The 231,462-nt window shown below is 40.6% G+C and overlaps 1 protein-coding gene across 1 annotated transcript; it reads right to left on the bottom strand.

Annotated features, from left to right (window-relative positions):
* Positions 1-67,275: 67,275 nt before the first annotated feature.
* Positions 67,276-208,070, bottom strand: LOC126481797 (protein unc-13 homolog 4B-like). The gene is made up of 12 exons (XM_050105755.1): positions 207,924-208,070; positions 152,335-152,375; positions 125,852-126,062; positions 114,660-114,885; positions 114,492-114,551; positions 112,604-112,708; positions 103,394-103,609; positions 93,217-93,420; positions 92,840-93,140; positions 89,688-89,811; positions 68,274-68,470; positions 67,276-67,948 (listed from the first exon to the last, which is right to left on the bottom strand). The coding sequence occupies exons 2-12, from the start codon at positions 152,372-152,374 to the stop codon at positions 67,860-67,862; spliced, it is 1,773 nt and encodes a 590-aa protein (XP_049961712.1). The 5' UTR covers position 152,375; positions 207,924-208,070; the 3' UTR covers positions 67,276-67,859.
* Positions 208,071-231,462: the final 23,392 nt, after the last annotated feature.

The following is a 231,462-nucleotide window of genomic DNA, read 5'->3' as shown; positions in this document are numbered from 1 at the left end:
TAGGGCCATGATTAATACTACCTCCTCAGAAGATAAAATGCTAAGAAAAATTGAGTAGGTCTTGGCATAACTTCGAAGACATGCTATAACTTTCACGGCAACTGGAGTGCTCATTTGGGTTTTGGTGTGGTTGTGTGAGTGAATGAGTGTATTTTTGCTACAAAGAGAGCAAGAATTTGAAAGCTAGTGTGAATGCTGCGTGTCTCTATGCTCTATGCAATGGTTCAATATAAGTGAATGGCTTTCTTTCATTTGCTTTATGTATCTTCATAGTGTGAGATATCAAAACTACAAGAGAGACTGAAGAAATGAGAAATTCAGTTTATGCTAATTGGTATGATACCGTGCTTTGATTTGTTTACTGTAGCTATAATTGCTTTGTCATTGAGCATTGTCATAGCTTTTTTAAATCACATTCCTTTAAATTTTCTTATATGTCTTAACATATTCTGTGAAGCATTTAGCATAGGTTGATTGAGATGTTTTAGATTCTGAATAAATATTCTGATACCAGATGATATCCACTGGCTGTTGATCTTTGGCATGGCAATGATTTTTGTGAGTTTAGTTTTGGAAAACACATCACAAATAGGGACATGATGTACTAGAAAATGAATTGAATGATTCATCAGTTTTTAATTTTGAAAATACAAATTCTGCTCCCTCCCATCTTTTTTGCTGACATTTGAATAAAAATATTAACTAGTGTTCAGATAAACGAATTCAATATCAGCAAAATTTTTAATGCAACTTCTCTAACACTTTTCCCTTGAGGCACTGAATATTCTGACACATTATCCCAAATGTTTTGCAAGAATTTTTACTTTTGAACATAAAGTGTGTTTTTGTTTTTTTAAATGAGACTGAGGGAATTTTGAGGACAAGAACATTGTGGTCTATAGCCCTAAATCAGTATTTGTTATTTGTACTTCTGTAGGTCCTACATTTGAAAATATGTTATCCATAAGACTGTTTGAGCTATTTGTTATTTTTGTTACATGTGGGAAAATAAGTTAAGAAAGAACTGCTCCTTCAGCCTATTTTAATTCAAAAGATACTGATGTCCTGAAACACAATTACAATGGTTTTTTCAGTAAATGGTGTGTTAAGTAGTGTTTCTAATTGATCAATGAATATTTTTGTATCACAAGTGTGTAGTCTGTATACTGCTATGACAATGATTTCCTTGTACTTCATACAACTGCAGAGCTGCTGCTTCAAAATGGTTCTCCACACTCAGTGATTCAGCATCACACATTCTTCTATACCTGGTGGCTGATTTTACAAAAATACTTACACCCTATTTTTGGCATTCTTTCTAGAATACTGACTTCCTAGCTTAAATGGATCGATGTTAAGCAACTATACTTGAGTTCCAGGTTAATTACTTTGTAGTATTTAAAGATTTCAATCTTAGTTCTAATTTGAAGAAGGGAACAAGCAAATTTCTTACTTGCTAGAAGGGATCATTCAAGGTGCTAAGCATACCATATCCATAAGTGACATTCTCAGTAGACCTGGAGACTGGTCAAGATAACAGAGTATACCTTATTGAAATGTTAAAGAGATTCATATCCACAGGATAATCTGCAATCTTCACAGGTTCAGCAGATTGACGGTTGTCAGGTATCTGAGGTAACAGTTTTGGTATTCCATATTTGTTTCTGTAGAACAGTTTTTTTTTTTTTTACTTTTTCTATCCTGTTGTCTTTAACTTAAATATCTATCTTCCACTGTGCTATCCTAGTTTTAGTGGTAGAGTGAAATATCCTATTACAAAGAGACTTACAATAGTTATCTTGTAGGTGAAAGAAGTGGCTAGGATAATACAAATAAAACCCATTATAGTATATGATGCTGCCCACCATATGTGATGTATTATGGATGTTATGTGTCATACAAATTTTATACTTTTTATACTATGATGCACTCTGGTTGGGTTTTTATGACTTTTATATGGGAGGTTACCTACCATAAATCAGTAGCAGCTTGTGGTGAAAGTGACAATAGATGGGCATACTTATAATGATAACTATTTGATGAATTTGGAATGTGTCACTATTACCTACCTTCATGCCAATCATAGTGGTAAGTTAGGATCAATTTTCAGAGCCCTTACAGGTGAAGCCAAGACAAGTCTGTTCCATAGGTTATGCTGAGCATTCTTCATGGTGAAGAACTCATCAGGAGTGAGGGATGGGGCTCTATGATCTTTCTTTCTTCGATCCTTGCAAACCCATTCTTAATTTTTTTCTTATTTCTCCAAAAAGAGTACCTGTTCTACTATCCATCTTTTGTCACATTCATATGTTTCTATAGCTGAAGCCCTTCTTTCCAGCAAACCACATAGTGATATTTACAATCTACTAGCCTAGGAAAGCAGGCCGGAGATAACAAAAGCGCAATGATGAAGTAAATACACTGCTAATAGAGACAGATGATATTTCTGCTGTTAATGGCATGTTAGCAATGTCATGTGAACAACAGGAGGTGAGTGGGAAAAGAAACCATTCCCTATGCAAAGGATGATGCACTAACATGCAAGCAAAAACAGAAATAGGAGAGCCAATTGTTTTGCCACTACAGTTTTCTCTGGTGAAAGCATGCTAATGAAAATAATATGAATGATTTCACATGTATCTGATGAGAGAGCACTAATGAATGAGTGATTTGAGTAAATGAATTAAAAAGGTTGTGTCATTAATGTATTATGTTAAGGGGTATAAAGGTAAAGTTGGTTCCCACTGAGGAACTGTACTTTTGCATGGTTTTTGTTGTGGGTGAAAGGTGACCACTTTTATAATAAAGACAAACCTTATAATAGTAGTGAATAGCCAGTATTTATTGGAAGGTTAAGACTATCTGGCAAAGCATGCAGGGATGTTATTAGTAAGAAGTGATAGAAATAATGTAGGAGGAATAAATGAGAGAAGACTATTATTAGCTGATTTAATAGAATATATGTTATTTATTATCATTACAAGAAGCATAGGTAAAGGGTTCAAAAGAAGGAGTCAAGAAATATACATGTGAAATAACCTGGTAGAGTCAATATGCTATGGAGAAACTTCATCACTGAGAGGTTGTGCGTATTGTTAAAAATTTAATGTGGTGTGTACCTGATTTTATGTAGGTTTGGGAAAGCAGAAGGATGGACAAAACCAGGGAAGGGACAGTCTAATCTTTAGTCAGGTGAATCCATAGATGGAATGACCTGAGCTATTTTTTGTATAGAGGGATTCATAAAGGAACACTTGCATCAAATGGATAAAAAGGTATGTACACAGCATATGGCTGTGGAAGAACGTGTAACCACAGCTCTTACAGTGGCAGGAACCTGTACAGTGACTGTTAGTCACAAAGTTAAAGTGTTCTCTACAATAATTAAAGGCTAATAGAGTTGTCTGAGCACTGATAATTTTTTGCATTTACATTTCCACAAGTGTTTGACTTACCAAAGATCTGAGATTTTAAATTGTGAAGAGTGGTGTGGATTAAAATGTCAGCATTTAACTCTGTATGGAAAAGATGAACCTAAACATCTTCCATCTCATTAAATTTGAGAAACTTATGCTGTTGTGAACAATGAAATAAAAACAAAATAAGTGCAGGCACCTTTGAATAAGAGTGCTGTAATAATGATATAGCCTGATCAAACAATGCAAATACCTCTCACAATCTGATCTACAAAAAGGAAAGAATGTACATATAAAATAATTAGAGGATTGTGCAAAGGGAAATTTGATACAAACAGAACAATAAATAGTGAAATGGGGAAGTCATTTGCTAGATTGCAATATACAATGCACAAACCCCCTGACCCCTCAAAAAGGTCAGGAACCTGAAAGGATTAATAATGTGATGGTGAACATTATCAAGACAGCCCTCCAAAATGACAATGTGATGCCTCAGCAGTGTGATGTGCATGTGGATACTTTTCAGGACCACCTGGAAAATGAGTTGGCTGCCAAGGACGACCAACAGAACCAGCACAACTGCTCAGAAGTCAGCATACCTGGAATACAGCACAATTTAAACTATAGGTCAGTGACACAGTATATATGACTTCGAGCCCCCTGAGTAAACCCCACTTGGGCCTGAAAATCTATTAACACAATGTACAATCCTTGAGCAACAAAACTGATGACTTAAGCATTTTGTTGACCAGTGAACTCAGTGATATCTCAGTAGTATGCCTAGCAGAGCACTGGGTCTGCACTGATGTAATTAAGTTAATCTCACTAACAAATTTCAAATTGTGTGAACACTACTCCAGATCAAATGATGGACATGGTGGGGTTGCCATCTTCATAAAACAACACATTGAATATAGCCCACTGCCTACCCTAAAGGAAATAGGAACAGACAAGATCTTTGAATGTGCAGCCACAAAGCTTACAGATCTAAATCTAATTGTAGCTACAATTTACTATCCCCCCTCCAGTAGTATTAATGATTTTCTGTTGCAAATGGACTTGCTTCTATCCAAAATAAGTCAGTGGAAACAGGATGTGATTATATGTGGTGACTTTAATATAGACATTGTCACCCACAACAGAAACAGGGAGACATTGATTAACATTGCAAAAACTTATAAATCTGCATGGCCTTGTAAATGAGCCCACTAGAATAACACCCACATCCAAGGCAGCTGTAGATCAAATTTTTGCAAATAGAAATAAACTTAACCCAACTCTAGAAGTATACAATGCAGGATTCAGTGACCACCAAGCTATCATTCTAAAGGTCAATGTTAGCAAAGATACCTCAAACCCAGTCCCACCTAAAACTTTATGAAGGTGTTTCACTCAAGATAACTTGAACAAGTTAAATGCCCTCCTCAGTAAAGAAAAGTGGACAGAGATGTACACAGCCAATGATGTCAACATGAAATTCAACATATTTCTTGACAAGATGATCCACCACTTTGAAGAGGCTTTTCCACAAAAACCAGTAAGAATAAATAATAATAAGAGAAGCAAGACTTGGATTACACCAGCTATAAAAATCTCTTGCAAACATAAAAGAATACTCCACATGTTATGTAAACAAAGTAGTGACTCCCCCCAACTAACAGAATAGTATAACAACTACACATGTATCCTAAGAAGAGTGATAAGACAAGCAAAAAGGATGCAAAATGATGAGTACATTGACAAATCCAACAATAAAGTAAAAGCAATGTGGAATATCATAAAAAGGGAAAGAGAGGAAATGAAAGCTACACATATAAACATAGAAATCAAACTCAACACTGAATCTATATCTAATCCTGAAGTTGTGGTGAACTCTTTTAACAATTTCTTTATGAGCAAAGCTGAAAAATTGGTCAAAAATAATCCTAACACAAACTACCAACCAGCAAACCAAAAATATCACACGTGTGCAGAGTCAATTTTCATTACTGAAGTAACTGAAACTGATGTCGCGAAAGTCCTGAGAGAGTTAAAAAATTCATATTCAGCTGGAATTGATGGTATCCCAGCAGCTGTAATCAAAAATTGTGTACACACAATTGCTGAACCATTAACTCACCTCTGTGACTGTTCTTTCCAGGCAGGTATTTTCCCTGAAGCTCTGAAACTTTCTAAAATAATTCCTATCTCCAAAAAAGGTGATTATAAAGATATGAATAACTACAGGCCTATCTCTATCTCATCCTGCTTTTCTAAAGTTTTTGAAAAAATAATGTACAAAAAACTGATGGTAATCATTGAAAAAAAAGGTTTACAAAGTTTAGCTCAACATGGCTTCAGAAGCAACAAATCTACTGAAACTGCAGTATATTATTGCACAAATACGCTATTAGATCTGTTAGATAGAAAACAATCCATAACAAGCATATTTCTGGATCTGTCAAAGGCTTTTGACACTTTTGACCACAAAATATTACTGGAAAAAATAGAACATTATGGTATCAGAGGAACTGCAAACAATTGGATTGCTTAATTCCTAACCAATCGGATGCAGAGAGTCAGCATTAAATACACTAATAGACAAACCAACTCAATAACCGGAATCCTATCAAGTAATAAAACTGTAAAGCAAGGTGTACCACAGAGCTCAGTATTGGGACCCCTACTTTTCCTCCTGTATATCAATGACTTGAGTCTGAATGTAGATGCACATAAAACAATAATATTTGCTGATGACACAACTGTACTCCTCAAAGGGGAGAATACAGAGGCTGTGCAAAAAGCTGTGAACTTGGCCACTGAACAACTCAGCAACTGGGCTAAAATCAACAGATTAACTATCAACACCAAAAAGACAGCTTCCATGAACTTTCACATAACACAAAATGCAAATCCCTCTCAGCCACTTGTCACTGTAAATAACCAGCCAATAGATACTGACACTGTTTTCAAATTCCTGGGTCTGTGGATTCAAGATAACCTGAAAGGGTAAATGCCAGAATTAGTACTGGCTGTTATGCATTGAGTGTACTGAAATCATGTGCTAGCCTGAAAACATTAACCAGCGCGTACTATGCTTACATACAAGCCCACCTAAAATATGGTGTGATATTCTGGGGAAATTCTCCAACTGCCCTGAGCACTTTCAAAATCCAGAAGAGAGCAGTGAGGATTATTACTGGGAGCAAACCCAGAGATTCCTGCAAACCCATCTTCAGAAAGTTGGAAATCCTTACACTGCCTTGCCTATACATTCTCGAGACTCTAAAATTTTTCAGAAACCACATAGTGCCAACTGGCTCCAGAGTCATAAAAAATAATGAAATACATAAACACAACACGAGGAAAAACTCAAATCTGCATGTTTTATGTACAAACACTCAACTGTGTAAAAAGAGAGCTTTCTACTTGGGCCTCCAACTGTTCAACAGTCTTCCCCCTAGTATTAAGTCCATCGAAGACAACATAAAATTTAGCAAAGCCATGAAGTCATATTTGTTGTGTCACTGTTTTTATTCTATAAATGAATACTTAGAACAGTAAGCTTGCTATTTGTGTCAAATTGAAAACATTGGAGTGAAGTAAACTTAACCAATCTTTGCAATATAATACATTAGGATACTATATGTTAATATATGTTCACAATGTTAACTGATATTTTCTGACATCTGCAACACACTATGTACCATCAGATCATATGGAATAAATAAATAAACTGTATGGTTGAGTAAACATACAACAGTATTTTGAATTAAGGGAGTTGAGTGTAAGATGAGGCTATTAAAGAGGCACTCTGTCTTTTAACTAAGCAAGCTGAAATATGTGATAGGCCTTTTCCAAAGTAAAAATGCAAAGGAGAGTGCTAAGCTCCTATAAATTCTGAAAAATGAAATATATTTAAAAATGGCAAGTTGGGGCATATGTTACAAAGAAATGGAATTATGAGTGTGATTTGATTTTTGTAATATACATAGATAAGTAAGTAGAATCATTGTGGATGATAACTGTCAAGTTTAGTCTGGTAAACCCAATATTCATTAAACACAAGGATGGGAAGGAAATAAATATGTTTATACATATTTTGGTTGTTCAAACAAATTTTGGGCTTGCAGCCGGTCATCATTCAATACTTCACACGATATTTCAACTGGGCACCTGCCAGTCATCTTCAGGTGAGCCGTCGCAGACTGGCGAAAACGTCCTCCGTTCCGCAGTATATAGCATACTGTAAGTATTCTGCGCATGCATCGAAAACTTGATAGATGAACCACACTGCCCACCGACAGCACCCTCGCTGGTGGAATAGCAGAACTCAGTCACCCTCTGCGTTGCTATTTGCCACGGCTGTCGACGCACTCTGTCATCTATGATTAGAGCAAATCGTGGAGATGATGGGATTCCATGCACTGTCCAGCTTGTAGCTGCTGTCACGGTTTAACAGATTTTCTGCCAGTCGTATTTCTACAGATTCTTTAATAATGGAGTCCCAGGAAGACGTTGCTGTGGACAAAATCATTGTTTTCTCATACTCCATTAAATGTCCAGTAGAAATACAATGTACAGCAATAGCGGACTTGCTTGGCTGTGAAAGGCAGGTCTAACATTGATGTTCAGTGCAGCGTTCTTTCACGGTGCGTGTGGTTTGACCTATGTAAGCCATGCCACATTGGCACGGTATCTTGTAAATTCTGGCCTTTCGTAGTAACAGATTGTCCTTAACTGATCCCACAAGGTCCGCAATCTTTGATGGTGGGCGGAAAACCACTTTTATCTGAAATTTTTGGAGGATTCTTGCTATTTTAAATGAAGTGTTGCCAACGAAAGGAAGAAAAGCTAAAGATTGTTCCGGCATGTTCTTCTCTTTATTCACTTCCTGCTTCTTAGTTTTAACTGTTTGTGCCCTGTTAATCTGCCGGATGGAATACCCATTTTCACTGAATGCTGTCTTCTGATGGGATGGGATGTTGCCATGAATGGAGTTGAGGTGATGTAGAAACTACATTAATTTATCTTCTCCATGAGGCCACACTATGAAAGTGTCATCCACATACCTCCAAAAAACTGTTGGTTTCAGGGCAGCTGATTCAAGCGCTCTCTCCTCAAAATCCTCCTTAAAAAGATTGGCCAGCAAAGGAGAACCATGAGGTAAGCTATCCAGATCTGAGACAGTATGAGCTCTATGAACAAGTGTTTTATGCAAACTCATGGTTTGCGATGGGTGATGGCAACTCGATGCTTGCAGGTACAAATCAGTATGAGTGGGTTTCCGGTAAACTGAATGCCCTAGAGAAACATCATTCTTCCTTTGAACCAGGACATCCAAGAAAGGCAAACAACCATCTTTCTCTATTTCCATGGTGAACCGGATGTTGCCATGAATGGAGTTGAGGTGATGTAGAAACTACATTAATTTATCTTCTCCATGAGGCCACACTATGAAAGTGTCATCCACATACCTCCAAAAAACTGTTGGTTTCAGGGCAGCTGATTCAAGCGCTCTCTCCTCAAAATCCTCCATAAAAAGATTGGCCACCAAAGGAGACAGGGGGCTACCCACAGTGACACCATCAGTTTGTTCAAAATATTCTTGATTAAACATCAAAGATTGCGGACCTTGTGGGATCAGTTAAGGACAATCTGTTACTACGAAAGGCCAGAATTTACAAGATACTGTGCCAATGTAGTATGGCTTACATAGGTCAAACCACATGCACCGTGAAAGAACGCTGCACTGAACATCAACGTTACACCCGCCTTTTGCAGCCAAGCAAGTCTGCTATTGCTAAACATTGTATTTCTTCTGGACATTCAATGGAGTATGAGAAAACAATGATTTTGTCCACAGCAACGTCTTTCTGGGACTCCATTATTAAAGAATCCATAGAAATACGACTGGCAGAAAACATGTTAAACCATGACAGCGGCTACAAGCTGGACAGTGCATGGAATCCCATCATCTCCACGATTTGCTCTAATCGAAGATGACAGAGCGCATCGACGGCCATGTCAAATAGCAACACAGAGGGTGACTGAGTTCTACTATGCCACCAGCGAGGGCACTGCCGGTGGGCAGTGTGGTTCATCTATCAAGTTTTCGACGCATGTGCAGAATAGTTACAGTACGCTGTATATTGCGGAACGGAGGAAGTTTTCGCCAGTCTGCGATGGCTCACCTGAAGATGACTGGCAGGTGCCCAGTTGAAATATCATGTGAAGTATTGAGTGATGACTGGCTGCAAGCCCAAAATTTGTTTGAACAGTCAATTCACTGGGAAAATTTTAAAATTCACATATTTTGATTGTTTGCAGAAATAAAAATGGATTTGATCTTAATGGAGCTTAAATGCAGATAAAAATAATAATTGAATTGAAGTTAAAAGCTTTGGTTTTTAGTGAATAATTGTTATTGGTGTGTGATGATGTAATCTTCTGTATCTGTGGATTCATCTGCAGTATAACATGTGCATTCTGCATTATAACATGTTCCGCTTCTAACCACTTAGTCTGACAAAAGATGTTTGTGGAAACTGGAAATGTTGTTTAAGTAGTAGTTAAGTGTGGAACATTCTACTATGCGCACTGTGGTTTGCCATGTATACAGATTTGGTGTAAAATACATCAGCTCAGAAAACTGACAAGGTGCAATGACGAGTGTTTTTCTCCACCCACTTTGGAGGCCACTTATGCTTTGGTGTCATGACTTGGCAGTATCTTGTAAGACATGGAGCAAGGTATGAAAATGATAATGCCAATGCAGAAACAGTTGAAGATTATACTTAAGAACAGGCATTCTCTAATGTCAAATGATTACAGCACTACATATTATGATCAATTGTGAGCTGCAAGGTATGAGAGATATGTTTCATCCATGGTTGTAAATGAAATTGTACAGAGGGAACACTGCAAGTATAATACAGAAGGGATATTACAAATTTGATTACATTATCACTCAACCACCGCAAATGGTGAAGAAGACACATGCCACGGTTTGGTGACACTCCATAGTATGTCTGCTACAGCAAAGCTGATGACAAGATAATTTACAACATAGTAAAACTCCTCATTTGTAACACTTCAACACACAAAAAAAAGAATAAAGATATTGGAATCAAAGAAATTGAGAGGGATCTTTTATATGAAGCAGAGAAAAAAGATAATAGTGATATACAGGGAAATTCGAACATTCTTACTGAAACTAATAAGTGGAAAGGTAACTGATTGATACGGGGAATACAATTTGTGGTGTGTCTGAAAAATTAAGGAACAGAATAAAACAGAGTTCATATTTTGTTGAATTATCTGTAGTAGGAAACAAGAGCCACAAGGAGACATAATAGCCCGCATCTCGTGGTCGTGCGGTAGCGTTCTCGCTTCCCACGCCCGGGTTCCCGGGTTCGATTCCCGGCGGGGTCAGGGATTTTCTCTGCCTCGTGATGGCTGGGTGTTGTGTGCTGTCCTTAGGTTAGTTAGGTTTAAGTAGTTCTAAGTTCTAGGGGACTTATGACCACAGCAGTTGAGTCCCATAGTGCTTAGAGCCATTTGAACCATTTTTTTTGAGACATAATAAAATAGTGAACAAAGAAATATTACTGTCATTTAGAATAAATAATGTACCATTTATCCAGGATTGTTTTGTGGTAGCTGTGTGCTATGCATGGCATTTTGATTTAGGATGGAAACAGCTCAACTAGGTTAGTGGGACTGCCTTGTCCTGGTGTAGTGGAACCCCTTTGCTTCAAATTGGTTTATCTGTGTGAATGAGTGAACTTTGAGGGAAGAAGTAATTTGACGGCAAAGTATGTCACAGTTTTGCCAGTGGACACAGGAGAGCATTACACTGGTTGTCAAATGCAGGGTGCAGGTTTGGAATGCCACTATTTGTTTACTGGAGGCTACACTGGATAGAGTAATTAGGAGCTCAAACAGTGTGTATGGGCTGCACAGTGGCTTGTGCCAGGTGATCTGCATGTAACATATATCTGGAGGACAGGTGTGTAAAGTGCAAAGCTATTGTGTAACAAAGATGGTACTATATAAGCAAGTAGTTCAGGTCCACATGTTGAAATAGTTATTAACGTGCTGGTATTATGCCATGGCAGTGGCTAGAATGATTAAAACTGAAATTATAACCATACTTGTGGGTTGAAGAAGATTGTTTATGCAAATGTCTAATACTGAGCTGTTCCAGATGTAAGAGCCAATATTGTATTGTGTTTCTGTGGCCTCACAGAGACCAATGCTGGATTTTAATGGACCTGTTAGTGATGAAGCAGTGGATGGGACACAATCAGTCATTTATAAAAAGGGAAACTGTGTTCCATCTCAGATTATGTACTACTCAGTGTGCATTAACATTTAGTGCTACAGATTCTTTTCTAGAGTGTGAAACTGACATGTATTGGTATCAGTTGTTATGTTTGTGTGGGTTTTGTAAATCAGTGTGAGAGAGGCAGTTCTTTACTGTATGTGTAAAGTAAACACCATTAAAATTTGTTGCAGGATAAAGTTTTGGTTGCTTTGTAAAATTGTGAGATTTAATTGAGAGATTGTTGGTTCTCTCCTAAGATTTGTGTCAGAAGTATTGTTTTCAAATATTTGTTTCTGGAAGTAATCATTGTTTCATTGCTTAATAATGTTACATTAACTGTGAAGCATGTAAAGAGAAATTCTTTTGTGGTCATTGGCAACTGAAGTTTTATTCAAGTTCGGTTTTTAATAAATGTTTTAAAAATGCATATGTAATCCAGACTCAGTGAATTGCTCCACACTTTCCCACTGTGGCCCAGATAACTGTAGTACCTGAATTGAGTGAGGAAATTATTTTGGGCATGAATTAGATTGTAAAAGCTAAAGTAGGAAATTGTTGGACAAATAAAGAATTATATTGTACAGTTCAACCAAGAAATGAAATATATTCTCAAATAAAACTGATCATTGTATTAGGATTGCGCATAAGTTTGTAGCATTTTTCCATAGGTTTAATAAACACAACAGAGGCTTTGATCATCAATAATGTATTCTACTTCATTGTGTACTACAGCCTGCCAACACTGGGGTGACTTTTCAATTCTGTGACTGTAGAAATCACATGGTTTTGAAGCGAAGAACACATCAAGCGGTGTTTTGAGTTCATTTTCATCTGGGAAGAATATTCGTTGAAAGTTGTTTGATAGAGAGTGGAAATGGTGAAAATCTGAGGGTACAAGAACAGGTGACTTAGATGGGTGTGGAATTACTTCCCAATCCTACTCCTTTATGGTTTTTTTTCTCCAGTGTAGCATAATGCGGGCATGTGTTATTGTGAGTAGAATGATCTCACACAGTCTTCCTGATCATTGTTATTGTACTGCATCTGCAAGACATCTCAGCTGTTGACAATAAATGTCAGCAGTGATGGTTACACCTCAGAGAAGCAATTTGTAGTATGCCACACTATCACTGTTTCGTCAGAGGCATAAAATTATCTTTTGTGGATGCATGCAGGTCTATGTGTTTGGCCTCTACCATTCCTTTCCTTTCCACATGTTAGTGTAAAGACACCATTTCTCATCACCAGTAATAATACAGGATAGGAATGGTCGCTGTTGTACATAAACCAATTGATGATGAACAAAAAGCAGAGATGCATAAATGGCGACTCACAGATTTCCATAATTTTGGCCTAGAACATGCAGTACCTATACGCCTGATTTTTGAAAATTCCCCCTCAATGCAAATGTTCCACTGTGATGAAATGATCACAGTTCATCATATTTGCCAGATATTGAGTATACTGTTGCGGATCATTGTGGATCAATGAATTTAAATGATCTTCATCGAGCCCCAACAGTCTTCCTCTTTGTGATTGGTCATTAACGTCAAAATGATCCTCCTTAAAATGAGAAAATCATTTTCTCACCATGCTCTGTCCAATGGCATTATTCTCATGCATAGTGCAAATGTTTCTGGCTGCCTCCAATGCTGCCAGCCCTCTACTGAACTCAAGTAGAAGAATGTGCTGGAAATGTTCTGATTTATCCACTTGGCTCTCCAATTTCTAGCATCCACAGCTCCACTCACTACCTTCAAATGACAAAATGACACTATGTAAATGCAAATAGCAACAGTGAACTGTAAACAAAAAATGACAATTGATAAATAAACTAGCAGCAATTGTAATACCAACATAAAAACAAAAATGCCATGAGTTTATGCTCCAGCTTAGTAAATGGTATGAACAGTAATAATAAATTCAGAGGGATATAGTGGACAGAGCATAGAGCATAGAGGAGGTTTGTTTAAATAAGAAGAGAGATCTAGATTATTATCATAAATTAGCTGAAACCAAAGTAGAATGGGCAGACAAACTTAACTAAATTCAGAAATAGAACTTAAGGAAATTCTTATTTTAGTACTGTGATGCCTCTAATGAGAAACCTGGAAGAGTAAAGAATTATCAGTGCATATTCAAGTTTATACCACATGAACTATTTTACACTAAACCTTGTGGAATATCTGTCTCTAGAAGGGAGGCTTTAGAAAAATGATTACAAAATATGGAGAGTTGGGGACTTACAGAGAGGAGTTGATGGAATTCAAAAATCTTTGCACTGTACTATGTAAAAGGGATGGTTAGATAAGAATCACATTGGATTTGAAACACTTAAACAAAGTATTGGAGAGAGAAACTGACCATGCTGAAAATATAGACAAACTATGGTATTGTATAAGTTTAAAGATACAATTTACATGACTAGTCTTGATCTTACCTCAGATTTTCATCAGATATCACTTGACCTTTATTCCAGAAAATATATTACTTTTCTGTATGGTGGGGGATTTTATCTGTGCTCTGTTGTATGATTTGGATAAAACATTTTTCCTGCTGAGTTTATATTAGGTTTGGATTTCATTCTGGGAAAGGAATTATGTGCTAGATTGATAATGCATGCAGATGATATTTAATTACAGGAAAGAGTTGAAAAGAGTATGTGGAATTATTGAGAGAAGTTAAGGGAATAAGGTATGTCACTGAAGCTGGACAAGTGTAAGTTTGCTATGAAACAACTGAAATTTCACACATGAGATGATTTGTATCATAAGTGTCCAGTTACATAAAAAGTGATGGGAGAAAACTATTCAAGGAGTGATAACCTGTACTAGCCATGGATGATGAACCTTATGTAATGTTGTCAAATGATTATTACACTACACAACTATTTTTGTGTAAGCTAAGGAACTTAGAATTATTGGAAAAAAATAATATTGATGCTCATTTGAATTAACTGTCTTTTCTCAAGAACATTTGATAACAGTGAAACCCTTTGGTTTTTTTCAGGAATAAACCTTTTCTAGATCACAAAAAGATTACTGCAATTTTAAGTATATTATTTTCCTAATGATGGCTTGTGTGTGGGAAGTGCTGCCATGTCATTTACATGCATTAAATGTACAGTGCATAATACCAGTTGGAGTTTTGAAGTGATTTGCTTAGATGATTGATACTCATAAGTATTCACTTTAATGGAACATTATGATATGGAGGAAACTGGTCATGCTATTTACCAACTGTTGTTATGTGAGATGGACTGTTATCCAGCTGTTGCCATGATAAGAAGAACTTGACTGTTACCTATACTAAAAGTGAACACTCATGTATACCATGTCAGCTGAAGGGTAGAGATGAGATTCTGCTACAAAGAAATGTACTTACAGTTGCAGAAACAAAAGCAAATTTATATTATATTTGACACATTTGCTATTATACTGTAAAGTTACTTGATGAATTATGTTCTGTAACAAATCACTTTGATGAAATAATGTCTTGTAGAAGTATTTATCAAACTTACAAATGATGATCACCACTACAAAATGTTTGTTTTGGTAATGCATTAGATAATCTAATGTTTGGATTAATGTTTTAGTTATGCATATGTATCATGCAATGGAGGGATGCAGTGTATCTACAAGCCAGGATGACAGTAAACATCGTACCAAGTTCCCAGTACCTGCTGATCAAATGGTTTATTCCCTGCCATTGATTTCTGCCTTGGCAATACTGTTGCAGTATAAACTAAGTAGTGCAGTTGCCATAGTGTAGTGGTTATGATACTAGTTTGTTGCATGGAGGGTCGCAAGTTCAAAACTCACCTGGACTGTACAGTTTTAATTTCTATATTCGGTTCAAGTACATCCTAGAAGTATCTACAAATGGCAAGAATCATTGTACTGGAACATTCTGTAGCTATATGTATACCATATTTATTTTAGCTCGAGATAGTTTGCTCTGCGCTCTTGTATCTGCAAGTGCTGAATAAACCTTCATTAAGTGAAATTAGTGTTTGTGATTCATCTACTTACACCTTCCTCTATGTGACATTATTCTGGTGGAGATTCCAGGTATTGGAACTTGTGATACCTCACATTATTGATGACACAATGGCTCCCATCAGACCACGACAGAGCCACCGTTTGCATGGCAAGAAACCCGAGTTTGAGCCATATTCAACAGATCGCAGTCTATCAGAGACAGAAGAAGAAGAGGATGTCATGATGACAGCAACTGTGTGCCACCACATGAGACATCCTTCCACGTTCTCTGGTGACAATGGCCAAGATCCAAACAAGTGGCTGAAGGTACATGAGTGTATAGCCAAATTTAACAAATGGGATGACATCGTTTGTTTGGCTAACATATTTTTCTACTTGGAAGGCACTGCCAAGCAATGGTATGAGAACAACAAGGAGAAGTTCACAAGCTGGGAAGTATTACAGGTGGAACTGCACAAGTATTTCGGAGACACACAATGACACAAGGCTGAAGATAAATTAAAGTGCAGGGCACAGTTTCCAGGAGAAACGACAGCATCCTACATTCAAGACATCTTGGAGCTGTGTAAAATAGTGGATCCTCAAATGGAAGAGGAAGATAAGATTGCACATCTTGTGAAGGGTGTTGCTGAGGACATGTATCAAGCCCTACTCCTGAAGGAGGTTTCGACAGCAGATGACTTCATAAGATGGTGCCAGTATATCGAGGCAATGCATCAAAAAAGAATTACGCGCAAGAAGTTTTAACAGCCTCCAAATGTCGTATTGATGTCTGTGATGGAGGAAGAAACTGATTTTACAAGTGTTCTTAGTCAGATAGTGAGAGAGGAAATTCAGAAGGCACTTGGATTGCACGGCGAGCAGAAAACCGAGACACTTCAAGAGGTCATAAGGGAAGAAGTGGAACAGAAATTGAACCCAATCTCTTGTCCTTCATTTCCCTTTAAAACAGTGAAAAAACTGAGACCCAGGCAAAGTTACGTTCCTACAATGCTGCATGAGGAACCTGTTCAGGCACCAAGGAAGACTGATGTCAGGAGGACCCAGGATAACCAACCAGTATGTTTCCACTGCAGACGACTTGGACATGTGTTGCACTATTTTTGAGAAAGGCGGTTGATATTTGATGATGCCCATGCCAGAAGACAGCAGACTGATCTTAGCCGACACCAACTTCGGGACGACGAAGATGAACAAGAAAATGTAGGTGCAGGATGACGTAGGTCATCATTACCACAAGCTAGTCACTGGAGAAGATGTTCCCCAACAAGGCGATCAAGGTCACCATCACCATTTAGAATCTCCAGCTGATCACCTAGCCACCACAACCTGGAAAACTAAAGGGTGCGACCTTCGTTGGAGGTGAGGTCGCTGAAGAGAAAAATCCTCCTCCGCCGATCACTACATAAATGATAGGAAACTACGTCGATATCCCCATGGATGGCTGACCAGCCCAAGCTCTTGTGGACTCCAGAGCATCATATTCAGTCATTTTGGAGAAGTACCATCGCCAGTTGCAGAAAACCATGTTCGTCGACAGCAAAACATCTCTGCTGAAGGTGGCTTGTGGGAAATATGTAAAACCTACAGGAAGATGTGTCATTCATGTGGATATAAGTGGCCATACACAGCCCTTAAAATTCGTCATCTTACAAGAGTGTAGTCATGACATCATTCTTGGATGAGACTTTTTGAATTATAGATTGTGGTCGCTTGAAGATTATGCTAGATGAGATGAGATACTGTTGACATGAAGATGCACATCCGCATGTGTGGAGACTATGTGTGCTGGATGAAGTGATCATTCCTGCAGTCAGTGCTAGAAAGGTAGCTGTCATGTGTCATGCCATGCATCAACCCACGGATCTTGTAGTGGAATGTAAGAGAAGCATACCACTGAAGAATAACTTGGTCATCCCAGCCTCTGTCAATGGATTTGGTGAATTGTGGATAGTTAACTGTCGCTGAGAACCACAGATCCTTCCAAGATGCATGTGCATAGCAAATGCTGAGCCATTAATTGCAGAATAGCTAAGTGTCATAGAAACCTCCCATGCTGAGTCTGTGGGCAAAATTACTGCTACCACTATGAGACAAGATCTCCGAGCTTGACTGTCACCAGATCTTACTAAGGAACAACAGAAGAAGCTACTTGCCATTCTTCAGGAGTTCTCTGAATGCTTCAATCCACAGGTGAAGAGCAAATTAGACAAAGTGACAGTGAAGCACTGGATTAGCACTGGAGACCGTCAACCAATAAGCCAGAGAGCATACCGTATGTCAGCAACAGAACATTGAATAATTTGTGACGAGGTAGAGAAAATGATGAAGGATGACATCATTCTGGAGACCATCAACCAATAAGCCAGAGAGCATACCGTGTCGGCCGGCCGGCCGGGGTGGCTGAGCGGTTCTAGGTGCTGCAGTCTGGAACCGCGCGACCCCTACGGTTGCAAGTTCGAATCCTGCCTCGGGCAGGGATGTGTGTGATGTCCTTAGGTTACTTAGGTTTAAGTAGTTCTAAGTTCTAGGGGACTGATGACCTCAGAAGTTAAGTCCCATAGTGCTCAGAGCCATTTGAACCATAGTGTGTCTCAGTAATGGAACATCAAATAATTTGCTACGAGGTAGAGAAAATGATGAAGATTGCCATCATTCAGCCTTTGCAGAGCCCATGGTCATCACCAGTGGTTCTTGTCAGGAATAAGGATAACAGTTGGCGCTTTTGTGTTGATTACAGGAAGCTTAATAAGATAACTAAAAAGGATGTTTACCCTCTTCCACGAATTGACGATTCACTAGATTGTCTGAAGGGGGCTAAGTTTTTCTCAGCCATGGACATGTACTTGGGATACTGGCAGATTGAAGTAGATGAGGCTGATCGTGAGAAAACTGCATTCATCACCTGTGAGGGCCTCTATGAGTTTAAGGTAATGCTGTTTGGTTTGTGTAATGCACCAGCAACTTTTGAACTAATGATGGATAATCTTCAAAGGCACCTGAAGTGGATGATGTGTCTTTGTTGTTTAGATGACATTATAGTGTTCTCAGAGACATCTGATGAACACATAAAAAGATTGAGGGCCATTCTTAAGTGTTTCCAACAAGCTGGACTGAAACTTAATCCAAGAAAGTGTCTCTTTAGAGCAACAGAAATCAAAGTACTTGGGCACCTTGCGTCAAACGTTGGTGTGCAGCCAGACCCAGAAAAGGTGAGAGCTATAACGAAATTTCCTATTCCTATAAGTATTAAAGGTGTGAGAAGCTTCCTCAGATTGCGTTCTTATTACCATTGTTTTATCAAAGACTTTTGTATCAAAGCCAGATCATTCCAAGAGTTGTTAAAAGCCGATGCTAAATTTATCTGCGGTGGTGCTCAACAAGATTTTTTCAGTGTGCTGTGAATAGCTCTGACGACTGACCCAGTATGTGGTCTGTATGATGAGAGAGCACCTACAGAACTACACACAGATGCCAGTGGGTATGGGATTGGTGCTGTTCTGGTGTAGATTTCGGATGGAAAAGAGAAGGTTATAGCCTATGGTTCTAGGACACTTACAATAGCCAAGAGAAACTACTCAACTACAGAAAGAGAATGTCTTGCTGTGATCTGGACCATGTGCAAATTTCAACAGTATCTCTATGTTACAGACCATCATTCACTTTGTTGGTTGTCAGGTCTTAAGGATCCAACAGGACAACTCGCCAGGTGGGCACTACGTCTTCAAGAGCGTGACATTACCATAGTGTACAAAAGTGGAAGAAAACACCAAGATGCCAATTGTCTCTCAAGAAACCCTAAGCAAGACCATCAAAACTTTGATGAAGATAGGGACTGTCTTGCTGCACTCCAGGATCTCTCTGCTGAGCAGAAGAAGGACACCAAGATATCTCATACCATGCTTGCCTCAAATCGGTCAGAGGATGTGAAAGGACAATTTAATGTAGTTAATGGATTACTTTACAAGAAAAACTTTGATCTGTTTGGAAAGAGGTGGCTACCAGTGATTTCTAAACAGATGTGCTTAGATGTTCTGCAGAAATTCCATGACACACCTAAGGCCACACATTTAGGATTTATTAAGACATTTGATAGGGTCCACAAGAGATTTTTCTGGCCTGGTTTATTTAGGAGTGTCTGTCACTATGTGTCACACTGTTGAGAGAGCCAGAGGAGAAAGGCAATTCCACAGGAACCACCTGGCTAACTCATACCAATTCCACCAGCCAAAATGCCTTTCCAGCATGTTGAGATTGACCTCCTCGGACGACTTCCAATGTCTGATAGTGGCAATTGGTGAATTATTGTTTGCATTGATTATCCCACACGCTATGCCATTACAAAAGCTGTGAAAACAGCTGAAGCATTTGAGATAGCTAAATTCATCATATAAGACATTGTATTAAAATGCAAGGCCCCAAGGTCATTAATTACAGATTGAGGGAAAGTTTTTCAACTGAAACTTGTGACAGAGATAAATCATTGGTGTAATGTTACTCATCACGTGATGATTGCCACCATCTGCAAACTAACGGGCTTACTGAATGTCTTAATAAGACCTGGGCTGATATGCTATCAATGTTCATCAATGTTGAGCAGAGCAACTGGGATGAGGTGCAACCTTTTGTGACATTTGCCTACATCACCGGCAAACAAGACACCACAGGATGTATGCCATTTTTCATGGTGCATGGGCGTGAGGCAACAACAATGATGGACACTATTTTTCCATTACATCCTGATGACATGGACGATGACTACACCAGCCAGGTGTTAACCAGAGCTGAGGAAGCTCGGCAGTTAGCTTGACTCCGCATGCTGCAGGCTCAAGAAAACTATCGCCAAAGGTATGACGCAAGTCACCAACCTGTTGTCTACCAGTCTGGTGACCTCGTCTGGGTCTTCACTCCTGTTCAGAAGGTTGGTCTCTCTGAGAAGCTCCTCAGGCGCTACTTTGGACCTTATAAGGTTGTAAGACAGTTGTCTTATGTTACTTATGAAGTTGAAAATTTTGACCACGACACAAGACGATGAAAGATCTGAGATATGGTCCATGTCCTTCGAATGAAGCCCTATAAGGATCCTGTAACCCAGGGTAAATTTGAAGTTCCAGTGACAGGCAACAAGCAGAAAGGCAATGAAGAACATAGCAGCAAGGGAAGTTCTAAGTAGATCACCGCCAAGGTGAACATCAGTCATCGGAAGTCAGAGTATGCAGGACCAATGACTTGTTTCTGGACTAGGAGGATGTAACACCGAGACTTTGTTCCCTTAAGGAGGGAGCAATGTTACAGAATAAAGCAAGTAGCACACTCGCTGTAGTGTAGTTGTTGTGATAGTAGTCTGTTGCATGGAGGGTTGTAAGTTCAAAACTCACCTTGACTGTACAATTTTAATTTCTATATTCAGTTCGAGTACATTCTAGAAGTATCCACAAATGGCAAGAATCATTGTACTTGAATGTTCTGCAGCTGTATATATACTGTATGTTTTCTGGTCAGAGGCAGTTTGCTCTGCGCTCTTGTATGTGCAAGCGGTGAATAAACCTTCGTTAAGTGAAGTTAGTGTTAATCATTCATCTACTTACACCTTCCTCTATGTGACAATATGATGTGCACTACAGAAGAAGAGTGGCCATGACAATGCCTGTGGTGTCATGAGGACAAGGGAAAATGTGTTTTATAGAGACATTCAGTTGATCTCTGTTAGTGAAGACAGGACATTTTTGGACTATTTACTTATCAATGTTTTTGCTATGTTCTGCATAGTATAACAGCTTTGCAAAACACAGTTATTGTAAATAAGAGTACATTCTTGAAGAGGTTGGGGAATGTGCTGAAATAATAAGTTGAGCAAGATTAAATAACAGGATGTCTTAGTTCCTGACCAGACTTTACTGTGCCACCTGATGTCATGGTAGAGCCAGTGGAACATCACAATTAACAAATGAGTTGAATACCTTATAAATATTAATACATTTAGTTAGCATATTATCTTGTAAACTTTGGCTCCACATACACTGCATGCATCCAAGTATCCCCATTGCTAGAACAAAGCCCTCTAGTTACTAGTTTAAAATGTACCTGTACACAGATAACCCACTCTTTGATCTCTAGGCACCTGTGGGCAAGCAGCCCCTAGACATATTGTGCTCTAGCACCTGTTTTTGGGCAACTGGAATCAGAGGGTTGTCAAAAGGTTTACCTGTATATGTGATTGAGTTTTGATATCTGAAACATGAATGGTTAAAGTACACTTTGCAGCACTATTAACGGATCAAAGTTTTGAAACCTCTAATTGTCTCCCATTGTGACACATTCGTTTGAAATTTGGCTCATAGGTGCCTAAAACTTTCCTCTGTGATGATGTAAAAGAGCAGTGCTGTACGCATCATCCTCAGATTTGGCATTACTTCAAATGGCAAGGTGTCAACATATGTGGAAAAAAGACCAGAGATTAGAAATTTTAGTGAGGAATAGAGTGGCTTATTTATGTTACATAGGCACCAAATTGCACCACAGCTCTGTCCAACACTTCCGTGGATTTGTCACATGAATGGAACGTCATCTTACTTCCTGTTACCCAAATTTCGCACCTTCCTTTGGTGTCTTTCTGATGGATGTCAAACCTGCAATGTCCAGAACTAAAAATCACACAGTTTTCTTGTGAGTGCCTGAATAAAACGTTTCTAACACCCAACCACTCAGAACTGATATGAAAAGGACTCAGGAAATGGCATAAAAGACAGCAATGAAACCACTCCTTCTCTTGAGGCAATCATTTATTCATAGTTAAAAAAGACAGTTTGCAGTGCGATGTCCAATAGAATGATGTTCTTAACTACCTTTAAACCTACTGACACTCACTGTATGACTCTACCTTTCTCTAAGGACGTTCTGGGGCTACAGCCCCCCAGGAAATTGTCTGACTCCTTGGAATGAAGGGCAACCATAGCTTTTGCCATGGTATACCTGGCACTGTTCAAAAGCATTCAACAAAATTTGATTGTGATCTGAAGCAGCAAAGGGTGTTTATGCTGTTTCAGGACTCCTGTTTCATACCCTCATGTTGCGTGATTATAAGTGGGAAGGGTGGTGGGGGGAGGGGGAGGAGGAGGGGGGGGGGCATTGGCACATGCATGAGTAAGATAGCAAATTCTCCCTATAAAACCCCTCCCCCCTTTCAGCAACACTCTTGGTGACAACTGTGCCGTTTTGCTGATCACTTTAAAATGTACCTGTACACAGATAACCCACTCTTTGGTCTCTAGGCACCTGTGGGCAAGCAGCCCCTAGACATATTGTGCTCTAGCACCTGTTTTTGGGCAACTGGAATCAGAGGGTTGTCAAAAGGTTTACCTGTCCTCAGATGGACCTTGAGATCAAAGTGAGGCTGTCTTTGTATATACATATTTTTAAATTGCTCAGAAGAGATATATGAATGGCATTAAGGGTGCTGCTGTACTGGGTGTCTTAAAGGGGCTGTTTTCTTTTCAATGTTGCACCTCCATGCCTCCCCCCCACCCTCTCCCCTGTGATCATGCCAAAAGAGGGTGTGAAACAGGAGGGCTGAAATAGTATAAACATCCTTTGCTGTTTTGGATCACGTTCAAATTTTCTCAAATATTTTTAATGGTCCTAGTGGTTCCATCAAGTATATCAGAGTGAAGGCTGTGGTCACTTTTCAATCCAAAGAGGTCATATAATGTCCGAGGGTGTTATAACACTGCAATATCCATAGAGAAAAGTTGAATCATCTGGTGAGTGTCAGCAGGGTCCAAGGTTGTTAAGAACATCATTTGTTGAACAAGATGCTGCAAACTGTCATATTTGACTGCAAAATGTGGGTAAATGAATGACTGAAAAGAAGGGATGGTTTAATTGACACCCTTTATGCCACCAACTGAGGGCTTTTTTATTTATTCTGATTGACGGTATGTCTGAAATGTTTTCCTCTGACAGCCATAAGAACACCAACTGATTTCAACACTGGGTGTTGCAGTTCTGAGCTCCATTGGAGAGGCATTAAAAGAATGGATGAAATGTGGGTAAGTGGACATGTGACAACTTTCCCATCATTTGACACATTCCTGATGGTGTTTGGCAGAATTGAGGAGCATTTATTTCAAACTTGATATTTGCAAAAAATTTCAAATTGATTTAGGCATAGTAATGGCCTAATGTTGACCTTTTACATCAAAACCTGAACCAAGTCCGTAGGTTGTAGCAGAACATGATATATACACTATGTGATAAAAAGTATCCAGTCACCTAGCTGAAAATGACTTACAAGTTTGTGGCGCTCTCCATCAGTAATGCTGGAGTTCAATATGGTGTTGGCCCACCCTTAGCCTTTATGACAGCTTCCACACTCACAGGCATACATTCAATCAGGTGCTGAAAGGTTTCTTGGCAAATGGCAGCCCATTCTTCACAGGGTGCTGCACTGAGGAGAGGTATTGCTGTGGGCGGTCAGTCCTGGCAACAGGTTGGTGTTCTGAAACATATCAAAGGTATTCTGTAGCGTTCAGGTAAGGACTCTGTGCAGGCCAGTCCATTACAGCGATGTTATTGTTGTGTAACCACTCCGCCACAGGCTGTGCATTATAAGCAGGTGCTCGATCATGTTGAAAGATGCAGTTGCCATCCCTGAATTGCTCTTCAACAGTGGAAAGCAGGAAGGTGCTTAAAACATCAATAGAGGCCTGTGCTGTCATAGTGTCAAAGAAAACAAGAAGGGGTGCAAGCCTCCTCCAAGAAAAACACGATCACACCATAACACCACCACCTCCGAATTTTGCTGTTGGCGCTACACACACTGGCAGAGGGCATTCACCAGGTGTTCACTATACCCACACCCTGCCATCAGATCCCCACATTGTGTACCATGATTTGTTACTCCACACAACGTTTTTTCACTGTTCATTTGTCCAATGTTTACAGTCCTTACACCAAGTGCTGCATCATTTGGCATTTACTGGTGTGATATGTGGCTTATGAGCAGCCACTTGGCCATGAAATCCATGTTCTCTCACCTCCCATCTAACTGTCATAGTACGTGCAGTGGATCCTGATGCAGTTTGGAAATCCTGTGTGATGGTCTGGATAGATGTATGCCTATTACACATTATGATCCTCTTCAACTGTCAGCGGTCTCCATCAGTCAACAGATGGGATCGGCCTGTATGCTTTTGTGCTGTACGTGTCCCTTCATTTTTCCACTTCACTGCCACATCAGAAACAGTGGACCTAGGGATGTTTAGGTGTGTGGAAATATTGTGTAGACATATGACACAAGTGACACCCAATCACCTGACCACGTTCGAAGTCCATGAGTTCTGTGGAGTGCCCCATTCTGCTCTCTCATGATGTCTAATGACTACTGAGTTTGCTGATATGGAGTATCTGGCAGTAGGTGGCAGCACAATGCACCTAATATGAAAAACATATGTTTTTGGGGGTGTCTGGGTACTTTTGATCACATAGTGCACAACCTTACAGTTACACAGAAAGTTGATAAATGCGCTATAATTGTTCTTTGCCGTCTCTGTTCCCTTTTCACAGTGAACAGTTAACAATAATTGGGTATACTGGTTCTTTAAGTGATGTTATTCATTGCAGTAACAATATTTACTGGTGAGAATCATCACTTCCCTGTCATCAGAACGCCTGCAGCTTACTTTTAGACAAGTATTCCCTTGATGCTCAAGTGTACATCTACAAAGAAGTAATGCACATGGAAGCAGAATGGATGATAATTCTTGTGATTCTGAGAATGCCATACACATGAAAGAATGTTCCAATGGGAGAAAATTCCAATTCAAGAAAAGCTTACATCAGCCTGAAAAACCAAGCAAAAAGTGAGAAAAGGAAACTGTCATTAACTGCAACTATGAACTTGAGGTTTTGCTTTCAAATGATAAAGGAATAAAAGAAAGCAAAGCTATTGAACTGTGCAATGAACCTATTTTCCACTTTCATCATCACATGACATTAAATAAAATGGATTAAGATAAGTTTTTGTTAAATTTGCTTAATATTTCTTCACCTCGGTGCAGTGTAGTGGACACCCAGAATGCAAAAATGAAGAAAACATTGACAGTAAAGGATACCATTAGAAAAAGGAATGGTGAAGTAGTGCCTGTTTGTGCTGCAACTTTCCAAGGAGTATTTGGGATGTCAAAGGTTCAATTACCCTATGTAGCAACCAGGTCCTGTCAAGGAGGAATGTTTCCAGAGAAAAGGGGAGGAGGTGTCAGAAGAAGAAAGGATCATAAGGAGGCAATTATTGCCATTAAGAAGAAAATATAAATGCAGAGGTAGCCACCATGGAATGGGGAAGTTTATGAGAGATTATTTCCCTTCAGGTATCACAGTTAATAAAATATTCAATAGATTCTGTGAGGAAAGTAAATAATTAGGATTGAAACAATGGTCCTTGTCAAAATACAAGCATATATTTTACAAACATTTCAATTATCATTCAGGAATCTCATACCAAAATCTGCTCCATTTGTAAAGTTAGTTTAATAGAAATAAAAGTAGAAACATGTCTGCAAAAGAAGAATGAACTACGAATTAGACACAGATTTCATAAAATTCTTGCAAAGCGGTTTTATGATATAATGAAGGAAGATAATCCAACTGTCATTAAGATTTGCTTTGACATGCAGCAAAAACAGCCTATTCCAAAACTATCATTCAGTGTTAGACAAGTGTGGTTATACAATCTGTGCACCATGATCCATTCTAAGGAGAAAAAAAAGGAAACCATAGTTATCTTCACTTGGTTGGAGACAGAATCTTCAAGAGGATGCTTAGACTTTGCTGGACTTTTATCTGACTTAGATAAAACAGAACCAAATGATGGCACCAATACTATGCAGCTATTCTCAGATTCTTGCAGCAGCCAAAATAAAAACAGTTGTATGATGGTGATGTTTACAGTGTGGTGTCAATAGGTCACATCGACCACACAAAGCATGATCTTTGAACTCTAACTGCTCTGATGAGCTGCCATGTTAATGTTCCGGTCAGCCTTTGTACCTTGTACAGTGAACATGTGTATCTTTCTTTGTGTTGAAATATATGTACGTATAAACATTTATGGGAACAGTTTATAGCATATACAGTTATCCATATTCCCATTTCCCATATTGGTGACCCTGAAGTTTCTATGTCTTCTGCAACTTCTGTGCTGACTGCATGGAATCAGGTTTTACGTTCAACTTCATGGCTGCCTCACCCAACGTTTTATACAAGGATTTGGAGGTTCAGCTACTACTACCAGGCACCTCCAACCCCCAGCCAATGGTTGTTTCACTGCTAACAGACGGTGGTTCATGATCTCCAATGAAGTTAACCTCAAACTTTGCAGCTGTACAATGGCCGATGGTTATGCTGTTACCTCAAACAATGGCCTCAGGTTTTGTGTCACTGGACTGTGCATGCCAACATGTGAAATGCATGATTTTGTGCTGCCTTTTCCCACTCACGCTAACGGCTACACCTCATTGAGCCCCACTCATCCCAAAACTTCACGTCAGGACGTTACTCAGCCTAGTGTGCAGTTCTCAGTCTCTTCCATCACTGATGGAATGACACACAAGATAATTACCACTGCCAGCCCTCCTATTAGGCACAAGATTAGATGCCTCAACCCCATTAAGTTGCACGCAGCCCGGCAGCAAATTAATGAACTTGTGTAGGCAGGCATTCTACAGCCATCGGACAGCAGTTGGTCTTCACCAATTCACCTCGTCACCAAACACGATGGTTCTTTTCAAATGTGTGGTGATTACAGATGCTTAAATGCTCGTACTGTCATGTACAATTACCCAGTGCTGAACATAAATGATTTCACTCATATGTTATCAGGTGCCACAATCTTCAGTGTGATTGACTGTAAACGTGCCTATCACCAGATTCCCGTAGTGCCAGAAGACATTCCAAAGACTGCTATCATCACACTGCTCAGTTTGCTCCAATACAACTTCATGCCATTCGGCTTAAAGAATGCAGCACAAATGTGGCAACGTTTCATTGACTCAATTTTACAACAGTTCTAGTTCTGCTTTCCATACCTGGATGACATCATCATTTTCAGTAATTCGATTGAGGACCACGAAGATCATTTATCCTACACATCCTCCAGACCTTGAACTCCATAAGTGTCGAGGTCAACAAAGATAAATTCCAATTGCGCCAATCTTCTGTGACATTTTTGGGTTACACCATCTCTGCAGTCGGAATACAGCCTCCCAAATCCCACGTGCAGGCTATCATGTCATTACCCGATCCCGGCTACATACAAAGAACTCTGATGTTTCCTGGGTACTATAAATTACTACCGCTGACATCTACCATCTGCCACCACCGTGCAGGCCCCACTGATGGACTCACTGTCCGGCAAACAGACTTCAGGCCTTAAGCCAGTCCTTTGGACTGAACCTATGCTAGAGGCCTTCAGGGCTCTAAAGATGGCGTTAGCTCACGCTGTCATACTCGCCCATCCAGATCTGTCTGCCAAGTTGTTCATCACTATGGATGCCAGCAACATCGTGGTCAGGGCAATATTACAGCAATGCAAGGGTGACATGGTTTCACCCCTTCATTTCTTCTCTAAGAAACTGTCTACAGCACAGAAGAAATATTCTGCTTTTGATAGAGAACTTTTGCCCGACATCAAGGGCCATTCTTTCTTCATCCTTACTGACCACAAACCATTGGCGGACATCTTCTGCAACACTCCCTAGGACCCATCCCCTCGGCATTTCTGCCACTTCAACCTGGTCTCTCAATTTACTACAGACGTACGCTACATCAAAGGGACGGAGAACATACCTGCTGATTTCTTTTTGCAGATCAATACTGTCTCACATGTCGTCAATTTATCCAAACTCGCCACTCTCCAGGCCTCTGACGAATCTCAAGCTCTCCTCACAGATCCTCAGACATTGCTTGTGCTTACCAAAGCCAAGTTCCTCGGCGTATCGGGCGAAGTGTGGTGCGACTTTTCTACTGGCACTCTGTGGCCATTGCTCCCTCTCATGTTGCACTGACAAGCCTTCCATGCATTGCATAACCTTGCCCACCCTGGTGTCTGTGCCACCAAATGCCTTGTAACCGACCGTTTTGTTTGGAAAAATGTTAAGCAGGACTGTCCAACCTGGGCGTGCAGCTGCATTTCCTGCCAAGACAAGAAGCAAAACAAGCTAAAGCTAAAGGGAGAGAAATAATGATAAATCAACAATAAAGCTGATAATTTATAAAATCAAACATGTTAAAACTACCAACCAAAATAATTAAAGATAATAAAATCAAAGCCAATGTAACTTCAGAAGAAATTGTTTGAACAACAGAATGAAGAGAACCAAACAAAGAATAATTTGAAGACCAACCAGCAATTATAGCAGTGTAAACACCTAATCTAGTACATCATAAAAAAACAAAAAACCATAAGAGAAAGAACATAAATAAGTTAAGTAGGGAAAAATTACTCAAACACCCAAAGAAATTATTAAATTAAAAACAGGAGAGAAATAACAAAGTAAATAACTAGATAGAATAGGAGTAACCTGCTCCTTACAAATCAACTTAGTAGCATCACTAAAAGGCTGTGGAATCCCTACAAATCCTACTTTATTTGGGCCTTTACAAATCTTAATATAACCTAAAACCTTTCGCTCCAACAAAGTTAAGAAAGCAACACTAATTAAAACACAAATAACTAACAAAAGAAAAATTAAAATAAACATAAATAAATAATAAAGTATCATTACTAATTGTAGAATAAATTTACATACATGAATTCTAAATTCAACACATTAATCTGTCAAAATAGTAGATTAATTAATATTAATTAGTATAATAAAAATATTTTAGCCATATGGTCCTTTCATACTAATATGGGTTAATAATCTTAGGATATAAAACGACCTGGCTCACGCTGGTCTGAACTCAGATCATGTAAGAATTTAAAGGTTGAAGAGACCTAATCACTGGGCTCCTGCACCAAAAATTTTTCTTAATCCAACATCGAGGTCGCTATCTGCTTTGTCAATATGAGCTCTCAAAAACAATTATGCTGATATCTCTAAGGTAACTTAATCTTATGATCATAAATTATGGATCAAACCAATAAACATAAATCAATGATATGATAATGAAGAGTTTATCTGTTCTTCATGTCACCCCAACAAAACATTATCATTAAACATAAAAAGACAAACAAAAAAACTATATAAAAGTTAAATGTTAAGCTCTATAGGGTCTTCTTGTCCTAAAGAAGAAATTAAGCCTTTTGACTCAAAAGTTAAATTCAAAAATTTATTAAGAGACAGTTGATTTCTCGTCAAGCCATTCATTCCAGCACTAATTAAGAGACTAATGTTTAAGCTACCTTTGCACAGTCAAAATACTGCCGCTCTTTAAAAATTCACTCAGTGAGCTGGCTAGACCTCAAAATATTTTCAAGAGGACATGTTTTTGATAAACAGCCAGAAATCAATTTTGCTTGGTTCCTTAGAATAAATTTACAAGGTAAAATTTTTAAACAAATAAATATACTAATTCTATCATTATTACAAAGATTAGCAAATTAAATCAATAATCTTAATAAAAACCTAAAATAATTATAAAATCAAAATATAAAATAATGAACTAAAACGTAATCTTAAAGATACCTGGTTTAAAGCTTACTATTATAAACGCAAATTATAGGTTAATAACTTTAAAGGTTATCACTCAAAGAATAAATAAATTAATATCTATACGTAAAAAATTAAATAAAAACAACTGACTTTAAAAAATTAATTTTTTTCTTAAGAAACTAGATATCTTAGGAAATGATTAACATTTCATTTCTACAAATAATTTAATAATAATTATGATACATTAACTATAAATAGCTCAAATCGAGACAAGTAATATAAATACTAAATTTTTCATAAACCCTGATACGAAAGGTACAATAAATAAAATCTACTTTAAACAATTCAAAATAATATTCCATAAAACACTTACATTACTGTTATATTATAATTTAAAAATCAATTTTTAAAATATACTAAGACATAAAACAACAAAATTATTTATATTAAATAATCAAATAAACAAAAATCAATATAACAAAATAAATAATCAAGACATCCTGATTTGAACAGAAAAATGTTCTGTGTAAGTGAAATACTTTACTAATAAGTTATATCTTGAACCTCTTCCTAGATACAATTGCCAGTACATCTACTATGTTACGACTCATCTCATCTAAATTGAAGCTACCTTAAAATAATTAAAATAGAATAATCAATAATGAGAGTGACGGGCGACGTGTACACACCTCAGAGCCAATACCAGTTAAATTAAATAAATCAAATTACTATCAAATCCACCTTCATCAACAGTATTTCACCATCAAATCCGTTATAAACAAAAATCTATTGTAACCCACTTCCTCTCAATTATAAGCTGCACCTTGACTTGAAATATTTTATAATTATAAATCCTGAGAATTATAACTCCAAAAATATTCTCTGATAATGGAGATATAAAACAAGTAAATTAAGTAGAGTAAATCACGTATTATCAATCACGGGGTAGGTTCCTCTGAATGGAATGAGATACCACCAAATTCTTTGGGTTTGAGCACGTTAACTAATGGTACCCTGGTAAATATAATTAACATTTAAAATGATAGGGTATCTCTTCCTAGTTTATTATTTAAATTTCACAAATTCATAAAAAGGGCTAGAAATAAAATTTAACATTTCGTCTTACAGATTTATATTTTAACCCTAATAATATAAACAATTGTTTTAACCAATAATATTCACTTGTATCAATAGTATAACTGTGGCTGCTGGCACGAATTATGCCGATACTAAATGAATTGCTAAATCCAAGATCATCTGATAATCAAATCAAATTACTGCAAAAAGAACATTTAGTTTAACAAAACTTATATATAATGCAAAGAAAAAGTGAATAAGCTAGCATGAATAAAAGTTTTAGGACTAAAAATAAGAAATTTAAAAATTTACCAAACCACCAATATTCCGCACGTCCAGGGCCTCGCTGTGATAGAGCACTTCCTTTCACGCTGATCACCTGCCACCCTACCAAAAACCTCTTTCCTCATTACCTTAGCCAGCTTCACCCTGACCCACAACTTCTTCACTTTCGAAGGCCAGACATACCAACAATTAAAGGGAACAGCCATGGGTAACAGGATGGGCCCCTCATACGCCAACCTATTCATGGGTCGCTTAGAGGAAGCCTTCTTGGTTACCCAGGCCTGCCAACCCAAAGTTTGGTACAGATTTATTGATGACATCTTCATGATGTGAACTTACAGTGAGGAAGAACTCCAGAATTTCCTCTCCAACCTCAACTCCTTTGGTTCCATCAGATTCACCTGGTCCTACTCCAAATCCCATGCCACTTTCCTTGACATTGACCTCCACCTGTCCAATGGCCAGCTTCATACGTCCGTCCACATCAAACCCACCAACAAGCAACAGTACCTCCATTATGACTGCACTTCCGCCTCGACTGACATCTCTGCCCAAACTCTTTGTCTTTAAATATGTCTGCTTGTGTCTGTATATGTGTGGATGGATACGTGTGTGTGTGCGAGTGTATACCCGTTCTTTTTTCCCCCTAAGGTAAGTCTTTCCGCTCCCGGAATTGGAATGACTCCTTACCCTCTCCCTTAAAACCCACTTCCTTTCGTCTTTCCCTCTCCTTCCCTCTTTCCTGATGAGGCAACGGTTTGCTGCGAAAGCTTGAATTTTGTGTGTATGTATGTGTCTGTTTGTGTTTCTATCGACCTGCCAGCGCTTTCGTATGGTAAATCACATCATCTTTGTTTTTAAATATATATTTCCCGCGTGGAATGTTTCCCTCTATTATATTGATATCATTAATTTGAACCCAACAATTACGTTTGTTATTGTCACTGTTGCATTTCGAAATCTTTTCTGTCGTCTTATTTTCTCTTTCTGTTTTGGCCAGTAGTTTCACTTTGTATTCACCTTCTCCTTTGTACCATAATCTGCTATACAATTTTATCCCGCCTATATATACTCAATAATACGTAACCCACTTCCAAACCATAACCAAAAAATTTTTTTTGCCGCTTTCAACACTACTGCCGCTATAAAATCCACCATTTCTAGTTCACAAACAGTTCCTTTCACCTTTTAAACAACCATTTCGGCTAGTTCTAATAACTTTCGCTTTATTTCCATTTCCGTTTTTCCCACATCACTGATAATTTTTAGCCGATTCCCACAGGTTTTAACGTCATTATTTCTTCGTCAGACAATTGTTAGCCTCATTTTCATAATCTGCCACCACAAAACCACTCCTTTTAATATATTACACGCAGTTTTTTCGAAATTTTCCCGAATTTCTCCATCCTCTAACGTGTTTTGGTGGCAACACAACCACCTAACCTTTGTGGACATCGTTGTCTACCAACCCAAGTCCAACATAGCCCAGCTGTAACCAACACCTTTTCGCCTTTTTTCACACCAGATCTCCAGTTACTTTCCAGTCCACCTTTATCCCTCCCCATATATTTTTATTTTCATTTTCATTTCCTCATGTTACACTTTCCACCTTCTAATACCATGTCACCCTCGCAACACCCCCACAACGACCCCATTAAGTTTTATTTACATTCCCTCCGCAAACATGCCTTCGCCCTAGCCAGATTACGCTCCCATATTCTATTTTCTCAGGCTTGTCTGACATTTGGCATTACCCCCAAAGGCCTCACACTTAAAGTTCCCATCTCTGGCTGCAACCCTTCTTTCCATCAGTCCCTATACCAGTTCCAAACTGAACAATCCATTGCCCTCACCCACCTAATCTTTCACCTACACATCAACTCAGCCAATGAACACACCCGTCAACTCCTATCCTTAACAAAAGTCCTTAATCTTTCCTCTCCCACATCCACACCGGCTGTTCAGAGCATCCTCCTACAGGCCAACCGTAAATTAGAACAGCATGCCACCCTCCACCCAAAAAACTATCCAATCTCCTGGTTTCCCACCTCCGGAAAGGCAATTCACTCACCCTTCACAACCTTTCCAGCAAACCTCAACCTCCTCTCATTGCACACAAACCCAGTCTCTCCCATCTACTCAATCTCCCACTTCCAGCTCCACTCCCTCCAAAACCTCAAAATTCCAATCAACACAATCTCCAACCACAACACCCTAACTCAGTAGTTAACCTTTCCTCCAAACCTCTCTCCCAATCCGAAACCCCTGTCCTATCCAAAGGCCTCACCTTCAGCCCCACTCCCAGATTCAACCAAACAGCCCTCGTCAAAGATTTACTGTCCTACACTCGTACTCTCTGCTGGAAATATCACTTTGCCACAAAGAAAAATGATCCTAATCCTACTCCTAATGATCGAACTCCACAAGACACCATCCAAATTGAACCCTGCCTGGAACAGTTCCGTCCTCCGTCGCAGCGGGACCCACCTTCTCTTCCTCAAAATCACCCTCTCCAAACCTTCCAGGAATATCTGACTTCCAGCCTTGCATCTCAATCCTTCTTAAAAAAACTTAATCCTACTCCCAACATCACTACTGCTGAAGCCCAGGCTATCCGTGATCTGAAGGCTGACCGATCCATCGTCATTCTTCCGGCGGACAAGGGCTCCACAACCGTGGTAATTGATCGTCAGGAGTATGTGGCTGAAGGACTGCGTCAGCTTTCAGACAACACCACATACAAAGTTTGGCAAGGTAACCCCATTCCCGATGTCCAGGCGGAGCTTCAAGGAATCCTCAGAACCTTAGGCCCCCTGCAAAACCTTTCACCTGACTCCATCAACCTCCTGACCCCACCGACACCCCGCACCCCTACCTTCTACCTTCTTCCTAAAATCCACAAACCCAATCATCCTGGCCGCCCCATTGTAGCTGGTTACCAAGCCCCCACAGAATGTATCTCTGCCTACGTAGATCAACACCTTCAACCCATTACATGCAGTCTCCCATCCTTCATCAAAGACACCAACCACTTTCTCGAACGCCTGGAATCCTTACCCAATGTGTTACCCCCGGAAACCATCCTTGTAACCATTGATGCCACTTCCTTATACACAAATATTCCACATGTCCAGGGTCTCGCTGCGATGGAGCATTTCCTTTCACGCCGATCACCTGCCACCCTACCTAAAACCTCTTTCCTCATCACCTTAGCCAGCTTCATCCTGACCCACAACTTCTTCACTTTTGAAGGCCAGACATACCAACAATTAAAGGGAACAGCCATGGCTACCAGGATGGCCCCCTCATACGCCAACCTATTCATGGGTCGCTTAGAGGAAGCCTTCTTGGTTACCCAGGCCTGCCAACCCAAAGTTTGGTACAGATTTATTGATGACATCTTCATGATCTGGACTCACAGTGGAGAAGAACTCTAGAATTTCCTCTCCAACCTCAACTCCTTTGGTTCCATTATATTCACCTGGTCCTACTCCAAATCCCATGCCACTTTCCTTGACATTGACCTCCACCTGTCCAATGGCCAGCTTCACACGTCCGTCCACATCAAACCCACCAACAAGCAACAGTACCTCCATTATGACAGCTGCCACCCATTCCACATCAAACGGGCCCTTCCCTACAGCCTAGGTCTTTGTGGCAAACGAATCTGCTCCAGTCCGGAATCCCTGTATCATTACACCAACAACCTGACAACAGCTTTCGCATCCCGCAACTACCCTCCCGACCTGGTACAGAAGCAAATAACCAGAGCCACTTCCTCATCCCCTCAAACCCAGAATCCCCCACAGAAGAACCAAAAAAGTGCCCCACTTGTGACAGGATACTTTCCGGGACTGGACCAGACTCTGAATGTGGCTCTCCAGCAGGGATACGACTTCCTCAAATCCTGCCCTGAAATGAGATCCATCCTTCATGAAGTCCTCCCCACTCCACCAAGAGTGTCTTTCCGCCATCCACCTAACCTTCAGAACCTGTTAGTTCATCCCTATGAAATCCCCAAACCACCTTCCCTACCCTCTGGCTCCTATCCTTGTAACTGCCCCCGGTGTAAAGCCTGTCCCATACACCCTCCCACCACCACCTACTCCAGTCCTGTAACCCGGAAGGTGTACATGATCAAAGGCAGAGCCACATGTGAAAGCACCCACGTGATTTACCAACTGACCAGCCTGCACTGTGAAGCTTTCTATGTGGGAATGGCCAGCAACAAACTGTCCATTCGCATGAATGGAAACAGGCAGACAGTGTTTGTTGGTAATGAGGATCACCCTGTGGCTAAACATGCTTTGGTGCACGGCCAGCACATCTTGGCACAGTGTTACACTGTCCGGGTTATCTGGATACTTCCCACCAACACCAACCTATCCGAACTCCAGAGATGGGAACTTGCTCGCCAATACATCCTCTTTTCCCGTTACCCACCAGGCCTCAATCTCCGCTAATTTCAAGTTGCTGCCACTCATACCTCACCTGTCATTCAACATCATCTTTGCCTCTGCACTTCCGCCTCGACTGACATCTCTGCCCAAACTCTTTGTCTTTAAATATGTCTGCTTGTGTCTGTATATGTGTGGATGGATATGTGTGTGTGTGCGAGTGTATACCCATCCTTTTTTCCCCCTAAGGTAAGTCTTTCCGCTCCCGGGATTGGAATGACTCCTTACCCTCTCCCTTAAAACCCACTTCCTTTCGTCTTCCCCTCTCCTTCCCTCTTTCCTGATGAGGCAACAGTTTGTTGCGAAAGCTTGAATTTTGTGTGTATGTTTGTGTTTGTTTGTGTGTCTATCGACCTGCCAGCGCTTTTGTTCGGTAAGTCACCTCATCTTTGTTTTTATATATATATATATATATATACTCCTGGAAATGGAAAAAAGAACACATTGACACCGGTGTGTCAGACCCACCATACTTGCTCCAGACACTGCGAGAGGGCTGTACAAGCAATGATCACATGCACGGCACAGCGGACACACCAGGAACCGCGGTGTTGGCCGTCGAATGGCGCTAACTGAGCAGCATTTGTGCACCACCGCCGTCAGTGTCAGCTAGTTTGCCGTGGCATACGGAGCTCCATCGCAGTCTTTAACACTGGTAGCATGCCGCGACAGTGTGGACGTGAACCGTATGTGCAGTTGACGGACTTTGAGCGAGGGCGTATAGTGGGCATGCGGGAGGCCAGGTGGACGTACCGCCGAATTGCTCAACACGTGGGGCGTGAGGCCTCCACAGTACATCGATGTTGTTGCCAGTGGTCGGCGGAAGGTGCACGTGCCCGTCGACCTGGGACCGGACCGCAGCGACGCACGGATGCACGCCAAGACCGTAGGATCCTACGCAGTGCCGTAGGGGACCACACCGCCACTTCCCAGCAAATTAGGGACACTGTTGCTCCTGGGGTATCGGCGAGGACCATTCGCAACCGTCTCCATGAAGCTGGGCTACGGTCCTGCACACCGTTAGGCCGTCTTCCGCTCACGCCCCAACATCGTGCAGCCCGCCTCCAGTGGTGTCGCGACAGGCGTGAATGGAGGGACGAATGGAGATGTGTCGTCTTCAGCGATGAGAGTCGCTTCTGCCTTGGTGCCAATGATGGTCGTATGCGTGTTTGGCGCCGTGCAGGTGAGCGCCACAATCAGGACTGCATACGACCGAGGCACACAGGGCCAACACCCGGCATCATGGTGTGGGGAGCGATCTCCTACACTGGCCGTACACCACTGGTGATCGTCGAGGGGACACTGAATAGTGCACGGTACATCCAAACCATCATCGAACCCATCGTTCTACCATTCCTAGACCGGCAAGGGAACTTGCTGTTCCAACAGGACAATGCACGTCCGCATGTATCCCGTGCCACCCAACGTGCTCTAGAAGGTGTAAGTCAACTACCCTGGCCAGCAAGATCTCCGGATCTGCCCCCCATTGAGCATGTTTGGGGCTGGATGAAGCGTCGTCTCACGCGGTCTGCACGTCCAGCACGAACGCTGGTCCAACTGAGGCGCCAGGTGGAAATGGCATGGCAAGCCGTTCCACAGGACTACATCCAGCATCTCTACGATCGTCTCCATGGGAGAATAGCAGCCTGCATTGCTGCGAAAGGTGGATATACACTGTACTAGTGCCGACATTGTGCATGCTCTGTTGCCTGTGTCTATGTGCCTGTGGTTCTGTCAGTGTGATCATGTGATGTATCTGACCCCAGGAATGTGTCAATAAAGTTTCCCCTTCCTGGGACAATGAATTCACGGTGTTCTTATTTCAATTTCCAGGAGTGTGTGTGTGTCTATATATATATATATATATATATATATATATATATATATATATATATATATATATATATATATATATAATGGAAGGAAACATTCCACGTGGGAAAAATTATATATAAAAACAAAGATGAGGTGACTTACCGAACAAAAGTGCTGGCAGGTCGATAGACACACAAACAAACACAAACATACACACAAAATTCAAGCTTTCGCAACAAACTGTTGCCTCATCAGGAAAGAGGGAAGGAGAGGGGAAGACAGAAGGAAGTGGGTTTTAAGGGAGAGGGTAAGGAGTCATCCCAATCCCGGGAGCGGAAAGACTTACCTTAGGGGGAAAAAAGGACAGGTATACACTAGCACACACGCACATATCCATCCACACATACAGACAGGTGTCTGTATGTGTGGATGGATATGTGCGTGTGTGCTAGTGTATACCTGTCCTTTTTTCCCCCTAAGGTAAGTCTTTCCGCTCCCGGGATTGGGATGACTCCTTACCCTCTCCCTTAAAACCCACTTCCTTCTGTCTTCCCCTCTCCTTCCCTCTTTCCTGATGAGGCAACAGTTTGTTGCGAAAGCTTGAATTTGTGTGTCTATCGACCTGCCAGCGCTTTTGTTCGGTAAGTCACCTCATCTTTGTTTTTATATATATATATATATATATATATATATATATGCTCAAATCAAAACAAATTAATTTCAAATAACCAAAACTTTCGTATGGTAAGTCACATCATCTTTGTTTTTAAATATACTTTTCCCGCGTGGAATGTTTCCCTCTAATTTTTTATATATATATATATATATATATATATATATATATATATATATATATATATATATATATATATGCTCAAATCAAAACAAATTAAATCTAAATAATCAAAACTATACACAACTTAATTTAAAGAAAAACTTTTAATTTATATATTAAATAAATGAAGTGCCTGATTAAAGGGTTACTTTGATAGGGTAAATTAAGTAAATAAATATTACTTTCATGAAACAAATTACATAAGATAAAATTGAACTACCACCTTTAGTATAAAAAACTAATGTGCATCATTCATCTTAATGTAAAAAGGTAAGCTAATGGGTTCATACCCCATTTATAGAGGTATCAGTCCTCTCATTTTTAATGACCAACAACTCTACAAAACTTCTCTTCTTATCAACATTAATTATAGGAACGATCCTGTCCATTTCATCAAATTCCTGATTTGGGGTTTGAATAGGACTTGAGATCAACTTGTGGAGCCGATGAGGTCGACACCAGCATCGATATGCATTTATCTTTGGACTCTGAGCATTGTCTTTGGAGTCTGAGCATTGTCTTTGGGCTGTTCCGCCATGTTTAGTTCTTTGTGAGCCTTGCATGTGTATAGGTGGATAAATGAACTACTGCAAAATGGGTGTTGTTTGGTGTAACCAACCCGAACTTCTCCCTCAAACGTACTTCCATTTATTCCACTTCTAACAAGAAATAAAAACGTAATGAATAACGAATCATCAATTAAATATTTTATTGTCCAAGCAATAGCATCGACAATATTATTAGTTTCAATTCTGCTGATTCAAATAAAGTATTCAACAGGATGAGAAACAGAATTTATTCCCTCAATAATAATCAAATCCAGATTACTATTAAAGATTGGAGCTGCACCTTTCCATTTCTGATTTCCAGAAGTCATAGGTGCTTCAAGCTGAAATAACTGCTTAACGTTAATAACATGACAAAAAATTGCCCCAATAATAGTACTATCATATTGTATTCAGCTAAGAAGATTTATTTGAACCATTTTCCTTTTAAGAATTATTATTGGAGCAATAGGAGGTTTAAATCAAACGTCATTACGACAACTTCTGACATACTCCTCAATTAGACATTTAGGGTGAATAATCAGATCTTTAACAATGAGAGAAAACATTTGAGAGCTATACATTATTATTTATTCATTACTAAGACTAATCATAGTTTTATTATTTAAGCAAATAAATCTGTTCTTTATAAACCAGATTTATTCAGTCAGAAACATAAAAACTGAAATTAAATTCATAATATTTTTATCCTTACTATCTCTAGGTGGTTTACCACCATGTCTGGGATTCCTACCAAGATGAATTTTATAATTGCAACAATAGGATTGATTTTAACATCAACCTTAATCTCATTATACTAAGGACTTAAGTTAATTAAACTAAAATAACCTTCAAAGTTATAACTAAAAGAATAATCTTTTAGGCCTTAATAAAACTTCACACCTCTAGAATTGCAGTCTAGAATCATAAGTAGATTTAGAGTCTATCACCTACAATTCAGCCATTTTACCACAAAAAGATTATTCTCAACAAACCATAAGGACATTGGTACTTTATACTTTCTATTTGGAGCATGAGCAGGAATAGTAGGAACATCAATAAGAATACTTATTTTTGCTGAATTAAGTCAACCAGGATCTCTAATTGGAGACAACCAAATTTATAATGTTATTATTACAGCTAGTGCTGTTTTTCTGGGGGAACACTGGGGGATGGGTACTCCTAAACGTTTTCATCAACAAAGTAATCTTTTTACGATTTTGAGAACTTGGAAGAGTGCCAAAGATTTATTTCATGGACGTAAATTTTTTATTTAATTTTTTCGTGTTGATAATTGCAATACAAACATTACCAGTGTAATTTTTTGTGGGAAAAGCGATGTCATTGATTGTTTCAAGCATTTTGAAGCTGCGGCAACCGTTCTCAACAACTGAATCGCTGGTAGCCAGTTCGACAAGCATGTAGTGCCCTCACCCGCTAATAGTGGGCAATGGTAGTGATAAACGGATATGTGTACGCTCACATGCTGAGCTACCAATAGGTGTCTCTACAGTCCTGCTACCATGATGATGTTGATGACGTCATGGCTAAAAGAAGACGGGTGGTATCCCATGCTTCAGTAATTTTCACTGCATTATATCCAATGTCGGAGTACCCTCAAACTTTTTTTTAGAAAAAAATCACTGATTACAGCCCATGCATTTGTAATAATTTTCTTCGTAGTAATGCCTATTATAATTGGTGGATTTGGTAATTGACTTGTACCATTAATAATTGGTGCACCAGACATAGCATTCCCATGAATAAATAATATAAGCTTTTGGTTACTACTGCCCTCATTAACCATTCTTCTTACAGCTTCTATAGTAGATAATGGTGCCGGTACAGGATAGACAGTTTACCCTTCTCTAGCAGGAGTTATTGCACTTGGGGGTGCACCTGTAGATCTATTCATTTTTTCACTACACTTTGCAGGTGTATCGTCAATTCTTGGTACAGTAAACTTTATTACAACAGCAATTAATATACGATCAGAAAGTATAACTTTAGACCAAACACCTTTATTTGTTTGGTCTGTAGCTATTACAGCTCTTCTCCTTCTTCTTTCACTTCCCGTTTTAGCAGGAACTATTACTATATTATTAATAGACCTAAACCTAAACACATCATTCTTTCACCTTGTGGGAGGAGGGGACCCAATTCTATATCAACAACTATTCTGATTCTTTGGGCACCCAGTAGTTTACATTTTAATTTTACCAGGATTTGGTATTATTTCACACATTCTATGTCACGAAAGAGGGAAGATTGAATCATTTGGAATACTAGGTGTAATCTACACCATATTATCAATTGGATTAATAGGATTTATTGTATGAGCACACCGTATATTCCAGTAGGAATGGATGTTGACACACAAGCATACTTTACATCAGCAACAATAATGATTGCTGTACCTACAGGAATTAAGGTATTCAGATGATTGGCCACATTATATGGAACTAAATTCAAGTTTAATCTCCCATTATTATGAGCTCTAGGATCCATTTTCCTATTTACAATTGGTGGATTAACAGGATTAGTACTAGCAAATTCATCATTTGACATTGTACTACATGATACATATTGTGTAGTAGCGCACTTCCATTACCTCTTATCTATAGGAGCAGTATTTGCAATTATAGGATGGGTTATTCAATGATTCCCACTATTTACAGGGTTAACCATAAATAATACATGATTAAAAATTCAGTTCACAATTATATTCATTGGAATAAATTTGACATTCTTCCGTCAACACTTCCTAGGATTAGCAGTAATACCACAGTGATATTCAGACTACCCAGACACATATACATCATTAAATGTAGTATCAAGATTTGGGTATACAATTCTATTGTAGGAACCTTTATATTCATTGTAATTATATGAGAAAGAATAATTACAACCGAGCAATCATATTTAGAGCTAATATAAGAAGATCAACAGAATGATTACAAAACAACCCGCCTGCAGAACACAGTTACTCAGAATTACCAATAATTTCTAGATTGTACAAATAAAGGTTTGACCTTTTATTAGAAAAAAATAAATGGCAACATGATCAAATTTATCTCTTCAAGATAGAGCTTCACCATTAATGGAGCAACTATCATTCTTCCATGACCATACTATGGTCATATTATTATTAATTACAGTAATTGTAGGTTATATACTATTTAATGCCTACACAAACTGAAATATACTTCATGGACATTTAATGGAAACTATCTCAACAGCATTACCAGCAGTTACCCTAATTTTTATTGCACTCCCATCACTATGACTACTATATTTACTTGATGATTCAGTAGATGCAATAATAACAATCAAAACAATTGAATAACAATGATACTGAAGATATGAATATTCAGACTTTATAGATGTTGAATTTGATACCTATATAACACCAGAGCAAGATTTAGAAAATGATGGCTTTCGACTTCTAGACATAGATAACTGGACAATTCTCCCAATAAATACAGAAGTATGGGTATTAACAAGAGCCTCAAACGTTCTTCACTCATGAGCAGTACCTGCTCTAGGGGCTAAGATTGATGCCATATCAGGTCGACTAAATCAAGGAACATTTACAATAAACTGACCTGGACTATTTTTCAGCCAATGTTCAGAAATTTGTGGAGCAAACCACAGATTCATATCAATTGTAATTGAAAGAACTTCAGTAAACTTATTCATCAAGTGATTATCTAAGATAATCTAATGAGTTAGTTAAAGTATATAACATTAAAGTGTCAATCTAAAATAACTAAACAATTAATACACCTTGAAACATCAGATGACTAAAAGTAAGTAATGGTCTCTTAAACCAAATAATAGTAAGTTAACAACTACTTCTGATGGGGAAATATAAATCCAAATCCCTCAAATATCTCCTCTCATATGATTCTCTCTATTCATTATATTTTCAAACACTCCAATTTTATTCAATCAAATAAACTTTTTCTCATTTAAACTTATGGTTCACACAATCAAAATGCTTTGGACAAGTCACAGAAAATTCCTATTGATAACATTTTACTATTTGAAGACTCTATTATGTGGACAGTGAAATTGCATATTGCTGTCTCAGTGAAACAGCAATTTTGAAATCCAAACTGTGAGTTACTAAGTATCCCAATAGTGTTGAGATGGAAAACCATTATTGAGTACATTACTTTCTCAAAGATTTTTAAAAATGCTGTAAGCAAGGATACTGGCCAATAAGTATTGACATCTGTGGTGTCCCCCTTTTTGTAGAGAGCCCTGACAATGGCATATTTTAACCTGTCTGGGAAAATGCCTTGAGTTAGTGATGCATTACATATGTGATTCAGAACATCAGCTGTAATTGCCCCACATTGTTTTAATATCTTATTAGAGATGTCATCTACTCCAATAGAACATTTATTTTTCAAAGATTTAATAATTTTACTTGTTTCACAAGAGCTTACAACTTTTCTCAGTATGTTACAGTAATTTTTATAGTGTAAAACTACTTCGGGATCTTTACTAGTTCTTGCTCTCATACAGTTTTATTTTTCTTTCTGAAGACACTTTAATACCTGTAGTAATCCAAGGTTTCTTTGAAAAGTGTGTAGTGTTACATTTAGCAATTTTCTCTGGGAAGCAATGTTCAAAAAGGTATACAAATTTATCAAGAAATAAGTTGCATTTATCATTAGCATTAGGCTCATTATATACATCTCCCCAATTAACATTTCTTAAGCTTTGTCTGAAGTGCTCAATAGATACTGGGTTGAGCGACCTCACACTTTTACTTAATTGTTTCTGAACTGTACATCCTGTTAGGTTTTGTAAGTTAATCAGCTGTGCATCATGGTCTGAGAATCCATTTACCACAGGGAAGGCATGTGTTTGTTTTACATCTTCTTTCTGTACAAATACATTTTCTATTGGCGTGCTACTGTCTTGAGCTATATGTGTAGGGAAATTGATCACTGATTCTAAGTTATATGTTGTTAATAACACTTCTAGTTCAATTTTCCTATCAGAATTACTTAGAAAGTTTACGTTGAAGTCACCACAGATTAATAACTTCTTCTTTTTGTCTGACAGACAGCGTAATAGGGAGTCAAATATTTTTATGAACAGCTCCCAGTCTCCTAATGGGGACATGTGCACTGTTGCTAATATCAAAAGACTACATTATCTAGCTGAAGTTCACATGCACAAATCTCAAAGTGCTGATCAACACAAAATTTGCTTACTTCTACAGTTTTGCGTTTATACCCTTGTTTTCTAAAAATGGCAACTCCTCCTTCCATCTGAGTATTACATATTATAGAATTGCCGTGGCATTTGTCTTCATTCTTGGTGCAGTGGGTGCATGCTTACTGTTCAAAATCTTACACTGTGGCAGAAAATCTCCATTTTTATGGCTCGGGCATCATTATTACCCGTCGTACTCACATTTTTTTTACTGTCAAACACACCGGTTTTGTGTAGCTTCAATATTTGTGTTCATGTTTGTGATTTTATTTATCTGTTGCTCTACTAGATCATGATGGTCATTAAAAGAAAAAGAATCTACCGTCTGTTCTACCTCCATAATGTTACCATTAACTTCAGAAAGTACTCCATGCTTGACATGTTTTTTTCAAATCATTTAATTTTTCTTCGATTTCAGTGCAAAAACTTTTGGCTAAGTCATTGAATTTCTGTGAGACCGTGTCTTGCAAATCCTTGAAGACTTATTTTTGTTCTTGCTTCATTGTATTTAGATTTTGTGTAACAGTGTTTTGTTGCCATTTCACCATGTTCATATCTTGTGTCAAATTACCATTCATATCTTGTTTCATATCATTGAAATATGTGTTGATACTATCTACTTTCATGTTTATGTTACATAATAACTACCATAGCAGTGTGTCAGTTGTCCTACTGTGCTTGGTGTCAGTTGTACTTTCCAGGTAAATGTTTGTGTTGTGACCAAGTGGCGTTTGTAACATGTTGTCAAGATTCATATCATTCTCCAATGTTTTATTTTTGAGCAGTATATGACTCTAGGAGATGTGTGACATTGTCTCATTAGTTGTAAACATTGTGTCATCAAGGTTATAAATTTGTGTTAATCCCTTCATTTATAATTAATTTTGCACAATTCTGTGCTAGTAATGCACTGAACCTCATGGCTAACGTATCTCTGACAAAGAAATATTTCAAGCCTTGCATCTCCTCTAAATATGGAGTCTCATTTTTATATCACTCTCATTGCATAGGTCTCTTCAGATGACATTTTGTTTTTCTGGAATAATTATTTCAAAACCAGATCCAGAATTTACTAACTAGGACACAGGCCTACTCATTGTGTCGTCTGTATGTAGGGATCATTGCTTACCTTTACTTACACCATAAAATTGTGGCAGCAACATGCTATTTACTTCACCACCACACCTAAGCAAAGTTATCTCTGATTATAAAAGAAATCTTTGCTTCAGTTGGCATGGAGATATTAATATTTATTCTCTTTATGTTTCATGCAAGACTGGATAAATTTTATTAGTTATTAACTAAGCAACTATTTATGTTGGAACTGTCTATCATACTGTTTCCCATAGTTGTGAACCCTAAAAACCACTGAAAAGATGAATGAAATAAGTATTAGAGTCAGTTGTGTTGAGAAACAGCTGAAATCATTAAAATTGAACAAAGATCCATGTCCCAATGGAATCCCTGTCAGATTGTATACTGAATTTGTGACTGGGCTAGCCCCTCTTCTAACTACAATCTATCGTAGATCCCTTGAACAAAAAAACCATGCCTAGTTCTTGGAAAAAAGCACAGGTCACACCCATCTACAAGAAGAATGGCAGAAGTGACCCATAAAACTATTGTGCTTTATTCTTGACATCAATTTGTTGTAGACTCTTAGAACATATTCTGAGCTCAAACATAATGAGTTATCTTGAACAGAATAACCTCCTCAATGTCAACCAGCATGGATTTCAGAAACATCGATCATGTGAAACCCAACTTGCACTTTTCTCACATGGCATAGTGAAAGCTTTGTATAAAGGCAACCAGGTAGATGCAGTATTTCTTGATTTCTAAAAAGCATTTGATTCAGTACCACACCTACACTTACTGTCAAAAGTATGATTTTGTGTAGTATTAATTGAAATGTGTGACTTGGTTGAGGAAGTTTTGGTGAGGAGGTCACAGCATTTTATCTTGGATGGAGAGTCATAGTCAGATGCAGACATAACTTTGGGTGTGCCCTAAGAAAGTGTGTTGGGACCCTTGCTGTTCATGTCATATATTAATGACCATGCAGACAATATTAATGGCAAAATCAAGCTTTCTGCAGATGATGTAGTTCTTTTTAATGAATTACTATCTGAAAGAAGCTGTGTAAGTATTCAGTCAGATCTTGATCAGATTTCAACATGATGCAGAGATTGGCAACTTGCTCTAAATGTTCAGAAATATAAAATTGTGCATTTCACAAAATGAAAAATCATAGTATCTTATGACTATAACGTCAATGGGTCACTGTTGGAATCAGTCAGCTCATACAAATGCCTGGGTGTAACACTTTGTAGGGATATGAAATGGAATAATCACATAGGTTCAGTCACAGGTAAAACAGATGGTAGATTTCAGTTTTTGGTAGAATACTGGGGAAGTGCAATCAGTCTATAATGGAGATTGCTTATACATAATTCATGTGACTTTCTAGAATATTGCTCAAGTGTGTGGGACCTGTACTAGATAAGACTGACAGGGGATATTGAACTTATACATGGTCATAGGTTTGTTTAATCCATGGGAGAGTGTCACAGAGATAATGAAGGAACTGAACAGGAAGACTTTTGAAAATACTACACTATCCCAAGAAAACCTTTTAACAAAGTTCCAAGATCTGGCTTTAAATGATTACTCTATACTACAACCCCCTTTTTATTGCTCACGTAGGGATCATGAGGATAAGAAACTCTAATAACTGGTACAGTAGGATGTACCCTGTGCTAAGCACCTCACAGTGGTTTGCAGAGTATAGATGTAGATGTAGAAAAAGCAAAGAGAAACATTGCAAATGTATTTCACACACAATGGATATGCCATCAGAAGAACAAGAAACAAAATCAAGGTGGAGTAGAACTTACTTCTCAGTTCAGGATCACCACCCACAACATAAATTAAATAAGGTGGACTGGGCAACAGATCATTGACTTTCATGTTCTGAAAATTTTGCTACTGCTTGGAAAACTTCCTAAATGCTTTTAATGAAAATTTCCCCCTACTGTACATCATAAAAAGTAGAGCATAAAGTCATGTGGATTACTGAAGGTATAAAAAATCTCTAGTGCAACAAAAAAACAGCTACATATGGAACTAAAACATAACATAACAACTATTAATTCAAACAAAACATAACAAAAGATGAATACTCACAAGATATGAGTCTGTACACTTGACAGAGAAATGTTAAGTTTCCTGTGTGAAGACCGAGGTGGCCACAGCTCTGTTTCATGCAACTGGATGTACTTTTTCAGCAGCACAGGGCATTAACCCTTTAACTGCTCTGGATGTGTTAATGCGCACACATTTGTACTTGTCCCTGTGTGCTCTGAACTTGTTTATGCACATTGCCAGTCCTTCTACCTGGTACTCTGAACGTGTCTACAATTTCAGAGTACCAAGTTAAGGACTGCTGGCGCACGTAAACACGTTCAGAGCACACAGGGACAGGTACAAAAGCGTGCGTGTAAACACGTCCAGAGCAATTAAAGGGTTAAATAACACTGATAAATTTAATGTTGTGGTTTCACATCTGGACTTAGAAGTGACAGAAGAAATAGAAGAAATTTTGCACAACAAAGTTATGCTGCATAAAGGAAGCTCTCATGCATCATTACATAATGTCACCAGAGCTGTGATTACAAAAAATTTGAAAGATGGGCATCAAGTTGAAATGTAAATGAATTGGATGACACATAATGCAGAGAGCAATACCTGATCAGTCTGAAGATACCAAGTCACGGTGTACACACGAAGTCAGTAAACTCAAGGAGCACATGTTGAAACCAAGTGAAATGGCTGATTCAGCCTTGTTTGCATACTCGAATGTAATAATGATCTGTAATTGATATGTTATGAAAAATATTTTTTATCCAAAAGTACATTGAATGAACATAAACAAATACTGAAACATGCATTTATAAAATGCTTGCAGTTAAAATCTATATAAGGAGTGGCACCAATACCTAATTAAGTTCAGTGTTACTCAAGTTATCGTCATAATTGTTGAGGCATGATTTGTGATGGATTAGATGTATTATAAAGCAAATTATTTAATCTTGGCCCCATTATTTCAGTAGAAGAAGATTTCTATAACATAGATTGTCTGACAAATAGCAAATCCATGAAAATAACTGCAGAGAAGAGATACGCCTGACCTTCAAACACCAAGAAATTGAAAGCTGAGTATCAACTTTCATAGCCAAACGATATATTTATGTTATAAAATCTCTGTAGCAAGCCCCAAGTAGGCCTTGAATTTTTGCCTGAACAATATTTACACATACTATGGCTTTGCAAATTTCCAGCGAACATCTGTACCATCAATGTGACACAAACAGACTTATCACTGCAAGTCTTAGCAAACAAGGCAGATGCCATCACAAACAGCTTTTGTGAAATTTCATGTGTGCAAAAATCAACAACAGCCAAGACAGCAACCCCAGAAAGTGCCCCAAAACCTTGGAACATACAAGAACACTTCCCAACAGCAGCATGCATCTGAACCCACCATGGAACAGCTGGCAGCACAAATTGAAAATCTCAACATGTAGCTGGTGACACACCAACAAGAACTGCAAAGTCGCAGCTGGAAAAAATGAAACACTGCCATCACCAAGACTGGGTGGAACAATGGTGTTGTTGCCACAAGCATTTTGGAAATTCTGCCTATCAATATATTCAGCCCTGCAACCACTCAGGCTTAAAAGACAGGTGTTAATGGGTGCTAACATCCATCAGCAATAGTACATCATGTTCTTGAACCTGGGTGTTATACAAAAATGGTCAAATGCCACACTTTCTACTGTCAACCATTCACACCAACATCATATGCAGGACCATATATCAGATGAAGAGTTTTTGATTGAACTGGGTTCAGAAGCCCATGTCCATTCAAGAAGGACCACTGACATTCTAGTGACAACAACAGCATGTGTGTTTACTGTGGCCAACAACTCCAGAATTTCTACCTTCAGTGAAAAACAGTTAATATTGCACTTGGACTTCAACTTCCACTTGAAATGGACCTTTGTGGTTACAGATGCATGTGGCCTCATCATCAGTGAGGACTTTTTATATACTTTTTGACTCATGCCTCATCTGGTCAACTATTTATTGGTGCCAATACCCAAAGAAAAGATTTTGCTTGCTACAGCTTATGCATCAGATCCAGTGTAGTGTGATGCACATGTTGCTTCCCACACGAAGAGGTCCAGTCCTTCCACTGTACTATCTGTGCCGGGGTATTATGATTCAGTTTCATACCCACAGCAATGCAGAGCACATACATATGCATTATGTGTGAAGGACTCTATGAGCCATAATATTTTGTGTACTACAGACAGTACCACAGCACTGTCAGAGGAAGCATTTTTCTGTAACCTGCTTTGGGGCATCCCAGCACTCACCAAATCCACCAGTGCCACCAGGAAAGGCATACACACTGCTCAACCTGTAGTGTTTTTCTTGATGGTTAAGGATTTTATGTAGCTGCTCATTCACTCTTTGTAGTTGAAGCTGAGTCAGAACACTACTTGAAACCTGTCACCTGAAATAATGTCTGACGTATTTATCTTGCCCCCCCCTTCCTGGTTGACATAGTTGATTTTCTTGAAGTAGAGGTGTTGCTAATCAGTGCTTCTGAAATCCCAAATCCCTTGTGTGGCCGAGAAAGGCCTGACTGCACCTGTTATTGGAGCAATAGAAGATAACTTCTACTCACATCTCAAAAAAGTACCTCCGCTACTTCCTTTTACAAACATATATTTCCTTGAATGGGTGCACAGATCATTAGAGTGACTCTTGAATCAGAGTAGAATGCAACATTTCATATGACATACACCTCAAATGCACAACATGACATTCAAGATTACAATATATTTATAAAGCCATCTTGTCTCTTGTTTTCATTGTTGGAGAGTGTGATTGCTCCTTGAAGGTCAAGCCACTGCCAAGCCATGACACCAAAATGTAAAAGGCCCTATCCACAACAGGTGATGTCCATTTACTTGTTGTCAACCCTTGCTATTTTCTTGTATTCACAACTCCTGTTTAATCTCTTCACATATGAAAACAAACACCTACACACAGTATATGCTCTGTACCTTACTCCCTGGTTAAAATTACTCTGTCACAATCATCTTTCCTTATGTTACACAAGAAGTGTGAAATGTCATTTACTTAAAAAGCATGTAACACTTCGAACTCATATCCACATGACACCAGGTCAGTTTGTTGGAGCCCATCCACATCAGATGCTTATAGAGAAGCTTCTCACATCGCAAATTGAGTTTGACCAACTTCTGAATGTAGGCATTGTGATCAGGTTTGATAGTCCTTGGGCCTCCTCAATTCACATAGTTACAGAAAAAGTATAATCAATGGATAGTATGTGGAGACTGTAGGACACTTAATTCTTGCACTGCTCCAATATACTACCCCATAGCCAACATATTTGGTTTTAACAGAAACATAAGCAATGACAAAATTGTAGGGTTCCCCTTAATAGGTCATTTGTGCACTATGCCCTGAAAAGGGCAGTGGAGTATGTGTGGTGGGCATGTGAGGTTTATCAGATTAGAGAAATGCCCCTCTCCCACAGGATCTGAGATGAACTGCCTGCCAAAACTGAAGTTACAGCAGCCGCAATGTTCTCAGAGAATTCTCATTCTCACAGATCAGATACAGAAAAGATTAATATGACATTAGTAAACTACAGGAGCATCTTAGGAGAGATCCTAGAATAAGTATCACTTATTGAAGGTTATATAATGCCCAGATAGCATTAGGAATGGAAAGTTGGTCAAAACCAGAAGTCTTCGTGTGACTAGGGCCTCCCATCAAGTAGTATTCACTGGGTGCAAGTGTTTCGATTTGACGCCACTTCAGCGACTTGCGTGTCAATGGGGATGAAATGATGATAAGGACAACACAACACCCAGTCCCTGAGCGGAGAAAATCTCTGGCACATCTGGGAACTGAACCCGGGCCCTTAGGATTGGCATTCTGTCGCACTGACCACTCAGCTATCGGGGACACACGAAACCAGAAGTGAATACTTACTTGGAGATATAACTCAACACATTGGTCTTAACAGAACAAAATTGACAGATGCAAAGGTAATGCCCAGAGTACCTTAAGGAATTGTGACAAGACCATTACTGTGTACAATATACATAAATGATCTGGTAGAAAATGCTGGAAGCTTTTTAAGAGTGTTCACAGATGATGCAGTTGTATGCAACAAAGTAGCAATGCCAGAAGACAGTATCAGTTTGCAGAATGACCTACAGAGGATTGGTGAATGGTGTAGTCTCTGGCAGTCAACCCCTAAATGTTAATAAATGTAACATGACACGCATTTGTAGGAAAAGAAATCTACTATTGTACAACTATGCTACTGATGACAAACTGCTGGAAACAGTTTCGCCATAAAATATCTAGCAGTAGTTATTCAGAGTGGCCTTAAATGGAATGACAATGTAAAACAAACAACGGAAAAGCAGATGCCAGACTGAGATTCACAGGAAGAAACTTAAGGAAATGTAACTCATCCATGAAGGAAGTGGATTATAAGGTGCTTGTTCAATCAGTTCTTGAGTATTGTTCATCAATATATAATCGTTACCAAATAGGAATGATAGAAGAGATAGAGAAGATACAGGAAAGAGTGACACATTTCTTCATGGAATCATTTAGTTGGCATGAGAGCATTACAAAGATGCTCAATAAACTGCAGTGCCAGATGTTACAAGAGAGGCATTGTGCACCATGGTGAGTTTTATTGTTTAAATTTTGAGTGAGCACTTTCCGGGAAGACTCAAACATGTTACTTCTTCCCACACACATCTTGTGAAATTAACAAGCTGGGAAAAATCAAGAAATTGTACACTTTAGTGGTACAAGAAGTAACCACAGTAAGTGAAAATATTCAGTGTTACAGATTACACCAACACATTTTCCCAAATTCCCACTGCTTCACCTGGTATAAAAAGTACAGCAGTGGTCTTGCCACTCAGATTGTTTCAGTATAATTTTATTCAGTATGGCCTCATAAATGCTGACCAAACTTGGTAACAGTTAGTGCTGAGGTGCTTTATGAACTATGTTTGTCTTCTGCTATATGGATATCATTCTAGTGTTCTCCACTTCAGTTCAGCAATGGCAGAATTGTTAATAAAGCACAGTGTGCATTGGTAAGCCCACAGTGAAATTCCTAGGATACTTGGTCTCCACAGGAGGCCTCTAACCACAGCCTGAGCATATCAAAGTAGTACAACAGATGCCCCTTCCTCAACTTACATGGGGCTATGCAGATTCCTCGATATGCTGAGTTATTATCAGTGTCACTTGCCCAACCTTGCTGCTGCCTATAAGCCATTCACAGCACTACCCCCAAGCAAATACACTACATGGTATCATAAAATACAATGGGGGTCCAGACACTGAAGCAGTTTTCTAGTGGGACACCCATGATTGAGTGCCATTCTGGCACTTATTGGTGATGGACTCCAAAAAGCAGTGGTTGCAGCCACTCAACAAAATGAGGATGGCAAATGTAAGCTGCTCACACTCTTTTCTAAGAATTTTATGCAGCAGCAGCAAAAATGGAGTGCTACTGACTGTGAGATACTAGCCATATACTTAGCTATCAAGCATTTCAGGCCATCTGTCAAAGGGAGAAATTCTGCAATTTTCATGTACCTCAGGCTGCTAGTAGCTATCTTTCAGTGAGACACAGACCTCAGCCCCACATGTCAGTGGAGGCTGGACAATTATATCCCACATTTCACAGCTGATGCACCTCACATAGCAGGAAAAAGCAACCTTGTCACAGATTGTCTACCTCAAACTCACCAGTTTAAACACAGTTCACTGGATAGAGTTGGCATCCAAGAAACAGGAAAATCCTCTGTGACACCTTGTTATACAGGAGCAGGGAGCAACAATGCAGCTCATACAAATGTCAGCAGTGAATGTGCTGGATGTAATTAGGTGTGAAGCAAAGCAGAGACAGCGACTGTACATACCAGAACAATATCACCAGGAGGTTTTCAATTAATTGCATAACCTGGCCCACTTAGGAATCTTAGCTGCAGCTAAGTTAGTATCCAACAAGTCTGTTTGGACTGTAGTGCAAAACAATAGCCGCCCATGGCACATAGATGCCCGTTATGTCAGCTTAATAAGATCAGCAGGCATGTCTTCACACCAGTCACTAACTTTTGAGCATCATCAACAAGATTTTTTCATGTACATGTGGGCATTGTGAGTCCACTATCACACTCTTTGGGACAATGTTATTTACTCATGATCATCAATCATTTCACCAGGTCAACAGAAGTTGCTGCAATCAACGAGATATCTGATGGGGCAGTTGTAAGAGTGCAAGTGCATACTTGGTTCTCCAGGTTTGGCACTCCACAAAACATTACTACAGACTGTGGGAGGCAATTTTGAGGTCAACTTTTCCAAGGACTTTTACCACTGCATGGCTACAACCAACTCTGCACTACAAGCTACCATCCTGCCAGTAATGGATTGGGGGAGTGGTTCCACCACACACTCATAACTTCCGTAATGTGTAATCCCTCATAATGGCCTGAAGCACTGCCTCTGGTTATACTTGGGCTAAGAATGACAATGAAGTAAGACATACAAAGTTTTTGTGCACAATTAATCTACTGCAAGCAGCTGTGGGTTCCAGCAGAATTAATCACACCAGTTTTCTCACAGCCAGTTGTTTAGGGTTATGTACACAGATAACACAATATCTCACTTCCAGAATGGAGAACATTCAGCCTAGTCATACAATGTGGGCTTTCATGGTTGGTATTTGTGGTATTGCTGATATCTGATTTAAGGGCATAAGGACATGGTCTAAGGAATAATTTTCTGCCTAACATTTTGTCTTCCTCTGCTGGAGACTTCATCAGAGGTTTTAATGACTCAGAAAGTCACTACAGACTCAGACAAGCTCAGCAAGCTGAACTGTTTGTATGTATCCGTGCAACGGTCAGTTTGTGAGGTCATCAAATCACTACCTAAGATCATGGAATAGTGGTTGTAATGGGGACATGTTGATGCTGTTTGTTTTATTTACCATTAGTGCCCACAACTTATCTAATTTCAGTCCTCTTTCTTTTCTGTTAAAATTGTTTTTGTGAAAGGAAAGTTGCCACTCACCATACAGCAGAGGTGCTGAGTCACAGACAGGCACAACAAAAAGACTATCACAAATAAATAAAGCTTTCACCCAGTAAGGCCTTTGTCAAAGATTTTTGACAAAGGCCTTACTGGCTAAAAGCTTTGTTTATTTGTAACAGTCTTTTTGTTGCGCCTATCTGCGACTCAGAATCTCCTCTATATGGTGAGTGGCAGCTTTCCTTTTCATAATATTGTTACATTCCATCCTGGATTTTCCATTATTTAAAATTGTTTTTGTGCTACTGAATTTCTATGGCCCCTATGTACTTCCCAATAATTACTAGGTTTTGCTAAAGCCACAGTGTCAGAGAAATCAATTTGATGGTTTCATGGTCCTAGTGTGTGATCTGCTATTGCAGATTTTTCCATCTTGCCAAGGCAACGATAGCTCTTGTGTTCCTTGAGTGGGTGCTAATGGTTCTTTTTGTAGTTCCTCGAGTGAATGTGATTTTATATACCCCTGCTGTGGCAAGCAGCAGGCGTAGTTCCTTTGAGTGTTCAAACACTTGTGCACCGCACCTTTCTTATTGGCTTAAACATTGCATCAATGCCATGTTTTCTGAGTACTTTGCTGAAGCAGTCTGTGTTATTTTTTAGAAATGGAATGAAACTTTCCTCTTAAGTTAGTTCTGTTTCACTAAAAACTCTGGAGCTTTTAGAAGTAGCATTGTATTTTTATCATCACCAGAACACCAATTTCTTCTGAAGCTCATTCTTAAATGATTGAGCTCATCCTCTAAATACTGTGGTTCATGGACTCTTTTAGTACACTGTTTTGATCACACATCTTTTGTGCTTGGGATGGTGACTGGAATTTTCGTGATGGTATCTATCTGTGTGAGTGGGCTTTCTGTAGACTTTATGCCCCAAAGTTCCATCAGATTTTCTAATTGCCTGTTGATCCAAAAATGAAATTTGATTATCTTTCTCTTTTTCCACAGTGAATTTTATATTAGAATTAATAGTGTTCAGAAAATTTAGAACTTCAGGCCAGATAACACAAGTATCATCCACATACTGAAACCAACATGAGGATTTCTTCTTTGTGGTCAGAAAGGCTGCTTCTTCATAATTTTCCATGTAAAAATTCACTACAACTGTGCTGAGCAGGTTCCCCAAAGCCACACCACCAGTTTTCTCATACAATTTGTTGTATCACTGAAAGTAAGTTGATATGAGATGATGTTTAAAAGGGTCTACCATATCCTTTCTGTTGTTACAGTTGGAAAGTATTTCCAAAATGTATATAGTAGATCTCTTTAAACATTGTCTCACATCAGCTTACTTTCAGCAGGCCAACAAATTATACCTATATCCATAACCCCAGTTTTTTCAAAATTTTGGAAACAATTATGTATGAGCAAGTTAGTGTCTACTTGGGTAAACTAAATATAATTAGCGATAAATAGTTTGGATTTAGGAAAGGTAAATCCACAACAGATGCAATGGACTCCCTCGTCAAATTAGTACTAGATGTATTCAAGGCTATGGACTATGCCCAGGTTACATTTTGTGACCTGAGCAGAGCCTTTGACTGTGTAGAGCATGACACTGTGCTGAATAAGCTAGTTTACTATGGTTTTGATGACAACAGTATAAATATGTTCAGGTATTTTCTAGATAACCGTCAAGTTGTGTGCGTTGGTAGGAAGAAATCAAATTTGGTTAATGTTAGGTACGGAGTGCCTCAAGGGTCAGTGCTTGGACCGTTACTGTTTATACTAATGATTAATGACCTGCCCTTGTTCATAAATTCTCACACAATATTGTATGCTGAGGACACAACTTTTATACATAAAAACTCTGATCTAGGTACACTGAAAACACTGACCGAAAATATCCTTGCTCAGTCCTCATTATGGTTCAAAGTTAATGGCTTCTTACTAAATGAAAACAAAACCCAGACACTTTACTTTAGCCTCACAGAGATTCCTAATGACCAAGAACTAGAAACTGTCAAATTTTTGGGTGTTACTATTGACAATAAATTGACATGGGAACCACACATTAAAAATATATTGGCTAGGCTTTCAAGAGTTATTTATCTAATTAGAAATTTAAAAAGACATGTTCCCAATGACTATGTGAGATCCACATATTTTGCCTTCTTCCAAAGCATCATTTCTTATGGAATCGCGCAGTGGTTAGCACACTGGACTCGCATTCGGGAGGACGACGGTTCAATCCCGTCTTCGGCCATCCTGATTTAGGTTTTCCGTGATTTCCCTAAATCGCTTCAGGCAAATGCCGGGATGGTTCCTTTGAAAGGGCACGGCCAATTTCCTTCCCCATCCTTCCCTCACCTGAGCTTGCGCTCCGTCTCTAATGACCTCTTTGTCAACGGGACGTTAAACACTAATATCCTCCTCCTCCTCTTATGGAATCTTCGTGTGGGGTAGTAGCTGTCATGTAAATGACATTTTACTTTCACAGAAGAAAGTAATAAGAGTAATAACAGATTCTGATAAAATAGCACATTGTAAACCTCTATTTATTAAATTGCAGTGTCTTAGAGTAGTAAACTTATTCATCTACAATGTTTTATTGTACATTAGAAACAATGTCTCTAATTTTGTGTTGAGAAGTGATATTCATAGCCACAATAATAGAAACATAACATCTGTAGATGTGCCATATCATAGATTATCAAAATTGCAGAACTCCTACCTAGTTCTTGAACTAAGGATGTTTAATAGACTAAGTGTTGACTTTAAAGAACTGCCTGTAAATATTTTTAAAGCTAAATTATACAAGCTACTAGTGAACAATCCATTTTACACCACTGATGAATTTTTTGAAGATGAATATACTGCATTCTAATGTGTACCTATTTTCTGTAAACCAATTTACATCAATATTGTAGTTTATGTAGAAATATACGCTCTTGACTTTGTCTATTTCTGTAATCAACAGAATGACAATAAAATTTTATTATTATTGTTATTATTATTATTATTATATGAGTAAACTAGTGGTGCAGCTATGAGGAACACACTCAGTGCAGTTGTAACAAATATTTATATGGCAAAATTTGAAGAAGGAACCCTTCAGACCACGAAGAAGAAACCCTCATGTTGGTTTCACTAAGTGGATAATTCTTTTATTATATGGTCTCATGGAGAATAATAACTCTGTATTTCTAAATTTTCTGAACAATATTAGTTCTAATATAAAATTCACTATGGAAAAGAGAAAGATGGACAAATTTCATTTTACAATCTACAGGTAATTAGAATACATTAGGGTGTATATTCTATAGAATGCCCACTCACATGGACAGACACCTCTACAGAAATTCAAATCGCCATCCCAATCAGTAGATGGGTTAAAAGACTCTTTGAATCACAGTACTTTGAGGACAAGCTCAATCATTTAAGAATGGCCTTCACAAGGAATGGCTACTGAGACAACAAGATAAATAGGCCACTACATCCTAAAAGATCTAGAGCCTATAAAGAAAAACAACCAACTAAAGTTAAAATTTTCCTTCCATTTGTAAAAAAAGTCACAGACTGGATCAGCAATGTACTTTTTAACACAGTACTGATACAGTGTTTAAATCAACAAGTAAGGCTTCTAAGTATTTGAACACTGCAAAGGACCTATGCTTGCCACTTACCACAGAAGAAGTATATGTAAAATGACATGCACTTGAGGCCAAGTGTACACAGCAACCACTACAAAAAGAAGCATTAACACCCACACCAAGGAACACAAGAACAATCATCACTTGGGCAAGATGGATAAATCTCCAGTAGCAGATGACACACTATGAATAGGAAACCACCAAATTTGTTTCTCTGGCACTATGGTTTTAGCAAGATGTAACTATGTTAAGATATACAAAGGGCCCATAGAAATTCAGCAGCACAAAAACAATTTCAACAAAAAATAAGAAGGATTGAAATTAGTTAAGCTGTAGGCACTAGTGATAAATAAAATAAAGAGTGCCAACAAGCCCTGCAGCCAGGCGACTAGCGCAAGTTTTGGTGTTCTCATAAAGATAAGTCATTTTAGATTATAAAACATATAGTTCACTATCGATTACTTGGTGAATAGGTGTATTAGTGTGCCTTTTAAGTGTACCATAAAAGGTTTCATTTTTCTTTACGTAATATAGCAGAAAACGCGAAAAGATAGTACAGTCGTATTTTCTGTTTACGGTATGCCGCAGCAAATCTATAAAATTTCGTTCAGTTGTTCTTTGCTCTCTCCAGCAATTTAACTGTAGCATACCTCTTAATTATTTAATTAGCATTTCCGGAAAGTACCGTAATTTTTAAGTTGTTATTTCAGAAACTTTGCGCTGTTGTTTTTGTTTACATACAGTTGCGTATAGGCCAAATTTGTGGAATCATATTTTTGTGTTTATCTGTAATTTAACTGACTATTCTTAATAAACTATTACATTTATCATGAGTGAAAAGTGCTTGACTTGCCGTAGAATTGTTAGGTTGGGGCTTCGGTGTGATGGGTGCTGTAGTTTTTTCCATGTGGGTGACTGTAGTGGCGTGGGAATAGGGGAAGTAAATGAGATTCGTCAGTGGTTTTGTAGGATTTGTAGTAGAGATAGGAAGATACTAGAACAGGAGGGGAAAATTGCCGCCCTTCAGGTTGATTTAGACAAGGCCAGGGGAGGTCTTGACAGGTTAAGGAGGGAGAAGGGTAAAGAGAGGTGGGAAGTGGCAACAGGCAACAGGAGGAACAGGCCTAGAACTTTGTCTGACAGCTTCGTGGTCAATGTGGAAAATAGATTTGACCTGTTGCTTCAGTTAGAAGCTGGTGAGCCTCAAGCAGCTGCAGGTGTAGACAGGGTACAACAAACTTTCAGCAGCAAATTGAAAACTAAGAATGTGGGGAAATCAGTAAAGAGAAAGAAAGTGTTGTTGTTAGGTAGTTCCCATGGAAGAGGTGTTGGCCAACTTTTGCAGCATGAAATAGGGTCAGAATACCAGGTCACCAATTTTTTTAAACCTAGTGCTGGTCTGGAGCAGGTGACAGAGGATATAGGATCACTTTGCAAAGATTTCACTAAGGAAGACACCATGGTTATAGTGGGTGGGGCAGGTAATAGTATTGACAGAGATCCTGGGTACAGTATAGAGTGTGACCTGGCAAAGATTGCATCAGCATTGAAGTATACTAGTGTTGAGTTTGCATCTGTTCTTGGGCACCATGACCGACCTCATTTGAACTCTTCTGTCAAGAGAGTTACTTTGGAGTTGGATCGGCTGCTTATGTCGGGTGCATGGTCACACATTGGTGTGGTTCCTGTTGATTCTCTCAATAGGTGGGATTATACTGGGCATGGCCTTCACCTCAACAGGAAGGAGAAGGGTAAACTGGCTGGGAAAATAGCAGGAGAGTTAAAGGGGGGGGGGGGGGGGGGAGGCACAGTCATGAGTGATAAAATACAAGTGGTTATAGGGTTCAGAAAAGACCCTTTTTTAGGGTAGCAAGGACAGAAAGAAACCAAATTTTAAGAGATGTTAGGACTGAGACAAATCTTCAGTTTGAGAAAGAAACCAAAAATCATATTTCTAGCTTATTACATCAGCATAAACAGCTATTGGTTAAGAATTTTCAACAGTCAGCAGATATTTCAACTCTACCCTATTTTAGCTCAGTCAGTGTGAAATGTCAGCTATCTTTATTGCATCAAAATATTCGAGGACTGACAAATAAAATTAATAAATTAATTATCTGCATAGATGAATTAGAGTCCTCAAACCCAGCTGACATAATCTGCCTCTCTGAACATCATGTGACCACTGGTATCGAACTTTTAAGTGTTACAGGGTTTAGGTTAGCATCTCACTTTTGTAGATCAGAAATGGAAAAAGGAGGAGTTGCCACATTCATCAGGAATTGTCATAAATTTAAGAACATAGACATTCATAAATTTTGCCTAGAACAGCATATGGAAGCATGTGCAACAGAAGTAGAATTTCACAAAAAATCCTTCATAATATTAAGTGTATATCGAGCACCTGCAGGTAACTTCAATCTGTTTGTAAACCACCTTGAAGCTGTACTGGCCCATTTAACAACTAAAAACAAAGAAATATTGGTTGGTGGTGATTTCAATGTAGATTTCCTTAAAGACTCTTGCAATAAGAATTTATATGCGTTAGTAACACTATCATTCAACTTAATTCCCACTGTAAAGTTCTCCACTAGGGTAGCCAATTGCTCACAAACAGCCATTGATAATATCTTTATAGAAAAGTCCAGTGAACAAAATTATATTACAAAACCAATAGTCAATGGCCTCTCAGACCATGACGTGCAGTTCCTTCTGTTAAATGTTAATACTGAACAGGATATAAAATCGGTTAAATCTGAGCTCAAGAGGGTAATCAATAAGCCAAAAATTGATTATTTTAGGACACTCCTCAGAGACATTCACTGGACTGATGTTTACAGTGCTTATGGCATGAATGAAAAATATAACACTTTTGCTAATAAAGTGCTTATCTCATTCTAACACTGTTTTCCCCCAAAACTAACCAAGGTTAGAGCAAAGTCTAGAAAGAAGCCATGGATTACTTAAGAAATAGGGGTATCTTGTAAAACATAAAGAAAACTGTATCTGTCAATCCAAAACAGTTCCGATGTTGATGCTATAGCATATTACAAGAAATACTGCAAAATATTAAAGACTGTAACACAAACATCAAAGCAAATATATTACAAGGATAAGATAGTCATATCAGATAACAAAATAAAGACTATATGGGACATAGTGAAGGAGGAGACCGGTAGAACCAGACATGAAGGACAAATAGCATTAAGACTAAATGATACATTGGTGACAGACATGTATAGTGTTGCAGAACTTTTTAACAAACGTTTTATGACTGTTACTGACAATATGGGGTTGTCAGGTTCTGTAGCTATGGAATACCTCAGACCAGACATTTCAAGTAACTTCCATAATATGAATTTGACCCTCACTACCCCAGCAGAAACAATATCCATCATAAAATCTTTAAAATCAAAAACATCTAGTGGGTATGATGAAATATCAACAAAGTTAATTAAAGAATGTGATTCTGAGTTAAATAACATATTAAGCTATCTGTGTAACCAGTCATTTATCAGTGGAATATTTCCTGAATGGTTGAAATATGCTGAAGTTAAGCCACATTTAAGAAGGGAGATAAAGAAATAGCATCAAATTTCTGTCCAATTTCACTTTTGCCAGCATTCTCAAAAATTTTAGAAAAAGTAATGTACAATCGACTTTATAGCCATCTTATCTCAAATAACATACTGTCAAAGTCACAGTTCAGATTTCTAAAGGGTTCTGCTATTGAGAAGGCTATCTACACTTACAGTGAAAATGTGATTAATTCATTAGACAAAAAATTGCAGGCAGCTGGTATATTTTGTGATCTGACAAAGGCATTTCACTGTGTAAATCACAATATCCTTTTAAGTAAATTAGAATATTATAGCGTAACAGGAAATGCTGCAAAATGGTTCAAATCTTATATCTCTGGCAGGAAACAAGGGGTGTTATTAGGAAAGAGACAAGTATCAAGCTATCAGGCATCATCCAACTGGGAACTAATTACATGTGTAGTCTCACAAGGTTCCATTTTAGGGCCCTTACTTTTTCTTGTTTATATCAATGTCCTTTCATCAGTAACATTGCCAGAAGCCAAGTTTGTTTTGTTTGCTGATGATACAAACATTGCAATAAAAAGCAAATCAAGTGTAGTCTTAGAAAGGTCAGCTAATAAAATATTTGTGGACTTTAATCACTGGTTCCTAGCCAATTCTTTGTCACTAAACTTTGAAAAAACACACTACATACAGTTCAGAACTTTTAAGGGGTGTCCCACGAGTTTATGCCTAACATACGATGACAAGCAGATAGAAGAAGTAGACAGTGTTAAATTCTTGGGATTACAGCTTAATAATAAATTCAACTGGGAGGAGCACACCACATAACTGCTGAAGCATCTTAACAAATCTCTATTTGCAATGTGAATTGTGTCAGACATAGGGTATATAAAAATGAAAAAGCTGGCATAATACACTCACTTTCATTCCATAATGTCATATGTGATTATTTTTTGGGGTAATTCATCAAGACAAGCTAAAGTTTTCTGGTCACAAAAACGTGCAGTAAGAGTTATGTGTGGTGTGAGCACAACAACAGCCTGCAGAAGCCTGTTTAGCAAACTAGAGATACTAACTACTGCTTCCCAATATATTTATTCCTTAATGAAATTTGTCATTAAAAATGTATCACTTTTTCAAACCAACAGCTCAATTCATGGAATCAATACTAGAAATAAAAATAATCTTCACAAGGATTTAAAGTCACTTAGTCTTGTACAAAAAGGTGTGCATTATTCAGGCAAACAAACACACAGAGTTCAAGCTTTCGCAACCAATGGTTACTTCATCAGGAAAGAGGGAAGGAGAGGGAAAGATGAAAGGATGTGGGTTTTAAGGGAGAGGGTAAGGAGTCATTCCAATCCCAGGAGCAGAAAGACTTACCTTAGGGGGAAAAAAGGACAGATATACACTCGCGTGTGCACACACACACACACACACACACACACACACACACACACAAGCAGACACTTGTAAAGGCAAAGATTTAGCCTTTACAAATGTCTGCTTGTGTCTGTTATGTGCAGATGGATATATGTGTGTGTGTGTGTGTGTGTGTGTGTGTGCGCGAGTGTATTCCTGCCCTTTTCTCCACATAAGGTAAGTCTTTCCGATCCCGGGATTGGAATGACTCCTTACCCTCTCCCTTAAAACCCACATCCTTTTGTCTTTCCCTCTCCTTCCCTCTTTCCTGATGAAGCAACTGTGGGTTGCGAAAGCTTGATATTTGTGTGTGTGTTTATGTTTGTTATTGTTTCTATCAACGTACCAACGCTTTCATTTGGTAAGGTACAGAATCTTTGTTTTGTTATATATATAATAGAGGGAAACATTCCATGTGGGAAAAATATATCTAAAAACAAAGATGATGTGACTTACCAAACGAAAGTGCTGGCAGGTTGATAGACACACAAACAAACACAAACATACATACAAAATTCAAGCTTTCACAACCAACGGTTGCTTCATCAGGAAAGAGGGAAGGAGAGGGAAAGACGAAAGGATGTGGGTTTTAAGGGAGAGGGTAAGGAGTCATTCCAATCCCGGGAGCGGAAAGACTTACCTTAGGGGGAAAAAAGGACGGGTATACACTCGCACGCACACACACATCCATCTGCACATTCACAGACACAAGCAGACATTTGTAAAGGCAAAGAGTTTGGGCAGAGGTGTCAGTCTCCCTACCCTCCCGACCTGGTACAGAAGCAAATAACCAGAGCCACTTCCTCATTCCCTCAAACCCAGAACCTCCCACAGAAGAACCACAAAAGTGCCCCACTTGTGACAGGATACTTTCCGGGACTGGATCAGACTCTGAATGTGGCACTCCAGCAGGGATACGACTTCATCAAATCCTGCCCTGAAATGAGATCCATCCTTCATGAAATCCTCTCACTCCACCAAGAGTGTCTTTCCGCCGTCCACCTAACCTTCGTAACCTCTTAGTTCACCCCTATGAAATCCCCAAACCACCTTCCCTACCCTCTGGCTCCTACCCTTGTAACCGCCCCTGGTGTAAAACCAGTCCCATGCACCCTCCCACCACCACCTACTCCAGTCCTGTAACCCGGAAGGTGTAAACGATCAAAGGCAGAGCCACGTGTGAAAGCACTCATGTGATTTACCAACTGACCTGCCTACACTGTGAAGCTTTCTATGTGGGAATGACCAGCAACAAACTGTCCATTTGCATGAATGGACACAGGCAGACAGTGTTTGTTGGTAATGAGGATCACCCTGTGGCTAAACATGCCTTGGTGCACGGCCAGCACGTCTTGGCACCGTGTTACACCGTCCGGGTTATTTGGATACTTCCCACTAACACCAACCTGTCAGAACTCCGGAGATTGGAACTTGCCCTTCAGTATATCCTCTCTTCTCATTATCCGCCAGTCCTCAACCTCCGCTAATTTCAAGTTGCGTCGCTCATACCTCACCTGTCTTTCAACAACATCTTTGCCTCTGTACTTCCGCCTCAACTGGCATCTCTGCCCAAACTCCTTGCCTTTACAAATGTCTGCTTGTGACTGTGTATGTGCGGATGGATATGTGTGTGTGTGTGTGTGTGTGTGTGTGTGTGTGTGTGTGTGTGTGTGTGTGTGCGAGTGTATACCTGTCGTTTTTTCCCCCTAAGGTAAGTCTTTCGGCCCCCGGGATTGGAAGACTCCTTACCCTCTCCCTTAAAATCCACATCCTTTCGTCTTTCCCTCTCCTTCCCTCTTTCCTGATGAAGCAACCATTGGTTGCGAAAGCTTGAATTTTGTGTGTATGTTTGTGTTTTTGTTTGTGTGTCTATCAACCTGCCAGCACTTTCGTTTGGTAAGTCACATCATCTTTGTTTATATATACAAACAAAGATGATGTGACTTACCAAACAAAAGTTCTGGCAGGTCGATAGACACACAAACAAACACAAACATCGAATTTTGTGTGTATGTTTATGTTTGTGTTTGTTTGTGTGTCTATCGACCTGCCAGCACTTTCGTTTGGTAAGTCACATCATCTTTGTTTTTAGATAATTTCCCACGTGGAATGTTTCCCTCTATTATATAAAACTTCTGCACAATTTCAGTGCAGTAATGTGTTCATTGTAAATAAGTGTTTGTGTGTGTGTGTGTGTGTGTGTGTGTGTGTGTGTGTGTGTGTGTAAGTACAATGTAACTTCTGCACCAGTTCAGTGCAGTAATGTGTTCATTGTAAATAAATATTTAGTAGTTGTATTGCACATTTATTACCTTATAAATAAATAAGAACCTTTTTTATTTTAGATTCAGTGCATTATTATTTGTAAAATGATTCTCTCATATAGTGTCCATTAAAAAGTGACGACAATGCCCCTTGGGACCTGTGGAATGGTACATTAGCTTATTTGGTTGAGTTGTAAATGTTTGTCATGCATTGTTGTTTTTCTGGCATGTTCTACAACCTGGGGGACCTCCTCACTACAGATCAATTGGAATGAAAGTAAATCTAATCTAATCTAATCTTATTCCCCATTACAAGCTCCATTGGATAAGTTGGCACCATTTTGTGTATTATGCAGTGGTCTGATGATGTTATGAACTGAACATTGCTGGGATGCACATAACCAGTTCAGCTTGCTAAGTTTGTTTGAGTCTGTATCAGCTTTCTGAGTTGTTAAAGCCTCTGGTGAAGTCTCCAGCAGTGGAAGATGAATTGTTAGGCAATGAATTATGCATTAGGCCATGGAATTAGCCATAAATCTAATATCAACAATATTAAACATTCAGTCTACCAACCCCGTCGGTCATGGAGACCAGACAGAAATTTTGCACAAACACCTGCAGAAAATGACCCACATATGGATCAGGGATGATGCAGTGTGCCCACTGCTCATTTCCCCATAATCAGGACCCCGCAGGGTAATCTCAGGAGGAAGTCACAGTTTTGAAATTGGCAAGGGTGGCAAGCAGGAGATGGTTTCTATAGAACAGCTCAAACCTGTATACACCTATGATGGTGTACTACTTACTCTGCCTGCATCATTGCACTCCAGTGTAGAGTACACTGAAGCAGCACTCACAGAACAGGAGAAGCCCATAGCTGTACCAGCCATCTTCACAAGAACTAACAGACAAGTCAACTGCAAATTATCCCATATACCAGAGGTCTAGAGAGGGGCTGATATGACATCACAAATTTTCTTCACAACAGCAAGGGAGCGAAATTATTGTTGACTATAAAAGGAATCGCCGCTTGAATTGACATGGTGACCTGGGGATTTATTCTCTTTACAGTTGTGTTTCATGCAAGACTGAATAGATGTTACTAGTATTAACTAATAGCTGTTTATGTGGAAATTACCTATTGTACTAAGTTCCCTATACAGTCAGACAACATTTATGAAATATATTCAGGATCTAAATTTAAAACTGTACAACAAATTGTAGGGTGGCATTACTCCACAAGTTCTGTCATTGAGTTAGCTGCAGTTTTAGTACTCTACAGCACCTGTGTTTCAGTTCCACTCTGCCCATTAAGTGTTCAGTTGATCTAAGACAGATACTAATTTCTGCCAAGTGCTATGCAATGTATTTTCAAAAGTATAACTGACTGATCTTGATAAGATATTCAACTAAATGGTTGTTCTACAGAGAAATACAAACATTAAGAACTTGTATTTCATTAAAGTTCATGGAAGCTGAATAATGATGCATTTTTCATCTCAGGAGATATTTAATATTTGCCTGAAAGTGATATTTCTTTCAAGTTCAGATTTTTACAGTACTAGATAATAGAAAGCATCTGGTTCCACAAGTATACTTCTGGTGAAATTTTTTTTATTTATGTACAAGAATTGTTAAAATTTGTAAAAAATACAAAATGTATTATAAATATCACATTAAGAAGCACCTTTGTGCTTTCATCGCACAATAATACTGAATTGGAGTATCATCTCATACACTGTGTTCCACAAAAATGTCTTGTACTGAAAGTAACATATTCACACAAATTGGTGTTGGGAACAATTGTTCTTCAAAACCTACAACAGTAATAACTTCCAGCACTCTTGCAGCACTAAGAAATAGTTGACTGAATGAACCACATTGCGGCATTTGTATTTCATTTCTGGAGCAATAGATGTTCATATCTTGAGGTCAGTCACTAGTTTATCAGTGTGCTGTGTACTGAACACAAAATCTTCACAAAATTTGGTGTTGATAGCAACTGTTCTTCAAAGCTTGCAACAATAGTAACTTCTCGCACTCTTGCAGCAATATAAAATACTAGACAAAATGAACCACATAGCATCATATATTATTCATTTCTGAGCTACAGATTTCATGTACTGAGGTCAGTTACCAGTGTATCAACACTATAACTCTGTTAGCATTTTTAATGAGGTTTCATTGTTTGAGTTTTAGCTTCTCCTTCTTCATAAATTTCTTTATCTTCTCACTTTTACAGCCTTTTAGAGCCTGAAATGAATAACTCCCTGAAAAAATGGAGAAGGAACTATATGACTCAAGTAAATATAATTGACAGATAATTTTGTTTACAAATCCTGCTTAAAATAAGTAAGAGAAGAATTTTTGAATAAAGTTGTCTTTTGTTCATGTGCTTAATATATTTAAACTGCTCACTGATGGCACAACTGATACTAAAAATTATACATGTAAATTTCAAAAATTTTAAAAACTTGATTTTCTGTTACTTATGCAATTGAGGCTTTTTAGATCTATGTCTGAGTTTAACTTCTCACATTTATACCAGGAATATGAAGAATTTGCTTAAACAGCAATGGTAAAACAATACTGTACCAGTTGATATTGGTCGTGTTAATCTTAAAAGCTGCTGCTGCACTGTTATCTGTGGGTATTCACTGAGAGATGGTATTTGAGAGAGCAGGACAAATGTCTCACCCAAGAAAGTTCCACCCATTGTAAATATGCTACTGCTTTTTAGAGTGAACCTAATGACTGCATTATTGAAATTGCATTGTTCTGTTGTGAGATCACTGGAAAAGAAAAAAAGAAAAATATAGATGAGCTCTCATACACACAATATGTTTAGTGACAGGCATTCCACTTTTAAAAAATATTCCCAGGAAATTACTATTACTGCATAAGGAACAGAAAGACTCAAAACTCTATTGAGAAGAATATGCCAATCACATATGTGAAAAAAATATCTTGGGTGACATATCTTACTTGAAACTAAGGGAGGTAGTGAGCTTGGAGTGCCTTAGAGTGACATACTTTGGGCTATTACAGTCACATATTTTGTATGGTCTGATTATATGGGTGCACTCCCCTCACATCAAGAACATTTTGAAATTACAAAAAAAGTCTTACACATAATATGCAAAAGAGGTCATAGGGAGCACTGTCGTCCTCTTTTTTTCCAGGCTCAGAATACTTATAATTATAAATTTATACATTTATGTGTCTGTACTCTATATTAAAAATAATATTTCAGAGTTCATTGCCAGGGGGGAAATACATGAACATAACACCAGAGCTAAGGGTAATTTAGACATAATGGTACGTCTAAATTACCCTTAGCTCTGGTGTTATGTTCATGTATTTCCCCTCTGGCAATGAATTCTGAAATATTAGCAAGAACAGGAAATTCCCACAAAGTAAACCCATTCAAAATGGTCAATAAACTGCCAATTCTATGGATATAAATTTTTTAAAAATTAGGTGGTACTGCTGGCTGTCAGATCATTGATTTTATGACATTAAAGATTTCTTTGAGATTTCTGAGGAGCATATTCGCATTTCAAAGTTTTTTGTAGTTAAACATATTGTTGTATGCTTTGGTTAAGTTGTGTGTAATTACATTGTGTATACAATACACTATGTACAAGGTATACTTTACTACACTATAGTATATTATAGTATAGCTTATTGCATTAACTTTTAGAAATTATTGTGCTGTAATCTGTTACACTGCCATGTTTTAAATATATACTATAGTGTAATGAAGTTAGTTTATTTTATTATTATGTTTCTACTACTACATCCTGTATGGCAAAGCCAATGTCATTGTAAAATGATCTATGGTGAATAAAATTCTCAAATTCTTTGATTCTCGAATTCTTGTACCTGTCATGCCAATATTCAAGGGCAAATCCTGTTCTGGAAACTTTTATTATGTGGTCGGTCTCACACAGTGTGTGCCCAACCAAGGTTGGTTCCTCCACATTCCCCAATCTCAAATACTATTTACATTCAGTGATCCTAGTGTTTATGGATTGTCCAGCTGCTTCTAACACAGACTTTCCTTTGTGTACAGGATACACAGTATATTCCCAACATTGTAAGTTAGTTCCTTTTGCGCTTTACTGATCTGAGACAATCTGTCATCTTATTGGCCACTTTTTAAATAGTATTTATGTCATATTTGAACAATATAGGACCAAATCTGTCCATCATTCTAGGGATGTGTGGCAGAAAGGCCACACCCGACACTGCTTCTCCCAATGCATCACTTTGCTGAGTGTCAGATTTTGTGATGCTTTTTATGCAACTGGTTGAGTACCTATTACTCCTCAGAATAGTTTCAAAGTGTTGCATCTCACATCTGAGGTACTGTGGCTCATACATTTGTCTTGCATGCATTATGAACTTATTAATTATCTCTCTTTGCTGGCTTGGGCAATGACTTGCCAATCTGTGTGGGTATTGGTCCCAGTGTGTCAGTTTTCAGTAGATGCTGTATCCCAGGTTCTCCCCATTTCCCATAACCAGAATATCTAAAAAGGGTAGCTGTTGCTCTTTTTCTACCTCCATAGTAAATTTTGTGTTGGCTTGGAGGCAGGTCAGATGTCTAAGGAATTCAGTGAGCTGTTTCTTACCAAGGCTCCACACAACAAAGGTGTCATTAATCTATCTGTGCTACACCTTAGGTTTACAATGTTCTAAGTCTAGTGCCCGTGTCTGTGTTTTGAAATGGTACATGAAGAACATGTCCACCACTGGACTGAGTGGATTGCCCACGGTGACGCCTTCCGGCTGTTCATAGAAATTGGCATTCCACATGAAATAGCTCACAGTAAGACATGCATGAAAGAACTTGGTGATGTCATGCAAGAAAATGGAAGCAGTATTCTGTGGAATATAAGTGAGTGGCACTTTTGTACACACAGAAACAGCATCAAACTTAACCAAGATGTCGTTTGCTCCAGTTGCAGTTTCATCAGCTTCAATGAAATGTTGAGTGTCCTTTACATATGTGTCAGTCTTTCCCACATGTGGCTGAAGCAGAGGCCAAATGTTTTTCTAGTTTATATGTCAGTGAGATGAGGGCTAGTAGAAATCCTTAGGTAACAGAAGAAGTATTGAATTTAATTGATGAAAGGAGAAAATATAAAAATGCAATAAATGAAGCAGGCAAAAAGGAGTACAAACGTCTCAAAAATGAGATCAACAGGAAGTGCAAAATGGCCAAGCAGGGATGGCTAGAGCACAAATGTAAGGATGTAGAGGCTTATCTCACTAGGGCTAAGATAGATACTGCCTACAGGACACTAGACGCACAGTTCGGAACCGCGCAACTGCTACGGTCGCAGGTTCGAATCCTGCCTCGGGCATGGATGTGTGTGATGTCCTTAGGTTAGTTAGGTTTAAGTAGTTCTAAGTTCTAGGGAACTGATGACCACAGATGTTAAGTCCCATAGTACTCAGAGCCATTTGAACTGTTTTTAGCCTACAGGAAAATTAAAGAGACCTTTGGAGATAAGAGAACCACTTGTATGAACATCAAGAGCTCAGATGTAAACCCAGTTCTAAGCAAAGAAGGGAAAGCAGAAAGGTGGAAGGAGTATATAGAGGGTCTATACAAGGGCAATGTACTTGAGGACAATATTATGGAAATGGAAGAGGATGTAGATGAAGATGAAATGGGAGATACGATACTGCGTGAAGAGTTTGACAGAGCACTAAAAGACCTGAGTCGAAACAAGGCCCCTGGAGTAGACAACATTCCGTTGGAACTACTGATGGCCTTGGGAGAGCCAGTCCTGACTAAACTCTACCATCTGCTGAGCAAGATGTATGAAACAGGCGAAATACCCTCAGACTTCAAGAAGAATGTAATAGTTCCAATCCCAAAGAAAGCAGGTGTTGACAGATGTGAAAATTACCGAACAATCAGTTTAATAAGCCACAGCTGCAAAATACTAACACGAATTCTTTACAGATGAATGGAAAAACTAGGAGAAGCCGACCTCAGGGAAGATCAGTTTGGATTCTGTAGAAATACTGGAACACGTGAGGCAATACTGACCTTAACGACTTACCTTAGAAGAAAGATCAAGGAAAGGCAAACGTACATTTCTAGCATTTGTAGACTTAGAGAAACCTTTTGACTATGTTGACTGGAATACTCTCTTTCAAATTCTAAAGGTGGCAGGGGTAAAATACTGGGAGCGAAAGGCTATTTACAATTTGTACAGAAACCAGATGGCAGTTATAAGAGTCGAGGGACATGAAAGGGAAGCAGTGGTTAGGAAGGGAGTAAGGCAGGGTTGTAGCCTCTCCCCGATGTTATTCAGTCTGTATATTGAGCAAGCATTAAAGGAAACAAAAGAAAAATTCGGAGTAAGTATTAAAATCCATGGAGAAGAAATAAAAACTTTGAGGTTCGCCGACGACATTGTAATTCTGACAGAGACAGCAAAGGACTTGGAGGAGCAGCTGAATGGAATGGACAGTGTCTTGAAAGGAGGGTATAAGATGAACATCAACAAAAGCAAAACGACAATAATGGAATGTAATCGAATTAAGTCGGCTGATGCTGAGGGAATTATATTAGGAAATGAGACACTTAAAGTAGTAAAGGAGTTTTGCTATTTGGGGAGCAAAATAAGTGATGATGGTCGAAGTAGAGAGGATATAAAATGTAGACTGGCAATGGTAAGGAAAGCGTTTCTGAAGAAGAGAAATTTGTTAACATCGAGTATAGATTTAAGTGTCAGGAAGTCGTTTCTGAAAGTATTTGTATGGAGTGTAGCCATGTATGGAAGTGAAACATGGACGATAAATAGTTTGGACAAGAAGAGAACAGAAGCTTTTGAAATATGGTGCTACAGAAGATTGCTGAAGATTAGATGGGTATATCACATAACTAATGAGGAAGTATTAAATAGGATTGGGGAGAAGAGAAGTTTGTGGCACAACTTGACCAGAAGAAGGGATCGGTTGGTAGGACATGTTCTGAGGCATCAAGGGATCACCAATTTAATATTGGAGGTTAGCATGGAGGGTGAAAATCGTAGAGGGAGACCAAGAGGTGAATACACTAAGCAGATTCGGAAGGATGTAGGTTGCAGTAGGTACTGGGAGATGAAGCAGCTTGCACAGGATAGAGTAGCATGGAGAGCTGCATCAAACCAGTCTCAGGACTGAAGACCACAACAACAACAACAACATGTCAGTGAGCCATGAGTGCTTATGATTGGTCTTAGTGGAATGTTATCTTTGTGGATTTTTGGTAATCCATACAGCCAAGGAGGCAGAACCTCTGTGATGTGAAGACACTTCTGTAGATCCGCTGAGAGAGAATATTCCTTGATTAACTGTTTTATTTCCATGTAATCCATTGCTCATATCTTTGCATAGCTTTCACCAGGTCATTGGGTCAAATAGGTCCCAATCCCTCTGATCATAATCTTCAGTCTCCATTAAAATGGTCACATTTACCTTGTCAGCAGACAGTACTAAAATATTCTTGCAGTGTTAAAAGTTCTTGATAGCTTGAACTCTTGTTTTTGCAAGTTGTAGTCTGATGGTTTGCTTGGCACAATACCCTGGCAGTTACAGGGGATATTTCCTCACTTTTTCACAAGGAAGGGTGACAAGAGTGGTTCATCACCAATAGAATTGCAGGTAAAACAGAATCTGTACTATCTCAGATTGCAGTGGTTTGAGATGAGAAGAATATTCAGCTTCTTCAATTGAAGTGGTTTGAGATGACCATCTCCACAAGGTAGTTGTGCAGTTTTCAGCATCAAACCGCAACACAACAACCAACAGACACAGCAAAAATCGGAAGTGCTGCAATAATGGCAATTCTGAATGGTTTGAAATTACAGCTCAAGGCAAAACTTTAGAATCATTTACAGTGTGATGAATCTTGTGTGCAGAAAGTTAGTTAGGCTTGTGTTTTGTGCTTTTGACTCTTAAGTGTAAAAATGTCATTGGAAAAGGAGCAAACCAGCAGATAAGATTGTGGAAAATCAGCTTGATAAAGAGGGAGATTGAGTGTGATAATACAGGGTCCAAAGATTCTTATTTTGAAGATGTGAGTAAAGGAGACATGGAGCTAGTGGTGGAATTAAGCAAGAGCAAAATATCAGTTCCTCAGATACAAAAACAGGAAGAGAGAAAGTGAATCCTGACTAGTAGTAAAACTGAGCATCAGTTGCTCCTAGTTATCAGTCAGTTAGATACAGCAGCACTGTTAAACACGATAGAAGAAAACACAAAAGAAAACTCAAGAACCCAGAAAGAAATCTAGAGAGGATGCCAATTCATTTATGGAAAGTCAAGAGAAATTTGCAAAAGAATTAAAAGAAAGTCAAAAAGAAATTGCAAAGGAATTAATGAAGGAATAAAAGGAGGAACTTAAATCAGAGTTTCAGGAAAACCAAGAGAAAATTGTGAATGAAATGAAATCTGCATTGAAGGAGGGTTGAGAGGAAATGGCAAAGATATGTGAGGACAGACAAGAAGAGAAAAATGCAGACGTATGAAATGAAATGCAAAAAGCACCTATTATTCTTATGAAATGTTCATTAACAATAGAGTTGCAGGTGGAAGTAACATCAGACAAGGGTTTTATAATTGAGATATCTGGTTTTGACCTCAGTTTGTCATACAGAATGACTGATACTGCAATCTCAAATGACAAAACAACTAGTACATGCACAGACAGTGATAATACTTAACTGAATGCTAAAATCTTTGGCATGAATTCAAATGACTTCAGTGGATAAGGAATGTACTTTAAAAAGGGATACTCATACAGAGGCCATGAAGAATATTATTGCAGAAGAGCTGAAGCAGACTGTTACAAAACAAAAACAAGATTTTGAGAGAAATGTCAGATTTCATTAGATCGTCAGAAGAAACTTTGAAAGTATGTTGTTTGGGAAGCAAGAAGCAATCATATTCAGTATTTTGGCAAAAGGAATTAGGAAGGCCTCTGTATTTTGAAGTAAGTTTTAAGGAAAATAATATTGTATGCAGGGCAACCCTATTGCTACAGCTTGAAATTCATGATCTTCCACCAACTGAAACTGTAGACCAGGTGTGAAGAAGACAGGACAGAGAATATGTCAAGAGGAAATGCAACTGTTTATGGACAGAAACATAGAAAGGAATGGAAAGAGAGGAGAGAATGGCCAAGGTCAAGCCTGCATGCATACATGTTGTGAAGTCAAATAGGCAGAGCTGAAGTAGTGTATTCTTCTTTGTTTGTTTACAAGGATGTAAACATGGAAGAGAAGATGCAAAAAGAGGGAGAAGAGGTTTGCAATGATGCACTGCACATGTTGTAGGCCTGCAAGAAGACTGAATGGTACTCACAAATTCCAGGAGTGTCAGATGTTTACGAAAAGTGAGTTATTTAGTATTTTGGATAATTTTTATTAATGCTAGCAGCAGTGTAGGCTGTCTGCAGAATTTTTCTTCTTATGGCATTTTACAATTGTGGCACTTACAAAGTAGGAATGTTATGCCCTATGCATAATCAATTTTTGTCAGTGTATGCCGGCCGCGGTGGTCTAGCGGTTCTAGGCGCGCAGTCCGGAACCGCGCGACTGCTATTGGTCGCAGGTTCGAATCCTGCCTCGGGCATGGATGTGTGTGATGTCCTTAGGTTAGTTAGGTTTAAATAGTTCCAAGTTCTAGGGGACTGATGACCACAGATGTTAAGTCCCATAGTGCTCAGAGCCATTTGAACCATTTTGTCAGTGTACGAATGCTGAATCATACTATTTGTTAGCGTGCTTGCGTTTTTCTGGCATCAGAGTCCAGTGGCACCCCAGCCTCTACTGCCTCTACAGAGCATGAACAGTGCAGCAGGGCTTGCATTCATGCCATCCACTTTTTGCTGCCTGCTCTTGCAGCTGCTGGTTGCTGACCAGCTGCATGCAACCAAAAACAACAGCTATTGCCTCCTGCCATGAAGCATCTATTAATGCCTGTCACGCTCAATTTGCATTATCAGCAGAAATGAAGTGTTAAAATCAGCTGCTACAGCCACCCATCAGCGAGTGTGGACACTGTTCAAACTGTTGCACAGAAAAGTAAAAGTAAAAGGGTTTTGTTGCACGTAACTAATCAAAATCTTGTATTTTCTTATATTAGAAACTTATTTTTTCAAATTTTTAATACAAATTTTTCTGGCTGTCTTACATTACCCCAACATAAATAAATTGTTATCAATTTTTTTTATGTCATGGTAGTTAATGTACTTGAACGTGAGGACATGTTGTTTGCTGTACATGTATAAATTTTTAAGATGCTGTACCATGTTAGGGAAAGAGTTTGTAACTAACTGGGTTCTAGTTTAATGGAAGTTTACATTCTTTTAATTTCTTTTACGTACTGAGCAGTAGTTATAGATACAGGGTGTCCATAATTACAGTTCCAGTTTCAAAATGCTGTAGAAAGAGAACCACTGCTTAGAATGATGTCAAATATGAATAGCATATTATTGATACAGAGGGAAACATCATGGGAAAAATTAATGAAAATTTGACCAATAGAGGGTGCATTATGTGTCAGAATATGCAACCAACAAAATGCAGCATATGGCTGTTCCTCAGTTTCTGTCTGAGGCAGTAACATAACTGTCTCCATGAAGGATCACGCACTGCTTGTAAAGCTCTTTTATGAGAATGGTGGCTGTGCACCAGTAGCCCTGCAGAATTTCTGGATGCTCAAAGGTTTGAGAAGAGGTTACAAAATGTTCAGTACCTGCTAAGCATCTGGAGAAAAGATTACAAAGTTAAGAAAGACAATTTTTGTGAAGTGTAATGTGGCAGAGAGAGGAAAGCAGTTGATATGACATCTGTCGAAGATTTGGCCACAACACTGTAGGAGGTGTCAAGCAATGGTGTGCAAAAATGCAGTGCACAGGGAACTGCCCAAATGTTGGATGTGCCTGCAGTCAAGGTGCATAACATCCTATGAAACATCCTGCATCACTTTCCATACAAAGTTACCCATGTTTAGGAGTTGTTTTCCACTGACCTGCTTGTTGGACAAATGTTCACTCAGGAATTTCTTGCCTATATGGAAATGTACAATCAATGGTGGTGGAATGTTCTGTGGACAGATGAAGCCCATTTCCATATCCAAGGGCATGTTAATGTCTAGAATTGTGGAATATGGGCAACAGAAAATCCACACACACACATCAACTGATACCACTCTGCTTGTGGCAGAAAATGGTGGACAGCATATTGATGAAGTCTTGCACCAGTCTCACAACAATTAGAAACTGTTAACATTTTGCTTTTTATGCAGTTTTTGGCCCCAAGACAATTAAAAACCAATGTCATTTTGCTTTTTATGCAGCTGTGTGGTGCAAGTTGAGGACACCATTTATCATAGGGCAGTATTTCTTTCAGGAGATGAGTCCTGCAGGTCCTGTTACCTGTGTCATCACCGGTAAGTGTTATGAATCTTTCATGCAGCAATGTCATTCCAACTGCTCAAAAGCATGAATGTGTGCATAGGATCATTTTTATGCAAGATGGCATATGTCTGCATGTTCCACAGCCAGTAAAGCAGCTGCTACAGAGGCATTTCAAAAGTGCTAGAATTATCAGCCATCATTTCTCTGCATCCTGGCCATCCACATCACCTGATCTTAATCTGTGTGACTTCTGACAGTGGGGTTATCTGAAAGATGTTGTGTTCAGTACTACAACAATAAAAGTAGCTGAACTAAAGGCATGCATTGTGTAGCACATTCTGAACATGCCCTCGAGATATTCCCATCTGCTGTGGAACATGCTGTTTCTCAGTTTCAGCTTGTGACAGAAAATGGTGGACAGCATATTGAAGAAGTCTTGCACCAGTCTCACAACAATTAGAAACTGTTACCATTTTGCTTTTTATGCAGTTTTTGGCCCCAGGACAATTAAAAACCAATGTCATTTTGCTTTTTATGCAGTGTTTGGCCTCATGACAACCAAAAACCTATTTTTCCATCTGATGTGATACAACTTTACCATGGTGGATGGGCTTTCCTAACTAACAGTACCACAGTACCACAAATGTTGACTGCTGAACTTGTGCAGTCATGTATATTCAATATTGAACAGTATGAGTGGTGTGATGAGAAAGTCAAGCCATAGCCCTCATACTGCAATTCATTTACATTAAGACATAGTGCAATCTACTGGTAAAATTTTCATATCTTTTTCCATGATGTTGCGCCCTGAATAATAACACACTGTTCAAATTTGACATCATTCTGAGCAGTCATTCTCTTTCTAAAGCATTTTGAAAATGGAACTTTGTGCCTGTCTAAAACATGACATGTCTTCTTTACAGGAAGTTCCAATCTGTCCTTTCCTACATTGCTGAACTTTAGTTATGTACAATTTGTATAATAATATTCCTTTTGCATAGACAGATCAATTTGTGTACACAAAAGACAACTGAAGTATCATAAAGGCTGAGGTTATGAAAGTATGCCTGAAAGAGATAAAGTTCATGTACTAGTACAGTCAAGAAGTAGAAAAAAAGAGGTACACAATTTTTGAATTGTATGAGAACTGATAATATTGTAATACCACTGTTTTTCATGCATCCTGTGCCCATAACACCCAGTCTTTGATGCAGCAATATTGTACTCCTTACTTATTGTTGGCTTCTGGAATTTTTGAAGCTGATCAAGCCTTTTCTCTGGAGGAAGCATTGTCTTGCAATACAACATCAAGAATGCCGCAGTAGTACTGGCCATGGGCCAAGTTAATGTGCAGTGAGTCATTGTTGGGCTTCAGTATGGAACAGTTATGCACAGCTTTGTCTCAGATAAGTAGTATGAAGGATTTTCTAGAAAGCATAATTAAGAGTTAAATGTGTTATATCGGTTTGTAAGAGAATAGTGAGTAATTCAGTTATTTTGCAGGAAAGCGTACAGGACTAAATTTGAGATTTATGGTTGAAACAGTACCATGTCCATGAATATGCAACTTTCATGGAGAAACATATTGATGGTAGAACACAAATGAAAAGTCTTTTGTGACCCATTGTAACATGTTTATTTAATATGGAAATGCAATATAACTATTCATTATGAATGTGAAACAAGCTTCACTACTGCCACACAATTGGATGAGTTTATGCATTGCTTGGGAAGTGTATTACATGCTAAAGGGACAATAAAAAAGTAATTTGACATGCACTGTTATTATTTCAAAGTGACTTTTTCAACTGAATAACTTTAATATTTGAAAAATATAAAAGACACACCTTCGTATTAGTCACATGTCAGGTTTATTTTGTAATTAAGCATGTTCTCTCAGTAAAGCTGTCTAACTTGAGTCTGATAGCCATAAGAAAATTCATTAAAAATCTCAAGAGACATGGACAGATTTGTTACACCACACAGACACATCATATGTATGAGCTTTCCTTAGTGAGTGAATTCATACAACACGGAGAGATTTGGCAAGAACAGATGAGCTACTTTTGGACAGTTTATATCAAATAAGTGGCAGCATGAACTGAGACAACTAGGATATGGTTGACAGCTTCACTCACAGGAGCATGCAGAACAAACTTGACTGTAGCATCAAGCAACAGAAGAAAAAATTTGCAAGATTCGCAAGTTGATTCCAATCATATCACACACAGTGGTCAACCTCAGTGAATGACCACTGACATCAGAGGGGCTGTCTGTCCCTCAAAATGGAGGGAATTTTGGTATTGTCCCCAGAACTTTACCTATTGAGAAAATCATTGCTAATATCAAAGTGGCCGTCCAGGTCACTCCTTGTGAAAAATCTGAGAAAACGTGATATGAAACAGTCAGGGTATTGTGTTGAGCAAAACTACCAGCTTTAAACCTTAAAAAAGAAGTGTTGCAAGCTATCATGAGCCTTAACAGCTACAAGGATACATTAGTAGTGCCTGCCAAGAAAATGTTACTTAAAATGAAGACCAAAGATTATGAGGAAAAGATTTGGGACCTATTAGATTCGACAATGTACTGAAGGCATAGATCCAATGCAGCAGATCACAGGGTATATGACTCAATTAATCAAGGTGGCTTCTCCCTTGGCAGACCTATATAGAATGCTGTATGTCACAGAAGTCATATCATCTTGGCTGTATGGATTATGTTGCATTAAGACGGATGATAAAAACTCCTGACTCACTGATGTATAAATTGGTGGAACACTAGGCCTCTCTACTTCAACTACACATAAGAAATACTGACACATACATAAAGAATTTGGGACATTTCACTCAGAAACTGAAGAAAGTCAAATTGGACCAAGCAATGTTTGGCCAGCTTTGACATTGTTTCTTTGTTTACAAAAGTGGCATTCAGTGATTCCATGGAGACTATGAATTCCCTTTTCCTGCATGACATCACCAAGGTCTTTCATGAACGTCTTACCACAAGCTATTTCATTTGGAATGTTGATTTCTATAAACAGTTGGAAGGTGTCACCATGGGTAATCCACTCAGTCCAGTGGGCCAATTTCTTCAAGTAACGTTTTGAAAGACATGCTCTGGACTTCGAATCTTGCAAACATAAGGTGTGGTACAGGCACATTAGTGACAACTTTGTTGTATGGGGTTGTAGTTAGGAATGGCTAGGTGACTTCCTTTACTTCTGAACAGTCTCCATGCCACATACAATTTACTATGGAGGTAGTAAATGACCAATTAGATGTGCTGGTTATGAGGAAAGGGGAAAACATGGGACACAGCATGTATCAAAAACTGACACAAACTGACAAACCATCAGCTAAGCCAGAAAGAAAGGGGATGACTTTCAACGATTCAAAGACAAGTATTAAGTCAGCCACAGTGCCTCAGACAATGCAACACCTGAAAAGCATTCTGAGGAGTAATGGGTACTCAACCATTTGCGTAAGAAGTATCGCAAAATGTATCACTCAGGGAAGTGGCATGTCAGAAGAAGAAAAGTCAGGATGGCTTCTCTGCCATACATTTCATGGTCAGAGACAAAACTGGCTGTATATTGTGCAAACATGGCATAAAAACTCATTACAACCAAGAAGATCAAAGGGTGTAGCAGATTTGCAAAGAGCAAAAGGGACCAACTTACAGTGTTGGAAATGTATCATATATCTGTACATGTGGGAAAATCTATGTTGGATTGATTGGAAATCCATAACACCAGGGTCACTGAATATAAACCATATTTTAGGTTGGGACAGGTGGAGTAGTCACCCGTGGCAGAGCATGCACATGTGGCGCCGATCACATTATAAAATTTGCCAATACAGAATTTCTTGCTGTTGAGAACTACCACAACCACTTCTTCAGAGAAGCCATAATATCCATAAATGTGATAGCAGCTTCAGTAAGAGAAACTGATATGGTGAATGGATCCTGGATTCCTGTGCTGCAGTGCATGAGTGTTGCAGGCAGCAAGGATGGGGAGAAGCCCTCAGACATTGGTACAACAGATACATAAGATCTGTAGCCGCAAGTTCCATTTCAGTCAGCTAGCAGCAATGGAGGGTGAAGCTTTGAAAATACCACCCAGTGGTACTTGTGAAACTTAAGAAAAATCATCAAAGAAATTTTCACCAAAGAACTTGAGATAGAAGCCAATAGACAGTTTGTCACTGAATATATTGCCTGATCAAAAAGCGAGGTTCCCAGAACATATGATCAGGTTTCAGTGCAACTTCATACACATACACACCATTGGTGGGTATTTTGACTAGAATTGCAATTCTCTGTGGCAGACAGAATGGCCAACAGAGTGCATTTAGGACTGATATGGTATATAAGGGGCATAATCTATGTCAGATGTTGGTGGATCATTGTGAAGGACATGAAGGTACCATGTAATTGTGTGAGAGTGTTTTATCAGCATCTGATAGGAGTTTTAGAGGGCCTCATTGTAGTCAAATTGTGCAATATCTAAATTTGTGGGGCACTGGAGTGTGAGAGTGGCTCAAAAAGTTTGACTTCAATGGAACATGAGGGCAGACATGCTTGTCAAGATTCTGGCTGAACATATCTGACCACCACAACATAGGATCACCATATTCTGCACCAAGAACATCAAAACCCCTTCACAGCTGCACTTGCCATCCAGGAACCAGTAACGGGCTCCATGCAACCTTCTGTGTTATCCTATGTCATTGGTCAGAGACTAGCAACAGTCAGACTAGGGAATTATCATGTCATTGTTAGGCTGCCGTTGACACCACAAAACAAATGGTTGAGTTTGGAGTGGCACCATGAACAGGCAGCATGTACTGCTGATGAATGTCCTGCATTGTCTTCAGTGATGAATCATAGTTCTGCATGACCCTAGATAGCCATTATTGTTGAGTGTGGTGCCTTCCTGAAGAGGTCCCATTCTTCCAATGTTTTTGAGAGGCACAATGATCTTACTCCAGGAGAACCTCAGGTAGGACTTCAGGTCATGGCTGTTAGTGATGACACAATGGTACAGCTCAGGTATCCTGTGTCATCATGCATTAATTCTCATGCAACACAATCGTTTTGCCATTTTTCAACTGGGCAATGCTTACCGACATATGCCACATGTCTGTATGAAATAGACAAAGTATAATACCTACTAAAAAGAAATGTATCCGCCATATGAATATGTATCGAAGAGAGCAACAGTTAATGACAATATAAAATGTGGATTACCTTAAAACCCTCTTAAATTGTTCCTATGACCCTTGGCTGTACTCTTCCCTCCAGTCATTTTCATCTTAATCCTTACATGTTCCAACGCTGGATTTTTCTTTTCATTTCATCTCTCATTCACACTGTGCCATCCCAGTTTTGTGACAGATAGTAGTATGACTCCGCATTTGCCATTACTGCTGATACAAAAACCTCTCTCCTCTCCTACTTCTCAGTAGATTCCTAAATCCTCCTTGCCTAGCACGTTATGATGGTCCACAATGCCCCAATTGTCTCTTTTAATTCATGCACATCTATCTGGAGAATCAATCATAAACAATCTCTTCATGTCATCTCCATACAATGTCAACTCCATACAATGTCATCAGTTTCAGCAACAGCTTCACATCCAGTTTCTGCAATCCCACCTTTTTCTTCCATATCTGAGGTTTCAACAGTCCTTTTTTTGTAGCATACTTCAGTAGATTCTGTAATTGTATGGAGTCAGATTTTATATCTCTGCTATAATGACACAAAGATATTCTGGAAAATGAACATTATGCCCACAATCATCATGGGCTATCACAAAACAATTAATAGATTTAATATTTATTGACACGAAGCAACAGCTTTGTCTCAAGAGACAAAATAAGATGTTTCTTAGCCATGCAATTAGCCTTCATCCTGCACATTTCCTTCTGCTTTCATTGATTTGCCATTAACAACATAAAAATCTCTGTCACACTCTAAAAGAGTCTTCACAATAATTTACCTGCTTATCCAATTTTCTTCAGCAGAGAGGTTTCCAATTTGTTGCTTATTGTCTGCCATCATTGATTATTAAGACGTTGTATGATGTCATGATGCTGTCAAAAGCATTTACAACTATCTCAGTTGATTACCACAGAACTTCAGTATTCTTGGCAGAAGCTATGCTGAGCTACTATGCCAGAATACTTTCACAGACTTTGTACATTTCAAAGCATAGTTTCATCTTCAGAGCTTCAAGTGAATCTTGAAGGACCTTCACTATCAATGTGACAGAAATATATGTCTGTGAATTTTACTGATTTCTGTTGCATTTATCTGTGATTTTTGCTGATTTATGTTACACATGAAATTACACTGAAGCATCTTCCATATTCTATGGTGAATTTAATGGAAAATGAACAGGGCACAAGTGCAGGGCCTTACCTCTTAGGGGCTCCCAGAAACTCAAAACTCACAAAACGTCTTTTGAGTAACCTTGATCAGATTATTGAATGTAATGAGATAATTAACAAGTTTGCAAAATAAAAACCATGAACAAATATTGTATAAGTATTTTCAGATGTTGTTTCTGTAATATTTTATCGTTTTTATTCAATTTTCTGTCCTGTTATGTTGTAGGAGGATACATAATGATTCAGACAGAATTTGTACTTGGTGTGATGAATTGCAGCTTGTACAGAACAGGGAACAATGTAAGCTAATGCAGATGAACAGTCAATTACTCCTGTAATGTTCAAATACAGTATCAATAGTGTGCTGCCTAAACACTGACTTTAATTAAATATCTAGGTTTGAAGTTGCAAAACAATATGACATGGAAGGAGCATGTAAGGCTTGTTATAGATAAGGCAAATGGTTGGTTCATCTATAAAGGCGACCACATACAGAACACTTACATTATCCATTCTTCAATACTGCTTGAGTATTTGAGACCCCACCTATCTGGATAAAAGGAAGACATTGAAGGGATTTGTTACCAGTAGTTTTGATCAACACCTAAGTATTACAGAAATATTCTGTGGACTCAAATGGGAATCCCTGAAAGGAAGAAGACATACTTTTTGCAAAACACTCTTGAGAAAGTTTAGAGATCTGGCATTTGCAACCGACTGAAGAACAATTCCACTGCCAGCAATACACATCTCACATAAGGACCATGAAGATAAGAGAAATCAGGGCTCATATAGAAGCATTTTTTACCCACTCTATTTGTATTTGGAACAGTGTATGTAGATGTATATGTAAACATTAACCTACTTCTACAGTTTTGAAAAAGAAGAAGCTACTGAAAAATTACATAAAAGCAAAATGTAGATGGGAATGTTTAATTCCAACTTTTAGGAATATTCTTTCACCATTATGAGGACACTAGGCTTTTCTATATCACTTTTGTTACTGACTTCCAACATGCTTATATTTTCACATTCGAAAAATGTGTACTGTTTTACTGTAGCTCTCAAACCAACTGGGATATCCTACTGAAGCATGAGCATGAAAAACTGGTACAAAATAATAGGTAACACCTGTATCTATTTTCTGGACAAGCTATCTTACAATGCGTGGCAGAGTGTCTTCATGTTGCTATGGTCACTTCCCCTTTTGTTGTTCTAATCATTAATAGTAAACTGGAAGAATGACTGATAGTAAGCCTCTTTATTGAGTAAAGTCTCTCTAATTTTACCTTTGTGGCCTTTTTGTGAGATACATGGAGGAGAAAATGATATGTCGACAGACTCTTCAAGGAAATTACATTCTCACATTCTCAAAACCTTAACACTATAAAGCACACTGTGTTGCGCACATTCTATTACAAACTCATAAAAAAAACATACTGCTCTTCTTTGAATAGTCTCTGTTTCCTATATCACCCCTCCTTCTAAGGGTCCCAGCAGGAGGGTGGACTGCACTTCCTAAGGATTATTTCAGTGAGACAGACTCTAACATCTATCTTTCCTATGATTAGTTTTTATAATAATTCAGTTTTTAAGCTAGATGAACATATACTGGGGTATATTTTTAGATCTTGCAAAGGTTTTTGAGCTGGTCAACCATGCACTTCTCTAGCAGAAACTGAGGACATGCAGTATCATGTTCACATTTTTTGAACTCCTGTCTGCATACCTAAAAAGCCATAAACAAATAAATTATCAAAATGGGGAGAGAAAAATCAACAGTCAGTCTATGACTGAATCAGTAATGAATGACATGCCACAGGGGTCAAGACTGGGATCATTTATTTTTCTTGAGTATGTAAATAATATTGTACAACCTTCTAATTCCCATTTAATTACTTACACCGATGATGCCTCTGTGTTGTTTAACATTGACAATGAAAAGGATATAACATATTTTTCAAAACATGGGGCATCAGAAGTAACCAAACATTTTAGTAACCAGATATTAAAAGTCAATTACACAAAATCATGGTTACTGTAACTGAAAGCAAATATGGTTAACATTTACTTTTATTTCCTTTTGTTATTATTTTTGGGGAAAACCCATAGTTTTTGTTACATCTAAGTCCTTGACCATTCTCAGCCCACCTGTATACATACACACAGTTTGGAAAAAGAAGAAAGAAATGGTAGCTAATTGAAACCCTGAAGACCAAGCTGTGCTTCAAGGTATATGCTCATGAATAAAATTTGCTACGGAAAGTGCAGTAGAGAGAGGTTATTGTGAAATTTTATATTTGCCAAGTTTACTTATTAGGGATTAATCAATATGGTGACCACTGGTAGGTAAGATTATGAAATAATACTGGATATGATGTAAATATATATTGACATTTCCAACCATAATACATTTTCATGGTGGCGATAATGGCTATTCCTGGTAAGGACCAAGACAGTAAAATGAATGGAAAATATTCTAATATATTTGTCATTTTGTGTAATCACTTGCATGTGAGAGAAATCTGTCCATGCTAACAAGCAAACAGAATAGTTTCAAATGAAAGAGTTCATGGCTTGCAGCAAAGCATGGTCAGACCTGTCTCACTTTCATCTTTATTCACAACAAAAGCAGTCATTATCATTATGGCCCCAAAAGGATATCTGAAAGTACTTCCTGGAAATCAGTTGCTATGAAGGAGACCACATTGTTCCACATATGGAGAAGGGTGCCTGTCTTCTTTGATTCCTATGGAATTTTGAGTCAATGTTAGATACCTTTTTGCTTGCTTCATTTGCCATATTTTTATATTTTCTCCCTTATCAACTAAATTTAACATCTTGTGTATTATCGTATGATTTCCACTAGGTGTTGTCTTGTTGACCAGTTGTTACTGCACTAACTTTACTATTTAACCTCTCAAAGATACCGATTCCTATTGCATTGCATTCCTTTCCCAGGTTTCAATTAGTCATTGCTTAATGCTTTCTTTGAAATTCTCAAGACTATCTGATTTTTCAACTTTTTAATTTCATACATCTCCAGATTCACTGACTTTACTCCGCATTTCATAACTAATATTATCCATCTGAAACTGTCCAGAGATCTCTTGCTCATATAAAAAATACCCATTCCTATTGCATTGCATTCCTTTCCCATGTTTCAATTAGTCATTGCTTAATGCTTTCTTTGAAATTCTCAGTACTATCTGATTTTTCAGCTTTTTGATTTTATACGTCTCCAGATTCACTGACTTTACTCTGCATTTCATAACTAATATTATCCATCTGAAACTGTCCAATGTTTCCAGATCTCTCCCTCATATAAAAACTTTCCTCACAACTCTTAAACTGATTATAAGCAATGATTAAAGTGTGAATTGTGGAAAATTCTATCAAGTTTCTTCCCATTCATTCCTTTTTTCTACTATTTTTCTTTCTGTTATTTATCAATTCTGAGTTACTTAAGACTTAAATTTTCATTTCCCTCAAAATACTCCAAATTTCTTTTATCTCCTCAGATATTTTTCCAGTATCTTCACCATCTGTGGAGTAAGTAGGTATATACAATTGTACTGCTGTGGTGGGTCATGGTTTTGTATCTACCTTGGCTATGATAATCTGTTATTCATACTGCTTGTTCTAGTTCACCTGCATTCCATTTTGTTGTTCATTATTACCTACTCCTACTATTTGATTTTGTGGTAATGGACTGACTTGACCAGAAATTCCTGTTCCTCCTCCCATTGCACTTTACTAATTACCACTATCTAACTCCAACCTATCTCTTTCTCTTTTCAGGTTCTCTAACCTTCTTGCATGTTTAAGGTATCTAAAATTCCACATTCTGATCCCACAGTTTTCTGATGACAGCATTCTCCTGAGTAGTCTCTGCTTGGAGATACAAATGAGGGACTATTTTATCCCTGGAATATTCTACATCAGAGAATGTCATCATTATTAACCCACACAATAAAATTGTGTGTTCTGAGGAAAATGATGATTGTAATTTCCCCTTGCTTTCAGCCCTATCGGAGTACCAGCATAGCAAGGTCATTTAGCTAGTGTTACAAGGCCAGTTCAGTAGATCATCCAAGATGTGCTGTTAACTGCTAAATAGGCTGCCAATCCTTGTCAGAAAGCATATATCAACCATTCTTTCCAAAGACATTCCTTCAATGTGGCTGCACCTATGGCTGTCTGTATCATTGAGACACATATGCCACCCCACAAAGGCAAGGTGCATGGTCCATATTTCATGCACATCTTACAATGATCTCTTTCAGAATCTTGGAATTCTTACATTCACTTTCCAATATGCATACTTCTGAATTACTTCATAATTTTTTGAAGAAGGATATCTCTATTAATCAATTTTACACTGTAGATATTCTGATGCAGTACTTGTTATTTAAAAATTACTTCCTACATACTATTATGTAGATAACTATAGCCTTCAGTACCAACAATCACAATGAGATACATTCTCTTTGTGAGTGCTTTTGCTGACCAGTTTGGGATTGCTTTGGAGAGCTACTATGTAACATACACTCCTGGAAATTGAAATAAGAACACCGTGAATTCATTGTCCCAGGAAGGGGAAACTTTATTAACACATTCCTGGGGTCAGATACATCACATGATCACACTGACAGAACCACAGGCACATAGACACAGGCAACAGAGCATGCACAATGTCGGCACTAGTACAGTGTATATCCACCTTCCGCAGCAATGCAGGCTGCTATTCTCCCATGGAGACGATCGTAGAGATGCTGGATGTAGTCCTGTGGAACGGCTTTCCATGCCATTTCCACCTGGCGCCTCAGTTGGACCAGCGTTCGTGCTGGACGTGCAGACCGCATGAGACGACGCTTCATCCAGTCCCAAACATGCTCAATGGGGGACAGATCCGGAGATCTTGCTGGCCAGGGTAGTTGACTTACACCTTCTAGAGCACGTTGGGTGGCACGGGTTACATGCGGACGTGCATTGTCCTGTTGGAACAGCAAGTTCCCTTGCCGGTCTAGGAATGGTAGAACGATGGGGTCGATGACGGTTTGGATGTACCTTGCACTATTCAGTGTCCCCTCGACGATCACCAGTGGTGTACGGCCAGTGTAGGAGATCGCTCCCCACACCATGATGCCGGGTGTTGGCCCTGTGTGCCTCGGTCGTATGCAGTCCTGATTGTGGCGCTCACCTGCACGGCGCCAAACACGCATACGACCATCATTGGCACCAAGGCAGAAGCGACTCTCATCACTGAAGACGACACGTCTCCATTCGTCCCTCCATTCACGCCTGTCGCGACACCACTGGAGGCGGGCTGCACGATGTTGAGGCGTGAGCGGAAGACGGCCTAACGGTGTGCGGGACCGTAGCCCTGCTTCATGGAGACGGTTGCGAATGGTCCTCGCCGATACCCCAGGAGCAACAGTGTCCCTAATTTGCTGGGAAGTGGCAGTGCGGTCCCCTACGGCACTGCGTAGGATCCTACGGTCTTGGCGTGCATCCGTGCGTCGCTGCGGTCCGGTCCCAGGTCGACGGGCACGTGCACCTTCCGCCGACCACTGGCGACAACATCGATGTACTGTGGAGACCTCACGCCCCACGTGTTGAGCAATTCGGCGGTACGTCCACCCGGCCTCCCGCATGCCCACTATACGCCCTCGCTCAAAGTCCGTCAACTGCACATACGGTTCACGTCCACACTGTCGCGGCATGCTACCAGTGTTAAGGACTGCGATGGAGCTCCGTATGCCACGGCAAACTGGCTGACACTGACGGCGGCGGTGCACAAATGCTGCGCAGCTAGCGCCATTCGACGGCCAACACCGCGGTTCCTGGTGTGTCCGCTGTGCCGTGCGTGTGATCATTGCTTGTACAGCCCTCTCGCAGTGTCCGGAGCAAGTATGGTGGGTCTGACACACCGGTGTCAATGTGTTCTTTTTTCCATTTCCAGGAGTGTATTTTGCGTGTGTAGCTGAGTATGGAAATTATTCTGATTTTATAATTTAAGTCCCAAATATTTTACTATCCCCCTTTCTTTCTTTTTTAAGATGCCATCTGATGATCAATTGCAAAGAAGTTAAATCAGTTCTTGTACCACTTACATATACTGAGGCTAAAAAACATAGTAAAAATTTTTTGATTATGAGTTATATCATTCTCCCAATTAAAACTTACACATTGAATGTTTCATCAAATATGGGATATAATGTATTTCTCTGCACCTTAGTCTTCATCTTCCCAACAGACTTATATTTTTCTGTGGGAAGGAGTTGCATCTTTATATATGCATTGCAATTTGCTGAAACAAAGAGAAACAATTATAAAAGTTTCTGTAAAGAGCATTACAATAAGATGTTTCAAAATTGCATCACCAAGCATGATAAATGTGACCGAAATTAAATTTTCAATATATATCAGAAACATTACAAAATAAAAATGACTAAGATTACAAAAATGTTCTTAATTTCTGATTCTGAGAATCTAGTATGTTATAATACTCCTACATGCTGTAATCAGAGTCTTTAAACATCGTGGCATGAGAAAAGAGGTCTTGGATATGTTCCCCAAGAATCTCCAGTAATGTGACTTGTATGTGTACCCACAAGTCATCCACAATAATTTCTGAAGAACGATGACAACAAGTTGGTAACGAATCACGTACCAAACATATTTGATGAGCAACATGCAAAGCAAACATCTGGACCAAGGTAACAGTAATATTTGTAATTCTTTGAGGAAGATGTTGTATTCACTGTTACTTGTGAATGGGCACTGTCTTGCTGAAATATGATGTTTGGAGTTGCCTGAAGCAGGTTATAAAAAATGAAAGCTGTCTCAATGACATGTGCATTTATAGTTCAGCCCACTGCAAATGGTGTAAAACAGCCAATGCAGACAGATCCATGCCTATTCCAATACTCCTGTATTGAACCAAGACTCTGGACAACATAGTATGGTCCATTATGGTTATGGCATGGTATTTCAGTTGTCTCATGTTGTTCTCACATTCTGAGGTGTGCTGGTATGTCAACACCTTTACGACTCACTCTCATCATACGTTTATGTTATGTCCTTTGATTTTAAGAAGGCATCGGCTGATTAGCACTCAATTTCAAATGTACAATTAATTTGATCACTGTTTAGTGCCTGAGAACACTATAGCATTGATCTTTCTAGGTATACTAAAGAGGGCACTGCTGCACACTCATGTACTGTCTCTGAGCAATCTTAATCATTCCTGTGCACCCTGTTCTGTGCATTCTCTGAATTTAAAGTCATTTTGGACATTACTTCAGGATGTTACAATTTGCACAAACATTGGCACGATTAACTCTGTAGCACATTGTGGCTACTACAGTGGACAGCTGTTAACGGTCACTTCTTTGCCATTTTCAATCAATCCTGAGGCCACGAATGTACACAATCAACTGCAATGGGCACTCCCTACTGGTGTTGTGCTCTGCATGCATTTGCATCCTCATGACTGATTGAAAACATCAGAGAAGTGACCTAAAGCTGCCCACTGCAGTGAGGTTTATCACTGAGTTACAATACGTTCTACTTCTACATTTACCTCTACACTTTACAAACCACTATGACATGCATGGCATAAGGTACATCCTGTTGTGCCAGTTATTAGGGTTTCTTCCTGTTCCATTCACATATGGAGCATGGGAAGAATGATTGTTTGGATGCCTCTGCACATCACTAATTATTCTAATCTTATCCTTATAAACCTTTTGAGAATGATACATAGGGGATTTAACATATTCCTAGAGTAATCATTCAAAGTCAGTTCTTCTCAGGATAGTTTATGTCTATCTACAAAAATCTTCCAGTTCAGTTCCTTCAGTATCTCTGTGACACTCTCCACAGATTAAGTAAGCCTGTGACCTTTTGCGCTTTTCTGTAAATGTTAAATATCCCCTGTTAGTTCTATCTGGTATGCGTTACACCCATTTGAGCAATATTCTAGAACAGGTTGCACAAGTTTATTTGTAAACAATCTCCTTTGTAGACTGATTGCATATCCTCTTTATTCTACCAATAAACCAATGTCTGCCACCTGCTTTATCCACGACTGAATCTATGTGATCATTCCAAGTAATACCTCAAAAATGTTACACCCAGGTAATTGTAGGAGTTGGTTGATCCCAACAGTGACTCATTGGTATTAGTCATAGGATACTACATTATTTTCATTTTGTGAAGCGCAAAATTTTACATTTGTGAACATTTAGAGCAAGTATGTATTCAAGAACAGCACCACATATTTGTAACAATGAAGTACTAACAAAAAGTCAATTTTGTTTTCAGAAAGGCTTTTCAACAAAAAATGCTATGTATGCTTTCACTAATCAAATATTAAATGCTCTGAATAACTGATCATCACCCACATTGAGATATTTTGTGACCTCTCAAAGGCTATTGACTGTATGACTCATGAAATTCCTCTAGATAACGAGTGTAACCCATATGTTTGTGTTGTAGAGTAATGGTGGCGTATGCGTACGTGGAGAAATTTTTTGTGCAGCAATCACCAACATAGTGTAGGGGAACCAGCCCGCATTTGCCGAGGCAGAAGGAAAACCGCCTAAAAACCATCCATAAACTGGTCAGTTCACCGGACCTCACCACCGGACCTCACCACAAGTCCTCCTGATGGACTTATACTGGGGACCAAGCGCTCCTTCCCAATCTAGAAAGTTCCTTTTTCTTTACTGCTATGTACTTTTCATCCTTACTTCTACTACCAGTTTGCCCTTTCCTAGTCTCTCTGACATTGATAAACTCATAAGTACTCTGATCCTAGTATCTCACTGTTGATTTTAATTTCATACAATCCTGTGTGGCTCTGTAGGACTATGATTGCAAATAGTTTTCCTACTTAATCCCTTTTCGCAGCATCAACAAACCAAACAATTAATGTCAGAAATGTGCACTGAACTACAACAGTCTGTCACAACTAGAAATTTCACTTTCAACAGTCTTCTGAGAAAAAAAAAATCAGCAGAATATTAATGGACACATTATGATAAATAATACAGGCATATGATGTGACTATTGAACAAGCATGTTTAGTCCCTAGTTTGTGTATCTTTTAGCTGATGCTAGCCATTGATATCTTACCTGTCTTTGTGTTTCCTACTCAGAACACATTAAAGATGAAACTGACTGGGATATAGTAAGTTAAAGGAACTTCAGTTTTTCATAAATGCATTTTAAGTTTTATGTATATTTTCCATGTGGAAATCAATTTACTTAAATTCTGGAAGGACATTATACATTTCTGCTGTAAAATGGTGTTTTAAAACTTCAATGCTTACCATTTGATTTTTTGGGTGGTAGTATAATGTCCCTTGCATTTAAAATCTCTACATTGAGGACATTGTTGAGAAACCACATTTTCACAGCAACAAGACCAGTGCTAGTTAGTGAATTCTGCTGAGACATTCTCTCCAAATGATACCGATGAATACATTCAGATGATCCTTGAATCAGTTCTGGAGCCAGCAGATCATTAATACTTGTGAATATAACTTTTTTCCTTTCATCGAGCCCGATTAGAAATCTCTGTAACCTTTGGAGTGCTGCACTTATATTTTTATTGAAAGTGCATCTGGAATTCTGAAACAATGCATTAAGTCATTACTGCAGCCAATTGGTGGTACTGTATTTATTTAAGTCATCGTGGTAAACATACCTTTTTCACTCCATTTAGGAACCCACGTGCGCTGCTTATAGAACAGTTCCACACACATGTTAACATGTGTTCAAAATGGTGTACATGAAGTTGCAGATGCATAATCAAAAAGTTTTGTGATAGGTATTCTACCAATCCTTCACAGTGTTGTGATTTATGTGTTTTTGATTCTTCCAATAAAAGCTTTTTTATAGTTGGCTCCATCTATAAAACAAAAATAGGTGGTGTCAGACATCTTGTAGGCTACTACACATATCAATAACACAAACTGGTATGTAAATTTTTGACAGATATGCATAATTTAGGAGCATAGATAAAAACTCATTGAACAGCAGAAGCATAGTCATTGTCAGGCACACAAATATGAATGAAATCTTCGCTTGCATTCAGACTCCTTTATGAATTTGAGTTCACACACACACACACACACACACACACACACACACACACACACCCACCCACACACCCACCCACCCACACACACACACACACACACACACCTATATAGCTATAATGACCTTGCACAATATAGCTGCGTGTGTGTGTGTGTGTGTGTGTGTGTGTGTGTGTGTGTGTGTGTGTGCGTGTGTTTGTGTGTGTGCACATACAAGAATATGTGAGTATGTATGTGTATTCTAGCTCATAAAAAGGTTGCTCAGAAGCTATTGAAGTTTCCTTTTTTGTGCCTGTTGACATATCATAGCTTCCACTGTTCAGTGAGAAACGAAATAGATATTAAATTATAAGTTCACTAGTAAACGCAGGCCTTATAGTTAGGGGCAGGTGAAGGGGATAGGAACCAGAGATAGACCAATACATAGGTAGAGAGAGAGATGCACAGAGAGTGAGAAGATCTCACATGTTATAAAGCTAATAATATTATATTTTTAGCCAAATGATGTGGCTGGTAGTGATGAATTCACACATTGCTATAAAAACTCTTTGTTCATTAACCTTTGATTAAAGTCATTATGGTTTTATAGGATGAAGGGCCTGTGGCTTCAGATGCTGTGGCATATGCAAGAGGTTTGGCAGTAAATGGCCTAGCAAATATTCTGTTGATAAACAACATCCCAGGGTAAAGCAGCGGCCATGCCTGACACATGAAGCATGTCCATGAGTGTGATAGCTGAATATGCATAGGTCTATCCCTGCTTATACTACACTCCTCCCTGCTTAAGAGAGATTGTGCAGCCATCTCACAGAAGCGCAACATCATAAGGACATGCACCATGACTTAAATGAAACAACAGGATAATGGATAAACAATTTGTTGTTAAGTATTGTAACACAACCAAACCACTATGCCGAAAAAGACTCAAAAGTTCAGCAAAAGTTCTGGGAATATACAGAACTGGGCCAGTAATGGACAAAAAGAAATTATCCCAAAGAAAAAAGCACACCGTTTCCACATACGGGAATGACAATTGGTTGCTGTAGGTGGTGTGTGTGACAGGGAAAGGTGGGAGCAGGTGGGGTTGGTGGTGGAATCTCCAAGAAGTTGCAGCTCATGGCCCAAAAGAACACATGATGGGATCTGCAGTGCCAGCTGGACTGTCTGCAGGACAGCCACAGGGGAGGCAGGAGAGGTGATGGCCAGGAAGAGTGCCAAGAGAATCAGGCATGACAGTGCTGGTGGGGACTGCCAAAGCGGCAGTGTGGATGGCCGCAGCAGCATGAGTGGGGACAGTTGGGCTGGCCAACAAGATGGCCACAGATGCGGTGGTGCTAGCAGTAGCAGTGATGGCTGAGAATGGCATTGTGATGGCTGTGACAGGGCCAGCAAGAGAGGAAGCATTAGCATCAACAGGGATGGTGAAGACAGGACGGCTGGCTGTGACCGGTCCAGTGATGACTTGATTGACACCAAAAGGGCTGATGACAGGTGGATCAGTGTCTGATGATGGTGTCATGAGTAAGCACTGGGGCTGATACCAGAGGGACTTCCATCGGAGAATTCTGTGAACAAAAATCAGTGTGCCACATGGTATGATGACATTCCAACAAACTCAGTGGAATGTGGCCGAGCCTGTTAAACACGAATTCCTGGTGCAAGCGTCCAAATTCTGGTCCTGATCACTATAGGAAAGCCTGTAGAACCTAACTGAACAGGGAAATGCTTCACAGCAGGTCCAGAATTACCTGACCGTGGAAGGGGAAGGCATATTAAGGCAATGATGCCTCCAGCAATTGAACATACATGGTACACAGAAAGACGAGGATACTCCAAGAAACTGAAAACAATGCTGACCAGCAACATCAAGCAAGAAAATGTGCATTGAATAACAAATGAAAGGACACCTAAAATATACTCAAAACAAAACATTGCGAACAACTTACATCTACTGAGAAATCTGAACATTAATTGCAAAAAACGAACACCTACTGAAATCAAGAAAAGCATGCAATTTAACACAGTACAGAATTGAAGAATGGAATGGTCCCTGTCTGGTACATGGATGGATACCCTCACACTGTGGTAGGATTTGCCTACAGACAGTCACAACAAAATATCATTAACACGATGTCCCATCAAGATGACGAACCAGACACATCAGAAACCCTGAAACACATGTGAAGAAGTGGCCTCTGCATCCATGCCCTTTCCAGGCACCACCACTCTCAAGAACAAGGCCGGCAACAGCTGCATCATCCACGTGAAATACGACACGGCATGGCAATGTTGGGCTCAACATGAAGGAGGGCAGTGACCATATCATGGATAGACCAGGAGCTGGTGCTGCAGCCAGCAAACCTTGGACAGCTATTGGAGTGGGCAAATTATGAATAAGTGCTATACTGTGAATCCTTGTGAATTATGAGTGTCACACCTTAGAGAGTCAGCCCCATCATCACTGTACTATACAGCAGACAAGGGAATAGTACTGTGTCACAAAACCATCATTCTCATCACCAGTGTTATAGCCTTTGCCAATCAGTGTAATTGATAGAGATTGAATTCATATATTGCTATAACAACTCTTTTGTTTATTAACTTGGACTTAACTCAGTTCAGTATTAATGGCCACACATGAGTACAACTGAAAAGTCCATCACAATGATGTGCGGCAGGTGCTCACTATGATAAAGTCCACAATTATCATTAGTGGTTATGAGTTGGTAGGCACTGTGAATAATTAGCGGCACTGCCCCATGAGGCTATAAGCTCATGGTCCATAGAGACACAGGTCCATGCAAAGGAGCAGCTGACAGATGTCCAGCAGCTGATGATCCCAGTGAAGGATGGACAGCACTGTCTGATGGGTAGTAGCAGTGGCAGTCATTGTGGTCCAAAGTGCAGATTCAAGGCAGCAGATAGTTGGCCTGGAGCCCAGTGCCAAACTGGCTGTTGAGGGACTGAGTGGTGATCTAAATACCAATCAGCAGAGGAATACAGGCACATTGTCACATGGACACAAGACCACATGGACACAAATAGATACCTGTAACTGTAATGCTGATTACCATGACCAGTGTGCCACATACCAGTGTGGCTTTTGGCCCCAGATGTTGTGATGGCTGCAGGAGGCTTGGAGGTAAACAGCACAGGAAATCTTCTGTCAACAAAACAACCTCCTTAGGTAAAGCATGGGCAGTACATGGCCCATGATGCACATCCATGAGTGTGGTGGCTGAATATGATTGGGCCCAGCCCTGCATATATTACAAGTACAACGTGTGCTACCACATGAAAAGACAATAAAGGTAAATATCAACTTAAGACACAAGATACAAGATGTGACATAGTTTTACCTTCAGTAAGTGGAAATATATAATGGCTCACCCACCCATTATTTGTGAAAAGTGATGCTTCTATTATGGTCCTCTGAGCTGATGAAGCCACCATAAAAATTGTGTTCTACCTCTAAGTCAAATGACACACTATCAAAGAAGATGTTATCCAGTTTACAGTTTCAAAGAAGGGTGTGTTAAAAAACTACCATTGACAAAAAATCAATCATAATTTTTTCAAGCCCTGTGAGACACCAACTATCCTTACTTATCTTTCATCAACAATTCTAACCTCTGTGAATAATCTCATTGTTAAATATTTCTGTTGTAATTAGGTGTAACTACAACATGACCAGTAGACTGAATACAACTTTATTCCATGGAAGCTTTAACAACTTGAACACAGTATTTAATAAAACTCAGTAGGGACAAATTATGTACACAAAGAGATATAGCAATACACATAGTGATCTGAGGCCTAGTATAGCTCGGACAGCCTTAAATAGACTGGAGGACTGGAGGCGCTCTCTCTCTCTCTCTCTCTCTCTCTCTCTCTCTCTCTCTCACACACGCACACACACACACACACACACACACACACACACACACACACACAACACAACACAAACACAAGTCTGAACTACCCTCTGTGGATGATATAGCACTGCTGCTTATGTGGCCTTTTGAAAGTACATTCACACATCACTACTGCAGTCCTCCGCTCTTAAGGAGACAATGGATTCTTGAAATGTCCGTGCTGTCCTCCTCATCTGCTGAGCTCTGGCTAAGGCGGAATATGGTCTGAAGAGCTTTGAGTGTGGACACATTCTGCAACCACCTTCCCATGTCACATCACATGGCAACACCAGCAGCGCTGGGGTTGTTTCCATGCTAACCTAGGGCATCAGTTACTGTCACGGTACTCATGGTGATGATGATACTGATATCAGTGGTTGCTCAGGAATGGGTGATGTAATTCCTGACAACAGTGCTGGAAAAAAGAGAGGAACTGCTGTGTTGGCCACCGAGAGTGGAAGCCCTCGCCCCTGTGGGAGGGGAGAACCAGTGGCAGCAGCAGGTGATGTGATGGAAAATGTGGTCAGACTTGTAGGTGATGGTGTGACATCACTGGCCTGTCCACATGAAGGCAAAGCTGATTATGATGCCTCAAGCAGAGGCCACCCTCTGTGCAGATATTGCAGAGACACTGCCCCTCGTATCTGTGGATGACAGCTGGAATCAGTTCAGGGCGATGTCTGAAACTGCATGCCCAGACAGCCACACACAGCCAGAAGAGGCGTGGTAGCTGCATGGGTTTATGTCCAGGTAAGGACATAAGAGATGTAGCAGTATCATCAGCTGGCACCTGTGGAGTAGCTCTGCTAGGCTCCTCGCGGCAAACGGTGGTAAATGGTATGAAGAGAGAAACCTATCTAAGGCAATGTCAGACAAATAGTTGGCAAGATACTTTCTCATCTGAGTTTGGAATGTTTGCACTAGGCATTCTGCCTCACCATTGGATTGTGAATGGATCAGGGAGGCAAGTATGTGATGGGTACCATGGGAATCACAAAATGCCACCTACTCTTGAAATGAAAATTTGGGACCATTGTTGGACACAAAAGTCGTGGGCAATCCTTTGAGTGACAAAACTTTGGACAAGGTTGCAATAGTGGCACTTGTGGATGTGGAAACACAGCAAACAACATTTGGAAAATAAGAATATGCATCAATGAGCAACATCCAATAAACACTGAGAAAGAGGCCAGCGAAATCCACATGTATACAGTCCCATGCAGGCAACAGCATGAGCCAAGGAGAAAACGATGCCCAGGGAGCTGCTGGGTGCATCACATAATGTGAACAGGAGGCAACCAGGTGGGTAATGTCACTGTCCAAGCCAGGCCAATGCTCTTGTGTGTGATACACCACAATGATTTGCGTGTAATAAATGGAGAACCTCTGAACGAAGCACTGAGGGGATCACTACCCAAGGGGCTACATTATCTATGTCTAAAAGCTGATCACCACTGACGACAGAGAATCGATATCAAATGATGTAATAATTATGGAAGGGGTCAGACACACTAGTAGGTGGTGTATCCAACCAACCATGTTGTACAAATATTATGACCTTCCACAGAACAGAATCTAAAGCTACCAAAGCTACAGCCTTCACAATCAATGAGTTAGTTACATAAAAAACTATCAATTGTCTGCTATATGACAACATCGATGTGGAAACAAACCAATTCATACTGAAGAAATCCTGGGTTTGGACTGGCTGGCAGGTGGGACAAAGCATCAGAATTAGATATCTGCATCAGGATTGTTGTGCTGAATTTATGCATTACAAACAGAGACAATGTGACCTTCTTTGCTGCAATTATGACAGGTAGCCCAGTGGTTTGGGCAGTCATGCTCTTGGTTAATGAAACAATAAGAGCTGGATGGAGCATTGAACACATACATTGCTGTTTACTGGACTGTTTACTTTGGTGGTGCACCAACTGCTGGGAGCAAGGTTGGGTGCCATGACTATGTCTTCCCCCTGCAAACCATCTGTAGCTTGGTGTGGAGGAGAAGGTTGGATTGCTCACACCTCACACCATGACTCACTTTGGTCACACCATGACTAACTTTGGTCACTTGAAGCTTGCAACACCTCAAATGACTGTGTAATAGCTAAAACCTCAGGGAGGAATGGATTTACACGCTGGAAGGCATGCTCTCACAACTCACAATCCAGAGCTAAACAAATGATAGCATCTTCCACCATCTGATCAGCATATGGCGCTTGATGCACATCAGACACAAAATGACAACAATGACTTAACCCATCGAGTTCAGCTGTCCATGCTAAATGGGGTGAATGTGGTTGGTTGCCACAGTGGTAAAACTCAACGGGGGATGCAACAACATGGGTCTGCTTAGAGTAGTATTTTGAAAGAAGTTCACACATTTGGTCAAATGTCAAAGAAGATGCATCCTGCAAAGGGGTGAGCTGATGTAGGACTTGATGTATTCTTGGTGATATCCATGAAGGAACAAGGCATGACATAAAATATTGTCAGTAATCCTAAAAGCTTGAAAGTATTCTCACTTGCATCCCATTCCTCAGCAGACTCATTGTATATAGAAAAGGGAGGTGGATAAACCACGAGGGCCACAGAGGGTAAAACAGCAGGTGACATAGAGTGAGGAGCATGCCAACTAGACAACGCAGAGACCAATGATTGAACTATCTGAGTTTGATTGTCCAGTGCCTGTCATTGTGGTGAAATACCATTGTGAATGGTTCTTGCTGTTTGAACAACTGATGTAAAATACCCTCTGATCCACCATCAGCCATTGTGAGGATAAACAGAGGACCAGCCAGGGTAGAAATTTATCCGCACAGCAGGACCACAGTCACCGCCAATCATGTTTTAATTAGGTATAAGTACAGCATGACCAGTAGACTGAATACAAATTTATTCCATGGAAGCATTAACAACTTGAGCACAGTATTTAAGTAACATTCAGCAGGAATCATTGTGCACACAAAGAGCTGCAGCAACACACATAGAGAACTGAGGCGCAACACATATAGAGAACTGAGGCCGAGCGTAACGTGGTTAGTCTTAAATAGACTGGTGCCTGTGTGGCAGGCTCTGATGGTGATCTCTCCCTCCTGCACACACACACACACACACACACACACACACACACAGACACACACATGCTGCAAACCACATAGCATTGCCACACGTGCGGCCTTTTGAAAGTATGTGAATGCATCACTGCAGTTTCATAGTACCAAATCCACCTGATCTTAATTTGTATTCATTCCCTGCCCATTTTCTTCCCCACTGTCTTCCTCTACCTACCTATCTTTGTATCCATTTACATCCACACTCTGCAAACTACTTTGAAGTGCATGAGAGACATTACTTTCTACTGTACCACATATTAAGAGTTTCTTCCCTTTCTATTTGTATATGGATAATGATTTCTTACCTGCCTCTGTGACCACTGTAATTAGTGAAATCTTGTTTACAAAGTCCCCATGTATGGTTTCTTGAAGTTTTGTAAGTAGGGCTTTCATGGTGTAGATAGCACCTTTATTCAGAAGTCAACCACTTCATGTTTTACACCTTTTCTGTGAAGCTATTCCTTAAGTTAATGAGTCTACGTGATCATTTCTAATGCAAAACTAGGAACGAACATATAACACAGTTGTTAAAACAGAAGAACTTTACACACCTGAAACTATGATAATTGCTGGTTGGTATCACATAAAAAATGTTGAGAAGTAAGACAGGAAGTTGAAAAATAAGACAGGTAGTTTCTTAGAAGAATCACAGAACCAAAATGCCAAAACAGAATTAGGGCGAAACAAAATTTATCAAGCTATATGCAAACATCGCAGATACAATCAGGAAATGGCAACTAATAAGTCAAGGTCACTTACATAGGATGGATAGCAACAAATGCATCAGAAAATTCTGAACTTAGATTTACTGATAAATAACCAAAGGTGTTGGCTAACAGAAACTTGTGAAAATCTGAAGGAAATTAGCATGTATGTAGAAATCGCAAAGACAGAACAAAATCCAGAGCTGTAATCAACATCAGGCTACAGGATGGATGTCAGAATGGAAGAAGAAAGTTAGGGAACAGATAAAGAAATACTGAGAGGAAAAGAAGTGGTACTTTATTTCAAACATACTCCTTTGTTTTACAAACTCCTTATATAGAAATGTACTATCCTTCTGTTGTTCTTAAAATGTGGCAAGACTTTCTAATAAAAGTGAGAGGTTTAGGTCACTTTAGTTATTTGAATGTTCCATGGATCACATTTACAATAATTTGTTTTGATGTGGAACGTGCTGATGGTTTCACAAATATTATACACTTGCTCAGTTTCCTTCTTTCTGTCTTTAGCTACATTTTGCATTATCTATTTTCCAGTCCCTCATACCCTCTTTTCCATAATCTCCCCTCTCTCTTTTCTCTCTCTTTTCTTCTCCATGTCTTTATCTTTTGAGTCTATTTTCAGTCTCCCATTTATTTCAAAATTATCTTTGGTCTTTAATAATCTGTGTAATGATTAGATAGGATTTGTTAACAGAACATCCGCAACTGAGCTACTACTAATACTAGTATGGTATTAAAAACAATATTCAATACAACTGTAATCCAAAAGAGTGAACAATAATAAAGAGGAAACCATTTTTATGAATATTTTTTTCCACCAAGCATTATCATATATCCAATCATACAGCATTAGTACTATTAATTTATTGCCAATTTAGCACTATTAATATTTCTTGGCACCATCAGTTCCTTCATGTACTACATTTCCTGCCTTGTTTCAGTAAATTTGTTCATCTGAAGATGGGAATATAATTCTCCCAAATAAAAAATAAACAAAGTCACAACTGAAGCTGATATTTTAGATCTCACTATGTACTAATTGCTCGTTATTGGTGCCACTAGTACCAGTAAACTCTCCTACCTTGGTTCTCTTATAATGGAGAGATGTAGCAACATTTACTACTATTCAGCAGTTGTACATTTCTCATTTTTTTCCATTTCATGCCTTCCCCTTTTTCTCGAGGGAAGACTTGAATGGCTCATAATTCTAATAAATCAACTTTTTTTTAAACTGTTGGACACTGACTCTATCTGCTCTCCAGAAGCCTTGCCCACCCCTGCTACATTTGTGCCACCATCAGACCTTTCTGCTCTGACAATCACTCACAAATAGCATTGACTTAGCCACAGAGGATGATTTGTGTGTGTGTGTGTGTGTGTGTGTGTGTGTGTGTGTGTGTGTGTGAGATCTATTTTTGATTAAGGTCTTACTAGATGAAAGCTTTTTTTGTGACAGTCTTTTTGTTGTGCCAATCTGTGACTCGGCATATCCGCTATATAGTGAGTAGCAACTTCCTTTCCATAATATTGTTACATCCTGGAATTTTGATTAATGTAATAAATGTTTCTATGTGTTGTTCTTGGAAAATTATTCTAATTCATAATTATTATTATGGTTATTAGTAATATTCTACTGTGAAATTAAGATGGGAAATAACAGTTTCATCTTGTTAAACAGTGGAATTGAAAATGAAGAAAGTTTAACTATTCAGCAGAGTGTGTGCTGATATGAAACTTTCTGACAGATTAAAACTATATGCCAGACTGTGTCTCTAATTCAATACCTTTGCCTTCTGCACAAATGCTTTACTGACTGTGTTACTCAAGCATAGCTCACGATCTGTATTCAGAGCTCTATTTCTGCTAGTACCTCATCACTTACCTTACAAATGTCCAAGTTCATGTCTCTGTGCAACACACAGTTTTCATCTATTCAAAATACACTGTAGCTCTTCTTATTTGGAGTGGCCATCAAATGACAATCATTTATAGTCATTTACAGAAAAAGTGCACAATATTCACATACCCGTTCTGTTATGGAGTCAAGCTGATGTAGAACTTTCTGCTGTGCTGATTCAGATGTGCGGTCCACAGTATTTGATACAGTCTCATACCACTGGGATGCAAACGTTTCAGAACGGGCAGATCCTAGATCCCATAAAATTTCTTCTAATTTCATTTCAGTCACAAATGGAGCTAGTGACTGATAAACATATTCAGATGAATTAATCCCAGAACACATCTGTAATAAGAGAGAGTTATCAAAATCTCAAACTGGAGTAAGCATTTCCAAATTTTAAGTGTGTTAATCATATTAGATGAGGAAAACATGTGAAGTATGAAAAACAGGGGAAAAATTAAGCACATTTTAACAAATGTGAAAGAATTAAGTAGGAGTAGGTCTTCGCAAGAAATATCATTGATAATCATCTGTACTAATAAACTCATTTCTTTTTAATAGTATTATACTGAGTTTCATAAACATGGAGGAAACGGATACTATATACGAAAAGACGTACTTTCATATGTTGGAATGTACCTATTAGTGGTTTCTAGTTTTTTCTTGGTGTCTCATTGATTGGAGATCATTGAATTTCTCTAAAGTGGTTTTATGGTGACTTCTCCAATAATGTAAACAACACAACTTTTAATTAATTTGGCTTGTTCCACATTTGTTGTCACTATTGACAATAAGATGACTAGTTGCAGCCCTCACATAAAATGTTATTTGCAGGTGGAAACTTCCAAAATCTTACTCATCAGTATGACAGTGTCCAACTATTCACAGTATGCATTTACAACCAAGTGCTAACAGAAAAATGCCACAACACTGGTTTTAGTTCACACAGTCAGTCAACATATCAGATTTCCAGATATGTGCTACCAATACACAGAGGTTCATAATAACAGGACCTGAATCAATGTTATTCACTTACTGACTCAAATAATTTAGTGTAAGATAATACACATCAACGCTTGATCTTAACACCTGGCATGAGTCATACAGATATGTTCATTGTACGAATACTGGTAACAGACTTGCACAGAAATATTAGTCATGTATGAACTTACCTGGAACTTGTTACACTGTTCTTATTTGCATGATTATCAACTGTAGGCTTTATAATTGTTTGGATTATTTATGCAAGAGGAAGAGCTCCACAAACTGAGAAAGTCAGTAACACATTGGTCCACCTCTGGTTGTTATGAAGCAGTTATTCAGTTTGGCATTGACTGACAGAGTTGTTGGATGCCATCCAAGGAATCATCATCATCTTGGACAGTTTTCAGCCTCTGGCCGTGTCTGTTTGGAACATAAGCCTCTCCATTGTCTTCTGTCTTGCCACCATCTCTCTGTTTTCATCTTGGTCCAGTCTTCTCCTTTCTTCTGGACACATTCCTCCTCTCCTATCAGCCACCTGTCTTTTGGTCTTCCTCTTGATCTCTTTCCTTCCAGTTTCATCTCATGTATATTCCTGGGCATCCTCTTCTCCTCAATTTGCTTAACATGCCCATACCATCTCAGCCTTGATTTCTCAATCTTGTTCTGTAATGGTTCCACCTTCATTAACTCTCTGATCCTCTCATTTCTTAACCTGTCTATCTTTATCACTCCAGTACTGTTCCTCAAGAATTTCATCTCACTAGCTTGTACTTTGCTTTTCTCTCTTACTTTCATAACCCAGGTTTTGGATGCATATGTCAGGATTGGGACATAGTATGACCAGTATATAACCTTTTTACTGATTTGGGGTACATCCTTGCTTCATATCAGGCTTTCGACACTCTTCTGAAATGCTTCTGCTTTTATCTTCCGCTCATTTATTTCTCTGTCATTTTTCCAATTTATTGTATCAGGCTTCCTAGGTACTTGAAACTCTCCTCTCTCCTCAATCATTCCCCATCAACTGTTATTCCAGTTGTTCCTCTCTTCTTCATTCTTGTTGATAATCATCTCACTCTTACTTATACTAAATTTCATCCCATATGCTTGCACTGTTCATTCCCCTACGTCCAGCTACTCTTGTACTTCCTCCTCCTTATTCCCCCAAATCATCAGATCATCTGCAAACACCATAGCTTTCATCTTTCCTTCACCAATAACTTGTGCCACTGTACTCAATACATCATCCATCACTACAATGAAGAGTAATGGTGAAAGTGCACTTCCATGTCTCAATCTATTCTTCTGTTCAATCCAAGCTAATCTCTCTCCTCCCACTTTCACACAGCTCACACTTTCATGGTACATTTCCCTTATCATCCAAATAATCTGTTTTGCTACTCCTCTGTTCTCCAGGGCTTTCCACACTTTGCTTCTATGTACACTATCATTTGCTTTTTCAATGTCCAGAAAGGTAATTAGTAGACCTATTCCATATTCATAATGCTGTTCCTACAGTTGTCTTACAGAAAAAATTAGATCCACCATGGATCTTCTTGCTCTGAAGCCATGTTGCTCTTCTCTCATCCTTCCTTCTAATTTTTCCCGACTTCATGCTCCCAAAGCTTTTTCAAAAGTCTTTGCACAATGACTCATAAATGTTATCCCTTGGTAGTTCTTGCACTCTTTTCTATTTCCTTTCTTAAAGACTGTTCATACCCATACCCATACCCATACCCATACCCATTCCCTTCCTCCAGTCTTCTGTGATCATCTTCAGTCTCCACACAATTTTCATAACTCAATATAGCCATTGTATCCCCACTTCTCCTGCTGCTCTCACCATCTCTACACTTAGCTCATCCAGATCTGCCCAATGCCTCTGCCACTTCTCGCCATGTAAGGTCTTTTTCTGTTTGCTGTCCCTCCTCTTTTTTCTCCTTGGCTTGTTCCTCCTCATCCAGGTCTCCATTCGAGTTCAGGAGTTCTTCAAAATACTCCTTCCACATATTCTTGAGTTCCTCCTTATTCTCTACGTCTTGCCACTTTTTTTCACCATTCAGGCATAATCTGTCATACTGTTCTTCCTCTTACTTTTAATCATCCCATATTACACCTTTTTTGAACCTTTACTATCCCCCTCCATCATTCTGGTCCACTGGTCCATCCACTTTCTTCTCCTCTGCCACTCACTCTTTTTGCTTCTTTCTTTCTTGCTTGACACTCTTCTCTTGTCTCTACTGTTCTTTTCTGAAACCATACCCTAAAGGCTCTATTCTTCATCTGTTCTATATCCTTTGTTTTATTATCCCACCATCTCTTTTTGTTGCTTGTCCTCCCACATATTGTTTCAACCACACTTACTAATATTCCCTTGAGTCTACCCCATTCCTTCTATACCATTTTTGGTTCATCCTTTGGAATGCGTTCCTTTACTACTCGTAGGTACTGTAGCCTGCTTTCTTCCTCCTTCAACTTCCATACCATTACACTTCTTTCCTGGTTTTCTGTCTCTTTATTATGCTCAGTCCCTCTCAAGTACATTACCAGCAAACAGTGGTCACTATTTTAGGCCTCTGGTGGTATTACCATTCATCTCACTATCATACAGGAAGTAGTCAGATCAACTTTCTCTTTAAGTCTTGACTGTACCAGGTAATGTTGTGGCTCTCTCTTTTCCTGAACCAAGAGTTCTCAACCAGCAAGCCATTCCTTTGGCAGAACTCCAATAGTCTTTCACCTCCCTCATTTTGGTAGCCCCAACCCTCCGGTCCAAGCACACTTTTGCAGCCTTGTCTTTCTCTTCCAACATGTGTGTTTAATTACTATCACATTCTTCCTTGCCATCTGCTTCTGCATTTCCTCTTCAGACTCTTGCTTCTCCTCAGAAGTGCAACCCACCTGTGGTGCATACACTCGTATCGCCTCTATGGTCATCTCCTTGAGTGATATTTTGATCTTCATCATCCTATCACTTATTCTCTTTGCTTCCTCATTTAATCCATCTCTTACTACTATTCCCACTCCACTTCCCCTTCCCTCCTCATTTGCACTCCAGTACAGGCAGTAGCCTTTCCTCAGTTCTCTCCTTCCTTCTCCTTTCCATCTCATTTCAGGTAACCCCACTAGGTCTAACTTCCTTCTTTCCATCATGTCTACCATCTCTTCCACCTTTCCAGTCAGTGTTTGTATATTTAATGTTCCAAATCTTAGTGCGCAAAATTCTATCTGACTGGCACATTATATTGTCAAAATCCTGAGCTAGTTGGAGGGCTCTGCTCACAATGCTCCAGACATTTGCAATTGGAGCAAAATCTGGTGACCTTGCTGAACAAAGTAAGATTTAGCAAGCATGAAGACAAGAATCTTACACCACTTATAGGTGGACATTACCTAGCTGAAATGTAAGCCAAGGATGGCTTACCATGAAGGGCAAGAAAATGGGGCACAGAATATTGTCAACATACTACTGTGCTGTAAAGGTGCAGTGGATGACAACAAAAGACGTCCTGCTATGAAATGAAATGGCACCCTAGACCATCCCTCCTGGCTGTCGGGCCATGTAATGGGCGACAGTCAGGTTGGTATCCCACTGCTGTCTGAGGCATCTCCAGACACATGTTTGCTGGTCACTGGGGCTCAATTTGAAGTGGAACTCATGAAAGATGAATCCTGCTTTGAATTCTGTTCTGATGACCAGTGAAGATGTGTCTGGAGACATCCTAGACTGTACTTGGTTACCAACCCAACTGTTGCTGCCATACAGTCCAACAACCAGGTATAATGGTTTTCTGAAATTGTAATCATTTGTCTGTCTGTATATGTACATCACATCTATCAATTTCCATCCAGTTTGGATAATTCCTTTGAGGTGTATCTGGTTTTTTCCCTTAGAGTATAAATAGTTAGAAATTACAAAAAATGTTATGGAACTATTATGTTTACCTATGCTGTGAATGTCAGTAGTTGTCACATTTGAAATTATGATAAATTATACTAATTCATAGTTAATAGCTGAACTGATTAATGATGGTTGTCATTTGGTCCAGAAAAATTAGGGCACCAAAATTACAATGGTTAACTTGGGAATTTAGCACACAAAAGGAAACAATAGTTTTAGGTGGATGATAACTTCAATTCTAAATATCTGATAAGTTACTTAGTTTCAGAAATATTAAAAATGTTACTGTAAACTCTGGATTCTGGGTTTTCTAATGGTATGCATCAATGTTCATAAAATGACTGATTAGCAGTCAAGATATAGAATTACCCACTACAGTAATAATTTCAGTTATTAATTACTCTGAATTAACTTGGTTTTCAGAAAACATAAATGCATCAATGCATTCTACATATTGAAAATAATTATCTGAATACCAAATTTACTTGAAATAAGGTCTCAATAATATTTAAATAGATTTAGGGATACACAAAAATAAATCCAGCAAGTGTCAGGGGAAGACAGCTACTTCCACCTTCTGGGGAAAAAAATATCTTGGGAAAGCAAATTACCACAGAGATAGAAGCACAAACTCAGTATTAGTTTGAAGAAAAGCAAAAAGTGTAATGGATATTGACTAGTAGAAAGTGCACCTAGAGCCACTTGTTGTGAAATGTCAAAACTATACCACAATTCATCACTATTATTCTTCCAGCTGAAAATGGTTCCAGTAACATTATACCTTCAATTCATAATGCTTTTCTTGTGTTACCAACATATGGCAAAAACTATTAAAAAGTGAGTATACAAAGATCTGCCAATACTGCGGTTCTCTTCAGATCACCAAAGTTAAGTGCTGTTGAGCTTGGCTCATACTTGGATGGGTGACTGTCTGGGTCTACCAAGCACTGTTGGCAAGCAGGGTGCACTGAGCTCTTGTGAGGCTAATTGAGAAAAGTAGCGGCTCTAGTTACAAAAACTGACAATGGCCAGGAGAGTTTTGTGCTGACCACAAGCCCCTCCATATCAGCAACCATCGGTTGAGGATGACATGGCAGTTGGTCAGTACTGTTGGGCCTTCCAAGGCCTGCTCAGACAGAGTATACGATCATCTCATATTACCTTCCTTACAGCAAAATAAAATGCACAAATCTCAAACAAGCTATACTCCTTATGTTAAGAATGCTGTAGTAGGTACTAGATATCTATTATAAAATGATAACATTAGTATGTTTGGTAATTAATAATCACAGATTTTCAATATACTTGAGTTTTATTTTGTAAGAAACTGTGCTTTGATTCCCCCACTCAATCTGTCTTCCACAAAATTAGTATGAGTTTCCACCACCAAGCACCAGCTCAGATCCTGTGTATATGCTCACACGTATTATTTCGTTTTCCACCTCATATGCAGGTTTCTATATGATGTTGGCTCTCCACCTTTGTCTGCTTCCTGTCATTTTTATTTTCATTACCTATCTGGCAATTTAACTTTGTCTATCATCTCTCCTTTTATTTTTCATTTAACCAATCCTTTCAGTGGATATACTGGTGAGGACTGTCTTCTTAGACAACATGAAAGGTAATTATTGTTCCTCTTTATTATTTGCTATAATATTAGTTTATTTTCACTAACCCTTTTTAGTATTTCCTAATTTTCAACTCTTTCTGTCATGCTTGTACTTTTTAACTTTCTCTGAATCCACATCTCAATGGTGTTCAATCTCATTTTATCTTGCTATAATATTTCTTATGTCTCTGCTGCATAAAATGTCACAGTGTAAGACACCTGACCAATATTTTCTCATTTCTGTAATCAGTGTCCTACATGGTAGTTTTCCTTCCAGTTTAATTCTTGTTTGGCCATTGTAATTTTGAATCTTATTTCTTTCACCTTTCATATCTTCCTTGATTAAGATGCTCAAGTGTTGACTTACTTGGTCAATTGTGGCTGGTTCTATGTTGTGTTCTTATACTCTCTCTCTCTCTCTCTCTCTCTCTCTCTCTCTCTCTCTCTCCCTGTTTCTTTCGTTCCTTTCACCTGCCACAATTAGTGATGGGATGCTGTTAGTAATGCTGAACAGACCAACACCATCCTGTAATGCTTTCTGCATAAACACTATGAGGGAGCTGCAGAACATTTTGGAGAGAGCTTCAGATAATGCAAAAAGTTAGTGCATAGTATTCATTAAATGAAACACTGTCCTTGCAGTTTGTTAGGTCCTGCTGAGTAACAAGTTGAAATGAAATAAAGAAGTTTAGTCCACCAAGTATTGTGCTCGAAAGTATTTGCCAAGATGCTGACTTAGAAACTAGTATGTTACTTCAAGTTGCATATTTTCATTCCCTCTCTCCTGTGGCAATGCAGCTGAAGTAAATAAATTTTTTGTTCAGCTTATCTGAGCTGTAAGAATATTGTTTAAAGTATATATCTACAGATCTTTCAGAGGCTTTTTCAAAGATCTTGGGATTATTACACTCACTTTCCAGTAGGCCAACATTTATTCATTAAGTGTACTTGTTGCTAGTAATAAAAATCTGTTTCAGTTGAACTGTGATTTACACAATCAGGACATAAGAAACAAATGATTTTCATCTAGACTTTGTCTCCTTCTCCAGAGTTAAGTGTAGAGTTGTGGAATTTGGTGGGAAAACCCTCAGTGTAGTTGATTCTTGTTGGCCACACAGCAAGTAGCACTGTTCAGAATAGACAAGGCTCTGTTGTAATTGTTATGCTATGACATTTAACAATCTCATCATATAGCTATGAAGCTAATAATGTGAGCTAAATGACAAGTGGAAACTTGAGTTCAAAGCTCCTGTTTTTTAATTAGCTCTGTGCAATTTACAAAGTCAAAAAACATAATAGACAAAGCAAGTCAGACTTCTGTTTCTTTGTAAGGAGTTGTCACCATATGATTAGTCTTAGAACTTACATTTTTTTGGTTTTCTTCAGAGAAATAGTGTTTTAGTATATAACAGTAAACAAAAATAATATAAATTTTAATTATTTCATTCTTTGCCAACTTTTATTCTCTGTTCCTGTTTCATTCTTACTGTTTGATAACTTTGAACTTTTATCTTCTTTGGGTCAATAATTAGTTATGACTCAGTGAAATAGTGTCATACCCAGGAGTTCCATCATCCAGAGAAAGAATAGAGTTTAAGAAAACAGAACTCAAGTTTGATAGATAAGAGCATGACATTCAACACAAAAACTTAAGAAAGGGCAAACAGTGCCAAACTCCAGCAAAGTTTACAGTGATAACTTAGTGCCAAATTGGCACAAAATGGACTCTGTAGTGAAAAAAATTTGTTGCTATCCACAAAGAGACTGAACATCAGAAAACAGTGTTCAATTGAAGGAAAACTTATACAAAGTTTGACAAAATCTCAGTGTTATTTATCTGTGCAAGTGGGAATTAAGAGACAATCAAACCATTAATATAAATGTGCTGTATCTGTGTAATTACAAATTTACTGTTGTGCATGAGTTAAAGCATCCAGGTGAACTTTTGTGTGTTGAGTTCTGCCAGTGATTTCTGAGTGAAATGGAATCAGGACTTTAGGAACTTCAGATTTTCATTTCTTAAGATGAGGCCCAATTCATCCTGTCAAGGTGTGTGAACTCACAGTACAAACACCATTATACATCAGAAAAAAACCATGGTGTTTTGAACAGCAGTTGGGTAATCTTGAGATTGGTGTTCACGCATGTAATATCTGGTGTACACATCATAACACGATTTTGTCACCAAACTGTTAATGCTAACCAGTGTGTGCAGAAACTGTTTAACCCACGTGTAGATCAACCCAGTATATGAATGACTGTATAGATATTTTCAGCAATAGGAACAACAACATGTACCCTCTTGACAATCTTGTCAAAAATGCATGAGTTGTTCATTGGAAGAAGACACTCAGGAGAGGCAGTGCAATCTTCTGGCCACCTTGATCACTTTATCTCCCTCCCTGTGATTTTTGTCTGTGGGACAAATTGAAGAGCCAGATACACTCAAATAATCCTTACACAATAGAAAAGCTACAGCAGAATATTGAAGACACTAGTGCTGTTAGTGCTGTCCCCCAGGCAAAGCTGCAATGCATGTCTCACAATTTGATAAATAAAATACAGCACTGAATCTAATGGTTGCCATTTACAGCATCGTTGATGATGTTAACTGATAAAGGTCAATTGGATGTTTCCCAGTTTATAAATATTTTCCAGGCTAGTTTTATTTTGCTCACCATGTATACATTTAATTGCACCTTGAAGGCTACAGCTCTTCACATATTTTGAGGTTATACCTTTAGTTGGAAAGTTTTTATTTAATATTTACATTTACATTTAGAACTAAAAGGAAAGAGAGTAAAAAGAATGATTTACCAACAATACGTCAAAATATACTAACCTCAGGGGAAACTTTGAATGGCCTATTGCTCTCATCAGCTTCCTGGAGTGACTTAATCTTCTTGGTAATTTCATCAATGAAGAAGAGCACACATCTACAAAAATCCTTGCGAAAGAAATAAAGTCATAACTTTTTTGAAGAAAATAAAAATGTGCTAAAACTTATATTGAAACAGAAAAATAAAATTCAAATGTAATGACCAATACATGAGACCCATATACGGTTTAAGAAAAGCCTGTTTTTTGATTTTAGTCATAGAAAATCTTTATACTTTTACTGTGTTTGTCTTACACAAAAATGTTATGAGTGCTAATGGCTTTTGTCAATGTTGTTACCTCTTATACATGTTCCTCTTGTAAAAATTTAGGAGCAAAACAATTGTACAGGAAATCTTTGAAAAAATATCATCAGAAAAAAACTGAGAGTGGCATGTCTCCCTGTGTCTGTATATGTGCGGATGGATATGTGTGTGTGTGTGTGCGAGTGTATATTTGTCCCTTTTCCCCCCTAAGGTAAGTCTTTCCGCTCCCGGGATTGGAATGACTCCATACCCTCTCCCTTAAAACCCACATCCTTTCATCTTTCCCTCTCCTTCCCTCTTTCCTGATGAAGCAACCATGGGTTACGAAAGCTTGAAATTTGTGTTTGTGTGTTTTTTATTGTGTCTATCTACCAGCGCTTTCTCGTTTTGTAAGTCACAGAATCTTTGTTTTTTATATATATACACAAAATTCAAGCTTTCGCAACAAACTGTTGCCTCATCAGGAAAGAGGGAAGGAGAGGGAAAGACGAAAGGAAGTGGGTTTTAAGGGAGAGGGTAAGGAGTCATTCCAATCCTGGGAGCGGAAAGACTTACCTTAGGGGGAAAAAAAGGACGGGTATACACTCGCGCACACACACACATATCCATCCGTATATGTGTGGATGGATATGTGTGTGTGTGTGCGAGGTTTTTATATATATATATATATATATATATATATATATATATATATATATATATATATATATAAAAATAAAGAAACATTCCCCAAAACATTCCACATGGGAAAAATATATTATATTGGCCTTTACATATGTCTGCTTGTGTCTGTATATGTGCGGATGGATATGTGTGTGTGTGTGTGTGTGTGTGTGTGTGTGTGTGTGTGTGTGCGCGCGCGCGCGAGTGTATACCTGTCCCTTTTTCCCCCTAAGGTAAGTCTTTCTGCTCGCAGGATTGGAATGACTCCTTACACTCTCCCTTAAAACCCACATCCTTCTGTCTTTCCATCTCCTTCCCTCTTTCCTGATGAAGTATCCGTGGTTTGCAAAAGCTTGATATTTGTATGTGTGTTTGTGTGTTTTTTATTGTGCCTATCTACCAGCACTTTCCCGTTTTGGTATATATTGGGAACTATAGTCTGTATTTGTGTAGCAATATCTGAGAAATGAATGTAAAATAATATAAACTCTTGTATTTCTCTTAAAAGTGTTTCCTATTGTAAATCATAACACAAAATCAAATGCTTTGCAAATTGCATGTGATAAAATGAACAAATCACATTTAATGTTTCACATATTGTTTGTGAAACATTGGCTGTAAACTGAAGTATTGGAGCTAGTTTTTATGAAACAAAAATACACTTGCTGCATAGCACTACACCAGTGAAAATGGCACTTAGAGAAGCATTGGTGCCAATAATTGGTAGGGAATTGGGTGTTACTACACTAAAGTACAAACAAACAATATGTTTTTGCTTTAAAACCACACTTAATGGATTTTGTAAATTATCTGAGCAAATTTCTGTTAACTGTAAAGTTAATTGAAATCCTTAATACTTTCAATTTCTGTATGATTACTATTCTTATCCTATGTTGTAAAAAGAATTTATCATGTAATACATACATCCAGCATTTTTGCAGCACATTTGTAAGATACTCCTTGTTTGTAAGTGGCCCTTTTCAACTGTGAAAAAATAAATGTATAGGCTATAGACATCTATACATTACTCTGCACAAGTGTTTAATCAAACACAAACCATTGTACATAAGCCATTTATCCAGAGGTACTAACTTGATAAAAGAGCTCCATCATATCCAGAGCTGATGACGTGTACTTAACATCATTATCAATGGGTTTTAAGGTGTCTTTCCTTATTGCTGTTTCAATCATTGTCATGATCCTAGTAAGTGAAATATCAAGCCAAGATACTTTTCCATTCTTTGATACTTCACACATTTTATGAAGATTAAATAGTTCCCAAGTATCAGGTTCTTGTCCACTCCCACTGCTGCTGCTGCTGAAAATATGTAGTGCATCGATACAGAAGTTTATTTATTTATGAGAGCCTTGTATTATGTATCAAAAGATAATTCTTAGATTTATACAGCAAACTATAGAAAATGAAATGCGAGATACAGACCTAACCCATTGAAATCACTTGTGTAGGAATGAAAGTGGATGCCACAAGAAGATTTATTTACTTTGAAATTGTGATAGTACTTTACTGGTCATTTGTACTGCAAGAGGAACAGTATGATACAGGACAAGTCAGCCTTTAGGCTCCACAGTTGATATGAACTTGGTGAAGATTAAAAGCATGGGTCTGTTTGGACTCCAAATGTTTGCCAACAATTAAAATTTATTAGTACATCATTTCTGGCCATTTTTGGCCATAAAGGCCATTTTGAAGTGATACCAAAAGCAGCCAAATGTGTCAGTTATCATAATCTTGGGAGACACGATAGAGCAAATGTTTCCTCACAAGTATGAGACACACGCTATGTCTTGTTTCCCAAGATTACAACAGCTGATGTATCTTGCTACTTATTGGCCTTCTTATTCTTCCTGCAGCCACAGTACCCTCTCTTCAGCAGTCCTTTTTATCTCCATGTATGAAGAACATCTCCTATCTCACTAATCATATTTTTGAAATAGGATGTTCTCAGTTGTCCAGTCATTACTTTCCCTAGAATCTTGCCTTTGAAAATGTTTTGTAAGAGAATATCATCTCTAATTAAGTATTGAATTAGTCTTGCTTAATGTTGAGCTACAGCTTTCAGCAATTATTTCTTCTCTCCTATCTCTTGTAGAATTATCTCATTCATTTTTTCTATCAATTCAGCTAGTTCTTGCAGCACTTCTCCTGAACTACATTTCCACAGCTTTGAGATGAGGTGTCTCCTGCTTTGGTAACATCCAGATTTCACATCCATACATCAGGACACTCCAAACAAAGCTCTTCGCACATATAGCTTCTTGCTATCACTTGAAAATTGCCTCTGGAGTAAAAACTGCTCAGTTATGACACAAATACATTTTAATTTCTGATTTACATGCCTTGTAGAACTGTGTTTTTAAAATAATTGTAACAATGTGCCTTCCATCAGCAAAAGTATTTTACTCTGCAGACAAGTGCTTCTGAGAGGATGGAGCATTTGTGGTGCCTCTAGGATTTAATGGCTGGTGGTGGCTGCCGACATAATGTAGACAATGAAGAGAACTTGTTGCTGACAGTTGTGAGGAACTGAAACTAAGCACCAGGTCTCACAGCACTGTATCATGAGTGTCAGAAAGTTGAATTGTGTAAGTATTGCCCAGTAACAAATTCCATCCCTTTCAAAACCAGTAGGTACAAGCTTTGTTGCTGGGAGACTACCATCAGAGACTGGATTTCTGGAGCTTCATTGTAAGTCATTGGATGCAAGATCAGCAATTTTCAAGAACAGTATTCTTGCAATAACAAAATTAGTTCATAAAGGATGGTTCTTTCTCATAACATCCATAATGGAGAATAGAGAATCCCCACACCAGGAAAGTATGAGGGTACCAGCAATGGTATTTTGTCATAGGCTGATGTGGCTCTATTGATAATTATCTCAATGGACCACATGTGCTACTTCCAAGATTGACAGGAGAACAATATTTGCATTTCTAGGATACTTATTCACAGGAAGAAGTTAGTGTGGTCATTAAATGGAAATGTGGTTCATATATGATGGAGTTGCCAGTCACTTCAGTGCCACAGTGTGATGCCAGCAAAACAATTTCTTTCCTTCAAAATGAAGTGGTTCTGGAGGCCCTGTAGCATGATCCAATACACCCTCTTGCCACAATTCACTTTTTCTTTTTTGAACCATCTGAAATCTTTAGTTTATTGAGGTGAGATCTCTGACAGCATCAATTTGTGATGCAGAATATAAAATAACTTGGCACTATGTTAAAAGACACAGACATGACACATCATGTGTAGCAGTCATTTCTGGGAAGAGTCATAGTTTGCCTTACTCATCATACACACCATTTCAAATAATAATTGTGGAATGCCAAGAGAGTTCATGACCTTGTGTTGCTACATTATTTTTATTTTTACACTTACTGCATTAATTTGATTTAACTGACACAATATTTGAATTATTTATTGCAGTTATTTGCATGTGTTCTTTAAAACTGACTCTAGAACATATATATTAAAAAATGAATAACATTAAAAGAACTTTTTTTAATATGTGTAAGGTCTGTTTTCTCAAACACGTCCAAAATAATAGCACCATTTATAATACAGCAGCCTTATTTACATGATGAAAAATAAATGGTGACGTTGTTGTAATCAGGTGTTGAAACAAATCCAATGCCGAAAAGCAAAAATTTGTATTGGACCAGGACTCAAATCTGGATTTCCTGCTTATCATGAGCAGTCACTTAAACTGCTTTGCCTATCCAAGAACGATTCCCACATGTCTCAAACTACACACATAGCGTCCCCTATCCATTATCCTCATTGCTTGCAACCTCACCTGATTCATGTAAGAGGTCAAACAAAGAGTGCATCCACACTGAAGGTATCATTATGTATATATATGTATAAATGTGGTGTCTGTTCTTTTTGATATGTCTGAATACACTATGTATATAGTGTGCAACATAAGGGAATTTGGGTTAAATGAGAAGTATTCTTGGATAGATGAAGTAGTTAAGGCAACCACTTGTGAAAAGTGGGAAATTTGGGTTTGAGTCCCAGTCTTACACAGATTTTCACCACAGAATTTATTTCAGTGCCCAATTGCAGATGCTGTCAGAATTTCTTTTTTATTATTAATGCATGTCTTTCTTGATTTCCATCCCCAATGCCAACTAGCTGTGGCACATAGCATGCACGCACACACACACACACACACACACACACACACACACACTAACACACACAGAGAGAGAGAGAGAAAGTTGACACTACCTTGATAGCTTTCAGCTAAGCAGACCACTGCATGATGCCTTGTGTTTTGCCATATAATCTATAGTAAGGACTACTTTGATGCATTAATGTTAGGCTGTCTTGTTTCTCTTTCCTCTTAGCTTTTGCAGTCTTATAAATACACTGAAAAGCTCTTTTCACACTTCGAGACTTTTGTGATGTTCAGTTGCACTGTCATTTCTTGCCATGAAACAAGAGGAAAACAACTTTGTGTGTAACTTAATATGGCACTATGTGCTACTTATACACCATACTACTTCTTCGACTCATGGCATTGCGATGCTGCGTGGATCTTAGCCTCTTCAACAAGTTTCCTCCATTCTACCTTCTCCAGTATGGTTATCACCATCCTCTGACATTAAGGAATTTGATATTTCCTTTGTAATCATCTATCCACCAAGCTCTGTCTTCTTCCAGTTGGTTTCCATTCAGAAATCTTCACTGTCTTCTTTTGGTATCCATCCTAAGGATATGTCCAAACCAGGCCATTCCCCTACTTTTTACCAATCTAATGTCAGTTTCTAGTATGAGGAACTCCAACTCAGCTTCCATTCTAGATCTCCAGAAACAATTCTTATACTGAACTGCTCTACAAATCTTGCACAGAACTCTACACTCAGAATTTGTACTGTTAATATTAGATCACTGTCTGTCAAAGTTCTGCACAGGTTCAAGATTGAAGCAAGCTGCTGATAGTTTAACCAGGTTATTATTTTACTTCCTGATGAAATTTATGTATTTAGTCTTCATTTCATTGACAATAAAGCCTCTTGGTTGTGTGGTTTCTTTCCATTCACATATTGTTTTCCCTAGTGAAATTCTCCTTCTGTTAATAATTGGTACATCATCAGCATATGTCTGTCTATATCTGGGCTGACTGTGCCAACTGCACATTTAAGTTTGAGGGTTACTAGATTCCAGTGCAATAATGAAGGTGAATATTTGTCAAATGAAGTGAAAACCTTCTTTAAAGAGAAGGGAATCCTGTATGAACTGACAATGAGATTTGGCTACACCACAACAAAATGAAGTAAGTGAGTAGATGAACAGGAACATTACAAACAAGGCTCACTGTGTGTTGCTGAACAATAAACTAAAAAAATCTTTTTGGTCAGAAGCAGTATAGACTGCTGTTTTGTTAATAAATGGAACATCAATGTGTTACATTAAAAGTGACAGTTCCTGCTACTCTGTGGTACAGTGAAGTGCCCAAGTTTCAGAAACTGAAAGTGTTTGGTTGTGTGGCATATTTAAAACTTCCTGAAGAAGTGATTGTTGAAAAGTTTGATTCTATTACAGGGAAGTCCTTCATGGTTGGACGCTGTGTTGAGGATATTGGCTATGGTGTCTGGAAGAGAGATACATAATTCTTGGAAGAGAAGCCAAGTTTCATGAAAATCATTCTGATTTTAATAATGAAGATTGGTTCTCTCTGAGACAACAATGAGGTTACCATTGATGAAGAGAATATTAATGACTACAGAAATGACAATATATCAAGTGATAATTAAGTTGAATAAATGAGATCTCCTGAAATATGCAAAAGTGCAGAGAAAGAAAATGTCTGGCATAGATGAAAGACTATGCAGTATTAGAAGTGAGTGCAGAAGTATACATCAAGGATGTTCCGAGGACTTTCAGTGACATCTTCATCAGATCAGACAAAGAAGAATGACTTCCCAGCACCAAAAGAGATTGAGTAATAAATGAAACCAGTATTTGAATTACCTGAAAACAAGAACAAGAAAACCATTGAAACCAAGTGAGTTATTAAACAGAAACATGATGATGTAGGCAACATAAGACTAGTTTGTCATGGTTGTTTTCAAAGAAAAGGTATTAACTATAATAAAACATGCTTCTGTAGCAAGGTTAACAACTCACAACATTACTTGCCATTATGTATCAGGAAAAATTGATTTCAAATAAAATAGATATAAAAGTTTTTTTTTTATTCAAGGAAATTTAGGTGAAGAAATTTACATAAAAATACCAATAGGACTTTATGTAGAACCAGGTACTGAATGTAAGAGAAACAAGGCAATTTATGGTTTAAAGATGGCCTCAGGATCTTGGAATTTCATGTCTGAGAAGTCTGTTTTCTCAAAGTTCTACACTTTGTGCAAATCAGTGCCGATAGGTGTCTATATACTTATAGGAACTTAAACACTAAGGTTTATTTTTTGTTGTATGCAGCTATTGTTATCATTTTAAAGAATGATAAGATGAAAATTGAAGAATTCAAATTAGCTTTAAGGGTAAATTTAAAATGAAATGTTTTGGAGGTTTCAGACTGTTCTTGTGAATTAAGACACATAAGAGCAAAGATGGAATAATTTTGAATCAGAAAACTTACTTGTAAAACTTATTGAAGAGGTTTGATATAAATGAGTGCAAGCCAGTTAACACACTCCTAGTACTCAATTACAAACAAGATTGTATGATAAAGTGCCTTACAGAGAATTAATAGAATGATTGCATCATTAACTCAAACAACATGACCTGATTTAAGCTGTGCTGTTAGTTACACCGAGGAGCCAAAGAAACCGGTACACCTGTCTAACATTGTGTAAGGCCCCCACGAGCACACAGAAGTGCTGCAACACGATGTGACATGGACTCTATTAATGTCTGAAGTAGTGCTGGAGAGAACTGACACCATGAATCCTGCAGAGCTGTCCATAAATCCATAAGACTATTAGGGGTGGAGATCTACAGAACAGCATGTTGCAAGGCATCCCACATATGCTCAATAATATTCATATCTGGCGAGTTTGGTGGCCACTGGAAGTGTTTATACTTGTAAGAGTGTTCCTAGAGCCACTCTTTAGCAATTCTGGACATGTGAGGTATCGCATTGTCCTGCTGGGATTGCCTAAGTCCATCGGAATGCACAATGGACATGAATGGATGCAGGTGATCCGACAGGATGCTTATGTGCATGTCACATGTCAGAGTCTTATCTAGATGTATCAGGGGTCCCATATCACTCCAACTGCACACGCCTACACCATTAAGAGCCTCTACCACCTTGAACAGTCCCTTGCTGACATGCAGGATCCATGGATGATTCACGAGGTTGTCTCCATACCCGTACATATTCATCCACTAGATGCTATTTGAAATGAGACTCATCTGACCAGACAACATGTTTCCAGTCATCTACAATCCGATGTCAGTGTTGACAGGCCCAGGTGAGGCACAAAGCTTTGTGTTGGTAGTCATCAAGGATAGACAAGTGGGCCTTTGGCTCCAAAAGCCCATATTGACAATGTTTCATTGAATGGTTCACATGCTGACATTTGTAGATGGCTCAGCACTGAAATCTGCAGCAATCTACAGGACGGTTGCACTTCTGTCATGCTGAATGATTTTCTTCAGTTGTCATTGGTCCCATTCTTGCAGGATCATTCCCGATATTCACGCAACATCCGTGAAATGGTTGTATGGGAAAATCCCCACTTCATCACTCTCTCGGAGATGCTGTGTCCCATCACTCGTAAACCAACTATAACACCATGTTCAAACTCACTTAAATCTTGATAAGCTGCCACTGTAGCAACAGTAATTGATCTAACAACTGCACCAGACATTTGTTTTCTTATATAGGCACTGCCAACCACAGTGCTGTATTCTGCCTGTTTACATATCTCTGTATCTGAATATGCATGCCTATACTAGTTTCTTTGGCAATTCAGTGTATTTCAATCTTTACCAAAGTTATCCATTGGAAAAATTTAAAGAGAAGAGACACTGCAGATTATGGGATGCATTATAAAAATGAAGAAAACAATGAAACTGTCACAGCTTATTTTGATGATGATTGGGCCAAGAGCTCACATAGAAAATCAAGCTGTTTGTTAACACTGTAAGTTGGAGAACTAAAAAGATGAGGTACTTTAAAGTAGCCTGTTACAGAAGTAGAATTTTTATGACTTGCAAGATGTGTTGTAAAATATTTGTGGTTTGAGAATGCTCCATGATCTAAAAATTTTGATGACTGAAAAACTCATAATTTATGAAGACAATCAGTCTTGTATTGCTTGTTTTTGTAAATGGAATATAAAAGACTAAAACATATAGATATTAAGTATAAGTTTATTAGATACTTGTATTTTAAAAGGAAAACAAATATTATGTACATTGCTACAGAAAATCAGTTAGCTGACACTTTTACAAAATCATTGGGCAACAAAATTTTGAAAAATGATCACAAGGATTGAAAAGATTTAAAGTTGCAGACTGAAGTGTAGTGAAAGAATAACAGTTCTATACCATCTTCTTATGATTTGTTTGATATGTGTACATCTTTGGTAGAGGGAATGTTTTGGATTTGTTGTGTTCATTGAGTGTGCATATACTGTCTGCACAAATTAAGTTAACACTTTGTGTAATGGCTTATAGAAGTGACTGTAGTGGCATTTTTAATTTACAGTTACTCCAATAAGCCACTGTGCTAAGTGTCAATTTAGTTTGTGCAGACTGTGTGTGTTGTCGTAAAGTGCATCTAATGTATTTTCTTCATTCAGTGAATAAATTAATTAAAACTAAAGTTTCTTGTTTGCAACCACACTCTGCTGCCAGTTTATTCTTCAGAAGGGAGGGACAGAGTAGGACATGAGTTGGTTGTCTTGAATAATTTTTGAAGAATATACTTAACAGAAGTTTCCATCTTGCATCTTAGTTCCCTTTTCTTAGCTTTACATCCTTTTTTTTAAAGTTTTGCATGACAGATGTAGCAGATATCTAAATCTATTACAAATATATTTAGTCCTAAGACATTTAAATATGCCGATAATGATTGTATTCATATTAACTGTTGGGTTAAGAACTAAACTACTACCTCTGTCTATTAAAGTTAGTGTTTCCATTAAGTGACTCACTGGAACATGTTCTGTAATGAGAAGCACTAATAAAGTCCCTTGCTGTTTCTGTACAGACCTTTGCATTTCTTTATTGCATCTAAACAAACTATATAAAATATTGTCTTAGTTCATTGTATCCTTTTTATCATTGTCCTATTTTTCTATATTGCCCAGTATCTACATGCCACAATGAAGGAGACTGAAATAGTGTCATTTAATATCAAAAAGTGACAATTTAGAGAGATCAAAAATTTTAGGAAGTCAGGGAGCTACTGAACTTCTATAGCAAATTTATTCATTTATTAAAACTTTCTTGGTCCTTAAATAGCTTGAAAGCTGGCTTGTGGCCTAATGAATGAATGAATAAAAAGAAAACGTGCAAAATCTCTTTCCTGCTCAGAGCTAGCATTTGTCTTAACATAAAAGACACAACTGGCTGTCTCTAATTTCCATTTTACAGACTCCTAGAATCTGTAGCAGGCAATGAATACAAACCTATCTCTGCAGAAGTACAGTTTTCATGTTAGAGAAACAAATATGTAAAGCAATGTATGCAGCTCTCTCGCATCTAATGGATAAAAGAGGAATACTACTTTATTGTGACTGAGCTAATTATTATTATACACCTAAATAACCAAGGTCAAAATGGTCAATGAGTATTCCAAAATGCTCTTTTAGCACTGTGACAAGTAAATACTTTATGTCTTGTGTGTACCACAGCAGTAGGAGTTATTACTGCCTTGTTTAGTTGATTATAAATACCGTAATTGCTACTGTTCTTTCACTTATCAGACATCAAGTTGTGGCGTACTTTGTCTTATGTGACTGTAGTTGTAGCACAGAAATCTCTGGACATGGGCCATTATTGGTTGTATCAGTGCCCTTGGACTTTTATAAGTGGAAATTAGAAACATTTTTGTTTTCCCCTTTAGTTAAGGTTTGGGTCTGTTGTTCCTGAATTTATACCATTCCCTGTATCAATGTGCCTCAAGCAAAGCACTTCATGGATTACATATGACATAAATTTTAGATTTTGCTGTAGCTTCAAAATCATCATTCAGAGAGCTTGAATATACGCTACTGGCCATTAAAATTGCTACACCAAGAAGAAATGCAGACGATAAACGGGTATTCATTGGACAAATATATTATACTAGAACTGACATGTGATTACATTTTCATGCAATTTGGGTGCATAGATCCTGAGAAATCAGTACCCAGAACAACCACCTCTGGCCGTTATAATGGCCTTGATACGCCTCGGCATTGAGTCGAACAGAGCTTGGATGGCATGTACAGGTACAGCTGCCCATGTAGCTTCAACATGATACCACAGTTCATCAAGAGTAGTGACTGGTGTATTGTGATGAGCCAGTTGCCCGGCCACCATTGACCAGATGTTTTCAATTGGTGAGAGATCTGGAGAATGTGCTGGCCAGGGCAGCAGTCGAACATTTTCTGTATCCAGAAAGGCCCGTACAGGACCTGCAACATGCGGTCATGCATTATCCTGCTGAAATGTAGGGTTTCGCAGGGATCAAATGAAGGGTAGAGGCACTGGTCATAACAAATCTGAAATGTAATGTCCACTGTTAAAAGTGCCGTCAATGCGAACAAGAGGTGACCGAGTCGTGTAACCAATGGCACCCCATACCATCACACCGGGTGATACGTGAGTATGGCGATGATGAATACATGCTTCCAATGTGCGTTCACCATGATGTCGCCAAACACGGATGCAACCATCATGACGCTGTAAACAGAACCCGGATTCATCCAAAAAAATGACATTTTGCCATTCGTGCACCCAGGTTCATCATTGAGTACACCATCACAGGCGCTCCTGTCTGTGATGCAGCGTCAAGGGTAACCACAGCCACGGTCTCCGAGCTGATAGTCCATGCTGCTGTAAATGTCATCAAACTGTTCGTGCAGATGGTTGTTGTCTTGCACACATCCCCATCTGTTGACTCAGAGATCGAGACGTGGCTGCACGGTCCGTTACAGCCATGTGGATAAGATGCCTGTCACCTCGACTGCTAGTGATACGAGGCCGTTGGGATCCAGCAAGGCATTCCATATTACCCTCCTGAACCCACTGATTCCACATTCTGCTAACAGTCATTGGATCTTGACCAACGCAAGCAGCAATGTCGCGATACGATAAACTGCAATTGCGATAGGCTACAATCTGACCTTTATCAAAGCCGGAAACGTGATGGTACACATTTCTCCTCCTTACACGAGGCATCACAACAATGTTTCACCATGCAATGCCCGTCAACTGCTGTTTGTGTATGAGAAATCAGTTGGAAACTTTCCTCATGTCAGCACATTGTAGGTGCTGCCACCGGCGCCAACCTTGTGTGAATGCTCTGAAAAGCTAATCATTTGCATATCACAGCATCTTCTTCCTGTCACTTAAATTTTGTGTCTGTAGCACGTCATCTTCATGGTGTAGCAATTTTAATGGCCAGTAGTGTAGTTACATTGAGGTATCAATAATTGTGAGAAATAATTTTGTAGAAATAAGCCAAGACCCTGGGCTTTTCACCCAGTCCTACAATTATCTGCCTTTGTTAACAAACTACAGGGAAGATAAACCAAATTTGTGTTCAGGTATTTTATGGGGAACCAGTAATATTAGATTAATACTAATGAGTAGGCACTACAGGGAAGAGCTGCTGGTGTCAGAAAATAAGTGGTGGTGAGACTTACAATGCAGATCAACTGAATTAGAGACAACTCTCCGGTAATATGTAGCCACCCTTCTCTGCCCTGGTGCCAGGGATTTGTGATTTTTCATGGTGTGGACTCCACATCAAATTCATTTGGGAGCCATACTGATTCCTTGCTGTGTTAAACAGTAAAAGGTACACTAGTTTCTAAGAGCGTACTTCATAATCATTATTGAAAGACTTCATAGGTTTTTATGACTTGGCTGTGGTTATGACCTAATATCTTGTCACTTGTGTAGAATATCTCATCTAACATCAACTACATTAAGGATTCTGTGTCCATGAAAAACATCCATCTGCTCTGATATTAATCACATCATACATATGACTTACATGAGTTATAACACTTTCCAGGCACAACCTTGACAGAAAACTCTCTTTAAGTACAATCATGAATATAAGTAATTTTACCTTATACATCTTTCTGTTCTGTCCGTTCCAGCACAAGATTCATCTTGTGAAGGGATTCTCTTTCTTCTACCATTCTTTGGTGTAAACCTCTTACTGTTTCGCTGTATTCCAGATCTGGGAGTTTCTACAGTAACAGTCCTGTTATTTGCATTGTAATATCCAGCGTACTTTATCCTGTCTTTTTTATGGGGGCAGCCACATAGTACATAAGCTGTAACAGAAATAATATTTTATGAAATAAGTTGTCACTTGCAAGATAAATTACATATGCATTTGGGAAAGAACAAATTTCTTGAAAGTTATATCAGTCTTGCAAAGCTGTTCCTTTTATAAGAGATATTAGATTCATCTTATCTTTTTCTTTTACATATATCACATGTTACCATTCTGTGTCTCACTGATGGCTAATTCCATACTTTGATATATCTTGGAACCAACAACAAGCAAATAGCAATATCAACACTTGGACATTTGTCACTCTTCTGATGATCCCTCTTCTATAATCCTGTAATTGTTGAAAAACATTTACCTTCAAAAGCTGGTACATTATCTAAATATACAATGCCTTCTTTTCTCATATCCCACCAACTCAGTTTGAAGTGGATTTTTCATGATATCTCTCCCAGTCTTCATCCTACTGACTCCCTAAAAACCAATGGTTTGTACTTCTAGACACTCAGGAGTACACTTGCCAGGATTACAATAGACAACTTCTACATAAAGATAATGGTTGACCAAAATTATGCCCTTTAATGAACCCCACCATACTATTTTTTCTAAAAAAAATATCAAACTACGTTTTCAGTGCTCTCCCAAACTTTACAATAATCTGGTCAAAGGCCATACTCCTCCTCACACCATTTCTTACTCTTTGAACATGACACACACTGTCAAAGGAATAGGCATTTGTGAGTCCACATCAATGACTACATCAATATCTACATCTACATGTATGTTCTGCAAACTACTGAAGTGTATGGCAGAGGGTATGTACCATTGCACCAGTTATTAAGGTTTTTCCCATTCCATTCATGTATGAGCACAGGAAGAGTGACAGTTTAAATACCTCCATGCATGCTGTAATTAATCTAATCATGTCCTCACAATCTGCATGCAAGTGAGCTGTAGAGGGTTGTATAGAGTCCTACAGCCATGATTTAAAGCCAGTTCTTGAAACTTTGTAAGCAGGTTTTCGTGGGATAGTTTATGTTTATCTTCAATAGACTGCCAATTCTGTTTCTTCAGCATCTCTGTGACTCTCTCCAATTGACCAAACAAACCTGCGACCATTCATGCTACCTCTCTCTCTATATTTTCAATATCCCCTGTTGTCCTGTTTGGTATGTGTCCCACACACTTGAGCAATATTCTAGGGTGGATCAAATGGATCAAATGAGTGACCTGCCAGCAATCTCCTTTGTAGACTGACTGCATTTCCCCAGTATTCTATCAATGAACTGAAGTCTAACACCTGTTTTACCTATGATTGAGACTATGTGATCATTCTATTTCAAATTGGTACGAAGTGTTACACCCAGGTGTTTATATGAGTTGATTGATTTCAGCTGTGACTCATTGATATTGTAGTCATAGCATACTATAGTTTATCATTTTGTGAAGTGCACAATTTTACTTTTCTGAACATTTTAAAGCAAATTGCCAAAATTGGCACCATTTTGAAATCTTATCATGATACAAGTGAATATAAATATATCTTATTTCAGACTGTACTTCACTATAGATAACTCTGTTATCTGCAAAAAAATGTTGTCAATAAGATCATTAATGTACAGCATGAAAAGTAAGGATGCCAACACACTTCCCTGGAATACACTCAAAGTTACTTCTACGTTTGTAATGAGCCTCCATCAGAGATAATATGCTGTATCCTCCTTACCAAAATATTCTCAATCTAGTCACAAATTTCATTTGATACCTCATAAAACTATACTTTCGGTAATAAGCATACATGTGGTACTCAGTTAAATGGTTTTTTGTAGATCACGGAATACTGCGTTTAACTGATTGCCTTGATCCAAAACTTTCAGTATGTCATGTGAGAATAGTGCAAGCTGGATTTCAAATTATCGATGTTTTTGGAATTGTTACTGGTTGGCATAGAGGAGGTCATTTTTCCAAGTTGTGTGATTATATTTGAGCTCAGAATATGTTCTAAGTTTTCTGAATCACTTGTATTACCCTTCTTGTAAACGGATGTGACCTGTGCTTTTTTCCAACTACTGGGCAAAGTTCTTTGCTCACAGGATCTGTGATAGATTATAGTTAAAATAGGTCTAATTCAGCCACAAATTCAGTGTAGAATCTGACAAGAGTTCCATTGAGCCCTGGAGCTTTGTTCAATTTTAACGATTCCAGCTGTTTCTCAAACTGAGACAATTCTCCTCAATTTTCCTTTGTAAAAGAACATTTGATAACTGAGTTAAACATTTCTGCTCTTGCTTTGCTAGCCTGAGTTTCAGTTTGTGTCTCATCCCTGAATGACTGGACACTAACTCTGGTGTGATTAACAGCCTTTACATACAACCAAAATTTCTTTGATTTTTGTGAATGATCATTTGACATTTTTCTGCTAAGGTAGTCATTGAAGGCCTCATGCACTGCTCTCTTGACAGCCAAATGTATTCCATTCAGCATCTCTCTCTATATAGACTCATGTTTTGTTTTACACCTATTATACAGTAGCCTCTATTTCTTCAGAAGTTTCTTTACAGCAAGTGTATATAATGGAGGCTCCATCCCATTATGAACTGTTCTACTGGGTACATATTTATCCAGTGCCTGGACAACTCTCCTTTTAAACCTGAGTTATATTTCCTCTATATCCTCAAGTTCCTGTGCTTAAAGTTTCAAGTTCCTCATTGAAATATGACACTACTGCTTTTTTATCTAGTTTACTGGACATATATAGCTTTCTGCTTGGTTTAGTTGTCCTTTGTACTTTGGTAATCATTGATACCAAACCTTGCCATGGTCACTGATAGCAGTTTTGGTGTGGAGATCCTTAAGGAGGTCAGCACTGTTTGTTGCCATTACATCTGGTATATTTCCATCATGGGTGGGGTTCTGAACTCCCAGTTATATGAATTTTTCAGAGAAGGCATCTGCAGGATGTCTTGTCAACTCACCACTAACTAACTCTGAATGATTATAATCTCCACTGAAGATTCCAGTATGATGGGAGAATTTACAGAAAAGTGGACTGAGGTTTTCTCTAAAATTTTCAGTTACATCAAGAAGTGAGTCTGCTTGTTGATAGAAGGATCCAGTTATAATTTTATGCCCACCTCTGATACTGAGTCTTGCCCACAAAATCTATTATGCAGCATTAGTTTCTATCTGCTGTATTTGAGCTTCTTGTCTACTGTGACAAATACACCACCTACATTTCCCATTAGTCTGACCAGTTGTTATACACTTAAATTTGCCCCAAAAACCCCATTGCTATTCAGGTTTTAACCAACTTCCTGTACCCAGTATTAAGTGAACTTCACTGCTTTTCAGAAGGCCTTCAGCAGTTAATTACTAAAATTTTATTACTCTCAACCATGTGGGGCATGTCTTTGAATCTCACACTAATGCTTCTTGATTCCCTACAGCTATCATTATCTGGAGTTGATGAAGTTTAGCCCAATCTAAAAAACCCTTGTGGGCACCTCATACCATCAATTACATACATAGTAGCCTCTGATGTACACTGCACACCTGACCCATTTAGGGGATCCTACAGTTCTCAACCCTCTGACACAATGCCAGAAAATCGTAGCCTATTTGTTCACAGAACCTCCAGCGTCTCTGGTTCAATCCTTCCACTCAACTCAGAACCAGGGAGCCACAATCGGTGCTGGTGACAATGCTGCAAATCGTGAGCTCCATTGAAATTCCATGCATGAGGCTGGCCTTTTCAACCTTCTGTGCCCATCACTGGAATGATCCATGTATGAACTTGTAGCCCAGATGAGAGATGTCATTTGTTCCACCGTGCACTACAATCTGAAGCTGGATGTATCCTGTTTCCTCAAGGGCTGCAGGAATAGCCTCATCAACATGTTGAATAAGGCCCCAGGCATACATGCATAGTGCACCTGATCTTCCTTCCTGTCCCTTGGTGCCATTTTCCTAAGATGCACCATTGTTCACCGTACATTTGAACTGCCAGTGATTAATAGGCCCCTACCCTTTTTTGTTTGCCTCCTCTTCACACAGGCCACAGCAGGTTTCACAACAGGTGAAGTGAGTCCCACCAGCACAGTTTCAATTTCAGCAGAAGACAGCACCTCGGACTTGTCAGTTAGGAGGACTGGTATAACATCCTGAGTCCTCCTGGTTGCTATCTACACTGTACTGAATGCCTAGACCTATCACAGGCAGGCCACTTGAAGTCAACTGGACAAATAATGACAAATACTGTACTTCCTGCAGAGGAGACAGGACCAACAGAAGAGAGTGGAACCTCTGGTACGTGACTCTTGGGAGCTCTCCCAACATATCAATTCATAGCAGTTCCCAGTCATCTGACAATGGTCAGGGCGATTTACAGCTCTTTATGGCTGTCAACTAACTCATCCTGTGTTTGAGAACAGCATTTGCACTGGTGCTGTATGTGGCTGATGCAGTGTTTTAGAGGGCAGTTAATAAATAACTTTAAACTAGGCCAGCTGATTATCTTTCAATATATTGGACTCAAAATGTTAGTAATTTCCTCTAAGAACTGAGCAATTAGAGCACAAAATGAGATTTCTATTAAGACAATAAAAAAACCTGTGGTAAAAATTACTACTTACTCTTTGAGTTTATAGTAGCTAACAATCGTGGAAATAGCGTTAATTTATGATAAATGCAGATAATATACACTCCTGTTGAAAAGGGAATACTAGATGTAATGTGATATGTTACCATAGAATGGGGTGAAGTGGGACAGATTTTCGGGTTTTTAGTAAATTTACCTACCAATTTTGTTTCCAAACTTTATGAAACTTTAAATATATAATCTTCTAACAATGTTTTACACTAGGTTTGGGTTCATATTTTTTTAAATGTTAGCTAGAGGGACTGTTTAAGATTGGGTGAAGTGGGACAGAAATTTATTTGTGTTCAAAATACCCTCAAGTTCACTATGGCAGTGAAGCAGGACAGGGAAATAACACAAATGAGTATGGTAAGCAGAAATTCTTTTTGTTATATGCTACCGTACAAAAAAGTTTTGTAGAGAAAAACTTGTATTTTAAATTCAGGAACTTTTTCTGAAAATAAGACTATTTTAATGCACTATAACATGATAATAATTGTCTTGCAAATCTATATGCAGCTTTGTACACTGTTCATCGCTAATTTTCTCTCATCGGACTTTTGCAATGTCAACAATCTTGGACGGTGTTGGGAAGATAAATCTTCCTTTTCCGACGTCTTGATACATGTCAATTTTCCAAACAATATCAGTGTAGAGAACATCTTGAATGTCATTCACTTGAGGGAAATGGAATATGGTCACTTTTCCCCCATACTTTTTTCCTCAGAAACTTTATTTCAATTGTCTTATCCTTCGGTACGCCAATGATTTCTCCCACATAGAATTTTGTTTGGTGGCCTTGCTCTGTGATGGATTTTACCACAATGAAGTCTCTGGGTTGTTCTCTTGTTGACAGTGTAAATTTAGGTTTAATTTCCCTACTTCTCTTCTTACCTCTAGGAATTTGAATTCTTGTTGGGTACCAATGGACATCTGGTGTTTGCAGACACTATTATGGTTGGCAGAAGTTGTGAAAACATTCATGACAAAATCTGCATGAACATTTAGTTTTCTACCTCTGCTTCTTGTGGAATCACTAGATCTGGCTATGACAAACTTTTCAGTGAGAACATCTGTTCAAACTTTTTCAGGCTCGGAATGCTGACCTCTCCTCGGAATCTTCTGCAGCACTTTTTCAGGATCTAATGGTATTATACCACATGCTCTAAAGCCATAGATGATATTCCTCTGCATGTTATCAACCTTCCCAGTGCTTCCTTCAGTTGTTTTGGAAACTGGACTTTAGGCAGACGCCCTTGTACAGTTTCTTCCAGTTCAGCAAAACAGCTCTCCTGCTGCTTTAATTGGTCTGAATACTGCAACATCCAAGGGCTGTGTTAGATGTATAGAATTTGGAGGCAGCATTATAAACGCAATGTTATGATCATGACACAATCCTATCACTTCCTGAGAGAGACGACTTGGAAGATTGTCCCCTATGACAGCTTTTCTTCCATCAGACCTTCTCAGATATGGCAGAGCTATTTTGACAAACCATTCTTCAAATAATGGCATATCAAACCAACCAGATTTGCTTACTGCATAATGTGACCCTTCAACACCACCTTCTGTCCAAGTTGGATAGAGACTTGTGCCCAAAGTCTTGTACGCAATAACAGGGGGGAGCATTTCTCCATTAGCAGAAACAGTAAACATCACACTGGTTGACTGTTTGCTATGGACATTAACTCTTTCTGTATGTTGACATCCTCTTCTTACAATAACCCTGGAAGATCCAGGATCATCTGTGAAATTTGTTTCGTCATGGTTTAGAATCCTTTCTGGAGGAATGTCTTTCAAATTAGCTTCCAAGTTTTTGACATATCCAGTAAGGCAGTCTTCGTTAACAGCAGCTCTTGAGGTTTTCATATTTTCTGAAAGACGAAATGTGAGGTTAGGACGTCGACGAAAGAGATTCTGAATCCAATCTCTCCCAGGTCTATTGTCTTTGAATTTTTTCATATGGTTTCCAAGTCGATCAAGAAAAGTTTTTATTATGTCCTTAACATCATCACTTTGAAGAGGAAACCCCCATTCTGCACAGGTTAAAATTCCTGCCACTATTAAATTTTCGTGCTCCTCACTTAAAACTTGTTGACCTCCATGTTTCTTCTTAAATTTTTCATTTGCCCTATTTGCCAGTGTAGTTTTTGGAACACCATATTCCAGCTATGATCCTTAAGCTTCTGCTACTTCTCCTGTACTCTGCAATAGCATCATATTTAAAGAGTCCACCACTCCCTACAGCTTTTTTATAGTTTTGCTCCATGTCCCACTTCACCCCTGAAAATGGCAATTATTTAAACTAATTAGTCTCTTGAGTACATTAATGACAATAACATCATGACAATTTGGATAAAACATAACCTCAATACTAGTTCTGAGACTATAGGTTAAGCTGAGCATTACATTAATATTCTTCTGAGCACTGGAAGAGGTTTTGAAGGATATTTTATAATTTAACCATTTATGGCACAACAGAAAAAAACAATCTATGAAGCGCTTACCAGCAAAATAAGCTTCAAACACTATGTATCTGCTTTGTTAAACTTTGATGAATGCAATTAAGTAAAGAGATCGCTTTTAGAGACAGCCACTCAATGTCAGCATCAACAAAATACCATAGAAAACATAACATCCCACTTCACCCCACATGTCCCACTACAACCCATTCTACAGTAGCTGGTATGTGCTACAGTATGTAAATCACATTTGCCAATTTACTATGCACTAAGTTATGTGCACAACAATGGCTTACAAAAATATAGAAAACATAGAACTAACTACAACATCAGGAGACAAGAAGAACCGCATTCCAGTCAAGAGTGTTGCAGCCCACGCCCTCCTCGATGGACCTTGTATATTTCTTGGATGTTCACTTAATTTTAGCTTGGATATAAACGACACATTCTCACATGGAAATGGATGGTTCACCGTTGCCATAGTGAGAGATGGTAGTGGAGTGTCTAGTGTACCTGGACTTGAAAGTTTTAGAGATGTAATTGCCTATCGTACGTACCATATGTTTGAAATTGCTAATAAAGACTTTGGTAAATCCACTTATGATTCTACGTTTCCACTTGTATTGTACACACGTTACAAAAGAAAACGCAAGGGTAGGCCAACTGTTGCCAAAATTTTAAAAAAGAGAGCTGTCAATGAAATATTATGCAGAAGTGACTTGAAGAGTAATATGCCAGAATGTAGAATGTCAAATTGGCATAGTAATCTGCCATACACTGTCTCACACAAAGGAAGATTGGTAAAGTCAGGTTTTATACACACATCAAAAAAGTTTTGCATCACCTCAGTTCCAGGAGCTCCAGAACCCGTACAGAAAATTGGAATAGAGATCAACACAAACATAATTACTGCCTTTTTTATTGCTCATGAAAACCACACATTGCATTTTGTACCACCGTACTGCAAAACTTTCAGAGATGTTGGTCCAGATTGCTGTACACACCGGTACTTCTAATACCCAGTAACATGCATGCCTGTTATTCATCATGGCTTACTATCCACAAGTTCATCAAGGCACTATAAGTCCAGATTGTCCCATTCCTCAACGGCGATTCAGCGTAGATCCCTCAGAGTGGTTGGTGGGTCACATCGTCCATAAACAGCCCTTTTCAATCTGTCCCAGGCATGTTCGATAGGGGTCATGTCTGGAGAATATGTTGGCCACTCTAGTCCAGCGATGTCTTTTTCCTGAAGGAAGTCATTCACAAGATGTGAATGATGGGGGTGTGAATTGTTGTCAATGAAGACGAATGCCTCACCAATATGCTTCCGATATGGTTGCACTATCGTTCGGAGATGGCATTCACATATCGTACAGCCGTTACGACGTCTTCCATGACCACCAGTAGCATACATTGGCCCCACATAATGCCACCCCAAAACAGCAGGGAACCTCCACCTTACTGCACTCATTGGACAGTGTGTCTAAGGCGTTCAGCCTGACCAGGTTGCATCCAAACACATCTCCGATGATTGTGTGGTTGAAGCCATGTGCGACACTTATCGATGAAGAGAACATGATGCCAATCCTGAGCGGTCCATTCAGCATGTCGTTGCACCCATCTGTACCGTGCTGCATGGTGTTGTGGTTACAAATATGGATCTCGCCAAGGACATCGGGAGTGAAATTGCACATCATGCCAGTTACTGCGCACAGTTTGATTCGTAACACGACATCCCGTGGCTGCACAAAAATCATTATTCAACATGGTGGTATTGCTGTCAGGGTTCCTCTGAGCCATAATCCGTAGGTAGCAGTCATCCACTGCAATAGTAGCAAATGGGCGGACTGAGCGAGGCATGTCATTGATAGTTCCTGTCTTTCTGCATCTCCTACATGTCCAAACAACATTGCTTGGACACTTCCCTTGTTGAGAGCCCTTCCTGGCACAAAGTAACAATGTGGACGCAGTCAAACTGCCGTGCAGACCATCTAGGCATGGTTGAACTACAGACTACATGAGCCGTGTACATCCTTCCTGATAGAATGACTGGAACTGATCGGCTGTCGGACGTTCACCGTCTAATAGGTGCTGCTCATGCATGGTTGTTTACATCTTTGAGTGGGTTTAGTGAATTCTCTGAACAGTCAAAGGGACTATGTCTGTGATATAATATCCACAGTCAACATCTGTCTTCAGGAGTTCTAGGAACCGTGGTGATGCAAAACTTTGTTTGAAGTTAGTATGTAAACAAATGCATTAATTGTACAGATGTTTTACTTAGTTGATTCGGTGAAACCTTCTATGGTGGCATGCCAAATATGAACACTGCAGCGTCAATTTACCTCACAGTCAGTCAAAATAGCGAAAATTGTGCACCAACCAAACACATCTTGTGCTTGGAGCAGCTAACAATGAATCCTCCCTTGTAGCAGCTTATGTGAAATCTTATTCACTTACTTTTAAGGCACTGGCTTTAGAATCACCAAAAAATGTAACAGAAACAGGTATCACAAAACTGAAATAAATGGAAAGACAGCAATATAGTCCTGAGTTACTGCTTAACATTATACCTTCTCTAAGGTACTACCAAACATATGAATAGACTGAAATGAAGATCAAGTGGTCTTCCAAAGAATGAACAAACTGTAATGTGCTGATGTGCTAAAATTAACTGGATAACCATAGACAGCATGCAGCACACTGTGCAGTTGCTAAATGAAAAACCTCTGGAGGAAATTACACGATGCCGTTGTAACACGTGTCTCTAGCTCCTGGTATTGTGCAGTGATACTTCCTGATGGGAAGAGATACATACACAAAAAGTCACAAAAGCTCTACTGCAACTGCAATGAGTGACTATGTTGAACAGCTCATTATGTGAAATATGCCAGAATGTTTATATAAAAGATTAGAGACACTCCTTGCTCAAGAGCATGAATGCTGAAATATACTATTGGCTTGATGCTGTGGTAACATGCGTCTTTCCAAATTAGTCACCATTACCACACCTCTTAGACAAAAACTTTTACTTTTTCTCTAGTGTTACACTTAATATCTTTGTAAGCTGTGTTGATTTATCCCATGATAGTCTCTTTCATTATTTTAGCTTGTCTCACTTGCTCATTGTGGTATTACATGTTTGCATTTACTGTTAATTTCATTCCTAAGCATTCCCTTTTTCATGAATTCCTCTATTTCACACATATGTATGGATTCTATTTCCTGCAAGTAAACCTGTACAATGGTGGTTGTCACTGGCTTCACTTCAGTCCTTAGAAGGACAATTCATTCACTGTATTACTCATAGTTACTCACCTATTACTTATCTTATTATTCACAATAAAGCCAAGATTTGTTATGGTATCCAGTTTGTTTTTACCCTGTAACCATTTCACAAGATATCTTTATGCTCTTGTAAAATCTCTGGGTTTACAGCCATCATATTTGACTATAAGAAGCTCTCCTTACAGCTGCTGAGGAGGCAGCAGTGGCAAGATGACGTAATTGTGGTGTGATGTACCAATGACAGATGGTTTGTTCGGTTTGGGTGTCGTGAGAAAGATCGCCTAAATTGTGGTCATTCTCCATGATTGGCTGCTGCATTCGGAAGTTGCGCGCCAAAATGATAATCTTGTTATTAATATTAAAAAAAACTAAAGAGCTTATTTACTTGCATTTCATATTAAAGCAGCTCTCAATAGCGTGCTACCATTCCACTATTTCACAAGCATTAAGGGGATACGGAATCACCTATCCCCGCAATGTTAATATATGCCTACTATAGGGAACATTTTCTCACAAACTACTGGAGACAGAGAGGTAAAAATTTTACTGTATGTGCATTCATATGTTACAACAATACTGAAACAACAGTTTATTGTCAAAGTATTTTCTTACAGAGATATTGTACATTTATTTTTAAGTAATTTTTTTCCATCGCTTTTTACTAGACTATCACCCCTAAGTCTTTTGTAAATCAAGTAATTAAAAAATCGTTGTTTCAGTATGTAATAGGGACCTATGTCACTACGTCATAAAAATTTCAGACTTCTAGGTTGACCAGTACCTGAGATAATGTTCCTAGATGAAGTAAAAAGTAAACTTACGGGAAACGGAGAAAGAAGATTAAAACATTCCTGATCCGTAGCTAATACCCCCTTCACAGTCTTCATAATCATCTTCAAGTCTTCTTTTGGCACCCCTCTGCACCTGTCTTGCTTTTTTCACTAATGTCTTGATTATATTATCAGCATGCCTTAGTCTGTGCTGATCTAAAAAGAACATAGCACGTACCGTACGGGAACCAACACACATACCCAACTTTTGAAGGACCTGGCATTTAGTTATATTTCCAAGATTGAAGGTTGCCACAGCATCATACACACCAAAATGTGGTGTATTAATTCCGACAAACACTGTTTTTGGGAGACGATGCCATATCACACTATTCAAGCACTCGTTGGGGTTCTGCGTTTTTCCGTGAAGACATTTCATCAGAAGACTTCTGTCAGCCAGATCTCTGAAAATGGGCTTTATTTCTGCCATGATGGCTGATGGTAGACTGTGGTGGTGAATGTATTTCTCTCCTGTTGTTAGTCCCCTATTGTATTTACACCAGCTGTTTTCACCTTTGGGGCACAAACCATGTTGTGGATGCTCACCGTGGATGCGGTGTGGAAATATAAAGCCCATATAGCTCTCCTCATTTCTTCAAGATTGCCTGTATTTTGCCTGATTGCAAGGCCATAGCAGTTCTGAATGTGGTCTATTATGGAATCAGTCAATCTTCCTCTGCCATCCAAGGTTTTCCCATCATCTAGTTTTTTCCCTTTCATAACTGATTTTAACCTTCTCAGCCTGGCACCCATTCTCTTCTGCACATGTCCTATACATTCAAGTTTGCTTATATTTACACTGTTCCCATATGGTTTGCTTTCCAAAACTTCTTTGAATGCTTTAGAGTCACCATCTCCCAGATATTTGACATAGCGAACATTATACCACTGTGAAGAGCGATGAAAAATTTTCTTCACCCCAGCAACCTCCATGCCACCACTACTACCATAATAATTAGCAATACAGTCATCACTGTGTTCATTTTTCAGCCTGCCTGTGCACCTACAGTATTTAGACATTATTGCAACATCAATAACCTTGCCAGTATCAACACTAGTTGCTGTTACAACACCATTGTTGGAGGTGTGGCCCCTTTTCTGCCACGTGCCATCAAACGCCACTGTGAGGTCACGACTGCCGTCATTTTCTTCCACTGCTTCTTCCACAGCAACCTGCATTGACTTCTGTGCTACATCTTCAACTGCAGATCCTAGTACATAATTGTAAGCTTCAAACTTTGAAGGTGCACTTGGAAGATTTAGAACACCACATAGCATATCATCAGCTGCTTTGCCCTTACCAATTGCTCGCAATCCATAAACTAACCTAATATTTACACTATAAAGTTCAGTTTTCTTGTATCCATTATTTACAGTTACTGAAACCGAACTTGGAAAATTACAGCTGTATTTACAAACACTGCATATTAAATTAAACTGGGCAGCCAGGCCAACATGGGATTCTACTTTCAGAGAAACGTTTCCATGACATTTTTTGCAGCACAAACTGTTTTCAAGAGCTTCACACAATATATTCGTATCAATGAGTTCAAAAACTTCATTCCCTCTATCAAGTAAATTATATTTCTCTTCCAAATCTCTTAGTTTTTTATGAGAAGCACTGTTTTCATTTGGTGTAAGTTCGTTCGGCAAATCAGTAATAAGTGGATTCACATTTTCCAACAGTGATGATGATGAACTGCTTTGCTTTGCTAATGAATCATTATTTCTTTTCTTTTGCCAGTTCACACGCTTTTTAAATACTTTTGCTTTAGCTCTAGGCATTTTCACTGCGAAAAATGAAGCACTAAATACGAAATAACTCAACAACAACTACTTTCTTATATCACACTGTTTACAAAACAGTCCCGCCACAAACTCAAAGAGTAACTTGAGGAAACCAGAGAGAAACATTTTCGGGCAACTAGTGTATAAATAGTCGCTGGAAACCGGGATATTTGAATTCATGTCACTTTAAAGGTACTGCCAAAAAGTTCATGGTCAGCCACGAGAGACGTGTATAACTAAAGCGCAATACCCGATCTCACAAATATATAAAAATAAAATAGTTATAATTGTGGTAGAGCTATGTATGATACGTCATTTTAAAGAGGAAACATGGCAGAATATAATACGCCAATAAAAAAAAATTCGATTTTTAACCCAAAATCCGATTCCGTATCCCCTTAATAACTAGCAGAATAATAAACAACGGCTACACGAAAAGGCAGACGAAGCATTTCGGTGATCTTCTTATCGCACCTAACTTGGATGGCGGGCGAAGTGGTTCGGCTGTAAGATCAGAGCTGGTTCGGCAGTCGCGGATGATAGACATGTTGTCTGCCACAGTCGGTATCAGTTAAGACTTAATTAGCAATGTGTAGTTTGTAAATGTGAGAGCTGGTTGGGAAGTGTCGGAGGACAGACACTTTGTCTGCCGCAGTAGGTGTCAGTTATGATTTTATTAGCAAACTCTGCTTGTTTGGACATGCAGTTTTGAACAGTGTGATAGTAGGCCTAATTACGGAAATACGCATTTCATTAATTTATAGAAGAATGGAAATTATTTGTGGCTCTAAACTGGAATGTAATAGTGCAGTTTCTCGTGTTCTGCTAATAAAAAGCGAGTGGAAATTTGTTTCTAAAATATCGGATCTTCGCTAAGAGTTTATTGCAGCCTCAAGAAACGGATCCATCACCTACGCGCTGTTTTCTGCACAGGGGACAACTATAGAAGACTGCAGACTGGCGAACATTAATTAGAACTTCTGCATTCCACTCAGGGCGGTGTAAGCCAATAGATACAGCGCGTGTACTGCAATCTTTACAAGTACAAATGAGATCAGTGCCACGTCATCTGTGATAACGCAGAGAAGGTATGGAGAAGAGAAATTTTCAATGGAAGGGATTTGTCATATGGACGTATATATCTCACATTCTCTCACACCCTTTCTTTTGCAGCCGGCCGAAGTGGCCGAGCGGTTCTAGGCGCTACAGTCTGGAACCGCGCGACCGCTATGGTCGCAGGTTCGAATCCTGCCTCGGGCATGGATGTGTGTGATGTCCTTAGGTTAGTTAGGTTTAAGTAGTTCTAAGTTCTAGGGGACTGATGACCTCAGAAGTTAAGTCCCATAGTGCTCAGAGCCATTTGATCCCCTCTTTTTCAAGTTGCCGTACTCTTTCCATTTTGCTTCAGTAGTACTTCCTACATATAGCTTTACATCTACATGGATACTCTGCAAATCACATTCAAGTGAGTGGCAGAGGGTTCATCGAACCAACTTCACAATTCTCCATTATTCCAATCTCGTATAGCGCGGGGAAGAATGAACACCTATATCTTTCAGTACGATCTCTGATTTCCCTTATTTTATCGTGGTGATCGTCCCTCCCTATGTAGGTCGGTGTCAACAAAATATTTTCGCATTCGGATGAGAAAGTTGGTGATTGGAATTTCGTGAGAAGATCCCGTCACAACGAAAAACGCCTCTCTTTTAATGATGTCCAGCCCAAATCCTGTATCATTTCTGCGACACTCTCTCCCATATTTCGCGATAATACAAAACGTGCTGCGTTTCTTTGAACTTTTTCGATGTACTCTGTCAGTCATATCTGGTAAGGATCCCACACCGCGCAGCAGTATTCTAAAAGAGGACGGACAAGCGTAGCGTAGGCGGTCTCCTTAGTAGGTCTGTTACATTTTCTAAGTGTCCTGCCAATAAAACGTAGTCTTTGATTAGCCTCCCCCACAACATTTTCTATGTGTTCCTTCCAATTTAAGTTGTTCGTAATTGTAATACCTAGGTATTTAGTTGAATTTACGGCTTTTAGATTAGACTGATTTATCGTGTAACCGAAGTTTAACGAGTTCCTTTTAGCACTCATGTGGATGGCCTCACACTTTTCGTTATTTAGGGTCAACTGCCACTTTTCGCACCATTCAGATATCTTTTCTAAATCGTTTTGCAGTTTGTTTTGATCTTCTGATGACTTTATTAGTCGATGCTCAGATTCATGGAGGTGTGCTGTGCAGGGTCGGTACAACTTTGTGAAACGCGCTGGGTTTCTTCTTGCGACGTAGTGGGAAAAATAGAGCGGGGAATCACCTGCTCGATCTTCCGTTTGCAGACCTAGGAAGGAGGAAAATGCGTGACCGCAATCTTGTGACCTACCTTCTCTCGCACAGCTACCACCCACGTGCCCCTGACCCCCTCCCCCCTACTCCAAGACGTTACATCCCGGGAACGCAATTTAGCCCTTCATACCACTCAGCTGCACTTAGACATGGAACACACGTTTAACATTTGTTGTCAACCTACTTCATTTAAAGATTTTGTAGGCTTAAAACAATATTTTTAATAATCTGCGATTTCTCCATCCCCTGCGATGTGGAGACTATTAGTCTTAGACAAAAAATATATATGGCAGTTCTTCAAAACACTGTACAAAATTTGGTGACTACACAAATGTTTTCCCTTGATTTTCCTTCGTTGATTGGACTTAAAGACTACAAGGTCGTGCGAGCATGCAAGAATTTCTAAGTAACTCATTCTTCGCAGACCTCGCCATCACCTGTGACAACTTCTCATTTCAGACACTTCCAGATTTCCGCTCTGTCATACGTTACTAAAAGTTGATCGGCCTAGAAAAAAAAACATAAAACTAATTCGTTTTCGTAACCAAATTCCTTTTTTTTTTGTGGTAGTGATCCTTCCATCAACAATTTAATATGAACAACTGCATTTTCATACAGTTGTCCTCCTTTGTTAATCATTTTGAAAATTCACATTTTGTGATGATCATGTGAACATTGTCATAGATTTGTATTTGCGAAAGACTGAAGGTCATTTGCTTTCCTGTTCAGTTGTGTGAGTCAAATAGTGCGCTTTAATTTAATTCTACCATTAATCTTCCTTTGAGCTTCTGTCATTGGAACTTCGCGCTGTGTGCAGCCTGTACGTAAAAGATGAAATGGGAGGCATGATACTGCGTGAACAGTTTGACAGAGCACTGAAAGAAGTGAGTCGAAACAAGGCCCCTGGAGTAGACAACATTCCATTAGAACTGCTGACAGCCTTGGGAGAGCCAGTCCTGACAAAACTGTACCATCTGGTGAGCAAGATGTATGAGACAGGCGAAATTCCCTCAGAGTTCAAGAAGAATATAATAATTCCAATCCAAAAGAAAGCAGGTGTTGACAGATGTGAAAATTACCGAACTATCAGTTTAATACGCCACAGCTGCAAAATACTAACGCGAATTTTTTGCAGACGAATGGAAAAACTGGTAGAAGCCGACCTCGGGGAAGATCAGTTTGGATTCCGTAGAAATGTTGGAACACGTGAGGCAATACTGACCCTACGACTTATCTTAGAAGAAAGATTAAGAAAAGGCAAACCTACGTTTCTAGCATTTGTAGACTTAGAGAAAGCTTTTGACAATGTTGACTGGAATACTCTCTTTCACATTCTGAAGGTGGCAGGGGTAAAATACAGGGAGCGAAAGGCTATTTACATTTTGTACAGAATCCAGATAGCAGTTATAAGAGTCGAAGGACATGAAAGGGAAGCAGTGGTTGGGAAGGGAGTGAGACAGGGTTGTAGCCTCTCCCCGATGCTATTCAATCTGTATATTGAGCAAGCAGTAAAGGAAACAAAAGAAAAGTTCGGAGTAGGTATTAAAATACATGGAGAAGGAATAAAAACGTTGAGGTTCGCCGATGACATTGTAATTCTGTCAGAGACAGCAAAAGACTTGGAAGAGCAGTTGAACGGAATGGGCAGTGTCTTGAAAGGAGGATATAAGCAAAACAAGGATAATGGAATGTAGTCGAATTAAGTAGGGTATTGCTGAGGGAATTAGATTAGGAAATGAGACACTTAAAGTAGTAAAGAAGTTTTGCTATTTGGGGAGCAAAATAACTGATGATGGTCGAAGTAGAAAGGATATAAAATGTAGACTGGCAATGGCAAGGAAAGCGTTTCTGAAGAAGAGAAATTTGTTAACATCGAGTATAGATTTAAGTGTCAGGAAGTCGTTTGTGAAAGTATTCGCATGGAGTGTAGCCATGTATGGAAGTGAAACATGGATGATAAATAGTTTGGGCAAGAAGAGAATAGAAGCTTTCGAAATGTGGTGCTACAGAAGAATGCTGAAGATTAGATGGGTTGATCACATAACTAATGAGGAGGTACTGAATAGAATTGTGGAGAAGAGGAGTTTGTGGCACAACTTGACCAGAAGAGGGGATCGGTTGGTAGGACATGTTATGAGGCATCAAGGGATCACCAATTTAGTACTGGAGGGCAACGTGGACGGTAAAAATCGTAGAGGGAGACCAAGAGATGAATACACTAAGCAGATTCAGAAAGATGTAGGTTGCAGTAGGTACTGGGAGATGAAGAAGCTTGCACAGGATAGAGTAGCATGGAGAACTGCATCAAACCAGTCTCAAGACTGAAGACCACAACGAACAACGAATGAATTGCACATGTTGACTAACGACTGAGGCGGCCGTAATTCTTCATTGAAAGTAGTCCTACTCTCTCCTAAAGGATACTGGAGAAGTCGATTGCCGGATCTTTCGCTGCCGCCCAAGCCTCTGCCCGTAATGACTCCACTGTCGACAGGACTTAAATTCTAATATTCCTTCCTTCAGCTCAAGCCGGTGCCAGCAAAGCTGAGGTTACTAGCAGTAATACACCTTATTTGTGAAAGTGCTATCTACGTCGCCAGACGACAGCCTTGCATACGTAAGTGTGTGTGGCGGCATTTGTTTAAGACGGGAACACATTGTTTAAAACAGTTAGAAGGTAAGATTAGATATCAGACTCTGTGTAAAGAGAGCTATTTTCTCTTCGAAAAATAATGACGTAATTTCTCCACAGATGTTGTCTATATCACATAAAACAAGAAAAGAAATTTTTGCACCAATAGAAAGTATCAAAAATACGCGTAGGAACTATCATTATTGTCCAGTCAATTCCATTTGTGGCCAGTACAAACGGACAACGCTGCATCGTGCCACCAACTACGTTGCGGCAATGGTGAAGACACTGAATTCGCCTTCGGGAGGACATTGGTTCATGTCCCTCTCTGGGTTACTAGCTTTACGTTCTCTGAGCTTTCTTAAGGCTATAGCAAACCTGCATACTGCCTTTCACTCTGATTAGGTTTGAGCGAGAGGTACCGATCGCCTATGGTTGTAATGGTTTCAGATCGTGCCTCACACCGAGGTTGTGCTCCAGAACTAATCACACCGTCGTCGACGAGAAGTTAAACGATAATCTTCTGCTTTGCTTATCACCAGCGTTACAAGTAGTTGATAAAATTGTTGATGTGCTCCTTCAGGCACGTTCTTTCACTCTTGAGGAGTAATGAACCTCAGACGCGTTAATATGTTTTAGGTCGTGGAGCACAAAGGACACGGCATTTGAGAGAGAGCTCGTCCCGTCGACGTCAGGATCATTACAATTTTGTCACAAACTCAGCTGGGATAGAAGAAGTAGAAAAATCGGCTGTGACCTTATTGATCAAATCGTTATGGCATCCACCCGTAGTGATACGATTAAATCGATAAAAACCTTCACCACGATGGCCAGAAGCGGGTTTGATCTATGATCCTTCAGAATAAGCGATGATGTTCACGTGGGATACTGACAATGGTAGAGCATGTCGATCTCTGTTGAGTATAGTCATGCACAAAGTGGTGATAATCAATCGTAAAAAAAAATTACATAGAAAGCCTAAAGGAGAGAAGATAGCGTTACCATACCTTCGAGCCAGTAAAGAACACTTTAGGATCACGAGGAGATCCTTTAGTCCGCAAACGTCGATTTCTGCCCACAATATCTACCTCCACGATATCGGGACATAAAGCATGGAAATGTGTTGTCTAGTGCAGCAGAGTTCGCATTCAGTCCAGGTGCTATTCGTCAGTTGACCAAGTCTAAACAGAAGCTCATTAGGAACCAAAAACCAGCTCTGTTTATTGTATTCCCTTGTAATATAGTTACCTGTCTTCAGTCTTTGGACACTGCAGTTCGTTAATGTAACACACACCGCGTGTCATCATACATAGGGATCATCCTCGCAAAGACTACAACTACACTCCTGGAAATGGAAAAAAGAACACATTGACACCGGTGTGTCAGACCCACCATACTTGCTCCGGACACTGCGAGAGGGCTGTACAAGCAATGATCACACGCACGGCACAGCGGACACACCAGGAACCGCGGTGTTGGCCGTCGAATGGCGCTAGCTGCGCAGCATTTGTGCACCGCCGCCGTCAGTGTCAGCCAGTTTGCCGTGGCATACGGAGCTCCATCGCAGTCTTTAACACTGGTAGCATGCCGCGACAGCGTGGACGTGAACCGTATGTGCAGTTGACGGACATTGAGCGAGGGCGTATAGTGGGCATGCGGGAGGCCGGGTGGACGTACCGCCGAATTGCTCAACACGTGGGGCGTGAGGTCTCCACAGTACATCGATGTTGTCGCCAGTGGTCGGCGGAAGGTGCACGTGCCCGTCGACCTGGGACCGGACCGCAGCGACGCACGGATGCACGCCAAGACCGTAGGATCCTACGCAGTGCCGTAGGGGACCGCACCGCCACTTCCCAGCAAATTAGGGACACTGTTGCTCCTGGGGTATCGGCGAGGACCATTCGCAACCGTCTCCATGAAGCTGGGCTACGGTCCCGCACACCGTTAGGCCGTCTTCCGCTCACGCCCCAACATCGTGCAGCCCGCCTCCAGTGGTGTCGCGACAGGCGTGAATGGAGGGACGAATGGAGACGTGTCGTCTTCAGCGATGAGAGTCGCTTCTGCCTTTGTGCCAATGATGGTCGTATGCGTGTTTGGCGCCGTGCAGGTGAGCGACACAATCAGGACTGCATACGACCGAGGCACACAGGGCCAACACCCGGCATCATGGTGTGGGGAGCGATCTCCTACACTGGCCGTACACCACTGGTGATCGTCGAGGGGACACTGAATAGTGCACGGTACATCCAAACCGTCATCGAACCCATCGTTCTACCATTCCTAGACCGGCAAGGGAACTTGCTGTTCCAACAGGACAATGCACGTCCGCATGTATCCCGTGCCACCCAACGTGCTCTAGAAGGTGTAAGTCAACTACCCTGGCCAGCAAGATCTCCGGATCTGTCCCCCATTGAGCATGTTTGGGACTGGATGAAGCGTCGTCTCACGCGGTCTGCACGTCCAGCACGAACGCTGGTCCAACTGAGGCGCCAGGTGGAAATGGCATGGCAAGCCATTCCACAGGACTACATCCAGCATCTCTACGATCGTCTCCATGGGAGAATAGCAGCCTGCATTGCTGCGAAAGGTGGATATACACTGTACTAGTGCCGACATTGTGCATGCTCTGTTGCCTGTGTCTATGTGCCTGTGGTTCTGTCAGTGTGATCATGTTATGTATCTGACCCCAGGAATGTGTCAATAAAGTTTCCCCTTCCTGGGACAATGAATTCACGGTGTTCTTATTTCAATTTCCAGGAGTGTATATACTATGCGTCGTACTGCTCCAAATGACTTGCTATAGCAAACCTGCATACTGCCTTTCACTCTGATTAGGTTTGAGCGAGAGGTACCGATCGTCTCTGATTGTAACGGTTCATAGGGGGCCTTGCCCGTAATCTCTTTGAACGCTTCCTATGGTTTTAATGCGAATTCGTGTGACGTAATTACACTTTGAGCCAGTTTAGCGTCAGTTGCTTCCTCAGCTTCTGTCAACTCTTCGATACAGATTATGTCAAAGAACATTGCAGACTCACTGAAGCGCAAAGAAATTGGTATAGGCGTGCATATGCAAATACAAAGCTATGTAGAAAGGCAGAATGCGGCGCTGCGGTCGGTAACGCCTTTATGTGACAAGTACCTGGCGCAATAGATAGATCGGTTAGTGCTGCTACAATGGCGGAGTATCTAAGATTTAAGTGAATTTAAACGTGATGTTATAGTGGGCATACGAGCGATGGCACACACATCTCCGAGGTAGCGGTGAAGTGGGGATTTTCCCGTACGACCATTTCGCGAGTGTACCGTGAATATCAAGAATCCGGTAAAACAACAAATCTCCGTCATCGCTGCGTCCGGAAAAAGATCCTGCAAGAACAGGACAAAAGACGATTGAAGAGAATCGTTCAATGTGACATAAGTGCAACACTTCGGAAAATTGCTGCAGATTTCAGTTCTGGGATATTAATAAGGGTCAACGTGCGAAGCATCCAACGAATCATCGTCGATATGGGCTTTCGGAGCCGAAGACCCACTCATGAACCCTTGATGACTGCACGGCACAAAACTTTATGTCTCGCCTGGGCCCCTCAACACCGACATAGGACTGTTGATACTGGAAACATGTTGCCTGGTCGGACGAGTCTCGTTCCAAATTGTATCGAGCGGATGGACGTATACGGGTATGGAGACAACCTAGTGAATCCATGAACGTTGCAGTCAGCAGGGGATTGTTCAAGCTGGCGTAGGCTCTGTAATGCTGTGGGGCGGTACAGTTGGAGTGATATGGCACTCCTGACACATCTAGGTACGACTCTGACAGGGATGCATATGTAAGCATCCTGTCTGATCATCTGTATCCAGTCATGTCTATTGTGAATTCCGACGGAATATGTCCAGAATTGCTACAAAGTGGCTCCAGAAAACTTTTCTGAATTTAAAAACTTCCACTGGCCACCAAACTACCCAGACGTGAACGTTATTGGGCGTATCTGGGATGCCTTGCAACATGCTGTTCAGAAGACATGTCCACACCTTCGTACTCTTACGGATTTATGGACAGCCCTGCAGTATTCATGATCTCCAACACTACTTCACATATTAGTCGAGTCCATGCAACGTCGTGGTGTGACACTTCTGCGTGCTCGCGGGGGCCTCACAGGATATTAGGGAGGTGTACCAGTCTCTTTGGCTGTTCACTGTACATAGCACCACATAGAAATTAAGTTTATGTCTAATTCTAATTTTGGCTATATAAGCGGAACGAACTTCGTCCTCTTTCGGTTTTATTTCAAGCAGATCCAGCCCAGACACTCTTCCCAACATTTATCAAAATATCTCGTCTTCATCGAGCACTGTTTTTACTGGTGGGGATAACTGGGAATTGGTATCACACTGACGTCGGCGACTGAAATGTTACGGTCTGCTAAGATTCCGCCAATACAGACAGCTTCAGGAGGAATGCATAGCGGAAGGCGTAAGTAGTTCAACTGAAGGAGGACGCTTACAGTGAAAATGCAGAGCCAGCGGCGCGTCTGTTCGCTGCTGCGATAGCGCGGTGCTTGCGTGCTCTCTACAGATGCCACGGCTGTCGGAACATGAAGACTGCCTGCGGCAAAAATGTACAATTTACCGCTTCACCTCACAAACCATCCTACTCTACAATGTTCTTTCTAAGCAGGCGTCTTCTAGAATGGTTCTGTTCAATTAAACTTGGACTGTCACCAGCCAGTTTAGCGATAAAAGCATATTTTCTACATAATATCTGTAGTTTTCGATCAATTTTAGATATCAGCACCCTCTCGCCCACAGTTTCAGGCGCTTTTCAGGTAGTAAGTTGGATGTTCACGAAGTCTGAAATTTCTCCAAAGATTCTGCAGTTACGCTGTCCCCGTCTTTCCTTCCCTATCTCCACGTACAAAGGCACACACACACACACACACACACACACACACACACACACACACACACAGAGGAGAAAGAAGGTGGACTCCTAATGATGATCCATCTCTATCATCCATATAAACGTCTGTTCCTAATGGTCTTTTGCAAGTGTTTATCTTTTTAACCATCAAAAATGACATAAAAATGAGGCTTTAATAATTTAAATCATTCTTTAATGTCACTATTGCTTCTAACGTTTGCGTCAGTGTTTTTCTCTTCTGGTTTTTTATACAGTCATTGCTAGAGCGTCTGCATCTGCACTTTCATATGAACTCAGCAAACTGTTCTGCACAGTACGGTGATGAGTACTCAGTACTGTTATCAGCAATCCCCATTTCCGTTCCACTCGCAAATCAAACGCATGAAAGAAGGCTACTTGTAGACCACCTCATCTCGTATCTTGTTCTTACGGCTCTACATAAGATAAGCAATAGACGTTGTAGTATCGTTTTACTGCCTGTTCCAGGTTGTAGATTCAGAAAACTATGCCAAAGTGTTTCGTATAAACATCATTGTTTTTCTTCTCAACATTACCGTGTAAGATCGCTAAACGCCATCAAGTACTTTTGTTCTGAATAAACCAGTGGGTTACAAATGTAGCGGTTTATCTTCGAATTTCTTTAACATGACATGGTGCGAATTCGAAACACTCGGACAGTAAGAAAGTTCGTCTCACACAAATATCTTGAATGCGATCTATTTTTCAGACACATTATTATTTCTCAGATTTCTTCCAATAAACTCAAGCTGCCCGATTATCCTTCTTGTGACTGACCTCGTGGATTTGTTCCATCCCACTTCATTTCGTAAAGTTAAGCTCAAATATTTATTCAACCGGACTGAACCTGACAGTATATCACTACTTGTGAACACAAAAGCCGCTACATTTTTTGCCTATCGATTATATATGCTTCTCTGTAATGCAGTGCCGTACATTCATGCAGTTTTCAAAACAAGCCGCCATTCACTATGCGCGGCCAACATTTTATCCGATTGTAAGTCGTTCAAAATTTCTGGATGATAAACTCAGGAAGGATAAAGTTTTGTACATAACTTCGTCATGAGCGAATAATCTGGGCATCTATGATTCGCGTTATTACCAGGCTTTGCGTGAGACAGCGCCGAAGTTGCTGAGAAATGAATGGGCTCACCCAGCAGCGCTCACGACCTGAAGAATGTCACAACTCGGACACGCGTCGCGTTGCTGCAACTTGGCGGAACCCGACCGCCTTCACTGTGCTCCACTAAACTCAACTGCGCCATCAGCTTCCGTGGTCTCGGGTATAAAGTCAGCTCTATTATTCATGAAATGAGCTTGACGGGCAGACTCAGGAATTCTTCATTGCCATTCAGGGCAATGTCCAAGTAGAAGTGGTCTTCCACTACCTTCCCTCAACCTGTTATGAAGTGTCTGATGTGTATCCGTATTATGTGTATGGCTGTTATACTCGGCAAGGCGAAGTGGCGACACAGTCATGTATACGTCTGAAAAGCAGGGAGGAGAGGTAGGAATAACGTACACTCCAGTATCCTGTACAGGGGCCCTGTCACACACTACACGCCTTTACTTACCACTGAATGAAGTGTCCATTTAGAACAAGAACAGAAACAGAACGTACAGTAATGTCTCATCTCTGCTGCTCGCGAAACTTTGCTGACAGTATCTGTAATACTGCCTCGCCTGCGCTGTCGCCGGCCACTGTGACCGAGCGGTTCTAGGCGCTTCAATCTGGCACCGCGCGACCGCTACGGTCGCAGGTTCGAATCCTGCCTCGGGCATTGGTGTGTTTGATGTCCTTAGGTTAGTTAGGTTTAAGTGGTTCTAAGTACTAGGGGACTGATGACCTCAGATGTCAAGTCTCATAGTGCTCAGAGCAATTTGAACCATCTGAACCTGTGTTGTCACTGTTTTTCACGGCTGCCCGTGTTGATTTTCTACCGTTTCAGTCACGGATGACACTGTCGACTCCTACCCATCGAAGCAAAGGCGACTGATTTTATTACAGTTTCAGGTCCCTAGTCAATGAGAGTGCCTTGCCTCCACTAGTTGGGGTTATTTTGGGGGAGGAGACCAGACAGCGAGGTCATCGAATTAGGGAAGGAAGGGGAAGGAAGTCGGCCGTGCCCTTTAAAAGGAACCATCCCGGCATTTGCCTGGAATGATTTGGGGAAATCACGGAAAACCTAAATCAGGATGGCTGGACGCGGGATTGAACCGTCGTCCTCCCGAATGCGATCCCAGTGTGCTAGCCACTGCGCCACCTCGCTCGGTGCCTCCACTAGTCATCACACAGTTTTTTGATGTGATTCACTGACTTTCAGTCTTTCATCTTACAACGGTGAAAACTAATATTACAGCAACATAACATACTAACTGCGTGGTTTAGTGGTTATAGTGGTTAGCGTTTGTGGCTCTCGGATTCGATTCCTAGTGGCCACCTCAAATTTTTCTCTGGTGGAAATGTCTGAAGAGAGGTCTATTAAGCCTTGTGAGGCCGAATGAAAAGCTGTTTGTTTATAAAAGCAGCGTAATTGACTCTGGTCAGGCCTAACTACTAGCAGCAAAATCAGCAGCCATTTCTTTCGGGTTAGAGAACGAGATATTTGTCGTTTTACTACCAGGGGCCTTATTCTTTGCAAGATTCCAGACCATTTCTCTGAAATTTAGGTCTAATCTGAATGGCGGCAGTTGGAAGGGAACCATTTTCTGGCAAAAACTTGTCAGTGGAGCAAGGAGAGAAGGTAGATGGGCCTACTCCTTAATTAATGGCAAAAGTTCGGGTACCTTGTTTCATCATACTTTTTTCTTTCCTTTTTTGTGTGATAGAAGTTTTCCTGTTACAATGAAATGAAATGAAATAATTGTATGGCATTGCTGGCCAGATGCCCCATCCGGGAAAGTTCGGCCGCCGAGTGCAAGTCTTATTTCAGTCGACGCCACATTGGGCTACTTGCGTGCCGGTGATGAGGATGAAATGATGATGAAAACAACACATCACCCAGCCCATGAGCGGAGAAAATCTTCATGCTTCAGCATAAAATGTGTTCACAAGTCTATAACACATTGACGTCAACGATATTGGCCTCTTTCTCCAAATGACTTGATCTCAACTAAATTGACGTCATTGTCGACTAGATGTTAAAGATTTTCAGTTATTCCTCTTCTTCCTTCTTCCTCATTCGTTACAAATAAAAGTTATTACTGTACGAACGTTATAAATCATGTCCAATTATTTCTCGTTTCATATTTCGTGGATTAACGTTACTTCCTCCTGACGAATAGCCTACATTTGAACTTTACCACAGTAGATATTAAGATTGTCCTTTACTGTTGCTAGTTGATACTAAACTATCATAGGTTTTAGGAAGATAATTAGGTACTTACACAATATCTTCTTCCAGATGCTTAGAAGACTCGGTGGCATCCTGAAAATAGAGTGCATAATTAGTTACACGACACAAATTTCCTTTTGATAAAGACGTTGCAATGTTCTACGTTCCAAACATTTATAAAAATACAAGTAAAGTGCTTAAAAAGCTAATGAAATATGAGTTCCCCAAACAGATGAAATGTCTCGCACGAGACAATTACTCTGCCTCTATTACGAAATATTCGTAAGTGGTATACCAAGGAGCACTGATAAGGCTCTAGAGTCGTATTTGATATGAATAGGGCTCGAATCCCAGTCCTAACTTCCTGATTCAGCTTTCTCGTGGTTACCCCAGATCAGTTCAGGCGAATAGGGGACAATCTCACCAACAAAGACACCGCTGTAATCTTCTCATTCTTGTCCAGCCCACTGTGCCTCTAATAACGTAAATGTGACGATACGCTTACGTACCTCCCACATTTGAATACATCTGCAGTGTAATTCATTTATTATTTTCGACATGATGTCTTCGCAATTCGTGAAATGGTGACTAAAGACTATTTGGTTTTACTAAAGACGGCTCGTCGGTTTTCTCTCAGTACATTTCTCGCGCCACAACACATCTTTGAACAACAAACTATCTTTAGAAATATTGCTAGCAACTTGAATCCTCTTTTCATACATCGTAATTTCAGTTATGTGCAGCTTGAAAGTATTTGTGTATTGCTTTAATTAATCCATTATAGTATTACATAAATTTCATTACATTGTACGACTTTTCTTCCTTTGTATCAGCGTCTAGACATATTGTTTCTAATATTATTTGGATAACAAGTGTATTTTCTTCGAGAAAGGGTTTTTTGATATTCCCTGAAAGTCGATTTTGAGTATGCATAAGGTAAAAAGCTATGAATAATGAAATTAAAGCAAAACCTAGTGTCGGATATTTACAGTCAACGTTAGCGACACTTAGCGATGTGCACCATTCCATCTCTCTCTCGGTCTTTTGTTGTGGCCGATACGAAAGTAATTTGGTAGATTCAGGTGCCGCCATATAGTATACTCTTCTGAAGCACTAGCGAAAATATGAAAACCAACTTTCCGTCAGACAGAGGGACCGCCTTCAACAAAGTCACGTTCTCGCTCCATCAGGCGCGGCGGAGAATACTGAACTATTGCACAGAACGATCTTGTAATCAGGAACAATTCTTTCACCTTTAAAAATTCCATTTAAAGTTTGACAGAATCGTGTGTCGAATGCCATGATAAACACAGCCGCTTTCCTCCAGGGAGGGGTGGGAGGGGGGGGGGGGGGGTTGGGAGGATATTGAGCCTGGCTGAGAGGGAATATTACAAAATCCAAATGCTAATGATGCAATACGTAAAAAATGGCAACGGATTAATATTTAAATGTTTCACTTCATCTCCGGTGATTAATCAAATTATGTGCAAGTAATAAGTAGGCATAACCTAAGTTAGTTACTTATCTTAAAGAAAAACATTATGAGAATCAATAAAATAATACGATTGCCTGCAATAACTGATATTTACAGTCGAGGCTTTTTTACAACATATTTGTTTATGACATCACCAGAGAAAGTTTCTCTAGGTTGCTAGTCACCTTCTGATCCTATGTCTTAACTTTGTCATCACCTTATTCATTGTGCTGAATGACTTTTCTATGCCAGCAGAGGAAATGGGAATCCACAGCATACATAACATTCGCAGAATGTCTTTAGTGCTTCAAAGCCGATGTCTGCACTTAAGATAAAAGAAATACCATCAGAAGACGAATCTTCTGATTTCTTACGAGCATCAACAGAAATAGTCTGCAATAACAGCATCAACGTTTTTAAGTCCTGACATCATTTACAATTCTTTAGAATCATTGTCATTAAATTCTTGAAATATTTTAAAACTTCCAAAATATGTACGTAGTTCTATCACTTTCATAGCCTTCTCATTGAACGGTTGCTCAAGTTCATTAATTAAATTTTTCACAAATTTCCTTAAATTTTTGATATTTTACTTCTAGTCGTCCGTGAATAGCACACTTTTAACTTGTGTTGCATCCACTTGTAGTTTCTTAATTTTGTTTTGTGTTTCATTTACTTCTAGTCGTCCGTGTATAGCACACTTTTAACTTGTGTTGCATCCACTTCTAGTTTCTTAATTTTGTTTTGTGTTTCATTTTCCGCCCGATTTTCATCGCAGTCGCTTCGCAGTTCAGTGTTCCAGAAAAAAGTACAAGGAATTGTGAAATTCCGAGTGATTGTTTTTGGAAAACTTTACCTAAGTCTGAGGCGGCATTCAATGTATCGTCAATAACCTACAATGAAGCTGGAACTCATAACTTCTAACAAGATTCTTCCTTCCAAACTTGCTAAATCCCCACCGGCCTTGTGTATATGTTCACATGCCATCATAATCATGCACTGTGCAATAGGTACGCAATCAACGGATGTCACCAGCTTTGGGTACTTTCAAAAAGTTTTTTTTTTTTTTTTTAAAATCACACTGATTTTTACCAAAAATATTTTTTCGTTTAGGAGAAGCATGAACCAGTTTATAAATGTCCTTAACAATATGTAATGTGTGTTTTATTGTAGGATGTTTGCTCTTATAGTTGGTGGCAGCAATTCACAAAACACGTGCTCTGCAGTGGATGTATGGCAATGGAAGCCGCCTTTTTGCTGATAATAGCCGGCCGGGGTAGCCGAGCGGTTCTAGAACCGCGTGACCGCTACGGTCGCAGGTTCGAATACTTAGGTTAGTTAGGTTTAAGTAGTTCTACGTTCTAGGGAACTGATGACCTCAGCAGTTAAGTCCCATAGTGCTCAGAGCCATTTGAACCTTTCTTTCTTTCTTTTTTTTTTTTTTTTTTTTTTGTGCTGATAATAGCCGAGCGCCGATCCCAGTGACAGAACCACTAAAATTAGCAGCACCATCGAAAGAGCACTTTGCTAATTTGTCATCAGAAAGTTTTCGATTCTTTAGTTCATTATCAGTTGCTATAAGTAGAGATTCAGCTGTCGTAGCCTTCAATTCAACCACACATAAAAATCGTTCCTTCTCTTCATAAGACGAAGCTGGCGCCACATTACGAACTAGCAAAGGCAATTCGCTTTGGTTAGAAGAACCTGCAGATTCATCTGTCATTAAGGAAAAGTATTTATCATGGAGAATCGTTTCATCTTGGTTGTCTAGTGCCTCAGCAATGCAACTTAATAATTCTCAAGCAGTGTCTTTGCTACAATATGTGGGCATATACCTTTGGAATTTAACTCACTTTTCAAGATTAATGTCGCTTCTTAGTACAATCTTACGAATTAGAAATTCATATTTTGTTGTGTGGGGGATTTCTTCAAATGGCTCTGAGCACTATGGGACTTAACATCTGAGGTCATCAGTTCCATAGAACTTAGAACTACTTAAACCTAACTAAACCAAGGAGATCACACACACCCATGCCCGAGGCAGGATTCGAACCTGCGACCGTATCGGTCGCGCGATTCCACACTGAAGCGCCTAGAACCGCTCGGCCACGCGCCTAGAACCGTTCGGCCACTCTGGCCGGCTTAGGCACTTCAGTCTGGAACCGCACGGCCGCTACGGTCGCAGGTTCGAATCCTGCCTCGGGCATGGATGTGTGTGATGTCCTTAGGTTAGTTAGGTTTAAGTAGTTCTAAGTTCTAGGGGACTGATGACCACAACAGTTGAGTCCCATAGTGCTCACAAGGGAACCTCCCCATCGCACCCCCCTCAGGTTTAGCTATGTTGGCACAGTGGATAGGCCTTGAAAAACTGAACACAGATCAATCGAGAAAACAGGGAGAAGTTGTGTGGAACTATGAAAAAAATAAGCAAAATATACAAACTGAGTAGTCCATGCGCAAGATAGGCAACATCAAGGATAGTGTAGGCTCAAGAGGGCCGTGGTCCCGTGATTAGCGTGAGCAGCTGCGAGATGAGAGGTCCTTGGTTCAAGTCTTCCCTCGAGTGAAAAGTTTACTTTCTTTATTTTCGCGAAGTTATGACCTGTCCGTTCGTTCACGGACATCTCTGTTCACTGTAATAAGTTTAGTGCATGTGTTTTGCGACCGCACCGCAAAACCGTGCGATTAGTAGACGAAAGGACGTGCCTCTCCAATGGGAACCGAAAACATTTGATCGCAAGGTCATAGGTCAACCGATTCCTCCACAGGAAAACACGTCTGATATATTCTATACGACACTGGTGACGGCATGTGCGTCACATGACAGGAATATGTTGTCGACCCACCTAACTTGTACACTTGGGGAATGGGTAAAAAGATTCTTCTACCTTGCCCGATATAGGTTTTCTTGTGGATGTGACAATCACTACCAAAAAAGTGATAGCGGACAGATAATAATTGTATGAAAGTAAAAAATTAAAGTTATCACTCGGGGGAAGACTTGAACCAAAGACCTCTCGATCCGCAGCTGCTCATGCTAACCACGGGACCACGGCGCTTCTGAGCTCATACTGTCCATGATATTGTCTACCTTCCACATGGACTACTTAGTTTATATATTTTGCTTATTTTTTTCATAGTTCCACACAGCTTCTTCCTGTTTTCTCGATTGATCTGTGTTCAGTTTTTCAAGGCCTATCCATTGTGCCAACTTATAACTAAATCTGAGGGGGGTGCGATGGGTTGGTTACCTTGTCAGAGCCATTTGAACCATTTGAAGCGCCTAGAACCGCTCGGCCCCTCCGGCCGGCGGGATTTCTTCCTTAATGAGGATACACACACTTCGAATTAAAGAAGACTGCTTGGTGATTTACACTTTTTCAGTTTCATTTTGTTTAATTATCTGCGCATGAATTGGAGTGTCTAATGCCTGTAATTTCCAATTCTCAAGTGCAACGGAATCTGCACGTTTTCATAGTTTTCCCATGCTTTCAGTAGCTTTTTAAAATGCATTTCAAGCAATTTGCAAAAAAGCCCCTCCCGATCTGTTGCCCGATCACGGTCAAAGTATAACCAGTTGAAGCTGGTACTTAATTTCGCGTTCGACGCTTTGTTTAGGATGACGTTTTAATGATGGGCCAGAAACAGTACATTTTACGACGAAGACTGAGAAAGAGTGACAGAAGACCCAGAAAGCAATCCACCTCTCATGCACTAGCATTTCATTCAATAGACTCACACCCAACTATGTCTTCTGCAATACGCCTGTATCAGAAAAGAAAGCAAATAAATTTTGTTGTTTCGACATTGTTTTTCGGCACTTACACATTTTTTTTAATACGACGAATTGACGAAGACTGCACGCCTGTCTCATAATAATATCATCCTTCCATAGTAAGCTATTTAGTGACTAACCGTTAAAAGAACTGCTTATTAGAAACTGAAATATATTACAACGATGGAAGCGTATTATTGTTGTTGCTCGTAACAGGCGGCAACCTTTGTCTTTAGATTGATCCTTTTCGCCTGTATCTGCATATCCAGAGTTATCACGACTTGTCCATTGCTTCGTAAACAGCAGCTGCCGACACAGATGAAATTTGTCAAAACAATACAAGATTGTTAGTTATTACATTACACCAGCCTAGAAGATAATTTAAATTCACACATTATTATTTTGACTTTTAATGCTATATACTAATAGATACGAATTTCTCAGCGGGGAGGGGGAATTTCTAATTTCTGGGGTGGATTCCCCCTACCCGCCGCATACCCCCTGAATTTATAACTGGTCGAATGCCTGCTCGTTAATGTGCTTAGAAACTAAGCTCACGGAAGGAGATAGGGACTTAATAACATGTTGCTAAAAAGGTCATATTCGCTGTACGGTTGGAGTTGCTGTCGGATTTATAAGAATCATGGTGGTAGTTTCCTTATAGCCTCAGTTTGCTTGCTTGTCTTCCCACGTGGTACTAATTTACTGTGTAGTGCGGAGTGAAGAAATATGCTCGACCTGAGCCACCCTACGTAACGCCACCCAAGGACGGTTGCAGCCAGCGACTGGTGATTTGCGTCTCATTATTTTTCTTCTTTCTCTTCTCTCGCTAATTGGGGTCGTGCGCTGACACCAGATAGTTTATTACGACATAAAACGTTCTGCAGTCCAAAGATAGTGATGGCATCCATCAGCTGTGTTTTGTTTCCTCCAGCAGTGTAGGTGTCACTGAGCACAGGTCAGGGGTTTCGGTACACCGATAGCACAGCTGGACCAGCTGTGGGATATCACAGAACAGAGGGGTGGTTTGCAACCGTAAATGGCAACAAAGTGATGGCGCAATAGTGATTCTGAAGCTAAAGCTTAAGTGAATATGAATAAAAGTTAATTTCCTGTCACTTTATTCGAGCACAGTCGTTTATTTTAAATCTCTTAGACTACGCGAGGGGTAGTCACGCAAATAAAGTTACTTACCAGCAATCAATTATTTGTTTGTTTGCACGTATTTGTCTGAAGTACTGGGATGCAAATGAAATCCCCGCGCTACAGTAACGTAGCACATCTCTAGTGGAACCAAAAACAAACGGATAACCCACTAGTGAACTGAGCGGTAATTCGATTTTTGCACTTCAAGGAGAACTACGCGGTAATAATCCATGCTGATATGCTGTGTGTTTACAGCAACAATGCACCATCGTATGATTAGTTTTTGCACACAGGCTTCTATTGTGATGGAGCGAGCCTGAATGACACAGTACGAAGTGCCAGACCAACTCTCTGTGAAAAGCCGGGAAATCTAGGAGAAAGGGAGGTTCTGGTCCTCGAAGGCCGACAAATCACAATCGGGGTGATACTGAGAGAAGTGAAAATCAGTCAGGCATCAGTTTTCAACATCTTGCAGCACATTTTGAAAATGACAGAGATTGCCACCCACTGGGTTCCTCGACTGTTCACACCCATTCAGAAAGCCCACCGAACTGAGGCAGAGGTGGAAATCTTGCAGTTGTGCAGGGGCAGTCCAGATGACATTTTCAGCCGTCTGATGGCATTACTATGGCCCCCAAACAAAGGGCCGATGCAATCAGTGGAAACACGTGGCGTCATGATCGTTGATAAAAGCGAGGACGTAACCCTTGATCCGGTAAGGTGTCGCTGAGTATTTTTGGGACTGCCATGGTCTGCTTCCATCAGACTATACTCGGAGAGACAAATCGTCACACAAGCGTACTACTAAAATCTACTGACATGTTTATGGGAGGTTATCAAGACGAAATGTTGAGTGCAACAGTCCAAGGAGGCGTTTGTGCTCCACAACAATGCTTCAGTTCTAAATGAAAATCAAAACGCCTGAAGTCGTCTCCTCAAGATGTAATTTATTCACGCAGCCGGTTTCGTTGTTCCATTACAGCATCTTCAGGCCCCTTGATAACGTAAATTGGGAGGAACCCAGTCTCGTGTGCAGTCATAACAGGAATCAATATTAAATTACCCGTGTCCATAGATCCCTGGTCAACAGGACTATACCTTCATTCATCAACTAACGACTGTCAGGAATGTTTTCCCTACCGTCGTTTGTTGATGAGCGAAGGAACAGTGTCCTGTAGACCCGAGATCTACGGACACCGATAATTTAAAATTGGCTCCTGTTATGATTGCACACGAGATTGGGTTCCTCCCAATTTACGTTGGGCAAGGGGCCTGAAGATGGTGTAATGAAGCACCGAAACAGGATGCGTAAATAAATTAAATAAAAAAGAGACGGCTGCAGGTGTTATAATTGTCTTTTCTTACTGGACAGCCGAAGTCCTTGTAACAGACTGTTACAAGGATGGACATATAAAGATGCCTCAGCTCGGTACACAGTCAGGCATATTTCCTCATTGAGCTTTTGAATTTTGCCTCACTCTCGGCTGCTTCCCCATATTCTCTAGATCTGTTACCCAGTGACTTCTCTCTCTTTCCTCAGATGAAGAGGTTACTGCGTGTCAGACATTTCCAGAATGACGGCATGGTGATTTTCCTGAACATACAGAATACAGATTACTGCAACCAAGATCTTCGCTGCGTCATCCATCGTTGTGAACCCTACGTCGCGTTGAAGGGTGGATACATAGAGGAGGGCTGACTTCATTACTAAGTTTCAACCTCACAGTTTAACACTTTATAACAATCTACCGTATTTTACTCTTCCAGAATTAGTTCAATTAGATAACACTGCTTCATTCCCAAAATGCGTGTAAACACTAACAGTGTACGTGAAGCAGAATATGGGCTGATATGTCCTTCACCACGCAGGGATATCGCATGACAGAAACCGTGCACGTACACCAACAGTGTACGTGAAGCAGAATATGGGCTGATATGTCCTTCACCACGCAGGGATATCGCATGACAGAAACCGTAAATCTAAAACATAGACGCATATCACTTCAAGACTCGAATACTGCTGCTCCTCGGGGAAAATATCGACTTAACCTTCATTGAGAAACATTCGCAATGTTAACAAGGTATCTGAAATCTAGTGATAATTTCCGTATCAAAGCTTCATATTTCACTCCTTCTTTATATGGTTTTCTCATTCATTCAAATGAACTAACACAGAGCTCGAAACTTAATACACGCTACTCCGGATGATGGTAACCCAAAAGATTTCTTAGAATTCTTACACTGGATGACAACGTGCAAATTTTGCACTTCTTTCATCGTTCATAGACCAGAGAAGGGAGCTCGCATTAATTATCTGAGCTTTTCCCATAAGAAACGCAACTGCAATATATTTGTGATAGTAAACCAGAAAGAACATTATGTATTAGGCTGTGAGACAAAGACGGTACTGTATTCGATTATATTATTTATTACTATAGACCTGTTTCGAAGTGACTGCCATCTTCAGGTTATATCCAGTGGTCTTGATATCCGTGTGACACCGGCGTCTCAGGTGCTGTCACACTACTGTGTAAAGTTGCTCCTTTGATATTCTTGGAGCTATAGTACGTGTTAAACTTTTGCCGGAGCACTTATTTGTGAAGTTGTCGAATTATGAAAGTTTATTTCAAACCGACGTTACTTGACAGCTGTACTGACAGTTAAATCAGCTACGTTACATGCATGATTGAAAACGAAGAAGCACGCATAATGGGACCAGTTATCCTATCAAGTGAGGCGTAGAATGGGAAGTTGGAGAAAGAAAGTAGAGAGGAAAGTGACGTTTAAGTTTAATGTCGCGTCGACAGTGATACGAATAGAGTTGAAACACTAGCTTCGGTGGACGAAGGTGGAGAATAAGGTTAACTCTGTCCTTCTAGATGAACTATTCCGGCTTTTGCCTAAAGAGAGACAGGGAAACGACGGAAAGCTTAAATCAGGGCGGCAGGTAGAAGATTTGAAGCCTGACCTTCCTTATTCAGAGTCCAGTATCTTACCACACTACTTCGTTCTGCCTGCGACGGCTGGAGTACTTTGTTACTCATCTGGTAACACAGTTTACAGTCTACTTCAATGGAAAACTAGACGAACACGAGGAAAACGTCGCCAGGATAAAGAAAGTACAATAAGATTGATTAAGAAGCTGAAAAATCTCATTTCACAAGGCATAGAATAAGTTCATTATGTCCTCAACGGCAAGCTTCAGTTATTATAGATTTATGGCTGAAACAGGTAGACTGTTTGAAAAATCCGAAATGTGCCCTAAAGGGAACATAAATATACACCCAACGAGGATGGCGGAAGTAGGTTGACAGAAGTGTAATCTAAAAAGAACGCGACTTAAAGTCCTCTGAGAATTCCACAACTGTGGTGAAATTTAGGTAAACACAAACTTACAACAGTGTTTTGCTAGAAGACAGACCCTGTTAATCATATTCTATGCAAACATTGGCTCAGAGCTTAAAAAATCCTAAACTTCTACTCGAGTATATGCATACTCCAACATTTCTGTTAAGTTACGAGGGCTGTTCGGAAAGTAAGATCCGACCGGTCGCGAAACGAAAACCATAGTGAAAATCAAACAATTTTTATGTGCAACAGTTAGCCACACCTTCCAGCAACCTCTCTAGATAGCCGCCGCTGTGACTTAGCTATTTGTCGTGGCGTTGTACAAACTTGCCAGTACCTCGTCACAGAAAGCAAACGCCTGTGCTTTTCACCAATTCTCTACGCTCGTCTGGCTTTCGTTGTTTGTGCCAAAATGTTGTCTTCGTTGTCAGCGATTCATGTGAGCAGAGACGAACAACAGAGGGAGCCAATTAAGGGCTGCATTGTGGGTGATCGAACACTTTCCATCGAAAACGCTGCAGGAGCGTCTTCATTGCCCCTGCAGAATGCAGCTGAAAATTGTCTTGAAGAAAGAAATGCATGAAATTTATGTTATGTGGACTGCATAGCTTCAGGCGAAATCTGTCACCAGATCCACATACTTGGCGGAAGACACTGTCGTTTTAAGCACTTCTATGTGATCACTTAGCGCTCTGAACTGAAAAGAGCGACGTTGAAGCGATCGAGAGGCACACTGAAGACACTGACCAATACATCTGTGCGAAGTTCCATGGGATTTTTACAATGGCTTCCATTTCACGCCTAATCGCATTATTGAAACCCTAGAAAACGTAATTGAGAAAGGCTGTAATGATTAATGCTACCGTCTCCCCAGAATTCACTAATTCACTTTTTTGCGTAATTCTATTTGCAGTTCGATTACAGCACGAACCAATGACTTGCATCGATCTTTTGAGTTGATGGACTTACAAAAACTAAGAAAAATGGCGAAAGAAAATATTAATGTTGTAAGCTGAAATGTATCATTTTGGATCTTTACTGTCTCTGAACAATGTTTATGAAGGATGCAACTTGCGTGGAGCTGCTTACATGGAGTGTTTAGAACAACACATCAACAGAAAAGTAATGCAGTCTGAATAGTTTACAGGTACCAACCCGTGACTTGCACCTGTTGTGACAACCATTCCTCATTCAGAAGCATCGATTCAAATGACTGGTGACGTGAGAGTTTCTATCGAACGGCCAGCTGTACTATTCCGTGTTTATGGAGCCAACACATACAGATCTTCGTCCAACTGATCGCCGAGTCCACCACTCTGCCCAAAATAATTCAGTCCTATGGTCGTTAATATAAAGAGCTCAGACAATATCAGATTACAAAAACTTGAGAGCTGAAATGAAATATTTAAATGCTGTGCTAATAAGAAAGAATATAAACGATGCGAAATAAGAGTTGCGTCATAGAGTGAAAGAAGAGTGAATCACAGTCAGTCAACCGAAAAAAAAGAAAAAAAAAGAGCCGCAGCAATCCTTCTTTTCTGCGACGCTACATCAAGCAAGGGAGGGAGCTAGATAACCAAATATCGTATTAGGCTCGTGTGTCTACCATGGCCGAAAATTAAAACGATGATGCGCTGAGTGAACAATGCAATTACACCGAACATGACCGGCACATCAAGTTCAAAAATGTCAGCGATAGCGGAACATTACGTTACGAACTAATATAAGTCCAGATTAAATGATACCACACTTCATTTTTCTGGGACTCTACTGTGAAATAATCGGCAGAAATTCGCTTTTTTAGCCGTACATTTAAAAGATGCTGGTTGTTTCCTTTGTAGAGCACGGGGACAGTCACAAAGAGCAAAAATTAAGAACTTACTACCAAAGAGGAGGAGGCATGGTGTTGGGGTGGTCTCCGTTCCCCAACCACTCCGTAATCCCGTCGTGGAGTTCCTTGACTTACGAAGGCGGATGACACACCCCCTCCCACTGAAGCTCCTCATCCCATGTGGCAACACTTTGCCTGTAGTAAGCTACAATCAGAATATATATCGATATCGACAATCGACTTTCAGTCACTGTCGATTGCTTAACTGCGACTAAAAGCGAACCATCTACACTGCACATGTCGAGGACCTTATCGCCTTTGTTTTGTATAGGTGTATATGTTACAGTGAAACACCGAAATCTGGACAATGTCGACTTTCACCGGTGAATGTCAACATTCACATAGTCGCTTAGTGTATGTCCGAAATATTTGCTAAATACCCTTGTTTTTGACTTACACCGGAAAATGTTGACATTCACCATGCACTAATGGTGAATGTTGAACATGTTGGAGATTTATATTTTCTTCTCCGTAATTCAGTCGCTATAAAACGTCACACGTGTGACGTAACTTTTTCACCTCTCTTTCTGAAAGGAATGACCAAGAACTTAAAATACACAGTACATTCTACATGAGAAAAGAAAATAATAGTTACAAAAAATTACTTACTTATGTGTTTCAAAACTTATTTATTGCAACAACTTAAACTATGATGACACTTTGAATTGGACAAGGGTCCCTTGCTTTTAGAATTGCATTTATTTGTGGAACACTTCCTTTTGCAATGACAGCGTGTATAGCGTTGTCCCCTTCTTCTCGAATTAGCTGCAGTTGCTTCTTTCAGCGACATTTCTTGAAAAGAAATCTCATCTATGGAAAGTAACTTTACTTTACAAACTACGAACTGATTGCGTGTGTAAAGCTGCTTGAGGGTACCATTTTTATTTGCCAATTTATAGAAGTCGGAGTCTTCTATTCCAACAAGAACCGCTAACACATTTCGGCTATCTATACGACCACGGTCGACATCAGGGACTTTTATTCGTACATTATCACTAATTTGAGCAGGAGGAAATTGTTTTTGTGGGGTTTGTAACATCTTTGTTGCTTGCAGTAGAAGATTTTCTTTCGCGGCCATGTGTTTAACTTTTCATGAAAAAGATCACGATTAACTGCAGCATCCATTTAGTATAAATCAGGATATCGGAAAAAAATTAAGAAAACGTTGCTCGTGTTATCAAAGCTTGCATAAGACTGACAAGCTGATTGACTCCGAGCAGAACAAAGGATTTGGTGGGAGAGAGCCAGTAGCTTGTTTTTTGACTCTTCTGTTTTGGACCTCCACCAGAGCATATCTGTGATTGTCGACACACACCGGAGAGCGTCCGCGTGTACGACAATATAATGAAATATTCGATCTTTCACCGACGTATTTGGTATCTGTTGACATTCACCGGTGAAAGTCGACATTCTCCAATTTCGGTCATTCACGGTAACATATACATAAACAAATACTATTTCACATACACTTGGCTTATAAGATTTTTGGGATCATATCATCCCAAAATTAAACTGAAACTAATTTCTGTTCCCCCGCTACGACAAAGATTTACGGGAGGTTTCCCTTGGTTGAGAAGCAAATGCTGTAAGTTGGAATCCCCTCCCAAATGTTCCTAACTGAGACTCCCTGCGCCCCATTTCCAGCTTGCCTAGTACGTCGCTCGTAAGTTGAAAATTCGAGACTAAACTGAGGGAATTGACACATATGATCAAAGCTGTGTTTGTGGATAGTGGTTTATTTTACCCTGGTGCTCTCGTGTAATATTTCAATCTACATATATGATGCCATAGATAATACATTTCTCTTATACTAAGACGTTGATTTGAGTCAGCCCTTGTTTTGTACTGAACTGCGCATATACTCTGTAATTTAAATTATGTCGAATTAAAAAGTTAAACGAAGCGAAAGAGCTAAGAATGATATCCTCTCTACGTGCAGATCCATTTGACGATCTTCCCGACCATTCTGGCTATCTTGACGGTCACGTCACGAGCGATATATTTATACAGTGTCCTGTTCATTACGCGTAAAGTACTGAAAGAAATGTAGGTGGGAGATTAGCACTCTGTCGACATCTAGTCCTTTAGAGACGGAACACTACTGCAGTTGGGTTCGAATGAACCTTCTTCCAGGCACTTAACTGTGAATTATAGAGTAGTCATATAGACAACGTAAAGCAGCTAAGATATAACAGGTTACAGTGGTGTTAGCCAGCACCATGCGGAGGTATGCAGCAGATATGTCCCTGATAGTAGAGTACACCCACCTGTTATTCCACCAGTTACTGCGGCAGTTGACTTGTTCTGGTAAGACGCCGCACGTTTTTGTCCTTTTCACTTCTGTGTTAAAATCCGACGCACACGTATTAGCAGACAACGTGAACCAAACAATGTAGCAGTCACCTGATGCGATACAGACACACACATGTGACAATAAAGACGAATAGAGTTCAGTCAAAGAAGAGTGCTGGAAGAAACAGATTGTGGTGCTATTGGAAACGGCAGTCTTACCTATTTCATGGAAGCAGTGAAATTAAATTGGGATAATCTGAAGAGGAATTGAATCCTTTCCTTTAAAATACTACTTTAGCGTTTCCACTACAGAGTCATTACTCGTGTGCGGAATGAGTGACAAAAGGAAGAAAAATTCTGATTTTACATTTGCTTATTGTTCAGGACGGAGACAAGGCAATATTCGCAGTTTCATTTAATAAAGGGAGTAAACGAGGCGTTTGATTAAACAACAATGTGCACTTTTCCTACCACCGTTCAAAACGCAGTCGCCAGTTGAGATCGCAGCTTACCTTCAGGGAGCATTGCCAGCGGTGCTGGAGTCACCGTCGCAGAGTGGCTTTTGTCGCTGGAAGAGCCGTCACAAGAGGAGCACATTCGCGAGGACCATCTGTTGGGTACGCGGGCACACGATAACCTCGCCGTCACGCACAACACTGAAGCCAGTCCAGGCCGCTCGCTTTATCTGGCGCTCGCCGAACGGCCGCTCTGCCGTCTAACGGTCTCTGCTGAGTACGTTCGAATGGTATGAGATGCTTACATAATTGCTGTCGATGTATAAATCAGGATTCATAGCCGCAGACTGTCTGGTGCCAAGACGATTAACTCCAGCACTTAATTTATCTTAATGGAAACGTTTCAAGACTTATCACTCTGTCAACGACTGTTTTGGCATGGTTTTGTGTCGTATTTCTCGGCGTTCTGTTGCTCTTCTGCGTTCCAAGGCTGGAGCCGCTGGGCCGAATGGAGAAAGAAAACATGATCACGCATTCGTCGTCACTAGAATGCGAACGGCCATTTTACCCGACATGTCAAATGGAAATACTGCTTTTTCCTTTCTGTTGTTTTCGGCTTCCTGTCGAAATCGAACGCGAACATCACCTTGGTCAGATTGAAGCCATCATCCAGCAGATCGACAGATGAACTCTAGTAAAATTAAATTAGCATTGACGTACTTGAAATGATATAAAGCTGATGTTTTAACGGTTGCGCTGCTTTGTGATGCTTCGTCCGGTTCTCACAACATTCAAAAAGCGTTCACATTGCATATTAACCCGTGCGCGTGACGTGAGTAGCATATATTGGTCGGTCCAGCCAATGTATCTCTAGCCACGTGGAACTCAAGTCCGATGATCCACATCAGAATGTGAGACGGTTGTCGTTAGCCACTTATACATAAATGATACACTAAAAATTGCTTTCAACAACTGTGTGTTTCACTCAGACGAGATCTTTTAAGATATGTTTAATAATGTGTTTCCAATGCAGTCAGCGGGCGTAGACGCTGGTCCAACAGAACCGCATAGCGCCAAGTTACGCCTATAATATCCAATAATATTGAAATCAAATGCTAAAACTCCTTTTCGACGTCAGTGAGCGCATTATCAGCATATGGGGTGAGTTCGAATAGTGCAGAATGACTGGCCTCAGAGGAAATGCGTTCGAAGTGTTTCGGTTCGTGTCCGGCATGCCTTCAAGGTAGTGACCCCTGAGTGGAGGCAGTGAACAGGAGAAAGTCATGCACAGTGACGAGTGGTTACTGGACCATGCGATTGATTGATGAAGACTGCATCTGAATATGACGCTTAGATCACGAATTATGCGAGTTTTAATTGAGCAGTGCATCAGTATTTTGCAAAGGGCGCGGCAGTCGTATTCTACCACTGGTGGGCGAGACGCACCCTCTGAAGGCACAGGTCATCCAGGTGGGCGGTAGCGATGGCCCGTGGAAGGACGAAGCCGAGGCGCCTCGACGGTTCTGGAAGCTTGCTGCAGCAATAATTTCGCCGAACTAAAACGGACGACTCAATTTTTATGGGAAGACAGCTGGATTTACTCGTTCCACAGCCGTTGAGGGTGGGAGAGAGAAAGTAATCCCTCAGTAAAATTATGTTTTGATACACAGAAAGGTCGTAAAATTATTACAAGAATAGTTCCTAGTGAGTCTACGCGTCAGATAAAATTGTGGAGCACCAAAGTAACTATATTATGTATGTTCGTAAAAGTGATCCATCTGATGTCATACTCGACTAAAGGGCAACATGCCTTTCTTCACAGCAGGGTGCCTCGAATGTTGACTGAGGACAGCCGTTTAGATGACAGCAGTTCAACGTCTACGACAGTATTAGTTTTCGTTGGCTTACTCTAATGGGTAAGAAGTATAACTACGAACAGTCGTGGATGAATTACGGTAACTTTTGATTTTGACAGTAACTAAACGTAATTAGATCAGGGAAACAAATCTTATGTCGTGTCGTTACGTCATCTCACACGTAGATGCTAGTAAGCGGGGCTACGCTTATTTTCCCACTGCGCGTATATGCGCTGTTATGGTAAATAATCGAAGATGACTTGCTGGTTGCTATTGCTTGAGACATTTTGATAGTAGTGAAGAATTTAGGATGTTTTTGGTGCTAAGCAGTATTAGAACTATCCTTGCGTTTCAATTATAAAATACTGAGTCGCAGAAGCATATTTTATTCAATATCCCTCTGGGTCGCTAGTTCTTCAACACTCCGTTGTGAAAGCGATTACTCATAAATAGTGCTTCCAGTGAATTTTGGTGCATATTGATCTTTGATTGGAAAATTGTTATTAATGTATGTGAACTTAATTGGAGGACACAAGGCCTCGCTAATATAGTCTGTTCTCTCCAGACTTTTCTTGCTGGCCAAACAACCTTTCCCCCCAGACTTCTTATTCAAGTCAAAAACTATATGTGTACTACCAGTTGGAGAGCAGCGTCAAAATTATTGCAAACATATTTTGAAACTGTCCTGGTGGATTAAAACTGTGTGCCGGACCGAAACTCGAACTCGGGACCTTTGCCTTTCGCAGGCAACTGCTCTACCGACTTGTTTTTTGTCTCATTTTGTTCGTTGCATTTGCTCGGGGCGGACGTCCCATGACACGCATTGAATTTCATTGTTGATCTACTCACACAGGTTTTTTCTTTTGTTACAGAGAGCAGCTAACCCTCTGACCGAACACGCTGAGCTACCGTGCCGGCTAAAACTGTGTGCTGGAGCCGACTGCGCTACCCAAGGACGACTCACAAACCGTCCTCACAGCTTTACTTCCGCTGTGAGGAGGGGTCGTAAGTCGTCCTTGGGTAGCGCAGTCTGTACAGTACTTGCCAGCGAATGGCAAATGTCCCGAGTTCGAGTCCTGGTCCAGCAAACAGCTTTAATCTGAGAGGAAAGTTTCATATCAGCGCACACTGCGCTGCAGAGTGAATATTTCATTCTCACAAATATTTTGTTGACTCTAACCTACGTAGGGACAAATGATCATTGTAGTAAAATAAGAGAAATCAGAGCTCCCACGGAAAGACTGAAGTAGTCGTTTTTCCCGCGCGCGGTTCTACAGTGGAACGGTAGAGTGAAAGTTGTTCGATGAACCCTCTGCTGGGCGCTTAATTGTGAATTATAGAGTAGTCATGTAAAGCAGGTGAAACAGGTAGGATTTAACAGGTTACAGTGGCGTTGATCAGCACAAAGTGGACGTTTGCAGCAGGAGGTCCCAGGTACCACTAGAGCGTGGACATCTGTTATTCTACTAGTTACTGCTGCAGCTGGCTTATTCCAGTAAGACTTCACATGTTTTTGTTCTTTTCGCGTCTCTGTTAAAAACCGATACACACGTATCAGTAGACGATCTGACCCAAGGTTACAATATGATCTTGTACCAGTGGCGAAAGTGGTGTGTATAACCCGTCGGTTGCATGGAATCAGCGCAGTACGATGCGTCGACATCACAATGGTAGAAAGGAGTTATTGTGTCTGGACCTGCCCGTCACCACACCGGGAATGACGTTGCTCGATTTATTCGTGTATCAACTCGGACTGTCCAGCGTGTCTAGAAGGAATGGTGTACCACTCGTGGCCTTACGAATGGCATAGAAACAGCGGTCGTCAAAAGATCCTAACTGACGGGGACTGGAGAAGAGTGACACGCGTAGTCAGTGACAGTCGGTTTCAAAAATAAAAGTGTCAGTCAGCGCAGGGCTACGTCAACAATTACCGGGAGAACTATGCAAAGGGAACTTCAAGCAGTGGACGTCTGGAGCCCGGTACCTTGCAGTAGGCCATTACTCGCGGCAGTGCCTAAAGCTGCACGTCTTCAATGGCCAAACAACGCAGAACAGTAGCTGACTGAAGTAGTACAGTCCGACCAGTCGCTATTCAGCCTCTTTTCACACGATGCAAGATGTTGAATGCACCAATTGCCCAATGACGCATTCAACCCAGAGTGGATTAAGAGTGTACTTCAGAGGTGAGGTTGTGCTCGAATGTTTTGGGGGTATTTTGAGTACCACGACTTGGCCGCACTCATTCCAGTTACCGTCAACACGAGACAAGATGTCTGTGTTAATATTCTCAGTGTCCAGTTGTTGCCCTTTCTTCTACGTGTTAATTGTGAATAAGCATGGGCACTCTAGTCTTTCAAGATGTCATCAGCCGTATTCACAGAGCTATATATTTGCATCACTGATTTGACAGACTCAAGCACGCTGTCGTACCGTGACAGGCCCGCTTAATCAGCCGATCTTAATCTCGTAGAAAACGTCCGAAACTATTTAGTATAGGGGGTGAAAGGTGGTAGTCAACATCAGAGAAATTTGGTTGGTCTACGACTTTAGTAATCATCGAGTGGTCTCAGCTAGATGTAGTATACCCGAAGAATTTTTTGGACTTCCGTTCTTGCTGAACTGAGACCATTATCAATGCTAGTGGTGGTGTTTCGTGGTATTAGCCGTGGAGTTCGCTGATGGCTGTGGGCGGAGATTCACATTTTTTTGGTCCGGCGTTCTTTTACCACACTGAAAAATGTACTATGTTCTACGCACGTGCATTTCTCACGATTGTATCTTATAATGGAATTGGCTGACCCAGATCACACCTCAGATGTGGACATCTTTGGAAGCCGTGTTTCCGGCCGCTGTGGCCGAGCGGTTCTAGGCGCTTCAGTCTGGAACCGCGCCACTGCTACGGTCGCAGTTTCGAATCCTGCCTCGGGCATGGATGTGTGTGATGTCCTTAGGTTAGTTAGGTTTAAGTAGTTCTAAGTTCTAGGGGACTGATGACCTCAGATGTTAAGTACCATAGTGCTCAGAGCTATTTTGAAGCCATGTTCTCGCCAATACAGATTTGCCGTTGCGCCCTATCTCTGTGTTATCTGCACTGTTGACGACCGTAGAGAAGTTACGCAAACGTTACTAAGGCAACACCGCAACACCTTCCGCAGCAGTTTTAACGGTTTTGCGTCACTCAACCGCTCATGCGACAACGGTGTAAACCGCGCGTCGGCAATCCGCTACGTTCCCACAATCAACTGTGGTAGGTCGCGACCTGTTTAAGAGATACCATCCCACACTAGTTGAGCGCAGCGGACCGTTCCCCGAAAGCTCTCCCCTGTTCAGCATTACCCAGAGGCCATCTGTCAGCGACGGTGACAGAATCATGCTGCTGCCTGCCCACGCTGCGCTGATTCGCGATGACCAATTTGTCCCCTTTCAGTGCCTCTCCAATTGATGACTCTAGAGTTAATTTATCAGCTAAATGGACTGTGAAAGGCAACACAGCGAGCCTGATGCAACGAAACGTAAAGTTGCGTATATGGTATTGCTGCTATGCAGTTTGCATCCATACTCAACAATAGCGACACAACTCTAGCCCATGCTGCCGATATGAACTATGAAAAGGGACTCAAAAGTCTTTTTCCGCACTCACTTACACCATTCCTGCGCGGACTGCCACTAAACAGTGAACGTAATTCCCTGTAGAACAGTAAGACGGAACAACGCAAACTAAAGCAAGCACATCTCAGAATATGCCGCACTCTGTTCATATCGTGTAGGTCACAAAGGTAACTTGCGTACCAGGTATTAATAATATAAAAAATTTTTGTCACACTGCAGAGAACTTTACACGGTAAAACAGATGAGCGTTTCCATGATATTTCATTAAAAAATATGATCAAAATGAAATAATACAGAATTTTCGAGTTTTCCAATGAAATCTTACTTTAGAGTTACCTCTGCAACTAAAAATATCCATTCAGACTAACCCACCCAAAATTTCCTTTTCTTCTCTTATGTCTCCGATCTATCTTTCGAGATTCGTGTTCGAATCCTTTGCAGGGTAATTCTTCCTTCTATTCACTGTACTGAGTGCAAGCAGCGTCTACACATAGCCTTTCACGGACAAGTGCTTTACCGACTGAGCTACCCAAGCACGGCTCACGAACTGCCCTCACCGTGCTACTGCCGCCGGTATCTCATATCCTACCTCATAGCACACAGTTTTAATGTGCCAGGAAGTTTCACCTCAGTGCACACTCCCGTGCGGAGTGAAAATTGTTTCTGAAACATCTGCTCAGTGTCTACTACTGTTTACCAAAATAAACTGACGCAGCAAACGCGTAAGAAACACCGTCTGCCTCGCCATCAATTCGGGCCCAAGCACTGTGACCTATTTTAACGCATGTACGTTGGACCCACCGAAACACTGTCCTAGGATCCGTCTTGTTTCGTCAGTGTTATATGTGAAACGTGCACTAACGTCTTCTAGATGGCTATAGCCAGTACTGGTGCATTAAAGTGTTGCGTCTCTGTTGTTGTGGATGGTTACGGAAAGAGAAAATGAGAGAGAGTACCAAGAGGAGAACAAGCTTAGCGTTCTCAGTCGACAGCTGGACCACCATTGACAGTCTCAGGCTCACTAGCTTCCACATGACAGCGCCAAGAGGGCTAGGATTTAATCACGGGCACTTGCGTACAGTGGTGACCAGCAACGACTCGTCACTTCCACTGTCCGACGGTTACGAAAGATGAACATTTTCTTCAAACACCACTATTCGATCCGAGTCATTATAATAGCGTGCGTGTTCGATCTGGTTTCGGATGGAAGTTTATCAAGAAAGACACAGATGAAAATGCTGGAAAGGACATCGTAATGGCTCTAAATCCTATTAATTAGTTAACGTGCCGCAAAGGCTCGAAGCACTATGGGACTTAACATCTGTGGTCATCAGTCCCCTAGAACTTAGAACTACTTAAACCTAACTAACCTAAAGACATCACACACATCCATGCCCGAGGCAGGATTCGAACCTGCGACCGTAGCGGTCGCGTGGTTCCAGACTGTAGCGCCTAGAGCCGCTCGGCCACTCCGGCCGTCGCCGCAAACGAAGTTAGAAATTAAGAATTCGATATTAGGCTGCTGACAACTACTGCACTTTGAGAAATAGGAGGTATACCTTACTCATTCCTCTGTACTTTCTTTGTACTACCTTACATTACACACGAACCATTACATTACATTCTTTATTGTCATTAATCATGGAAAAATTACGAGGCTATACTGTGGGCTATGACACAGCGACCGAATAAAGGTCGTGTTAGTCGCACAAGGGGTGGCAGGTGCTTCAAAGTAATCCTCTACCCATTGTTAAAAATATACGTAGATTAATTACTCTAAAGATAGATTCACGATTTGTCAAGAGCTCTATCGAACAGTGTACTAAGCACAGCACAGAATACAGTACACCTTCAAGTTTTATTTACAAATGTTCAGTATGGCTACCTTTTGTAAAATGACAAATTTCCCACCTGTAGTCAGTTTTCTGTCGAATCCCATGAAGCGAGTCTAAATATATGGTGGCAGCTGCTCGTGTTATCTGTTGTCGCAACTCGTCGACGTTTACCGGAAGCGGAGGAAGAGCAACTCTGTCTTTAATGTAACCCTATACGCATATGTCTGTGGGGGTTGAATCGGGTGATCTTGCTGGCCAAGATATTGCTGCACTACGTCCAATTCAAGTCAGCGCATTCCTACGGAGATAAGCGACAACTTCACGACGATAATGTGATGGCGCGTAAATCTTGTTACAGCTTACAGCGCAGAAAAAAAAAGCATTTACCTTAGGCGAGTCCCGTAAATGTTCGATTACGTGACGTGGTTTCCGCTCACCCCATATCCAATCATTATTACTATTCATCTTACCGCAGGTATGGTAGATGGCTTCGTTACTGAACACAATTTTATTAAGAAAATCATTTTCAGTCTGCATTCTGCTAAACACTTCTACACAAAACTTAGCTCGTTTTTATTCGCCATTTTCTTTTAAAACTTGCAACAGTTCCAATATGTAGGGTTTGAACGACAGCCACTTCCGTAATATCTTTCACACTGTAACACTAGGCATATTCAATTCTAAGACGCCATGACTCGTTGATTTACCCGGACTGCGAATGTAAAACTGACTGACTTGTTCCACTGCTGCGTCCGAGACTGCTGGCAAACCGTGACCTGAAGTCCTATATGATACACAACCAGTTTCGATGGAACGATTTTAACAATTAATACCAGTTTGTATTTGAGGTGGCAGCTTGCGATATTTAGTCCAGAATTATCTCTGAAGCGTTTAGCGAGTATGGATTCATGAAACCATAAACAACAACGAGCACGCTCTGCACCATTATACGACACCATGATGTCTGCTGGAGTAACTCATTCGTGCATGCCACCTAGCGGAAATGTTACGAACTAGCAATGTTTGGTGGGAATAAAACTCGAAGATATACTGCATTCAGTGGTACGTCAAATATTTCTGTAAGTTATTTATTTTTCCGAAATAAAGATTGCTTTTGTATAATTAATTTATAAACAATCTGTACTGTGTACCGAACAACGCTGGTCAATGATTAAGACAGAGGGCTAGCATACGCGAGAAGTGTGGTTCAAATTATCCATCCTGGAATTCTGACTCAGGTGTTCCATGATTTCTCTAAATCGGTTCACTCATATAGCAGGATAATTCCTTCGACAGGCGCATAGCTGTACTTTGTGCGGCTCTGAGGCTCTCCGTATACAAAAATATCTTAAAGAAAATTGTATCACTTCCTCAAATTATTAATTACGCAAAAGGTTTCTGTGCACCAGTTACGCACTGGAAATCTTCGATTCCTTAACATGGGATATGGCTGTACTGCGCAATGTTAAAAACATTATGGATGGTAGACCATAGTGGTTTTGTCTATACGAGAAATACGAAGGGAAATAAAAGAAATCAGTCTGTGAGCGCAATTCAGCAGTCCGGCAACAGTTCAAATGGCTCTGAGCACTATGGGACTTCACTTCTGAGGCCATCAGTCCCCTAGAACTTAGAACTACTTAAACCTAACTAACCTAAGGACATCACACACATCCATGCCCGAGGCAGGACCGTAGCGGTGGCGCGGTTCCAGACTGTAGCGCCTAGAACCGCTCGGCTACCCCGGCCGGCTGGCAACAGTACCATATCTGGTATTTAGTGAGGCGCACTACCTATGTCTTGTTCACAAGCATAAAGCAGTAACGCATCTAGTGTCCTGTATGGAATATTTACATACACACTTACTTTTTTCGCATAGTGACGAATATTGCTCTAATGGTCTCATTAATAAAGATAGTTGCTTCCGCACTGTAGGGGTTATAATGTCTCAGGCGCATGCAGATTGTAATATAGGTATTCCACTAAATTTCTTTCCAGGCAGACGCCCTCTAAGCTCTCAGGAAGCGGATTGGCAGCTTGTGAGGAACAGACAGAAGAAATAACTTAGAAGCCGCATAAATGAGGTTCATTCAAATGAAACCTGGTCAGTACTTCTACCTTTGCCTTACACGTAAGGTGGCACCACGTAACTGCGGTATGATGACGCCATCTATTGGTAGAGAGACTGACGGATGCGCACCGTTTGATGTTGCATAGTGCCAGTGTGGTTTCACGCCGAAGAGAAGGTGGTCAGACAAGTTATCGGCCGGCCGAAGTGGCCGCGCCGTTCTGGCGCTGCAGTCTGGAACCGCGAGACCGCTACGGTCGCAGGTTCGAATCCTGCCTCGGGCATGGATGTGTGTGATGTCCTTAGGTTAGTTAGGTTTAACTAGTTCTGAGTTCTAGGGGACTAATGACCTCAGCAGTTGAGTCCCATAGTGCTCAGAGCCATTTGAACCATTTGAACAAGTTATCGTCCACTACTGAACATGCAGGTGGGTGAGCAGGAACAGTGAGGAGTGAGTGATTCGATTTTTGGCTGCGGAGGGATGCTGTGAAATCTATCGACGGATGAAGGCTGTGTACGGTGAGTACAGTCTGAGTCTTTCAAGCGTTGTGGAATGGCGCAAACGATTCCTCGAGGGGCGCGAGTCACTGGAAGACGATGCTCGTCCTGGATAGGCTCACCGTGTCATGACACCGGAAATGGTTGCGGAAGTGAGTGCTTTAGTCTTGGACAGCCTTTCACCGTGTGACTTTCATATGTTTAGACATCTAAAACAAGCTATTCGCGGACAACGATTCACAACGGACGACGAAGTGTGTGACTGGATCCAGGCCTTATCCGACAGCAGCCTATTACTTCTTCAAGGATGGAATCGACCGGCTAGTGTCCCATGGGATAAACGTGCCAACAATTTTGGCGCAAATTTTTGAGTATGTGTACTGTGTATAGCTACATTTTTGAGTTAGTAAAATCGTTACCGTTACTTCACACTAGTGACCGAGTTTCATTTGAATCCCCCGACTCAGTACATTCCATGTCAACACAGCCCACACCATTATGAAGTCACCGCCAGTTTTCACGGTGCCTTGTTGACAAGATGGGTCCACGCCTTCTTGGGGTCTGCGCCACACTCGAACCCTATCATCAGCTCTTACCAACTGAAATCGGGACTCATCTGATCAGGCCACGGGTAGGGCCCAACCGATACTGTCACCAGCCCAGGAGGGGCGCCGCAGACAGTGTCGTGCTGTTAGCAAAGGCACGTGCGCCTATAGTCAGCTCCCGTAGCCCATTAACGCAAAATTTCGCCGCGCCTTCCTAACGGATACGTTCGTCGTACGTCCCACATTGATTTCTGCGGTTATTTCACGCAATGTTGCTTGTATGTTAGCACTGACAACTCTTGGCAAACGTCGCAGCTCTCGGTCGTTAAGTGAAGGTCGTTGGCCACTGCGTTGTCCGTGGTGAGAAGTGGGAGGTGGGAGATAATGCCTGAAATTTTGTATTCACGGCACACTGTTAACACTGTGGACCTCGGAATACTGAATGCCTTAACGGTTACCGAATTGCTTCAGCTACGACTGCGCGTTCAAAATCTATTAATTTTTTCGTGCGGCCATAATCACGTCAGAGACCTTTTCACATGAATCAGCTGTGTAAAAATGACAGCTCCGCGAACGCACTGCCCTTTTAAAACTTGTGTACGCGATATTACCACCACTTGTATATGTACAAATGGTTCAAATGGCTCTGAGCACTATGGGACTTAACATCTGAGGTCATCAGTCCCCTAGAACTTAGAACTACTTAAACCTAACTAACCTAAGGACATCACACACATCCATGCCCGAGGGACGATTCGAACCTGCGACCGTAGCGGTCGCGCGGTTCCAGACTGAAGCGCCTAGAACCACTCGGCCACACCGGCCGGCGTATGTGTGGATATCGGCATTCTATGACCTTTGTCACTTCAGTGTATAGTACTTGTACCAGTATGGTGGTAGACCACATAGTTTTACCTGCCTCTGAGTACGAAATTTTCCTAAGCATGATTTGGTTGGAAACGGGAGAGATGATGCCATACGTTTCTTTATAACTAGGTTGTGTAAAATGTTTTCAATTAAAATACAAACTTCCTTGCAGTTCATTAAGGCGCGAGAAAATGTAACGCAGGTGATAGGACTCCGTCTGTTACTGGATATTATTCGGTAAGAGTAACTTATGTGCAACACTCACGTTTCAGCCTCACCATTCCATTCATTTCCATAATCAACATACTAGCACTGATTTCTAAGTCCTTGAGGAAATAAGTTGTATTCAATTACACTTCAAGTTTTACGTATCACATATAGTACAACCCTTTGATTGCCAAAATTGAAACCGAGATCCTGTTTTTATTTTTTTGTTTTTCCGCCGAGAGTCCCTGCTCACCTCTAGTTTACCAGGACTCTGATAGGCTAGCGCATAACCATTTGCACGCACTGAACTTCGTGAAATGTTTGCATGTATGCCAGCAGATGAGTTTTTAAGTTCGTGCTTCTAAAATGAGGCCCGATCACACGAGTTCCGAGCCTCCTACAGTATAGGCAACACACCTTTCAGAACACTGCTGCGAGGAGCATATATGGTAGTGATTGCCCAGTGTAGAACATTACTACTGTCTCTTAACATATTCTTACATGCACGTACATGCTATTGTCATAGTGTGTGTGTGTGTGTGTGTGTGTGTGTGTGTGTGTGTGTGTGTGTGTGTGTGTGTGTGCACGCTGGCGCGCACGCGCGCGAAGCTAAGGCGCTCCATGTAAAATCTAGTTCAGATAAAGCTAAAAATATGTTTTTACCATGATCCTTGCGTAGAAGCTGATATTGCTGTTGAAACCCACTTTTTAAAAAAAGTGTGTGTTTAACTTGCTGCCGACGACGGGGTCATTAGGGGCTGGCTGATCATAACCTCGGAGTGGAGAAGAAAGGGCCAGGTAATAAACGGTGACATTTTGAAATGTACCCTCCAATCACTCACCTTATTCGACGTGGAGAAACTACAGACAACCTTAAAGTAGACGGTCTGACAGGGATTTGAACTCTTCTCTCTCTGAATCCGAATTAAGTGCCTGAATCATGGTGGCGCCTCATTAGGTACCAATTCAATATTTCTGATTGTTTTGCGATGATTTGCTGGAAATCTTCATAGAAATATGGAAGATGCGTACTTACGGAAATGAAAACACGTTATTGTTAGAAGTAATTTTTTTTGTAAATATGTTAACAAATACTCGGTTTTCGTCCTAAGAATAAATTTCGCTTTTCTGTTTCTTAATTGTGTTTCATTTGTTATGGTTATTTGCATGATTTCCGTCTGTCTACGTGATTTCATGTTATCAGTAATTTCTTCCAAATATCTTTAATATCGTCGTGGAATACATTTATATTTTTCAAAAGCGTTTCATTGCAAGAACTCTTCAATTTGAGTCTAAAATGAAAGACGATATAAATAGAATGGGGAGAAATTTACGCTCGTGCTTCCGAATATGATGCATTTCTGAAAGTTTGTTGAGATTAGTTACGCAAATGTATTAGCGCTACGAACTTAACATATATTTAGTCGCAATATGCCTGCTTCGACAAGCTCGTAAAGTTATTAAAAGTAAATGTGCGAGTGAAAAAGTGTTGCTTGATTGAGATAAATCAGTTTATAACAAGCATAAGTTCCATCAATTTATAAATTTTTGAAACGGTGCGTTTGAGGAATAGTACCCGGAAGCAAAATACGGATGCCCAGAATTTGTACATTAAGGCTACCGTAAACGTTTTAAACACCTTGCTTTAGGCAATTAGTGTCACCATTTAACCCGAAATTACTCAGAGCGAGATTCTGTGACAGGCCATGTCGCAGGATGTGTCTATTCTGCCTGAGCGCAGCTAACTTATCCGTTCCAACCGTACGTGTCTTCTTTCAGAACGCGGCTGGGATCACGGGGAGACGTGACGCAAACTCCAAGGTATTTCTGCGTACCGCGACGACGCGGCAGATCGTCTGACCCTGTGGAGGGAAAGCTGCGGTCAGAATTCCTGACGTTCCGAAGCGGGTACTTACAGAGGAGGGCAACAGGTTCAAAAGAGGTGTGCTTCAATGAAATTATTCCCAGCATGTCGCTCGTACAAACTGAATTTAAATTTGGTGTTTACACGGTTCAAAAATTATTATTTTGAAAACTAAAAGTGCAGACCAGCTTCAATAAGCTTAATGTTTCTCACGAAAGCTGTTTCGGCTTTACTGCCTTTCTCGAGTTACGTCTAATTTGATTTTAGGTTCAAATACCATCAATAGTAAACTTCACTATCTAATTGGTAGTGAATACATGACAAACAGTAAACGAACTCTCAAATACGTTTTCCATGTGTTTATAATTACTATATATCATGTAATCACTATGCATTAGACAGTGACAGTTTACTATAGATGGAACGTGGCCGTCAAATCAAACTAGACGTTATCTGAGAATGGCAATAAAGCCGATACAGCTGTCATAAGGAATATTAAACTCACTACAGCTATTCTGGACCTTTGATTTTCAAAATATCATACTATGACGTGTGTTATGCAGCAGCCCAATCAACAAAAACTATTATTTTATAGGAAAATGACGTCACATTATCTTGGCGACTGAAACTGCCTGAACTTTCCTAAAGTTTCAGTCTTTAGAACCAGTACTTGTGCAGATAGTCTAACGTAGCAGTATCATTTATCACGTGGCTGAGCAACAAGGAATGTAGGTTACAATGTTGGGAATGTTAACTTTTTTTAACAGAAATGTGTAGGCAAAAGGAATTGTAAGCGAACTCCTACGTTGTCATCATTTAGTAGAAGAAATTTTTTTGTGCTTCTCTGCTCGGGGCGGCCCTTACGGAGTATAAAATGGAGTACATGCCCACGTTATCACTTGTAACAAAAGACAATTAATGTAATAGTTCATTAAAAAGATCCATAGAAATGGGTAAGAGAGGTGCAGGGCAAAATCCGGGACTCCTGTTGGACAGATGCAGGTTGGAACGCCTGAAAAGAAATGGAAAATGTGAAAAGTAGCATTCACGGAATCAATATAGAGAATACTTTATAGATATCAGGAGGTTTTGCACAACTGGAATTACTGTGACATGTTGTTATCTAAAGGACATCCTGTGCTATGGACTTAAAGGCAGCAATCTAGCATAACCTGTAACAGAAATGCTTGTGATTTACAGCACACTGTCGCTGGTTATACGTTGCTGCGCTTTGATTTTCTACGAATCTGCAGCGTGGCAGCTGCCGGTTGTGTTTCTCGGAGACACCGATGTGAAAAGGCAGACAGATTTAGCCGTGAACTCGCCGGGAGACTGGGTCGTGCCCTCGGGCGAGCGCAGTGGGGAGGAAGATTCGCAAGTCTCGTGCAACGTTAGCCACCGGACAGACAGATTCATCAGCACTGGTGTTCTGTACAAGCCCGTCCCCGTGGCACTGCGCGCACCGACGCAATCGCACAGCCACTTAGTCGCGTCATTCTGAACACTCCGATAAACTTACTTTTTGAGTGCAGTGAGAATTTTGGCTTGGAAAATAGGGAAGAAGGGACTGACATTTTATACCTTCAAGAAGTTTATCTTTATATTAATTTCGCAACAGAATGACAGTTTTTCTCGCTTTCTGTTAACTGAGCTCTATTATGCTAAGAGCAGTGGTGAATGTTCCTTGAAAGTTTTTGGAAGGTGCATCCTGAGAACGCAGCCTCGAAGATCTCGCACCTGTCAGCATTTCTTTCGTTTTTCTCCCCATGAGCCTTATCTTACACCATTAATAATTATGCAGCTCTAGTTGGGCACACGACTAGCACTCATATAATCCTCCTGTAATTATCGTCTCCTTCCACCTGACTGAATTTTCATCCGTGTGGTTGGGTTAACAAGTTAACACTCATCTTGATCAACTGTGCAACAGGTGGCATCTTCTGCTAAACTTCGGATTTGATTAACTGTTGTATTAGCACCATTCTTTGCGTCAGTATCCCGCACTATTCACGGTGACAAATCTAATGCTGGGATAAAACACGACAACTTTGAAATGAGTTAACTTTATCTGGTGCAATTAATAAATGCTTTCAGCTCCCTCAGTGGTTGAAATCATCCTTCGACCTGCTCCGCAGTAAATACATTGATGAAAGAATTTGTTCCAAAACATGCGAAGCAGCGTGGATCACTGTTCTAGTCTTACATTCCAACATCTCGGACCACATTCCCATCTGTCAAACGAATTGGAACAAGTCCGCAGTAAACATTTCTCTACTGTTTGACTTCTACAAAGAACATAGAGAAATGTTCGCTGCCGCAGCGCCTTGCCTGACACAGTTTTTTTTTACCTTTTCTTGAGTAATCTGAAATGCTTCACGCTACATGTGAGTTGTACGGCACTGCAAAGGAATGCCGTTCTTGAATAACGTTCCTCCAAATGACTCTGAGCACTATGGGACTTAACTTCCGAGGTCATCAGTCCCCTAGAACTTAGAACTACTTAAACCTAACTAACCTAAGGACATCACACACATCCATGCCCGAGGCAGGATTCGAACCTGCGACCGTAGCGGTCGCGCGGAAGAACGTTCCTCCGCAGACACGGTTTCCGGCGGGTATCACTTGGATGATACCATTACTATGTGGATCAATAAAACATACAAGTTAGCCTACTGTTTGAGAGCTACAACGCTTTGAGACGGATGACTCTTGTCGGAACGGTACGGCCTTACCTTTTTCTGTGCGGTGGAAACAGTTTTTTGTGACTACAATCCTGGACAAGAGTACGAATTGATCTCTTAAATTTGTGACAAAACTTTGGGACATGTGGAAGCAAGAACTCAAGGTCCTCTCTGGAATTCACTAAATCATAAAATAATCCAGACGTAATCCCGAAGAATAGTTCGAACATCACAGAGCTTTAAGAGACATAATCCAAAGAACAGCACTTTTTTGCTTCATTCTGACCAATAAAATACCGTACACAACCATCTTTCATATAAAACCCAGTATAAACACCGCTTTTAACAGAGTATTTATTAAACGTCAGGGTCAAAAAACGGTCTTTGAGCGATTACTGGTTTCCGGCCTCTAGCAAACTATCTTCAGAACAAATAATTCCTTTTACTACATGAGTAATAGCCGGCCGAAGTGGCCGTGCGGTTAAAGGCGCTACAGTCTGGAACCGCAAGACCGCTACGGTCGCAGGTTCGAATCCTGCCTCGGGCATGGATGTTTGTGATGTCTTTAGGTTAGTTAGGTTTAACTAGTTCTAAGTTCTAGGGGACTAATGACCTCAGCAGTTGAGTCCCATAGTGCTCAGAGCCATTTGAACCATTTTTTTACAAGAGTAATAAGTCTATTCCATGATCAAATCGTGTGACATCCTGCGACGGACATGCTAAACATAGTCTGATGTAGCATACCATACCAAGTGAACACTGAACAAACGTACTACTCTCCAATGGGAAGGAGTTATCTGATCTTGCGATAGTTTACTACAAAACCGAAACCAATAATCCCCAATTATTTACACAGAGGTGACAAAAGTCACGATATACGTCCTAATACTGTGTCGGACCTCCTTTTACCCGAAGTAGTGCAAAAACTCGGTGTGACATTGATTCTGCAAGTCCCTGGAAGGCCCCTGCAGAAATATTGAGCCACGTAGCCTCCGTAGTCGTCCATAACTGCGAAAGTATTGCTGGTGCAGGATTTTGTTCACGTATTGAGCTCTCGGTTATATTCCATAAATGTTCGATGGGATTCAGGTCGGGGGATCTGGGTGACCAAATCATTCGCTCGAATTTTGTTCAGAATGTTCTTCAAACCACCAGCCCGGTGGCATGGCATATTGTCATCCACAAAAATTTCCATCGTTGTCTGGGAACATGAAGTCCATCAATGACTGCAAGTGGTCTGCAAGTAGCCGAACATAACTATTTACAGCCACTGATCGATTCACTTGGACCAGAGAACCCAGTCCATTCCATGTAAACACAGCACACACACACCATTCTCGAACCATCACCTGCTTGCACTGTACCTCGCTGACAACTTGACTCCATGGCTTAATGGAGTTCGTGCCACACTCGAACCCTACCATCAGCTCTTACCAACTGGAATTTGGACTCATCTGACTAGGCCACAGTTTTGCAGCCCTCTAGGGTTCAGCTGATAAGGTCACGAGCCCAGGAGAGGCGATGTCATCCTGCTAGCAAAGGAGCTCGCGTCGGTCGACTGCTGCCACAGGACATTAACGCCAAATTTCGTCACGACGTCCCAGCAGATACGTTCGTCGTACGTCCCACGTTGATTTATGTGGCTATCTCACACAGTGTTGCTTGTCTGTTATCACTGACAACTCTACGCAAACGCCGCTGCTCTATGTCGTTATGCGGAGGCCGTTCTCCACTGTGTCGCCCATAGTGAGAGTTAGGCCTAACGCCTGAAATTTGATATTCTCGGCACACTCTTGCACTGTGGATCTCGGAAGATTGAATCCCCTAACGATTTCCGAAATGGAATGTCTCACGCGTCAATGTCAAACTACCATTCCGCGTTCAAAGTCTGTTGATTCCCACTGCGTGGCCATAATCACATGGGAAACCTTTTCACATGAATCACCTGAGTACAAATGATAGCTCCGCCAACGCACTGCCCGTTTATACCTAGTGTGCGCAATATTACCGCCATGTGTATATGTGCATATCGTTATGCCATGAGTTACGTCACCTCAGTGTGTATTATAATCCTCATGGTTAATAATAAACTGTCAAAATAACGAGTTATAAGAGTTTTCCTGGACACAATCTCCTTCATATAAAACAGTCCGAGTTGACATTTCTCTATACATACACCTTTTTCAGAGGTGAACTTCACGTCAACGGGATCATCCAAAAGACAACATAGAGTGAAAACATGCTAATTAAGCCAACCCTTGTCTTTAGATCAACACAATAAGATTGATTAGTTTATCTATGTGTTGACGCCATTTTAACGTGATATCCAACTGGACACCAAGGAACTGTGCTACATTTAGTTTATTACCATATACTTCCAGTTCTGCTGCTAACAGATTATTATCGCATGTTTGAAACCGCATTATATGAGTCTCTGTGAGATTAAGACTAAAATTGCTACCTATGAATCCCTTGTAAGCCCAACCAGCATACATAAATCAGAATGCTGTGTACGCTCCACAGTCTCCACAAGGAATCTATGGTCTGTTGCTTTTCCAAGCAGCTACAAGGGAATACGTATCGCGACTCATTTTCGCATAGTCATATAAAGCAAAGATTTTTCTGCATTTGAAAGGTACTTTCAGAGTCAGAAAAAACTTCAGATCCCACTGTAATTCAAGCTGTAAGTGTTGAATGTTTCCACCTATAACAAACAGAGGCACGGAGCTGGAACGTAATATCTGTTGTAGGAAGAGCATCTTCCACATACAGTGTACATACAATCTCAGGGATGACGGAGAAAGGTAAATATATCAATTTGAACATAGGAACCCTAGTCCAAAAATGACTAAGTCGAAAGCTGCAAGTGAAAATTATTCTGATACCTCTGGCAGTGGACTATACGTACCGGTACTGTTGCTACGATTGTAGGTTAGGCAACTTTTAGAGGTGGCAGTATGAACCAAAGTAAGAAAAAAACGTCCACTAAATATGGGCTCTAAAATGCATTAAATAGAAAAGGCGTGTTTCTCAGCAGCGAAGATTAGCAAGTACTCGTAGATCTTACGATATGCGTTAGCTATGTTTGCTAGACATGTTTTCCTTGTTTCAGTCCACATTACAACCTGGAAGTTGTATACCCTACAATCTTAGCAACGATAGTACCGGTAAATGTATTCCACTGTCAGAGATATCAGAACGATTTTCTCTTATAACTTTCGACTCGGTCTTCCGAGGCAGGGTCCCTCGCCTCAAATTGATGCATTTGCCCTTCCTCATCATCCCTGTAAGTTTGTAACTCACATAATCAGCCTGTATGTATTAGTCCGGACATACATACAAACGTGCATGAATGAAATATATATTTGTTGTAGCTATGCTATTTACGTGAAGTATTGTAAATGAGTTCCAATTTCAAATCGAGTGAGGTAATACAGTAGTAAAGACGCTGGAGCCAGATTCTGAACCATCGGGGTCACATTCTCGTCCGACCATCCCTCTTGAGGCTCTTGTGGTTTCTCTAAACGATGAAGGTCAATGCTGGCATGATATCTTCAGAAAGAAAACGCCCGATTGTCGTGCCTAACATGAGCCTGTGCTCCATTTCTAACGACCTCGCTGCCGATGGGCTGTCGGTCGCTTATTGCTTCTCTCGTTTTTATCTGAATTCACCAGTCTGCCTCTGTGGGAGTGTTTAGAAATATATCTCTTCTACCAAGATTTGGTAGCGATATTAGTAAGAAGTATGAATTAAAAGTGCGAGAAGATTTTGGCTTGGGGTGAAAAATAGTGAGGAGCGACACTGTAGCTGTCGGAAATTGCCCCCTGTTACCTAATACAAATACACAGGAACAATAACTAGGTGAACTTAAACTCTGCACCCACGAAAGACAATGCAACTGTTTTTTCATGCTAAGCTTTCACGCTTGAAAGTAGTTTCGCTAGTGAGTATTTGTTACAAAGTCATCTCATGAAATTGAAAAAAACTCCCGAAAATGACGACACTCTTCCCACATGCAACTGGAAGCCAGATCATGCCCTATGCTCTTACTTGCTAGACACGGCTACAACCCATTCCTTAATTTCCCAAGTTTTAAACGTTGTTTTTGGTTGTGGCTACACAGACTGACCGCCTGTACTGGTCGTATGTAACGAAAGAGACATAGTTAACCGCAGATATATTCTTGAGACAACTGTATGCGTTGAGAATGATTCTTAGATTTATAAACGAGGTAAGAAAAGTCTTCTGTGGCATGTGCAATCTTTAGCCACAATTTGGTCACAACGGGCTTGACTTGCAAGCGACAGCACCTACTCGTCATCGCCGATTTCTCTCACATTTACGGTGCTCTTGCAGGGTTGGCTAGAAATGATGACGAAGTCTCATACTCCGGTGAGCGTAGGGGACGATGCGAGAGACCGCCAGCACTGTACTAGGCCAGGTCCTAGCGGAGGTGGTTTGCCATTGCCTTCCTCCGACCGTAATCGGGATGAATGATGATAATGAAGACGACACAACAACACCTAGTGATCTCGAGGGAGGAAAAATCCCTGACCCCGCCGGGAATCGAATCCGGGACCCCGTGCAAGAAGCGAGAACGCTACCGCAAGACCACGAGTTGCAGACTGGCTAGAAATGAAAGTGGCGTAAGTGGCAGCTCCAGGCCGCCAATTCTTTAGAAAAAATAGCGTTTTTGAAGCAGGTCGGGTGAAGCATGAGCCATCCATGTTAGGTGGCTGGTGCAGTGGGGAGAGCAGAAGACGTAAGTCCAAAGGGCGTGAGCTCGACTCCGAAAGAGGAACATCTTTTTATTTTTTTTTAAATTTCAGTTACTTACAATACAAGTAAATTGAAATAATGCTTTATAGATTGTATTTATTAAAATTTTTATAAAGGGCATGGAAAGGAAAGGCAAAGGAAAATTTGCGATTGCAAATGAATTTCCAGGAAGGAACTGTAAAACGTTTACGAGAATACGATATTCTAGAAAATTTTCGTTTCTCGTCGAGAAGTACGAAGGTAATGAGCTCCGTAGCCGTAGATAGCGTAGTCCGCAACTGCCTATGGGCCAATTTTACTTGTACCGGTAACTTATTGTTCGTGGGGCCTGCCGCTGGCTGCTCGCAGGTCAAAAAGAAGCTAACGGCATACCAAGTCTATATACTTTAGTTACAACCCTTGCTTGGAAAAGTATTTGCGGAGTTCTCGTGGACACTGTAGCTATAATCCTTCCCTGGAAATTTATTTACAAACTCAAATTTTCCTTTACATTTCCTTTTATGACATTTTTGAAAATGTTAATGAATACAAAATACTGAGCTTTCACGTTGTTTTTAGTGTAAGTAACGTAAAAATTGAAAGTAAAGAAGTTCCTCACATGATTACTCTCGACCCAACTACCTCCACGTTACTATAGTGTACTCTTTCCGCAGTGTCAACCATTGCATTTGATCTGCGCTATCATTAATGGCACATGCCTCTCTTGACCCGCGTCAAAAACGCAGTTTTTTTAAAAAAAAAAAAAAAAAAGTTTGGTCATCTGGAGCTCCTACGTATTTCAGTTTCATTTCTGGCCAAGTCCTGCAGTTACCATAAATTTAGACGAATTCGGTGATGACGAGCACGCGTGGTCCCCTTGTTAACGAGCAGAGTAGCAGGATGCAAAACCTGAGCGAAAGTTCGCCAGGCACTGCGCGTTTTCGCTGACGCCGGTCCCACTTTGCGGGAAACGCGGCAGCGCCGCTCCACGCCCTCCACCTAGCGCCCGCACACCGGAACAAAGCAGCGGCTGCCTGCGCTCCCGCCCATCGTAGCGACCGGCTTTTTGTCCGGCGCGGCCGGCAGCAGACAGCTCGGAAAAATTGCGCAACGTGGTGCAGCTGACCTTGTGCGGAAACTACGAACCAGGATAGCGCTAGACCGGCCGGTTACTAGGAGCGGAAGTGGGCGCTTCTGTGTCACATCTATAAATAGCGCCTTACGCGTGAACCTATACACAGATGTTGACAGGCACGTAATAGATGTGAACCTGCATGTCCGAACGCTAGCTTACTTCACCTTATGAATGGAGCATGAATGAATGCAGACAGCACTGTGCATGTTTTCTGGGGCCGAAAAGTGGGCTCGAATGTGTGGGTGTACATGAAACGCTGTCCTTGTTAGTGTTTCAAAGCAACCAGGTATCCTAGCAATGTAATTTTATCTAACGATTTTGCCCTATGATTGCTCAATAAGGTCATAATGCTAGGACATCTAGTTTTACCTGAATATGAAAAGTACCAAAAAAATGAAACTTCCTGGCAGATTAAAACTGTGTGCTGGACCGAGACTCGAACTCGGTACCTTTGCCTTTGCTCCACTATCTGAGCTACCCAAGCACGACTCACGCCCCATCCTCACAGCCTTACTTCTGCCAGTACCTCGTTTCCTACCTTCCAAACTTTACAGAAGCTCTCCTGCGAACCTTGCAGAACTAGCACTCCTGAAAGAAAGGATATTGCGGAGACATGGCTTAGCCACAGCCTGGGGGATGTTTACAGAACGAGATTTTCACTCTGCAGCGGAGTGTGCGCTCATATGAAACTCCCTGGCTGATTAAAACTGTGTGCTGGACCGAGACTCGAACTCGGGACCTTTGCCTTTCGCGGGCAAGTGCTCCACCATCGAGCTACCCAAGCACGACTCACGCCCCGTCCTCACACCCTTACTTCTGCCAGTACCTCGTCTCCTACCTTCCAAACTTTACAGAAGCTCTCCTGCGAACCTTGCAGAACTAGCACTCCTGAAAGAAAGGATATTGCGGAGACATGGCTTAGCCACAGCCTGGGGGATGTTTTCAGAACGAGATTTTCACTCTGCAGCGGAGTGTGCGCTCATATGAAACTCCCTGGCTGATTAAAACTGTGTGCTGGACCGAGACTCGAACTCGGGACCTTTGCCTTTCGCGGGCAAGTGCTCCACCATCGAGCTACCCAAGCACGACTCACGCCCCGTCCTCACAGCCTTACTTCTGCCAGTACCTCGTCTCCTACCTTCCAAACTTTACAGAAGCTCTCCTGAAAACCTTGCAGAACTAGCACTACCAAAAAAATGATGATTTCAACTACATATAAGAAACATTTTGAAGAGGCAGTGCTCGTGTCACTTCGGTGAATGTGATAACGTGAAGTCGTGCGGGACAGTGATTTTGTCAGACCTAGGACTGGTGACGTAAGCGACCTTATCTGCCTCTCTGCCGATTTGAGTTCTTACAAGCAGGCCTGGATCCAAAAGAAGGGGTGGCCATGAAACCCATAAAAAAAAAACGCTTTAGTATCCAACAGTGATTTGGATTCTCCGCTCAGCCTGATTATCGATATGGAGGAAGGGTCAGAGATACTCCGGCTTCATACAATGGGTGCAGCTCTCTCCCACGGAGGGCGCCACAACTGCAGGCATGTCACATGGTCCCGTCCCTTGACCGTGGCCTTGCGCTCCTTCGGCAATTCTCGCCATTTTCTGAAGCCTACAGTGAGTGCCATTGATAAAGTGATCGACTCAGCTAGTTCCTTTGTGCTTCACTTACGACGATTTTCGCTATGCTCTTGGCTTTGCTACTACCTATCTTTTCACTTCATGAATTACTCCATCATTGACCACAGGAACCACCCACCTGTTGTGGTCTCTGCTTCATCATCACTGTGTGTGATCATAAACTGTGTTCTACCTCGCCGGCCGAAGTGGCCGTGCGGTTAAAGGCGCTGCAGTCTGGAACCGCAAGACCGCTACGGTCGCAGGTTCGAATCCTGCCTCGGGCATGGATGCTTGTGATGTCCTTAGGTTAGTTAGGTTTAACTAGTTCTAAGTTCTAGGGGACTAATGACCTCAGCAGTTGAGTCCCATAGTGCTCAGAGCCATTTGAACCATTTGTGTTCTACCTCGTCGAGTAGGATATAAAATATGACATACAAATTTACAAATTTCTCAGGTACTTCTGAAAAATGAAGGAGCATAGAAATTAAGAGTCTCGAAAATGGATATTTTAAGAAATTACAAGCAACTTTTCAATTTCTCTCCCGTATGGATGCACTCATGTTCTAGCGACCTGGAGTAAACACTGTAGCCATGTAAAAGCACTCATTCACACGCTGCTCGTGCCGGTTGCAGGACCTACTCCTCCCGAAATCAGAGTAGCGGGTAACAGGACCCACTCCTCCCGAACTAACCTAATGGCCTGCAGGTAATAAATAGTCCCGAGACCTCCCAGCAGTTTGCAGGTTCATGCTTCAGTCTACGGCAGATCACTTTTAAGTGAACAAGTCCTCCGATCCCACTGTAGTTTCAATAAACAGAATGGGAGTGAAAGTGCTTGTTCTTAAAGATAACGCCTTTCGATTTCAAAAACTGTTGAAAATTGGTGTCTCGCGATGGACGCTTAACATTAAGGTTCAAATGGCTCTGAGCTCTATGGGACTTAACTGCTGAGGTCAGCAGTCCCCTAGAACTTAGAACTACTTAAACCTAACTAACCCAAGGACAGCACACACATCCATGCCCGAGGCAGGATTCGATCCTGCGACCGTAGCGGTCGTGCGGTTCCAGACTGTAGCGCCTAGAACCGCTCGGCCACACCGCCCGGCGCAACATTAAGGGTTGCAGAAGCTTTAGTGAAACTATTTCTATTGAAGAGCTGTATGTTGTGGAGACTCAAGAAGGCCACAATCACCTGGAAATACCTTGCGGCAAAATTCAGAGGCAAAAAATAATTTGTATTCTGAAGAGAAAAGCTACAGAAGATATTTGTGAGGTACCGTCAAAGCTAATTTACAATCCCATGAAAGGAGAAGATAAGATAGAAATAACAACCAGAGATGTTGACAGCTTTGGTAAAACAATTAAAAAAGCTTGTGAAATTGCCGACAAGTATTGAAGAGGTTCATGATACTATCAACATGCTAAATTTGGAAACTATAGTCGGTGCAAATTTCTTGCTAGAAAATGATACTGAAAAAAAGTTGTAATATTTTGTGAATCTGAAAACCTTAGAATACTTACTCAGTGTGACACGAAATATGTTGATGGAACATTCAAGTGTTGCACAAGGTTTTTTGTCAGCTGTTTACAATACTTGGGCTAGTTAGTAGACATTATATTCCAAGGGCTTTTTTTCTTTATTGAACGACAAGAAAACTTCGTCGTACAAGTATATCTTTCAAACAGTTATCGATAAATGTAATGACCTAGATCTGAAATTTTCACCATCAACGATGTTTTCAGATTTTAAAGACGACATAATGAACGCTAGAAGTGAAATCTGGACAGATACAAGAATACATGAATGCAAATTTCATTTAACGCAGAGCTGAAGCGAATAATACAACCATTGGGGCTTGCACATGATATTACACACGATGTGAAATTGGAAGTTTTCTGCCTTATGTATTTTTTTGTCCATGCTGGATCCTGATGCGGTTGCTGACTGTTTTGTTGAGGATTTTATGTCAGTGATGCCTGCACCGGAAAATTTGCAAACGGTGAAAATTGCTGAAAGAGAGAGGAATCCCTCATCTACGAACTCGTCAGTCATATCGTGCAGGCCTGTGTTAATAAACGCTAGTGCTAAGTGAAATGTTGCTAATGATAAATGCTCATTTCGATTTTATATTGACAAATTCTGAAGCTGTCAAAATCGTGAGAGCTTGTTGCTATTATGGTTCTTAAATCAATTGAGTGTCACACGTACTTCTCTAATTGTTTGAAAAATGTTTTTCAACTCTGAAACGGAATTTCTTGGAAGTTACACTAAAAATATACTCATTAATTTAAACAAATTATTATTGTATTAAAGAATGTTATAGTTATTATAATCAAAGGCGATTGTGTGAAAGCAAGTGGTCATGACTAGTTAGATTTGATGTTGGGAGGGGAAGGGGCAAATTACGACATCGCTGCTTCGGCCTCCCCTCCCCCCCTCCCGGCCTCCCCTCCCCCCCTCCCGGCCTCCCATCACCGCCCCCGAAACGAACTGCAGATCCGTTACAGCGCAGGGGACGATTTGGCTACCACCAGATCGAAAGGCCGAGATGCATATGGTGTTTCATCTCTGAACCAGTGACCTTGCTTGCTATGGAGTCCAACTGTCTACCGCAAATACCTTGATACATTAAAAGTGCCGTCACCAGAATAAGTTGCAAGACTGAGCAATATGGAGTAACAGTGCACATTGCTGGCTAGTACGAATTAATTAATTACGAGTCAGTCACAAAAGCAGTTTTCCGCAACATTTGAGTTTTTCTTTTTATTTTCAGTTGGATCTAGAGGGCTGTACTATCAATAACTGTCTCCTCATCGTCATGGGCAGAAGCCAACACTAGAACGCAACTACTTCTGCTAACTTTACGTACAGAAGTACAGAAATAAGCATCAGTGCAGCATCATTGTCATAGTACACACGAATTGTGGAGGAAGGGAATTTGAGTGGTGAGTGGTGCAATATGTTGGTATGAGGACAATGGAAAGGACAGCACCAAAGCAATATTCAAACACTGTTAGTATCCTGATGTGGAGAATATTTATAGGAGATGAAGTGGGCCCTCTGATACTCAGCCATCCTTTTCAATAGATGTTTGATATTGGGACCTGACGATCGTGTGTACACATTTATTCCTCTAGAAAAATATATATTCAACCGTAGAGTGCACCATCCTATCAATTTTAAACTGAGTCAGAGCTGTTTGATTAGCACTCCGTGGACATTTGGGTAGTCACCTGTCATTCAGAAACCTGAACTCTGCGTTACTCAGGGCATCTATGATGCTGCCGAAATTGATGTCTGGATGTCTCTCCCTCAGACCTACTCCTATGGTTCTCTGTGAGTCGGAAGCAGCTGTTGATGGTATGTACCTCTTTTGACTGCTATAAGCACTGCTTAGCTGTCTCTGTTCAAGTTTCTATTAATGTGCACTGCGTTTTTGATCTGGGGAATCAAATTTTCAAAGAAAAGGCGATTCCTTCTGGCGCATCAATACAAAATAGAATAAGTTCACCACTGCTCCTCAAACAATTTTCACAAAATTTTCGAGATTCAGTAGGTCACCTGATAGTTCACACGAATTTTGTTACACTTAAAAGTATGGAGCTGTAGACAGTCAAATACGCTCCAGTTTACATTCTCTCTCTGAATTAGGTATTAACTGATGATGACTTCATTTTGTACAGTCTCATTAATAAAAAAATTTTATACCATTCCAAGAGATATTTGATACTCATTAGAGGACTTGTCAAGGCACATTCGAAAAAATATTATTCTTGCTTCACATATTTTCATGCATTACATCAATTTTTCTGAAAAGAGTAATTCGCAGTATTGCAGCTAATACACTCAGCATTTGTGTTCTTAAAGCTTCAAAAGATTCCATTAGAGCACAAGTTGATATTAATTTAATCTTTAACCTACCTCTCAGTATCACAATATATTGAAATTGGGGCAAAGCTTCTTCTCCCATTATGTAGCAAAGAACGACATGATCGAGAAAATGGTATGTTCACAGAGTAAAGACCGCTCCAGTCATGAAATATAGGTCAGATTTTGGGACGGATTTGGAGGTTTCATTTTGATGTACTCTCGCACAAAAGGCAGGTATTTGGATTTGAATCTACTCTGCCATGTACTTGGAAACTATACAAACATTTAGTCAACAGAATATATCGCTCGTATTCCATGAATTATTGACTGACATATGCTCTATATTTACTCATACGATTTATTTGTTTTTGCATATTGTTACTAATTTTTGTTCATAACATCTGGCCTAAATGATGAGCAAGAGGGAAGTGATTACATTCTATTTGCAAACGATATTCGAGGAATACTGAGCTGTCCAACTGATTAACGAAACATTGCCAGTATTCATGTGGAACGATCCAAACACATGACGAAAGCACTTCTTAGATGTATCAGTGAAGTGCTGAGGTCGTCTGTCTCTCGTCGTTACAGTAAAAAGGGAAAGGAGAAAAATACATACCCCTCCATGTCAATTTTTTAGAACAGTGTGTTCTCTGAGTTTAATCGAAAATATCATAAGTATTTTCCAGACTGTGTCTACCAAAGGCACCTCCTTTTTTTTTATCACCGTGCTTGGACCCCAACATAGAGCAGTAATTAACTGTCCAGTAGGAAACTGGCAACCCTGCAGTGGAAGCTGCAGCTGCCGGCCGGCCCACTTGTCAACGGCCAGAGTGCCAGGTGAGCAGAAACGGCAGGAAACACCAAATGGCTCTGCACTGGCACCTGCAGTGGTGACGTCAGTCTATCAGCGCGGCCAGTTCACCCAATTTTTCTAGGCAAGCAAACTCGATTTCCACAGCGTACAGGGAAGAAAGAGCGTTATGGGATAAAACTAAGAGGGGGACAGTACAGTATCTGATCGTGAGAGGAAGGCTCTTAAATATTTTTAACTTAGAAAAAGAAGTCATCCTTAAAACATATAATGCTGTTAACTATCACGTGGGACACCAGCCGACCGGTGTGGCCGAGCGGTTCTAGGCGCTTCAGTCTGGAACCGCGCGACTGCTACGGTCGCAGGTTCGAATCCTGCCTTGGGCATGGATGTGTGTGATGTCCTTAGGTTAGTTAGGTTTAAGTAGTTCTAAGTTCTAGGGGACTGATTACCTCAGACGTTAAGTCTCATAGTGCTCAGAGCCATTTGGGACACCATTTATTGCCGCTGTCAGTTCTAGCATCATAAACATCCTTATACATTATGGGCCTGTTTCTTCTTGTGTAACTGTCACTCAAGAATGGTTCAAATGGTTCTGAGCACTATGGGACTTAACATCTGTGGTCATCAGTCCCCTAGAACTTAGAACTACTTAAACCTGACTAACCTAAGGACATCACACACATCCATGCCCGAGGCAGGATTCGAACCTGCGACCGCAGTAGTCGCGCGGTTCCGGACTGAGCGCCTGAACCGCTAGACCACCGCGGCCGGCTGTCACTCAAGAAACAGAGACTATGATCACTGTAAAAATAACGACCATTATGATAGAAAAAGAAGACAGAGCAAGGAAGTAAGTAGAGACAACAATAGGACTGAATGTCAGGCATCCAGCAGTGTGAGCTCCAGATGCGGCCTCTGCAATGATGGGCTGAGCTGTGGCAACCAGCCTCTATCGCATAAACAGACAAGGACACTGTCAGTTTACCATTCATCATTTAGACGAGAGAAAGGTCCTACAGAGATGAATGAGTAATGGTATCGGCGCAGAAATCTGACATTCGCGATTTGATCCCTTGCTAATTTAGTATCTCTTCAGACATAGCATCATATACATGAACAACCTCACATTCCACATCTACTGCTAGCACGTTAACTAAATTACAAGACAGACTAACCATGTCATTAGTTTTGAATCGTTCTGAGGGTACCAGTAGCTCTGAAGATTCCTTGAAGGGCATCTTGGCCTTTGTACTGGATAGCACAAATGACCAATGTTGCTATGTTCTTTGAAGGAAGAGATTTGGACCAAACAGATGCAGTTCATACAACAAAAATCCACCATATGCCTATATTACGCTAATATCTTATGGCATTCATGTTTACTGTAAAATATCTGCAAGTATTGTATCAGTCTGAACAATATTAAACTATTATCTTGCTTATATTGGATGAGGACCAGAAATTCAGACATTGCTCCAACACACTGTTGTTTAATATTATTTAAATATTTATATTTCAATTAAAAGTAATAATAAAACAGTGTAAAATATTTTTACTATTTATGGGTACTTACAAAAAATTATCATAAAACTAGTTGGAAAACTTGAACAGAAGTGATACTATACAAAAATGATTTAAAATTGTTTGTGGTTATTCTTCCCTAACTAATGCAACATATCAGCACTTTAGAGATGTAAAAAATGTATTAAGCAGCAGAAGCACTGACTAATTAGCTTAAACAATGTCTTCATACATCATGATGTACTGTACTGCATAAGAGTGGAACAAATAAGTTCTAAATATCAGATAAATACATTGCTATTAACTTTTTTTATATTGCTTTGCATAGGTGTCATCATTACAAGAAGTTATTACCAAAAATAAATGATTTGAGTATAAAATGATATTGAACTGAGTATAAAATGATATTAACTGTAATATATCTAATGTTTTAAATATTAACTATAATATTCAGAGCTTCTTTAAATAGGACAAAGATAAAACAAGAAATTCATGGCTGAGTGATGTAGTAATATGTCTAGAACAGAAAAAATCCAAATAATAATGAATATAACTTGCTCTAGGAGTAGGATAATGGTATTGCTGATCAATATGCCCAATAATATAAAAATAATCAAAGACTAAGATAATAATCATATTGACATAGTCGAATAAAGATTAATATTCTATAAGTAATACATAACTATTAGTTTTTGAACTGAAAATGAACTTCCTTACTCCAAAAATTGTAGTGTTGGCAAGGAAACTGTACAGTGAATATTCACTAATTCATAGTATTTCTACTCGTGGTTGCGGTAAGTCAATTTCATTAATCTAATGACAGCAGAAATATATATAACAGTTATAAAGTGTTCAGAAATGATGGTTGTTACAGATAAATTCAGGAGATGACAATAAACTGAGATGCTACCCCTTTGTGACAGAATGCTGTTTGTATTTGTGAAATGTATTTTCTTTCAATGACCAGCTGGCCCTGTGTTCTAGAAAGGCAACCAGTGTGTAATACACTACTTCCCTCTGAATACTCCGAATACTAGTACCAGAATGTCTCACTGCTATAGCTCAAGGAATATCTAAACGTACCTTATTATCATAGTACCAGTCAATGAAAGAGTGTTATTCATTTTCTTCACAACTTAACGACTATGACAGTTGTTAAAATTGTATCATGAGCAAACAGAAGGACCAATGATATATTAATAAAATTTAAAAGAGCTCTTTACAGATTTTAAGTAAACTGAAGGATGTTTGAATATAAAAAGACGTAAATCTTCTAAAGTAATCTTATTTGCTGAATCAGTCTACTTTAGTTGTAAAATTTAAACTCTAAACAACACTGCAGAATATCAGTGCATTTATTAATATTTTATGCCATGATAACATTACTTAGTAACTTTTGTGTTCATAGGAAATATTTATTGCAGAAATCTCAATAGCTTTTCTTCAACACTTAATTTTATAGAGCTTCACAGCTCATTTCCATACTCAAGAATATTTTAAATTGTGAATAAGTCTGCATTTCAAAGCAACATTCCCTTTCACAAAGGAACACTAAAAAGAAACAAGTTTCTTGTGGTGGTCAATTTCTGCACTAGCTGTAAATAAATTGCAGTTGTTTACAGAAAAACGCCTTCTGCATGCTACATGTTAATTTATTTTATTTATGAACCCAGACACGTTCCATCTTTTTAACAAGGCATCATCAGTGGGTGTCCTGCCATATTTTTAAATTGATATCCAGTTTGTGACAATGAAAGAATCAGTAATATTCCAGGACACCAACTGAAGAAGCATTGTTACATAGGCGAAACGCATCTGGTGTATAAATAAAATAAAAATTAATGTGCAGAATGCAGAAGGCGTTTTCTTACGTACTACTGCAATTCACTAAAATCAAAGTGAGATTTTTCGTTCTTTCAGTACAGTTAGTTTTTGTTGAAGCAATTCCTGTTTATCATCAGCTCGTCTTTCCTAGCATTTTGCAAATAACAAATGCTTCAAACACAATAAAGAGATCTCTTATACTTTACAAAAGTCAGCTGGCGAATACTTACAATTATAAATTACACTGGTGAATGCTCAAATACAGAACGAAATACATTATTCGCTATTACCTAAGTTGTGAACCCAGTACACTTCACTTCCAACATGGAACACACACATATTGTTGGCTTAGTTTTCACTGCTGAATTAGTTAATTCACCGTTTATTCCAGTTATGCATAGTTATGTGATAATTTACAATAACACAGTAAAGAAACTGTTTCTGTGTTAATCGTACGATCATCTTGTTTAGAAGCAGATCTCGATGGAGAATACAAAGTACAGACCAATCAAAGGCCCACACACGACTGCTCTGTCGCCGTCTCCAAAATGGCGCTCTCTGACGTTGAAGGTCACCAAGCACGTGGTTACACTAGAACCACTTCGAAAAGCCGCTGTAAAACTGGCTTGCTTGCCAGCTGGTTGTACATGTGTGAATAGAAAGGTGTATGGAGGTTTGAACAATTCAAGGATGTGCTTCATTGGTTGTTACCACTCACACGAAATCCGTATTCAGCAGATGGTGAATACATTCTTTTGTTAGGCTGTTTCATATCATTTTGTGGCAATGACTTTATTACACAGTAAAAATCCAACAATGCAAGAGCAACCTATAATTTTTTGCATCCAAAAATTGGTTTTGGAATCAAAAAAGCAAAACATTTTATATGTCACTTAGATGTGCTAAAGTAACTGTGATAATCAATCACTGACGACATCCTTGAAATAATTTGCGAGTTGTTGACAGCCATACTTTAGATTAAGTCTGATGATGCCTTTAAAACGTTTCCTTGGTGCGCCACTGTTGCGCTTCATACTTTCAGGTCAGACTATAAAATTTGTCCAGGATGATATTTGCTGGGCATACGAACTATATTACCTGACAAATACAGACGGCCACTCGCTTATAAGGACGGAGACTGCTGTACAGTTCAGTTTCCAACCATTTTTAACTGCTGTGCATGGAACTACACATGAGGAATAGTCGTGAAGACAACTTGGGTAATTCTCGGTTCACTGGTTAACTGTTGCAGAAAAAGTGAATGCACATTCCGGATTTGTCCTTCATTTCTTCTCTGTTGACGAGGTAAGTATTTATACCCGAAGACCTCGCTACTAACAGAGTGTTAAACACAGAAGCAACGGCAACATATCAAGGTGTTTCGTGTTGCAGTTGCAATCACTCATGGGAGAAAGTAGAATAGCGTTTGGTAGGAGAAGACATATCGGAGGAGGCTCGCGTCAAGGTGTACGCAGAGTCCGTACCTGCTGCCAGCTGCTAAAGCCTTTCCCGTAGCAGCGTAGTGACACTAACTACAAAACTGGTTCCAGTATCCGAGGCAGAACCCCTCTTTGTCTTGCACTGCAACTCGAGCGTGTTAATTTCTTCATGTTCAGTAGCTGCGCTTCTGTTATAAATAATTCGTCGGCGGGTACGCTGTTGGAAACAATGTATTTACTAGGACTGCACAGAAGTAAGCGAAAATTGTCTGTGAACTTGTCCGAGGAACACGCAAATAAATGTTTAGGCAAATAACGGAAAACAAATCAGTATTAACAACCAGTGACGCTGCAAATACAATATAACATCCCATCGCTGATGCAGGTCTTACCTCTGAGATGCCATTATTATGAAGCACCAGAAACAGTTCATCTACATCTACATCCATACTCCGCAAGCCACCCGACGGTGTGTGGCGGAGGGTACCTCGAGTACCTCTATCTGTTCTCCCTTCTATTCCAGTCTCGTATTGTTCGTGGAAAGAAGGATTGTCGGTATGCCTCTGTGTGGGTTCTAATCTCTCTGATTTTATCCTCATGGTCTCTTCGCGAGTCACACGTAGGAGGGAGCAATATACTGCTTGACTCCTCGGTGAAGGTATGTTCTCGAAACTTCAACAAAAGCCCGTACCGAGCTACTGAGCGTCTCTCCTGCAGAGTCTTCCATTGGAGTTTATCTATCATTTCCGTAACGCTTCCGCGATTACTAAATGATCCTGTAACGACGTGCGCTACTCTCCGTTGGATCTTCTCTATCTCTTCTATCAACCCTATCTGGTACGGATCCCACACGGGTGAGCAGTATTCAAGCAGTGGGCGAACAAGCGTACTGTAACCTACTTCCTTTGTTTTCGGATTGCATTTCCTTAGGATTCTTCCAATGAATCTCAGTCTAGCATCTGCTTTACCGACGATCAGCTTTATATGATCATTCCATTTTAAATCACTCCTAATGCGTACTCCCAGATAATTTATGGAATTAACTGCTTCCAGTTGCTGACCTGCTATTTTGTAGCTAAATGATAAGGAATCTTTCTTTCTATGTATTCGCAGCACATTACACTTGTCTACATTGAGATTCAATTGCCATTCCCTGCACCATGCGTCAATTTGCTGCAGATCCTCCTGCATTTCAGTACAATTTTCCATTGTTACAACCTCTCGATATACCACAGCATCATCCGCAAAAAGCCTCAGTGAACTTCCGATGTCATCCACAAGGTCATTTATGTATATTGTGAATAGCAACGGTCCTACGACACTCCCCTGCGGCACACCTGAAATCACTCTTACTTCGGAAGACTTTTCTCCATTGAGAACGGCATGCTGCGTTCTGTTATCTAGGAACTCTTCAATCAAATCACACAATTGGGCTGATAGTCCATATGCTCTTACTTTGTTCATTAAACGACTGTGGGGAACTGTATCGAACGCCTTGCGGAAGTCAAGAACCGCGGCATCTACCTGTGAACCCGTGTCTAGGGAGGCCCTAGCCACACGACATTTCCATTTCCAACCCGTGTCTATGGCCCTCTGAGCCTCGTGGACGAATAGCGCGAGCTTGGTTTCACACGGTCGTCTTTTTCGAAACCCATGCTGATTCCTACAGAGTAGATTTCTAGTCTCCAGAAAAGTCATTATACTCGGACATAATACGTGTTCCAAAATTCTACAACTGATTGACGTTAGAGCTAAAGGTCTATAGTTCTGCACATCTGTTCGACGTCTCTTCTTGAAAACGGGGATGACCTGTGCCCCTTTCCAATCCTTTGGAACGCTACGCTCTTCTAGAGACCTACGGTACACCGCTGCAAGAAGGGGGGCAAGTTCCTTCGCGTACTCTGTGTAAAATCGAACTGGTATCCCATCAGGCCCAGCGGCCTTTCCTCTTTTGAGCGATTTTAATTGTTTCTCTATCCCTCTGTCGTCTATGTCGATATCTACCATTTTGTCATCTGTGCTACAAGCTAGAGAAGGAACTACAGTGCAGTCTTCCTCTGTGAAACAGCTTTGGAAAAAGACATTTAGTATTTCGGCCTTTAGTCTGTCATCCTCTGTTTCAGTACCATTTTGGTCACAGAGTGTCTGGACATTTTGTTTTGATCCACCTACCGCTTTGACATAAGACCAAAATTTCTTAGGATTTTCTGACAAGTCAGTACATAGAACTTTACTTTCGAATTCATTGAACGCCTCCCGCATAGCCCTCCTCACACTACATTTCGCTTCGCGTAATTTTTGTTTGTCTGCAAGGCTTTGGCTATGTTTATGTTTGCTGTGAAGTTCCCTTTGCTTCCGCAGCAGTTTTCTAACTCGGTTGTTGTACCACGGTGGCTCTTTTCCATCTCTTACGAACTTGCTTCGCACATACTCATCTAACACATATTGTGCGATGGTTTTGAACTTTGTCCACTGATCCTCAACACTATCTGTACATGAAACAAAACTTTTGTGTTGAGCCATCAGGTACTCCGAAATCTGCTTTTTGTCACTTTTGCTAAACAGAAAAATCTTCCTACCTTTTTTAATATTTCTATTTACGGCTGAAATCATCGATGCAGTAGCCGCTTTATGATCGCTCATTCCCTGTTCTGCGTTAACTGTTTCAAATAGTTCGGGTCTGTTTGTCACCAGAAGGTCTAATATGTTAACGCCACGAGTCGGTTCTCTGTTTAACTGCTCAAGGTAGTTTTCAGATAAAGCGCTTAAAAAAAATTCACTTGATTCTTTGCCCCTGCCACCCGTTATGAGCGTTTGAGTCTCCCAGTCTATATCCGGCAAATTAAAATCTCCACCCAGAACTATAACTACTCGAAATATTTTCCAAATTATCCTTCAGGTGCTCAGCCACAACAGCTGCTGAGCCAGGGGGCCTGTAGAGACATCCAATTACCATGTCTGAGCCTGCTTCAAACGTGACCTTCACCCAAATTATTTCACATTCCGGATCTTCGTCAATTTCCTTCGATACTATTGCATTTCTTATCGCTATAAACACGCCTCCCCCTTCACTGTCCAGCCTGTCTCTGCCGTATACATTCCAATCTGAGTTTAGAATTTCATTACTGTTTAATCTGGTTTCAGCCAACTTTCTGTCCCTGGTACTATGTGGGCATTGTGACCGTTTATTAATGAGAACAGTTCTGGGACCTTTCTATAGACGCTCCTGCAGTTTACTATTAGCAGATTAATATTGTTATTCCCTGTTGCATTTTGCCTACTCCTACCTTGCCGCGTCTCAGGAGGCGTCTTGTCGAGCCCAGGGAGGGAATTCTCTAACCTAAAAAACCCACATGTGCACTCCAACTCCACAGTTTCCACAATTTGGAAATTTGTGACATAACCTGATTAGAAGATATCAAGGGATCGCGAATTTAGTACTGGAGAGGAGTGTGTGTGTGTAGGGGGGGGGGGGGGTTAAAATCGTAAAGGGAGACCAATAGATGAATACAATAAGAAAATTCAGAAGTGTGTAAGTTGTAGTAGTTATGTACACGATAGAGTAGCATGAAGAGCTGCGTTAAACCAGTCTTCAGACTGAAAACCACAACAACAACATTGCTGCAGCAGATCGTCTTACCTCTGTGATGCATTAACTGTGAAGAGCCACAAACAGTTTCCACAGTTTGTTCTAAATACAGGTAACCGTCATCATAATTTTTAGTAAATGATACGTTTAATTTCTCACGAGGTAACAAACGGTTTCATCATTTGGGGCTACATTTCTGTGTATGATGAGTAAGTATTGATTGTCCTCCACGATTAGTTATGTGCAAGTAATGAATTTACTAGTTAGGTTCTTACTTGCAAGCAATGTGGAAGAAAGAACGAAAATGTAGTCTCCACTTTTTGTGAGTTACATGAGCACAGCTATTATACTTCTCATAATTCTACGGCGAACTGAGTGTAGCCCAAGCATTTCTTTTATAAATCGCAGTTCGATTTTACTTTATCGCTTTAATAATTTCATGAACTACGTTTTAAAATGTTTGGTATCAATAACTGATGTATTTATACAATTTCATGGGCAGCAAAACACTTCACATCAGATTAGTGGTAATGGTTATTTCATCTGTCAAGGTCACGCAAGTGATTGCTTGTTCACGCCGTTTCATCCGCATGTACATCTACCTGACTACTGTATAAATCAGTTCACACTTAAAGTGCTTCGCAGAGGTTTCACAAAACCGCTGTCAGAGTATTTCTCGATCGTTCCACTGTCAAAGAGTGCGGGGAAAAATGAACACACAAATCTTCCCGTGCGAGCTCTGATTTTTGTTATTTTATCACAATGGTTGGTTATCTCTATGTAGGTGGAAATCAAAATATTTTCACATCCGGAGGAGAAAGATAATGATTGAAACTTGGTGGAAAGCTATCGCTGGAATCGAAAACGCTTTTGTTTTAACATTGCCACCCCAGCTCGTATATCATATCCACAACACTCTCTCCCCTATTTAGGATAATACAAAACATGTTGCCCTTTTTTGAAATTTTCCAAAGTTCTTCGTCAGCGCTATCTGGTACGGACCCAATACAGCGAGCAATGCTCTAGAAGAGGAAGGACCCGCGTAGTGCAGGCACTCTCTTTGGTAGGTATGTTACATCTCCTAAGTGTCCTGCTAATAAAACTCAGTGTTAGGTTCACCTCTCCCACAACATTTTCCGAGTGGTGCTTCCAACTTAGGTTGTTCCTAATTGTAATCCCTAGGCGTTTAGCTTAATCGACAGCCTGTATGACTGTGTGATTAGTCATGTAACCGAAATTTGATATATATTTTCAGTACTCATCTGGAAAACCTCGGATTTTTTATTGTTCATGGTCAACTGCCACTTTTAGCATCGTGGAGACACCCTGTTTGACGAGTTTACTAAACGATAAACGACAGTGTCATCTGCAAACAATTTAATTGGCCAGATCGTCTCCTAAATCATTTATATAGATTAAGAACACCAGAAAGCCTGTAACAACTCCTTGGGGTACCCCAAATATCACCCGTGTTTCACTCGTGTCAATTACTACGAACTGTGAGTGACTTTTCTGACAGGACGTCTTGAACCGAGCTGTACAACTGTACAGCTGTACAACTGAGACGATACCTCGCAGGTACGCATACGATTAGAAGACACTTGTGATGAACACTTCAAAAGCCTTCTGGAAATCTGGAAATACGCAATCAACTTCATATCCCCTGTCGAAAGAACCCATTACCTAGTATAAATAGAGAGCCAGTTGTGTTTCACAAGTACGATGTTCTCTGAATCTGTGCTATGTGTAAATATAGCGTTTTCTTCGAGGTGTTTCTTCGCGTTCTGACACGTTAGGTAAACAAGTAAATTTCGGGCCCGACCGACCACCATGACATCCCTCGCCAGTGGCGGCATAGGATGCGGTATGGAGGGAAATGTGGTCAGCACACCGTTCTCCCAGTCGTTGTTGGGTTTCTTGACCTTGGAACCGCTACTAAGCGTCCGATTAGCTCATCAGTTGTCCTCACGAGGCTAAACGTATCCCGCTGGCAGTACCGGGGACGCACCTGTCTCTCCCCCCCCCCCCCCCCCCCCGCCCCACCTTTCCCCTCTACGTCGGTCAGCCGCGTTGACTACTAAGCTACGGAAGCGGAAATTCTCACACACTGTATGTGGCCAAATCCTATAGCAAATGGTATCGGTTTAGGGCATCCGCAGTCGTTAAAACCCCACAGTCCGTGATATCCCGCATCTCCAAAGGCTAGACAGCTTCGCCGTATATTTTTCAACATCTGGTAAGAATACCAGATCCTATTGTGCTTCAGATTACTGGTTAGTAGTATACATCTTATATTGGTCAGCAAACTGAGGTATGATGAAAAGCAGAAGAGAGCAATGTAGGTCTTCTGGAATTTTCATTGACGCTTATTATAGAGCAGTCTTTCCATTAATCCCGAAGATCTTATTCAAAGAAAAAAAAGAGACTATCTTTGACAGTGCACTTGTGGCATATACTGTGAAATAAAGTAATCTTTCTTACTGTCTGAGCGTTTTCTTTGATAGATCCTAAGGTCGAATCACAGTTCGAAGAAGTTTTGTGAATAAAAAGATCGTCGGTATCTCTAGTAAAACAGAGGAGTCAGGCACGTCGATGGAAATACGCTTGTTTCGAGGTTAACACTTAAAGACCTCATACATTATTTTCCAAGTCAGGTAAAGCAGCATGACCTGTTAATGGAGATCTAATGAGTCAGATTTAATATCAAAAACGTGATTTATTTTGGAGTCTCTGGGTCCAAACGAATAGGAAGGTATTTCCATGGTAACCAAGAGAGTTCCTATTCTGTGGTTCGAGCACATGACACCTCGCTGCAACGACTGATAACCAATAAAATTAGAAATTCCCTTACAGGGGTCTACCGAAGTTCGATCTCCTCAATTCAAGTTGACAGCAGCTCTATTGATCCGCAAACAGCATTCAAACTGCGTAAGAAGTAAATCTGATGCAGCAGCCGGTTCACTGTCAGGCTATGCACAAAATAATATCGCACCGTTTCTCAGTAAATCAGAGTTTGATCAGTTGAAGTGTTAGCATGCCGTAGTCAATGTAAACCGTTTTTCCTTCTTCAACACTTAATAATCGGGGCTCGGATATGGGCCTGTCATTTCTCAAGCAGAGTTTTGGCAGCTGAATACCCGAACATGGTTGCCGACCCACCCAGAAGCTTGACACAGCGAGGTAGCCGCTTGCTTAAGACACTGCACTATTTTCGGACGTTGGATAGACTACCTGACAATTCTGATCAGTTTTTTGTGGTTTATGTGAAACATGCGGACACTGGTTTCTAACATCTTCGACATCGACAAGACATTTGTGTACACCCTAAGGTGCATTCCTAAGTTGCATTCTTTTAGTTCATCAGAGCTTCAACCAGTAGTAACTTTCTCCGGAATTTCCAAAAACCTCACAATTTCCTCTGAAAGTGAAACTTGTCAATAGTGCATTTTATTCCATAACAAGTGTTGGTATTTTGGTAGCATTTGCCTGGATGATAGTCGGTTCAAATTATTAAAATCATTTTTCATCTCCAGTGGGATCTGATCAGCAAGAAGGATGTTTTCGTACAGTTCGTTCTCATCGACGTCTTAGGTAAATCGAAAACCTAGACTCACTGTGTCCTGCCGTGGAGACATCCGACGTTAGTGACAATGCGTTTGACGAGTGAGCGTGTTAAGCTCAGCGCTTCTCTAGATTCTGTTTAAGAGGAATATTAAAATCTATCAAGACCCAACATTCACCAATTACGAATGTGCGCAAATGTGGAAATAATTTCGAATTCCTGAGATGAACAAGGTTCTTAGTACTGCTGAGCAACAAACCGAGTATTGTTTATTAATTTTTTTTTGAACTAACGTTTCTGATAGAAAAGATGTAGCGTAGACTGTGTTAGCCACGTTTGCAGAATGAAACATTACTCATGCAATGACCTTGCTTCGAATCCTGTTCGGCTCTCAGTCTTGATTCGTATGGATTTTTTGTCTGAAAATCTATATACGACCAACAGAAAGGATGTGGGTTCTGTAGGTCATAATGTTATGAGAAATACGAGTAAGAAATGTCCTTTCTGTGACCAATGAGATAAAAACAGCTCGGATCAGATGACACCACCTCGCCTATTGTTGCGAAGACTGTATTCCTCGTTGTTGAAGATCTTCTAACAAGGTGAAGGTACGATCACGGCGTAGGACATTATTTGGTCTTAGGTGACACAACGCTTTTGTCAATAGCACAGAATTTGCTGCCACGAGGGGAGGGTCTCAAACCGTAAAAAAAAAAAAAAAAAAGAATGGTTCAAATGGCTCTGAGCACTATGGGACTTAACATCTGAGGTCATCAATACCTTAGAACTTAGAACTACTTAAACCTAACTAACCTAAGGACATCACACACATCCATGCCCGAGGCAGGATTCGAACCTGCGACGTAGCAGTCGCGCGGTTCCAGACCGAAGCGCCTAGAACCGCTCGGCCACCGCGGCTGGCCCGTAATCAACGGTTCAGGCTTTCTGTGGTATCCACGGGTCATTCCAAACGAATGCCGAAAGGGTTCTGTCAGAATGGCCATGTCAGGCCCCTTCATCCGTGCTTATGTTTATCTAACGACATCAGTGCTGATGCAAGATTGTAGATTAGATAAGCGGAGTTTGGACGGTACCTGTTGCCAGCGTTATACACTCGGGACGCGGCAGCAGCGGCGGCGGCGGACGCCGGTCGTCGTGTGAGGGAGCTGGACTGTGCAGGCACTGTCACCGCGCGGACGGTCAGCTTCCCACTGCGGGCTGCCGCCGGTCGCGCGCGCCGCCGCCGCCGTCAGCGTCACGTGCTGCGCAAGGTGGCCGGCAGGGGCCCCGCGCGCCTCGCCCGCGTCCGGAGGATGTTCCGCCAGCGGCCAGAGGAGCCGTCGCTTGGGATCGGGTGGCGCCTGGCGTGGGTTGTAACCCCTACTTATTTCTCTCTGCAAGGAACACGGTCCTCATCCCCTCCTCAGTGAAGTACACCAACTATACATTTGCTTCACAAACATTCTAGACTGAATCTGTCAGGTAGTATGATTCCTTCCACAGGATCACCCCTTATGGTGTCCACCCCCGGTAGCTGAGTGTTCAGCGCGACAGAATGTCAATCCTAAGGGCCCGGGTTCGATTCCCGGCTGGGTCGGAGATTTTCTCCGCTCAGGGAGTGGGTGTTGTGTTGTCCTAATCATCATCATTTCATCCCCATCGACGCGCAAGTCGTCGAAGTGGCGTCAAATCGAAAGACTTGCACCAGGCGAACGGTCTACTCCGACGGGAGGCGCTCGTCACAGGACATATATCCCTTATGGTGTGGTTACACCTCTCACCACCATATCTTTTCTCCCTGGGATGCCGGTCGAACAACACGCACGCTGCTGGTCACTAAAAATTACTACACCAAGAAGGATACGAAATTTTAACTACTGTGTGTATACACTGAGGTGATGAAAGTCAAGGGATACCTCCCAGTATCGTTTCGGCCCTCCTTTTGCCCAGTGAAGCGCAGCAGGTCGATGTGGTATGGGCTCAATAAGTCGTTGGAAGTCCCCAGCAGAAATATCCAGCTATGCTACCTCTATAACCGTCCACAGTTGCAAAAGTGTTGTCAGTGCATGATGTCGTGGACGAACTTACCTCTCGACTATGTCCCATAAATATTAGATGGAATTCATACCTGGTATTGTCGCTGGCCAAATCATTCGCTCGCACTGTACAGAGAGTTCTTCAAACCGGTTGCAAACAATTGTGGCCCGATGATATGGCGCATTGTCATCCATAAAAATTCCATCGTTGTTTGGGAACATGAAGTCCATGAATGTCTGTAAGTAGTCTTCAAGTAGCTGAACACAGCGATTTCCAGTCAATGATTGATCCAGTTGGACCAGAGGACCCAGTTCATTCCATGTAAACACGGCCCACACCGCTATGGAGCCACCACCAGTTTGCAAAGTGCCTTCTTGACAACCTGGTCCATAGCTCAGTGGGGTCTGTACCACATACAAACCCTAAAATCACCTCTGAACAACTGAAATCGGAACTCATCTGACCAGTGTAATATTTCTGGCTTAGTCAGCCATCATACTGGGCTCCAAGGAGCTGTTCCCAGAGCAGTGGAGATGCAAGACGTATATAGATGACGAAATGTAGTGTGAGATACCTGTGACAGATGTTAGATTCGGTACCATTCCCGTGAGAAAGACCGCCTGCATAATGCTACTGCTCTGCGATTGGCGGCTGTGTTCGGAGCAAGGGCACCAAAACGTTGAAGTATAGTTATTGTTATCAGTTAATCTACTCATTGAAATGACTTCACTTTTTAATATAAATATCTCTTAACAGTTGACTACCAATCAGTCATTTTATAATTATTAAAAACAATTTAAATAAAAAAAAGACTGACGAAATTGCAGACGAAACACTTCCGAAGCGTTCGGGTCACGCCTTTTCTGGTATGGTGCGCGAAGTGTTTCGGGCTGTTCGTCACTCTGGATTAGGCAGTCGAGAAGAACAGATATGTTGTCTGTCGTAGGATGTGCTTCCAATTTTTGTTTAAGTTCCTGTTCGTCACTCTGGATTAGGCAGTCCGGAAGAACAGACACTTTGTCTATCGTAGGATGTGTTCCCAATTTTTATTTAAGTTCCTGTTCGCCACTCTGGATTAGCCAGTCGAGAAGAACAGACATGTTGTCTGTGGCAGGATGTGTTTGCCAATATTCAGTATTAAAAGATTCACTCCGGTAGCCATGGGGCTCAGACACGTGCCACAAATAGTGTAAAGATACATTTTCGTAAACATTGTGTTTGATCATGTACTTTGCTGTATCAGAAGGTGTTGTGTTAAGATCATGTAGTCTTCTCGTGCGGCTATATTCAAATACGCGAGTGGCATCCCAAAGAAGTGATACATTGTTTCAGAACAGAACCTCGCTAAAAGTCAGTTTCAGTCTCGAGATACAGAACCTACGACCGGCGTGCTGTTTTCTGCGCTGGGCACATCAACTTGAAGACAGCAGGTTAGTGAACTATAACAGAACCTTCGTATTCCACACAGTGCAGTGGAAACAACTAGGCGCCTCACACGTACTGCACGCACAGAACAAATGTGCTCAGTGACACGTCATCTGCAGTAATGCAGAGGAGGTAAAGGAGGATGATCGTTATTAACACCGACAGTTCATTCTTCCTTTCTTGCCGTACCAGCCCACGATATCTAGTCGTTTAGGGTCCAACCGACATAATCACGAGACTAGGAGAGGCGCTGCAGGCGATGTCCTGCAGTTAGGAAAAGGACTCGCGACGGTCGTCTGCCACCATAGCCTTTTAACGCCAAATTTCGCCACACTTTCCTAACAGATACGTTCATCGAACGTCCCACATTGACTTTTGTGGTTATTTCGAGCAGTGTTGCTTGTCTGTTAGCACTGACAACTCTACGCCATCGCCGCTGCTCTCGGTTGTTAAGTTACATCTGACGGCCATTTCGTACTCAATTGTGAGATATAATGCCTGAAATGTGATATTCTCGGCACACTCTTGACACTGTGAATCTCTCAATATTGGATTCCCCAACGATTTCCGAAATGAAATGATCCGTCCGTCTAGCTCCAACCACCAATCCGCGTTCAAGGTCTCCGTAATCACGTTGGAAACCTTTTCACATGAATCACCTGAGTACAAATGACAGCTCCGCCAATGCACTGCCCTTTAATGCCTTTTGTACGCGACACTACCGCTTTATGTATATGTGCATATCGCTATCCTATGTCTTTTGTAACCTTAGTGTGCAGTATAGTGCGGAAAATACATGATTAAATGTAGTGCACAGAACGGCAGCCTCTGGCACCAGCAACAACTGTAGCTCGCCTGGGCATGGGGTCCAGATGCAGCTGGATGACAGACTTGGGTACCTCATTCCACACGGCTTCAAATATGTGCCAGAGTTCATCTATTGTAGTGGCTATCTAATGGCGGCTTCACAGTTTTTCCAACCCATGACCAGATGTTCCCATTAGGTGATAGATCTGGAGAACATGCTGGTCTCAGAAACAATCAAACACTTTCTGTATCGATGTAGCTCAGGACGCATGGACAGGATCTGGTCTTGCGTTATCTTACTGAAAGATAACCTCACGCAGTCCACGAAGATGGGGCATAGCCACCAGCCTTAACACGTTACAACTGCAATAGTAATGTCCAGATTATCAGCTTTGCGAACCAGACGTAATCATGTTATTCACCCAAAGGAAACCCAGGTCATCATTCCAGCTGCTTGGCCCGTATGACGATGATGACTACGACCTGACAATGTTCATTGTCTTCGGAGCCATCACACGTTGATTTGTCCATTGCGATGCTGTACATGGAACCAGAACTGATCTGGAAAGGCGATGTGGTGCCACTGATGTGTCCAGTCATATCGTTTGATGCACCATTCCCGGAGCGCCTGTTTTTGCTGCCCTGTCAAGGGAAGCCTCAAAAATTGTCTCCAGTCGATGGTGATTGGGACATAACTGCACTATACATTTGGGTCCATACCTCGCTGCAAACAAATCTGTTTTCTGAATAACGGTGCGTAAAGTGACCTTACGATCCCGCATGGTGGAAAGAACAAGATGCCTGTCCTCTCCGGCGCTAGTCGCTTGGGGCATAGATATTCCACGTGGAGTGGAGCACAGCTTTCCAGAACCCATCGGTGCCAAATTTCCATGGAAATCATGAAATTCCGACCAAGAGGGCAGGAATATCGCAGACTGATTAACAGAAGCCACGATAGGCAACGACCCTGCCGCTGTCGAAGTCCAATCTGTGGTGGCAGATGTTTCTCTTTCTTACACGAGGCATAACATGACCTTCTCACAAACAAGAAAAGTTCAAACGCACTTTCAGAACGAGAAACTCGCTTTATTATCTTTCCTTATGCAAAGAATGTACATGACGTCACTACTATCTGTTTTGCGCGATTATGCTGAAATGCTAATCGTATGCATATCAAAATATGTGGTACGCTTCATGCCAGTCAGATGTTTGTTGACTGCTGCCTTTGCAATGTTGCCGATTTAGTGACTGGCAGGGCATACGAAAGAAACTCTGCACACTTTAGAAGGTAGATCTTCGGAGGGATAGGGTCTAAATTACCATCTAGTCGCCTTAATTTCTGTATACCGTGGTTGCCTAAATCGCGTCAGAGCCTTCTTACTTCACTGCGTTGCCAGCGAGACACCAATTATAGTTTCTTCCACCGCCAGTATCCACACCTTGCGACCACAGAACTACGGAGCGAAGTGGCGCGTTAGTTAGACACTGGACTGACGACGGTGCTTCGGCCATCCAAATACAGATTTCCCATGGTTTCCATAAACAGCTAAGGGCAAATGCCTGGTTGGTTCCCTTGGAAAGGACAGGACAGACTACCTTCTCAATCTTTTCCCACAGAGTGTTTATGGTCGCAGTCAGTGTGCTCCCTGCCGCCGTTGGATAAGCAGCTGCAGCAGCAAGTCGTATACTCCTAGCTCACTCATTTGTTACATAGTTTAATTCTTAATTTCTTTGCGTGTTTTTGGTACTTGCATTGTGTAATTCATAAATTTCGGGCGTATTATAGTATTTGAGAGTTGTAGCATCGCGTTTTAGTACCTGAATAGTGTAAATTCGCGTAGTCGTTTGTCTACTGTTTTGTTTTGAACGGCTAGTGTTGGTTGGTCGCAGTCAGTGTGCTCCCTGCCGCCGTTGGATAAGCAGCTGCAGCAGCAAGTCGTATACTCCTAGCTCACTCATTTGTTACATAGTTTAATTCTTAATTTCTTTGCGTGTTTTTGGTACTTGCATTGTGTAATTCATAAATTTCGGGCGTATTATAGTATTTGAGAGTTGTAGCATCGCGTTTTAGTACCTGAATAGTGTAAATTCGCGTAGTCGTTTGTCTATTGTTTTGTTTTGAACGGCCAGTGTCGGTTGGTCGCAGTCAGTGTGCTCCCTGCCGCCGTTGGATAAGCAGCTGCAGCAGCAAGTCGTATACTCCTAGCTCACTCATTTGTTACATAGTTTAATTCTTAATTTCTTTGCGTGTTTTTGGTACTTGCATTGTGTAATTCATAAATTTCGGGCGTATTATAGTATTTGAGAGGTGTAGCATCGCGTTTTAGTACCTGAATAGTGTAAATTCGCGTAGTCGTTTGTCTACTGTTTTGTTTTGAACGGCCAGTGTTGGTTGGTCGCAGTCAGTGTGCTCCCTGCCGCCGTTGGATAAGCAGCTGCAGCAGCAAGTCGTATACTCCTAGCTCACTCATTTGTTACATAGTTTAATTCTTAATTTCTTTGCGTGTTTTTGGTACTTGCATTGTGTAATTCATAAATTTCGGGCGTATTATAGTATTTGAGAGTTGTAGCATCGCGTTTTAGTACCTGAATAGTGTAAATTCGCGTAGTCGTTTGTCTATTGTTTTGTTTTGAACGGCCAGTGTCGGTTGGTCGCAGTCAGTGTGCTCCCTGCCGCCGTTGGATAAGCAGCTGCAGCAGCAAGTCGTATACTCCTAGCTCACTCATTTGTTACATAGTTTAATTCTTAATTTCTTTGCGTGTTTTTGGTACTTGCATTGTTTAATTCATAAATTTCGAGCGTATTATAGTATTTGAGAGTTGTAGCATCGCGTTTTAGTACCTGAATAGTGTAAATTCGCGTAGTCGTTTGTCTACTGTTTTGTTTTGAACGGCCAGTGTCGGTTGGTCGCAGTCAGTGTGCTCCCTGCCGCCGTTGGATAAGCAGCTGAGCAGCAAGTCGTATACTCCTAGCTCACTCATTTGTTACATAGTTTAATTCTTAATTTCTTTGCGTGTTTTTGGTTCTTGCATTGTTTAATTCATAAATTTCGGGCGTATTATAGTATTTGAGAGTACCTGAATAGTGTAATTTCGCTTAGTCTCCTTCCGCCGCCGAGCAGTGTCAGCAGTGCGCAAGTAGCAGCATTACTGCATTTACTAGGCAATCTTTTATTTTAATAACCGTTTAAATTTTGTCGATTTGTTTGCGCTCTCTGTAGATTAGTTCAGACGTTCTTAGCAAAACAGTTTTTAGCATGGATAGGGACTGCAACTGCTGTGTTCGGATGCAGGCTGAGTTGGCATCCCTTCGCTCCCAGCTTCAGGCAGTGTTGGCTTCGGTCACACAGCTTGAGGCTGTTGCCAATGGGCATCACTGTGGGGGTCGGGATGGGGGTTTGTCGGGGACGGCCAGCTCGTCCCACGCATCCCCTGATCGGACTACGACTGTGGTTGCCCGGGATACTGCCCGCATTGAGGCTGATCCCTCACCTGTGGTAGAGTGGGAGGTCGTTTCAAGGTGTGGCAGGGGGCGAAAGACATTTCGGAGGGCTGAACGGAAAGCCTCTCCAGTTTGTCTGACGAACCGGTTTCAGGCTCTGTCTCAGGCTGATACTGATCTTCGGCCTGACATGGCTGCTTGTCCTGTTCCAGAGGTTGCCCCTCAGTCTGCAAGATCCGGGCAGTCGCAGAGGGTGGGCTTACTGGTAGTTGGGAGCTCCAACGTCAGGCGCGTAATGGGGCCCCTTAGGGAAATGGCAGCAAGAGAGGGGAAGAAAACCAATGTGCACTCAGTGTGCATACCGGGGGGAGTCATTCCAGATGTGGAAAGGGTCCTTCCGGATGCCATGAAGGGTACAGGGTGCACCCATCTGCAGGTGGTCGCTCATGTCGGCACCAATGATGTGTGTCGCTATGGATCGGAGGAAATCCTCTCTGGCTTCCGGCGGCTATCTGATTTGGTGAAGACTGCCAGTCTCGCTAGCGGGATGAAAGCAGAGCTCACCATCTGCAGCATCGTCGACAGGACTGACTGCGGACCTTTGGTACAGAGCCGAGTGGAGGGTCTGAATCAGAGGCTGAGACGGTTCTGCGACCGTGTGGGCTGCAGATTCCTCGACTTGCGCCATAGGGTGGTGGGGTTTCGGGTTCCGCTGGATAGGTCAGGAGTCCACTACACGCAACAAGCGGCTACACGGGTAGCAGGGGTTGTGTGGCGTGGGCTGGACGGTTTTTTAGGTTAGATGGCCTTGGGCAAGTACAGAAAGGGCAACAGCCTCAACGGGTGCGGGGCAAAGTCAGGACATGCGGGGACCAAGCAGCAATCGGTATTGTAATTGTCAACTGTCGAAGCTGCGTTGGTAAAGTACCGGAACTTCAAGCGCTGATAGAAAGCACCGAAGCTGAAATCGTTATAGGTACAGAAAGCTGGCTTAAGCCAGAGATAAATTCTGCCGAAATTTTTACAAAGGTACAGACGGTGTTTAGAAAGGATAGATTGCATGCAACCGGTGGTGGAGTGTTCATCGCTGTTAGTAGTAGTTTATCCTGTAGTGAAGTAGAAGTGGATAGTTCCTGTGAATTATTATGGGTGGAGGTTACGCTAAACAACCGAACTAGGTTAATAATTGGCTCCTTTTACCGACCTCCCGACTCAGCAGCATTAGTGGCAGAACAACTGAGAGAAAATTTGGAATACATTTCACATAAATTTTCTCAGCATGTTATAGTCTTAGGTGGAGATTTCAATTTACCAGATATAGACTGGGACACTCAGATGTTTAGGACGGGTGGTAGGGACAGAGCATCGAGTGACATTATACTGAGTGCACTATCCGAAAATTACCTCGAGCAATTAAACAGAGAACCGACTCGTGGAGATAACATATTGGACCTACTGATAACAAACAGACCCGAACTTTTCGAATCTGTATGTACAGAACAGGGAATCAGTGATCATAAGGCCGTTGCAGCATCCCTGAATATGGAAGTTAATAGGAATATAAAAAAAGGGAGGAAGGTTTATCTGTTTAGCAAGAGTAATAGAAGGCAGATTTCAGACTACCTAACAGATCAAAACGAAAATTTCTGTTCCGACACTGACAATGTTGAGTGTTTATGGAAAAAGTTCAAGGCAATCGTAATATGCGTTTTAGACAGGTACGTGCCGAGTAAAACTGTGAGGGACGGGAAAAACCCACCGTGGTACAACAACAAAGTTAGGAAACTACTGCGAAAGCAAAGAGAGCTCCACTCCAAGTTTAAACGCAGCCAAAACCTCTCAGACAAACAGAAGCTAAACGATGTCAAAGTTAGCGTAAGGAGGGCTATGCGTGAAGCGTTCATTGAATTCGAAAGTAAAATTCTATGTACCGACTTGACAGAAAATCCTAGGAAGTTCTGGTCTTACGTTAAATCAGTAAGTGGCTCGAAACAGCATATCCAGACACTACGGGATGATGATGGCATTGAAACAGAGGATGACACGCGTAAAGCTGAAATACTAAACACCTTTTTCCAAAGCTGTTTCACAGAGGAAGACCGCACTGCAGTTCCTTCTCTAAATCCTCGCACAAACGAAAAAATGGCTGACATCGAAATAAGTGTCCAAGGAATAGAAAAGCAACTGGAATCACTCAATAGAGGAAAGTCCACAGGACCTGACGGGATACCAATTCGATTCTACACAGAGTACGCGAAAGAACTTGCCCCCCTTCTAACAGCCGTGTACCGCAAGTCTCTAGAGGAACGGAGGGTTCCAAATGATTGGAAAAGAGCACAGATAGTCCCAGTCTTCAAGAAGGGTCGTCGAGCAGATGCGCAGAACTATAGACCTATATCTCTTACGTCGATCTCTTGTAGAATTTTAGAACATGTTTTTTGCTCGCGTATCATGTCATTTCTGGAAACCCAGAATCTACTATGTAGGAATCAACATGGATTCCGGAAACAGCGATCGTGTGAGACCCAACTCGCCTTATTTGTTCATGAGACCCAGAAAATATTAGATACAGGCTCCCAGGTAGATGCTATTTTTCTTGACTTCCGGAAGGCGTTCGATACAGTTCCGCACTGTCGCCTGATAAACAAAGTAAGAGCCTACGGAATATCAGACCAGCTGTGTGGCTGGATTGAAGAGTTTTTAGCCAACAGAACACAGCATGTTGTTATCGATGGAGAGACGTCTACAGACGTTAAAGTAACCTCTGGCGTGCCACAGGGGAGTGTTATGGGACCATTGCTTTTCACAATATATATAAATGACTTAGTAGATAGTGTCGGAAGTTCCATGCGGCTTTTCGCGGATGATGCTGTAGTATACAGAGAAGTTGCTGCATTAGAAAATTGTAGCGAAATACAGGAAGATCTGCAGCGGATAGGCACTTGGTGCAGGGAGTGGCAACTGACCCTTAACATAGACAAATGTAATGTATTGCGAATACATAGAAAGAAGGATCCTTTATTGTATGATTATATGATAGCGGAACAAACACTGGTAGTAGTTACTTCTGTAAAATATCTGGGAGTATGCGTACGGAACGATTTGAAGTGGAATGATCATATAAAACTAATTGTTTGTAAGGCGGGTACCAGGTTGAGATTCATTGGGAGAGTGCTTAGAAAATGTAGTCCATCAACAAAGGAGGTGGCTTACAAAACACTCGTTCGACCTATACTTGAGTATTGCTCATCAGTGTGGGATCCGTACCAGGTCGGGTTGACGGAGGAGATAGAGAAGATCCAAAGAAGAGCGGCGCGTTTCGTCACTGGATTATTTGGTAACCGTGATAGCGTTACGGAGATGTTTAATAAACTCAAGTGGCAGACTCTGCAAGAGAGGCGCTCTGCATCGCGGTGTAGCTTGCTCGCCAGGTTTCGAGAGGGTGCGTTTCTGGATGAGGTATCGAATATATTGCTTCCCCCTACTTATACTTCCCGAGGAGATCACGAATGTAAAATTAGAGAGATTAGAGCGCGCACGGAGGCTTTCAGACAGTCGTTCTTCCCGCGAACCATACGCGACTGGAACAGGAAAGGGAGGTAATGACAGTGGCACGTAAAGTGCCCTCCGCCACACACCGTTGGGTGGCTTGCGGAGTATCAATGTAGATGTAGATGTAGATGATCTGTCTCTAATTAGCTCGTCGCTGAAGAGACTTTGTAGTCTAATATTTCATCACTCTTCTGTAGTTGCGCATACCCAGCCTAAGACACGCGATGAACGGACGTGTGAATGTGTCATTAGACCTTTAATGTGAAAATATAGAATATAAATTTGTCAGTACCCCACAAACTCTCTGTATGTGACTATTAACAATTTTACATCTCATGTCAGTCAAAACAGAGGTCTACTCTCTCATTCGGTCGTTTCTTCAACGTGTGTTTCGACCCAAGGGATCTCCGTTATAGAAATGAGTTTTTTTTTATATAGAATTACCTTTTAGATAAGGGCAAAAAAGTAGAGAGGCACGTTTCGTAATTTTCACATGAACACGTCATTCAGATATTTTATCACCTTGTTATGTTCTTATCATTGTACACTATTACACCGGAAACATGGAGCTGGGTTGTGGGGATCTTTATTATTGCTACCAATTTCGAACGTTATTACCAGATACCTCATCACATATGTGACTAAAACTATTAGCGTGCCACAATATTTTTATTGGCGTGTCACGGATTCTCTGAGTAGTATGGCAAAGTATGGTTCAGCACAAATTGTTAGTGCAGGTCGCCTACATCAGGGATAAGTGTGCATTCAGGGCAAAACCATCGTTCTCTTCTGACTGACAGGTCCCTAACCTATTGTTCTGCTAAGAGGATTAAGACCACCTCGGGATAATTTATCCTTTTGATTGACCTCCTGGGTATAATCCCTCCATTTGATTGACAGGTCCTTAACCTATTGTTCCCCCACCCCTCCTCCTCCCCCTCCTCCTCCCCCATCCCTCTGGAACCCTCTCACCGACACAAGCACACTTTTGATATCAATTTGATTGACTAATTAATTAAATCGATAAATTAAATTAAACCCCCTCTAGGAAACCTCCCAGCCCTCCCCCGCCCCTCCCTCGCCTGGAAATTGGTGGGAGGAAGAGTCAGTTGATTGGCCATTTGGCAGGAAATCGATTGCAGTGTATGAACATCGTTTAAACAATTTCCACAATGCGTTGAATACTGTTTATTTAAACAATTTATGGGATACAAGGCGATGTTCATTATAGAGTTTATTTATTTGGTTAAAGAATTTGTCGGAAAATTGACTGCACTCTGTGGAATTCTGTTTATTTAAACAGTTTGTGGGTAACAAGGCACTATGGAATATTTTAAACAATTGTGGCGCTTTTTTATTCTCATTGCGCATGGAAATGTTGAATGGTCTTAGTTTATATTTGCTGCCAGAGTCAGGGATGTTAAGGCTCTTATATTTAATTTTAATCACACTGATGTCTGAGATCAGATAGTGAAATCAGAACAATTACTTAGTAAAAGATCGTGACATATTTCGAAATCCACCGCCACTTTCTGCAGACGACCAAATTACGCGAATTTCAGTGGCAAACTATTTTGTACAGATTGAGAAACATAAATAAACACATCAAAAAGAGTTATGCATCACCCCGGTTCCCAGAACTCCCGAAGATAGACGTTGACTGTGGATATTGTATGGATATTGACTGTTCAGAGCTGTCACTAAACCTGCCCAAAGATGTAAACAACCATGACGAACAGCGCCTATTAGACGGAGAGCATCCGACAGCCGATTAGTTCCACTCACTCCACCAGGAAGGAGGTACACAGCTCATGTTGTCTGTAGGTCAACCATGCCTAGACGGTCAATACCGCGGTTCGATCGCGTCCGCATTGTTACTTTGTGCCAGGAAGGGCTTTAAACAAGGGAAGTGTCCAGGTGTCTCGGAATGAACCAAAGTGATGTTGTTCGGACATGGAGGAGATACAGAGAACACTAACTGTCGATGGAATGTCTCGCTCAGCCCGCCGAAGAGCTACTACTGCAGTGGATGACCGCTACCTACGGATTACGGCTCGGAGAAACCCTGACAGCAACGCCAACTTGTTGAATAATGCTTTTCGTGCAGCCACAGGACGTCATGATACAACTCAAACTGTGCGCAATAGGCTGCATGATGCGCAACTTCGCTCCCGACGTCCATGGCGAGGTCCATCTTCGCAATCACGACACCATGCAACGAGGTACAGATGGGCCCAACAACATGCCGAATGGACCACTCAGGATTGGCATCACATTCTCTTCACCGATGAGTGTCGCATATGCCTTCAACCAGACAATCGTCTTTGACGTGTTTGGAGGCTACCCTGTCAGGCTGAACGACTTAGACACACTGTCTAGCGAGTGCAGCAAGGTGGAGGTTCCCTGCTGTTTAGGGCTGGCATTATGTGGCGCTGACGTAGGCCGCTGGTGATCACGGAAGGCGCCGTAATGGCTATACGATACGTGAATCCCATTCTCCGACCGATAGTGTAACCATATCGACAGCACATTGGCGAGGCATTCGTCTTCATGGACGACAATTGGCTCCCCCATCGTGCACAACTTGTGAATGACTTCCTTCAGAATGACGACATCGCTCGACTAGAGTGGCCAGCATGTTCTCCAGACATGAACCCTATCGAACATGCCTGAGACAGATTGAGAAGTGCTGTTTATGGACGACGTGACCCACCAACCACTCTGAGGGATCTACGCCGAATCCTCGTTGAGGAGTGGAACAATCTGGACCAACAGTGCCTTGATGAACTTGTGGATAGTATGCCACGACGAATACAGGCATACATCAATGCAAGAGGATGTGCTGCTGGGTATTAGAAATACCGGTGTGTACAGCAATCTGGACCACCACCTCTGAAGGTCTTGTTGTATGGCGGTACAACATGCGATGTGTGGTTTTCATGAGCAATGAAAAGGGCGGAAATGATGTTTATGTTGATCTCTATTCCAATTTTCTGTACAGGCTCCGGAACTCTCGGTACCGAAGTGATGAAAAACTTTTTTTGATATGTGTACATATCGCACTGACAGTTAAACCCCGCAAAAGGCGTCTACAGATCATGAATGGAATGAAGTGTGATATAGTAGTCACCGTTCGAGATCTCCCATGTGTGCGTCTATTGTCACGGCGCCACCACGAAGGTCAAAACAGCCCAGTGTCTAATTACAGATCATGTTACTAAATACCGCTGACCATGGACCAGATATCAGCCTCCCTTGATCTCGCGACCTCCAAATAAAGCATCAAGTGGCAGCATTCTGTGGATCGGCAAATCCAGGATTCGCTTCATGTGTCTGTCTATCTGAAGAGGCCACTACCTGTTTGTCTGTATGAACCAACGTCTCTAAACTTGAAGATGGAGGTTTTTATCTCCCTTCAGAATACTGTATTGCTATTGCCTAATGCCGGAGACAAAGAGAAAGCTGAAGCAATTTCGATAACAAAAATAGAGTGAAATAATCCATTTGCGCTACCCTGTCAAATTAATTACTGAACAATTTACAGGAGTCAAATAGATCGCTTAAAACACTCACCTACGCCTGAAGATGATCCTTCTTCACAACGTTTGGGTATCACACGCAAACATTATGCAAGTCAAGTAATGAAATATCCGTCACAAATAGACCGCAGCGCTAAATATACCCGAGGTCTTGAGAACACCCTTCTCCACCACAACGTTTCCACTAAACATATCTGGTGAAAAAAAAAATCCTTCCGATCACAGAAACTCGGGATCAAGAAGCGCGCCATTCGCCGAGTGCAGGGTAGCTCCGTCCGTGCTGGCCAGGGGAGAGAGACCCACTGTCGCGCCGGCCATGCCCCACACGTACTGAATGCACGCGTGCGCGCAATACAACTATCGCAAACGCAGTTGGGTTTTTGAAAGTAGTATAGAATTCGTAAATTGGTCCACTCTGATTTGGAAGGGTGGAGAAAGCTGCTACGGCACGATAGAATAAACAGTAAATACCACTGCAAGACAGAGTCCATTGCGATGTATTGAGAAGCACTAAACACGACACACTCAAACCACTATCCAACCGTTGTAGTAGTAGTTGCCGTGGCTAGATATCGGAGATCGCTATCAGTCGGGAATTTGACGTCGCGACTATGTTTTTAAAGAACTATAGAATTCCTAAATTGGTTGTCTCCACTACATTCGGAAAGCGGAAGCCCTACTGTGTGATAGGATGGACACAAAAGAAAATACCACTGCAAGACAGAGCCCACTGTGATGCATTGAGAAGCGATAAACACGACACGCTTAAACTACGATTCAATGCGTAGCAGTAGTTGCCGTGGGTAGATGTCGGAGATCACTGAAACACTCGCACATCCCACGCACTCACTTCCCACACGTCCACACACAGTGCGCCAAGCCCCTCAAACGCCGCCGGCGCCAATGTTCAGGGACAAGGCAAAACTACAGCCGCAGCCGCAGCCGCAGTTGTGGACGCACATATATGCCAGAGTGAACCAGCCCCGCCCAGGTAGGGCATCTGGGGATGGTTGGAGTGAGAGAAATTCGGATCATATCAATACGACCAGCGCAAACACCCATTATTTTGAATCTTCTCTCACGCAACACACACACGTCCGCTTCTGTCGCGCTCACCCAGCACACTGGTCACTTCGCCAGCCCTCACTGCCGTGGACAAGATCAGACAGGTCGGCGCATTCTTTTTACCCATCACAGGCCGAGTTAATCCACTATTCCGGTTGCCGACTGCCCATGACAGCCGCTGCAACCAGTCGCAGTGCACTGCGAAACAAGCAGCTGCAGCTTGGACGTATACAGTAGTTCTAAACAGTTCCACCCCGACATAGATCCAACAGTTTAAAAAACCTGTTGTACCGAATCCGAGGCAGCGGTGTTGTTCACTGTACACCTCGAATTTATCACGCGGCATGTTATTCCTTCCTTTTACACGAGTTAATTTCGAAGACAGAAGAAATCGGACAATACACACGTTTTCACATACCTAAAGTATCGCTACTTTTTGTGAAAATCCTCTACAGGACTAAGGCATAAGTTATATCCCCTCTAAGTATTCTTTCATCAGGTAGAAAAATATGATTTATTATCTGCCACGTCCTGCATCACAAGACTAGAATATTAAACTCATTTTTGGCTCATGATGGAATGCACTGTCACAGAACGCCTCCTCACTTTCGGACTCTCTCTTAAGGTAACAGCACAAAGAAATTGTAAATGTAAGGTTTATATTACGTATCACTTTAGAAATTCGGTAATACATATCATTTTTTTACGACGATTGTCTCTCCATGGCTGGATGAGGGATTCAAATACCGTTAAAAGATATGGCTGCAAGGACAAAAGCGCCAAGTTAAGAATCGCCTCCACCCTCCAGGTGGCATTTCATTGACATCAAATTAATGACTAATGAATTAAATTGATGATGAGAGTCACTTTTCATAGCGAGTAATTTTTCTTTTTCAATAGTCGGATTACACTCACCAGGTAGTTCAAATGGGAATCCTCTGGAGGGAAGACGATGATCTTTTCGAGAAACACTGTTGAGAACCAACATTTGAAGCTGATCACAGAAGGACTCTGCCGCTGGCAACATATATTTTGCATAATGACCACGCTATTAAAAACACGATCACAACGATTTTGTTACCGTCGTCCTGTATAAATGTGGTGTTCGCTATACAGGCACACAGGAGAGTCGCTGAGAGCGTTACGATTTCTGGTAGAAAGGCTGTCTGCGATTTGGAATCAAGTCTATCCAGTCAACTAAACACCTGCGTTGGATCATATGGAGACGCCTTTTAATGATAACAGCTACTGGAGAACCATATTCATGCCACTCTTGTATCTTGAAACGAGTCGCTTTTCGAACCTATGTGCTACAGAAAAACTCCAACACGGTTTTAGACAGTAGCTCTGCATCTTGAAACTGTTCCTCAGCCTTTGCCCCGCCCTGCCTGCAGCTTCGTTGGTGTGATCATTCCAATTTAAGTCGGAACTGATCAGAAGTAAGAGAGCGCTGTATCTACCATCTTCTGCGACTTGTGTAGAAACAGGTTGACCTGAGGGTGCGGCAGGACCGTCTTTTTTGATCACTCGTTGGAAATGGGGACATTTTGTCGTAGCTCCGCCAACAGTGTATGAAGTGTGAGGTCAGTGCCAAAACGAACTTTTCTCCTGCAGCACTAGGCTTTATAAAAGACAGTACAAGAACTGAAAGAACGACGAGGATTTTGCTGCCGCACTGCTGTGCATCTCCAAACTACATACAGGTAAAGGAGATCTATTGCTCTCAGGGCGCATTCATGCCTGTCATCCCAACATTCTCTCTATCGTCACTAGTTTTTAACATCCAACAAAGAAAAACTACGAACCATAAAAGCTGTACTTCATCCACCAGAGAACACGATAAGATTTTACTGCGTTCCTGTCTTCTGATGAATATATCGAAAACAAATACCGTTTGCGTTCTGGCATCGAGCATATGTGACGATCCTATTAAATATACAGGTATTGATTGAATGAATGATAGAAGTCGCTTGCACAGACCAGTTTAATGTTTCATCGCCTGTATTGTTTGAAGGCCATGTCCTGCAGACTATCAGTCACAAGAGAGGGCCTCCTGTTTTGTTGTCTGATACGTTGTTTTTTTCTTCTGTGACACATCCAGGCTGTAACACAGCTTTTACACCACCATACAGATTGTTTTTTCCATCACGACCTTGAGGCTTGTGTCAGTTCCTAAACTGGCATCAACATGTTTCAATCCATTGGCTCTGACTGAAAGCTGGGCACCGCACGGTGAAATTATGCTGCTGCTCCCACAACACACACACTGGATGATTTTAAGTAAAAGACAGTCACGACATACAGAAACTGGAAGAGTTGTGCATCATTGTGGAGCGTTTCCAAACAGCTGTCCAAGGGTGATTGATAACCTCTACATTTAAAGTCATCTTTCACAGTGACGGGGGAGCAGATGGCTCAGGGTTCTATTTCGATTGATTCCTCATATTGTGGTCATATATTCGATCACAGTTTTGGTGCTGGCCGCCCCGGAAGGTGTTGCCCCTCCGCCAAGACTCCTTCTCCATCTCAAACCAGCGATGTCAGTCAATCAGCATACCAGTGGATGGGTGGGATGGAAAAGACACTGTAGATGTTCTGTAAAGAGCACCACAGTTGATAGTGCGATGAATTTTAGCAATTTTGCCAGTTTTTTCTGTAATTTCAACTCCGACCAATGACATGGCAACATGCTTCTCAATTTCTGTATCATCGCTAAAACTGCCCCTCCTCTGCTTTGTGAGTACCGTTGCGAATGTTGATAGATGATAGTGAAGTACGTCCATTCATTGTTAATACTCGAACATATATACCAAGTTATACCAGCCAGTGAGATACATATTTCTGGAACTTCGATCATAATGCGCAATTTTCGATTACGATTGCCTATCTTTCCCTATACAGTTAGGGGTCACAGGGCATTCTCGCATTCTTAGGATAAAGTTAGAGATTGAAAGATGTGCTCGTACTGTCTTTGAACAACCCTCCTTGCAACACTGTCACCGATTTAAAGTGCAGACTGCTACCCGAGTTCGTAACTGCTGTTCCGCGCCAATATTACTCATTGCACCCTTCCAACTGCACAAAATTTCCCCAGATGCAAGCATGTCGAGGAGGTTAGCTCCGCTTATCGGTGTATAGTAAATATGAAAGTGTTATGATGATGTAACAGATGGTTAAAAAGAACAAGAAGAAACGTGTGGTTTTTACGTCTGATGGAACTCCACACGGACGGAGTTTGAAACATTTTACATAAATCAACTGTGCTATCAATTCTAAAGTATTGTTCTAGTGCCTGGGGTCAGTAACAAGAAGGTGTTGGTAAGAGGGAACATAAAAACATGCATTCCTAAGGCTACATGGTTCTGCACTTAAAACACGCTATAATGCTAGAACAGAGCAGCTTCCGACCTTTTAGTCGTGTGGAATTGAATGCTGTTAATATTCCGATGTAAGATATATATCCCCAGAGCATGACAAACATTCCATGTAAGATTCTCTACAATAAACTTCAGTAACAAACTGTAAAGTGATAAAACTACTACCTTGCACACCAAACAAAACATCGATTCTGTGTAGCACAAACACTACATCGGTAATGCTGGAATTCAATATGGTGTTGGCCCACCCTTAGCTTTGATGATAGCTTTCACTCTCGCAGGCATACGTTCAGTCAGGTGCTGGATGGTTTCTTGGGGAATGGCAGACCATTCAACACGGAGTGCTGCACTGAGAAGAGGAATCGATGTCGCTCGTTGATGCCTGGCACGAAGTCGGCGTTCCAAAACATCCCAAGGGTGTTCTATAGATTCAGGTCAGGATTCCGTGCAGGTCAATCCATTACAGGGATGTTATTGTCGTGTAACCACTCCGCAAGCGCCATCTCCGAGTTGCTCTTCAACAGTGGGAAGCAAGAAGGTGCTTAAAACATCAACGTAGGCCTGTACTGTGATAGTGACACGCAAAACAACAAGGGGTGCAACCCCCTCTCCATGAAAAACACGAACACACCATAACACCACCGGCTCCGAATTTTACTGTTGGCAGATCACGTTCGCCGGGCATTCGCCATACCCACACCCAGCCATTGGATCCCATCATTTTGGACCGTGATTCGTCACACCACACAATGTTTTTCCACTGTTCAATGTATACGCTCCTTACACCAAGCGAGGCGTCGCTTGGCATTTACCGGCGTGATGTGTGGCTTATGAGCATCCCCTCTACCGTCAAATCCAAGTTCTCGCACCTCCTTCCTAACTGTCATAGTACTTGCAGTGGATCCTGATGCAGTTTGGAATTCCTGTGTGATGGTCTGGATAGATGTCTGCCTATTACACATTACAATCCTCCTCAACCATCGGCGGTCTATGTCAGTCAACAGACGAGGTCGGCGCGTACGCTTTTGTGTTGTTCGCGTCCCTTCACATTTCCACTTCACTATCACATCGGAAACAGTGGACCTACGGATGTTTAGGAGCGTGGAAATCTCCATGAGTTCCGCAGAGCACCCCATTCTGATCTTTCACGATGTCTAATGACTACTGAGGTCACTGAGATGGAGTACCTGGCAGTAGGTGGCAACATAATACACCTAACATGAAAAACGTATGTTTTTGGGGGTGTCCAGATACTTTTGATTACATAGTGTAGGTTTCTGTAGGTTTCCAGAGGTGTATGACACCTGCTATTGACGGAGTTCATGCCCGATTACAGTTCGGAAATTATGATATGTTCACAACAGCCCTATAAAACGGTCGTCGAAGTCGAAAATACAATAAATACTACGATTAGTAGTCAGAGGAGATGGAACAGTCTTACTGCACTTTACCACTGCCCCTGGTAACCTATCTCTTGCACACAGTCTCTACTATTAAGATATGTATATGTATCGTCGGTCTACTCTCCTCTCCCAGAACATGCAATTTTATTGATTTTGCTCAGTACTCTTTTCACAGTATTTCTCTCTAATTTTATGCATTCTCAGTCAATTTCCGTAATTTTACTAGGTTTTCGCGATTTTACGTATTTCATTGTTGTTGTTGTTGTTGTTGTGGTCTTCAGTCCTGAGACTGGTTTGATGCAGCTCTCCATGCTACTCTATCCTGTGCAAGCTTCTTCATCTCCCAGTACCCACCGCAACCTACATCCTTCTGAATCTGCTTAGTGTATTCATCTCTTGGTCTCCCTCCACGATTTTTACCCTCCACGCTGACCTCCAACACTAAATTGGTTGTCTCTGACAGAATTACAATGTCATCGGCGAACCTCAAAGTTTTTATTTCTTCTCCATGGATTTTAATACCTACTCCGAATTTTTCTTTTGTTTCCTTCACTGCTTGCTCAATATACAGATTGAATAACATCGGGGAGAGGCTGCAATCCTGTCTCACTCCCTTCCCAACCACTGCTTCCCTTTCATGCCCTTCGACTCTTATAACTGCCATCTGGTTTCTGTACAAATTGTAAATAGCCTTTCGCTCCTTGTATTTTACCCCTGCCACCTTCAGAATTTGAAAGAGAGTATTCCAGTCAACATTGTCAAAAGCTTTCTCTAAGTCTACAAATGCTAGAAACGTAGTTTTGCCCTTCCTTAATCTAGCTTCTAAGATAAGTCGTAGGGTCAGTATTGCCTCACGTGTTCCAGTATTTCTACGGAATCCAAACTGATCTTCCCCGAGGTCGGCTTCTACCAGTTTTTCCATTCGTCTGTAAAAAATTCGCGTTAGTATCTTGCAGCTGTCACTTATTAAACTGATAGTTCGGTAATTTTCACATCTGTCAACACCTGCTTTCTTTGGGATTGGAATTACTATATTCTTCTTGAAGTCGGAGGGTATTTCTCCTGTTTCATACATCTTGCTCACCAGATGGTAGAGTTTTGTCAGGACTGGCTCTCCCACGGCCGTCAGTAGTTCCAATGGAATGTTGTCTACTCCGGGGGCCTTGTTTCGACTCAGGTCTTTCAGTGCTCTATCAAACTCTTCACGCAGTATCGTATCGCCCATTTCATCTTCATTTACATCATCTTCCATTTCCATAATATTGTCCTCAAGTACATCGCCCTTGTATAGACCCTCTATATACTCCTTCCACCTTTCTGCTTTAGCCGGCCGGGGTTGCCGAGCGGTTCTAGGCACTACAGTCTGGAGCCGCGCGACCGCTACGGTCGCAGGTTCGAATCCTGCCTCGGGCATGGATGTGTGTGATGTCCTTAGGTTAGTTAGGTTTAAGTAGTTCTAAGTTCTAGGGGACTGATGACCTCAGAAGTTAAGTCCCATAGTGCTCAGAGCCCACCAATAACCTTTCTGCTTTCCCCTCTTTGCTTAGAACTGGGTTTCCATCTGAGCTCTTGATGTTCATGCAATTGGTTCTCTTATCTCCAAAGGTCTCTTTAATTTTCCTGTAGGCAGTATCTATCTTACCCCTAGTGAGATAAGCCTCTGCATCCTTACATTTGTCCACCTACCTGCTTAGCCATTTTGCACTTCCTGTCGATCTCATTTTTGAGACGTTTGTATTCCTTTTTGCCTGCTTCATTTGCTGCATTTTTATATTTTCTCCTTTCATCAATTAAATTCAATATTTCTTCTGTTACCCATGGATTTCTACTAGCCCTCGTCTTTTTACCTACTTGATCCTCTGCTGCCTTCACTACTTCATCCCTCAAAGCTACCCATTCTTCTTCTACTGTATTTCTTTCCCCCATTCGTGTCAGTTGTTCCCTTATGCTCTCCCTGAAACTCTGTACAACCTCTGATTTAGTCAGTTTATCCAGGTCCCATCTCCTTAAATTCCCACCTTTTTGCAGTTTCTTCAGTTTTAATCTACAGTCCACATCTACCCCTGGAAATGTCTTACAATTTAAAACCTGGTTCCTAAATCTCTGTCTTACCATTACATAATCTATCTGAAACCTGTCAGTATCTCCAGGCTTCTTCCATGTATACAGCCTTCTTTTATGATTCTTGAACCAAGTGTTAGCTATGATTAAGTTGTGCTCTGTGCAAAATGCTATCAGGCGGCTTCCTCTTTCATTTCTTAGCCCCAATCCATATACACCTACTACGTTTCCTTCTCTCCCTTTTCCTGCTACCGAATTCCAGTCTATGAAATTATCGTCACCCTTCACTATCTGAATAATTTCTTTTATTTCATAATACATTTCATCAATTTCTTCGTCATCTGCAGAGCTAGTTGGCATATAAACTTTTACTACTGTAGTAGGCGTGGGCTTCGTATCTATCTTGGCCACAATAATGCGTTCACTATGCTGTTTGTAGTAGCTTACCCGCATTCCTATTTTCCTATTCATTATTAAACCTACTCCTGCATTAACCCTATTTGATTTTGTATTTATAACCCTGCAGTCACCTGACCAGAAGTCTTGTTCCTCCTGCCACCGAACTTCACTAATTCCCACTATATCTAACTTTGACCTCTCCATTTCCCTTTTTAAATTTTCTAACCTACCTGCCCGATTAAGTTATCTGACATTCCACGCTCCGATCCGTAGAACGCCAGTTTTCTTTCTGCTGATAACGACATTCTCCTGAGTAGTCCCCGCCGGAGATCCGAATGGGGGACTATTTTACCTCCGGAATATTTTACCCAAGAGGACGCCATCATCATTTAACCATACAGTAAAGCTGCATGCCCTCGGGAAAAATTACGGCCGTAGTTTCCCCTTGCTTTCATCCGTTGGCAGTACCAGCACAGCAACGTCGTTTTGGTTAGTGTTACAAGTCCAGATCAGTCAATCATCCAGAGTGTTGCCCTTGCAACTACTGAAAAGGCTGCTGCCCCTTTTCAGGAACCACACGTTTGTCTGGCCTCTCAACAGATACCCCTCCGTTGTGGTTGCACCTACAGTATGGCTATCTGTATCGCTGAGGCACGCAAGCCTCCCCACCAACGGCAAGGTCCATGGTTCATGGTGGGGGGGGGGGGGGTATTTCATTGTATTTCCCTCAATTTTTACGTATCCCACATCAATTTTTCGTGATTATAACAGGTTTTCCTCGAATTTTACCGATTTTATATCATCTCCATATTTGTTCCATTTTCATATGTAAATGGTCATGTTGCTGACTGTACCAACCTACTAAAAGATCCTAAGACTTGCCCTCTCCCCAATGAGCCCCTTGCATGCCTTTAGGATAGGACGAGCATGGAAAGTATGGTACCAGTCGTTTCGTATATATATGAAACTGAATACTAAATTTAAGCCCAAGATGTTACAGCAAAATGGTCTACTTCGCATACATCTTCGATCGTCTAGAGGAGGATACCGAAATAGGATTTCATCGATGCGCGTGTTCCATCATACATGAGTTGGAAGTCCTCTGATGACTGTGGTTTGGAGAGGTTTGCTGCTACCAATCACATGAAGATAGTGCTCCAAGTCGCACACAGTACAGGCAATTGTATACGAGTCGACCGCATGCTATAATACACAACAGATGCACCCTGAGAGAACAATGAAAAAAATGCAGAATGAGATTTTCACTCTGCAGCGGAGTGTGCGCTGATATGAAACTTCCTGGCAGATTAAAACTGTGTGCCCGACCGAGACTCGAACTCGGGACCTTTGCCTTTCGCGGGCAAGTGCTCTACCAACTGAGCTACCGAAGCACGACTCACGTCCGGTACTCACAGCTTTACTTCTGCCAGTACCTCGTCTCCTACCTTCCAAACTTTACAGAAGCTCTCCTGCGAACATGCAGAACTAGCACTCCTGAAAGAAAGGATATTGCGGAGACATGGCTT

Source organism: Schistocerca serialis, chromosome 1, assembly GCF_023864345.2.
Source record: "Schistocerca serialis cubense isolate TAMUIC-IGC-003099 chromosome 1, iqSchSeri2.2, whole genome shotgun sequence".
Lineage (NCBI taxonomy): Eukaryota > Metazoa > Arthropoda > Insecta > Orthoptera > Acrididae > Schistocerca > Schistocerca serialis.
The sequence above is the reverse complement of the archived record's forward strand: the minus strand, read 5'-3'. Positions and strand labels throughout refer to the sequence as shown.

What these genes read in the sequence shown, in the direction of transcription:
- LOC126481797 (XM_050105755.1), bottom strand. Translation starts at nt 152,374, where the DNA reads ATGCCACCGAGTCTTCTAAGCATCTGGAAGAAGATATTGT. An exon ending in CATCTGGAAGAAGATATTGT is followed by an intron (nt 126,063 to 152,334) that starts GTAAGTACCTAA and finishes TTTCTGTTACAG; the next exon opens with CTTATGTACTATGTGGCTGC. An exon ending in GTGCTGCAAAAATGCTGGAT is followed by an intron (nt 112,709 to 114,491) that starts GTATGTATTACA and finishes TTCTTTCGCAAG; the next exon opens with GATTTTTGTAGATGTGTGCT.